The sequence below is a fragment of the Solanum dulcamara genome, chromosome 12, assembly GCF_947179165.1.
Source record: "Solanum dulcamara chromosome 12, daSolDulc1.2, whole genome shotgun sequence".
NCBI classification, from domain to species: Eukaryota; Viridiplantae; Streptophyta; class Magnoliopsida; order Solanales; family Solanaceae; genus Solanum; species Solanum dulcamara.
This window is the reverse complement of record NC_077248.1, coordinates 65,956,436-66,243,103: the sequence shown is the minus strand read 5'-3', so window position 1 is coordinate 66,243,103 and position 286,668 is coordinate 65,956,436. Positions and strand designations below refer to the sequence as shown.

At 34.3% G+C, this 286,668-nt stretch overlaps 26 protein-coding genes, 4 long non-coding RNA genes, 1 other non-coding gene and 4 pseudogenes across 44 annotated transcripts in view; 9 read left to right on the top strand and 26 right to left on the bottom strand.

Annotated features, from left to right (window-relative positions):
* The window catches only part of LOC129876529 (CBS domain-containing protein CBSX5-like), a 2,768-nt gene extending 405 nt beyond the window's left edge, over positions 1–2,363 (top strand). Inside the window, exons 1-2 of one of the 2 annotated variants that reach the window (XM_055951983.1) lie at positions 1–150; positions 1,446–2,363. The exon at positions 1–150 is cut by the window's left edge and continues 405 nt beyond it. In XM_055951983.1, coding sequence (XP_055807958.1) covers positions 1–150; positions 1,446–2,313 — 1,018 coding nt within the window. In that variant the 3' untranslated portion in view covers positions 2,314–2,363. The remainder of the gene's footprint in view (positions 151–1,445) is intronic. The other variant, XM_055951984.1, reaches the window with a different exon arrangement.
* Positions 2,364–17,405: 15,042 nt separating this feature from the next.
* LOC129876058 (plant intracellular Ras-group-related LRR protein 6) lies at positions 17,406–36,611 on the bottom strand. Its single transcript, XM_055951363.1, has 21 exons — positions 36,327–36,611; positions 29,042–29,105; positions 28,804–28,940; positions 28,607–28,693; positions 28,451–28,526; positions 25,202–25,276; positions 25,031–25,100; positions 24,866–24,943; positions 24,685–24,745; positions 24,481–24,559; positions 24,075–24,165; positions 23,713–23,773; positions 23,548–23,615; positions 23,402–23,472; positions 22,567–22,704; positions 21,992–22,096; positions 20,430–20,554; positions 20,257–20,353; positions 20,107–20,181; positions 19,085–19,140; positions 17,406–17,726 (listed from the first exon to the last, which is right to left on the bottom strand). The coding sequence occupies exons 1-21, from the start codon at positions 36,389–36,391 to the stop codon at positions 17,651–17,653; spliced, it is 1,755 nt and encodes a 584-aa protein (XP_055807338.1). The 5' UTR covers positions 36,392–36,611; the 3' UTR covers positions 17,406–17,650.
* Positions 36,612–46,217: 9,606 nt separating this feature from the next.
* Positions 46,218–48,003, top strand: LOC129877662 (putative F-box/kelch-repeat protein At1g15680). Its single transcript, XM_055953187.1, has one exon. It carries the CDS (start codon positions 46,491–46,493, stop codon positions 47,823–47,825), a length of 1,335 nt encoding a protein of 444 aa, XP_055809162.1. The 5' UTR covers positions 46,218–46,490; the 3' UTR covers positions 47,826–48,003.
* Positions 48,004–51,617: 3,614 nt separating this feature from the next.
* On the bottom strand, positions 51,618–52,392 carry LOC129875722 (E3 ubiquitin-protein ligase RMA3-like; annotated as a pseudogene).
* A 2,629-nt stretch (positions 52,393–55,021) lies between these two features.
* Positions 55,022–56,259, bottom strand: LOC129876157 (40S ribosomal protein S28-2-like; annotated as a pseudogene).
* A 963-nt stretch (positions 56,260–57,222) lies between these two features.
* On the bottom strand, positions 57,223–60,137 carry LOC129876156 (40S ribosomal protein S5-like). Its single transcript, XM_055951505.1, has 5 exons — positions 60,032–60,137; positions 59,799–59,950; positions 58,216–58,487; positions 57,784–57,987; positions 57,223–57,644 (listed from the first exon to the last, which is right to left on the bottom strand). The coding sequence occupies exons 2-5, from the start codon at positions 59,913–59,915 to the stop codon at positions 57,590–57,592; spliced, it is 648 nt and encodes a 215-aa protein (XP_055807480.1). The 5' UTR covers positions 59,916–59,950; positions 60,032–60,137; the 3' UTR covers positions 57,223–57,589.
* Positions 60,138–69,301: 9,164 nt separating this feature from the next.
* LOC129877072 (uncharacterized) lies at positions 69,302–73,032 on the bottom strand. Its single transcript, XM_055952549.1, has 2 exons — positions 72,705–73,032; positions 69,302–69,770 (listed from the first exon to the last, which is right to left on the bottom strand). The coding sequence occupies exons 1-2, from the start codon at positions 72,952–72,954 to the stop codon at positions 69,457–69,459; spliced, it is 564 nt and encodes a 187-aa protein (XP_055808524.1). The 5' UTR covers positions 72,955–73,032; the 3' UTR covers positions 69,302–69,456.
* A 3,467-nt stretch (positions 73,033–76,499) lies between these two features.
* Positions 76,500–78,028, top strand: LOC129875510 (uncharacterized). Its single transcript, XM_055950788.1, has 2 exons — positions 76,500–76,850; positions 77,594–78,028. The coding sequence occupies exons 1-2, from the start codon at positions 76,500–76,502 to the stop codon at positions 78,026–78,028; spliced, it is 786 nt and encodes a 261-aa protein (XP_055806763.1).
* A 754-nt stretch (positions 78,029–78,782) lies between these two features.
* On the bottom strand, positions 78,783–80,357 carry LOC129875859 (uncharacterized). The gene is made up of 5 exons (XM_055951081.1): positions 80,026–80,357; positions 79,808–79,943; positions 79,436–79,637; positions 79,095–79,383; positions 78,783–79,008 (listed from the first exon to the last, which is right to left on the bottom strand). Exons 1-5 carry the CDS (start codon positions 80,355–80,357, stop codon positions 78,783–78,785), a joined length of 1,185 nt encoding a protein of 394 aa, XP_055807056.1.
* Positions 80,358–82,943: 2,586 nt separating this feature from the next.
* Positions 82,944–84,142, bottom strand: LOC129875526 (uncharacterized). Its single transcript, XM_055950825.1, has 2 exons — positions 84,004–84,142; positions 82,944–83,280 (listed from the first exon to the last, which is right to left on the bottom strand). Exons 1-2 carry the CDS (start codon positions 84,109–84,111, stop codon positions 82,978–82,980), a joined length of 411 nt encoding a protein of 136 aa, XP_055806800.1. The 5' UTR covers positions 84,112–84,142; the 3' UTR covers positions 82,944–82,977.
* Positions 84,143–84,884: 742 nt separating this feature from the next.
* LOC129877344 (3-deoxy-manno-octulosonate cytidylyltransferase, mitochondrial-like) lies at positions 84,885–89,168 on the bottom strand. The gene is made up of 8 exons (XM_055952837.1): positions 88,830–89,168; positions 86,605–86,650; positions 86,379–86,465; positions 86,161–86,285; positions 85,903–86,042; positions 85,764–85,815; positions 85,558–85,668; positions 84,885–85,358 (listed from the first exon to the last, which is right to left on the bottom strand). Exons 1-8 carry the CDS (start codon positions 89,058–89,060, stop codon positions 85,266–85,268), a joined length of 885 nt encoding a protein of 294 aa, XP_055808812.1. The 5' UTR covers positions 89,061–89,168; the 3' UTR covers positions 84,885–85,265.
* A 1,288-nt stretch (positions 89,169–90,456) lies between these two features.
* LOC129876097 (uncharacterized) lies at positions 90,457–99,114 on the bottom strand. Its single transcript, XM_055951418.1, has 13 exons — positions 98,698–99,114; positions 98,127–98,239; positions 97,956–98,012; positions 97,313–97,408; positions 97,114–97,184; positions 95,130–95,172; positions 94,955–95,035; positions 94,702–94,761; positions 93,887–93,937; positions 92,680–92,777; positions 92,534–92,582; positions 92,114–92,158; positions 90,457–91,443 (listed from the first exon to the last, which is right to left on the bottom strand). Exons 1-13 carry the CDS (start codon positions 99,059–99,061, stop codon positions 91,000–91,002), a joined length of 1,572 nt encoding a protein of 523 aa, XP_055807393.1. The 5' UTR covers positions 99,062–99,114; the 3' UTR covers positions 90,457–90,999.
* A 1,247-nt stretch (positions 99,115–100,361) lies between these two features.
* LOC129877418 (probable ubiquitin-conjugating enzyme E2 25) lies at positions 100,362–107,021 on the bottom strand. 2 transcript variants are annotated; one of them, XM_055952916.1, is made up of 8 exons: positions 106,784–107,021; positions 105,422–105,562; positions 103,340–103,435; positions 102,240–103,229; positions 102,093–102,156; positions 101,504–101,643; positions 101,106–101,417; positions 100,362–100,938 (listed from the first exon to the last, which is right to left on the bottom strand). In XM_055952916.1, exons 2-8 carry the CDS (start codon positions 105,542–105,544, stop codon positions 100,621–100,623), a joined length of 2,043 nt encoding a protein of 680 aa, XP_055808891.1. In that variant the 5' UTR covers positions 105,545–105,562; positions 106,784–107,021; the 3' UTR covers positions 100,362–100,620. The 2 variants fall into 2 exon arrangements, with proteins under 2 accessions (XP_055808891.1, XP_055808890.1); XM_055952915.1 differs by having other exon boundaries at positions 105,422–105,524.
* Positions 107,022–110,533: 3,512 nt separating this feature from the next.
* On the top strand, positions 110,534–112,778 carry LOC129877338 (uncharacterized). The gene is made up of 3 exons (XR_008763527.1): positions 110,534–110,705; positions 111,601–111,642; positions 112,464–112,778. It is a non-coding gene; the product is annotated as an uncharacterized LOC129877338 (long non-coding RNA).
* A 1,325-nt stretch (positions 112,779–114,103) lies between these two features.
* Positions 114,104–124,758, bottom strand: LOC129875910 (uncharacterized). Of its 5 annotated transcripts, XR_008763233.1 has the most exons (5): positions 124,476–124,758; positions 122,221–123,749; positions 120,953–122,127; positions 118,094–118,153; positions 114,104–114,647 (listed from the first exon to the last, which is right to left on the bottom strand). XR_008763233.1 is itself a non-coding variant. In XM_055951148.1 (2 exons), the coding sequence occupies exon 2, from the start codon at positions 123,226–123,228 to the stop codon at positions 122,791–122,793; it is 438 nt and encodes a 145-aa protein (XP_055807123.1). In that variant the 5' UTR covers positions 123,229–123,749; positions 124,476–124,758; the 3' UTR covers positions 122,110–122,790. The 5 variants fall into 5 exon arrangements, 1 of the variants encoding a protein (XP_055807123.1); XR_008763232.1 differs by lacking the exon at positions 120,953–122,127; XR_008763234.1 differs by lacking the exons at positions 120,953–122,127; positions 122,221–123,749.
* On the bottom strand, positions 122,495–122,599 carry LOC129877978 (U6 spliceosomal RNA). The gene has a single exon (XR_008763685.1). It is a non-coding gene; the product is annotated as a U6 spliceosomal RNA (small nuclear RNA).
* Positions 124,759–127,497: 2,739 nt separating the features above from the next.
* Positions 127,498–130,317, bottom strand: LOC129877182 (beta-glucuronosyltransferase GlcAT14A-like). Its single transcript, XM_055952667.1, has 4 exons — positions 129,461–130,317; positions 129,170–129,245; positions 128,950–129,065; positions 127,498–128,122 (listed from the first exon to the last, which is right to left on the bottom strand). Exons 1-4 carry the CDS (start codon positions 130,071–130,073, stop codon positions 127,629–127,631), a joined length of 1,299 nt encoding a protein of 432 aa, XP_055808642.1. The 5' UTR covers positions 130,074–130,317; the 3' UTR covers positions 127,498–127,628.
* Positions 130,318–133,065: 2,748 nt separating this feature from the next.
* On the bottom strand, positions 133,066–144,197 carry LOC129877549 (probable bifunctional methylthioribulose-1-phosphate dehydratase/enolase-phosphatase E1 1). 2 transcript variants are annotated; one of them, XM_055953067.1, is made up of 11 exons: positions 143,915–144,197; positions 142,933–143,051; positions 141,314–141,433; positions 139,602–139,691; positions 138,172–138,354; positions 137,895–138,050; positions 136,933–137,082; positions 136,715–136,816; positions 135,915–136,024; positions 135,699–135,817; positions 133,066–133,339 (listed from the first exon to the last, which is right to left on the bottom strand). In XM_055953067.1, the coding sequence occupies exons 1-11, from the start codon at positions 144,165–144,167 to the stop codon at positions 133,248–133,250; spliced, it is 1,494 nt and encodes a 497-aa protein (XP_055809042.1). In that variant the 5' UTR covers positions 144,168–144,197; the 3' UTR covers positions 133,066–133,247. The 2 variants fall into 2 exon arrangements, with proteins under 2 accessions (XP_055809042.1, XP_055809043.1); XM_055953068.1 differs by having other exon boundaries at positions 143,933–144,197.
* Positions 144,198–147,937: 3,740 nt separating this feature from the next.
* On the bottom strand, positions 147,938–150,922 carry LOC129876974 (uncharacterized). Its single transcript, XR_008763445.1, has 3 exons — positions 150,035–150,922; positions 149,129–149,170; positions 147,938–148,292 (listed from the first exon to the last, which is right to left on the bottom strand). It is a non-coding gene; the product is annotated as an uncharacterized LOC129876974 (long non-coding RNA).
* Positions 150,923–155,259: 4,337 nt separating this feature from the next.
* On the bottom strand, positions 155,260–157,954 carry LOC129876938 (uncharacterized). Its single transcript, XR_008763439.1, has 3 exons — positions 157,402–157,954; positions 156,496–156,537; positions 155,260–155,659 (listed from the first exon to the last, which is right to left on the bottom strand). It is a non-coding gene; the product is annotated as an uncharacterized LOC129876938 (long non-coding RNA).
* A 3,133-nt stretch (positions 157,955–161,087) lies between these two features.
* LOC129877711 (early nodulin-like protein 2) lies at positions 161,088–162,951 on the bottom strand. The gene is made up of 2 exons (XM_055953240.1): positions 162,653–162,951; positions 161,088–162,125 (listed from the first exon to the last, which is right to left on the bottom strand). Exons 1-2 carry the CDS (start codon positions 162,816–162,818, stop codon positions 161,320–161,322), a joined length of 972 nt encoding a protein of 323 aa, XP_055809215.1. The 5' UTR covers positions 162,819–162,951; the 3' UTR covers positions 161,088–161,319.
* A 1,935-nt stretch (positions 162,952–164,886) lies between these two features.
* Positions 164,887–171,869, bottom strand: LOC129876213 (protein DETOXIFICATION 18-like). The gene is made up of 7 exons (XM_055951577.1): positions 171,530–171,869; positions 169,782–170,329; positions 169,016–169,102; positions 168,190–168,246; positions 166,236–166,474; positions 165,685–165,803; positions 164,887–165,292 (listed from the first exon to the last, which is right to left on the bottom strand). The coding sequence occupies exons 1-7, from the start codon at positions 171,806–171,808 to the stop codon at positions 165,161–165,163; spliced, it is 1,461 nt and encodes a 486-aa protein (XP_055807552.1). The 5' UTR covers positions 171,809–171,869; the 3' UTR covers positions 164,887–165,160.
* A 7,492-nt stretch (positions 171,870–179,361) lies between these two features.
* On the top strand, positions 179,362–180,926 carry LOC129875858 (uncharacterized; annotated as a pseudogene).
* A 2,864-nt stretch (positions 180,927–183,790) lies between these two features.
* On the bottom strand, positions 183,791–188,322 carry LOC129876212 (protein DETOXIFICATION 18-like). Its single transcript, XM_055951576.1, has 7 exons — positions 187,909–188,322; positions 186,482–187,029; positions 185,764–185,850; positions 185,622–185,678; positions 185,196–185,434; positions 184,698–184,816; positions 183,791–184,157 (listed from the first exon to the last, which is right to left on the bottom strand). The coding sequence occupies exons 1-7, from the start codon at positions 188,191–188,193 to the stop codon at positions 184,026–184,028; spliced, it is 1,467 nt and encodes a 488-aa protein (XP_055807551.1). The 5' UTR covers positions 188,194–188,322; the 3' UTR covers positions 183,791–184,025.
* A 3,990-nt stretch (positions 188,323–192,312) lies between these two features.
* LOC129877869 (homeobox-leucine zipper protein ATHB-52-like) lies at positions 192,313–193,742 on the bottom strand. The gene is made up of 2 exons (XM_055953402.1): positions 193,546–193,742; positions 192,313–192,772 (listed from the first exon to the last, which is right to left on the bottom strand). The coding sequence occupies exons 1-2, from the start codon at positions 193,734–193,736 to the stop codon at positions 192,313–192,315; spliced, it is 651 nt and encodes a 216-aa protein (XP_055809377.1). The 5' UTR covers positions 193,737–193,742.
* Positions 193,743–197,072: 3,330 nt separating this feature from the next.
* Positions 197,073–206,644, bottom strand: LOC129877579 (uncharacterized protein At4g28440-like). Its single transcript, XM_055953099.1, has 2 exons — positions 206,286–206,644; positions 197,073–197,471 (listed from the first exon to the last, which is right to left on the bottom strand). Exons 1-2 carry the CDS (start codon positions 206,524–206,526, stop codon positions 197,284–197,286), a joined length of 429 nt encoding a protein of 142 aa, XP_055809074.1. The 5' UTR covers positions 206,527–206,644; the 3' UTR covers positions 197,073–197,283.
* Positions 206,645–208,738: 2,094 nt separating this feature from the next.
* LOC129876270 (probable aminotransferase TAT2) lies at positions 208,739–215,206 on the bottom strand. The gene is made up of 8 exons (XM_055951659.1): positions 215,067–215,206; positions 212,049–212,324; positions 210,609–210,948; positions 210,236–210,454; positions 210,061–210,120; positions 209,752–209,907; positions 209,574–209,667; positions 208,739–209,145 (listed from the first exon to the last, which is right to left on the bottom strand). Exons 2-8 carry the CDS (start codon positions 212,312–212,314, stop codon positions 209,015–209,017), a joined length of 1,266 nt encoding a protein of 421 aa, XP_055807634.1. The 5' UTR covers positions 212,315–212,324; positions 215,067–215,206; the 3' UTR covers positions 208,739–209,014.
* A 1,695-nt stretch (positions 215,207–216,901) lies between these two features.
* On the bottom strand, positions 216,902–218,385 carry LOC129876271 (UDP-glycosyltransferase 79B6-like; annotated as a pseudogene).
* An 873-nt stretch (positions 218,386–219,258) lies between these two features.
* On the top strand, positions 219,259–222,477 carry LOC129876272 (uncharacterized). Its single transcript, XM_055951660.1, has 5 exons — positions 219,259–219,725; positions 220,559–220,777; positions 220,971–220,996; positions 221,085–221,330; positions 221,986–222,477. Exons 1-4 carry the CDS (start codon positions 219,342–219,344, stop codon positions 221,296–221,298), a joined length of 843 nt encoding a protein of 280 aa, XP_055807635.1. The 5' UTR covers positions 219,259–219,341; the 3' UTR covers positions 221,299–221,330; positions 221,986–222,477.
* Positions 222,478–223,048: 571 nt separating this feature from the next.
* LOC129876266 (protein SAWADEE HOMEODOMAIN HOMOLOG 2) lies at positions 223,049–233,159 on the bottom strand. Of its 2 annotated transcripts, XM_055951650.1 has the most exons (10): positions 232,958–233,159; positions 229,529–229,614; positions 229,395–229,440; positions 229,077–229,284; positions 228,898–228,948; positions 226,089–226,170; positions 225,920–225,971; positions 225,287–225,430; positions 225,087–225,206; positions 223,049–224,241 (listed from the first exon to the last, which is right to left on the bottom strand). In XM_055951650.1, exons 1-10 carry the CDS (start codon positions 233,009–233,011, stop codon positions 223,336–223,338), a joined length of 1,749 nt encoding a protein of 582 aa, XP_055807625.1. In that variant the 5' UTR covers positions 233,012–233,159; the 3' UTR covers positions 223,049–223,335. The 2 variants fall into 2 exon arrangements, with proteins under 2 accessions (XP_055807625.1, XP_055807626.1); XM_055951651.1 differs by lacking the exon at positions 228,898–228,948.
* Positions 233,160–234,988: 1,829 nt separating this feature from the next.
* Positions 234,989–242,052, top strand: LOC129876269 (probable E3 ubiquitin-protein ligase ZFP1). Of its 5 annotated transcripts, XM_055951657.1 has the most exons (9): positions 234,989–235,118; positions 235,634–235,723; positions 236,470–236,541; positions 236,641–236,685; positions 237,902–238,702; positions 239,753–240,141; positions 240,266–240,364; positions 240,800–240,967; positions 241,610–242,052. In XM_055951657.1, exons 5-9 carry the CDS (start codon positions 237,946–237,948, stop codon positions 241,754–241,756), a joined length of 1,560 nt encoding a protein of 519 aa, XP_055807632.1. In that variant the 5' UTR covers positions 234,989–235,118; positions 235,634–235,723; positions 236,470–236,541; positions 236,641–236,685; positions 237,902–237,945; the 3' UTR covers positions 241,757–242,052. The 5 variants fall into 5 exon arrangements, with proteins under 5 accessions (XP_055807632.1, XP_055807633.1, XP_055807629.1 ...); XM_055951658.1 differs by lacking the exons at positions 236,470–236,541; positions 236,641–236,685 and adding an exon at positions 237,354–237,481; XM_055951654.1 differs by lacking the exon at positions 236,470–236,541.
* A 1,248-nt stretch (positions 242,053–243,300) lies between these two features.
* LOC129876267 (apoptosis inhibitor 5-like protein API5) lies at positions 243,301–260,397 on the top strand. Of its 2 annotated transcripts, XM_055951652.1 has the most exons (16): positions 243,301–243,525; positions 243,652–243,813; positions 245,057–245,156; positions 245,241–245,306; positions 250,219–250,331; positions 250,614–250,688; positions 250,892–251,041; positions 251,748–251,813; positions 251,894–251,959; positions 252,533–252,643; positions 258,377–258,463; positions 258,550–258,656; positions 259,341–259,455; positions 259,552–259,617; positions 259,707–259,810; positions 259,907–260,397. In XM_055951652.1, the coding sequence occupies exons 1-16, from the start codon at positions 243,448–243,450 to the stop codon at positions 260,091–260,093; spliced, it is 1,653 nt and encodes a 550-aa protein (XP_055807627.1). In that variant the 5' UTR covers positions 243,301–243,447; the 3' UTR covers positions 260,094–260,397. The 2 variants fall into 2 exon arrangements, with proteins under 2 accessions (XP_055807627.1, XP_055807628.1); XM_055951653.1 differs by lacking the exon at positions 252,533–252,643.
* Positions 260,398–263,986: 3,589 nt separating this feature from the next.
* On the top strand, positions 263,987–266,840 carry LOC129876275 (sodium/calcium exchanger NCL1-like). Its single transcript, XM_055951661.1, has 4 exons — positions 263,987–264,122; positions 264,349–264,615; positions 265,592–265,847; positions 266,418–266,840. The coding sequence occupies exons 2-4, from the start codon at positions 264,611–264,613 to the stop codon at positions 266,838–266,840; spliced, it is 684 nt and encodes a 227-aa protein (XP_055807636.1). The 5' UTR covers positions 263,987–264,122; positions 264,349–264,610.
* Positions 265,555–266,662, bottom strand: LOC129876276 (uncharacterized). The gene is made up of 2 exons (XR_008763349.1): positions 266,584–266,662; positions 265,555–265,902 (listed from the first exon to the last, which is right to left on the bottom strand). It is a non-coding gene; the product is annotated as an uncharacterized LOC129876276 (long non-coding RNA).
* Positions 266,841–272,706: 5,866 nt separating the features above from the next.
* LOC129875857 (uncharacterized) lies at positions 272,707–275,068 on the bottom strand. Its single transcript, XM_055951080.1, has 5 exons — positions 274,691–275,068; positions 273,914–274,036; positions 273,246–273,415; positions 272,969–273,167; positions 272,707–272,874 (listed from the first exon to the last, which is right to left on the bottom strand). The coding sequence occupies exons 1-5, from the start codon at positions 275,066–275,068 to the stop codon at positions 272,707–272,709; spliced, it is 1,038 nt and encodes a 345-aa protein (XP_055807055.1).
* Positions 275,069–286,668: the final 11,600 nt, after the last annotated feature.

Below are 286,668 nucleotides of genomic sequence, written 5' to 3'. Positions count from 1 at the left end.
CTGTGTTGGGAATATTTGTATGGTTGATATAATATGTTTTCTTTGTAAAAAAGAGAATGTTAATTCTCCATCTTTGGCTCTGAAATCACCTGTTACTGATTTGTTACCTAAAGGTTCTGTTCTTGTTAGGCATGTTCAACCATTTACAAGGTAAAAAGATTGAATCTTTTTTGTGTTGTTGTGAAATGGGGTTCTGCCATTGTGTCAAATTCTTGTACTTTGCTTAGTTTTCTTATGTGGGGTTCTTTCAATTGATCTTGTTTAATTCTTAGCTTCATTTTTTGTGTTGAGTTTCTCCCTCTACAAGGTAAAAAGATTGAGTCTTTTGTGTTGTTGTGAAATGGGGTTCTTCCATTGTGTCAAATTCTTGAATTTTGCTTAGTTTTCTTATGTGAGGTTCTATCAATTGATCTTGTTTGGCTTTTAGCTTCATTTGTTTTCTTGAGTTTCTCCTTCTACAAGGTAAAAAGATTGAGTCTTTCCTTTATCTTCTATTGCTTTGTAGAATGGTGGATTGTTGGGAGTGTCTTCCATTGTGTCAAATTCTTGAATTTTGCTTATTTTTCTTATGTGGGGTTCTTTCAATTGTTCTTGTTTGGCTTTTAGTTTCATTTCTTCTCTTGAATTTCTCCATCTACAAGTTAAAAAAATTGAGTCTTTTTATCTTCCATTGCTTTGTAGAATGGTATGGTGTTGTTAATCTTCATAAAGGTTTTATCTTTTGGAGATGTATCAAATTCTTATGTGGGGTTCTTCCATTTGTTCTTGTTTGATTTTTAGCTTCACTTACTCTCTTGAATTTGAAGATTATGTGTAAGGGATTCAAAGATCCAATAATTTGTACTTTGGCTTTTAGAATTGAGCATCAAAATTTCCCCTTTTTATTTTGTTATCTTCATAAAAGGTTAAATCTTTGGAGATAATTGTCAAAGTCTTTTTCCTTTCCTTATGTGGGGTACTTTCTATTGTTGTTTCTTTGACTCTTAGCTTCATTTACTCTCTTGAATTTCTCCACCTCAGATATCAATTTGAAGAGTCTGGGTGTTGAGGAATCAAAGATCCAAAGAATTTGTAAGTAATGGAAGTATCTCTCATTGTGTCAAATTCTTGAATTTCATTCCTTCTATGTAGGGTTCTTTTTATTGTTCTTGTTTGACCATTTTTGTAGTAGAATTCAAGAATTTGTAATTAATTTCTAGAATCTTATATCAAGATTTCCCTATTTACCTACTTTTCTTGATATTATGTATTGGTTTGTGAACTCTTCCCTTTTCTTTAATATGTCACACATTTCCAAAATTCTTGCTGGATTGTTGGTTTTAGGGAGATTAGCTTTCAAAATTGATAAATACCACATTTCTCAATTTGGTATCCTAATTAGCGAATGATTGCATTTCTTCACATTCCATTAATTGATTTCTGTATTTGTTTTTGTCCTTTTGTAGCTTACTAGAAGCCATTGATCTCATCCTACAAGGAGCTCAAAATCTTGTGGTTCCTATAGAGACCAGATTTAGTGGCAGCTCAAGAAGGAAATTGCTGCAGAAATCTTCATCAACAAAGAGTTGTACTCTCCACAATGGCCGCGAATTCTGTTGGCTAACTCAAGAAGATGTCATTAGATATTTCTTGAGCTCAATTGGGTTCTTTTCACCCCTTCCAACAGCTTCAATCGGCGCCCTTGGCATCATTAGCACGGAGTTTTTATCCATCGGGTATCACTCGAGTGCATCATTGGCCACTGAGGCCATTTCTCAATCCCTCGTGGATCAGACATCCGTGGCGATTGTGGATGAGGATGGCATCCTGATAGGGGAGATCTCTCCTTTCACACTCGCTTGCTGTGGTGAGACGGTGGCTGCAGCCATCACGACCCTCACAGCTGGGGAACTCCTGGCCTACATTGATTGTGGAGGGCCACCGGAGGACATCGTGAGGGTCGTGAAGGAGAGGTTGAAAGAAAGGAATCTCGAAGGAATGTTGGAGGAATTCGAGATTGATCCCTCGGATATCTCCTCCAATTCATCGTTGTCCGATGAAGAATTGCCTTCCCCGACCTCCTCGAGGTCATCAGGGGGAAGGTACAATAAGTCTAGTAGCTATTCCGCGAGGATGGTTAGGAGGGCAGAGGCGATCGTGTGTTATCCGGGAAGCTCCCTCGTGGCCGTGATGGTTCAAGCGATCGCGCATCGTGTCAACTATGTGTGGGTGATTGAAGAGGATTGCAGTGTTGTGGGCATTGTGACATTTGCTAACATGTTGGAAGTTTTTAGAGATCAATTGGAGTCAATGATGTTGGGACATTTTGATTAATAGTTCTTCATAAATCTTTTCATAATGATGAGGCAGTATGATCTTGTGAATATGAGAATGTACTTCTCTTTTATTTTACTACCTTTTTTTTTGGCCACTTCTTTTTGAGCTTTGTGTTCTTTGTAACTTTGTAAATCTTGGTACTTTTTTGTTTGATTTCACTATTTTACTATCAATCTTCTGTTTTAGGAATATAAAAGTATTGTTTTTTGAGCTTTGTATTCATTGTAACTTTGTAAAATCTTGGTACTCTTTTGGTTGATTTCACTATTTTTGTATCACTCTTCTGTTTTTAGGAATATTAAAGTATTTGCTTTTTGTGCTATGTATTCGTTAGGTATAGAAAGAGCAAGAGATGTGGAAATGTTGCAATAAACAAAGGTCTCAATTAAGGAACCGCACATCAGCATATCTTTGGGGGTGGGGGCAATCTTAATGTCTCTGTCTATTATTAGGACAAATAAGTACTTCCTCCACTTGGTTTGCCTGATTTTTTATTTTATTTAAGTAAGTAAAAAAAATTGGATCTATTAATCTTAATTTAAAAGTATGTAGAGTATATTAAAATATGTAAAATATATTTAAATGTTTTTAAATTTTGTGATTTCAAAGTTTTGCCTGAGAATTTTTTTTAAAAAAAAATTAGAAAAAAATAGGAAGACAAATAAATTAAAATAAAGGGAATATCTCTTTTAATCATTTGATATTAGAACTCATTAAGGTTATTAAAGAAGAATAACTTACTGGTTCAATTTATCCCCAATCAGGATTTCTTATTGAAGAATTAACTTAAATAATCGTTCATTTAATTGTTTAAATTAAAAAATAATCAAAGAATGTATAATATATGTATAAATTACGTTTAATATGTGTATAACAATGTGTAATTTATATATACTAATTAAAAAAAATAAACAGTGAATTCGACTAACTATTTATATAAAGATCCTTTTCGGATTTTCAAGTCTAGAACTTGAAATCTTTGACTAAGATTTTAATTAAGAGTGTAGTGATTTTGTCGTCCATCCCACCAAATCCTTTGATAATGGACAAGTAAGAATAAAATAATAAGTTAAACACATTTTTAGGAAGTTAATCAATTATATAGTGCAAGTAGGAATTTCTTAATTGAGCATTTTTCTACATTGAAAGGGAAATGTTTACATTATTCAATTCTTGTGAAGAGATCTAGAAAGTGAAAAGTGCATGATTATTGTGGTATCTTTCAATGTCATTAACATCCCTATCACTTATTAGTTTACATTAAGAAAGAAAGCAACTTTCTTGATTAATCTTGAGATTGTCTCTTCAAAAATACTTTGAACTTCCAATTCTATAGACAATTATGGGGTAGCAAATTGCACCTATTTAATTATTTATGTTTATGTGCCAAAGTTGCAAAATATACAAGTCAAGTTTAATATATAATCAACCATAAAAGTTATTTCTATTTAGACACTCAAATTAAGTTATGTTCCAATTGAACACTTCAACTCTTAATACAATGTTCCAACTAGACACTTTCGATTCAAATTTTGAAAAAAAATTTATGCATATTTTCATTCATCTATTAGATAGTTAAGTTGACCACAAGATATATCATCTCCTTTAATTATATACATAACTCCAAGTAGAAAATGTTTAAGGCTTTACGGTTTGTTGAGACAAATGCATATAATTAAGAATATGACATATTTTATGTGATTGAATGAGAACATATGCAAAACAATAATTTTATAATTGAATAAAAAAGGTCTAATTAAAATACTTTATTGAAAATTAAAGTGTTCAATTGAAATGAAACTTAATTTAAATGTCTGAAAAATGTACTCCCACAAATTTAAGAGGCCTGTTATGTATTAAGCCATTTAAGTCAAATTCCACCAGAGATAGATTTGATATATTGACACTTTTTTTTCTTTTTTCTTTTGAAAGTTTTGGTGCATCTTTATATGGACCCACAGATCCAACACATCATTGTTATGTAATTTAGTACATTACTTTTCTATTTTAAATATTAGTCCTTTTATTTAAAAAACTTATCTCAAATATTTAATCGTTTGGAAGAAAAAATGTACAAGTCTACTGTTAAACTTAAACGTGGACTTACTAAATCACCATGCACCACTATGTCACCAAACAAAAACTAGTACCATAACAATATTTCCACAAAAAATTTAAGTAGGGTATGGAGAGAGTAGAGTGTACGCAGATTTTATCACTATTTCGTGGAGTTAGAGGTTGTTTTCGAAAGACTCTCTGCTTAAGTGCATCAAATTTAAGCAAAAGAAGGAGAGAATAATGAAGAAAGCATCACTGTCAATAAAAAAACTTGTGTAAAATCTATAAGCTAGAAATACTAATAACAACAAAATAGTGCAATAATTGAAACATACTAAACGACATATGGAAGAAACTACAAAAGTACAACTAATACTAGGACAAACACAAACATGGCTAAACCTATGCACATCAAGACAACACTGCACCCCTACTAATCTTCTACCCTGATATGCGACCTTCATTTCTTCCTATTTAGAGTCATGTCGTCGGTAATATGAAGTTGTTCCATGTTATGTCTAATACTTTTTTCTGATACTTTTTCGACCTACCTCTACCCCTCCGCGTACCCCCTACAACCAGCCTCTCGCGCATCCTCACTAGGGCGTCAGCAGCTCCTCTGCACATGCCCAAACAAAAACTAATATCAAATCAAAATCATAACTTCAGGTCAAAGAAGTGTTTAATTAATACATAAAATTATGATTATGTTGATTTAATTAGTCTTGAAATATTTCTCTCCTCAAAAACATTAAAATCTATAATTTTGAAAATATAATAGGTTGAATGCTAAAAGTTTTAAAAATTAAACCTATTATAAAATTTAAGGGCCACACAAGTGGAATTAGGGATTTGCCAGTGTTCGGTACCACGAGCTGTTCATAGTATTTAGGGATTGCACAAGCGAAATTAGGCGATTTTGCCATTTATTCGTGTGTGATAGCCCATGAATATTTTTGGTGAACTGGCTTCAAGTGGATTTTTCTTAGAAACCATTATGGCACCCTTCGTAGATATTCAAGGGATCAGTATGTGCGGCCTCAGCACGATCCAAAGTGCATATATAGTATTTAGGGGTCGCACAAGCGGAATTAAGCGATTTCGCCATTTTTTGTATTTGTTAACCCATGAATATTTTTGGTGAACTGATTTTCGATGGATTTTCTCGAAAATCGTTATGGGCTCCGTAGGTACCTGGGGATCAATATGTGTGACCTCAGCACGATTCACAGCGTGTTCATAACATTTAGGGGCGCACAAGCATAATTAGGTAATTTTGTCATTTTTTTCGTGTGTTAGCCCATGAATATTTTTGGTGAACTGGCTTTCGATTGATTTTTCTCAAAAACTATTATAGAACCCTTCGTAGGTACCCGGGTGATCACTAGATGTGGCCTCGGCACGATCAACGATTCATTCATAGAATTTAGGGGACGCACAAGCGGAATTAGGCGATTTCGCCAGTTTTTTGTGTGTGTTAGCCTATGAATATTTTTATTGAACTGGCTTTCGGTGGATTTTTTTCGGAAACCATTATGGGATCATATGTAGGTACTTCGGGGATCAGTACGTGTGGCCTCAGCATGGTCCATGATGCATTTATAGCATTTAGGGATCGCATAAGCGGAATTAGGCGATTTCGTCATTTTTTCTTGTGTGTTAGCCCATGGATATTTTTGGTGATCTGGATTACGATGGATTTTTCTAAGAAGTCATTATGGAACCCTCCGTAGATAACCAAGGGATTAGTACATGCTGCCTCTGCACGACTCACGGTGCGTTCATAGTATTTAGGGGCCCCACAAGTGGAATTAGGCGATTTTGCCATTTTTTCATGTGTATTAGCCCATAAATATTTTTGGTGAACTGGGTTTCGATGAATTTTTCTCGAAAACCATTATGGAACCCTCCACAAGTAACTGAGGGATCAGTACGTGCGACCTCGGCATGATCCACAGTGCGTTCATAGAATTTAGGGGCCACACAAGCGGAATAAGGCGATTTCGCCATTTTTTGGTATTTGTTAGCCCATGAATATTTTTGATAAACTAGCTTATGGTAGATTTTTCTCAAAAACCGTTATGGTACCCATCGTAAGTACTCGAGGATAATAACAGTTACTGGCATCGACATGATCCACAGCGCATTCATAGAATTTGGGGGCCGTACAAGTGGAATTATGCGATTTTGCCATTTTTTCGTATGTGTTAGCCTATGAATATTTTTAGTGAACTGGATTTTGATATATTTTTCTCGAAAACCACTATAGTACCCTCCATAGGTATCCGAAGGATTAGTATAAGCAACCTTTGCACAACCCACAACACTTTCATAGCATTTAGGGGCCGTACAAGCGTAATTAGGCAATTTCGCCATTATTTTGTGTGTTACCTTATGGATATTATTTCGTGTGTGTTAGCTCATGAATATTTTTGGTGAAATGTCTTCCTGTGGATTTTTCTTAGAAATCATTATGGGACCTCCGTAGGTACTCAGGGGATCAGTACGTGGGCATCGTCATGATCCATGATGCATTTCTAGCATTTAGGGTCATACAAGCGGAATTAGTCGATTTTGCTATTTTTGTGTATGTTAGCCCATGGTATTTTTGTTGAACTGGATTCCAATGAAGTTTTCTCAAAAACAATTATGGAAGCCTCTGTAGGTACCCGAGGGATCAGTACGTGCGAAATCGGCACGATTCACCGCTTGTTCAAATGGAATTAGGTGATTTCGCCATTTGTTTGTGTGTGTTAGGTCATTGATATTTTAATGAACTAGAATCTTGTAGATTTATCTCAAAAACCATTTTTAGACCTTCTTTAGGTACCCGTGGGATCAGTACATGTGACATTGGCACGATCCACCATGTGTTCATAGCATTTAGGGGTCACACAAACGAAATTAGGCGATTTTGCTAATTTTTTGCTGGCTTCTGATGTATTTTTCTAGAAAACCATTATGGGACCCTCCGTAGGTACCTGAGGAACCAATACTTGCGGCCTCGGCATGATCAACCGCCCGTTCATAGCATTTTGGGTCCGCAAAAGAGGAATTAGAAAATTTTGTCATTTTTTTGTGTGTGTTAGCCCATAGATATTTTTCTATAAACTTGCTTCCTATGAATTTTTCTTAGAAATTATTATGAGACCCTCCGTAGTATCTAGGTGATCAGCACATGCGGCCTCAGAACGATCAGTAGCGTGTTCATAGCATTTAAGGGATGCAAAAGTGGAATTAGGCGATTTTGTCATTTTTTGTGTGTGTAAAACTATAGATAATTTTGGTGAACTAGCTTTCGGTGGATTTTTAGCTTGGATATTTTTGTTGAACTGATTTCCGATGGATTTTTATTGAAAATTATTATAGGACCATCTGTAGGTACCCGAGGGATCAGTGCGTGCCAAATTGGCACGATCCACAATACGTTCATAGCATTTAGGGGCCGCACAAGTAGAATTAGTCGATTTCATCATATTTTCGTGTATGTTAGCCCATAGATATTTTTGGTGAAAAGATTTATGATAGATTTTTCTAGGAAACCATTAAGAGACCCTTCGTAGGTACCCGAGAGATCAGTACGTATGGCCTCATAATGATCCACAATGCTTTCATAGTATTTAAGGGCAACACAAGCGTAATTAGTCGATTTTATCATTTTTTTCGTGTGTTAGCTATGGATATTTTTGGTGAACTAGATTCCGATGAATTTTTCTCAGAAACCACTATAGGACCCTTCGTAGGTACCCAGGGGATCAATACAAGCGGCCTTGGCACGATCAATGGCCCGTTCATAGCATTTATGAGCCAAACAAATGAAATTAGGAGATTTTTCCATTTTTTTCGTATGTGTTTGCCCATTTATAATTTTGGTGAACTGACTTTTTGTTGATTTTTCTCAAAAATCATTATGGAAACCTTTGTACGTATGCAAGGGATCAGTATGTGCGGCTTTGGCACGAGCAATGGCGCGTGCCGCACAAGTTGAATTAGGCGATTTTATCATTCTTTCGTGTGTGAGCCCATTAATATTTTTTGGTAAACTGACTTTTTGTGGTTTTATCTTAGAAACTAGTATGGGACCCTCCATAGGTACCTGGGGGATCAGTATGTGTAGCCTCAACATGATTCATAGCGTTTTCATAGCATTTAGGGGCCGCACAAGCGGAATTATGCAATTTTGACATTTTTTACGTGTGTTTGCCTATTGATATTTATGGAGAACTGGCTTCCGGTGGCTTTTTTCTGTGGAATCATTATGGGACCCTTCGTAGGTACATGAGAATCAGTACGTGCAGCCTCAGCAAGATTCATAGAGCTTTCATAGTATTTAGGGGCCGCATAAGCAGAATTAGACGATTTTGCTATTTGTTCGTGTGTGTTAGCCAATTGATAATTTTGGTGAACTATCTTTCTGTGCATTTTTCTTAGAAAACATTATGGAACCCTTTGTACGTACCCAGGAGATCAGTACGTGTGGCCTTGGCATGATCTACGATGCGTTCATAGCATTTTGGAGATGCACAAGCGAAATTAGGCGATTTTGTCATTTTTTCGTGTGTGTTAGCTCTTGTATATTTTTCAGTGAACTGGATTCTTATGGATTTTTCTCAAAAACCATTATGGGACCCTCTATAGTCCCTGAGGGATCATTACGTACGTCATCATCATGATCCATAGTGCATTCATAACATTTAGGGGCCACATAAGTGGAATTAGGTGATTTTGTCATTTTTCGTATGTTATTCCATGGATATTTTTGGTAAAATGGCTTTCGATGACTTTGTCTCTGAAATCGTAATGGGACTCCATCAGTAGTGAGGCCTCGGCATTATAATCGGCCCATTCATAGAATTTAGGAGTCTCATAGGCGGAATTAGATGATTTTGCCATTTATTCGTGTGTTCTATTCCATGAATATTTTTGGTGAACTGACTTTCAATAGATTTTTCTCGAAAACTATTATAGGACCCTCCTACGTACTCGAAGGATTAGTATGCGTGACCTCACTACGATCCGCAGTACGTTCATAACATTTACGAACCGCACCTCATTACGATTCGCAGTGTGTTCATAGCATTTACGAACCGCACAAACGGAATTAGGCGATTTCGCCATATTTTCGTGTGTATTAGCCCATGGATATTTTTTATGATAAGTCTAACGGTGGTTTTTTCTCAAAAACCTTTATGGGACCCTTCATAGGTATCTAAGGGATTAGTACGTGCGACCTCAGCGTGATCCAAAGCGCGTTCATAACATTTAGAGGTAGTACAAGCGTAATTAGATGATTTTGCTATTTTTTTCGTATATTAGTCCATGTATATTTTTGGTGAAATAGCTTCCTATGGATTTTTCTCATAAACCATTTTGGGACCCTACCTAGGTACCCAGGGTATCAGTACGTGCGACCTCGACATGAATAATATCCCATTAATAGCATTTAAGAGTCTCACAAGCAGAATTAAGCGATTTCACCATTTTGCTGGTGAGTTTTATCCCCGAGTTATTTTTGGTGAATTGGATTTCGATGGATATTTTTGAAAACCATTATGGAAAACTCTGTAGGTACCATAGGGATCAGTGCGTGCGGCCTCGACATGATCAATGGCCTGTTCATAGCATTTAGGGGCCTCACAAGCAGAATTAAGTGATTTCACCATTTTTTCGTGTGTGTTAGCCCATGAATATTTTTGGTGAACTAGCTTCCAATAGATTTTTTAAGAAACCATTATAGGACCCTCCGTAGATACCCAGGGTATGACTACATGCAGCCTCAGCATAATAAACGGCTCGTCCATAGTATTTAAGGTCTGCATAAGCGAAATTAGGCGAATTAGCTATTTTTTCATATATATTAATTAGCCAATGGATAAATTTGTTGAACTGGCTTCCTGTGGATTTTTCTCAGAAATAATTATGGAACCCTCTGTACGTACCTAGGAAATCAGTACGTGCATCCTCGTCACGATCCACGGCGCGTTCATAGCATTTAGGAGCAGCACAAGTGAAATTAGGCGATTTCGCCATTTTTAATGTGTGTTAGCCCATTAATTTTTTTTGGTGAACTAGATTTTGGAACCCTCCGTAGGTATATGGGGATCAGTACGTGTGGCCTCAACACGATCCATAGCGTGTTAATAGTATTTTGGAGTCGCATAAGCGAAATTAGGCGATTTCGCTATTTTTCATATGTGTTAGCCCATTGATATTTTTGGTGAACTAGCTCCCGATGGATTTTTCTCAAAAATAATTATGGAACCTCCGTAGGTATTACGTGTGACCTCGGCATGATCCATAGCACGTTCAAAGCATTTAGGGGCTGCACAAGCATAATTCGGCAATTTCGCTATTTTTTTCTTGTGTTAGCCCATTGATATTTTTAGTGAAATGGCTTCATATGGATTTTCTATGAAACCATTACGGGACCCTCTGCAGGTATCGGGAGATCAGTACGTGCGGCATCGGCACGATCAATGGCTCAGTCATAGCATTTAGGCCTCATAAGAAGAATTATGCGATTTAGCTATTTTTTGTGTGTGTTATTCCATAGATTTTTTCTTGAACAACCTTCCTATGGATTTTTCTTAGAAACCCTTAAGGAAATCTCCGTAGGTACCTGGGATTAGTACGTCGGCTTTAGCACGATCCAATGCACGTTCATAGCATTTAGGGACCGCACAAGCAGAAATAGGAAATTTCACCATTTTTTATTTGTTACCATGGATATTTTTGCTGAACTGTCTTCCGATGGCTTTTTCTCAAAAATCATTATGGGATCCTCATAGGTACCCAGGGGATCAACTTGCTTCTCAGCGCTATTAATGGCCCGTTAATAGCATTTAGTATCCGCACAGGAAAAATTAGGAAATTTTGCTATTTGTTCGTGTATGTTAGCCTAAGGATATTTTTCGGTGAACTGGCTTCTGATGAATTTTTCTCTGAAACCTGTATGGAACCCTCCGTAGCTACTCTGGGGATCAGTATGTGCAGCTTGACACTATGCACAATGCGTTCATAGCATTTGAGGGTCGTACACGCGGAATTATGTCATTTTGCCATTTTTTCGTGTGCGTTAGTCCATTGATATTTTTGGTGAACTAGCTTCCGATGAATTGTTATCGAAAATCATTATGGAACCCTCTATATCTACCCGAGGGATCAGTATGTGCGGCCACGACTCAATCAACTATGCATTCATATTATTTAGGGGCTGCACAAGTGATATTAGGCGATTTCACTATTTTTTTCGTTTGTGTTAGACCATTGATAATTTTGATGAACTGGCTTTCAGTGAATTTTTCTCGAAAACTATTATAGAACCCTCCATAGGTACCCAGAGGATCAGCACGTGCGACCTCAACACGATCTACAATGCTTTCTAGCATTTAGGGATCGCATAAGCGGGATTAAGCGATTTTGTAGTTTTTCATGTGTGTTAGCCATTTATATTTTGGATGAACTGGATTCAGGTTGATTTTGCTCAAAATAAATTATGGGACACTCTGAAGGCACGATCCACAGCGCCTTCATAACATTTAGGAGCCGCACAAGCGAAATTAGGCGATATCACCATTTTTTCATGTGTGTTTGCCAATAGATATTTTTGGTGAATTGGCTTCTAGTGGATTTTTCTTAGAAAACATTATGGGACCCTTCGTAGATACTCGAGGAATTAGTACATGCGGCCCTAGCATGATCAAAGACCCATTCACAGAATTTAGGGACCGCACAAGCGGAATTAGACGATTTCACTATATTTTCATATGTGTTAGCCCATTGAAGTTTTTGGTTAATTGGCTTCCGATAGATTTTTCTCAAAAACCATTATGGACCATCCATAGGTATCCGAGGGATCAGCAAGTTCGACGTTAGCACGATCCACAGCGCATTCATAGCATTTAGGGGCTGCACAAGATGAATTAAGCTATTTCGCCATATTTTCGTGTGTGTTAGCCCATAGAAATTATTTTTGAACTTGCTTATGGTAGAATTTTCTCGAAAACTATTATGGGTCCCTCCGTAGGTATTTGAGGGATCATTATGTGTAGTCTCGACATGATCTACAACACGTTCATAATATTTAGGGGCCGTACAAGCGAAATTAGCCGATTTCACTATTTTTTTGTGTTTGTTAGCCATGGATATTTTTGGAAACTGACTTACGATGGATATTTCTAGAAAAACTTTATGGGACCCTCCATAGGCACCCGCAGAATCATTACGTGCAGCGTTGGCATGATCCACAGTGCGTTTATCAAATTTAGGGATTGCACAAACAGAATTAGATAATTTTGCCATTTTTTTTATGTGTGTTAACCCATTGATATTTTTGGTGAACATGCTTCCGTTGTATTTTTCTCAGAAACTGATATTATACGCTCTGTAGTTACTCAAGGGATCAGTACGTGTGGCCTAAGTATGATCCACAATGAGTTCATAGCATTTAAGGGCTGCACAAGCAGAATTAGACTATTTTTGGTAAATTGACTTTCGATGGAATTTTCTCAAAAATCTTTATAAGACCTCCGTAGGTACCCGAGCTATCAATATGTGCTGTCTAGAAATGATCAACGTTGATTTCATATCATTGAAGGGTCACACAAGCGGAATTAGGAAATTTCATTATTTTTACATGAGTGTTAGCCCATGAATATTTTTGGTGAATTCGCTTCTAGTAGATTTTTCACGGAAACCATTATGAGAACCTCCGTAGCTATCCAGGGAATCAGTACGTGCAACCTTGACATTTCATAGAATTTAAGGGCCACACAGGAGGAATTATGGGATTTTGCCATTTTTTCGTGTTTGTTAGCCCATGGATATTTTTGGTGAATTCGCTTCTGGTAGATTTTTCACGGAAACCATTATGGGAACCTCCGTAGCTATCCAGGGAATCAGTACGTGCAACCTTGACATTTCATAGAATTTAAGGGCCACACAGGAGGAATTAGGGGATTTTGCCATTTTTTCGTGTTTGTTAGCCCATGAATATTTTTGGTGAATTGACTTTCATTAGATTTTTCTCGAAAACCATTATGGGACCCCTCCATGGGTACCCAGGGGATTAGTACAAGCAGCCTCAACATGATAAATGGCACGTTCCTATAATTTAGGGGCCACACATGTGGAATTATGTGTTTTCGCAATTGTTTCGTTTGTATTAGCCCATTGATATTTTTGGTGAATTAGATTTTGGTGTATTTTTCTTTGAAACCATTATGGGACCCTCCGTAGGTATCCAAGGATCAGTACGTGCAACATCAGCATGATCCACGACTCATTCATGGCATTTAGGGGTCGCACATGCGAAATTAGGCGATTTCGCTATTTTTTCGTGTGTGTTAGCATATAAATTATTTTTGGTTAACTAGCTCTGATGGATTTTTCTCAAAAATCGTTATGGGACCATCTGTAGGTACTCCAGGGATCAGTACGTTCGGTCTCGGCATGATCCACGACACATTCAATTCATTAAGGAGTCGCACAAGAAGAATTAGACGATTTCGCCATTTTTTCTTATGTGTTAACCACGGATATTTTTGGCGAACTAGCTTACACTGGATTTTTATCATAAACTATTATGGAACCCTTTCATATGTATTTGAGGGATCAATATGTGCGGCTTCTACACGATCCATGGCGCATTCATAGCATTTAGGACCGCACAAGAGAAATTATGCGATTTTGCCATATTTTCATGTGTGTTAATATATGAATATTTTTGATGAATTAGTTTCCGATGAATTTTTCTCTCAAAATGTTATGGGACCCTCCTTAGTTACCCGGGGGATCCGTACGTGCGGCGTCGACATGATCAAATGTGCATTAAAAGCATTAGGGGACGCTTAAGTGGAATTAGACAATTTCACTATTTTTTCGTGTGTGTTAGCTCATGCTTATTTTTGGTAAACTCGCTTCTGGTGGATTTTTCTCGTAAACCATTATGGTACCCTCCTTAGGTAGATAGGGGATCAGTATATACACCTCGGCACAATCGATAATCCGTTCTTAGCTAACCCATGGATATTTTTGGTCAACAGGCTTCCGGTGGTTTTTTCTCGAAAACTATTATGGAACCATTCGTAGGTACCCGAGGGATTAGTATGAGTGACCTCAGCTAGATCAACAGCCCGTTTATAGCATTTAGGGGTCGCACAAACAGAATTAGGCAATTTTGCCATTTTTTTGTGTGTTAGCTCATGAATATTTTTGGTGAACTGGCTTTCGATAGATTTTTCTTGAAAATCATTATGGGAGATTCTGCAGGTACTTCGGGGATCATTACTTGCATCCTCGACACGATCCATGAAGCGTTCATATCATTTAGGACTACACAAGCGGAATTAGACGATTTCGCAATTTTTCTTGTGTTTTAGTGCATGAATATTTTTGGTGAACTGGCTTACGGTAGATTTTTCTCAGAAACCATTATGGGACCCTCCATAGATGCCTGAAGGATCAGTACATGTTGTCTCTGCATGATCCACGATGCATTCATAACATTTAAGGGCTCCACAAGAGAAATTTGGTGATTTCGCTATTTTTTGTGTGTGTTAGCCCATGGATATTTTTGGTGACCTGGATTCCGATTGATTTTTCTCTGAAACTATTTTAGGAACCTCCGTAGGTACTTCACAGATCAGTACGTGCGACCTCGACATGATCCACAACACGTTCATAGCATTTAAGGCCCACATAAGTGTAATGAAGCAATTTCACTATTTTTTTTAGTCTTTGTCAGCATATGAATATTTTTGGTGAATAGGCTTACGGAGGATTTTTCTCGAAACCATTATTCTACCGTCTGTAGGTATGTGAGGATCAGTACGTGTGGCCTCGACATGATCCACGAAGCGTTCATAGAATTTGGAGGTTGCATAAGCGGAATTAGGCGATTTTGCCATTTTTTGTGTGTGTTAGCCATGAATATTTTTGGTGAACTGGTTTCTGATTGATTTTTAATTAAAACCATTATGGTACCCTCCGTAGGTACCCAAGGTATCAATATCTACTGCCTCTGCATGATCCACAATGCGTTCATAGTATTTAGGGGTTCTACACGCAGAATTAGGTGATTTTGTAAGTTTTTCGTGTGTGTTAGCCCATTATGAGACCCACTGTAAGTACCCGGGGGATCAGTATGTGTACCATTGGCACGATCAATAGCGTGTTCCTAGCATTTAAGGGTCGCACAAGCGAAATTAGGCGATTTCGCCATTTTTCGTGTGTGTTAGCCCATGGATGTTTTTGGTGAACTGTCTTTTGATGAATTTTTTTCAAAAACCGTTATGGTACCCTCCATAGGTACTCGGTGGTTTAGTACGTGCAGCTCGACACGATCCATAGCGTGTTCATAGCATTTTGGGACCACACAAGTGAAATTAGGCGATTTTGCCATTTTTTCGTACGTGTTAGCCCATGAATATTTTTGGTGACTAGATATTAATGGATTTTTCATGGAAACCATTATTGGAATCCTCCATAGGTACCCGGAGAATCAATATGTGTGATCTCGACATGATTTGCAACGCGTTCATAGTATTTTGGGGCCGTACAAGCGTAATTATGTGATTTTGTTATTTTTTCGTGTATGCTAGCCCATGAAAATTTTGGTTAACAAAACTTTCTATGGATTTTTCTAAGAAACAGTTATGGGACCGTCCGTAGGTATCTAAGAGATCAGTACGTGCGGTCTCAGTACGATCCATGGTGCGTTCTTAGTATTTTGGGTCCGCACATGTGAAATTACGCGATATTGCCATATTTTCATGTGTGATAGCCCATGGATCGCGCTGAGACTACACGTTTCGAAAAAAATTGATCGAAAGTTAGTTTACCAAATTATTCATGGGCTAACACACATGAAAAATGAGAAAATTGTCTAATTTTGCTAGTGCGACCCCTAAATGTTATGAATGCCCCATGGATCATGTCAAGGCTACACGTATTGATCCCTCGAGTACTTATGGAGGGTCTCATAGGATGGCTCTGGCAACATAGGCAGAACATTATATCATCACGAGGCTCATTGTGATGGGTTCGGTTTGAGAAACCTCCAATAAAGTAAAGTTATTTTAGTTTAAATGTTTTGCTTCTACTACATATTTTATCGTCAAGCTTCGAATGGTTTTCACTTCATGTTTATATCTACTTCAGTTAAGTTATGTTAAGTATGTTCAGTTCAATTAATTTGTTTCATTCAACCACATTACATATCGCACATTTCATGTACTGACGTAGTTCAACTCTGCATATTTTTCTGATTCAGATACAAGTATTCAGGATCATCAACATGTGTTTCGTTGAGATCACACACTCATTAGGTTTGGTCAGACCTCCTTGCTTTGAGGGACTTTTTTCAATTATTATGCTTATTTTAGTATTAGTAGACATTAGGATTTTGAGGTAGCCAGAGGTCATGTTCGGGCATCAACTATCAGTTTAGTAGAGGCTTCATGGACACAATTAGAAAGTCAATTTAACATTGTCTTTTCAGATGTTTTGGAAACACTTTCAATATTTATATGGATTATTTTCGGACAATTATTTTAAGTTTTCTTTAGATGTTTACATGCTCATCTATTTAAGTTTTCGCAAGTCATATTGAGTTATCCGCTCTGTAGTTGGTCAGACCTAGGGTTCACTTGGGACCACCACGTCCAGGGTATAGGTTCGAGCCAGGACAGTTAGCCCAAGAATTGTTTGGTCATATGAATTTCGGACAATTTTTTTTTGCAAAACATTTACAAAATCCTCTGTAATGACTTTGAGGAACAGCATGTAGTCTCAACATAATCTGCACCTTTTATATAGCATTTAGGGGTTATAGGTCCTTTTCTCGCTAAGGACCATGGATCAATAACTCCTTATACAAACAGGCACTATTTAACTCTATCTGTGAAACTCCATCGGTAGCGTAGCATCCCCTCCCCTTTATCCCCTCCCCGGCCCCTAATATAAAGTTTTACACCCACTCCATTAACAAATAGATCACACCTTGAATGCTTTACTACATGAAACAACAGGGATGACATTAGAATATGGCATTCATACAAAACAATATGATCACTTGTTCCGTTTGTCCATTTGGTCATTCTCAGAATTACAACAATAAAATATGGGATACAACAATTGTACATTCCAAGTTTAAACAGGGGATGATATGTCTCAAATAAGTGGTAAAAGTATAAATTTCACATACAAATTTCAAATAAGTGTTCTGCTTAAATACTCACACCCACAGGCCTCATAAAGGAATCAAGATTCAAACAGGCTAATGCTGTACAATTCTCTCCTTCAGGTACTTCAAAACGCCATTTGTTCCTCGATCCAAAATGGCCCTCCGAATGCTGTGGGGTTTAAAAGGAAAAAAGGAAAGCAAAAAGGAAATATGGTCATAACGTGAAGAACAAATAATTCAACCAAATGCCATTTCTTAACAAGAACATAACTGCAGGATACAGTATAAGACATTAGATTTAGATAAGAGCGTGTGGAGGACACAAATTAGGGTAGAAGATTAGTAGGTAGTAGGTAGTAGGTAGCAGTGTGTGTCTTATTGTTCGTTTATATTAATAGTCATAGTATTGCTCCTATAGTTTCTTATCCTTTGATTTCTATTAGTACCTATTGATTCCTTGTACCTCAATTATTGTATTATTTTATTGTAATTTTTATTCTGTTACTATTTGTTGTTTCTTGTACTTCCGTTCTTTTTTTTTGGATTGTTTTAGACTATTTTTCCTTTAGCCGGGGATCTATCGGCAATAGTCTCTCTACCTCTGAGGTAGGGGCTAAGATTTGTGTAAACTCTATCCTCCGCAAACCCCACTTTGTGGAAGCAACCCTGCAGTAGCTATTTAATTAGTCTTTCAAGTAGTAATATGGGATTCTGTCTACTTTTATTTATTCACCGTACTAGAACTAGATGTTTATTTTTACTTGTTCAATTTAAAAATCAAGAGATAATTTATCACTTAGTTCTTAATTTTTCATTATTATTAACTATAATTATTTTTTAACATATCAAATTTATTATACAAAGAATTGAATTATCATTTTATCTATTGCTTCTTAAAGAAGTGTCGAGTCGAATAAATAAAATTTAATAGAGAAAATGGAAATTTCTTTTTTTAATTGAAGCTGTGATGGACGATTACATGTGGACCCCATATAATTTAAGAAAAAGCGTATCGACAAATTCATTATTGAATAAAATGAGGATAAACATCACATGCATAGAGGAAGCTGAATATGTGCAGAAAAGTTTAAAAAGTATGAAGTTAACATTGAAAGAATGATACTTTCATACTGACACAGACTACACTGAAGCAGTTGATGGCAATATGCAGACAGTATTTTAGTCTGATTACTTTCTTATTTCTGTGTAATTTTCATACTAGACCGACCCACTTTACGTGGTTCTGTTTTGTTTTCAGCTCTTTGTAGCTTGTTACTATTCTTTTTCTTCATTGATTTGCGTGACTTTTTTAACTACATTTACTTGTTTTTCCTATTATATGTTTTACTTGAGTCTAGATCTATTGAAAACGGTTTCTTTTATCTTTACAATAGCTAAGGCTTAAGGGTATACTGATATGATGTTTTCTTCATCCCTTTTGGCCAATTCCATCTATTTTAGCAGGATAATATCAAACAGAAAAAAGAATAGCACTAAAGAAAAACTAGAGAAAGAAATTACATTCACCTTCGAAGTGGGTTACCCTCCAGTTTTAACACCTGCAGACTAGATTCAAGCAAACCCTACAAAACCATTTTTTTTTTAAAAAAGTTAGTACATATAAAATCATCATTTAAATACCTGCAGACAAGATATGTTAGAATAGGAACGTGCATATCCAGACCAGAAATAGTCCTGTGTGTTATCAAGAGTTTTTCAGTAACAGTACCACTGGTGTCTTCACTAGTTAGTAGTTACCTACTACAATAGTAGCATTCAAGCCATGCAGAAAATACTAGGATGTCTTTTCGTTTTCACTTTTTTCAGTTGTAACGAAGCAATAAACTTCCTGATGGCAATATAGGTAGAGTTGTATCCTATGTTGCTCGGACTCTTCAAAATGGTGATGGGTGTATGTCCGATCTCCTAAAAAAGTAGTGCATTTTTTGAGGATTCGACGCGTAAGCGACATCAATTTTGGAGAGTCTGAACAACATAGGACTCATATCAAAGTTCAAGAAAAGAACCACCTCAGAAATGCATGTATAGAAAAGCAAAGATGAAGTAGCAAAATACTACGCAGAGAAGATACAAAAGTGGGATACAATAGCAAAAATTCAGGGGACAGAGAAATACAATTATTATTTCAAGATTTTGATGAAACAAAAGCAAAACGAGTTTCGATGCAGGAGGTAATATTCAATATATATCTATCATATGTTGAGAAAGAAAAGCAGAAGTGTCATTGCCTCTGCTAGGATTTGAAAGTCGGTCTCCCATGGTTCATTTCAAGCTTTATTGAGTGTTAGGCCACACCTTTGGTGCTAAATGTTCTATAACTTCATGAATTTGATTGATTTAATACTTGCAAATCAGGTAGTTTATAATGTAGCTTCAGATAAACACCCTTGGTTATGAAGAAATAAGGCTTACAAAATGAAATTGTGCTAAATCTCTATCTCAGTATGCATATAGCAAGATACTTCAATAGGCTTACGTTGTTTAGTGACTCAAATTACAACTTCTTCAGTTGCAAATCTTATACTTACTAATTCTGGTGGAAGTGAAGAAATATTATTGTCTGATAGGTCGAGTTCAGCAAGAGACGTCAAGTTTTCGATACCCTGTAGACAAATGATACCATATTAAACCAAGCTTTCAGTAGGATACAGAACTCTGTTTATAAAAACTAACTATACCTCTGGAATTGATTGAAGGGAATTTTGGCTCAAATCAAGAATTCGTAACTGCTTTACGTTAATAATGTCACTTGGGAAAATAGATATTCGCATCCTTCTGTTCAGCCAAGTACCAAACATATGTCAAGTCTAAAATTTAAGAAGTACCATCATTATGAGTATTGTTAACAGACCTCAGATAAAGCTCCTGCAACTCTGGTAGGCAAGAAAATGCTGGTTGATCTGGTAAGGAACCTATATTGCCACTCAGATCCAGAACCTGAAGCTTGGATACAGCTTGAAAGGCAGAGGATGGTATCTATAATTAGGAAAAAGAAATAAGATTAAAACAATTTGACATAGAAAATATGATAAATGAATATTAAAAAGTTAAAAGTAAAACACTAGAACTTTCTCCATGTACTTGTCTGCTGACAAAATTTGATTATAGTTCTCTACTAACCCCTTTCCATATTTTCAGGTGCTGAAAAAACTTAATCATGTTTTCTCCACTGGTCATCTATGAATTTATTCTTTTGGCGCTTGACATATGACAGCCATTTTTAGCGACTTTTGCCTTTTAGAGTTTTATGCCCAATCGAAAGACTACTTCTTCCCTATTTAATGAGACACTTCCCACTATGAGACATCTTAACATATTTACACATATTCTCCAATACCAATAGCCTATAGATCATTCATAAATGCAAGAATTAAAGTTTATTAACAACAATAGCAGCAACATACCCAACTCAAGTGGAGTATGGGAAGGGTAGGATGTATGCAGATCTTACTCCTACCTTTGTGGAGTAGAAATGTTGTTTCTGATAGACCCTCGGCTCAAAAGAATTTAAGTTCATAAAATGCTTATAAATTAAACAAGGAGCAAAATTATCACTCATAAATCAACTAGAAACCAAATTTCACCCATTCAATGCTTTTCTCTACCAGAAACAATCAAACTAACTTCTTGATCTCCATATGCAGTTAACAGGTTCTTTCCCATAAATAGGATGTTATAGAAATCATCTTACCAGCCTATTTTCCCATAAATAGGATGTGTGAGATCATTTTGAACAATTAGTACATTTAAACATTCATGATGTAGAGAACTAATCCTCTACTTTCTACCTGATAAGTTGTTTCTTGCTTCCCCTTTCTCATAAAGTTAACCATCATAGCACATGGATAAAATATTATAGACTAGTCTGTTAGTCATAGTATTAACCATAAAGTTGCCATGGTATAATGATTCATTCTCTGGAGCAGCAACAAGTAATGCAAATAAGAAGAAGACGAGACAATTTATTCCCCCACCATCCCACAACATACTCAGCGTAATCCCACAAGTGGATAAAAGTTCCAAATCCTTCTCTCATAGGGATGCTCTTTCAGGGAAGGCCATCATACTCAAGTACATTGATGAATCTTTAATGATTGCACAACCACTTTTAGCATTCCCTCGGAACTGCTCTTCCTATCGTGCAAAGTATATTTTCAACCCAAGTTTTTCTTTTTTCTATTTCAGTAATATGTACAATGTTCAGTTTCCCCATAAAAGTATTGAAGAACTTCATAAGACAAAGATGGGAAGCTGTCTTAAAGAGCTGCCAGCTTGATTTCATTTTTTCATCATCCCTCTTCACTCCATCTCATAAGTGACTCATTTATAGTCTTCATCTATAAGGGTATATCTAACTCAGGAACATCAGCATATCTTCTGTTAGTAACGCAAGACCGACCCAAAGTCATTTACCTGTCGGAGGGGATTATTGTCTAGCTTCAAATATGCAAGTGCAGGAAGAGATGTTAAGACTGAACCAGGCCAATCTTTTATCTTGTTTTTGGATAAAATAAGAGCCTGCACATTTAAACAGATAAATGATAAGCAACAGACAAGTCAAACCAACCAACCAACCTAAATTCTTCATTTTTTCACGATATTATGGCAAACTAAATAATCATGTCCTAGCAAGTGAGAAGTCCCAAAAGTTAAATTCGTTCTTTTTATCTTTTAATGGAGCAAAGGACTATAAACTGCCAAAAACAAGAATAAATTATGTAGAAATCCAGAAAATATGTGGGTTAAAGAGGGATGAAAAGAATCAGATACCTAACAAATGTAAATTGACCACATGCAAAGGCAATTGAGTTACAATTCAACTACTGCATAATGTCAACTATCACTCTACTAAATAAAATCAAAAATATATGAAAAGATCCTGCTTTCAGTGATATATTCCGTAACAAGAATGGTTGACCTTCAATTTTTTCTTTGTCAACCAGGTTTTATCACCTTTCTCATGCAAACAGGAAATAACATTGTTTTACCTCCAAGGAAATACAAGAGGAAAGTTCAAGAGGAAGTTCTTCGATTGAGTTCCCTGAAAGATCACATTTTGAGATGTCATGCGACTTCCAGACATCTGAAGGGACAGAAGTCAAACCAAGTCCTCCTAAAGAAAGCTCCTGCAAATACAACTACTCATGATGACATGGTCACCAGACAGGGAGATGAAACAAATGGACTTTCCTATAGAATGTAGCATTACATGCAAAGGCACTTAGCATTCATTGCAGTTACCAACTTAAATTATTTTTAGACTATAGAGAAATACTAAACATCTTCGACTATCAAGTTCTGGCTTCAGGGTACAACACACACTTTTTACACACATTTATTTCTAGCAGCTCTCTGAAAACAAACTTCTTGTCAGTTGTCCTTTGAATTAACAGAGGATTTTGATAGAAACTATAGTGCAAAGCTAGACACTAAGGTCATAATATAAAATTTATCAAAAATCTGTACAAAATGGAAATGTCCCTCTACACAAATATTTTGAAGCTTCAAATGAAAAGAAGTTTGTGAGAATAACTAAACTATTTTTAATCTAATAGTGATGCCTCTATCGCACTTCCGCTGCCACTGGTCCATCGAAAAGTATTAGAAACGAATGGACTGGAATTTTCCCCAGATCTGTATTTCAGACTCATCAACTTGGATATGTAGACTACAAAAGTCACCAATTGACAACATTTTGGAAGCAAATCTTATAGTAAGATTTAACTTTATTTATCTCCACTGGTGGTCTAACATCCAGCAGAATAAATATATTTTACTGGCATGAGGACTGGGGATTTTACAACTATAAAGTTAGTGAATAACCTTTGAAGATAGGGACAGCCTAGCTGCCTTGGCAACAACATCCTCTTTTCCCGGCGTAGAAGTTGCAGACTCTACATTTAGAGTAGTTGCATCAAGAAACAAAAAACAGAAAGAACAACATTATTGAGCAACTAACACCATCTTACCTTCATCCGTTGGAAGTCTACTTCGAAGAAATCTTAATAAAGCAGGTGTGGGCCCGTTTACCAAAGAGCTGGAGAAATTTTTCAAGTTAAAAGAAATTTTGAAGAAATTCAAGTAGCGAGGAAACAACTAAAAGTACAATAAAAGCGTCAAGATCTAATTTCAACCTCCGAAGTGTTCTAATTGGGTTGCCAACGAGCAGAAGCTTCCGTAAGGTTGTCATTAAGCCTAAGTTATGAAGTTGTAACCAAGATTAGCTCATATAAACATAATATAATAACAAAATAACATTATATTCTCCTGCACTCCTAAAAAAAGCACCAAGAAATAAAAGGACAAAGCAAAAAAAAAATCGTTTATGCTGGTACTATAACAAAAGTTACACTTATCTATCAAAAAACAGGATAGAAAAAATGACTGTGAGAACCAGAATACCGATGACACGATGTCAAACAACATAGCTAAACCAAATACACTATTATTAATGAATTTAATAGAAAACAGGAAGTGAGCCTCTAATACTGCCTACCAATATCTGGAGGCAATCCAGACAATGAATTGTTAGATAAGTCCAGCATTGAAAGTTGCAATTTACATGCTTCTGCTGGGTACTCCTTCAACTGCAGATGAGAATAAACAACTTATTCCAACTGGAGAGCCGGTTGAAAAAATGTTTTCACCAAAAGGAAACTGGTTAACACTATAGACCAAATTACAACATCTGATTTTCAGGCACTGCTATATCTTCAGAAAAAAAACAATTCAATGAAACATTTTGGCATATTTATGAGAATCTCCTAGTGATTTTCTTTTGATAACCAGAAACCTTCAAGGCCAATGGCTCACAGTTTGAAACTCGGTGGATAATGGACCCATCCATGCTTATTTACTAAGAAAATCTCCAAATGAATTGAAGATGAAGAATAAGCAATCACCTGGTTTGAGTGGAGATCAAATATCCCCAACCTATTAAGTGCGCCTATCTCCAAAGGTAATGAAGTAAGTGCATTATTCCTGTCAAAGTGGATAAACCAAAGAATGGGGCCGCGGTGGAGAGGGCAAATGTGAATGGAATGAAATAGAATAAGTTTACGCCTCTCAAAACCAAAGGAAACACAAGCATCAATGCCATGAAATACCCGATATAAAACTCCAAAAGAGATGAGCAATCCTTTATTGAGGATGGGATTGATGAAATTCCTACAAAGTTCAAATAAAGCGAGCAAACCAGGTCATGTTAACTAATAAAAGATAGACAATGAAAAATTCAGCACTATTTAGAATGTTGCCACAACCATGGAAGAAGCTTTGATTACTCACTGTTCTGATGAAGTTCAAGGCGAATCAAGCGTGAAAGGCTTCCTATGTTTTCTGGAATACTATTGAGCAAGTTTTTTGCTGTAGAAGTTAGATGTGAGGTATTTCCAAATCCTAATTAAGAGCCAATTTGACAGTACATAGAAACTAGAATATTCAGAGTTTTACATGCATTGAGTTCAGTAAGCATTCTGCATGATGCAATCAAACTCTCAGGTAGTATTGTTAACTTGTTTCCCTGGCAAGAATATAACAAAATGTGAATTGTCAAGCATGACTTTCTGAGTGCAAAACTATAAGAAATCATCAAGCAGTAGTAAGACAATCAGGTTTTAGTACCTCGACATCCAACTTTGTTAATTTTGAACACTTCGCTAGATCTGCTGGCATACTGGAAATGCTATTGTTCGATGCCTGATTGAAGGAACAGATAGAAGGAAAAAAACAAACTGGTATGAACAAATGGAGGAGAGAATTGGAGAAAGTTTGATAGTTGATGTTATGATTAACATAACAAAAGGTTGCTTCTTCTAGTCTCAACAAGTCTTCATGCTAATTAAGACTTTTAAATGTACCGAACTCCCCCAATGAATCCTCCTCAATAATGAGAATAATTAGTACTCTCTCCGTCCCATTTTATGTGGCACCCTTTCCTCTTTAGTCCATCCCAAAAAGAATGTCACCTTACTATAATTAGAAACATTTTATTTTTAAAATTCTCCTTTTACCCTTAATGAAATGATTTACAACCACACAAATATCTAAGGATTGTTTTATACCACAAATTTCAAAAGTCTTTCTTTTTTGCTTAAACATCGTGCCAAGTCAAACGGTGCCACATAAAATGGGACGGAGGGAGTAATTTTTAGGAGTCCACCTAAGTGAGCTTCATAAAGCATAGTCGGTAGAAGTCCAGAAAAAGGAATACAGTTGCAATAGGACAACAGCTAGTGCGAAATTAGTCTAGATACGATTATTCCTCTAAAATGAACCTGAATAAAACAAAATGGATATAGAGGATTCGTCTGGCTGACCCCAACTAATTTCAGATTAGACTTAGTTGATTGATTGATGTTGGGCAAAATGTTATTCAACTTATAGGCCATTTTGGACGAACAGGTGCAGCACAATTGGATATGGGTCAACAAACTAATTACTTTCTACCTTATGATCACCACCTTAAGAAACAAGCTCAAAGATTCGTAACAAGGTTTTTTTAAAAGCATTTGAGCTTATTGTGCATGTGACATGCTGTCATGAAGTAAGTGAATCTTCAATTTCTTGCACTCTTTATTGAACATCATCCGAAAATACTCAAAATATTTGGCTATTACATGAAGAAGTGGTCTGGATTATAAATGTGGAATGTGATGATCTCTTATGATCGCAATAAAATGCATCCTCCTTTGCAAGGATGAAAAAGAAGTGCCCTTCAAAATTGTTCACCGTCTCATAGCTTTCCATAATATCATGTCAAAAACCCAATTACAACTTGAAAAGTGAACTTAAAATCATTTATCTTAGAATGACTAGTTATTTATGAAACATCAAGTCTTTCCACAACGTACAATCTTACAGAGAGCTAGTAACAGAGGAAATGGCAAGTTGGAGCTCGAACAAAGTGGATATGAAGAGAAGAAGCGATGGAAGCTCCTTTTATATTTCAGGGAATGAAGGAAATAGGAGAGATTTGATGGACAGAAAGAAATCGCAGATGCTTTGATGGAATCTCATCTCCAAGCCACTTCCTAAAAGCTTCTGTTTACTTTTAATTGACCCCTGTAAATAACTCTGATCATTTTTTTAGATTTTGCCAGCTCCCTTGTTCTAGCTTAATCTTTTTTTGCATTAGAGTTGACTTAATCTTATCTTTGCACTCTCTTTTGTAATTTCTACATCTTCTTGATGTCTCTGCATGATGCCATCTACGAGATCTACTTACTTCATCAAAAAGAGAAAGAGGAGAGCTTTTGGAGGGAGAGAGGTCCATGGTTGAGAGTCAAAAGTTCTCTTTTATCTCTTTGTATTTACGGTGTAAAGTCGAAATACCAACTTGTCTAGAGACCTAATTCGATTTTTGTAGGGCTTAATCTTTATTACTACACATGAAAATATACGCCATCTTCTTTTTATAGGTAAAAAGACTTTTCATTAAAAAAAAAATTGCACTAAGTTAGTGCCACGGCTGTAATTATATGTAGTGCAAATCAGCAATTGTGTCAAACATTGCCTCTACATCTTGTACAATAACTAGTTTGCACCAAAAATCTAGCAACAAAGTGCATCTCTGTTTAAGACCATGTATGTTTCTGCAAATATACACCATCTTACTTAGGAATAGACGAACTCTTTTGATATAATCCAGAAAAGAAAGTTCAAGCCAAACTTGAACGTCACTTTCAACACCTTTCAAACAGACAATGACCAACTAACACAGTTTTCAGGTAAAAATGCCTCGAGCAGCAATCAGCTCGGACTGAATAAATTTCTGATTTACTTTCCTAGTTTTGCTTCCTGGACAAAGGCATGCCAATCTTTTTTATTTCAGAAGATGAAAATTGAAAAGTAAGCAAATTTTTTCTTCATAAGGTTGAAGCATTTTGGAAAAGTATTACCAGAGAAGAGAAGGTATATATAAAACTGCAACAGTATCATGAAATTTATAATTTTGCATAAGCACCTTATTAATTTAGCGCTGCGTTATTTTTTTTTTAATCACGTAAATGTATTTTAATATATAAACATGGCCAAAAAGCTGGCTGTATACAAGGGGTATACCAAAAGGTAATTTAGCGCTGCATTACTTACCTTACTTATCCAAAAATGGAACCGTGTCTTTTTATAATGGAGATATCAGTTTTGGATTTCATTCTGTTCAAACTAAAGCACTGATATGTGTTATTGCCATTAATTATGCAGGTTTATTATGCGCAACTGCTGAAAACTACACACACTAAAATCACTTATCTTCAACAAATGTGTATATAACAAAAAATTAAACTGCCCCACTTATATGAATGATATGGAAGGAACAAAATAGGAGAGCATTTGAAGGGCTGAGTAAGATTTTTTACATGTAAGGAGTAGCCTTGTCTCTAATTTCTTTTTGGTACATCCATGAGGTTATCGTTTGTATTGATGGTTGCTCGTAGTGTCTCTGCTTTGTGCTATATTACTTGTACATGGGGATTTCCTCAACATGAATAAAATTATTTACCTTATTAGTTATTACCAAATTAAGCTTATAGTAAGATGCATACCACATTGATTAAACATTTTTGATATTCTAAGATCAATACTCACTTATGGGGTAAAAAGGTCAAAATGTTACTTTTTCCGGTGGCAATTCTCATGATAATCATGTCAATATCAGAAAATCATCTCATTATAAGTAGGACATCAGATAGTCATTTTCACAGATGCCTTTCTAGAAGTAGACATTCAAAATTTAAGGTGGTGAATAATTCACTAAGATATGCCAAATAACTGCTGTCTAGCGTCTAAATACCAAGATAAACAGTTCAGCAATTTAATCAGAACCATCTTTTCTTAATGTAGTAACATATCATCAGAAAGATGAGGTGCTACCTTGAGGTCTGATAACTCCACACATCTTCCAAGGGAGTTAGGGAGATCATTTAGTTGGTTGTTTGAACAATCAAACCTGGAGTCAGTACGCAGATATTTAATAAGATGGTATGTGTCAAATGTTATTTAATACAGTGGTGAAATGATCAAACCTACTTGACTAGAGAAGCTGCTGTTCCGATCTCTTCTGGGATGTTCACTATCAAGTTAAATGATACATCTAAGGACTTCAGCATATGAAGCCTAGCAGAATAAAAGAGAAGTCGTTAAATCTCTGCATCAGCTTTCATGTAAGATGCTAAAAAAGAACCAGTCTAAAGTATTTCAAGATTGAAGAGGTAAAAAGGACATACTCTCCAATAGCAGCTGGAAGATGGGTTAGCTTGTTGTGACTAACATTTAGCACTGACAGTAGAGGTAAATTTTGAATGTCTTCCTGCAATGTTTCTATGTCATTATGAGCCAAAATCAGCTTCTGTAGCTCCACGGCCTAAAAATAGTAAAAGGCATAAATTTGCATTAGCAATTCTCAAGGAAATAAACCAGGTGCCTAATGAACTAAAAAGTATTACTAACAAGAAATTCATATACCTCCCACCACTTCTCATCCTTACTGGCTGCATCCAAACTTTTGTATACATCAATGGGCACCTCACTGTACATGAAGAAGCAAATCATTTTTCCTACTTTCTCTTATTGATCCAAATCAACCACTTAATATGTCTGTTACTAACAAACATTAAGATATTACATCTGGAATTTATTATCTACAAAGCAGGTACAGTAGTCATTCAATCACCTTGCTGACACCTAAATATAAATGGAGAAAAGAAATATGAAATGTCTTGGCATAATGTAAGTATCAAATACCAACACTTAACCTGTCATATGTATAAGATACTTCTCCCTTTGTCCCATTATTTATTTTCCCACATTGACTTATTAGACATTCCAAAACATTGTCCAATCCAATAATGAATATATTATAACCTGACTTTCCTAGTGTTACCCTAAACATAAAATCGCCATCGCACCAGTGTTTTGAGATTCTCTTATTCTGCATCATATCTCGTCAGACAGCCACTATGTTTATTTTGTTTTCATAGAAAGGTGTGTAAAACTACTTACTCTTTGAGAAGTAACCAGAAAAAACCAAACAGGGGTTAGATTAAAAATTGATGATCTTTAATTTTAGACATATATCAGTCCGTGTTCCCTTTTCTTGACTTTCAAAGATGAATAAGATTATGGTATGGAGAACATAGAATTAAATTATGGTATGAAGAACATAGAATTTATAATCCCATATCCAACTGTATTGCTTTTGGTCCCCATAGAGAACAGCTGGGCTCTCTAATAGTGCAACAGAATGGGGCGGATAGACTGTAAACCTTAGATCAGCTAAAGATTGAATTTAACTATCTTTGATTAAGTGAATCCTCCCCGATTTATGTTTCTGTCCCTGCGGGAGATATTGTAAGCATTTAAATGTTTGATTCCCCTATCGAACTGAATTAGGAATCGATATAATGGGACTTTCAGAATGTTGTATGAGCATATCCTAACATCTATAGTCATTTCACTGACCATATGGTAAGCTGATAGGGTTGGCCCTTTAAAAGTAAAGACAACCTTGGTATCTGGATCCATGGCGGAGTTGTATTTTAGCTTCATATGTAACAAAGAGATTATAGTTTGAAACGACCGAAAGGCAGTATTTCTGCTTTTGAACCAACAGATGATTTCAGGTTGATCACTAGCTTATGCCAACAAAACTGGAAACCTCTCATCTGAACTTGAACAAACCACATTGACTTAAGGAAATTGAAGAGATCAGTAATCCTTATGACAATTCATCAGAATACAATGCATGATTATAAGACGATTCAAGCCACCCTTTATCCAAAATGGGAAGGGGGGAGAAGAAGGATGATCCATCTCATTGTCCACCAAAATATGCAATCCCCTCTACCCTTAATGATGTATCTACAATAATAATGAGCTTACAGCATAAAAGTGATGTCCTTCAAGTAAATCTCCCACTGCTACCGCTTTTTTATTAATAAAGCAGAGACACAGTAGGATTAGAGTCATTAGACATAAATCTGATTTGGTACAATGGCACATAAGAAAAAAATTACATCTTGAATCCTAAAAAGGTATCATCAGATGTTTGTCTTCATTCATGACTGAAAATGTGTTAAAATCAAGCCGCTATTTTTATTTTCTTCACGCTAACCTCACATTCTCTTCAAAATCAAAGAACTTTGTACCAATAGATAGATTATTTCCAGTTACAACGATATACACCTAGTAGTTTCATTTCCTTCCAGCAGTAGTTTCAACGAGAACAGAGTACAATATCAATTCGTGTGAAACTCTAAATCTATATTGAATTCAAAAAAATTTTGATAAAGTTCTGATAAACTTGTTCATCAGAGCATAACTAAGTCCAGATTTGTTTAGGATCTTCCTATCCTAGATACTATTATCCAACTACACATCCATCCTCGGTACTAACTCAACATTATGACCAAAAAAACAGATTTTGCAGCTTAAAAATGTTCTAATCTCACCGTTTTGTGCACAATGCTAACAGCAATTTGAATATTCGGTAGTGAAGAAAGAAATATATAAATCAACTAAAAAAAAGTGAGAAAAGAATAGCAACTAGCCTGGGAGAGCGATACGATAGGTAGAGTGAATTCGCGTGAAACTTTAACTCTATATTGAATTCATAAAATACATTCACAATTCCATCAGAGTACAACTGAGATCAGAATCGTGAAGGGTCTTCATATCCTAGATACTACTATATACATCCATCCTCGGTCCTCATACAACATTATTACCCTAAAAAAAAAAAGTTTTGTTGCAGCTTTAGAGTGTTTTCAAATTCATCGTTTCAAGCACAATGCTAACAGCAAATTGAATCTTCACTTCAGTAATGAATAATGAAATATACAAAATAAACTCAATAAAAACAAAAAAGTGCAATAAGAATAGGTGAATTAGAGACTAGCTTGAGAGAGCGATTTGGTAAGTAACCTGAAGTTCTCGTGGCTATAATTTCCACAAGAACAAAATTAAAAATATCAATTCATATGTAACTCTAAATCTATATTGAATTCATAAGTTCTGAAGCACAACTAACTCCAAAATCGTCAACGATCTTCATATCTGGATTGAAAGAGATTAATTGTTAGAATATATGAAAATATATTCTGACAGATTGTAACAGATAGCATTAGTATACGAGACAAGAGTGGTTGTGGAAGAGGGATAAAGGTGAAGACCATAATCCAAAGTACCTTGTAGGTAGCGCACGATGCGCTTGAGAGCGTGCATGTGCTCATCTCGTGGGTCATGCATGAATAAGCATACATGTTGCACAGCATAAGTAATATCTGGTCTCGTGAACGTAAGGTATTGCAGTGCCCCTGCAAGACTCCGATAAAGAGATGGGTCCTCAAACAGTATGCTCGTAGTAGCCCCGAGCTTCGATTTTGGAGCAACCGGAGTAGGAGATGGCTTACACTATCACATGTCAGCTCGATCAATGATCTCGGCTGCATACTTCTTTTGAGATAAAAATAAACCGCCTGTATGACGAGGGACAGCAATGCCCAAGAAATAGCTCAACTGGCCCAAATCCTTCATAGCAAATTCGAAGCTAAGAAGCAATATGATAGACCGGCGGAGCGCATTAGAGGAAGCAGTTAAAATAATATCGTCGACATACAATAAAAGATAAGCCATAGAAGTACCTCGACGATAAACAAACAAGGAATGATAGGTTTTACTGTGAGAAAACCCAAGGGTATGGACATAATCATCAAATCGCTTATACCAAGCCCGCGGAGCTTGTTTCAGCCCATAAAGAGATTTTTTCAGCAAACACACATGATTGGGTCTATCAGGATCCCGATAGCCCAAAGGTTGATACATGTAAACAGTCTCCTTGAGTTCGCCATGTAAGAAAGCATTTTTGACGTCAAGTTGATGAATCGGCCACGCCTTGAAGAAAGCCAAATTAAGAACCGTATGAATAGTCGCCGGTTTGACAAGTGGACTAAATGTCTCACCACAATCTACGCCAACTTGTTGGGTTTTATCATCACCTAAAAGACAAGCTTTATGTCGCTCAAACAAACCATCAGATTTTTCTTTATGAGCAAAAATCCACATACACTGAATAACATTAACATTTGGAGAACGGGGCACCAATTCCCACATCTTATTTTGAATAAAAGCATTATATTCATCATCCATAGCCATTTTCCAATTCAGGTCACGAAGAGCAGACATAGGGTTACGGGGTAGAGAGGACTTCAAGACGGATGTAAGAAGGTTAAAGGACCTCTTAGGCTTATAGATCCCATCTACTAGTAACAGGACCGGTGGGTAGACTAGAGGGAGAGACGGGAGTGGGTGGAGGAGGAGAGCTAGGTGGGAGAGCGGAAGAAGATATTGGGGTCGGCCCAGCAAGCAGCAAAGGAGCGATCTGCCCAAGTGAGGGGGCAGATCCGCTGGCTGGGCACGACAGGATGGGCAGCGGTGTGGGAGGAAGGTGGCGATCCAGTGGGTTTGTGGAGGTAGTGAGATGACGAACCACATAAGGAGAGGGTCCATCATCTAAAAATTGGTACATGTGATTTTGAGGAGTATGTAACTTGGCAATAGAAAATTATGTCTCATCAAATATTACGTGACGGCTAATGATAATTTTTCGAGATGACAAATCAAAGCATTTATACCCACGATGATGTGACAGATATCCCAAAAAACACATGGGGTTGAAGTTTGTTTATGAGAATGGAGGGATTGAGAGGATAACATAAACACCCAAATACACGAAGATGGAAATAAGAGGGATCCTTCTGATAAAGAATGTGAAGAGGGAATTGATAGTTTACCAGTTTATGAGGAAGGATGTTGAGAATGTAAGTTGTCATTTGCAAAGCATGATGCCAAAAGTAAGGAGGAAGGGAAGCATGGGCCAATAAGGTACGAATAATGTTATTAATCGTACGAATTTGTCTTTTGGCTTTACCGTTTTGAGGAGATATGTGAGGACATGAAAATCGAAACGACAGACCATTGGCTTTACAGAAGTCCCAAAAGGGACCATTATCAAATTTCGTGCCATTATCATATTGAATATTCTTGATGTCCCGCTCAAAGTGAGTTCGAATAAATGTCTTGAAAGTTAAAAATGTGGAAAAGGTTTATGATTTTTGCGATAAAGGAAACGTCCACAAGAATTTAGAATAATCATCCATAAACAAGACATAATATCAATGACCTGAGGAACTCAAAACGGGTGATGTCCAAAGATCACTATGTATAATATCAAATGGCATAAGAGTGATAGAATTCGAAGCATAAAATGGCAACTTAACATGTTTTCCAAGAGGACAAGAATGAAAAATACGAACATCTCTACTTTGATTACAATCAATCAATTTATTTTTCCTAAGGGAATTCAACACAGGTGCTCTCGAGTGACCCAATCGAACATGCCAAAGAGATGGTGCCAAAGCAGCAAAAGTAGATGGTGAAGTGACTGGATTAGTGATTGGATAAAGCTCTCCCCGACTGTTACACCTCATTACCAGCTTCCCCGTCTGAAAATCCTTCACAGAAAACCCAAAGGGATCAAAATTAACAGAGATAGAGTTATCAGAGTTATCAGTGGTAAATTTGCGGATGGACACCAAATTTTTAACTAGGTGAGGGGCATGAAGAACATTGTTTAAGTGCAAGGGAGAACACGGGGAAGACAAAGTCGTGTGACCATAGCCATGAATTGGAATTGATTGACCATTATCAACAATAATACCACGTTTATTGCTCTTATTAAAATAAGACGTGAGGTAACCTTGTGTGGATGTCATGTGAGAAGTGGCACCGGTGTCCATGTACCAATTTGCATCTGGAGGAGTGATCCCAAGAGTATGCACAGCGGCTTCAATGTCCGTAGGAGTAGGGGATGCCGTGTAGGCCTGCTGAGGTTGGGGGCCAAGAACACTCGCTTATGGTGGCTGTTGTTGTCTATATTTGGGTCTGGACCAAGAAGTTGAAGGATATACACACGGTGGTATAGCCCAAGGACCCATGATGTCATCCACGGCCACTGCTGCCCGCCAGCCCACGGAGAATAGGATGGAGGGTTCTGCCTCACTGACTGCTGCCCAGTGTCGCGGATGTTGCCGCCTCCCAACTGACCACCACGGCCTGCATTACAGCCGATGCTGGCAACTCCTTTGCCGCCTCTACGACAACCATTGTTACCGCGATACTTTCCGCCATTATTGCTTCGGTTGTGGTTCCTCTTCCCACCATTAGTATTGCAGTTGGAAGAGGAATTATCAGGAACATCAGGAGGACCCTCGGACGAGCGAGCAACTAAGGCAGCAGAGGAGCTTTGGGCCACTTTCTTAGCACGGCCAGCCTTCTCAAGAGTGAGCATCGAACGGGCTTGATAAAATTGAGGCAAAGGGTCACGTTGGCGAATAAGAGTGGCCATACCTTGGTAGGGCTCGGTAAGGCCAAAGACCAGTTGAAGAAGTAGTCGATCGTTAGCGACTGGGGAGCCGACATTCTTGAGTTGATCCGCCAGAGATTTGAAATGTTGACAATAGGCAGAGACATTCGAAAAATCTGTCATGTCTACATGAGTGAAGTCATACTCAAGGGTGACAGCACGAGAGTGTTTGTTATCCTGGAATATGTCACGCAAGCTATTCCAAGCCTCGATCGCCGTGGTGTCGGGTTCAAGAATTATATGCAAAAGATCATGAGAGATAGTAGTGTAGAGCCATTGGAGAACGGTGGCATCAAGGGTGGACCACAACTCTTTGTCCTCCTCTTGTTGAGGCCGTTTCTCCGTGCCTGCTGCCGGAGGAATAATATGATCAATTACCCGATGGGATCTTGCATGAATCTTAAAGAGTTCCGCCCATGTGGAATATTGTACGTTCTCCATCTCAAGAGTGATGAGAACATGGTTCTTAATGTTGGATACAGCAAGAGTAGGATGAAAGGAAGATTTAGAGTTAGACATGGTGATTGAGAAGAGAGGAAGAGGGAGAGGAGAGGGGCGGCGGCAGTGGAAATCCGAGAAGAATGAAGTAGGTCGGATCGTGCCCTAGATAGCTGATACCATGAAAGAAATTAATCCCTTGATTTATTTCATTAATCTCATCAGTTTATATACACAAAATACAAAATTATAATTAGGCTATAATTAAGGAAACTAAATATCTATATATTAGGAAATAAATATATACAATCTGTCAGAATATATTTTCATATATTCTAACATGGATACACATCAATCCATTCCTCGGTCCTCACACAACATTATAACCAAAAGAAAAAAAAATGATTTTGTAGCTTTTAAATGTTCTAAATTCACCATTTAAAGCACAATGCTTACAGCAAATTGAATCTCCAGTTATGAAAAACAAAATGAATAGATCAATTCAATAAAAACACAAAATGCGCAAAGTCTAGGAGAATTACGTACTTTCCTGTGAGAGATTGGATAAATTGAGAGAACCGGAAGTTCTCGCAGCTATAATTTCCACGATAACAGTGTTAAATATCAATTTGTATTGAATTTATACTTTTTTTGTCATTAATTCTGCTAAAATTGTTCAATCAAACTACAACTAACTCCAGAATCGTCAATAATCTTCATATTAACTCCAATTTTCTTAAGTTCTGATAAACAAAAAAAAAACGATTTTGCAACTTTAAAATGTTCTAAATTCACCGATTCACGCACAATGCTAACATCAAATTGGATCTCCAGTTATGAAGAATTAAATGAAAAAAAAATGCTTGAAAAATAGGATAAATAGGTACTTGCCTGAGAGATTGATTTGAAAGGTTGAGAGAACCGGAAGTTCTCGCAGCTTTGAGAACTCGATCCATGGAGATTTGTTTTCAGATTTGTGAGGAATTTTTCATGTTTAAACGATCTATCTCTTTCACTTTCCCTCAATTTGGTGAAGTTACAATTTGTTGATCAACACTTGAATAGGGAGGCTTGGCATCACGTAATTTGTCAAAAAGTTACCCACAAATCCACAAATATTCGCCCACTTAATATTTTCGTGATTTTCACTCTCAAATACTTTTAGGAAATTATTTTTGAATGAAGTTTCACAGTGTAAATTGGCATAATCTAACTCATAAGTAGTAAAAGGAGTATTAAAAATATATTTAAGTTTATATATTGCGAAAAGTCGTACTGAATTTGAAAAAAAGGAAGAAAACAAAAAAATATATTATTAATTTATCCATAAAAAATTACTATTATTGCTTGTAATTGAAAGTGAATTTGTAATTCAGTCCAAAACTATAAATAATGATTTTTAAAAAAATAAAAATTTGGAATAATTCTTACAAGTTTTTCGGATAATAAAATTTAGCCTAAAAACTTTTTTTTCTCGTATTTGGAATTTGAATTGTTTGCCGAAAATATTTGCTAAATAATGACAAATTTTATGTCAAAGCAGTATTTGTCAATTTTTTCCAAATATTTTAGCATTATCTATGGCCAAACAGATTCATTATTTCTTTTTTCTAACTGAACTATCATCGATTGTCTATCACTATCGATGTATTCAAACAAACTTAACACACGTAATTGAGTAGATAGTGATAATTTAATTTTTCTACCCCGTTCTGTCTAAATTTATGTATTAAAATATACCTTATTAAGTAAATAATAATAATTCAACTAGATAAAGAGAATAGCTAGTGATGATTCAAATAGGAAAAGAAATACTAAATAATTCAAAATATAAAAAATTAAATATGGTCAACCTTCTCATTCTCAAATAGTGATGTTGCCACCAAAATTATTAGAGTATATACAAGCAAAGGTGAACAAAGTTCCAATTATTACATATCTCATTCATATAGTACTACAAATTAAAGTTCAATGAAATTACACATTAGTTTAGTGAGAGGCCTTGATACACACTTTTTTTTTTCTTTTGTAAATTTTATCACCACTCCTATTCTTGAAGGCACCTTAATTATATTTCATATCCTAGTGACCATTTTGTTTTCCCTTTTCATTGGGCTTGGGCTGATCCATTATGGTATTGGGCTTGGGCTGATCAATTATGGTATTGGGTTGACAATGACGATGATAATGATGGTGATGATGATGATGTGGATGTGGATGTGTTGGGAAGCCCATACCCGGTGGTGGCCGACATCCATATGGACAACGATATGGTGATCGTTGATTAGGGAAATAGCGTTCGGGCGGTTTCCATACCGGAAAGCCCACTATAACAGCCCGTGGGCTCAGATTTTCTTATTTTTGGGCTTTGATAGGGTCCGGGATCGGCCCATTACTAGCATAGCCCAAAGTTTAAGAATAGTAACAAAAGCAATGAGCTCAAGAGGAGAAATTTTTGAGAAGCCATTATATATTATGATATTTGCAAGTAATTAATGAACTAGTTATTAGTGAGTTGATTAAGTGCTTTAATCTTGTATTTATACATTCAAATAAAATAGAATTAGTTTAAGGAATTAAGCAACATATGCATTATTTTGGCCTGGTATTAAGGTGTCATTAACCTTGCATGGATACAAAGTTAGTATTTTTGTTATACAAAGTTGCTTATCAAGGTGAAAGACAAATATTTTAAAAGGCAAATTACATATTTGGTCGAGCGATAAAAACAAATTACATTCGTTAGTCGAATATACAAAACATACTCTATTTTGTATCTTAAAAAATGCATATTTTACATATATATATTTATGTCAATTTCTCTATTTTAAAATGGTCTTATTGCATGGAGATATTTATGTAAATTTCTCTATTTGCAAGTACATGAACCCTCCCACCCCCCACCCCCCAAAAAGAGAGGTTTACATTTACCGATAGTGTAATGAATATTTTTCATTATTGGCATAATTAACATATTATAGCACAACAATCGTCATTTTAAAAAAATTATGATATATGAATTAGCTTATACAACAACAACAACCCAGTGGAATCCCACAATGTGGGGTTTGGGAGGGTAAATTGTACGCAGACCTTATTCCTATCAAGGTAGGACGGTTATTTCCGGGAGATCCTCGGCTCAATAAAGCATAAAAAGACGTTAGATAAGGCTAAGAAGTTAAGAGGTTAATAAGTTCAAAGCAATATGATAAGGCAAATAACGGGGCGCTACAAATAAAATAGGATAATCAAAGTACGGAAACTACGAAAAGTACTGAAAGTAATAGATAATAGCAGACATCAAAGAACAAGAAATTATAGTTTGCTAAAGCGTCTACTAATACGATAGAATACTGTGACTATGTACTATCCTTCTACCCTGATGTGGATCCTCCACACCCTCCTATCTAATGTCATGTCCTCGATCAGCTGCAGCTGCGCCATGTCCTTTCTAATCACCTCTTCTCAATATTTCTTCGGCCTACCCTTACCTCTTCTGAAATCATCCACGACCAACCTCTCACACCTCCGCACTAGGGCATCTGGGTCTCTCCTCTTCATATACCCAAACCATCTCAGTTGTATTTCCCGCATCTTGTCTTCCACTGAGGCCACTCCTACCTTGTCCCGAATAGCCTCGTTCCTAATTCTGTCGCTCTTGGTATGCCCACACATCTATCTCAACTTTCTCATCTCGGCAGCTTTCATCTTTTGAACGTGGGATACCTTAACTGGCCAATACTCCGCCCCATATAACATAGTCGGTCTAACCACCACTTTGTAGAACTTGCTCTTAAGTTGTGGTGGCACCCTCTTGTCACATAGCACACCAGAAGCGAGCCTCTACTTCATCCACCCTGCCCCAATACGGTGTGTGACATCCTCATCAATCTCCCCGCTACCTTGCATGATAGACCCAAGGTACTTGAAACTACTTTTCTTTTGGATGGCCTGGTCTCCAAGCCTAACTTTTGCGCCAACCTCGTGAGTTGTCTCACTAAACTTGCACTCTAAGTACTCTGTCTTGGTCCTACTCAGCTTAAACCCTTTAGACTCCAAGGTGTGTCTCCAATCCTCCAGCTTAGCGTTAACTCCACTACGAGTCTCATCGATCAGGACTATGTCGTCCGTGAAAAGCATACACCGTGGCACTTCATCTTGAATTTGTCGCATCAATCCATCCATCACCAAGGCAAATAAAAATGGACTGGGAGTTGATCCTTGATGGAACCTCATCACAACTGGAAAGTGCTCTAAGTCCCCTCCTACTGTCCTTACCCTGGTTTTGGCACCCTCATGCATGTCCTTGATCATCCTAATGTACGCCACCGATACATCTTTAGCCTCCAGACATCTCCACAGTATTTCTCATGGAACTTTATCATAAGCCTTTTTTAGGTCAATGAATACCATATGCAAGTCCCTCTTCCTCTCCCTATACTGCTCCACCAGTCTCCTCATAAGATGGATGGCTTATGTAGTTGAGCGTCCCGGCATAAATCCGAACTGGTTCTCTAAAATAGACACTCCTCCCCTCACCCTCATCTCCACCACTTTTTCCCACACTTTCATAGTATGGCTTAGAAGCTTGATACCTCTATAGTTGTCGCAGCTCTGGATATGCCCCTTGTTCTTGTATAGGGGGATCATTACACTCGATCTCCATTCTTCGGGCATCGTTGCCTTCTTAAGGATGACATTAAGTAGCCTAGTCAGCCACTCCAAACCTACCGAGCTCGCGCTCTTCCAAAATTCCATAGGAACCTCATCAGGTCCGGTCGCTCTTCCCCAGCGCATCCTACGAACAACACCCTCAACCTCCTCGACCTAAATACTCCTGCAACACCCAAAATTGTGATGCCTCCCTGTATGTTCTAAATCTCTCAACACAATCTCTCTGTCCCCTTCTTCATTCAAGAGTTTATGGAAGTAGGACTGTCATCTCTGTTTAACGAGAGTCTCGTCTATCAATACTTTTCCATGCACGTCCTTAATCAGCTTATACGGACCTTTAATTATTTTACTAAGTACTTGATTTCTTCCTGCAGAATATGTTACTTACCATTATATAATAGGTTACCAATGAATAATTATTAAATAACATTAACTATGATTATCGTTTAAATGATATGATTATATAAATATTTCTTACACTCATGTTATCCAAGTGATATCATAGATAAGCTTTATAAAATTGTAAGTTTTGAAATCTTAAAAATAAGATCTATTATCTATTAGGAAATCTGTTATAATAGGTAAAAATAATCAAATTATATAAAAAATTGTTAACACTAACGATAGTGTATATTATTTAAACTCGATTTAGGTCCTTTTTATTTGCTTTGGGAAATATAAAATAAAACAATGGAACCACGTAAATTTCATTGGGAAACTAAATATATGCATCAATTAAGATGTGCCAAAAAGATATGAAGTATTAGGTAGCTTATACATACATTAAGCATTTTAAATAATTTAAACATATTTTATAAATATAATCAATTACAATAAAAATAAGTAAATAATGTGCCTCATGGCACATCAAAAAAATAATACAATTTATATATGGTATGTCCGTTGCATGCAACTTTAGTGTTATTAAATTAAATACATAGAATTAACATATATAAAACTATAAATATAAATGATATATACACAGATTCAGCAAAATGTAAAATGCACAAATTGATCTATATAGACGATATGCACATATTAACCAAAACGACGTATAAAACACAAACAAAAGTCATGAATCATGATGAAATGTAGAGGCAAATTCAGAAATTGAAAATGTCAAGGACATTCAGTGGCGGATCGAGGATTTTCACGTAAATATTTAAAAATTAAAAATATACTGCCTAGGCATGAAACCTTAAAGTAAATTATAAACCCATCAATCACTGACTTAACCTTTTGTTTTTGGTGGATTCAAATCTTTCTCTTTCTCTCTCTCTATATATAAGAATAAGAAAAAATTGTCATATATATTGTGTAGTTTTTGCCGAGGGTATGGAGATTTTTTAAAAAAGATTTCTACCCCTGATTTTGAAAAATTAAAATCTATGTAATTTTCTAACCTAATTTAATACACGTGGCGTAATTAATATATATAATTTGTGAAAGCAACTTTAGATTATTTTTTAAAAAAAAATTACTTGTGTTTATTAGACACTTAATTAATGTTTATGAGACACGTAATGAATTACATAAATTGATATTTGAGAAGGTGGGCTCCTCTAAAAATTACTCTCATTCGTTTTAATTTACGTTGATTTTTATTTTAAATTGTTTCTACCTGTTGAACACTATCTTGATTTATATTTTTAAAATACTTTTATAATTTTCATGAATTTAAATATATTAAACTATTTACGTCACACTTTTAACTTTTGTGGCTGCGGATTGAGTAATACTAATACGTAAGCATATTTCTATTCTTAATTAATACTTCGAGTTCGAATATTGACAATACAATCATCTTTGATAGAAAAAAGCTAATTATTGAAAATGATACAAATCATCAAAAATTAAATTTGAACTAAATCAGAGTTTATTGTACCGAAGTTTGAATTACCGTATCTGATCAAAATTTTAAATTTTGATATTTAATATCTATTTTTAATCATTGATTATCGAATTAAATCAAATTTTTCAATACCGAATCAAATACCAAATGTTCAGTACTTGTGACACCAAATTCATAATATTAATGTTAGGAGCTTGAAAATGGAGATCTAACCTTTATATGTGATTTGTTTTAAAAAATAATGTCAAATGTAAAATATTGTACTGAAATTTGATTTATGGTACAAAATCAAACTTTAAAAGTTCACTATTTTGATATTTACTTCAATTATCAATTACCAAATTTTTAAAATTGAATCGAATATTAAACACTATCTGTAAATACTTTTAAAATAAGTGTGTAAGATTTTTCGATCCAAATTTGTCGAGATACGTAAGTAATGAATACCAGAGAACCAAAAATAAAATAAAAGTTGTTTACCTGAAACAATTTTTTATGATTAGATTGATTTATTTTTTTATAATTATTTTGGATAAACTAAAGATTCAATTTGATATGAAGAGGACTTTATTTTTAAAAAAATATTCGATGGGACAACTTCAATTATTTTTATTGAAAAGGATTTTATTTTATTTATTTTTACAAAAAAGGCATGAAAAAAACATTTGACCCGAAATATACGATGCCAATTGCCCAATTGTCCGACTCTTTTTTCTTATCAAGAACAAGATAAAATTACTTTCTCCGTTTTAATTTATTTAATTTATTTTCAGAAAATTTTATAAATAATCATTATAATAAATTTAATTAGGTTTTTTAGGTATAATTTAAATATTTACGGGTTGTAGCTATAATTTAAGTTGCTTCGTTTATATAATTCGCGAGCTTGTATAATTCGTGTACTTGTATAATTCGTGGATAATTGAACTATTTTTGTATAAACTCGAAATAACGAATTTATACAAATACAAACATATGAATTTTAAACAATTATATAAAGTATATTATACAAAAAAGTCTATAAATTATACTATACAAATTTTGAATCATACAAACTCGAACCATAAATAACACTAAATGTTAGTGGTGAATTGTAAATAAGCTAAATTATAACTATGCTAACTAATTAACTAGTAAATATTTGCTTATTCGCGTAATTTTTTCATTTTAATTTGATACATAACTTAAAGAAATAAAAGAGGCGTTTGAATTTTTTGATTTTAAATTAACGATATGTTAAATGTATCAAAATGTATTTTAATTTTGTGGTCTCCATTTTAATTTATTTGATTTATTTTAATTTGATACAAAACTTAAGAAAATGAAAGAGACGTTTGAATTTTCTGTTCTTAAATCAAAGATATGTTAAATATATTAATATGTATTTTAAAAAATTATTTTTCTTAAAATAGATTAAAAAAAAAATAGATCAAACAGATTGAAACGGAGAGAATAGTTAATGCTTCCTTTGACCAAAAATAGGCAACTTCAATTATTTTACTGTACAATATATAATAACATAATATAAATGACATCTTGCTCTGATGTGTTTTAATTATAGTAACTTTAATGATATGCTTTAATAAAATGAAATAACGTGTACGAATTAGAGAAGAACGTGAATAAAAATTGTGTATCACCATTTTGTCCCAAAAATCCAACGTGAAGTACGTGAACAACAACTGTGTATCACCATTTTGTCCCAAAAATCCAACATGAAGTATAAAATTATATTTTTATTTTAATTTATGTGAAGTATCTTTTTTAATTTATTTTAAAAAGATGATAAGTTTTTTTATATTTAATAATAATTTAATATATTCCACATCTAGTCAAATTACTCCACACATAAATTAGAATATAGGGAGTAAATCAATATGAGTTGTGGTATAGTGGTAGAGCTATTTCACTCTTAATCAGAAGTCTTGAATTTGAACCTTGGATATGAAAAAAATCTCATTGAGAGCGCCACGCCAGAATAAGCTCTACAATACATAATTCGAATTTAATTAGGACTTTACAGGCTTCAGATACTGAATGTGAAAACCCCCCAAAAAAGAATATAGGGAGTAAAAGATAATATTTTGAGTGTCCCTCCTATTTAAATTATGTACTTAATTAAGGTTTGTTTTATAAAACGAAATTAACAAAAAATAAAATAATTGGAAAAGTAAAAGAGTGGGAAAAAGTGGAAAAAATCATCAGCCGCCGGAGCCAACTTTAATAGACCAATAACCAATCATATTGCACAACTATTTTTTTAATTTTGTTTTTGTTTATAGTATCTGTTTTGAGGCTTCACTAACTCAGATTTCCAGACATGTAGGTTGTAACTGAAGATAATCACTACAGTATAGTTTCCAATATTTCATAAATGAAACTTTAGGATATTGTCGTGGATCTCAAATGTTCGAAGTCTTTGTCCAAAATAAAGAAATATTGAAATATTTCACAACTCCATTACTATCTTTGATAGTTAATTAAGTGTTGCTTTAATTGTTGAACAACCATGATACCACTTACTACTTTCTCATTTCATTTTATACGATGATACTTGATTAAATACTAATTTTCATTGCATAAAGTATAAACTTTTGAGTAATTTAAGGATAAGACTACTACTTCAAAAGCAAAATTTCCTATTTAGGAAGTTCAGGTGTGCTAAACTTAAAGTCCATTTGACTACTTTATGTACTAATTGAATCTAAGATTACTAAATATTGACCAAAGAGTAATTAATAAAAGTATCTCACACTCCGCGTGATATTTTTTTTTTAGAAAGTCCGTATAACTTCAAAAGAATCAATCCTCCACGAAAAGTCAGAAATTTCGCATATTTTGACCAATTCAAGGTGAAAAATAGGGTTGCTCCCTCGGCGGGGGCATACTAAATAAATCATGTTATGTTATTCCAGAACATTCTAGAATAAGGTAATTAAAATTCATATTTTCTCTAATTATTTTAATTGTTTTGTAATTAGTCAACAAGTTATGTCTACTAATTATTCTTTCTTGAGAAATAAAGAAAAGAAAGTCTTTTGTACTCATAGGAGACTTGTAAAATCAAACAAACAATAGATTATTAATTACTTAATTATCAAATTCTTGTTTGAATAAGACAATGAGAAGTAATTACCTATTTTTGTTTTTTAAATTTCTAATACAAACTTTGAATTCAGAACACATATTTGGAAGTTGTCAACAATTTAAAGTTGAACAAATATTCCTGATAACTATATAGACCCTCTATTGCAAAATTTAGAATTTGAATCAAAATTATTGAATTCTGCTTGATTGGCTTTTCATGACTCTAATTTCCTCCTCTATAGATGTTTGATGTTGGGCATACTGATAATGGCTAAGTGCGTAACCAAATAAAGGGTGATCAGTCGAACATAATTCGTCGAAAAGTTATGCTATATATATAAAAATGATAGGAAGTATATAGATCAATAATTATTTTTCATATGTATATATTAAATCTTGGATACTTTTAACGAAATTTCTAACTTCGTCATTACATATTAAGATGTTGATTCATATATGTTGGGTAATGATTTATTTGATCTCCTTATATGATGTTAGACTCTAAATTTGAAGTTAAGTTAGGTTCAAAATTTATTTTGTTATCCCACCAGATTTCTCCATTATAAAAAAAAAAAAAATAGTACATTATCATACACATATGTTCTACATTTTTATATAATCTTTGTTCCTTGAGATAATAATCAAAAACACTTTTGAAGTATCATTTTTTTTGCGAGTTTCAAATCTCAACTAATAATTTTTGGTGTTTTTTACTTGAATCATCACCAACTATTTATCAAAACACATATCGAAATCAACTAGACCAAGTGTTTGATTACAATAGCTAAAAAACACGTGACAACTTAATTTACCCATAAAATTTCGCCAATATATATATAGTTGATGATAACTCAGATAGAAAAGGTAAACACATGATAATTCAAACGAGAAACTAACAAAAAAAAATAATTCGAAGTTTGCTAGACCAAGTATTTGCATACTACAGCCAAAAGGTGCGTGACAACTTAATTTGTCCATAAGATTTCCTCCACATGACATCTGACTGATTTATTTCTAGACATATTTTGATATTTCATATTGCGGAAGAGCAAAAACATCTCATATTTAGACAATATGATAATTCAGATGCGTTTTTGGTCATTATTATTATTTATTTATTTATTTCCAATTTTTTTTTTTAAAAAGCACACTAGCATACTAAAAAGACTTCAAGAAACTTGAGTCAGTCTTAACCATCAAATTGGCACAAAACCAAATCTACGACTTGACGAAATTGGGGATTCCTAATTTGTTAAATTCTGCAAGTCTTCAATTGTCTGCGTGACTCTAATGAACCATATTTGCCCATAAATCTCAAATCTATAAAAAGGTAATATCACTTCCTCAATTTCTTCACTACTTTCTTACAACACCCACCAAAAGATTTGCTAAAAAACCCACCTTTTTCTGGGTTTTTTCACCAAATTTAAGCTAAAAAAAAGATGGAACTTTGTGTTAATAGCATAAAGGAAGAATCTTTTGATAACCCCATTTCTGGGAAACTTGTGAAAACCAAATCAGAGATGTTTTTCAGTAATGGGTATCTTCCAGATTGGTTCTTGATTGAGGTTTTATCAAGATTGCCTGTAAAATGTGTTTTTAGGTACAAATCTGTGTCAAAACGGTGGCGTTTCTTGATTTCTGCAACTTCTTTTGCTTCTCTGTATATATCTCGTGCTTCTTTGTTAACACCTTGGACTATTCTTGCTAATACTCTTTGTGTGAATATGAAGAGTGGTAGCTTTTTAGCTCAGTCATTTATGCCTAACTTGTTCTCTGATAATTGGTTACATTCAAGGTTTAGTATAGTTCATTTCCCTAATATTGTTAGTAGTGAAGTTGGTGAGGGGTGTAATGTTGTTGGAGTTAGTGATGGATTAGTTTTGTATGATCGCGGTGTGGGTGTAGAAATGAGTGATTATCATATTTACAATGGTATTACGGGGCGTTGTGTTGCTCTTCCTCGAATTTCCACAAGTTTTGGATATGTTAGTACTGGTTTTTTAACGAAATCTGAAGGGGGGTCTCTGACGAGTTATAAAGTAGTGAGATTGGATTGTCAGTTTGGTGAGTCGTATGTGCTTAAGTTTGAGGTGTTCTCGTCTGAGACTGGACATTGGAGGAGAGTTGTTGTGTATATGGATGTAGCAATTGAAGTTGTGTGGCTCAGGAGGCCTGTTGCTTTGAATGGGAAGCTGCATTGGATTGATCGTCAACATGGCATTTTGGCATTTAATCCTTATGATGACTTCAATCAATGTTGTGTAATTGGTCTCCCTGCTGATATTGATGAGCAATGTATTGATGCTAGGAATAACGGGAGACCTGTTTTGTTTGATGTTCATCAGGGTCGATTGAGGTATATGGAGGTGTCTGTTAAGTCCGTGTATCCCTTTGGATTTTCAGGTGTTTCTGTTTGGGTTCTTGATGAGTATGACTCTTCAAGTTGGACTTTGCAGCACAAGGTAAAGATCAAAGACATCTCGTTCGATGACATTTTAATTAGCAAAGCATTAAATGGGATCATTCCTACTCCAATCGCCTTCCATCCGCTTGATTCCAACATCTTTTACCTTGGTTTCGGAGACACCATTGTATCATACAACATGAAAACATTAAAATTGGATGCCCTTGTTGATCCAGCTGACATTCAAGGTACGCTTCAAAGAAATGGACGGGATAGCCTTAGAGAAACGCCTTGTTGGTCATCAGCGTTCTTATTCACACTTCCTCCATGGCCAATTTCTCATCCCATTAAGAAAAGAAACAGTAAGTAAATGGTGATCTGTTTCTGTGCACCAGCGAATTAATAAAGAGATGCTTCCTCTAGTCATTTAATTTAGAAACATTTTCTTTGACTGATCATTTCTGTAGTTGCCTAATAACACAAGATTCAACGTGTTACTGAATAGATATGTTTTTGCTTGGTAAGCTGTATGCATAGTGCATTCTTGATTTCTTTGCTTGTTCTTGTTCATAGAATTTTGCCTGTGTTCTCCCTCCGACATGCTTCTAGTTCTACTATACTTTAAACTGGAACATTGAAATAAGTTGCTTGCAGAATATTATTGACAATGCACCAAGTGATCGCGAGTGATAGAACTCTGGTTTCCTATTTCTTGTATAGTCAGTGACTACTTGATGTTCCAACTTTTTGCTCCAGTTTACTATCCATATTGAGAAATACATCTGTTTTCTTGTTAGCACGCGTTCTGTTTAAGACCTGATGAATTGCGTATATCACATGTGATACTCTGTTCTATTAAGTTCCGTTAACAACTTATAGTCGAAACTAGTTTGAAGCTTGTAGACATGCTTGTAAGAGTGGTTGAAACTCCGATGTGAGTTTCAAACTAGAGTAGTTAAAATGAATTTGAATTCTTGAAAGTTATAAAAATTACATATCCTAAAATGAAAAGAGCCATATAAAGTAAGTTGATTCATTTTGTCTTTGAATTTTCTTCATTTTTGGTGATTGAAGGTTAGAATAACATAGCCTAAAGAAAATTTTGAGGAATATAGTCTACGTATCCATGTGAACTTGTTCATATTGGTGGTCTCAAGTTCAGTTAAAGGATGAGGGTTGTTGAGGGTCAATCAGAAACAACTTTTTTATCCCCATAAAGTTAAGATAAGGCTGCATATATCTTATCCTTCCAGACTCCACAAGTGGGAACTACACAAAGTTTGTTGTTGTTATATTTCCTTTATAGATTTGAATCCCACAACTAAGTAGTCATGCATTATGATCGGAATTTGAACACTCAATTCTCTAGCAAATACAACTCATTTGATCATTTTATGCAATAACATTCAAGTAATGCTTATTAATTCTTGTTTTAGTCTATGCTTTTATAAATTGCTTTGATACAAAATGAGAAACGATCTCTTTCAACGCGTAAATGGTTGTGAGTTCACAGTTTCATCATCTTGGGTAAAATCAAGTCTATTGCGAAGACATTCAAATCCTCACAATGACCAAATTTTATCAATTAGATTCTTTTGAATTGCACGAGTAAAAAGAGAGTCAATCTTTCTATTCCGGATAGGGCATCAATTAATAAGTTATAAATGCTGGAATTTATTCTTGGATGTTTATGTAACGAATAGTTTGGGGTGCTTGTGGACTCTTAGCATTAATTATTTATTCCGCAAATCAATTTTCAAGACGTAATACTAAACATCAATTAATAGGAGTGTTGTGGTAAAATGTTGATGTGAATTATTATTTTCTTAATGAATGCGTCAAATTCAAATGTGACAAGTAAAAGTAAACGAAGGAATACTTGAATACCATGTAATTTCATTGAAGTAGAATCATCTTCATGGAACATCAATATTCTTGATGCAATGAATCATCTTCATGGGACATCAAATAGGGCATCAATTAAGTGACTAATGGTAGAATTTATTTCTAAATATTTATGTAACAAATACTTTGAAGTGCTTGTGTGAATGCTCTCTAATGAATCATCTTCATGGAACATTAATAGTCTTGATGGCGATGTACAAAGGGTGATTGATCAAGTCAAGCCATTTCAGATAGGACAACAATTAAGTAATAAGCAACATAATTTATTCCCAAGTATTTATGTAACAAATACTATGGAGTGTTTATGAAGATTCTCTAATAAGTACAATGTATTTTCACTGAAGTAGAATCGTATTCATGGGACATCAATAATCTTGATGGCGATGTCTAAAGAGTGATGGATCGAATCAAATAATTCCAAATAGGACATCAATTAAGTGATAAATGTTAGAATTTATTTTCATGACACGTCAATATTCTTGATGGCAATTGTCCAAAGCGTGACGGATTAACAAATTGAATGGGAAAAAAAATGTCATTCAACTACTCAGCTGGACAACTTCAAGGCCTCACATTATATTCTTCCTCGTGTTTATTGTTTTTCAACGCATTAATCCTTTCTAAGACAACGTAACATAATGGATATCGAAAATAGTTATACCTAACGTTTTACTAAATCAACGAATACACGATATTTGACAATATATTGATGTAATTTGGTGTAGACATCGTGTTGAAGCATGATATTTTAATATTTCATTACAATATTAAAATGTAATATTTTAGTGGATATAAATTGATAAGAAAGTGGTTAATTATATTTGGTGTAACTTATGTAATTACTAAGTCAGGTTCTCCTTGTTATCTCCAACTAATTGCCCCACTAATCTTTAAATGACTATTCATATTCTTGACATTTATTTGTGGAAGAAATTCTACACTTGTATAAACGATGTTTTCGTTCGATTGTGATGAATAGAAAAAAATAATATGAGAACTCAATGAGAAGTTTCATATTGTTTTTGTATTTTGAGGTTAGTGTAGTGAAGAGATAGTTGAGACAAAGAAAAATATTCTAACCATCCAACTCATGCACTATACTAAAGAGAGTAATTATATGTTGAAGGAATGTGCTCTTTCGGTGGAGCTTTGAACTCTTTAATTAATTCAGAGTTATTTAAGTTATATGACGTCGTTGGCCTGTTATATCCTGAAAAGGACAAGTCTAGAGTTATACTGCTAGATTGGTGTAAATTATACCGCAATGAGCTTGAATCTCCTTACGAGAGCGAGATATTCACGCCTTAGCCCGAATATTTATTTATTTGTTTTATTTTTCAACTGTCATTTATTATAATTTGTGATATATACACCAACATACCAAATATACGAAAGATTTTAAATAATAACAATAAAAGAACTAAAGAGCCTAAAAGAAGAAAGTGCAAAATACTAAAATTCTTCTGTTTTTTCCCCGTCTATGGTTAATTTACATTACGATATACATCTTAGTCTTTATAATATTTGGAAAGACACTAGCAGGCAAATATCTCGGAAGGGTGTTGTCTACTCACCTTACCCCTACCTTATAAAGATAGAGCAATTGATTTTGATAGTCCCTCGACTCAAGTAATGATATATATCTTTAAAACATTGTTCTCCATCTATAATATGGACCAAATCTTTTAACACTGTCTACTGTGAATTGAGATACTTCTACATCAATGACAACACCTTATGAAAAATAACCATCTATATGGATCATATCAAATAAAGATTTTAATATTTTATTGAATGAAATTGCTCAAGCTAGATCTCAAATATATATTCCAACTAATTAATTCATGAGAATGCTAATAGAGATACCGGACATCGGATGGGAAACCGAAAACAAAAAGAGGAACACTTCACACAGAGTATATGTATGCATATCACACAGAGTGAAAAGATTCATATAAACTCTGTGGATAAGGGGCCAACCTTTGCAAGGAATAGATGCTTAATCACTATAAGTCATGTTTTTTTTCTCGTTAACTATCAACTACATTGCCAACCTCCACGAGGTAAGGGCACGGTTTGCGTACCTCTACTCTTCCTAGACCTCACCCGTGGGATTACACTAGATATGTTGTTGTTGTTACTTCCTGACTGCTGATGCCACCTATGCGTTTCAATAGACCGTCCATAGGTATCGGGCACAGTCAGATAATTTTGTACATCTGTACAATGATAAAGACGCATATAATAATAATAGTGATCAGAATAGGAGAAGGCACAAGATGAAGGCGCAGAAGAGAAAGATGGATAATCTGTTAAGAGACTTGTCCATTTGCATTTCTTTCCTTCTCATTCTAGAGCTACCGCCTCCCGAGTCAGATAAGGATATGAGAATGAGCTTGCCTCCGAGCCCCCCAACATCCTTGCAAGGAACATTTCACTAAACATCACGACCATTGGGCTGAATAATCGAGTCATTCCAGTGCCTCCGAAGGTAGATGGAGCTATAGCTGCATAGCCACCAAAAGCGTGGGGTTGGTGATGAATTGAGGGTGGTGGTGGATAATACAAAGAAGTGTGATGAAGTTGTTGATGAACGTGAGAAGTCGGAGGTGATGATGTATTAACTTGAGTGGTTGTCGTCCAAATGGCTTGAGGCGTGCGAGGTACGACCACATCAACTTGAGACTCATTGGATCTGAATTCTTCTTCTGATGTCCCGCGGCCATAGAGAGGTACCAGTGAGGAGTTTGAGATGTGAGATTTGCAAACCGGACATTTAGGTGTCTCTTCTGATCCCAAGTCAGAGTTCTCAACTTGAAGCCACTTGTAAATGCAAGGCCAGCACTATAAGTGACTGTAGAGGGTGACAACAGGATTGTGTGCTGAATCAAGACATATATTGCAATCAAAACATCCCATCATATTCCAGAGTTTGCCGTTGGATCTGTAACTGAGCTCCTTTTCTTTAGGGAAATGTCTTTATCAGATCCAAAATTAATAATAGGTTCACCAAAAGACTGTTCTAGAGCCATGGAATCTGTTGAAAAGATTAAAAAAAAGATCACAAATAAATCAATCACCTAACTTAGTTCTTTGAAAAACATATAAGAAATCCCCATCAAAGTAAGGAGCTGATATTCACATATCTGGACCTTGGGAATAAATGACAACAGGAGCTATGGTTATGGTCCTATGCATAAGCTATGCATCTATAACTAGCAAAAGGCATCATATGCAGGAATCATATTTCTTTACTAGCATAGCTATGTGATATGTACAAAATGGGACTTATAACCTCTGGGTAAATGTATCAATCATTTTTCCATCAGAAAAGGAATATCCATCCCGCATCGGTTACATTTCTTTCGAGCCAAGGTTCTATCGAAAACCACCTCTCTACCCCGGAAAGATAGAGGTAAGGTTTGCGTACATCCTAGTATCCTACCCTTTCCAGACCCCACTTGTGGGATTACACCGAGTATGTTGTTGTTTTATTTAAAGGGATACCTTGAACCAAACTTCAAAAATTTCAGAAGCTGAACCATCCAATATGATACAACAGGTGGATGATGTATCAGAACAAAACATTGTATTAGATGTTCTAGAATCATTTGAACAACATGTTTCAATTGATACATTAAAGGTAATGTATCAGAACCAAAGTTATGACCAATCTGATGCTACATATATCTTGTATCTGCTAAATCTGTGATGATATGTAGATCTTGATACATTTCATGCTCATATATCATAAGTAAATATTATTATGTTTGCACGAAGCTGAACCATCCAACATGATACAACAGGTGGATGATGTATCAGAACAAAATATTGTATCAGATGCTGCAGAATATTTTTATTAGCATGTTTCAACTGATACATTAAAGGTAATGCATCAGAACCAAAGTTATGACCAATTTGATGCTACATATCTCTTGTATCTGCTAAACCTGTGATGATATGTAGATCTTGATGCATTTCATGCTTATATATCATAAGTTAATGTTATTATGTTTGCAGGAAGCTGAACCATCCAACACGATACAAGAGGTGGATGATGTATTAGAACACAACATTGTATCAGATGCTGCAGAATCTTTTCAACAACATCTTTCAACTGATACATTAAAGGTAATGTATCAGAACCAAAGTTATTAAAGGTAATGTATCATTTCAGTAGTCATTTTCTTAAATAATTATTATTATTACATTTGTAGGAACTAGAACCATCCATTATTTCATAACAATTAGAGGATGTATCAGCACACCAAATGGAACCAACTAGAGCAGATTCTTTTCAGGTGATTGTTGATTCTGATACATTAAAGATAATGTATCAGATCAATTATTGTGATAAATTCAACATTAATAAGTTTAGTACTGACGTTATACATTAAATTTAGAATAATGCTATGAAAGATGCAAAAGAGGCCGTTGATAATATTGATAAAGTTGAAGAGCATGTTGAGCAGATTGATAAAGAAAAAATCAATCCAGTGCATCGGTAATAGGAATCAATTGTATCTGATTCATTAAATTTAATAAAGTTTATTATACTAAAGTCATTATATTTTATAATTCTTCAAAATTAGGAATCCAATACTTCAACCTCGATATCTTCCGAAACTTTGGATGTGATAGATGCTCTAATATACGGACTTCCATTACCGGCCATGCCATTGACTGCTGCTAGTCATGAACAAGTAGTTCAGGATGAATATCTACTACGATAGTCAACTACCTACCACTCTTCCATCGATGTAATATTTTACTATCTTCGAAAGAAATCCAAGATGCAGTTGGGCAATCAATATCAAAACACAACAACAAATTGTATTTTTAAAATTTTCATCGAATCTACACACACGATACTATCACATTCCACCTGACATTTCTACCCAAGAATATATGGCAAAGGCCTCTGTTATAACTCATCACGAGAGATCTGTGAAGAACATAATAAAAGGTTTCTCAATACCCGCCGGGTTGCCTTGGCATTTGGTAGATGAGGTATACATCCCGGTAAACTGTGATAGGAATTTTCATTGGGTTCTTGCAGTAGTTATGTTGAAACAGAGGTTGATATGCGTATATGATTCATCACCTGGAAGAAGAAGTAGCAACCCTTCCGCAGAGATTCAAAAGATACAAGTAATGCTACCTACATACCTTCACGGTAGTGGCTTTTTGGAGAAGAATGAACGTACTAATTGATCATCGCTTGATTCATACAAGGACAAATCAATCGGTAACATGCTTAAAGCACATCACCCTTTTGCAGTTGAATCTGTTGAAGGAATTGCACAATAAGGAATCGATAGCTTGTGAGTGTTAACAAATATGCATATTTAAATCATTAATATGTCAATTTTATTTTTTAAAAGTTGTGTATTCCTTTCTTTGCAGGGATTGTGGTGTTTTCCTGTCTATTTTTGCTGAATATCTTAGTAATGGAATTTCTAATATGTTTTCACTTGAGCTTTCCGTAGCAAAGCAAGTCTACAAGAACCAATATAATCAAAATCACACATAAGGAACACTGGAAAAAGATTAAACATGATAGATGTATGTCCATCCAGCACACACAAAACAAATAAGAACCATTACTTGTTGCCATTGACGCAAAGCAAGAAAAATATTATCATAACACTATTCCAGAAACTTGAAGTGTACCAAAATGACCAAAATCGACATGTCCAAACTTAAAAAGAGTCTAAGCAAACAAAATCAAAGAAGGGAATAAATCCCAGCCAATATCAAGTATTCAAGGGAATTTCGATATGGCACTCATAATTATGGGTCAGCGCAATCTCCTGGCCTCCCTCTCAGACTCCAACAGTGATATTATCACACTCTCTGACTCGTCCCTTGACATTTTTCATGATAAACCTGTTCTGGTTGTCAAGAAACTTGACTCTCACCTGAGTCACCTGCCCCCTAGATCCAATACGACCCATGATTTTAATCACAACTGCATGCTTGGTTACAGATTCTATTCTGCAAATGCAGAATATATTTGTAAGAAGCCATAGCAGATAACACATTGAAAGGGATCAAATGAAACAGCAGCAGGCAAAAGCCAGACAAACCACACTAAAACTTAATAATACTCTATAGAACAGTCAATATTCAAAAGAAACAACACTAAAAACACTTTCAAATATTAATGCTTGATAAGTAGCAGATCCATGATCTAATTAAGTGCATTCATAACATCTCTGCACCTATCACACCTCCGCGACAAAATGTGTGGCCCTGTGGGACTTCGTTTAAAAATATACTTAACAAAATTCAACTAGCTGTCACATTGTTTAATCATTAATACTACAGCAAAGAAACGTAGAGCATATGTTAGTGACAGAAAATAAGCAGTGGAGGTAACTAGACAACACCACACATTCACTTAGCAGCTTTCATTATTGTAGTTTCACGTATATTTTCCAACCAAAGAGACTTAGAAGTTAGATAACCAGAACAGGGTTGAGAAGAGCATCAAATCCGCAAGTTTATGCTTCTTTCTACTGCAAGCTCCTTTTTCTAATGTACCTCCTCATGATCAGTTTGCTGTAAACAATTTGTGTATGCAACAATGCATTTTTTTTCATAAGGTAATCATTTATAACAATGTAGTGACAAAACCATAAATGTAATGCATGTATGAGCTTCATAGTACTACAATGATCTATTCAATGTTAATAACCCAATATATATTGTTAGTTCAGTTAAGACTCTTATTTGTTAGTTAATTACAAAGTAAGGTTAGCTAGGAGACGACTGTCGACTGAAAAAACTTAATCTTTTTACTCTCTCTCACTTCTACTCTTTTCTCTCCTCTATAAAAAACTAACATTGTTGTGCTGGAAGGAGCTCAACTTTCCTTACACACAAGTGGTAATACGTAAAGAGCCTAAAGGGCAGCCCGGTGCACTTAAGCTCCCGCTATGCGCAGGGTCCGGGGAAGGGCCCGACCACAAGGGTCTATTGTACGCAGCCTTACCTTGCATTTCTGCCAGAGGCTGTTTCCAAGGCTTGAACCCGTGACCTCCTGGTCACATGGCAGCAACTTTACCAGTTACTCCAAGGCTCCCCTTCAAATACGTAAAGAGCCTACACCCAATAATATAATTTTTTCCAGGCTAATTCAATAAAACAGAAAACATGACTTAGATACACACATTCTATTCTTCTCGGAAGAATCCAAATATTAACTTTGATCAAAAACAAAGAACTACTTGTCTTTCAATGCCTATTTTTATCTACAGGCAAAATTCAGGACTTCTCAATACATCACATTATTAGATCAATCAACACAAATCGAAGTTGATCTAAAAGATTGAATCATATTATAGAATTAGGGCAAAAACAACAACAAATTAACAATAAATTTGTTACAGAAAATTGAAAAACGTGAGGTGTTTTCAAGGAAATTACACATAGAGGGATTTGACGGCGAGAGCGGCTTACCTTCCGGGGAGAAAATTCTGCTCCTGTATGCTTGCTGCTGTGTATCAGAGAATGGAGAAAGATAAATTGGTTGAATCTTTCTCAATCATCCTGGCCGGAACTTGTATGCAGCACTTGTACGGAGCATAAAGGTTTGGAACTCTTTTCAAATATACATGTTGAACATCTCTCCCGCCTCTCTCCTATTTCACCCTTCTCTTTTCCTATGTATTTGTATTTCAAAATGTATCCAGTATCAAAGATACATATATCTAGAATCAAAAATACATGTTGACTATCTCGATCACCTCTCTCCTATTTCGCTCCCACTCTCTCTCTCTCTCTCGGTTATGTACCTATATTCCAAAATGAATCTATCTTATATCAAACATGCAAGCACTTGGTACCAAACTACCTAATTAGTGAGACAATATGTAATTATTTCAAATTATAAAATAAATTAGTCTTTACAGCAGAAGAATGAATTCTTCTTTCATCGATCAACACTTTCATCGTCTTTCATCGTCTGAACACTCGGTTCAAGAGTAGAGGACACGATACTTAAACATCTAAAAAAACTCATAGCATACCATGTGTTTAACAAAACTCTACTGAAAACCCAAATAAAGGAACTTCAAAATTTAGAATTTATAACAATACCAAGCATAAATCCTCCAAGAAACTAAATCCATAAGGAGTAGCAGATCTATAATGCCTACATGAAAACAGAAATGAGAACAACATAACCAAAAAGTCTCTTGTAAAAGTTGCTCCAATATCAATCTCTTAACGATTGGCCTTGGCAACCCTTTCAATCTCATCCTTCTTCTTAATGGCATAGCTGCAGAAACAGAAACCATTGACAGTAGTAAGCAATAAAGTTCCACATATGCAAAAAAGGGTATTGCAACAATCATGTATATGTTATCACAAAGAAATCAGACGGGAATTTAAGTGAACATCAATCTCTAGCCCATTACCTATTTGAAGAACCCTTGGCAGCATTGATGAGTTCATCAGCAAGGCACTCTGCTATGGTCTTGATGTTCCTGAAAGCACTCTCACGTGCACCAGTTGTCAGCAAATAAATTGCCTGGTTAACACGGCGAAGTGGAGAAATATCAACGGCTTGACGTCTGACAACACCAGCTGAACCAATACGCGTAGCGTCTTCCCTTGGCCCACTAAATGATTAAATGAAGAAAATAAGCAATCAATGAGACAGATACAGACATATTTGGGTGAAGTTGACAAAAATAAATTGAAAGATTTATGGTGTTTAGATGAAGTCTGAGCTCAGTATTGGCAAAAATAAAACATTCTTTTACAGATACTGAATGAAGAATCCATTCCAAGACAAACAGTCACCTTCCCGGAAGAAAATGAATAAAGAGTTCATCCTCTGATCTCACCTGTTGATAACAGCATCAACAATGACTTGGATTGGGTTTTGGTCTGTCAACAAATGAATGATCTCCATTGCATGCTTAATAATGCGAACAGCCATCAGCTTCTTTCCGTTGTTCCTTCCGTGCATCATAAGAGAATTGGTGAGCCTCTCAACAATTGGGCACTGGGCCTTCCTGAAACGCTTGGCCTGGTATCTACCAGCTGTGTGTGGCATGTAAACTGGATGCTTGTTAGCAGTTGCTGTGATGTAATCCTCAACGGACATGTCATTGATCTTCACCAGAAATTAAGATCATAGTTATTAAAAGATCTTCCAAATTGTATTCAAGATTACAGCCTTACTAATAGAACTTAAAATAATACTCAACTATAAAGGCAGAAGCAGAAGGAATATTCATCTGAGAACGTTGCTGAGGAAAAATACACACTTCCACTGAGAACTACAAACTCTTGGATTCAATGCAGACTAGCAAAACATATGGCAAAGTGGATGAAAAGATTTACATAGTTGATACCAATTTGCTAAGGTGGTATACTTGGATGACATTCATTTATAGTAATACCCCGGGAGGTCAAGTTTCAGTCATTTTAGTAGCTTCACTCAAGGTCCAATGTTCACTTCAAGTCTTTAAGGAAGACTTTAGACATGAAAGTTTTCTGCTTTCAACATGTGGCCATAAAATTAATGTTGATTCTGCTTTTTTTTCCTGTCCAAATTACTCCCAAAAATTCAAAAAAACTCCAATTTGCATCCATAGCCAAACTGTTGAAAACAAGAAGTATTTTTTTTTTCAAATAATCAATTTTAATAGAGAAACACACCCCATCTTGTTCAAGATTTGTATACCATTAAGAAACGTATAGAACTTCTAGTGCTAAATGGATCAACATTGACTCCGAAGATTCATGTAGTCAGCCATTTAATGTGGAATCTACCCTAATGTTGCTACCTTCACATCTACCACATTAATAATTTACTGAATTTCTATCCATTAGAGTCGGGAAAAAAAATCAGTTTTTACCCGTTCAAATCATGAAAGTTAATACAAATTAAAAAGATACATCAATCAGATTAGTTTATACTCATAAAGTTCATAAAAATTACAAAAGCTACATCAACCAGATTACTTTATACTCATAAAAACTAATACAAATTACAAAGCTTAACCAACCGGATTAGTTTATACTCATAAAAGTCCATACAACTTACAAAGTTACATCAACCAGATCAGTTTATACTCGTAAAAAGTAAATACAAATAATGAAGCTACATCAACCAGATCAGTTTATACTCATAAAAGTTAATACAAATTACAAAGCTACATCAACCAGATAAGTTTATACTCATAAAAGTTCATAAAAATTACAAAGCTACATCAACCAGATCAGTTTGTACTCATAAAAGTTCATAAAAATTACAAAGCTACATAAACCAGATTAGTTTGATGTACGAATTTCCATTATATACTCAGTTACTACAAGTTGCAGTTTTCATCATTAAAAACACAGAACGAAGTAAATTAAGTCAAATCTAGCGAAGTAATATGTTAGAAGCTATAGAATATGAAAAAGAATAAAGACGTACCGAGACTTCATCGTAGCTCCAGCGATTGAAAAGCATGACATCGGTGTGAGCCTTATTCTCTTTGTTTGCATCGGCGGGGGCGGCGGGGGAGGGGGCGGCAACTACACCTGCGTCCATTTCTTCTTCTACTTCTCTTGCCTGCTCCGATTCACCTGTAAAATCTAACAGTTAAACAAATACATTTTGCTTGATTTTGAGTTTCAAATACAGAGAAAGATGAGCCGCCGGCGTACCTTCCGGGGAGAGGAGTCGTTCTGCTGTATGATGCTGATGCTGATGCTGATGCTGCTGTATGAGAGAATGCTAAAAACGTAGAGATTTTAGCATAAAAAATCCAAATGGAAAAAAAGATAGCAAGAGAGGGTTGGGCTATTGTATATCCCTCGGCCTAGTAAATATTGGGCTTTTTAGTTAAGCCTAAAACAGCTGATGATAATATTTATTATTTTATTTTGAAAAAATTACTAGAAAAAATATTTTTTAATAAATAATTATTGATTTTAGCGATACTTTTTATTTATTATCATTTATAGCAATATATAGCAATATTATGATATATCTGTCATGTATTAAAAGTGAATTATGCATGCAATATAAATGTATTATAAGTGTTTTAAAATATATTATACTGGTTTGGTAAGAAATTGACACAATGTATTATAAGTGTATTAAAGTATGTGATAAATATATTATCAATGAATAAAACTTGTATTATATGAGTTTTATAAATTATTCTCGCTAATATGTATTAAAATTGTATTATAATTGTATTTTAAGTGTTCAGTGAAAAAAAAATATTATTGTTATAAATGGTAAATATTTTCTTAATGTAGTACATTTATGTAAATTTCTCTTTTATTTTTTTCAGTCAGGCCCCTACTTATGAAGTCCACAAAGTTTGGATAATTCATGAATATAACTAACTCCTCCGATCGACCTTAACTTTCATTATTGAGCTAAAAGAGTTTCCTAGCCCTTCAAGTTTACACACTGATCCCTTTCGGATCATTGTACATTTCCATTAGCGGAACAGGCATATGTGCTCTTCGAGCGAAAAAAGTACGTAGGTAGGACCCTCCATTCTGGTTGGTATATCATATCAGAGTCGATGGTTTTATTAGAATTCCGAATTATTATTACCAAAAAAGGAAAGATAGTTTGTGTTCCAAAGGCTTCAAATTTAATACTTTGGATGTATATATTCCATAAACTCTATATTAGTTAATTTTTATTTTCTAATTCCAATTAGGTATAGAGTAAATAGTGAGAATTTAGCTAAATTTTGTGTTCAAACAATCTTCAATATATCAACCCTTAATCTATCAAATTCAGTTGAAAAAGTAATTTAGCTAAATTACTTTCATGCTAATGAGAGTGGTTCTGCATATTGGTTCATTTTTACTGTTTTAAATTTTCCTTTGATCCTTTAATCATGTATTTTTTTGAGTCAAGAGTTGGAAATAATTCTTTTACCTCATAAAGGTAACTTATTTTCTTTAGTAAATAGTGAGAATTTAACTAAATTTTGTGTTCAAACAATCTTCAATGTTCAACCTTCATGATAGTGGTTTTTTTGAGAAGAATGAACGTACTGATTGGTCATCGTTTGATTCATACACGGACAAATCATCAAGTTGTGTATTCCCTTTTTTGCAGGGATTGTGGTATTTTTCTGACTATTTTTGCTGAATATCTTAGTGATGAAATTTTTATTCCAACTTCTGGACTACATGCCGAAATTATGATTATGTTAGCGAAAATGACGATTCAAAAAAACCTAAGAGAGATTTCATCTCTCCTAGTCAAGGAGAACTGATAGACGTCGAGTAGTTTTTTTTTTGAATTTTGTAGTAGAATGTACAATTTTTTTTTGCACCAACAATAAATATTTTTTGGCTATTCAACAATTTAGCAGACTATTATTAGATTCTCATGTATCAAACTCGAATTTAATATGAAAATTTATGTATCAGATTTGTCTGATACATGAGAATAGCTGATACATAATCATTCGACATATTAAGGGTTGATACATTGAAGATTGTTGTATTAGTTTTCAACTGAATTGTGATTGATATATAACATCTTATATTGATATAGGTTGTAGATGTATCAGAAGTAGTAAAGTTTGATACGTGAGAATCTAATACATAAATTTTTATCTTAAATTCGAGTTTGATACATGAGAATCTGATAATAGTCTGCTAAATTGTTGAATAGCCAAAAACAATGTTTACTATTGATGCAAAAATAAAATTGTACATTCTACTACAAAATTAAAAAAAACTACTCGACGTCCATCGGTTCTCCTTGACTAGAAGAGATGAAATCTCTCTTAGGTTTTTTTGAATCGTCATTTTCGCTAACATAACCATCCTTGGCCTTCTGAAAACCATAATTCCACAATAGTGCGGCATATCTTGAACGGAAGAATTCGGCATGTAGTCCAGAAGTTGGAATAGAAATTTCATCACTAAAATATTCAGCAAAAATAGCCAGAAAAATACCATAATCCCTGCAAAGAAAGGAATATACAACTTTTAAAAATATAAAATTGACATATTAATGATTTAAATATGCATATTTGTTAACACTCACAAGCTATCGCTTCCTTGTTGCGCAATTCATTCAACATATTCAACTGCAAAAGGGTGATGTGCTTCAAGCATGTTACCGGTTGATTTGTCCTTGTATGAATCAAGCGATGACCAATCGGTACGTTAATTCTTCTCAAAAAAGTCACTATCGTGAAGGTATGTAGGTAGCATTACTTCTATCTTTTGAATCTCTGCGGAAGGGTTGCTACTTTTTCTTCTTCCAGGTGATGAATCATATACGCATATCAACCTCTGTTTCAACATAACTACTGCAAGAACCCAATGAAAATTCCTATCACAGTTTACCGGGATGTATACCTCATCTACCAAATGCCAAGGCAACCCGGCGGGTATTGAGAAACATCTTATTATATTCTTCACAGATCTCTCATGATGAGTTATAACAGAGGCCTTTGCCATATCTTCTTGGGGTAGAAATGTCAGGTGGAATGTGATAGTATCGTGTGTGTAGATTCGATGAAAATTTTAAAATACAGTTTGTTGTTGTGTTTTGATATTGATTGCCTAACTGCATCTTGGATTTTTTCCGAAGATAGTAAAATATTACATCGATGTGCTGCACATTTTAAGAAAATATTAGTTATACAATCTGATACATAGTTATTAAACAAGATAGAAACTGTTGTACTGGATGTATCTAATTCATAATATCAACGTATCAGACATTTTGTCTGACATGTAACAGATGCTCTATTTGAAAAAGATTACCTCATCATTCTAACATCTGTTCGATTGTGACATGAGGTAGAACCAGTTTTTATCTTGAGGAAATGCTACTACAAAGTCTATTTTTTCAAACCCGAATGAAAAGCACTTGGATCTGTAATGTTTCTCTTTTGGTTTCTTGAATGGAAACTTATATTAAAATGACAGAACATATATAATAAACAACTTATAATGATATAAGTTGTAAATATCATACTTACTTGTTGGCATGCGATTTTAATAGTCCTTTATCTATCCATTGAGAGTATTCCCAGATAAGCTCGGTTGGGGGATGATAGCATATGTCAAAACCTTCAAAAGGGTATGTTTGATGCCTAATAGATGTCAATTTTTCCTTACCATTTTCACTCGACCCAAATTTTGTTAGATACGGCGATTGTAAGATCTTAGAAGGCAACCTACTTCTTGGAAGAAGTGTCTTCACATCATTTGGCAATACATTGGGTTTTGATGGAAGAGTTGTAGGTAGCTGGCTATCGTAGTAGACATTCATCCTGAACTACTTGTTCATGACTAGCAGCAGTCAATGGCATGGCCGGTAATGGAAGTCCGTATATTAGAGCATCTATCACATTCAAAATTTCGGAAGATATCGAGGTTGAAGTATTGGATTCCTAATTTTGAAGAATTATAAAATATAATGACTTTAGTAGAATAAACTTTATTAAATTTAATTAATCAGATACAATTGATTCGTATTACCGATGCACTGGATTGATTTTTTCTTTATCAATCTGCTCAACATGCTCTTTAACTTTATCAGTATTATCAACGGCCTCTTTTGCATCTTTCATAACATTATTCTAAATTTAATGTATAATATCAGTACTAAACTTATTAATGTTGAATTTATCACAATAATTGATCTGATACATTATCTTTAATGTATGAGAATCAACAATCACCTGAAAAGAATCTGCTCTAGCTGGTTCCATTTGGTGTGCTGATACATCCTCTAATTGTTATGAAATAATGGATGGTTCTAGTTCCTCCAAATGTAATAATAACAATTATTTAAGAAAATGACTACTGAAATGTTACATTACCTTTAATAACTTTGGTTCTGATACATTACCTTTAATGTATCAGTTGAAAGATGTTGTTGAAAAGATTCTGCAGCATCTGATACAATGTTGTGTTCTAATACATCATCCACCTCTTGTATCGTGTTGGATGGTTCAGCTTCCTGCAAACATAATAACATTAACTTATGATATATGAGCATGAAATGTATCAAGATCTACATATCATCATAGGTTTAGCAGATACAAGAGATATATAGCATCAAATTGGTCATAACTTTGGTTCTGATACATTACCTTTAATGTATCAGTTGAAACATGCTAATGAAAATATTCTGCAGCATCTGATACAATATTTTGTTCTGATACATCATCCACCTGTTGTATCATGTTGGATGGTTCAACTTTCTGCAAACATAATAACATTTACTTATGATATATGAGCATGAAATGTATCAAGATCTGCATATCATCATAGGTTTAGCAGATACAAGAGATATGTAGCATCAAATTGGTCATAACTTTGGTTCTGATGCATTACCTTTAATGTATTAGTTGAAACCTAATGTTCAAATGATTCTGGAACATCTGATACAATATTTTGTTCTGATACATCATCCACCTGTTATATCATGTTGGATGGTTCAACTTTCTATAAATATAATAACATTTACTTATGATATATGAGGTTGAAATATATCAAAATCTATATATCATCACAGATTTAGCTGATAGAAGATAAATGTAGCATCAGATTGGTCATAACTTTGGTTCTTATACATTACCTTTAATGTATTAGTTGAAAAATGATGTTCAAATGATTCTGAAACATCTGATACAATATTTTATTCTAATATATCATCAACATGTTGTATCATGTTGGATGGTTCAACTTCCTGCAAACATAATAACATTTACTTATGATATATGACAATTACAATGAAAATTAAATATCTGATAGATGAAAATGAAATGTATCCAATAGTTTAAAAGCATATCAAAATATAAATATCAATAATTACGTGATGTATCTACCTTAATATCTTCCTGGACATGAGATTGGCCATTTGCTGTGGGGGGGATAATATTTATTTGGATCATTGTGCTCCTACAATGAAGTAGGTGCTTGTTGTTCTTCCACCACATGGAATGGTTGAACAAAATCATCTTTTTTAATTTGAGATGATATGCCAGTCATATGGTGTACTATATTGTCAATGACTTTCAAAAGATCAGTATGATTTGAATCAATTTTATTTTCTAATCTCTTGAACTTTCGATCAACCTTAATACAATAATATGAAAAATCAGAATGTATCAACTTATTAAAAGTATATTGTGTGTGTTAAATCTTATAGTAATAACTTACGTATTTTTTTAGAGACTTTTTTAATACTTTGAATTACACATGAACAATTGCTCTGAATGACCGGAATATTCACCGTCTATCACTGACTTTGCCGCTGGTTCTGTAGCAGTAGAAACAGACTTTTCTAATGAATTTGGTGGTATGACATCCTTATGCATGTTAGATTTTTCTACTTGAATTGGTTTTTTATCAGGGGTAGTCTTCCTTCTTTTGGGAGGAGGTGGAGAAGATGTATCAGCAACATGACTGGATCTTCTTAATAATTCTGTGGTGATTTTGCTAAAAAGTCCTCAAATTCGGGGACTTCTTGAGATTCTGTAAATTTGACCTTGGCAGCTGATGTAGCAGCTTCAGAATGATGTTCACTGCCAGAAATGACAATTGATTCCATTTCATCTTGAGATGGCACAATATTGGAGCATGAATACTGCAAAAAAAATTGGTTGATAATTAGAAAATAAATCAACAAATACTATTGTATCAAGGTCAAGACTATAGAATGCATCTTAAATGTTATGTATAATGAGTCAGTACATAAATGAATAATCTTAAAGTACATTTAATAAGCAACATATGGTATATTCATTTGCTATAATTATGAAAATGATTTCATGAAATATACATCACTGAAGATGGTAGACATGAAGGTCTCAAATTTTGGCTTGACCGCAACAACACGCCAATTAAGAATTCTGAGAATTTGATTACCCACTCTTACAACAATTTCAGAAGGCACCTGAGATGCACATTTGTAGATCCATGCATTCAGAGCATATGGTATGCCGCCCAAACGATACATTTGTTTGGCAGTTGAAAACTCCTACCTCATTTCTTTCATCAATTTGGAAAATGCTATTTTTCCCCATGGGTATTGCTCATACCTACCATCCTCACCATCTTAAAATCATCAACAGAAATAAATGAATCACCTAGTTGAGAAAAGACAAAAGTGTGGATGAAGTAGAGAATGGCCATCTGAACAGCGTCTTCATTGGTTTCCCATCCTCCAATCAGAAAACGCTGAACGAAACGTTCTTTTATTTATTCCATTTTTTACACCAGGGAAATATCTAGACAACAATCTACTTGTTGGTGCATCTGGGTACCAAAAATCATAGATATTATCGGTACATCATAAATCAGTAATAATAGCAAATTCCTTGATTGTGAATCAGAGTACATTACCCTATACGTGACGAATGTGCAATTCCTCTTTGTTTTTTTGCTCTACCTCAAGAAGTAAGAGGCATTTGATGATTTGCCCTTGAAAATTGCACTGTGGCATAACTAGGTAGTGACCAAATACGATTTGCCTAAATAACTATATAACTTCTTCACTTATTGATGATTTGAAATCATTAATAAAATTAGCCGCATATGCAGTGTCGAATCTCAAGGAGTGGGAAGGGATCTTCTTGATGGAGTACTTCATTCCCTGCATTGACATGAAAAATAATTAAATACAACTTGAACTTGATACATTATACATCTGATCTAATAGATTAGAATATATGATACAAAAGTGACCTTATGAATCAGATGCATGGTTCATCATTATACATGTATAGCTTATGTATATTGATATGAGACACTATGTTTTGCCTTTAGATTTCAAAATCAATATAAAAATCAGAAATTAATGTATCGTAAATAATGTAACAGTCAGAAACGCCTTATGTATCTGTATTAGTACTTGATGTATCAAAAAATTATAAAAAAAATATTATACCTTATGTAACAGAACAAAAAGAACAAAACCATATCAGAAGCTTAAGTGTCAAAATAGAAACATTAGGAAATATATATCGAAATGTATCAGAAAAATTGACATTTTTTTTTAAAAAAACACATCTTAGATGAACTCATATCTTTGGGAGATTAGGACGTGTTGTAACTCCTTCAATCTTCTTGTTTGCCTCTTTGGGTGCGTGTTGAACTGGAGATTTCGACTTCAATATTGCACGTAGTTTATCCATCACTGCTGGATCGTTACGATGTTTGGATCTAACCTCGTCGTAACCTTTCCAAGATGAATCAGAACACGGTGAAACAAGAATTCCTTAATTTTTATTCAATTGTGTGAGACCAACACTAAAAGATGAAGCAGATTCCATATGTATCAGTGAAGAATATGAGTAAAAAAAATAAAAAATTACAGAAGAAAGCAGAGGAAATCAAAGAAGGTGAGAATGAAGTGAGATTCCAGATAAGGAAAAACTTGAATATACTTTAGTTAGAAGCTTGAAATTGAGTAATAGATGGACTGAAATTCAAAAAAAAAACTAAGGAAGCTGAAACTTGAAATTAGGCGTGAATTTGGGTACTGTGAAGTAAAATGTGATGTATCTATGTGATGGGGAGATAGTTAAAAAAAGAGGACTTTTTTGATATTTTTTCATATGGCAAGGAATATTAGTAAATATGGTATTATAATGTGTAAATGGGTAATTTTTCCAAAATGTTTTCTCAACCGCAAATAAGGAGAGAGAGGGAGGCGCATTTGGATCTATGTTTTTTTTTCATCCTTATGTCCAATATCTTTATTGGGATTTGATTATTTTTTATGCCAAAAATATATCGGGGATAAATGTAGTTTTTTACAACTTTGTCCTTTTAATCAGTGGTTTTTAATTTTAGCGCTTACTTCTACTTTAAAGAAATTTGTGGGCCAAAGTATATTTAGTTGGAGAATATTTTTGAGAACTTTTGTCTTGTTTGGCATAAGTTGTTTAATATTTAATTTGCATGACATAAGTTTAGAAATTTTTTGTCTTGTTCGGCATAAATTGTGTAGTATCTAATTTGCAAGGCATATGTTTAGAGAAGTTTTGTCTTGTCCTACATAAGTTGTGTATTCGCAACATATATGTTTAAAGAACTTTCGCCTTGTCCGATATAAGTTATGTAATATATAATTCGCAAGTCATAAGCTTAGAAACTTTTTGCCTCCAACTTAAGTTGTGTAAGAGTCTACAAGACGTAAGTTTTGAGAACTTTTACCTTTTCCAACAAATTATCTATAGAAATAAGTTATGTCTTACCGGGCATTATTTGAGCCTTGCGAATTTTGTGTTTTCGATGTCAAGGGTATTTTCGGATACTTATTCAGTTATTTGTTACTTGAAGTGTTGATTGACCAAAAATAAAGGCCACAAATTTGAAGAACAAAAATTAAAGACTATTCCAAATAGGTGCACTCGTACAAATAACCTGAGGTAAAACACTCTCTAACAAATGTAACTTTATACATAAAATTCGAATCCAAATCTCTAATTAAGAATAGAGTAGTTACCATTACACACCGATACAATTATTAGTGGATTGATTTGTACATATTGAATGATTTTTTAACACAAATACAAAATTTAAGCCAAAGCTATTGAGTTCTGCCAAATCCGTAAGCAGCAGCATAGCACCGCCATTGCCTATACCCATTTACAAAATTTGCACACTTTACCCTCTTTAAATCGACTTTGTAGAATTACATCGGCTATGTTGTAGTTGGTTAGAAGCAAACCTGATGCCATCTTATACAATGACAAATGTAGAGTTCAATTTCATACGAATAACCGTTGGATATTTGTGTTGTTTGAACTCTTCAAGAAAATTGTCACACCGGTGTTATATTTTTAAAGAATTTGACATGCACCTGTCACATTTTAAAGAGTCCAAGCAACATAATTGGATATTTCTTCAGTTATGATGACTGAAAGTTGTAGAGCAGAATACCAGTGAATGGAACATTCAATTACTGACATAATGCTGAAGTAAGAGGAAACAAAGCACCATAATCTATACAGGAACATTTAAGGTTTATTAAGTATTATATTCTAGTTGCTTTGAAGGCAAAAACAGAATATACATAAAGAAAAAAACAGCAAAAGGATTTCTAACAGAACGTATCTTTATGCGAGCATCGTCTACTACAAGAACTTTTCGATGCTGGTGGCCAATGTTGTTTTGGGAACTGCGCCAATCACCGCGTCTTTCTTCTCTCCATTCTTGAAAATCATGACGGTTGGGATGCTTCGGATCCCATATTCACTTGCAGTGGAGGGGCTTTCATCTGTATTCAGCTGGAAGAAATTGAACTTACCAGCGTATTCCTGTGCTAGCTCGTTAATGATGGGATGGATCATTCGGCATGGACCACACCATGGAGCCCAAAATTCAACCAGGACGGGTAAATTAGACTCGATTACGAGTGTCTTCCATGTTTTATCAGTAACAGCAGCCGCTGCATTTTTCCATAAATCATGTTACACAAAGACAAGCTGATAAATGGTGTAAGTTCTGCAGAAGCAATGCCTTCAGGATAAAATCATGTATCGAATCATCAAATATCTTAATATCCTATTCAGTCAAAAGCCAAAGGTAGGGGTAAAGTTTGCGTACATCCCAGGGATTCTCCCCAGACCCCACTTATAAGATCATATTGAGTATGTGCCAAAAGAGCAAATTTTACAACATCTGATCTAGTTATTCCAACTAAAGATTACTGTAGATGCTAGTGCAATCCCTATAAAGGAATTTCAGAGTTATGCAGGGGTCCAGGAAAGGACTGCATCCCAAAAGAGGTGTGATGTAGGCAGCCTATCTGACAAAAGTGTCAGTGGCTGAATTCATGACTCGGACTCGTGATCTATAGGTTACGCAACAGAGACAACTTTATCGTTGCTCCAAAGTTACTTTCTAGTGCAATCTCTAAACTTGCGTAGAATCACAAAAAATGCTTCCCACTTTACTGAAGAATGAAGCTTCCGCAACACACATTCCCGACATCTGAAGTAGTCACACAATGTCAAAGAGAAGGCACAACTTACATCTATGTTGCTCAAACTCTTTAAAAATATTTCTGCAACTACATCAAATTTTTCAAAAAACGCACTATATTTTTGAGGATTATTCGACATGCACCAAACAGTAGTTTTGAAGAGTCTGAGTAACGTAGACCGACATAACATATAGCATAATTGCTTTTACTCAAGAGGCAGAGTACTCCTAGGCGTCCGAAAGTTGAGACAGTACAAGCTTCTATGTTGTTCCAAAGCATAACTCATCCTTATTAATCAACATGAAACTCTCCTTTTACAAATGTTTCAACTCTACTCAATATCTTTTACTTCAACTGTTAACATTTCATATGCAAAAAATATTATATATTTATGCCATGATATATTTATGACCCCAAGTTTCAAATATTTATAAATGTTAGGAGAATGAAATTAAGAATAAACCAGATATATTTGTGTGGCTATAGCTATCTCATTAACAATAAAATGAGAAGTTTAAGTTAAATTGTTATTCTCTGTCTCAATTTATGTGGCAACATTTTTGACTTGACAAAAAATTGACAAAGAAAGGAAGATTTTTGAAATTGTGGTCTAAAATAATCATTGACAATTTGTGTGGCTATATAACAAGAATTTTAAAGTTAAATTATTTTCAATTATGGAAAGATAACTTTCTTTTCGAAACAAACTAAAACGAAAAAGTATGCCATTTTTCTATAATTAAAAATTTCCATCTATCCCAATTTATATGACATCTTTTTCTTTTTAGTTCATCTAAAAAAGAATGTTATTTTCCTATAACGGTAAATAATTTGATTTTAAAATTCAACTTTTACCATAAAATATTTTACAACCTCACAAATAATCAAGGAGTATTTTAGACCACAAATTTAAAAAATATTCCTTTCTCCATTAAAGTTTGTCTCAAGTCAAACAGTTCCACATAAATTTAAGACGGAAAGGATATTTAATATCATAAATTTCAAAAGTCTTCCTTAATTTATTACTCTATCTATCACAATTTATATGTCTTACTTTTTCTTTTAGTCAATATATTTAGTAACATCGTAACTTTAAAATAATTATTTTACTCTTAATGAAATAATTTATAAACTAAACATTGTTATTGTTTCTCTTTTATGCTTTACCCACTGTTTTTTCTTCTTTTATTTGGGATTGATGCACTTGAGCCGATTCATTTTCGTCTAGCTCCCCATGTTAATGGTAAGATTTGTGTACACTTACTCTCCTCAAATATCGATTTGTAAAGAGCATCTCTACCTCCAAAAGTTATAATATCTGCCTACACTCTAACCTCCTCAAATGACAATTCGAAAAGAGCATCTCTGCCTCCAAAAGTTAATGGTAAAATTTGCGTACACTTACCATTAGGGGTGCTCACGGTTCGATTTAGATCGGTTTTTATTTAAAAAATAACCAAATCAATTTAGTCGGTTATTCAAATTGTCAAACCAAACCAAACCAAACTATATCGGTTTTTACTATTCGGTTTTTGTCGGTTTTTTCAATTTTGTCGGTTTTTAAAACACCTTGTAGACACTAGTCACTATTTGAATTTAAACTTATTTGAAATAGTATTGCCAAGAATAGTCACTCCTAAAACTAAACTCAAGAGCATAATTATTCTTAGCAATGATGATATGAAGTCCACATTTTGTTTACTTTTACTTTGGGTCCAACCGTGCAAGATGGACTCATTTCATTAGAAGTCCATCAAAATATTTTGACCCAATCTAGTATAATTCAAAAGCATGGCCAAGATCAAGAATATAAAAATTCAATATAAATTGTATTTTTTTCATAAAAAAAATAAAATACACACATATATATACAAATTTAATTTTTAAAATATGTATATATAAAGTCGGTTTGGTTCGATTTTTTCGGTTTTTTTAGACTTGAAACCAAAACCAAACCAAATATAGTCGGTTTTTAAATTTAAAAACCAAACCAAATCAAACCAAATAAATGTCGGGTTTTTTTCCGGTTTGGTTTGATTATCGGTTTGATTTGGTTTTTCGATTTACCGTGTTCAGCCCTACTTACCATCCTTAGATTTCGGTTTGGTTTGATTATCGGTTTGATTTGGTTTTTCGATTTTTCGTGTTCAGCCCTACTTACCATCCTTAGATTTCGCTAGGTATGTTAGTTGTTGTTTGTATAAGCACAATACAAATATATATAACTTATTTTAGATAACAAATTTTAAAAATATTTCTTTTTTAAATTTCATGACACATCTAATAAAACGAAAAAAAGAAAATTTTGTTTGTTAAACTTTACGACGAGTCAAATAAGATAAAATAAAATTGGAGGTAGTAGTGAAGAATTTGACGGGAAGGAAAAGAGAAACACACCTGTAACAGCAGTTTCCTGAGCTTCACAAACGATTCGTCCGCCACGGCGAACGGATTCCGAACGTGAGCTGAAGGAAACCGGCGACCGACGACTCAGCTGCACCTTAAGTCCACTGAACTGAGAAAAATTAACCGTGGAGGAACGACGGCCACCGGAGACCGACGAATCGGCAATAGGAATCAAACGCGCCGACGAAGAAGAGAAAACGGAGGCGCGTGGAACTGCAATTGTTTCCAACACACCGGCCATTGAAATAGTAGAGAGAGAGAAAGAAAGAGAGAGAGTGAGGTCTGTGGCTGAGTGGAGTTGTTCGTCTAAATATAAATTTTGTGAGATTTTTGTCATGCGGAATATGCGTTCCAAAATTTATATTTTCGTGGGTACAATGTTTTTTAGAATAATATCTTAATTATCTTTCTCTATTTGTTTGTCATATTATCAAAATATTATTTTAATAAAAAAATATATCCATATTTCATAGTAGCAAGTGAAACCTGCTTAAATAATTGAATAACTTTTATCGTCATGACATAATATATAAATGTCTTTTAACTTGATTTTTGCTAGTATTTATGTCTTTCAATTTTGGGTGTGAACAAGTATACAATTAAATTTGCATGAAATTAAGGCTTAACCCATCGGTGACCTGTCAAAGTTGGCACCAACTTTCACTTAGACACCTCAACTAAGCTTTGTTCATTTTAGACACCTCAAATAAGGTCCCGATGTGTCATTTTAACACTTTTTTTTTACAATCACCCAAATATCTAAAGTGTGTGTAATACACTTGCCGTTGATGTGTCAAAGTGACCAATTAAATGAAGTTAATGACCACTTTTTTTCTAATCAAAAGTCATTATTTTAAAATTATTTTTGATATATCTGTCACGTTTTTTCAAATAAAATTAAAAGTTATAATAGCTAGTTAAAACCAAATTAAAAATTATATTTATGTATTATGTCTATTATCATTGGATTGATCAATCTGATGGGTAAAGTAGGAAGAAGTAGTGAAGTCGAGAACTTATACGGTAGGACTGTCCACGTCCCAATTTATATAGTACTTTTTTGAATTTTAGAAGTCAAATGAGTTTTTCTTTGATCATAATTTTTTTTTCTTTAAAGTTGTTAATTATTACAAGTTATAGTATTTTGTAGGTAGCTTTCAAATATATATAATACAAAATTTAATAATTTAAAAATTTTATGTCCAAATTTACCATGATAATTAAAAGTAAACTTTACCTAAATCTCATAGGAAAAGTCTAATTACTATACATCCCTCATTGTATCAAAATTACTCGATATCCCCTTTTTTCCAATTTTTCTGATACATTAGTTTTGTATCTGATACATCAATTATCTAATGAGTAATTAATGAAGATCATCTATTTATGGATAGTATCTTAATATAAGGGATGATTGGTTCTTTAAATCAATTACTGATCTAATTAATGGGATTAATTTGGTTAAAAAAATAATGGTTGTGTAGTTGAAGATTCAAGCCAAAAAAACAGAGTATAAATTCAAACCAACTTCGATTTTAATTTTTTTTCAATTTTGGTGATACATAAGTTATGTATCTGATACATCAATTGTTATGTCCATGAAGATTCAAGCCAAAAATAGAGCGTCGTCTCGAATGGAAAAAATAGAGCATCAATTCATACCGAAGTTGGTTTCAATTATTTTTTCACTTTTGCTGATACATAAGTTATGTATCTGATACATAACTTTAGCTATAGAATAGTTAATGCACATCAGCTATTTATGGATAAAAGATTGGCTCTTTATATCAATTACTGATCTATTAAAGAAGGCGACAGTTATGTACATGAATTTTGAAGCCAAAAGTCAGAGCATCGACTCCAAGGAAAACAACAGAGCATCAATTCAAAGCAAACTTTGCGTTTCATCAATTAATTGATATGAATATCCCGATACTACTGAGACATTCTGGAGTTTGGCAATCCGATATTACTTATGAACAATACAAAAGTGATGGAATCGTTGTCGGTGATAATGTATCTTACTCAAATCTAAAAGCAGCAATCACTGCTGAATTGAGTGTGGATGAATCAGAGAAAAAAATTGAAATCCGATACATAGTTGAAGGTAACTCGTCGTCAATATATATTCGTAATGATATGGGTGTTAATCTTTACATAGAGTTGAAGAAGAAAGAGCCTGGTTTCGTGAATTATCCCTTGTGCATATCAAGCTTTGATATAAAAAGATGTGAGATAAAATCATTCGACAATACATCTGGAGCAATCGTTTGTGCCGAATCAAATGCGAATGAGTCCCACATTTTTGGTTTAGAAGAATCTGGTAATGTTGCAAATTGTTATATAGCGGAATTGGAGTTGACGAACTACATAGATGATACAAATGGTGCGGAAGTGAAGGAGAATCAATTCTATAAGGATAAAGCAACTCTAGTTGATGTAATGGCCAAATACAAAATCAATAATGAATTTAATTTCAAGATTAAAAGACCCGACAGTAAAAGGTATGCGCATATTCTGCATTTGGAAATTTTGATGTTGGATATTATCCAACAGTATGTATCAGATACATATGAATGTGTGTATCTGATACATTCTTAAAATAAAATAATTTTTCCTGTCATGATACATCAAAACTCTATTTCTGTAACTCAGTTAAAAAATAATAATAATGCTGTCAGTATGTATCAGATTCATATGACTCTATGTATCAGATGTTTTTTTTTAATAATACATACAAAGAAGCATGTATCAAGTACATGGGTTGACACACTTCCTATCAGTATGTCACTTTATTTGTTGATATTATATATGAAAAAATATTGGTATGATACATGTCATTTTTTTATACAAATGCAGTTATGTGTTAGTATGCCTTTCAGACGGCTGTTGTTGGAGAATGAAAGCTTCATGTTGGAAAAAATCCGATATATTCAAAGTTAGATATTTCAATAGTGAACATTCATGTGCACTGAGAGATAGGATTTTCAACAAAGTTCATGCTACAAAGGCTTTTGTTAGTGCATTTACAGCACCTAAATTGGTTAATCATAAGAGAATTGTCACCCCTAATGATATACGAGAGGATATTAAATTAGCGTATGGAATTGATATTACCTATCAACAGGCATGGCGTTCAAAAGAGCATGCTTTGGAGATGTTAAGGGGAAAACCTACTGATGGATATAGACAGCTGCCTGTATACATACATATTCTAAAAACCGTATATCCAAATTCGTACATAAGTATGCACAAGTCATCTACTGATGAGTTCATGTATTTGTTCATAGCGTTAAGGCCCTTGATGAGGGGGTTTCAGTTTTGTCGACCAGTAGTTGTTGTTGACGGTGCACATCTTGATGGACCTTATAAAGGGATGTTTGTATCAGCTAGCACACTTGATGGGGCATGTATTACTTTCTTATACTGTTTCTTATTGAATAACACTGTGTCATCTCATTTTTCACATTTGTTGTGATTCTGATGAATTCTAATAACTATTGTATCGCTATTATTGATTTATTAGGTTGCATATTGCCGTTGGCGTATGGTATTGTTGATACGTAAAATGATGCATTATGGACGTGGATTTTTTAGAATTTCAAGAATGCATTTGGTGAGAGGGACAATATGTGTGTTGTATCAGATAGGAACGAAAGCATAATCAAGAGTGTAAGCATGGTATTTCCCAATGTTCCTCATTTTGCATGCATATGGCATATATGGAAAAATGTGTGTACTAAATACAGAAGGAGCAAAGCTGTACTAAGTGACATCTTCTATTCAATGGTCAAGGCATACCGAAAAGATGAAGTCGATAAATTAATGGCCAAAGTTGAAAGAATCGATCAACGGGTGGCACAATATTTAAAAAATGCAGGATACGAAAAGTGGTCAAGGGTTCATGCCACTGTCAACAGGGGTAGAATGATGACTTCTAACATCGCAGAATGTATCAATGGATGTCTTGTTGAAGCACAAGAGCTGCCTATAATTGACTTTTTGGAGCAAACGAGAATGTTATTTGGTTCTTGGAACTGCAAAAATAGGGAAATAGCATCTTATACAAAACATACTTTGGGTAGAAAATTCGAAGATATCCTAGTTTCAAACACGATCAAGTGTTCGAGAATGAAGGTACACGATACATACTTTCTGATACATATATACTGATACATCAGTTCTGGTACATGATACATACTTTCTGATACATATATATTGATACATCAGTTCTGATACATCATTTCTGTAATTGATACATACTTTCTGATACATATATGTGAAATTTATTTCTTGGTGGCTGATGATTCATCAGTTATGTATAACATGTGCTAATTAAATAATGAAACATCAATTATGATACATAAGTTCTACATTTGATACATAAGTTCTGATACATATATGTAAAGATTATTTTTCTTCAGGCTGATGATTAATCAGTTATGCATAACATGTTCTAAATATATACTAATACATCAGTGTAGATACATTAGTTGTGTAGATGATACATAAGTACTAATAGATATATGTGAAGTTTATTTATATCAGTTTGTTGCTTCGTCATTCAGGTATAGCCTGTGCTCATTATACACTGATATATCAATTCAGATATATCAAATGTGTAGTTGATACATAAGTACTGACACATATAAACATAACATGTTTAAAATACATACTGATACATCAGTTCTGATACATCATTTTTGTAATTGATACATACTTTCTGATACATATATGTGAAATTTATTTCTTACTGGCTGTTGATTCATCTGTTATGTATATCCTGTGATAATTATTACCTTTTTACATCAGTTCTGATACATAGTTGTGTATGTGAGGAAGCAGTACTGATACATATATTTGAAATATAATTTATGCAGGTTGTTGCTTCATCAGACTATCTTTATTCTGTTTACGAATTAGGTATAAGATACATTGTGTGTCTAGAGAGAAAAACATGCACTTGTGGTAGATTTCAACTAGACGAGATACCATGTCCACATGCAATTGCAGTGTTGAAGAGCAAGAACATTACTGACCTGCACCCATACTGTTCTGATTACTACAAACCAGAGGCGTTGGCAAATACTTATGAATTACCAATGGTTCCAATGCCAGATAAGAAAGACTGGACTGCTCCGAAGGAAATTTTGAAAGAATTTGTCTTGCCGCCAATATACAAAAGGATGCCAGGAAGACCAAAGAAAGGGAGAAAAAAGTTCGCTAGTGAGAAGATAACAAGTAGCACAAATTCTTGTGGACGTTGTGGCCACGAAGGCCACAACAAAAAGACTTGTAATTTCATTCCTAAATAGATATGATGTTTGTGGTATCTCGGTATACATTCTATTTGAATCATATAATAACATCTATTTTTATATTTTATATTTGAGTTTGACACGTGACATAAATATAAAAATCTTTTTTCAGTTGATATGTATCAAGATTAGTACATTTTATTGCTACAATTTTTTTAAAAATAAAATACAGGACGTCCATCGGTTCGCCTTGACTTGGATTAATGAAATCTCACATGGTTTATTTTTTGGATCGTTATTTTCCCAAACATAAACATTCTTGTCTTTTCGACAACCATAATTACGCAAGAGTTGTGGGTGATACATAAGATCTTATTTGATATAGTTTGTAGATTATCATATGCAGTAAATCTTGATAAATACGAATCTGATACATAAGCAAGATGTATCATATACGTTAAATCTTGAGACATAGAATTCTTATGCAAAAAATTAATGTATCGGAATCATTAAATGTTGAGAAATGAGAATCTGATAAATGTGCATGATGTATCATAATAAATAAATCTTGATTCATGTATCAGAATTCACAAAATGTGACACTTATGAATATTATACTCGATACAAGTTTGATACAGTAGAATATAAAATATAAACTTTGATTTTATATTCGAGTTTGACAGTAGAGGAAAACATACTAAATCTGATATATGGAAATATTAAAACATATTAAATCTGATACATTACAGTTTATGTATCAGATACATTAAAAGAAGCAGAAACACTTAAAATATTTACTATAAAAAAAAAACTATTGGACATCAATCAGTTCTCCTTGGCTTGGAGAGATGTCTCTCCTAGGTTTTTTTGGATCGTCGTTATCGCTAACATAACCATTCATGGCCTTCTGACAACCATATCTCCATAAGAGTGCGACATATCTTGAATGGAAGAATTTAGCGTTTAGTCCAGTATTTGGAATAGAAACTCCATCACTAAGATATTCAGCACAAATGGCCAGGAAAACTCCACAATCCCTGCAAAGAAAGGAATACACAAATTTAAAAAAAGTAAAATTGACATATGAATGATTTAGGTATACATAACCGATGTTAATACTCACAAGCTGTCACTTCCCTGTTGCGCAATTCCTTCAACATACTCAACTGCAAATGGGTGATGTGGTTCAAGCATGTTACCGATTGATTTGTCCTTGTATGAATCAAGAGACAACCAATCAGTACGTTCGTTGTTGTCAAAGAAACCACTGTCTTGCAGGTATGTTGGTAGCATTGCTGCTATCTTTTGGATCTCTAGGGAATGATTGTTACTTCTTCGTCTAGGCGATGAATCATACAAACGTATCAACCTCTCTTTCAACATAACTACCGCAAGAACCCAATGAAAATCCCCTGTCGCAGTTTACTGGAATGTATACCTCATCTACCAAATGTCAGGGCAAACCGGCTGATATTGAGAAACCTCTTATTATGTTCTTCACGGATCTCTCGTGATGAGCTGTAACAGTGGACCTTGCCATATCTTCTTGTGTAGAAATGTTAGGTGGAAGGTGATAGTAGCGTGTGTGTGCATATTCGATGTAAATTTTGAAAATGTAGTTTGTCGTTGTATATCGATACTGATTGCTCAACTGCATCTTCGATTTCTTCCGAAGGTAGTAAAATATTACATCGATGTGCTGCACATTTTAAGAAAGTATTAGTTATATAACAATTAGCATCATGTATCAGATTATGTATGTATCAGATACATTAATATGTATGTATCAGGTAGTAAGTATGAGTTGTATCATATTATTTATGATGAAATTTTTACCTCATCGTTCCAGCATCTGTTCGGCTGTGACATTAGGTAGAACCAGTTCTTATCTTTAGGAAATGCCACTACAAAGTTCATTTTTTCAAAGCCGAATGAAGAGCACTTAGATCTGTAATGATCCTCCTTCGAATTCCTGAATGGAAGCTTGTAGTTTAATAACATAACAAATATAATACACAACTTGTATGGGTATAAGTTAAATATATCATACTTACTTGTTGCCATATGATTTTAGTAGTCCTTTATCTATCCATTGAGAGTAGTCTGTGACAAGCTCGGATGGGGGATGATAGCATATACCAAAACCTTCAAAAGGGTGTGTCTGATGCATAACAGCTGACAAATTTTCCTTTTCCTTTTCACTCGACCCAAAGTTTGAAAGATACGGCGACTGTAAGATCTTCGAAGGAATCTTGCTTCTTCGAAATGGTGTCTTCGCATCGTCAGACAATACATTGGCTTTTGATGGAAGAGTGGTTGGTAGCTGGCTATCGCGTAATAGACATTCATCCTGAACTTGCTCATGACTAACAGCTGTCAATGACATGGCTGGTAATGGAAGTCCGTATATTAGAGCATCTATCACATCTAGAGTTTCGGTCGAAAATGGTACTGAAGTATTGGATTCTGATGTGCTTGGTTTAATTTTTTCTTTTTCAATCTCCTCAACTTGCTCTTCTACTTTGTCAGTTTTATCATCAGCTACTCTTCCATCTTTCTTTCCAGTGTTCTACACGTAATGTATAACGTCATTAAAAAACTTAATAATGTTGACTTTATCTCAGTAATGTATCTGATACATTACCTGTAATGTATCAGAATCAGCAATAAGCTGATCAGTATCTGCTCTTTGTGGTTCCATTTGGTGTGTTGATACATCCTTCAATTGTGGTGTAAAAATTAATGTTTTCGATTCTTACAAATGTTAAAAAAACAATTACTTAATAAAAAACTGCGGATATCATACATTATCTTAAAAAATCAATTACTTAATAAAAAATCTGCAGATATCATACATCATCTGCTACAATGTTATGTTGTGATACATCATCCACCTTTTGTATCTTGACGGATGGTTCATCTTCCTGGAAATATAATAACATTTACTTATGATATATATATACTAAATGTCTATATATATATATATATTTAAAGAGGTTGAGCTTATACAAAATATATATATAGCATCAAATTGTTCATCAATTTGTTTCTGATACATTACCTTTAATGTATCAGAATAAACCTGCTGATCAAATAATTCTGGAACATCTGCTGAAATATTTTGTTCTGATATATTGTCCACCTGTTTTATCATGGTGGATGATTCAGGTCCCTGAAAACATAATAACATTTATATTTGATATATGACAATGAAAAGTATTCAGAAGTTTAAAAGCATAAATATCAAATATTACATGATGTATGTACCTTAATATCTTCCTGGACATTAGATTTGTCATTTTTTTGGGGTGGGTCAGATTTATTTGCAAAATTATGCACCTCCAATCCAGTAGGTGCTTCTTGTTGTTCAACCACATGGAATGTTTGATCAAAATCATCTGTTTTAACTTGAGATGATGTGTCAGTCATTCGGTTCGCCATACTGTCGATGGCTTTCAAAAGATCAATGTGATTTGAATCAATTTTATTCTCCAAACGCTTGAATTTCCGGTCAACCTTGATACATGTATATGAAAAATCAGAATGTATCACCTAATTAAAAGTATATTGTATGTGATACATCTTAAACTAAAAACTTACATATCTCTTTAGAGACTTCTTTATGGACTTCTTCAATGCTTTGAATTGCATATGAATAATTTGATCCGAATGACCGAAAGATTCACCTCCTATAGCTGACTTCGCCCCTGGTACATTGTCAGGAGAAACAGGCTTTTCTGATTCATTTGGTGGTATGAAATCCTTGTGCATGTTGGCTGTTTCTACTTGAATTGGCTTTTTAGCAGGGGAAGTCTTCATTCTTCTGGAAGGAGGTGGAGAAGATGTATCACCGACATGACTGGATCTCTTTAATAATTCTGTGGGTGGTGTTGTTGAAAAGTCCTCAAATCCGGGGACTTCATGAGGTTTTCTGAAATTGACCTTGGTAGCCGATGTTGAAGCTTCAGGTTTCTGTTGGCTGCCATGAATGACAATAGATTCCATTTCATGTTGAGATTGGACAATGTTGGAGCATGGATACTGCAAAAAATATTGATTGATTGTCATAAAACAATTGAATAATTGATACATGTTAATGCTGATACATAAACATGATGTATCAGAAACATTAATCCTTCATACATGATAAACTGATAGAAAAACAACATTATCTGATACATAAATGCAGATGTATCATGAGATGTAATTCTTGATACATTATAATTTGATACATAAGATAGAGTTTTCATGAGCTGTAAATACTGATAAATGAGTTTCTGATACATACAATTATATGTATCAGAAAGGTTATATAAAGTATATGTATCAGATACATTATATCTTGATACATTTATATCCTGATACATAAATATATGAGCTGATACATCTACTTTATGAATCAAATTATACTGTATCAAGGTCATGAATATATAATGTATCTTAGATTTTATGTATAATGAATCAGTGCATAAACGAATAATATTCAAAGCATGTACCTCACTGAAGATGGTAGACATGAAGGTCTCAAATTTTGGCTTCACGGCGACAACACGCCAATTAAGAATTCTGGAAATTTTATTACCCACTCTTACAGCAATTTCAGAGGGAACTTGAGATGCACATTCATATATCCAAACATTCAGAGCGTATGGCATGCCGCCTAGACAATACATTTGTTTGGCTTTTCAAAACTCCTGACGCATTCCTTTTATCAATTTTGAAAATGTTATTTTCCCCCATGGATATTGCTCATACCTACCATCTTCTACCATCTTAAAATCATCAACTGATATAGGTGCATCACCTAGTTGAAAAAAAACAAAAGTGTGGATGAAATAGAGAATGGCCATCTGAACAGCGTCTTCGTTTGTTTTCCATCCTCCAACTAGAAAACGCTCAACGAAACGAGCTTTGTTGACCCCATTTTTGGCACCAGGAAAATATAAAGACAATAATCTACTTGTTTGGTCATCAGAATACCGAAAGTCATTGATATTACCGGTACATCACAAACCAGTAATGATAGCAAAATCATTTATTGTAAATCGTAGTATATTACCCTGCACATGACGAATGTGCAATTCTTCTTTGTTTTTTTGGTCTACCTCAAGAAGTAAGAGGCATTTGATGATTTGCCCTTGAAAAATGCAGTTTGGCATATCTAAGTAGTGACCAAATATGGATTGCCTAAATAACTTTATACCTTCTTCACCTATTGATGATTCAAAATCATCAAGAAAATTAGCCCTATATGCCGTTCCGAATCTCAATGGGTGGGACGGGATCTTCTTGATGACGTATTTCATTCCCTGCATTGACATAAAAATGGTTAAATACAACTTGAACTTTATACATAAATACGATGTATCATATGCATTAAAATATCTGATGCATGAGATGAGATTCTGATACATACAGAAGATGTATCAGAAACAGTTATATATTATATTCTGATACATAAATGTAGATGTATCAGAATCATTAAAACTTGAAATAACAAATACTGAGACTTAAAGATGATGTATCAGAAATAGTAATTCTCAAAAAATTGCATTTGAAACAGACATTATGTATCTGATACATAAATGTAGATGTATCAGAATCATTAAAACTTGAAATAACAGAAACTCAGACTTAAACATAATGTATCAGAAATAGTAAATCTCAAAAAATTGCATTTGAAAAAGACATTATGTATCTGATACATAAATGATATGTATCAGGTTCATTAAAACTTGAAACAACATAAAATGACACTTAAACATGATGTATCAGAAATAGTAAATCTCCAAAAAATTGCATTTGAAAAAGACATTATGTATCTGATACATAAATGTATATGTATCAGAATCATTAAAAATTAAAACAACAGAAACTGACACTTAAACATGATGTATCAGAAATAGAAAATCTCCAAAAAAAATTCCTTTTAAAAAACATTATGTATCTGATACATAAATGATATGTATCAGAATCATTAAAACCTTCACAAAATTTTCATTCTAAAATAAAAAACTTAATTAAACACATACCTTTGGGAGATTAGGGCGTGTTGTAACCCCTTCAATCTTGTTGTCTATTTCTTTGGGTGCATGTTTAACTGTAGCTTTCGACTTCAATTTCTCACGTAGCTTATTCATCACTGCTGGATCGTTACGATGTTTGGATCTAACTTCGTCATAACCTTCTCAAGACGAATCAGAACCAGGAGAAACAAGAATTCCTTGATTTTTATTGGACTGTTTGAGACCATGAACGAATTCCATATGTATCATTGAAGGTATGAGAAACAAAAATAGAAAGATTTACAGAAGAAAGCAAATGATAAAAATTTAGAAGATTTTTCAAAGATTTTCAGAAGAAATCAAAATATACAAATTTTAGGAGAAATCAGATTGAATGAGGATGAAGTGAAATTACATATAAGGAAAGATTAAAATATACCTTATTTGGAACCTTGAAATTGATTAACGGTTGAAGAGTATCAAATTAACTAGAGCAAATTAGGGCAGGGATGAAGGAAGAGGCGGATGTATCAGTGAGGTATAGAGAGAGAAAGGAAAAAGAGGGAATTTGGAAATTTTTTGGTGTAGATGGGAATAAAAATAAATATAGTAGGGAAATATGTGTAAAAAGGTAATTTACCTAATTAAAATAGGTGACTCCTGAAATTCAAAATAAGCCACAAGCTTACATTCAAGAGTCACACTTGTCTATACCAATCATCCTCTATATATCATTTCACTATGAGGATTAAGTTTTATTTTCTGACCAATTTTTCATATATCCGAACAAACTACAATGTTATAGAGAGATTTAACGGTACTAATTACGAAATATGATGACAATCACCACCTTGCATAATGTTGCACTACTGTACTTGCATAATGTTGCAGGGCACAACACAAAAATAAGCTCAAACACATTCAAAAATTACCTCAAAATAGCTTGGTGCCCCAACCTCAACAATCGACATACACAAATATGTTATCACCAAACCATAGTTAATAAATACACATTAATTAACGCTAAAATATGAAAGAATGTGAATACACAACCTTGCCACAACAAATGAATACCTAAGTGAAACATACACTTCATATAACTCTACAGTATGAACTATTCGCAGGATTTATACAGCAAGTTCAGTTCCAACTTTGTTTTTCTTCACGGAAATTAACACTGAGAGATAATTGACGAGTTAATCCAAAAGTGCAAATTGAAACCGAAGAACTCCACCTTTATAGCTCTAGGAGTCATATATATATGTGTCATCAAAATAACTCATTTTGCTCTAAGCCAAGTTTCTCTCACGCATGAACTGCTCTATCTTCTCGACATCTTCTGGGGTGTCAACACCGTGAGCCTCGTGGTCAACTATTTTCACCTGCAGAGAAAAAAGAAGATCCATGCAGTTATATAACAATCATGAGAAATATACTTCCTCGGTAATTTCTTTTATAGCCGTGGTGTCCGGGTCAAAGAACCACCTCCACGAGAATTTGAACTTGAGACCTCATGGATCTTAACCCAGTCATTCAAACACCAATATTCAGCATAGAAATGTACAAATGAGGGCAGGTTACCTTCATTTTGTATCCATTCTCAAGGATTTTAAGCTGTTCAAGATCTTCTTCTAGTTGCAATGGTGTTGGTGTCAGCTCTGGATATATTTTCAGGAACTTTGTATCATAACTCTAGAATGAAATAAGAGGACACCGTATAATTCAGCCATATAAAGTAATGGGGAAAAAATAGTTGATAGGTGCACAAAAATTGTACTACTTGATACCTGGATCCCGAGGTGCAGCAAGTAAGGAAACTGTGGATTAACCTTGCCTGACCTGAATATTTGGATAAGTTGATCAGGTTCTATAATGGAAGATATAACCAGCTACTGCAACAAGCTATTTAGGAGAAAATAGACTAACTTGTTATAAGGGATGAGCCCTCGTGAAAAATATATTGCATAACCACGATTGTCAACCACACATTTAACACGATTTGGATCAAATGCATCCTCAGGTTTCAAAGACGTCACAGCAGTGCTAAAGATCGCATCTGGTGCAGCCTGCAGGAATCATAAGTAATGTTATTAGTCATTTAAAGCCCAATCAACAAATGAGTACATGCAGTCTCCAAAACGAAACTAACTCCAACGTATAACAACAAACAAGAAAGGAAATTACCTGCAAGGCTTTGACAATGTCATCTATGATTTCAGGTTCAATAAGAGGTTCATCTCCTTGTATATTGACAACAATATCATACTTCTTACCAAGCTTTTGAAGAGCTTCATTACAACGCTCGGTTCCTAAAAATTAACAACTAATATCAGCTATTCACAAACTAAAATTTCCAGAATTTGCAAAAAAAGGATTGAGAAAATAAATGGCATTGTGTTTACCATTTCTACATGATTCAGATGTCATTATCACTTCAGCACCAAAACCACGACAGCACTCAGCTATCTTTTCATCATCTGTTGCCACAACTGTCAAAAAGCCAACCAAATAAGCGCCTTCCACGCCTTTTTTTCTTATATATATATATAAATTGGGGAGGGGATGGTGGACGTGGGAGCAAAATGTACGCCTATAGAGGAGGTTGAATCAAGTCAAATAGATACATACCAACTTGATCCAATGTCTCAGCAAGCTTTGCCCTTTCCCATGTTCTCTGCCATCAAGATTTGAATATGGTGAGGGTGTCAGATTCTTTTAGCAAAAAAATTATTACATTACACTGTTACTTGATCAAAGCTTCACCAATGGTAAATGGAAAACGAGAGAAATAGCAGGAATATGGATACAAATTTCCAAAAGTTAGAACCCTCTGAGCAGCTTGAAGTTGGTCCGGATTTTTGGGATCTTGACATTGTTGGAAGGGAAAGCACCACCCAAGAACAATAAATGGATCTAGAAATTTTATTCCTGACAATAACAGGTCCCATATTTTAAGTTTTCATAGCAAACCTATAATTACTCAGGACCAACAACATTCCTGGGTATTCATGTGAAACGAGATGTTTCTGTTGTAACATTGATTTTACAACCTATGCTTCATTAGGCGTTAGTAGTTTGCTCAGCATTCTTTTCTCACTTGACAAATTACTGCCTCATTTTATCCAAGTTCCGCGATACTTAAGTAATGGTTACCTGTTGACTATGATAGGACATCCCGCTACCCATATAGAAGGGAAAGCCCATTTCTGCTATACCACTGTAGAATCGTTAATATTCACGAAAACTACTAAGATTCTCAGATCTCTACCAAAGACCAGGGTAAGCATGAGAACTGTGAATATTATCAGAAACTCTTATGAAGCAATTTGTCAACTTGACCTCTGTTGAACCTAAGGCCTTAAAATAAGAACAAATTTCTCAATGTTTCTTTTTTTCTTTTTATAGCCCAGAAATCCTCAAGGTTCAGTTGCCTTAATCAAAAAAAAATTCTCAGTGTTCCTTTTCTTTTTATAACCCAGAAATCCTCAAGGGTCAGTTGCGCACTGTTCAAAACTCAGTCTTGATGGAACAAGTTTCTCAATGTTTTTACAAGCCTCAGTTTACTCTTCATTTCACCACTCTAATGAAGTCCACGAACCAGAACTATGCATTGTTCTATCAGCAACCAACTCAAAAGACTATAATCACTTTCTTTCCGAATAATTCTGATTGATGAGCTAGCATTTAGACTTCCAGTCAGTCGATTGGAAACTATCATGCACCATACAATTATAGGAAAAAAAAAAGAGAACTCATTTATTATCCGATATAACTATACTGCCAAAGAGCAGGTTATAATGCCTGATGTGAATCTTTCCGTTGGGAAACAACAGGCTACACCAAGGTTAGGGGCAGAACTACAGTATTAAATACAGGTTTGGAGTAACCCGTTTTTGCCTAGATACTGTATTTATATTTGGAAATCTACTAAATATGTATAAATATTTAATTACGAACCCAGCAACAAACAAGCTATGAGTTCAGTTGCAAGAGTCGCTAAGTTCAATGTACTTCTACTTCTACTTAACAAGAGAGAGAATACTACTACATTTTCAGACTCAATACACATATAAACATTTCAAAAGTCTTCTCAACTATACATAATTCGAATCGAAGGTCATGCAGATATAGAAGTAAGTACCTGGATCATGGGCTTCCCGAGGATATTTAATCATGAACCCATTAATCTCAGTGAAAATTTCATAACCCAATAACAACAACAACATATCCAATGAAATCCAACAAGTATGGAGTCTGTGGAGGGTGGTGTGTATGAAACCTTACCCCTAGCCCTACCTTGAAAAGGTAGAGACACTATTTTGACAGACCCTCGCCTCAAGTTAAACATATCAAAAATCAAGTATATAAAACATACACAATTTCAGAACCCATAAACATTTCAGACTCCTGACTCTGCATCTTCCTAAGGTGGATCTAATCACCTAAAATTCTGAGGTCACTAAGTTCAAAATACTTCTACCTAATTCCACTCACCAAACGAAAAAATTACTACGACTACATTTCAGACTCAACAAAAACAACATACTTAAAGAAATCCCACAAGTGGGAGTACTTACCGCTTCCTCACGGAGGTAAAAACTATTTCCGAAGTACCCTAGGCTCAAGTACAACAAATCAAAAACTATTTCCAAAATACCCCGGTTCAAGTGCAGCAAATGAAAAACTATTTCCGAAGTACCTCAGCTCAAGTGCAGCAAACCAAAAACTATTTCCGAAGTACCCACGGCTCAAGGGCAACAAATCAAAGTAGTTATAAACATTTCAAAATTCTTCATAACTATACATAATTTGAATTGAAACTCATGCAGCTATATAAGTAAGTAAGTAAGTACCTGGATCATGGGTTTGCCGAGGATCTGAACGAGCGGTTTCCCTTGAAACCGGGTAGAAGCAAAACGGGCAGGTATGATACCTATGACCCGACTCCGAAGCTTGCCGGATCGGCTAAGGTAAGCGTGAGCGCCGAGAGCTCCGGCTACTGCAGCTCCGACTGCTAAGCCGTGAAGGATCCATGATTTTGTTGAACCAGAGGAAGAAGAAGATGAAGGGCTACAGATCGGCATTTGTGTTCTTCACAATTGGGAATTTGTCGGTGTTGATTCGGTTGTGAGTATTGCGTAAAATGCAAATTTTCAATTTAATACAATTTTACAAATGTGATCGGTATGCTGCCTAGATAGCTCATATGAACTTTTTCGGTCTCAATTTATATGTGGCATAATTCAAATTTTAAAAGTCAAATAATTTAATTTTAATTATGAATTTAAACGTAAAATCTTTAAAATAAAATTTACATATTTAAAAATTATGTAAAAAATATTATAAGTTACAATAGTTGATAATTCAAGATATTTAAAAATAATATGAAAAAATTACGATAAAAGAAAGATTTGTTTCAAGCTCGAAATTCAGAAGTTAACATATAAATTGGGACGAAGAGAGTACAATGTTACAACTTTGATCGGTAGTAAAAAAAAACGTGTCATTTAACTTAACCTCAACTGACATCTATGACTTTCAACTTTGAGTGTGCACATGTGTCCTACATGATATTCTATATATATTATGCCATGTTAAAAAAATAATACTTATTTTTAATTAGAGAAAAGGGGAAGAATACTTAACAATTGGAACATTGCGAAAAAAGGGAATACTAATCCTTGAGCCCATTTGGATGGGCATAAGCCTTTTTTATCTTATTGTGGTATTTGCCTAATGCTAACTTTAAGTCATAAAGTTCTTAAAGTCAGTCGCAAATGAAAAGTTAAGATTCCTAACTTTTTTTTTTAGTACTTAAAGCCATTTTCTTTGACCATAAAAATTACTTTTATATTCCTTATATTTTAACTAAATTCTCAAACTACCCTTTTTATTCTTTTAACCCTAAAATTCACATTATTTTCCTCATTTCTTCGGCATAAGAACACTTCAAAGTTCTAAAAACATTTCATACATAAAAGTTATTTTTTTTAAGCCCATCCAAACGGGCTCCTTCATGAGCACGTTTGGTGCATTACTTTTGAGATCTGTCAAATTCACTGTTTTGGAGAAAAGGAGACATAAAATACATAAAAGAGACTTTTGATTAGTTCATGAATAGTTGAATACCAATGAGATATAATGTATTAACGTGAAACGGTAACTACTTCCTTCTCCTTTAACCAACCAGATATCTCAAAGTTCAAAATCTTAATGTAGAACTTTCCAATGCAAATACCAAACACAGAATGAAAATCCAAAGAAGAAAAACCAATGAAAAGCCCAAAGATATATCTATATTTCATCAATAAGTATTAAGGTGAAATGACAATTATTCTTTTATCCTTAACCAAATTATTCTTTTATCCTTAACCAAATATCTCAAGTTCGAGCATCGAAAGTGGACTTTCCCGATGCAAACCCGCAGTTGGAGCTCAATGCATATACCAAACACAGAACGAAAACCCAAAACGGAAAAAACCAATGAAAAGCCCAAGATATATCTATACTTCATCAAATTGTGCTTTCGAAATACTTCCTACACAAACTACGTAACACTCTAATTCGTCCACAATCTCTCCCAAACTACATTTGATTTTTAGGAAAGAATGATCAAATGGCATTTTTGGATTATGTCTCTTATCTTCACACTAAAAACTAAAAAGAATAGTCTTACAACGGTTTTTCCTTTCGAATTACAGCAGCAGTTCACACTTTGTCAAAATTGGCATGTCACAACACTGAAGATGATCTTTATCACTTCGTATCAAAAATCCTTAAAGCAATATGAGATTCCAATGCAATTTCACCTGATACGGAAGCTCACACGTCAACATTGTAGTTTACCACTAGCTAAAGAACTTCGCCATGTGAATACTGCCAATTGAGTCCACCAGAGAAACAGGTATCTCGGCAAGGTTCTCGTGTTCTGATCATCTGATGTAGGTTAAGTAATAAATATCATGTAAGAGGCATCCAAGTAGGGTGAATTCTTACCATTATATATATTGATGTAGCTCTTTATCACCATCTATTATGTTTCCAATGCTTCTTCGAACTTTTCTCTTTCCTTGAGGAATTCTCATCATCTCTGGCATTACTGCCATGCCCGTTTTCCTTCAACTTCTTAGCAGGCTGTTTTTCCTTCGACGACTTCCTCTTCTTTCCTGAGGATTGAGCATCACCATCCTCTGCAATACCATTTCCTCGGGGGAGTGCTTCTTCATCATCATCATTTAATTGCCAGTTACAATAGATCTCTTGCTGGTCACCAAACTGCTGCAGTCCTTCCCCAGCGCCTGGAAGCAAGTTTTTAAAAGTCACTTCCCCATTAGATCCCCCTTTCCTTTCCACTAGTATTTCATCTGGTCTAATTATTGTGCCAAGAATACTCCTGTTGGGACCAAGGGCAAATATGGCTTTTGCGTTTGTCAATGTCGTGAAAGCCATTGCAAAAGCTGATCTGACCTGCACCAATACAAACAAGAACCTCAGAATGTAGCTCCAGAGGGAGCAAGAAGCAACAGGACCAGCTGCATGGAAACAAGTAACAACCAAAATAACGGTGAGCTAGAGATTTTTTGATTGGAGTAGGTAATAAAACTACTCCATGATCTCCAGTTTTCACAAACAAAAGCTGAGCAAATATCAAAAAGGATCACATCAAAATTAGGATCTGCATCTAAACTTCTATTTCAAACTTCTTTTTGATAACCGAGAAATTTCCAGGGGCAGGTGGAGCAAAGTTCGAAACTCAGTAGGTAATGGGTCTGCCTCTCTAACCTTCTCCACTTAAATACCAGGCTTTTGTCTGCAGCAAGGTTTGAATTTCGAACCTGTGACGTGCATCTAACCCACACATCACGAGCCACGCTCATCCAACAGGAGGGGAGGGGGGATACAGCAAACTTACATGATAACAAATGCTGCCTGTTAAACCCAATGTGCATGTCAAGGGACACATGCAAAATTCGCAATCACTGAAACAGTGAAACTCATAAATATTGGTAAGCAAAGAAGCTTCTTAAATCGCCCCCAAAATATTAAGCAATCTTATTGATGTGGTGCAATGCCTCTAGTATGATTTTGATGAAAATGGATAAAAAGATGAGCAGGATCTGAAATCATGTAGTATAACCTGAAAATAATTAAAGGAGCTCTTTCCTATGTCATTTTCTGGTGTCTGCAATCACAAGAAAAAACCTAGTTTAGCAATCTGTTAATAGTGTAAACAACCTTCAAAAGAAAAAGGAACTCAGTTACTAAACTCCAACTATAAGGTTCACACAACCAATAACTACACAAAAAATTAGGGTACATAATCCTTCTCTTCATTGGTCTACAAGAAAATACGACCAACCAAAATAACTGACACCATATTCAAGCTTAAAAAGCATAAAACTAAATAATATAATATATATATATATATATATATATATATATATATATATAACTAATACAAATATAGATAGGAAAAGAAAGAATGGAAGAACAGAGTTCTCTGTGATATTCAAAAAGACCCTAGGGAAATATGAACAGCAAAGATATAAAAGGTAACCTGTGGATCCTCAATGGAGATAAGAGATTGCTTTCCTTTAATTGCGAACCTGAAAACAAAAAGAAGCAAAATAAAATTACCCAACAGATATAAAACTTCTTTTAGTGAAACACTTATATAACTTAAAGTATTACATAATTTCATACCCTTTGCTACTCTTCAGGAAGAAGGTACCTCCTCCATTACAAGACACACCAACATCTGATGTATTTAGTTTGCATCCATAAATATCAAAGAAATTAACCTATATCACAACATATGAACAAATGTGAGCAACTTGCCCTAAATAATATGATCCTGTAGGGTAATTTTGCAATAGAAAGTCCCAATAAGCTGAAATAACATAAAAAAAGGGAAAGGAGAAGGAATGAAAGCAAACAGAGATAACAGGCAAAACAAAATGCACAACCTGCTGTGCACCCCACAAAAGCTAAAACTTCCCCTTTCTCTTGCTTACTTCTGAAAGGAGGAAACTTCCTTTAGAAACCTTTTAAGTGCAAGAACTAAATATGTTAGACTGATAACAATTAGAGCTGAACAGTCTTTCTCCTATAAATATAAGTGTTATTATGGCTTTGGTCTATTCGACTTCTTATTGTTCCCAAACTTCTGCCTTTTGGCTTTGATCTTTTTTCAAGGACCTTGGGGAAGCTGCTTAAGCAATCTCTTAAGTATTCATTTCTTAGTTCTCCCAGAGAAACTAAGATTTAAAGATGACTCAAGGTGAAAAATCTGTCCCTCGCACTTACCTGCATTAGTTGGTAGTAGGGTCAAAATAATCTTCTCCCCAATGGAAATAATTGCAGCAACAATTGGAAGAGATCAAACGAAATTAATAGCAAGCAAATAGGCACTTCTAGGTAAAGCATAAAACAGATTAAGGTTTGTGTGTGCGGCTCTGTACGCATGCACACGAGAGAGAGAGGAAAAGCAAGGTCAGTAAGGCAATTGTTGTTGAACACGACAGCCGCGAATAATCACATTGGAACTTTAAAAGAGGAGATTTGTGTATTAGCAAGGAACATATAAAGCTAACATATTTCAATATGGTTTAGAAGTTCAGCATATGCATACTCTCATACAGGTGCTATGGCTTTCTATTAAGTTTCATTAGAGACTTTGCCTTAGGCTTTCATCTTCTCTTAGAAAGACCTTTATTTGCTAAAAAATTATCCCCTATAAGGATTTTTCTCTTTTGCCCCTCGAAGATACTAAAGCTTTGATTCTTTTACCCTGTTCTCCCACCTGCAGCTTGGCCATTCTCTTTAAAGACAAGAACATTGTTGGCTCAATTTAGGTAGAGCATGATTTATTTGAAAACTTTCAAGATATACAAGTTCGAAGGAGACATACCAAAAGAATTCCCAAATTCTGCTCTGCAGAAGCTTGGCCATTTCGATGATTCTGGAAAACGAATGACATAGCATAGACCAAATAATCAAAACAAGGTAAAACACAAAAGTGCATTGGTGACAACTAGTTTTAAATGACAATTAGTACATCACAACAATACACCCACAGGGAGTAAGTTGATTTTGAAGTAACAAAAAGTGTTGCTCAAAAGACTCAATCTTTCCTCCTTTTTTACAGTAGTTAATACAAAAGTGATGAACAGTATAAATTTGGTCAAACCAAAAACACAAGCCTAGACAATCATTTCCATATGGATGAAGTATCAAAGGTAGTACCTCAAATCTCCATTCCTTGCCCATCTCAACTTATCTCTTCTATTAGATATAATATAATTAAGTTTTTCAAACCTTAATGTCAAACTGATGAAAGAGGCCAATGCTAATTGATCAATTAAAGATAACATGCTTGGATTGTCTCATCTCAAAACTTGTTTTAATCCATACTCCTCCAATCCCAGATAGAATTTTGACCTTTCTTTTATGTGAAAACTGAGCAGCAGTAATATCCTGCCACATGTATTTGGCAAGTGAAAGGACTAGCACCAGTGAAACATAAAGTGTAACAGCAACAAGAGGGTCATTTCCTAAGTGAGAATAATTAGGACTGCCGTGAAACTAATATTTCACCTAGTTACACCACTATTTCACTCGACTAACTAATTGTGAGACCATAAAGTCCCTATTATTCAACACAAATACATGGCCAGTCGTAATTTACCATTCACGCTGTTAGAACATATGATTGAGTTAATTCACCTGCAACATTGCTATGAGCATTACAAGCAGTGCATAGGATCCAATCCCACCAGTATAAACCTGCAATATAATAATACCATAAGTCAAAGCAGAAAAGATCAAAACCATATATCAGCATTCAGCAAGCAACCTTAACATGTTTTTATGCATGTCTTTGCCGAGAGTTAGCAACTTGGATTATTCTGTTTTTTACGAATGTCTCTGCAGACAGTAAGCAACTTGGATATATCAGAAGACATAAAGAATGCTTTACCTCATTTAACTCTCTCTGTTGCAAGAACACTTTCAAAATCAAGCATAATGGTCGCAAAGGGGGCCAGCTAGACATAGCATCCTATAGAAGTTTGCAAAAACAATACCATCAGACACAGTTAATTTCTACATCAGTAGATTTTCACTGTTCAGCGAGTGGATACGTCATCACAAACCTTAATAAATTCAGCAGCTTTGGGTCCATTTTCCACATCAAAGCTGTGGCCACAGAACAGAAAATTAGAAGTATAAAGTTAACTAGATAATTTGTAGTTATACCGAAGTGATATGAAGAAAACTTTGTGTCCACCAATAGACACTTATCTTCAAAATACAAACTCAATGCATCCCTCCAGTCACCCTACTCTATAGCATGTCCAACTCATCAACATACTAAAAACATTATAGCAGTTGGGCTAATTCGATAATAGTAACACCACTATTCCATTTAGCTCAATGAACCTTTATTTTATTGAGATGAGCCATAGCAATTACTCCTTTGATAGATCAAGCAACTCGGAAAGAATTTACGCCTCTACTTCCTCCCAATACTCCCCTTTCCACATCAGAATATACCCTCTCCCAGAGGTGTGTATTATTCAGTTTATACCAAGAAATCAACTGAAGCAAACTTTCATCTGTTTGGTTCTTTCTTTCTTTTCTTCTTTTTACTTGTACTTTTCAGTCGTTTTTGGTTTTAAGGGTTAAGGGATCTCAATTTTCCATTCCCGTTCCTGGCTTTAATAAAATGAAAAGGTGTATATATAGCATGCTAGGGTTTGCCTTAAATTTGGGAAACTCCCACTAGGTAACTACAGACAAGAAGAGAAGCTGCAGCAGCAACACTGCATGTTTCTTCCTCAGATCTTATTCACACTGTCACATCGCAGGCAGTCACTACTTGGTCTTCCTCCTTCCTCTATTTCCTCCTAACTAACATTTTCTTCTTGATGTCTTCAGGTTTCCCACTTTTGCTCGATAATTTTTGCTATCAATCTCACCCATTATTAATATTTTTCTCTTTAGGACCCCACCACCCCCAACCCTTGAAAAAAAAAGATTACGTATATCTTTCAAAAAAAAATCGATAATATCTTTCAATTACGTATATCTCCTCTCCATTGATTGTTCTTAGTGTACAGGAATGCTAATTTTCTCCTCATCTTATTTAACATCTGAGGCAAAAAAAATTGTTGGAGCAATAAGGTGAAAGCTAAAAGAGGCCCAAATCGAGAGAGGAAAACCAAACCAAGCCAAAACTCATATATGTTTAATGATCAGTTTGCCTACCTAATCACTTCCAAAATCAAAAAATAAACGGAGTGCATACCCTACTTCTCTCACCACCATCTCAGTTCTCACCCATCTCTAAAGTTTGTGCCGAACTGCTAACTAAAAATTCCTGACACCTAGGCATGCGTTCATATTGTAGGATTCGGCAAAGGTTAGGCAAATTCTCGTCTTTTAACCACACATGCTCTTCAGTCAATATCAGACTTAGTCATTTGAGTTCAAAAGGTTGGCAGTCTCGTTTGCATAGTAAGTACTTGGCTGAATTTCATAGGAAGCTGATATAAAACAATGAGGTATATATCAAAGCGATTTCCAGTAGCCAGCGGTGAGGAATGAGTCGTCATAGGATTTTTCTCTAACTTCCAAGAAGTGAAGAAGGAAAGAAATTGGTCAACTTCTCCATTTAATTTTGTTGGCTTGTAAAGATAAGGACTAAAGTCTAAGCTAATATGGACAAATTAACAATCAAATGCACCAATCGAGAAACTCAAACCAAAAAAAAGGGAACACAAGAAAAGGCTTAGCCCAAAACACAAAAATGAAGTACATCATAGAATCTGTGGAATGATTTGAATTGGATAATGAACTGAAACCAGAACCAAGTGTGGGAAGCTCAAAGCAAAAAATCAACTCTCCTTATGCACACTATTATCAACAAGTAGGGGCAAGACAATTTGCAGCAAGAGACTAAACGGAAAAGTTCTGACTAATGCAAAACATAGCTTTTTAGCTATGATTTCGGGATAAAGACTAGACAAATAAACATCATCAATATGAAACTATCTTCTACAAATACATAATATTGTCAGAATCCCATAAAACTAGTGCATAATAGAACCTTATATTGGTCATAAAGAAGAATCGAACCTTATGTCAAATGAAATGCCACTTCTCTTCTCCACAAATTTTATTATTGGCACACGAGCCTTTGAAATCACCTAATTCGAAGAAGTACATGACAATTCCAGATTGTAAGTTCTCTTTGCAGAAACCTATCACAGGGGTTGGGGGGAGAAAATGAAAGAAAATGTTCCTCGTTGAGATATCACATGGTCAAGTGATGAACCTGTATCTTCTTTGCAACTCCCTTCTGTGAGAGAGCTCTGGAAAGAGCTTGTAAACCAATTTGAGGACTTCTAATTTCTGACTCTAATATCACCAGCTGTATTTCAAAGAGTAACTCATCACTTTTATTGAACTTGAATCATTTTTGCTTCTACACCACAATCAACCAACAAATAATATATGCCTGTCAACAGATCTAGCATCACAGACAAAGAAAGTCTACAATCTTGAACACATTTACAACACAGTAACCACCACAATATAGTATCATGCTCCAGAAGTAGTTGTCTATAAGAAACTATGTTTTCTTTTTTAAAAGAGACATCTTTTGTTGGGTATGAAAACGTTTACAGGTCCAACAACACAGAATAAGTGATCCAGTACAGGATGCCCAAGTTAGTGTGATGCTTTTTGTAGCATGTTACAGAGGATCTGTAAACATAGATACTTCGGTATTGAGGGGTAGTTATTGTTGTTGTTGGTTGATAAATAAGGTATTGAATGGTAATTGTTGTTGTTATTATTATTAGCTCAAAAGTTGAGCAGCAGTTGCAGCACTTTAGTGATAAACTTTAAGAAAAATATATTGTTACCGAGAAAGAAAATCCAAAATTTACTTGAAAAAATAAACAGAGTAAGCTTACATCAACATCACTAGTGGGAAGATAAAGTCCTGTCTTGAATGATCCGAAGACCTCTGGCTGGAAAAAAGAATTAAAAGGAACTTTAACAAACTGAAACAATTAGATTCTGTATATCACAAACACAATGGGCTATATAAGGATGGGATGGGAATGGCAAGTGTGAGCACAGACCTTGCAGTTGGGCCAGATATATCTGATAACATTAAAAACACATTCTATTGCTTCATTACGAGATGCTTGCTCCTCCAACGTAGGTGATAGAAACTCACAAAAATCTATTATCTCTGCAAATATGGCACACAGCAAGTTTAAGCAAATTTAGCTGCAAATCTGTTCGGTCAAAATATGAACTTTGTATGTAAGTAAGTAAATTTAAATATGCACACACACAATCACATGCACATGTGTGTGTTTACTGTACACGCATATATACATAATCCAGAGACAGATTCAAAATTTAAAGTTTGTGAGTTCCTACAACGATTTCAAGTTAATATACATAATAACTGGGTTCACAATCAAATAATTTAATAGATATATAAGATTTGAGCAAAAGCTACTGGTTCTCACGAACCGGCACCAGACAAGCTGGATCCGCCTGAGCAAGTTTACAGCAAATTAAGTTGCTCTGCTTCTCAGAAGAAGAATATCATACATGCATACATATACATGCACATATCTTAATTAATTCTTAGAAATCATCACCAGAAGAACAACGAAAACCAAAACAACGTTGCTTTACCTTGGTGAAGCTGGAGCATGGGACTCTTAAACTTACAATTAGCACGAAACCAATTGCCTTCAAGTCCTCTCTCTGTTTCCTTAACCGGCAAAGGAGTAGCAGATGGTACCGGCGTCGAAACAGAGATTTTATTCAGGTCGGCGGCGTCTCCATCGAGGTCGAGTGAAAAGTAATCGGGCGCGGCAGTTTCCGGGGACGGACACTGTAGAGTTGATAGAGAAATCTCATTCCGGAATACGACGTAGGGTTCATGCTCGTCGGAGGAAGACGGCAGCTGTGGGTAGTCGGCGGTGGTGGTGGCAGTAGCGGCGGCGGCGGCGGAGAGAGGCCGGAGAGTTTCGTACAAAATGCCCTCAACTTCCATTGGTACTGAATCCGCACAAGTCACGGGTCGTGGAATTAGCTTGGACCGGTTTAATATGTATTTTTGATCTAATTTAGGGCTTTACTATTTTATTTTATTTTTAATTAATTTGAATTCACTTTGGATTCGGATACAATTAAAAGGTTAACCAGTGGGTAAAAAAACATAAATTCAATTTAGCAATTTTGCTTTTACTTTTTAGTTTTCAATCATATGTTCGATTTTCACTTTGAAATCCTCTGCTAATTTGGATTTGTGTCACTTAAGACCAGGATTAGATCATAAAAACATGACTCATTTATTAACACTACTTATTTTAACTCCTCAATTATAGCTCATCTAAAATTTGGATTGGAGAATGGGCTACGTATACGTAACTTGAATTGACCTAGAAAATCTAATTAAATTTATTTTATAATTTTTTTTATTAATATGTATATATAGTCATTCACACGGATGATCCGAGATTGATCTCTCCTCAATGCATTCTGAGTTGAGCTTGTCGCATAGAATTTGTCTAGTGCAGTATGTGGTTTGCAGGCTATTACACAGTGGGGGTTTACCCAGTGCTCACCCAAAAGGCAGAGGCTGTGACAGAGATTATGAGCCAATTTGGATGGGCTTTAAGTTGATCATTTTAGCTTTTAGACGTGTTTGTGCCTAATGCTAATTTTAAGTCATAAAGTTTTTAAAGTCAGTCAAAAATGAAAAGTTAGGATTCCTAACTTTTTTTTTCTAAGTGCTTAAAGTCATTTTCTTTGACCATAGAAATTACTTTTATATCCCTTATATTTTAACTAAATTCCCAAACTACCATTTTTATTCTTTTAATCCTAAAATTCACATCATTTTTCTCATTTAAACACTTTTATCCAAACACCCAACTTCTTATTTATAAAAATAACTTTCAGCACTTCAAAGTTTTAAAAGCACTTCATACATAAAAATTATTTTTTTTAAGCCATCCAAACGGCCTCTATAGCAGCTGCGAAAAATTATTAGCTAATTAAATAAATTATTAAAATAAATTAAAACTTGATAAGAGCCTAACAGGTTGAACTACAATCCATTATTCAACTCATCTTAACCCAATTCATCTCAACCTAAATAACATTTGAACGAATTATTGATTTGTCCATTTATTGACTCGATCAATTTTAACCTGCTCAAATTATATTCGGGTGAGACCCATTAAAAAGGAGGCGATATAAAAAGGACTCCTCCCTAAAGGTCTGACATAGTACAAATTTGAACTAATCGAATCAGTTAATTTTGTATACCACATAATTATACAGAGAGAGAACAAGAATAATAAACCTATATAAATTATAGTAGATGGATCTATACATATGATGAATCAGATGAACACATCATTCATCATTCTCTAATGAGCTCTACTTTCGCTGTTTTATGAACTCAAAAAAACAAGAAAGAAAACTCTGAATATGAAGCTAATAATGTACTATATTTTACCCAATTAAAGTTGAACTAGTTGGTCAACATTAGTCTCAATTCCACCTATTGTCAAAATTCAATGTCAGCATCTTCCAACACCATCCTCATACAGGTTTACCGAAGAAATAGCTCGCGGCGTTTGCAGGAACAATTAGTGCTACTCCAGTCCCTATCTGTGCCAAGTGAAGAAATTTGTCGCAATCCTTTGCGCCAATCTCCTTAAATGTATCTATAACTGTCTTGATGAACCCGGCCAATGAAGCCTTGAAAGTTGGTGAGCAGCTTTTATCGCCCTCATCAACGTCCTGAACACCACCCCGGACAAGGCTACCTACTTGAGCACCATCTATGTATGCTTTACATGCCACAAGAATCTCTTGAGCACTTTGAAAGAAATGCCCTAATACAAAATCCTCAAAATGCTGCAGCAAGAAGAGAGATTGGCATTAGTAGTTGATTTAGAACCACAAGCGTGAATGAAGTCAAGAATAGTGGTGAAGCATAACAAAAGAGCTTATTTTGATAATAGATGGCTAAGAACCATTGACGACGATCACAGCAGGCAAACAATTAAAGTAAATATAGATACCTTTGGTGGACGCCTCATGGAGTAGACCATTGTTTTCAGATTTAAAATGTAAGTGTTCTCATTATACCGCAGCGAGCTTTCATCCCCTCTGGCTGTCCCGCCTGAGCTTGCATAACCAGGCTCATTGAAATAGGGCTTTGCATTTAAAATTAGCCCCTGTATGGACACCAAAACTTGTAACATAGTAGACGCACGAGGGATCCATTTCTCCTTCCCTTGGCCAGTCCAAGTGTTAAGAAGACTCAGGCAGACTTTTCCACAGTTATACAAATTAGGATTGATTCGAAGGCCGAAGGAATGGTAGTGCACAAGCTGGAAACAATAGGTAGGGAGGTGTTAGGTTTAAGGTCGAAAAGGATAAAGTAGTACAGTCCTCAGAGACAAAGCGAGACACATACCGGGGGAACATTGGGATAGTTGCTTGGAAAGAAAACATCAAAGAAGTAAAGGCCATCATGATATGGAGTTCCATCAGCACCCATGATAACTGCTCTCAACAGATCCATTCTTGATTCGTACACCCTGACAAATATTGTATCTGTTCAATAAAAGACGACCAGATGAGTACATGGTTAAGAAAGTTGCAAGAAGCATGTGTTGTAACTAAATGGAAGGCTGCACCCAAGGGTGTGGCCTAGTAGTCAATCAAGTGGGATGAGAGCCATGAGGTCTCAAGTTGAAATGCCAACGTAGAGAAAAAAGCACCAGGTGATTTCTTCCCATGTGTCTTAGCGTAAGTGGACAGGGTTACCTGGTGCCTGGTGCCTGGTGCTAGTGGGAGGTTACAAGTATCCCATGGAATTAGTCGAGATGCACGAAAGCTAATTCTGGACACCACGGTTATCCAAAAAAAAAAAAACTAAATGGAAGGCTGAGATATTCAGACTTCCGTGACTAGACAGAATTCTAGGCTTTTGTATGCTAAATTTAATTGTCTCGATAAAAAAAGGAAATCATAACAAATCATGTGAAACTGTGCTTGTATACCAGGCAGATCATTCTCCAGTATCTTCCATTCCTCCTGTATTTTCTTGGCCCAATTCTTAGAAGGCTGCAATAGAATGAGATATCTCATAAGATAATGAAGCCAAAACAAGTTGAAGTTATGTGAAATTTTACTTGGGATAAACTAACCACGTTCCCTGAAGAAGCCTGTCGAGAATAGAAATGGTCCGAATGATCCTCAACAGTATCAAATTTTTTGAAAAGACGGAATTTCGTCAAAGTTTCACCTAAATTTCTATGTTGTTCTCCATTACAAGCCGGTCCTGAAGGAATTGAAGGACATCCTGCAGTTGTTGCACTTTTGTGCGCATTCTGAGGGAAAGAATTCATCATGGGAGCTGATGCTTGAGCAATTCCTGCTGAAATCACAGTGTTTCGCTTAAGAAATACATTCGACAAATCAGACACTGGAGATCCAAAGGGAAATTTCGGGAAATGAGGCCCACTATGAGTAGATTGATTGCCCCAACCAGAAGAGGTTGTAGCACCGGATGAACCTAATTTCTTTCCATAATGAGCTAATGACTCTTTATACAATTTAGATGGGTTGTTCCCAAAAGAGGCTGTAGCACCGGATGAACGGTTCTTTTCACAATGGGAAGACAACTGTTTTTCTACCCCAGATGAGAGGATCTTTGAACTACTTACTCCCTTGGAACTCTTCTCACTTGAACTTCCAATGATGAATTGTCCCTCCTTGCCTAAAGCAGATCCTGGGGATGACCAAGACGACCCAAACTGTGTAGGCTGACCAACGGGAGTCGAGCTGCTAAATGAAGTGGACTGGTCCCTCATTGTCCCAGATACATCTCTTCCTGAAGTAGTTGTAGTGGTTGACACCATTTGTTCTTTAATGGGGCCAGGCATCCAGGGGATTGGAGCCTCAACTCCAGTGGGGATATCCATGTTATCAAAACGTGATTGCAAAACAGCATAGTCGTCATACAGTAAGTCATCAAAAAACATGTTCATGTACTCATCAGCTCCAAAATGTACATCAGAACCAAATTCATCTATAATAATTGGATTATTAGATGATGAAAGGTAACTCTTCTTTTCAGACTGAACCCCATCTACTGGTCCACCATTACCTGAACTACCATTACCAACCAAAATATCCTGCAAGAGAAGCAATTGACAAAATTCAACCTTCAAAAAAGGACAGCATAGAAGACAAACAAGAAAAGAACCAGTATTTTGACAAGAGCGCATTGGCAATCTCTGATTACCTTCCCCTTGCCACTAAATTTTACATTTCCACTAGAGCGCTTGACATCACTAAAATCTTCTTCCACGTCAACATCTATTATTTCTTGGAAAATAACCTACAAATAATACATCAGAACTAGTATCAGGGCCAGCAATAATGTTACAAGTAAAAAAGAATCAAGTCAAAGAAACAATGCTTGTCTTGTCAATAAAACCAAACTTTCAACAGAATCTCCTGCAAATTTGGACTAAAAAGCATACATACACACAATCAATTACCAGAAAAGATGTCAAGAGAGGTTAGCTAATCTGAAGGACTCTAGTCCTTCCTCAATTTTCCATTTTCCCGAAGAGGCACTCCTACATGGCAAAAGATTTCTATCGTAGGAAAAATAAACTTCTATTCAGTTGAAAGGAAAAAAATATATGCAGGTATATCTAGCTTTTGCTCACATAAAGGAAAGCAAAATCCAGCTGAACATAATATGTGTTTTAAGAGGATTATGGTAATGCCAACCTAATTTGTAGACAAGTTCAAATTACTTTTACAAAGAAAATATTCGAAAAATAGTACAAGAGCATGTTAAAGGCAGGGTAAGTAAATGCCCGAACATATTTTTTGGACCAACTCACACTCACCTCAACTAATTTACCAATACCTACTACCCTCCTACTAGCACAAAGTACCAAGTAACTTTTTTTCTTTTTTGATAATTGTGGTGTTCGGGCCAGCTTGCACGCACCTCAACTAATTCCACAAGATACCTGTCATCCCCCACCAGCAACAGATACTGGGTAAGTCTGTACACCAAGGCTAGGAAAGATGAGAAGAAATCACCTAGTACTTTTGTCTTAAATGGGATTTGAAGCTAAGACCTCGTGATTCTCAACCTACTTCACTGACCACTATGCCATACCCTTGGATGACAAAGTACCAAGTAATTGTGTCCACGATTTATAAAAATAGGAAGAAATCACTTTGCGTTTCTTCAGATTTTGAATCATCGATCTCCCCAGGTTCATTTTAGCTTTCATTGACAATTAGGCTACGCCCTTGGGTGCAAATGCCTAAGCACTTTATTCTCATTGTTTTGATAAAATAATAATTTATTGATGTGAGAAAAAACCCCATATACAAGCGGTACATAAAAAGTAAAACACCTAGACAAGAATGTGGTTCGCTATAAAAGACCCCAAATCATCTACGCTAACAGGAATTTTGTGGATGCATCCGAATTTTTGTTAAAAAAAACAAAAGATTTAACTCTCAATTGTACAAGAACATTTTCCACTCCCAGCATAAATGAGGTATACTTTTTCCTAATTCTGTAAGGAGCCCATAAGTCCCAGGATATCTCCCATATTGGTTACGGAATTCTTTTGCATCTCCCACATCAGTTACTTGTTTTCATTCCAATAGTAATATTAAGTTCTGAATAATCTGAATTTCATACGAGGAATACAATCTGTTACACCTTCAAATATCTACTATTCCTTTCTACCTAGAAAACCAATGATATACACAGTGGTATAGTACTCCATATTCAGATGAGTTCACTATGGCGCAAACGAGAGTCTTAAACATTGGTAAAATAAGTGAGAAAATTAAATGGGACACTCTGCATTATGGTGAATGATGGTGTTGGCTATAGTAGCAGTGATCTCAGAAGGGATTAACAGGGGATCATGTGCAACATAAACATCAAGAGGGCCATACAAAAGTTGGACTGGGATAGAAGTTCTTCCAGAAAATGTTTGATTACTTGGAGGGACAGTGGGAGATAAAATGACATGGAGCCGGAGTTAACAAACTTCATTTAACTATTCTTAATAGAAAGAAACATAAACTCTCCACAAAGCCAAAAGCTTTGAGAATGCAAATTCCAGCACTGTCATGTGCAATTACCAAATCAAACCTAAGCCAAGAAAAAACAGTAAACTGTACATTGGAGATCAAATGTGCATCAGCAAGATGACTCAACGAGGCCATTAACATATATTATAGCTGAAAGCGCGCTAGCAAAAGGTTATCAATCAATTCAGAAACAAAAAAAAGAAGCAAAGAGATAGGATCCTGGTACAAAAAGTACATAATTTTATACCTCCTTTTGCTTAAGAGACTTTGATTTTGAACTCCAATTAATAGGTCGCGAAATTTCCACTACCTCAGCATCAATTGAACCCCCACCTGGAAACCTTCTTTTCCTGTGCATCAATAGTATCATCACAAATCACAGAGAGTGCTTAAATAAAGACAAAAAAAAAAGAAGATGATCAGACGGGTCTGTGTTAACTTGTAACATTATACCATCAATATCACAGATACCCAAACACTAAAAGATAACACGGAAATCATCAATTCTGTACTTTGAATTCAATAACATCAAAATCACAGACCCCTGAATACTTGGACACTAACAACATACCCAGGGTAATCCCATAGGTAGGGTCTAGGGAGGTTAAGATGTACGCAGACCTTACCCATACCTCATGGAGGTAAAGAAGCGACCCTCAGCTTCCCCAAATACTTGGGACATTCTTTTAAAAAAATACCAACTTGGTATATGTAATTTACTAGTAAATCAATACCATCAAATCAACAATACCTCCCCAAATATACTTAAGAGAGTTCTTTTTCCTTGCCAAAAAGAAAATACAATCATCAACCTCAGGAATACCATAATAACATGTAAAAATGGCTTAGTCGAAAGTGCATAAACCCAGATACCATATTTAAAATTCTCTATTTTTTCCCCTAAAAGCAGAGAAATCATCAAACTGGGTCATCTCTTTTTCTCTTTCTTTTTTGGTAACCTTGGTATCTAGGCCACTCAACTAATTCCACGGATACCTCACACCTCCCACTATCAACTCAACTAATTCCATGGATACCCGACACTTCCCACCATCAAAATGGGTCATCTTTTACACGTCCACTTGGAAATCAATACAATCAAAAATCACAACAACAACAAAAAAGAAAATATCAACTAGGTCATCTCTATCTTTTTCCTTTTTTTGATAAGCGTGCTATTCGAGCCAACTTACCCCAACCTCAACTAATTCCAACATATACCCAACACCTCCCACTATCAACTCGACTAATTCCATGGATACCCAACACCTCCCACCATCAAAATGGGTCATCTTTTACACGTCCACTTGGAAATCAATACAATCAAAAATCACAACAACAACAAAAAAGAAAATATCAACTGGGTCATCTTTTTTTGATAACCGTGGTGTCCGAGCCAACTTGCCCAACCTCAACTAATTCCAATAGATACACAGCACCTCCCACTATTATCTCGACTAATTCCACGGATACCCAACACCTCCCACAATCAAAAGAGTCATCTTTTTACACCTTCACTTGAAAAATCAATACAATCACAAAAAAAAAAAAACTTGTGAACAAATAAAGACAAAAAAAGAAAATGATCAACTGGGTTTGTGCTATTTACTTGGAATTCTCAGAGACGTGTGTTGCTACTGGTTTATGAGTCTCCATGGATCGATTTTTGCAGAGAATTGACAGAGGCGATTTAGGTCTGGCTGGTTAAATTCCACAGGTTTTCATCGATGAGATTGAAAAATAGATTGCTATATTCCGTTTCTTCAGTGGATTCTATATTTAAAAATTTGCTCTCACGAAGAGACCCAAAAAGAATAAAATTGTGAAACTTTTTGGTTTCAATGAGTTTAGCTTTATGACTCATTCTTCCCGCCTGGTTAAGAAGCCAAGTACGTCCCCCCACCCCACGCCACCCACACACACCCCCTCCTCATGTTTTTTTTCTTTTTCTAAGAAAATATTTATTTTTATTTTTATGAGGTAGCAATAAAATATGCGTAGACTTTATTCTCTTCAAATTTGAGGATTATATTGAATATGTTGATGGTGGTGTTTTGTACGACAAAATTAATTGAAGGCTTATCGAAAACAGCCTTTCTGCTCATAAGAGGGTAAGGTTTGGGTATACTTTTTATTTTTTCGAAATTCTACTTGTGATACTACATTAAGTATGTTATTTTTTATTGTTGTGTTTTGTATGATGGAAAAAAATTTTACAAAAAAATAATCAATTTTCTGACTTAGTCATTTTATTTTTTGGATTTCTCATTTGGTGTTCGATATTCGCAGTAGAGTCAAATTAATTTGGATTTGCGAATAGTATGACCTATTCGGGTGTCACGACTCAACCTAAGGCCTAGTCGTAATACGGAGATTGAAACCTCGAAGGACTCCAACCAAGCCTCTTGTACATATCATAAGCATACATAAGGTAAAGTAAAAGCGGAAACATCATAAGAGAGTGTAAACTATAAATAGAAATTTAAGAACATCACATGACAACATAAACTCAAAATATTTGTCCAACTAGATGCCTCTACTCATGAATATGGGCGGGGTTAAGACATGTCCCTAACTCACTCTCAATATGAAACATAGCAAAAGTCTTTGAAAACAATAACTAACTCAATAACTAGTCCCCGATAAATGAGGACTCACCACAAACATCGCTGGATAGGAAAGCTTAACTATCCACGTAGATGAGTATGATTTTCAACCTCAACCCTTACATTATGAGACAATGTAGGCAAAAAGTATGCATTGGTACGTTAAAATGTACTAAGTATAAGGGTGTGACATGCAACGTAAATCATGGAATGCAATGGTCAAGTAAATCACATGATAAGATGAGGTAAGTAAAGACATGAGAAAATCATGTTGACCAAAGCATAATTTAAAATCATAGCATACATAAGAGATCATACATATGTGAGATAGGAACCATAACCGACAATAAGACCATACGAGCTATAACATGGAATCCCGTTGTCTCCCCATACAATGAAGAAAAGGGGAATCTACTTGCCAAGGTAGACTCTACATGCCTTAGTGGATCCACTAAGCGGTTATGTGAACCGGGTACTCACCCCTAGTTCTTAAATTCGGGTACTCACCTTTAAGCCTTGATATTTCGGATACTCACCTCTTAGAGATTTGGGTATTCGCTTCTAATCCCTTTGTTCCTATGGTGGCACGTAGTTCAAGAGACATGAGGTTGCTACTAGGGCTTTTTGGTAAGGCCTCCACCTTAAGTCCACTCGGTGCTAAGTCAAATCCCACAGAATATATGCATAGCATAAAAATCATAATTACATCTATCATAGTCATGATCATAGGTTTGAAATCATAGAGTAGCTCATTTATATAACATACTTGTAATGTGAAAATTGTCCTTTCATCATTACAGTTATATTTGCATAATTCATAACGTTAGGCGTTAGGTCACCACATCGGGCCCTAAGTCACCTTACTTCATAACTTGCATGAAATTCATACCTTGAACTTAAAGTAAAACTCAATTGCATAACCAATTGACTTGAAAAATCATGTAATTGACTTGAAAAATCATGTAATTGACTTGAAAACGTGCATGATCATGGACTTTCTATCAGCCCATGCATAATTCATATAGATAGTATCATTAGGAAATATAATTGAAAATACTCATATTTTGCATCATGAACCCTAGAGATCAAAATAGGAGAATTCATGGAAAAACTCTTCAATTTAATGCAATAACCATCAATTTATATTAAGATAGACTCATGATCATACTTTGAATCATAATTCATGCAATAGGAATAGAGATCATAAAACCCATAAAATACCATACTTTAATTTGATAAAAACCTTGAGAAATTAATTGAGCTTCATGGATGAAAGAATTTATGAATCAATACCCACATATCTTAAGTGAGAAAATCAAATAATTTGAAAGAACTTAAGAGTTTTGATGGAGAGCTTGAGTGAATTTACTTGAAGTCTTCAATGGAGCCCTTGAGAGTCTTTTGTAGAGAGAGAAATATTTGAGTAGGTGAATTGTAGAAGAATGAATAAAATTAGAGGTTTAGGTCAATTTATAGAGTTGAATTAGGTCCTAAAAATGTCTAAGTTCATTAGCTAACAATTAGGGAAAAGTCTAAAGTGCCCTTGCTAAAAACTAAATTCGGCCAAAAAAAACCTCGCCAGGTCCACAACGCGGAGGCAAGCAAGTCCGTGACGCGGACTTGCTGTGAACCTTACTGATTTGCGCAGTTCCTTTGAGAATTCTATCTTTCGATCTACGGGTCCTAAAAATCCATCGAGATTATTTTCCGCAGGTTTTGACCCCTGATCGATATTCTAAATTCGGATTTTTCAAAAAGATTAAGGATAATGCATTACATGAGCGGCCTATTCCCAAGGCATTCTTAAGGCACTTATGAGCATTTTGAGGGATATTACATCGGGGAAAATGCTTCTTATCAGGAATTTTTGCATACACATGGCTCGATTAACATTAGTTGTTCGTTGGAATCCGATTAATTTGGATTCACATCACTCAGGAACTATTCGGGAAAAGTGCTTCCTATCAAGAGTTTTTTTCCTATGCAGGACTCGATTTTCATTAGGTGTTCGATTTCCACATTGAAGTTCGATTTATTCAAATTTGGGCAAGACATATTCGAGAGAGTGTTTCCTACTAAGAATTTTACCATACAAAGGACTCGATTCCCATCAAATGTCTAATATCCACATTGAAATTCGATCAATTCAAATTCACGTTGTATAAATCCTATTCAGGAAAAGTGTTTCGTACCAAGAATATTTTTATATCCAAAACTCAAAATTGAAATATTTAATTAAGAAAGAAGCAGTCTCAGTGTTACATTTCGTATTTTTGCATTTTGGATTATTCGTAAGCTAACGATTATAAATTCAAGGACTTTTAATTTTGAATTTTAAAAGGACATGATTTGTTGTAGATGCCAAGTTATATGAATAATTTATGTGTAGTAAAATACATCTCAAGAAGGACCCTTAAGCCAAATCAAAATAGAAGCCATCAAATATGTTTTTCTTAAAGTTACGTTTCGGGTAAGCTGACTTCGGGAGGCCATAACCTCTTTATAATTTGAGAATTTGGGAAAACTCTCAACATGAAAGTTGTAGATAATTGAAATATTTTTCCAACCATAGGTCGTGGGACGAAATGTGATATCGGAGTAATAAGATATACACGTTTTAAGTTTGACAGGCCAAACTAAATAGTAAATTCGGCCCAACCCAATTCTAATTCGGGTCAGGCCCAATACCCACGAAATTAATCTAAATTCTATGTCTTCCTTCATAGTTTAGACTAAGAAAATATCCAGAAAAATTTCTAGAGAGAGAGAGGGGAAGTTCTTGAGAGAAAAACCAAATCCGACCAAAATTCGAGTCCCAAAATCCGAAGCTCATGAAGAGAAAATTGTTGTACGTCGCGTTGGCTTCAATTTGAGCTAGAAATCAGCCAATAAGGAGAAGATTTTATGTGGTGCTGCAAATTTAAGGTAATATTAAAGTCTCCTTTTCATTGTTAACAAGTTTAGTTAGAGTTTTAACGGATTAGAACGGAGAAAATAGTATTATAAACTAGTTTGGTGATTTGTTGAGAGTTATGGGTTAAGGGGTTGTTTTAGGTAGATTAAATAGATGGAATTATCTTAGTGATGATGTATAATAATGGTTGATATTGTTTTGATGTTGTTGATGAGTTGTTGTTCTTGAATTTGGAGGAAAAAGGTGTATGAAGATTGTGAATGTTCAAACCCGTTTTTGGAATTGAGTAGCTGGTAGTAATTCTGGAATATCTCATTGTGTAGACCTTCGATTTTAGATATTAAACATGTTTTGGAAAGCTAATACACGTACCTACAACTCTTATGTTTATGACTTAGTCTATATCTGTTGTTATTAGGTCGAAAACTGAGCATGAATCATAAGACAAATTCTGTCCAGATTCTGGATTGAAAAATCCTTCATGTATAGCTGTTCGTATTTTGATGATATCTCTTTGTAGAAAATGATTTTTGAGTTGATTTCTTTTGCATTGGAAACTTACGACAAAGATCTAAATGTTTCATGAAGGTCATAAAGTCCAGTTTTGCCGTTTTCATTTTCAAAATTTAGATACAACGTGAGGTACTTGACTTTCCGAATTTACTGCTTTGGTAACATGAGTCGGGTGGAAATATTCTAGGCTTATTGTCAATAATAAATCTTATTTTGTGTCAATATTTTGGATTGTTGATGTTGATTGATGATTATATGGCTGGTTTGAAAGTGGGAAAAGTGAGCGGTATAGGGGAGGTGCTGTCCAATTTTTTTTAGAAATAACCTACTAACGATAGACTACGTTTTATTCTTGTCCATAGCTTAACCATAGTGCTTAACGTTTTAATATAGGTTGAGACAATATTGGACAACATATACGTATAAACGTTAAAGGTATGTAAAGTTAACATTTTCTTCTTTTGGCATGATCCATATGAAACGAACGAATGACGTATGCTTAAATTCCAAAGAAACTCTTATTCGTAGATATACTCGGATGGCTACCGTTCTTGATTTTCAAAATTTATATTGTTATGTCTTGACTCATGTGTATAATTCCAGCCATCCTAGTTGGTATAACTCATGTTGTGGTATAATTCATATTTTAGTATAATCCATAATTGGTGTGATTCATAATGACTATTGTCTTGATTTTCAAATGATGGACTGTTTTGCTTATTCTATTAAGTCTCCGATAATGATCAAATTTCACAAGGTTGCTAATGATACCTTATTCGTGCATATTATTATGGTATTATTCACCGAGTCCTACGATAGGCCGGGTATGTTATCATGTATGGATTCCACTATATTATTCACCAAGTCCCTTACTAGAGGGCCGGGTACGTGATATGATAATATGATATTATGATGATATGACGATATGATTATGGCACCGAGTCCCATAATGGACCGGATACGGTATCAGTGTACACTACTCTATTCACCGAGTCCCTTGCTAGAGGGCCGGGTATGGTATATATATACATATAATGATATATTGATATAATTGTGACACCGAGTTCCCTAACAGGCCGGGTATGATATATGATGATGATATGCATGTATTCATTTCATAAAACACAGGTACAGTGATTAGCTCCTGAATCTTTATTGCAGATGTGATCTCCTTTACGGTATTTTATGCTTTATATACTCGGTACATAGTTCGTACTGACCCCCTTTCTTCGGGGGGCTGCATTTCATGCCCGCAGGTACAGATACTCATTTTGGAGAGCCGCCGGCTTAGGATTCTACTCAACGAGTTTGAAGTGCTCCATTATCTCGGAGCCCAAACTTTGGGTACTAATCCTTATAATGTATATATTTGTGTATTTAGGGGTACGACGGGGCCCTGTCCCGTCATATGCTATTGTTAATCCTCTTAGAAGTCTGTAGACACATGAGTGGGTTGTATGTAGATGTTGTCTGGTGTACTAGTATGGCTTATGTGTTTGGACATTTATATTCGGAGTGAAAGCCTTGTCGGCTTACGTATTATGTTATCTTATTTTTGACAATTAAGACTCCCCAAGAAATAGCTAATTTTGGTATATATATAAGTAACCGTTTGAGACGACGTGTTACCCATATAAATCTTATATCATGTTTAATTGCCGATTGACTATAGATAATAGGTGTGTATATGAGGGTCCAATTCGGACACTAGTCACGGCCTACGGGGCTGGGTCGTGACACTCAGCCTGTACCATATTCTTGGTCGTCGTAGTCATTTTTTTTATAATAGTGTCAACGCTTAATGTCGTTTCATTATTTAATAAAAAAACTCAGAAAAGTATTTTCGACTCATTAACCAAACACCAAAAGAACATTTTCTGTAACTTCTTTTTTTTTCTCTTTTTCGACAATATATCATTTTGAAAAAATGGCTTTCAGCATATTAAATACACTTTTAATGTAATAGAATCTCGAATAGTTAATTAAAAAAAATCAAAAATATAATAATTCCAACTCATTAACCAAACACGAAATAAGTAATTGATGTATTTAATAACTCTATTGAAGTTGAATTAATTTAATTAGATATTAATACCAAATATTCCTTCAGATACACTCCATTAAAAGGAAACTTTATATTGATCTTACAATTTAAGTAGATATAGTAATATACTATTACTTTATATTTCAAGTTAACTTATTAACTTGTTAGGAAAAATTAGTTGTCATAATTAAATGTTGTAAAATATTTATACATTATTATACAAAATTAAACTAAACAATATGGGAGAAGTGAGCTAACAATCAATTTTTTTAAACGCTAATTAAACTTCAACCAATGTTTCAAAGTCGATTAAACTCTAGCTATTTTAATATGAAAACATCATTTGTACGATCATGTTCTTAGATTAAAATATATAGATCCTGAAAACTTCGAATATTACTTCATGCAACTTGAAATATAGGGACTCTGAGTCTGAGGAATATTCCAAGAATTATATCTATATAAAGATCTACCTTCTATTTTCTATAAAATCACTAATACTATTACAAGAAAAAAAACTCATACTATTTTCCTAATAAAGCATTTGATGCACAAATAATACTTTTTAATGCAAGTCGATGAAAACAATCAACTTCCAACACGTATTATGACAACGTCACTAATATTTGGTACTTACGAGAGCCCTATCACACACATGCACCATCAGAGTCTTCATAAAAACTCTAGAATGCGAAGCTCGGTGAGGTATGCCACCACTCTACTAATAATAATATAGAAAAGGTGGGAGAAGGATTGAGGGACGACACATATACAAAAACAAAAACTACAAGACATGCGTGTGTTAAATGTAGGAGAATGACGAACAATCATTAACACAACCTACAATCTCACTCAGCTAAGGGGCGATCATTTGGATAGGGCTGGATTGATCGATCTACCTCAAGAAATGTAATTCACAATACAAATAATCAAGAAAAAATATCTTAAATTTCCTACCCAAGCAAATCGATTATTCAATTCCCTAGCTTTATTCCTGAACTTTGTTAAACAAAATTCTTTTGTATAAATGATCTGTAAACATTAAGCTGATTGAACTTGTATGGTCCCAAAAACAAACTTGGCATTATACAAAAAATTGTATCTTCCTGTGTCTTTTTTAGAAAATCTGATTCTATCACTGATTTCAGACCTTGAAACCTTCAGCTCGAAGGCATTTACGATGAGCTTCAATCCATTTCTCACACGCGGATTCACCGTGCTCCACAATGCATTCATCCCTCAGCTGCTTAGTTTCAGGGCAAGCACAGCAAATCTTCTTCTTTGGCTTTGAATCGGGCATTGTAGATGCGGCTGACTTCTGATCTTTTGGTAGTTTCGACAAGGATATGCTTGTGGATGTACTCTCTATTGGTAGTCCACCCATCGTCAAAGATTACTGGAGGAGTTAGAAACAAACTATCAACGACGGCTATCTGAAGGACATTTAAGCACTGAAATACAACTAATAGAAATAAACTAACAGATAGTCTGTCCGGCCAAAAAACACTTCTGGAGAGTAGTAGTTTGTGTTTAGCTAGTCAATTCAAAAAACACTTCTGCCAATATTAGAGCAACAATTTGTGTTTGGCCAAGGTTAAGGTTCCAAAAGTGCATCGGGGGAAGCTACATTTTTAAGCTTCTACTACTACTAGAAAACAACTTTTTTTTTCTCTTTCTAAAAGTTTGCCAAACACCACAACTCTCTATAATAAGCATTTTTTAATTAAAAAAATTAAGCACTTTTAGCTTCCCAAAAGCTTGGCCTGACAAACTAGAAAGGACCAAAAGATGAAGCATAAGAAATGCACATTTAGTTTCAACTCATCAAAACTTTTGGAAGAAAGGAAAAAACCAAAAGGGTGTCTATCGAAAACGCTGATACATACAACACACAACATACCCAGTGAAAACCCATAAGTGGGGTCTCGGGGTAGAATGTACGCAGACCGTACCACTACTTCGTGGAAGTAGAGAGGCTGTTTTCGAAAGACCCACGGCTCATGTGAAGAAGGAGACAGTGAAAAAGAGATAGTATGTAACAAGAAAACGGTGCAAAGTCTACCAGAAGGAAGCAAAGACAACAACAGAATAGTGTGATAATCAATTAACAACTTACTAGGACAGATTATTGAAAACAAGAATAAACAATGCTATATATGAAAAACAAGAATTACACTGAAACAACTAGTAAAATGGCAACCACCCTAAGCAAGACAAGCCTACAGTACCTACTAACCAGCTATCCTAATACGTGTCCTCCACGCCTTCCTGTCGAAAACACGGATAGAACATCAAATTCACAATTTCATCAATCTACTAATCTATTATGGTGTCCAAATAATAATGTTACTCCACTTTCACATGAACTAATCAAGTGCTGATTAAACATGAGCAATCGAGCACACCAAGTGCTGACGGAATCCTTTTTTAAATGCTTAACCACAATTCTTAAGAAAATTAGTGGAGAAGGAGATTGCAAATATTAGTATTATACCACCTTCTGGCCCTTTTTTTCCTTCTCCTTCTCTATGAAAAGGTGAAGCACTAGCATCTACTGTTCATAGTTCATACTATAATTTTCCACCCACATCACCTCTAAGTAAAACACACACTCGTTTTAAAAAGTTGTATCCTCAATAATCGTTAAGATTTAAAAGACATATAACCTATATAAAGTTGGATACCAACAGACAACAGTAGTAGCTATCAAAATATCCATGTTACTTTACATAGAAGATGTGAACAGAGTAAAAGGGTATTTCTCTTTTGCTTTCTAAAAGCAGCAATTCCCTCTTACACTTGGAGCCCTTTCCCAGCTAACATTACTTGGGCAAATTACACAGCATCTAAGCAGGTTCTACAGTAGCAAAAATAATTTCAAAATATACAGAGCTTCCAGAAGCAGAACCTTTTCTTTTAATCACCTGTTCCCCCCCCCCCCCTCTTTCCTCCCCACACTTTTACGGTACCCTTTGTAGCGCATATCACTACAAACGGATCACATCTAAGTGTGCATGAGTATTTTAGGAACCTTTTATATATGAGTTTATCTAATTGATAAGTATATTATCCTAGTAAAAAGAGCTTTCTCCTGGGGAGGTTCAAAGATAAAAGAGACTAGCTTTCTCCTGGGGGAATAAATCTGTGAGACTACATCGGAGTAAAGATTACGCTATCTGCACCCCTCTTCCCCTGTTCAGGCAAAAACTTCTTCCCACAACACCCCACTCGCCAAAAAGAGCTTTAGCATTCACTTTCTTTCATATACTATTTAACCAAATGATAATCTTCCCAGTTCCCACAACATAAGTTTTTCGTACTAATATATTTCTCCGACAAAGATGTAATATCAAATACATTCACAAGATGCACAAATGATGTCGTTAATGACATTACGATGTTGTGCTACATTTTATCTCAAAGAGCGTTGTCTATTTGAACTTTTAACAATTAATCAATAGTATGCCAACTTAATAACTATCTGTTCCACATGACGTCGCAGACACTATACAGAAGGAAATAGAAAATGTGAAGTGAAAATTATTTAACAAAAGAAGTGCATGTACGTGAAATTCTCTAGCTTTAGAAACTATGCCGCTTTACGATGCAAATTTCCTAATAGGTCTACTTCAATCAATCAACTACTTCTCAAACACAAACGAGTCGGATTAGCTATATGAATCTACTCTATCAATTATGCTCTATTTGAGCCAATTCCATTCCAATGTTTTTTAATAATTAGTCTCCTAAAACAAATTATAAGTTCTCCAAAACATGTTCCATAAAATTAGAGTCATGTTTAATCCATCACTTTTGTGCAAAAAAACACGTATGGAGAAGCCATAACTACTTGGATAACAAACTATTCACATAGACTTACTACACTACAATTAAGAAGGTTAAAAACCAACTTTCCTAAAGAGGATAATTCGAATTCAAAAATGCTGAAAATGAAGAACGATATGTGTTGATTGTCTGTTTTTCAGGGAATAGTGCTTCCATCCAGTTTCCTTGTCACAAAACTTGGATCAAAATTCAGAACAACAACAACATACCCAGTGAAATCCCACAAGTAGAAAAAAATAAAAAGAGAATACATATCTTTGTTTTTTCTTAATATCGTAATATCTAGACTAGATTGCACACTACTCGACTAACTCTACAAGGTAACTACTACCTCTCACTAGCACAGGTACCAAGGGTTGGACTGATAAGACGAAAACCACCTAGTGCTTATTGACTCTGTTCGGATTTGAACTTGAGACTTCATGATTCTCAACTCACTTCCTTACCTACTAGAATCAACACACTTCCTTACCTACTAACCCGCACCCTTGAGTGCAAAACGATAATATGTTTCTATAAACAAAGAGTGAAAAAAAAATATATTGTTGATGAGATAAAAGTTACCTCCAGCAGTTCAAGCCCTCAGCCAAGTGAACTAAATCCACCATTTAAGTAGAGAATAATAGAGGGGCGAACTCCACATTTTCTGAGTTTCGAAGGCTACGATTGTCTCAAAGGACTGACAAATTTCTCGATCATTAAGATCTATGTACATTCTACCTCCCTAATTCCATCTCTGGGTTTGTTGTTCTATTTCCCTATGGACCAATTGATTTCAAATTCCATCTCTGCTCCTACGCATCTACATTTCTGAGTAATCAAAAAGGCTTAGGGTTCTAAAATCAAAGTGCCGGAGCACACAGAAACACAAATTCAATGGTTTAATTGTGTTATCGGAGTGAAAAAAATCACGAAAAAAAAGCTGATTAATTCAAAAGTAATCAATCGTCGATACTTCAACATCGAATGAAATAGTATGAAGATATGAAGCTTTACCTTTTTTCTCTGCTCCGTCGTTCTTCGCCGGCGTTCGGTTGATTGCAGACGGCGATGTATCTGTTAAAAAAAATAACTTGAGAGGTATATTGGGAAAGGAAAAAGGTTCCCACTACTTTTAATTTAGAAATGTGTCAAACATGTCGTTTTATTACCTTCTTTTTTTTTTTATTCGATGTCTAATATTTTATTTTTTTTGTGATCGAATTAGTTTGAATTCGATATATATCAAAATTCAAACACGTGATAGGTGGACGTGTCGGGCTATGATGGATATGATATGATATGCCTAGCTTCTTACGAAGATCTGGATTTGTGATGATTAATTCGCTCGATCTTGGAGCTATGAGGTCAAGAAAATTACAATGATCGATCAAAATAAGCCAAAAATCGTAATCGTTTTCAAAAAATTCAGAATTCTCGTCAGTAATTATGCAATTTTACATGTAACGAAAACAACGTATAAATATAGATTATCATGGAAATGAAATTCACAAAAGATGTTTTCTAGGGTTTAACTTTAGATAAATCCAAATCCCTTATTTGCAATCTCCTTCTCCACTAACTTTAGATATTATCTATTTAAATATTGTATTCATCAAACAATATAATACAATACTATGAAATAATACGTAATAATCATCCAAATAAAAGGTAAAAGCCAAAATATTTGACAAATTTATATTCAAAATCTCTAATTAAAAATAAAGCAGTATTCACCACTCCTCAATACTTTTAATAATTTTTGCTTTTCATTTTGACATGTTCCTCTCCGATCCGAAATTAACATGCAATTAAATATTATAGTATGGCAAAGTTGAATGATAGGGAAAGATAAATGAAACGTTATTTCAAATTTATTATGTCCAACTTGTGGACATTTTTGTCAAAATTAGAAATTTAGAATTTTGAAGTTTCAGCTTTCTTTAATTCTGCCGACATAAAATTACTCCAACACCATTTCAACATCAACCAATATATATATTTTTTTAAAATAGTTAAAAACTCCCCATTTTTACTAAATTCAAAATAGGAAAAAGTGAATATACGAACAAGTAAAAGAAAATTCAACATCTATTATATATATATATATATATATATAATAATAATTTTAATTATATATAAATAATATTTTTTATCGAGGTTCAAACCCTGCCTGGCTCTGTCCCTATGGGGAGTGGGGGTGGGGCTGGTTATATAATTTATTTTGTGGCCAGAAAGTACTGTAAGCTTATACTAATAGCATTATTGTAGGAAGAATCTATGAACTGAGACAAATACTGTAACTTCATTGGTTCTTTTCAAAAAAGACTAAGCAAATGACATACTTCAATTTTTGGAAGATCTAATAGAAAATAATATTAGAGAGATAGAAGGACTATCACCAATAAACTTGAAGATGAAGTCATAAATAGTGAAAAACACTTGAAAAACACTTATTGAAATTCGATCGATCGAGAATCTAATCATCTGTTAGATGGTCCGATGAATAAATGAAATTCAGCTAAAAAGGGGCTCAACTAAAGATGCCCAATGGTTGAGTTCTAGTGGAAAGATTGAAGAAACTTGTAACTTGGGTCATTGGTCATCTTGTGTTTTTTGAATCAAATTTGCTTGTACAAGAGTAAATAGAGAACTTAAAATTGTAATAAAGTTATCAACTAAAAAAGATGGGAAGTCGATGCGAGCCAAACTAATATCAACCAAAGAGATACCCTCCTTTGCTTTGTAAACTAAGCTTGGTAGAGGAACAAGATCACTATTGATTAAAAGGGACCCTAAAGATGCTCTAGGGTTGAGTTCAAGGGACAAAAATTGAGAGACTTGTGGTTTAGATCACAAGTTTGAGTCCTGCACGATGCGATCTGAACCTAGTATTTAAGTGTAAAAAGATAGTTATATTATTTTCGAGTTTCAAAAGCTATAATTGATCTAAAGGTTAGCAACAGACGGATTTGTTGGTCAGAAGAAAAAAAAAGAAGAGGGACCCAACTAAAGATTCCTGAAGAATTAGTCAAAGGCTCTGTATTAGTCTAAGCTACTATCATTGAATATTCATAAAGCAGGCTAATTAAGAGAAAGTGAGCAATCACACATTTTCAAATCAGAAATAATACAACTCTTTGGAGAAATGAAAAGAGCAATGGACAAAACATTTTGCATTACTAGAGTCTGTGGAAGGACCACACTCCAAAGACAACCCACCCTTATACAAACATTTGTAGCTACTTTTGCGGCTAGAACACGTAACTAGGGGTGGGCATAAAATACCGAAAACCGAATTACCGAACCGAACCGGCTATTTCGGTATTTCGGTCTTCGGTATTCGGTACTTGGGTCCGGTATTCGGTACCGGAATATTAAATTTCGGTATTTCGGTTTCGGTTTCGGTATTTATTAATTATCCCGTTCGGTATTCGGGATTTACCGAATACCGAATTATTTCTGTTGGGCTCCTAAAAATTCCTTTTAATTTTTAAACATAAAGGGCTATAGGCCCATTCCTATAATTTAATCCAGCCCAAGCCCAATTGTCTTCAACATACCCTAACTCCCTAAGTGAAGTCCCTAACAGACTAACACTTAACCTATTCAGTATTCATCTCAATACTTCACTACTATTGAAGTTCTGCTTCTGCCATTCACGCCGCCTTCACTTCAGCCCTTCAACTTCACTACTACAGGTATTTCCCTCTTCTAGATCTACTGTTTCTATGGACGGTTTTATTTTCTTCAAGATCTATTGAAAGCTGAACACATTTATTTCCAGTTTGCCCCATGGAATCAAGTTTGACTGGATGGAAACAGGAATGAGTAAATATGTCTAGAAACTGCATTATTATAAGGAATGATATTTACCTCTCGACAATAGACGCCCACAATGACGAAGCTTCCCGAAATGGAAGTACGAGCACCAAATAACAAGGAAGTAGTCAAAGCAGGCGGTTGAGGAACAAGAAGAGGTAAAAGGAAAAGGAAGTTTAAAGTACACATAAGTGTCATACTGAATTTCCAACCAATTTTCTCCACCATTACAGATGCTAAAAGAGCTCCAGGGATCTCTGAGAGACAAAAATAGGATAACATAGATTTTACAACTTGTAACTTTTTGATTAGTTGAGACGAATTTGACTGAAGTGGTGAAAAGGTTCAAAGGAAGAAACTGGAAAAGAATTGGTAATAAACCATTTATTCTTTCATGTTCTATACTTTTCAGCTAGTTTTTTGCTTGTTGTTGGCTCCAAGTAAATTGCATCCTCCAAGTTGCAAAACCATTTTGAGTGCATTAATTTGGTGGTAGTCTCTGCTGTTGTTGTGTGATGTTTCTGCATAGGAGAAAAATGGCTCCAGGTGTTGGGATTTGCTGCTCCAGTAACCTGCATAAACACACAAACAAGCAAATAAACAAGAGCAAGGGCCTCCAAGAGCTGTAGTTGTAGTTGTTGGAAGTTGCTGTTGCTCCTCCATGTTCAACTTCAGTTTGCAGATTGTAGTTGTTGTTGTGTGATGTTTGATGTGATATTCTTGATGAGCAGCTCCTTCCAGGGTGATGTGAATGCACCTTCCATAGTTGTATTTGTACCCTTGTCACACCTACACAAGAAAGATCAAACAAATGCAAACAACCAACCAAGCATAGTTGTCTTCTCAGATTGTGCCAATGTGTTGTGAAATTGTACCTACAGCACCAACAAACAAACAACCAGAAAAAATCTCCAATGTTAAGATGCAAAAATTTGGGTATTACCGAATACCGTACCGAACCGAATTTTTATTTACCGATTACCGAATTACCGAACCGAAGTTTGAAAGTTCGGTATTTGGTATATACTTTGAATTACCGATTACCGAATTATCGAATCTAAATTTTGAAAATACCGAACCGAATACCGAACGCCCACCCCTACACGTAACCAATAGGTGACGGAGACAACTTTACTGTTGTTCAAGCTTCTCTTTCAGTCTTGAAGTTCAAAAAGTTTAAAATACTCCAAACAAAAGCCAACATCAAGAGATCACAAACACTTCTCATTCTATCAACAAAAACTTACATCAGTAAATGAAGCACTTTACAAGAATTGTCCACAAAAAAGAAGGGAAAAAAGAAAAAGAAGAAAGTACCGTACAAGATTGAAGCAAAGAAGCACAATCTGATTGTGTTTCAAAATCTAACTTCTTGCAAAGTAGCTTCCTATAACTCGAGCAATAACAACCAGATTTCAGTCTGCAAACGTTCACATTCTTTCGCCAAATCAAACTAGTTTGGGATTGTGATGTAGTTTATTGATACTTGAACAAAAGATGGATTTTTCGTCTTCTGGAATAAAAATCTAAAATACGGACTCAAATGTGTCCCTTCAAGGTATGAAAATGGCAACCACAAGATCTATTTATGAAACAAGGCTAATGATACGTTTCTTGATTTGTTCGTGTCATCCTTGAGCAATGACCATGTTGATCTTCTCTGTACCGTTCCACTTTTAATATCGACTAATCATTCTTCTTTCTCCAAGAATGCACAAGAAAGAAAACCCAAGAAAGTCCTAAAGCAATGTCAGCAACAACCACAAGATCCATATATGAAACAAAGGAAGTAAGGCAACATAAACTAATCACACTTTTCACGATTTGTTCTGTGTCATCCTTGAATAGAGGTCATGCTAACTTCTTTGTATCGTTCCCCAAAGGGAAAAAGACTAATCATACTTCTCTCTCCAAGAATACACAAGAAAGAAAACCCAAGAAAGTCCTAAAGCAATGTCAGCAACAACCAATCTAAGCCAATCGTGGCCAAGATCCTCCTCAAGCATCCTCTCAAAGTAAATTCTCCATATAGCCATAGCTATATGAAGGAGAACACATCCCTTAGCAAAGAAATTGTGAAACTCTCTGTCTTTTACAAATGCCACCATGAACAAGAAAAAACCAATCGCAAATAAAAGCAGACCAGAGAATGAATCTGATGTTTGGATTATCAATTGGTCATGGGGTGTCGATCCAAAAAGCTTACTCGCGCTCTCTCTTCCATGGCTAAATATAAATACCTCATTGCTATAAAACATCATTAAAGCTCCAGAAGTTAAGGCTACCGTAGAATGAAGCATACACAAGAGGAAAAAACCAGATGATCCCATTTGATCACTTTGAAACACCCAAAATTATCTCCTTTTTTAGCTTCACCAAAACCTCAACCTTTATACAACAACAACTATGCCTCAGTCCCGAACAAGTTGGGGTCGGCTATATGAATTCCACTTCTTGATTATACTAATTAAGAGGAAAAATCCATATGAACCTATTGATTATTTGAATCAACACCCAAAATTATCTCCTTTTCTAGCTCACCAAAGCTTCAATCTTTATACAACAATAACAACAACTATGCCTCAATCCCAAACAAGTTGAGGTCGACTATATGAATCCCCATTTCTTCGTTCAAGTTCGTATCATATTATCATCATACTAAATAAGAGGAAAAATCAGATGACCCTATTCATACAATACCCAAAGTTACCTCCTTTTTTAGCTCACCAAAGCTTCAATCTTTATGAGTGGAGAGTACATCAGAGGAAAAATCCAGATGACCTCATTTTAACACTTGAAACATCCAAATTTATCTCCATTTTTTAGCTCTCAAAAGCTTCAATTTTTATGCCTGGAGAATACATAAGAGGGCAAAATACAAGATTACTCTATTGATCGCTTGAAACACCCAAAATTATCACCTCTTTAGTTAAAACTCAAAAGCTTCAAGCTTTATGATTGGAGATACATATATAAGAGAAAAAATCTAGATCAACCCAACTGATTATTTCAAAAAAATACCCAAAATTACCTCCTTTTTTAGCTCACTAAAGGTTCAAAATTTATGGATAATACATAATAAGAAAAAATCTAGATGACCCTTTTGATTACTTCACACCCAAAATTCTCTCTTTTTTTCAGCTCATCAAGATTCAATATTTAGGCATAAAAACACCTTCAAGGTTCACTAAAACCCAAGGTATCACATATACCAACTCTTTGTTCTTAGCTTTAGCCACCTATTCTCAAGAACCAAATGTTCAAAGAAAGATTTTTTTTCCCCTCAAATCACAAGAACCCCATAAAACAAAATAGTGAAAAAGACTGACCAAATGTTCAAAAGAAAGACTTTTTCCTCAATTCTCAAGAACCCCATAAAATAAAATAAAGTGGAAAAAACACCCAAATGTTCAAAGAAAGAATTTTTTCTTCAATTCTCAAGAACCCCACAAAACAAAACACTGAAAAAGACTAACCAAATGTTCAAAAGAAAAGACTTTTTCATCAAATCACAAGAAACCTAAAAAAAAAATCCCCAAAAAGGATAAATTTAGCCTCAAATTAGTAACATATATACCTGAAAAGAGATTCACTCTGTGCTATGAACAACAAGAAATTGCCAAATTGGTCCATTTACAACTCTCCAAATGTCAATCTTTAAGATTTTAAGCTATTTTTTTTGTGACTGATCTGGATAAAGCCTGACAGACAGACAGACAGATGGACTTCAAGATTTAGAGAGAGATAGAAGGCTTTGGATCCAAAAACCCAAATTCTCAAACAGCTGGAAAGTGATATTGGAAAGAATATGGTAGAGATATTTTTATTTTTTCTTCTTTTTTTGTTGGCTTTTTGATTAAAGGATTTGGGAAAGAATTTATAGGGAGTGTGAAAGAAAAGAACATAAAATCTTATTTGGATGAATGCGATATTTATTTTGGATTGTTATTGAATTTTTATTATTATATTATTATTAAATTTATTTTTATATAATAATAAAAAATTTATTTTATATAATAATTGATTTAATATGATTACATTGTTTATTTTTTTGATTTTATTATCGTTGTAATTTGCTTGAGTGCAAGATTTTTCGAAAATAATTTTTCTATCTTGAAAAGATGATGGTAAAAATTGTATGCATGCTATAGACTCCACTTTATGAAATTTTATCGATTATATTATTGTTATTATTTTTATTTATTAACTAATAATTATATTATATTTTTATAATAATTTTATTATGTACCTTATTTTTCTCGTAGATTTATCCTTTTAAATAATTAAAATGTGCATTATATAAGATGTATAATCTATTCAAATATTATACTTATTAAATTAATATAATAATATATAATATAATATTATAAATACAATATAATATATTATGAAACAAGAGATTATAAGGAAACAAATAAAGATAAAACCTTTGATGTAAATTAAAGGTTTCTACTATTTTTCTCTTTTTGTTCCTTTTTTTGCCTTGTCTTATTCCTTTTTTGTTTCTTGTTGTTAATTAGTGGTGATTATGTGAGAGTAATTAAAGGGGCTAATTGCATTTCATCATTAATTAATTTTTTAATTTATTTCTTATAAGATCTGACTAAGCACATTAATTAAATTGTACATTTTCTAAATCACATTGCTTGTGAATATTCAAAATTTATCATAATTATTAATCATTTTATTATTTAATTACTCACATGTTATGTTAAAATTATATTATTACTTCATATTTAATAATAAATATAATTCTATAAATAGTCAAATTATAAGATATTTTCAATATCAAATAACGAAACAAACATATTTTAATTAATTAAAATTTGAACATATCGATATGATTGGGCAAAAAAAATCTTGAAGTCATGGGCTTACATGATCTACTACAATAATCATGGTTTTGGATTAGATTGTTTTGCATTTATTTTTTTTAAGTGATGAAATACAATTATTTGTAGATATCTTAAAATTATAGGGCCCATTCTATTCTTACTCCAATGATAGAAGACAAGTTTTTTATTTTTTATTTTTAAATTTTTACCCTTTTTAGGTGAGAATGGAATCTAAATAATGAAAAGTAGGGGAAAGTAAAGGTCAAAAGTATTCGATATTTACAACAAATTATATGAATTTATCATAATTAAATTATAAATTAAAGTAATAATATATATTAATTAACTATGATTTAATAATAAAATTGTATGTTATATATATGTCATGTATTCATTGAATTGGTGTAAAAAATAACTTTGGTTATGTAAAAGAAAAATAAAATTATGACTTACGTCCTACCAAGGGTGGAGCAAGAGTATACTAGGACACGACTTCGACAATACCCTAATTTTGGTTCAAATTCTATTTTGTTATTTAATATGTATAAATTATTAATTTAAAAATAGTAAATCAAAAAGAAAAAAAAATTTGAAGTTCTGATTTTGCCTATGCATCCTATAAATGTATGCCTTCTTTAGTTTGAAAAATAAATCAAACCACCATCTAAAGATGGTAAGAGTTTAAATGTTAAATTATTTTATTTGCGTATTTCTTCCTTTTCATTTTAATGCAAAATTCCGTTTTTGTCAATTTCTTAGAATATAAGGTTTCATTTGCATGGGAAGTTGAAGGCTAAAATGGTTAGTTAGCTCTCAGATTCGAACTTTTGAAAATAAAAAAAATTCCGTTGAGAGCATTATCTTCAAAATTGAGATTTGTAATATGCAAATTCAGATATAATTTGATCCCAATATGAATACGAGATATTGAATGAAAAAAAAGAAGAAAGAAGATAAGTTAGCAATGCTTCTAGCGTGGCAATTAATGAATGTATTATACATGTTAGCAATGGTTGGTTAACAATGATTCTTGGGTGAGAATAAATGAAATGTTTTATATTTTGTGTATAATTGTATATCATATTTTATTTAGAACATTCGATTGGGTTCACTAAATAACTCAATCGTCTAATTTTGGGGCATAAAACAAATGCTTTATTGATCTGGGGGTGGAGTCGTCCTCGTTTGAGAGAATGTTTTAGTGTGTGTATATATATGAAATTTGTTGGGAATTTTTTGATTAAACAGGTAAAAGATGAGCGTAGATACGAGTCATTTTTCAAAATTAAAATTTGTTTATGTCCGGAAGCTTGTCAACAAGCATTTTTAGTTTTACGAGGCTCGTATGCTTTGAGCCCCTACTAGACTGAATTCACGTTGCATAAGGCTCATTTCTCGAGCTGATCTTTGCAGCTCCTTAATATCAGTTTGATTTATTCTTGATATCATAGAGAAGACAAGGGAAGTGGCTAAGTGAGTGTGTCGTCGAGCTAGGATGACTGGTGAATTGTGTGACTATTTCATTTAAAAAATAAAAACTTTAATTTTTACAGAAAATACACACTTTTTTTATTTACTTAATTATGTTCTCAACAAAGACAACACTGTTCTCCTAGGGCGGAATTAGGATGAAAGAGGGAGCAAACGTGAATGGGGCTAGAATAGGTGAAAAGACAGAGAGAGGGTCGAAACAAATTTAAGTTATTTGCACTGATAATACAAGTTTCTTTCCAAACAAGTGTAGTGTTCCAAGAACAACATTACCAAAAGTTAGTACAATGAGCAATATTTATTGATTTGGATCTCTTAATGAACTTTATACTCTTTTGAATGTCCCTTTGAAAGCATTTGATAAAATTGGAATGATACAAAGGAAAAAAATATAACAAAAAAATCTACTTACATTGATTCTGACTAGCTGTATCAAGTAATCTATCGATGAGACGTCTTAGCCTTTGAGCCCCTGGCCCTGGTCTAAGCTTTTCCGGATTCCCAACTTTTGAACAAGGTGGATTTCCCGCGCACCAACCACCAGGGGTGAAGCTACCATTCCCGCGGTGTAGAAATTCTTGATCAATCTTGTCCATAACTGGATCATCATTCTTGAATTTTCGCGCAAATGCAGCACCACTTGCTACCATTTGTCCAATGTCATTGAGTGATAGAATGTGTGGATGTTGTTTTGGAGGTACATCCCAAGAGATATAGTGTAAGTCATGGTTAATAACTGTTGATGAAAACTCAGGGGCATTGCATATAACTGTTTGAAAATAGCCTTCAGGAGATGACACGAAATTCGAGTAGTACATAAGTAGAGTCCTTGGAAGATTATCCCAACCCCATATGCAATACTCTACAAACGCACGTGACAAGACCGTCCAAGCTGAGCCTATAACAAAATATGGTTAGTGAGGATTCATATAGCCAACCCCAGAGTTGAGATTGAAGCGTCAAGCGGCATTGTTGTTTATACAAGAAAGAAATGAATACAAATTTGGTGATTCCAAATCAATTCAATAGTTCACTTGATTGGTGCTACAGGTCTACTTACAAGTTCGACCTGTGTGTAGTAGTATGTTTTTGGAGAATCCGACACAGATGTGACAACATTTTTGGAGCGTCTGAGCAACATAGACTTTGGCTAGACCAGTAAGCCGCCTATTCTAGAATCCAGAATCCATAAACTTAAAATCCTAATTCTGTCTCCGACCATATCATATAATTCAGATTCTGACAAATTAATTTCCATCTCTACATTAGATTGATATAGTAGAATACATGGTATCAAGTATAAATGTATAACCATTATCGATTATCGCGTTCAAGGGAAATAATCGTCTAAAATTCTGGATTCAACTTGACAGAAAACTTCAGTAGTGAAACATATTTTGCAGACTGAGCTGCATTTATGCAAAATTTATCATCAATTCATCAGACAACGATACTAAATATGCATATCGATCAAATCCAAAGATTCAAGACGAGTGCCAAATGTGTCTTAACATGGTACCAATAGTTTAGTTTCTCTACAACAACAACAAGTATGCCTTAGTTACTGCGACGAGGAAAAAAGATTACAACAACAACTCAAAATTTTATGGGCTCAAATATGTTAACGTTATGTTGAACTTCCTATATGCATTTGTGAGGCGTAAACATCAGCAAACAAGTTCAAGAATGCTAAAACTATGCAGATTTTAACTGTTAAAATCTTACCAGTAAAGAGTTTAAAGGCTGTTGGAAGAGTTCTCCTTGGTGCAACCCAAAATATATCAGACTTAGTATTCTGATACAGCCCAGGGTCTATAATAAGCGGCATTGCCCTTTCCGACCTGCAATAGGATAAAATCGAGTAACATATAAATTAAAGAATGAACTACAAATACACAGTCAAATAACAAATCAAGAAGCTCAGTAAAATTAAAGGTGAACATACTCTTTCCATCTCAACCGGCTCGTGTGCTCAATGAAGTTAAAGTCACGTTTTAATTGAGAAAAAGCATAGAGAAGATCTGTAAAGAAATAGTATGACTAATCAGGACTAACTTGTGACCAAATAGATTATGGTGTATTTCTAGCTACGTTGCTCGGATTCTTAAGAAAATGTCGTCAGGTATTTGTCAGATCCTCCAAAAGTAGTACATTCTTGGAGGGGGGGAGATGGATGAGACAACATTTTGAAGAGTACGAGTAGCATAAATTTCTAGTATGAGAGTAGAGAACTAACCGTCTTGAGTTAGCAGGGGATAATCAGAAGCACTGAGGTTAATAAACCAATCCCAATGCTGATACTTCTTCAGGAGAATAGAGGCGGCGTGTAGTGTGTTAGAGACCATGGTCGGACCCCGGTATGTCACCATGTTTGCTTTCTTAATCACGTGCACGTTTCCAGTCTTGGCAAAAACAGGTTCTTTTGCAACTCTGGAAGCAAGCTCTAGTCTCTCCTCAGCTGATGATTTTAATTCCAGATGAACGACGTAATAATTCCACGGATGATACAGAGATTGCAGTGTTCTCCAAAGTTGATCCAGTTCACCTTTTGATCCTGATATCAAATAAGCAAAACGCGGTGCAGGAGGAGGAGGAGGTGGTGGAGAAGGAGGTGGAGGAAGTGAAGGAGGTGGAGGCGGACTTGGAACTAGCTGAACTTTTACTTCACCAAAATATGAGTTAGTTTGATTCTCCATAACACGATAGGGTAAAATCGAGAAGACTGAATTAACCGTATGCATCGATGAAATGAGGCCTAAGTCGAAGGTGGTTGCAAGAAGGAAAACAGCTACAAATGAGCTTATAATAAGAGGAAACATCCATCTTTTCTCCACGTTCAACGACCTCATCGCTGGACCTTATCATGTAAGCTGACGAATGAGTCTCTTTTCGCTTCTCTGAAGTCTACAACAAACAAAACCCAGAGAGGCAGGGTGCTAACCTACCTAGAAAAAAACTTCAACAGATTAACAGTCTGCTACTTTTGACCACTCGGCCCCTTTAGTATATCCTGAAGGAACGATTGACAATAGGTGGATGATCCGCCTCCGTGATCTCAACACTAGAAGTAGAATCCAACGGTTTATCAACGATTCGTTCACCTCTGCCTTACTAGCTTTCTTCACTCAACTCTCATTTACTAGGCAATCGCGAACCATAAGGCCCCTCGAGCCCCTCGAATCAAAAGAAGTGCCTTCTTCAATTTGATCCCTTATCTTATATAGCTTTGCATATTCTGTTGACATCAAAAGTAGCCATATCAAAGGTCAGCATCAACATTATATAAACTAACATGGTGAAGAAAATTTCTCAATGAAACCTTAAACTGTCCATGAGCTAAAAGTTGGTAGAAAGACAAAACAAAACTCTTGAAGTTGTAAACACTATTGGAGCCAGGATATCCACTAACGGAATTCAATATATGAAAAAATAAATGAACGACGAAGCCAAGGGATTCATCATATAGTATTTACATACATACAACAATAACAACGTAACTAGTGTAATCCACGGCTGGTGTCTGGAAATGGTAGGATGTACATTGAGTTTACCCCTACCTTTGTGAGATGTAGACATAAAAATAAACATAGCCTACCTACATAGTGTATTTTGTCGAAGAAGAGATGTCCATTGACTCCCCTTGGCTAATGTGGAAACACGCTTAATGTTCAACTATACTATATTGCAAGAATTTCTCACCCCAGTGTACGGTGTGGCTAGTGGTCAATGAAGTGAGGTTTAAGTACCATAAGCTACAAAGTTACACTGATATCTGTGCTGGTGAGAGATATCATGAGGTACAGGGTGTTGAATTAGTCGAGCTAGTCGCAAGCTTCCCAGAAACCACGATTCTCAAAAAGACAAAATAAGAATCTCTTCAACTATACTATATATATTCCATTGGTGGACATCCAAATGATTTTTTTCTTTTTTTGATATAAAAAAACATATGTGAACATCCAAATGAATCTTTTCAGCAGAATAAGGCCAGAAATGTTAACATCAGGACTGCATTATCAAACAAATAAAAAACATAGACCAATATTATTGTCCTAAGCTCATAAATTTACAAATTTAGATTTACAATTTCTCTAAAATCCCAAAAGGGGCAGAAAAAAAAGAGCAGAATCTAATATAATAATTCCAGAAAAAAAAAGATTAAATACATAAAATCATATATACACATAATTTTCATTTATAAAAAAATTTCTACATGCATGTATATAATTCGAGTTCGAGTTATCCCCATTACTGTTTATATCCTGGATCTGCCTCTGTCGTTACTAAAAACACGTAAAATGTACAATACGGAGAGAGAAAAAAAATCAAATTTTACATAACATTGAACAGAAATGAAATTAAAAAAATACCTTTATATTGAAATTTGAAATGATGAATGAAAATGGACGTGACAGAGAAGAAGATCCCACTTCAGTTTGCTGTTTTTTTTTAGCTATTTTTTCTGTTAACTGATTTCCGGGAAAACATACTATTAATTTATGTACTATTTATAGTTCATGCATAATTAATTTTATTTGTAAATTAAGGGTGTGGTCGGCACACATAAAAATAAGTGAGTTTTTTATTTTTTTTGTGGATTCGAGACGTAAAAAAAATTATTATCCTCAAAATATTTATATATAATCTAGACAAAAAAAACTATGGAAGGTAGGGTGTGGCCGGGGGGGGGGGATGGAGACTATAGTAGTGGGGTGAAGATCGATGACGTGTGTTGGAGGATAGGGAGGACACAATCAAATCTAATGTGGAATGCCAATTATGAAACTTGTTTTTTTCTATTTCACTAAGAACATTCAATTTTAAGTAAACTGTTTTCTTAGAAAACTCGATCATTCTCAAATATAGTAACATTTTAATTAAGTTATTAATTTTCTTTGGTTTTGTTATTAGTGTAGTTTCAAATTTTTGACATTTGCTTAGAGATTTGTCATTTCAAATATTGACATTTTTATAGATATGTCACCTACGTCACAGCCCATATTACTTTGTGATTTGTAATATGCTTATGTACTCTATAAAAAAGTAAATGTTATTTTGTCAAAAAAATAATAATTAAGAAATTGGTACTCAAATTCAATTATGTGCATGATTTGAACCAAAAGTATCCCATAAGAATATTTTATTATGTGTTTAGGTGTTTAATCAAAACATGTCAAGTTCAAGGTGTATATGAAATTTACAAATATAAAAAAGCGTCGATGTATTCAACCGTTTAGTTGAAACAATCATCTTTTTTGAATTCTTCCTCTTTCAATTTCCCAACACCAAAAAGAAACCTTAGTTCATATTAATGTTATGTTCCTAAGATGGAAAACAAGTTCAAGAAATTGTTTTCTTAGTTCTAAGAAAGATCGTCTTGTACTTGCTAGAGTCGTACCCGTATCAGATTCTCCAATAATATATTATTTTTTAAAAATACGACGCACACCCATCGATGAGTTCATACAACATAGCTGACCTGTTATGGTTTGAGAAGGCAACTCATTTGGTTTCACATCTATTGAATATATCTGAGTTTTTTAGCAACATTTCCATCCGTATAGGATTAAAAATAACAAAAGGAATTATTATCATAAATATATAATTGTTTCTATTATTTGATAAAACCACAAAATGAATTATTATTATTATCATCATTATTATTATAATCATTGCTATGCTTAAAAGTGTTCCCAAAACACATTCTTTCTTATATCTTTTTTTAATTGCTCACTTACATTTTCTAAATTTTGATTAATTGAATCTCCCGCCCAAGTTTTATTTCACGTCATTCAGTATATGAGCCTCTTCAAACTAAGTTTATTGATATTGACAATGATCTCTTTAGGACGGGTTTAGACCGGTAAGATAACAATAGCCACAAATGCGATTATGCACATGGCGGGAAGGTCTATGTATACCCCACCTTCCCCATATTCTATCTGCAGATTACACTGAATATATTGTTGTACATGAGGGGTTTGGAGGGGGGGGGGGGATTCTCAGAGCAACATATTACATCTTTAGATCTCTGAAAAGGACTTGATTGTCCTAAATCCATGATTATCTGGAAGAGCTCCATTCCCTGGCCTGACAGATATTATCACTTCCAAACCTGAATGAAGAAAAGGGAGTTAAAAAATTCAATAAAAATATATATACATAGTGAAGAGTTGTTGTATGAAATATCTGATACAATGTTGTAGCAGAAATAAGTTCAAATGAGTACTAGTTGTCACCAAGACTTAATGTTGAAGTGTACAATCAACTCATTTAATAACTTAATTAAGTGGTTCAAGAGAACACATTTTTATTTACTTGATTATATTCTCAACACGTCCCCCACTCATCGTGTGGACCTGATTCTATTTTCATTAGCCAACAAATGTTTTCCTCCAGGTTTAAGAATGATCATTTGGAGTTACAAGCAAGCTACAGTAGCATTTTCGACCTCAGAGGCTATGTATGTGGCAGCAGTTTGTTCACATCTTAACCAGTAAGTATGTTCGTATTTTTATTTTTCAACCACTAAATGGATCTTAATAGATTCGGATGATTAAGATCTATAACAAAATCTTAATTTCATTACCATGTCTATTAAAGGATTTCTAAAAAGTTGTCAATTTACCACTACTCCATCCACTTTCACCGCTAACCGTTGCCAGCCACCACCATCCTCAGCCATAATGGTTGTCAATCACCACAGCCAGTGATTACCATCACTAGCCACAATTTACAATCATCACCACCAACCACCATTACCATAACAACCACCCATCTCTACCGACAATCACCAATAATATCGCCAACCACCGGCATTATTCACCACCGCCATTATCTATCATAACAACATACCCAGTGAAATCCCAAAAAGTAAAGTCTAGGGAGGGTAAAGTGTATGCAGACTTTACCACTACCTCGTGGAGGTAGAGAGGCTATTTTTGAAAGACCCTCGGTTCAAGTGTATCAAACTCAGGTAAACGAAGAGAACAATGACGAAAGCATAAGAGAGAAAATAGCAACAACATCAAAATAATATGATAATTGAAATGCAATAAACAACATATGACAAGAACTATAAGGGCACGACTAGTCCTAATGACAAGCACTAAACCTCCATACGGCAAGACCACTCTACCCCTACTAGCCTTTTACCTTAATGCGTGACATCTACTTCTTCCTATCTAAAGTTATGTCTTCGGTAATATGAAGTTGCACCATATTATGTCTAATCACCTTTGCGCAATACTTTTTTGGCCTACCATTTCCCCTCTATGTACCCCCTACATCCAACCTCTCGCACCTCCTCACTGGGGCGTTGGCGCACCTCCTTTGCACATACCCAAGTCATCTTAGTCTCACTCCCCTCATCTTGTCCACCACCTAAGTCACTCTCACCTTCTCCCAGATAACCTCATTCCTGATCTTGTCACTCCTATTATGCCCACACATCCATCTCAACATCCTCATCTCCGCAAGTCGCAACATACATCTTCTGAATATGTGAGTTCTTGACTGGTCAGCACTCAACCCCATACAACAAGGACGATCTAACCATCACTATGTAGAACTTACCTTTAAGTTTAGGTGATACCTTCTTATCACAAAAGACTCTAGAGGCAAGCCTCCACTTCATCAATGCTGCCCCAATGCGATAAGTGAGATCATCGTCGATGTCCCCACTATCTTGGATGACGGACCTAAGATATTTAAAACTCTCTCTTAAGAAAAGTTTGTGTGGCAAGCCTCACTTCCACGTCCGCTTCATCCAACACAACACTGAATTTGCACTCCAAATATTCACTAAAATTGCAACTGACACCACCAACTACCACCATCAACAATTATTGTTTAACAACTTATTGCTAGAGACCATCACCACTATCCACAACGATGACCACTGCCATCAACTAATACCATCCCTAATCGACATCCACAACCACCAATAATCTCTAAATAATTTTTTTGATATATAGTATTAGCTTGATTTAGTATTTATTTGAATTTTTTTATTTATTATAAAAATAAGTTTTACATATTTAGATGTTAACAGAGTCTTAATTATTTATTATTTGACAGAATGCACCAAACATTGTGGTGGAGTGGTAAATATCCATTTAACTTTAACAAGCGGTCTCGGGTTCAATCCTGGGGAACAAATCTATCTTTTGTAGGCGGCGCTTTATCCCCCAAAGTTGGACTTCCTGGTGCGAACTCATATATTTTTTTTCGATAAAGAGATGCGAACTCATATTAGTCAGGACTCAGGCACCAAATGAGGTACTAAACATAATGTGGGAAACCAAAAAAAATATATGACAGTGAGCACATCTTCAATCATCAGAAATCTTTTGATTTAGCACTTGTATAACATAGAATAAAACTATTGCTACTATTTGTTCTAATGGTAGGAAAGGCAATAGGTTGAAACTCAGGAACAAAGTAGTTTTCACATAAAACAACCAGAATTTTACCTGCTGGCTTTGCAGCTATAGCTTCTTGATAAACGTCAGTCACGAACAAAATCTCGGATGGGTTATCTACCCCCAAGGATGCTGTAATTTCATGGTAACTTTTTGTTTCTTTCTTATTGCTACAACAAGTAGAAGTAATTTGAATTACTTAAAATGACGAGATCCGGATACCACTTCAAAATTGGAGATGTGGCTTGATGAAAGGTAGAAATTTACCCAACTGTTGTATCAAAAAATCCACAGAGATATTTTCTCAGGTCCCCATAGTTTGTGTAACCAAACAAAAGCCTTTGTGCCAATCTGCTGCCACTTGAGTATATGTACACCTTAGGGTCAAAACAGCTAGTCAGTTTGGCCAGCAGCTGGCGATATAAGAGGTTATAGATTTTGGAACACAACTTGACAGGATAATGAAGAAGAAAAATGCACTTAATGCAGAAAGCTGATGCCGTTAATACAACAACTATCACTACACCTCAGTCCCAAACAAGTTGAATAGATTATATGAATCCCAACTTCTTTTTTGAAGCTGGTATATGAATCCCCACCTTCTTCATTTAAACTCAACTAATATCATCATCATATCAAAAAAGTAAAACATAAATTTATATATATATATATATATATATATATATATATATATATATATATATATATATATATATAAATAATATAATAACAATAACAATATTAGATGTTCTCCAACAAGTCCAAAACTTATCCCCAACTAAGTAGATATCACCTATACAGATCTTTTTCTTCCATTGTGCCTTATATTAGCTAAATCTGCATTAACTCCAAGAATTTGTAGGTCGAGACAACTTCCTTCCTTCCACGTGATTTAGGCGGAAGCCATTAATAATAGAAGAAACTCCTTCTTTATAAGGGATAAAAGAGAAATTCCTTTGTTCATAATCCAACATTAATTCTTCATTTGCAACTACAACTTTATGAAACTAGAGCTCATTAAAAAGAGGAATGCACAAGTGCAGAAATGATGGGAAAGTGAGATGAACCTTGATGCCTGAAGCCGCCCATCTCTCAAGAGCTTTGGGCACATCATCAAAAACAACTCCCTCTAACTCGTTATTTTTAAACCCTGTTTGCCATATATGCCCCTGAGTAACAGAATATGAAGACAAGCACAACTTGTAAGAAACATGCGTTGAAACTGGAAACCGTAAAACATTTGAATGGGATGAGGGAAAAATAATTTCACCACCGATCTCCTCACCTGTAACTCCTTTAAGGCAGTAATTTTTCGGTCAGCTTTAATCATTGCCTCAACATTTGTTACCAAAGCTGCAATTACCTCCTCCTTCCCAGCATCATTAGAGGGGATAGGCACAGCACCGGCAACACCATTTTCTAAGTCTTCTTGTACCTGAAAGAAGAATGTAAAGGGGGCACAATTCAGTTTTCTTTACAGCATAGTACCAAATTATGAATTACAGCTTTTTAAGTTCAACAAGTATATTAGACAGTTTCTACTTGTGACAAATGTCGAATCGTGTTTTAGTGAAAAAGGGATAGCACCTTTACGTAATAATGGATACAATATATAAAGACAAGATCTAGAACACCAACTGAGTCATGGATTCTACTTCTTAAAATATTTAGTGGGGTTCTAATTTTATTCAGCTTTAGTTTTCATATCCTGGTCTGATGTGTATTTTCATGTAAAAGGAAAACTTAACCCCAAGTCTAAGCCTTTGATCCAAAGAACCGAATTCCTAATCTTGAAAGTATTGAAGTTCATCGACAGAAGCACCACTCCTTCCTCAATGCCCTTGTTATTCAACATGTAGGCAACCCAAATGGGCTCGAGAAATATCCTTTCATCATTTTTTCTCTTTCTAGTATAATTGAATTCAGTAAAACAAAGCTCATTCAACATAGTATTATTGTCAGAACATGGATACCATGTATTGTTGTGAGTGTAAAAGGCAAGGTGGTGTGCTAGTTAGTATAAGATAAGCATTTATTTTCTTGGAAGTGGGAAACTCAAGTGGATAGTACCGATTTGATGTGTGTGTAATAGTATATGTAATGAATTATGACCATATAGAAGAGGTAAGGGGTGTAAATAAGCCACTCAGCTCAACTTGGGTTATTTAGAGAGTAGCTAGAGCTCAGATCGAGATAAACCTATCATGAATCTCCTCTCAGAACAATTTTCTTAGAAAGTTAGCTTACTTGAGCTCTCAGTAGCATAATATCCTCCTGGGTTTCTGCCGAATCATATGTTGCATCCAAATGTCTCCGGACATTATCACGAGCATAAGGAAAAAGAACATCTGTAACAAATGATATGGGTGTTGTGGTTCCTTCAATATCCAAAACAATGCAGCGCTGCACCAAACTATAAAAATCACTATGCAGTCATGTTACACTTAATTTTATGCATATGAAGCATAAATCAAAATCATAAATTTCAAGAAACTAGAGAATGGTCCAAATTTCAAATGCTTACCCTTAATGGCTCAATGTCACCATTTGAAGCAAGAGCACCTGCTTTTGCAGACATCTTGAAATTTCGAATGCTGCTTAAAGCACCATTGGAGTTATGAATGAGACCATGAGTTGGTGTTGTCCAGTCCAGTCCCAACTGATTAAGTTTAACTGCGGCATCAAATAGGTAGTGGTAACACTCAGCCTGGGAGGATAGAATTTGTTAGTAAACTGTATTGGAAAATATTAAACAGTAACAATAACTTCTGAAAGTAATAAAAAAACAGAATCTGGAATGAATCTGAAAATAATAACAGTATATAAAAAATTATTGTAAGAACAAAATCGAGCCCACTGAATACACAGTGTGTCCTTAAGGAAATTATTCCCCTCAAAGTACCCGAGGTTTTGGAATCTTTCCTCCTAGGATAGAACGATTTACTCACCAAAGTAGAGGTACTGCAAATCTTTGGTGACTGCGAACCACTTGAAGGTTGTATATCACACGAGTTTTAGGAAGTGCAGAAAGAAGAAGAAGTTATTTCAGAAATTTCGTATGGAACATTCTGAGGATTAACAGATATATATAGACTGTTTACACCTTTTAAGAAAAGGCACCCGTTGGGAAAAGATTTGCATGTTGAGAAAAGGTTTGCAACTTTTCGGACAAGGTTGCAACCTTTCAAAAATCCATTGGAAAAACGGAGGGAAATATTTTTAAATTAATCCGGGAAAGAAATGGGTCGCGGGTCACGGGTCAGGATTTTTTCACTTAATTAATTAAATAAATAAATAATATTAATTAATTAAAATTTAAAGGAAATTTGGTCCAAAAAGATTATCAATCAAATCAATTGACCAAAGCTGAAGCTGAAGCTGAAGCCGAAGCCGAGCGAGCGACGACGACGGCGCGAGGAGAGACCCTCTTCTTGACCCTTTAGCAACATAAAGGAGTGCTTCTACTTTTAAGTAGGAGACTTTTCCTTTGCACCACCTATGTGGGACCAAAGCTTATTTAATAAAGCAAGAGAGAACATATCATTTTTTCCTCCACTTCTTTTCCCCTCAATTTCCCATTCAAACTATCAATTAAACCCAACAGAATTTTGATTAGAAGAGTTTAAAATAAGAATAAACACAAAAGGGGCCTTGATCTGAGGACTATTTTCTTAGTTAAGTTACAAAGATTTTTATTAAATCAACACTTGCTAGCTCAACCAAACCCTTCCTGCATCCCCTCCACCCCCCTGAATAAAAGGAGGTATGACCGGCAACTCAAACTGTGAATTTATCACAGTAGGTTGTAGAATAATATGCAAAATGCCATAGCTATCAATCACTATCACTGTAGACGATAAATAGTTAAATACTAATCATGACTAGAAAGAACAACACAAATACACCAATCTGGTGGCTTTGAATTAAGAAAAGGAATTTCTTTGCAACACAAACCTGAGTTTTAGCACTGATCCAAGAATCTCCCCCCACATATATCCCATGGTTTCGGACCAGCACAGCCATTGTCTTTGGGTAAGCTTTGATCTGTTCAACATGGACATAGGATTATTACTTCCCAGGAGATGTGTCACTCAACAAATGAATCATTTAAGCCTAAGATTCAAAATCTTAAGCAAATCATTTTTCCTTCAGAGGAAAAGATTGAGAACAAATGACAGCCGGCCTTAGGCATCTCACATCTGGCGCATGTGTCATAAGAACATAATATTTTTTTAAAAATTGCAATGCTAAAACATCAAAGCAGAAACCCCACAATGAAAAAGAAGGGAAGATGCATTTTCATATGCATGAATATTAAAAAAACACCCTCTTTAGCAAAGGCGAACCCAAGATTTGAAGACGACGAGTGCACCACCAACGGCTAATGCATGTTAGTTAAAGCATATCACCGAATACCGATTTGTATGATAATTTTATTAAACATAAATATATAAAACTAATGTACTAATGTATAAATATGAATTCAATGACTTTGTTAGAAGAAGTTTGCTTTGTGGAGTGGTGGTTTTGAATTGCACTATGAGGTTGCAAGTTCAAAACTAGCCACCCCCTTATTTTATTCAACATTTTCAAGCTTCACTGATAAAAAGGAAAAAAAATGTAGTAACTAGGATTCGAACCCCGTCCCTTCATGTCAAAGGTGTGCAGCGTTCAAACCAGTGCACCAATTTAGTTTGTGTCTCTGGGTGACTAATACATTATATGTCATATCTCAAGATGTATACAGGCGCACATGCCGAAGTTAACGGGTGCACGTGAACCCTCAAGGATACAGGTGGGTCCACCTCTGCTCTTAAGGCAGATAGATCGAGCCTCCAGTAAATTTTCCCAGTTGCAGCATGTGATGCTAAACCTATGGGCATTCTTATTATCATCATCAAATTTAGAGACTACAAATTAGAGAATTGGGTATCAACCCTGATCCACAGGTTCTTTCAAGAAAACATGGTTCACTCTTCTAGAATACTAATCTAAGCATTTAGTGATACCATTTCTTGGTGATTTGTCTTCCTCAAACTGATATTATATCATTGAAAGAGAACTATTAAAAAGTTGAAACTTTGGTTGCTTTATTGTATGATAGCACCTTAAACCAGAGCCGCTAGTTTTGAATTCTCTGTGAATAGTAAACATTGGTTGCTTTTCTGTGTGCACCATCAGCTCCAAAGATGAACGAGAGATATGACCAAATGATTTGTCTTTCAGGGATATTTTTTCCATTTATTCTAGTGGTAAGGTATATGGTACAAATCATTAAAAACAAATGGATGGGAAAAGAGAAGTAGAGAAGCGAAGCCTAGACACTTTCTAGTTTCTTCCATGTAGTGTAGAAGTATTGAACTAATTTCAGCAGTGAAGATGAAGCGCATATTATTCAATTGATAACAAACTACAAAAAAGTACAGTTTGTTAGTTTATCAGTTGAGAGTTATTACCTAGAAGCTTTGTGAACACAGCCAAATTAGAACTGGAATGAAGTTGACACTTTCAACATAATTCATTCAATTATACAACATAAACCATCCAATATGTTGTATGACTTGAAGCCAATCATGATAATAACAATATCAGATGCATGATCCTTTATTTTTGATGCACGAATATTGCTGTTTGGTAGACAAGATTCAGAAGATGGAGGAGCATACTGCTTCTGTAAGAGATTCTGGGAGCTCTCTCTCGTGGGCAGTGTTCTCTTTGATAGGGACCATAAGTTCATCATAGTAACTGTGCCCTTGAATTCCTTTGATCATTTCCGTATGAGTAATCTGTAATTACAGCAAAAAAGAATACCGATTGAGACGAAATTTCACTCTTATATAACTGTGGAATTAGAGGGAGGAGATAGAAACTCTTTATATTATTAATAAATGAAGTCCTCAAAATGTGGATTTTCTGAAGAAAACAAATATATAACCTAAATACTGACAAAAAATTGTCCTAGACTAGACTATGTTGAATGTTAAGAAGTCTCAAAACACAAGGAGATTTATTTTTTTGGTTAACAAGGAGATTTACTAAAGTGAAACTTTTGGATCTTCAAGACAATTTGTGCCAAAAGCACATGTGTGATCTTACCTTTCCCAGAAACAGCCAAACAGGAACCACAATAAACTTATTTTCATACTCCCAATTTCTACTGTCTTCATTCTTGCAGACAGTAGTTTCTACTGTCTTCATTCTTGCAGCTTACGATCCATTAACATCATGCACATAAGGATGTGGCCTAGTGGTCAATGAAGTGAATTGAGAACCATGAGGTCTCAAGTTCAACTCTCAACGGAGGCAAAAAACACTAGGTGATTTCTACCCGGTACCTGTGCTAGAGGTACCAGGCATCCCCGTGGAATTAGTTGAGGTGCACACAAGCTGACTCGGACACCACGGTCATTAAAAAATAATCATTTAGCACCATCCCACCAACTATGGTTCACCGAATTTCTCATTTCCACTTATCTCATTATACTTGTCGCTGTTGGATTTCCTATCCCCTTATGATTCTTCCCTTGTCTATCAAAGAAGTATGAGCTAATGTTACCCAAGGAAAAGCACCTAAGGAAAGATCAGAAGGCACTGATTTGGATGTGTTCCATAATATAATTGTTGTCTCTTACGGCCTCCAATAGGATATTCAACTGGGGAGGTAGAATCCACGGCAAGAATGAAATAGGAGAATGCAAGCACATAGATTGGCTAATATAGCCATAGGAGCAAAATCTCAGTCCTAAAGGAGTTGAACTGTGGGGTTTGGGAGCTGGGGAAGAAGACAGTAACGAACTTCTGATCCTTTAATTTCTTTTTTGTAACTGTGGTGTCTGGGCCAACTTGGGCGAACCTCAAGTAATTCCACGGGGTACCTACTACCTCCACCAGCACAGGTACCGTGTAACTATGTCTATCAAGGCTTAACCAGATTGGAAAAAGGGATTTAAATTTGAGATCTTGTGGTTCTCAACCCACTTTATTGACCATTAGGTCACACCCTTAGGTGTTGCTGATCCTTTAATTTTCCATTTGCTTAATTTCTAAGTTGAGCACTATGTCTGTTCAAATATACATGGAACGCATAATCCACATACACTAATAAATTTAATTGCTGACCCTCAATTCTTGCAAATGGAAATGATACATGCTAAAGTAGAACACCAAAACAGAGAACTTATAAGGACATTCACAAGATTCTATCTTTAGCACAACTTAGCATAGCAAAATGGGGGAAACCCAAAAATTCAAAACAAGAATCATGACAGTGATGATTCAATTGTACCTTATCAGAATACTTGGGAGGCTTATGCGGGTAAGATGTGGCCAATGGTGTAGATAAAACAGACCCATTTGAAGACAACACATACATATCCTCTTCCACCATCCTTTCCTTTAGCACACCTGATCAAACAACCCAAAATACACAAAGAACTCAAAGAAGATAACAGAAAGCAAAGTTCAAAGTTGTTTAGTTCTGGTGGGAGGTAGCAGCTAAGACCATGGGTGGATCTAGCTAACAACCAATAGCTTTGACTCGAATCCTTGCTATATAAATACAGGCAATATATTTAGAACCCAATAAATTAAATGGGTAGTGCTAGAATCCTCAACTCCTTTTCAAACTTTGGATCCGCCTCTCATTCTAAGAGCAGGGGCGCATGCAGCTATTTAGTTGTGGGTTGATCTAAACATAATACTTTTGACGCGTAATTTAATTGTATGTGTAAAAACTACCAATGATAACATTATCAAAAAAAAAAATTAACATTATCATTATCAAAATTACCCATGATAACCACACCTAAAGTATCCCGATTATTCGAGTTTCTTACCTAAACTATCATCAACTATATATCAAAGGCATAATACATAAACATGTCTTTTAACTTGGATTCAGCTGGCATCAATGTCCTCTAATTTTGGATGTGCATATATAACCATTTAATCTTGTATAAAGTTAAACAAATAAACACACGCATACTATATGACATATTTGTGTGAGATATGTTCGAACTAATTTGTATTATACACGTAGGATGCATATTAAGTCATGTAAAATGCATGTATCTAACTGTGCAACTTTATACAATTTTAAGTGTCTTCTTGTACAGAGCATAAATCTCAGTTAAATCCAAATGAAAAAGGCATGTTTTAATATTATGACTTCATCAAAACACACCTCAGCTATCAATTGTTCCATTTTCCTTTCTGAAATATTATCATTGTTAAGATACGAATCGAAAACAACTGATACTTGAATTCACCTCTAAATAAGTGCTTGCCTGAATAGGACATGACGATAAGTTGTTGAGGTTTAGAAATTGAGTTATCGTGAACTTTAATGGTAATGCTGCCGCCGGTGCCGGCAACCCAACCCTTATTGTAGAAATTGCGGCATAGATAGGCGATTAAGGACTTTGTTTGTTTGACCTTAGTTCCTTCCAAGTATGCTTGTGAATTTGTAGCCATTTTTATAGCTCCGTTCATTGCCAATGGCGCTGCTGAAGCTACGGCCATATCTACTCCTCCACTTGAATAGCCAGTGTTTAATTTTGTAGGGGAAAAAAAGGTATTTAAATACTTTTTAGGTATTTTTCTCTCACATCTCAAAAAAATGATGTGGATAAGAAAATGAAAAAAACTAAATTACTCCCTCGGCTATTTTTACTTATACAGTAATGATTTGACACGTTTTTAAAAAAAATTAATAATAAGAATAATAATTTTATTATATTTTGTTGTATGAGATAGAGAATACAATTTGTTGAGCGAGCGCATACAACATATTGTGAATATATGCATTAGTACAATGAAATTAAGTGATTGCATTTAACCTATTAAAATTGATGATAATTGAACAATAACTATGAATAAATATAAATGAAATTAAAGAGAATAAATACAAGTCATACAATCATTATGTGTGAACAAGTATAGTAGATACAGGTTATAGCCAACGTAATTCTAACTATGAATTGTAATTATTAAAACAGTAGCTACGCCTGATAAATAACTCCCAACTATATTGAATTCCGTAAATTCCTCTTTGATTTATACATGATTTATTTATAATTACAGTAGATGGTCATTCGATCATTTTAATTATCAAAAAAAGGTCATTCGGTGCATAATCATATATATTCGATGTATATTCATGTATACTCAATGTATCATAATGTATATTCAGTGTATAGCTCGCGTATAAACAATCTATATTGTATAGTCAGTGTATATTTTTTATGAATTTTACAAACTATATTATATAGTCATTGTATATTTTTTATGATTTTTGACTATATTTTATGTAAATAAAACATGATTATATTTGCTGTAAACTAATTAGCTTATAACATGTAATAATTTGTTAAGTAGTGCCACATCACTCCTAGCAGTTGGACCAGCCCAAAACTGGCCGAAACTGTCCAGCAAAAGAAAGCCCACCATTGGCCCAAAATAAGTTATTGGGTCAGCAGACGGCCCATGTTTCACACATGGGCTAGCTGGTATCGACGTTTTCTTGTCTTAAAGCGGTATTATAATAGAGTACATTATATTCTTACTTATAGATTTCAAGTTTGAACTGTATGAGGTTCGAACTAAAGGCACGCAATCGGATAAAGAGACAAAGGGGCACAATAACCAGCTACCCCAATCTAATAAATATGTTTAAAGGATCCTTTTAATCGGTGTGATAGTTCTTCAAGGTATATACACATATGTATATCAAAGATTTTTCGAGATTAACGGATGCACGTAAACCCTTTATTAATGGCTAGGTCCACCATTGGGCATGCTAACCAAAAAGATAGGAAAGAAAACTCTTTCGGAACATGTTACGAGCAAAACCTCCACGACTTGACAACAGAAGTCGGTTATATATGGTACGAGAAAACTTCACCAATCCAAGCTGAACTTCTTGCCATTAGATATGGCTTTCAGCTGGCAGTGGACGAAAACCTAGTTCCTATTCACATCTGCTCTGATTCATCCCAAGCCAAACTCAATGATAATGAATAATCATGTTCGTTTTAACAACCTAATCTCTGAGTGCAGGAGTAACAACCATCAGGCACACATTTAGAGAGGAAAACAGTCTAGCAAAGGAAAGAGCGCAGACACTATTCGTGGATGAAGCTATTTTCGTGGAAGTTCCATCAATGTATGCCATAGAGTTGCTCGACGTAGACAGTAAGGGAACTACTTTTGTTAGGAAAGTTAATTTTGTAATAGTAATGGTACAGGCCAAAACTCGTCTGGGGCCAAAGACATTCTAGCGGAAACGCTACAACATTTGCACCTTTAAATTTGAGGGACGGTATATAAAGTGTATAGACCTTATTCTTATCGCAGCGAGTTAGAAAGATTGTGTTTTGATAAATTTTCAAAAAAAAAAAAGGAGGTGGCAATTTTCTTTAAACAAATAACAAATATACTGGAAAAATAAAAAAATGACAATACCTACAATAAAATAGAAAACTATTACTCTTATATTATTATTAATATTATCAACAACAGTCAATTGGTAAAGACATGTTTATGTATATAACACACGTTTATGGTTTGTGCGGTTTTTGACTTGATGATAGCGTAGCTAAAGGCTCGATAAATGACATAGTTCAAAGGAAAAATTAAATCTATGAGGTCTGTCTACTGGACCAGTCAACCAGAACGGCTAAATTTAGTGGGTGATGCAACTTTTCGCCTACATGAGTCTACAAATAAAAAAAATTCAATAAATATAATATCTAAATCTATAATTCCAACACTATAACTATTTGAATATTAAGAATCTTGAAAATAAAACTTGATGAATTTAAATTATAAATCTGTCTTTGCTTAATCAAACACTATTATTAGATGTAAGGTATACACTTTTCTCTTTACGGAACGACAAAAATAGACTCAAATTTTAAGTTGAGACAGAATTTAATATATTATTGTAAGAAATTAAATTGTTGTGCCACGATTTTACGTTATTACGTTAACACGCAAATAATAACTATTTTTAATTAATTTTACTAAAATATGGCATGGATTGGACCATCAAATTAGTCCAAAAGTCGTAAATCGTAAAATAAAAGTTTAATTCAAGGGATATTCGTATCACCAAATATAAAACTATTGTTCATGATAATATTTTGTCAAATAGTGTCATATTCATTGACGAAATCAAAATTTTCATTAAGTGGATTCAAACTATAAAGGAATAGACACGCAAACTAATCAAAGAGGTTAAGACATTTAATATATACATAAAAAATAATAATTTAATTATACATAAAAATAATATACTTTTTTATCGAAAAAAAATCAAATAAACTCTAACCATAAGATGACTCATGATCACATCAAATGTGAATATTAGTAGTATACTATAATTCACACAAAAGTATATAATAAGTTGAAAAGGAATATTGATGGCATGTGTCAATTGGACTTTGTGGTGGCATGTGTCAATTGGACTTTGTGGTGGCATGTGTCAAATGCCTCGATAATATATGAAAAGCTAGAAAAACTATCTAAATACACATTTTATTTTATTTTTGGATATATTATTGTTTTTTCTTGATATATTTCTATCCCGCTCACTGATACATCCCCCCTCTTCTGATACATTCCTTTCCTCTCAGATATATTCCGTCCCTATATATCTGGATGTCCTATCTACTTTCTGATACATCTCTTTGTTCTCTCTGATACTTTCCTCCCCTCTTGGATACATCTCTCCCCTATGTATTTGGATGTTTGCTGATGTATCCGGAAGTCTAGTGATGTATCGAAAAGCCACAAATTTTAAGAGATTTTTATAATTTGAAAAAGAATAAGGAAAATAATGTAACTAGCTCTTAACACTTTGTTATTTATATAAATTACACATAATATATAGCCAGAGTCGGCCTTGTTTTAGTCATGTAGTAGTCTGTCAATTCGGATTTAGTCGGACCTAATTGAACACCAGGCAGGAAAAAATAATTAAAAATGTATGTAAAAAGAAATTTAGAATGCATACATATATTTAAAACCACATTTTGAACCAGTTACATTTAGAATATTAGATTATGAATCTGATTTTGTGTGCCAAAAAGCATAATACACACTATAACAGAACATGAAATTAGCTATGGAATTTATCGGCAATCTCTAGTTAATCCGTCGTTATGTCACGACCTAGCCCCGTAGGCCGTGACTAGTGTCCGAATTGGACACTCGTATACACACATATTATCTATTATCAATCGACAATTAAACACGATATAGAATTTATATGGGTAGCACGTTATCTCAAACGGTCACTTATATATATACCAAAATCAGCTATTTCTTGGGGAGTCTTAATTGTCAAAAATAAGATAACATAATATGTAAGCCGACAAGGCTTCCATTCTGAATGTAAACGTCCAAAAACATAAGTCATACTAGTACACCGGACAACATCTATATACAACCCACTCATATGTCTACAGACCTCTAAGAGAATTAACAATAGCATATGACGGGACAGGGCCCCGTCGTACCCCTAAATACACAAATATATACATTATAAGGATTAGTACCCAAAGTTTGGGCTCCGAGACAATGGAGCACTTCAAACTCGTTGAGTAGAATCCTAAGTTGGCGGCTCTCCAAAATGAGTATTTGTACCTGCAGGCATGAAATGCAGCCCCCCGAACAAAAGGGGGTCAGTACGAACTATGTACTGAGTATATAAAGCATAAAATACCGTAAAGGAGATCACATCTGAAATAAAGATTCAGGAGTTAAGTATCATAATCAATAAATCACTGTACCTGTGTCTTATAAAATGAAGACATGCATATCATCATATATCGTACCTAGCCCGTTATGGGACTCGGTGTCACAATTATATCAATATATCGTCATATGTATATATATACCATACCCGGCCCTCTAGCAAGGGACTCGGTGAATAGAGTAGTGTACACTGATATCGTACCCGGCCCATTATGGGACTCGGTGCCATAATCATATCGTCATATCATCATAATATCATATTATCATATCACGTACCCGGCCCTCTAGTAAGGGACTCGGTGAATAATGTAGTGGAATCCATACATGATAACATACCCGGCCTATCGTAGGACTCGGTGAATAATACCATAACAATATGCACGAATAAGGTATCATTAGCAACCTTGCGAAATTTGATCATTATCGGAGACTTAATAGAATAAGCAAAATAGTCCATCATTTGAAAACCAAGACAATAGTCATTATGAATCACATCAATTATGGATTATACTAAAATATGAATTATACCACAACATGAGTTATACCAACTAGGATGGCTGGAATCATACACATGAGTCAAGACATAACAATATAAATTTTGAAAATCAAGAACGGTAGCCATCCGAGTATATCTACGAATACGAGTTTCTTTGGAATTTAAGCATACGTCATTCGTTCGTTTCATATGGATCATGCCAAAAGAAGAAGATGTTAACTTTACATACCTTTAGCGTTTATACGTATATGTTGTCCAATATTGTCTCAACCTATATTAAAACGTTAAGCACTATGATTAAGCTATGGACAAGAATAAAACGTAGTCTATCGTTAGTAGGTTATTTCTAAAAAAAATTGGACAGCACCTCCCCTATACCACTCACTTTTCCCACTTTCAAACCAGCCATATAATCATCAACCAACATCAACAATCCAAAATATTGACACAAAATAAGATTTATTATTCATGTTACCAAAGCAGTAAATTCGGAAAGTCAAGTACCTCACGTTGTATCTAAAATTTGAAAATGAAAACGGCAAAACTGGACTTTATAACCTTCATGAAACATTTAGATCTATGTCTTAAGTTTCCAATGCAAAAGAAATCAACTCAAAATTCATTTTCTACAAAGAGATATCATCAAAATACGAACAGCTATACATGAAGGAATTTTCAATCCAGAATCTGGACAGAATTTGTCTTAAGATTCATGCTCAGTTTTCGACATCATAACAGCAGATATAGACTAAGACATAAACATAAGAGTTGTAGGTACGTGTATTATCTTTCCAAAACATGTTTAATATCTAAAATCGAAGGTCTACACAATGAGATATTCCAAAATTACTACCAGCTACTCAATTCCAAAAACGGGTTTGAACATTCACAATCTTCATACACCTTTTTCCTCCAAATTCAAGAACAACAACTCATCAACAACATCAAAACAATATCAAACATTATTATACATCATCACTAAGATAATTCCATCTATTTAATCTACCTAAATCAACCCTTTAACCCATAACTCTCAACAAATCACCAAACTAGTTTATAACACTATTTTCTCCGTTCTAATCCGTTAAAACTCTAACTAAACTTATTAACAATGAAAAGGAGACTTTAATATTACCTTAAATTTGCAGCACCACATAAAATCTTCTCCTTATTGGCTGATTTCTAGCTCAAATTGAAGCCAACGCGACGTACAACAATTTTCTCTTCAAGAGCTTTGAGATTCGGGGCTTTAATTGTGGTGGATGTTGGTGTTTCTCTCTAGCTTTCCCTTATCTTACTCTCTCTGGAAATTTCCAGATATTTCTTGGTCTAAACTATGAAGGAAGACATAGAATTTTGATTAATTTCGTGGGTATTGGGCCTGACCCGAATTAAAATTGGGTTGGGCCGAATTCACTATTTAGTTTGGCCTGTCAGACTTAAAACGTCTATATCTTATTACTCCGATATCACATTTCGTCCCACGACCTATGGTTGGAAAGATATTTCAATTATCTACAACTTTCATGTTGAGAGTTTTCCCAAATTCTCAAATTATAAAGAGGTTATGGCCTCCCGAAGTCAGCTTACCCGAAACGTAACTTTAAGAAAAACATATTTGATGGCTTCTATTTTGATTTGGCTTAAGGGTCCTTCTTGAGATGTATTTTACTACACATAAATTATTCATATAACTTGGCATCTACAACAAATCATGTCCTTTTAAAATTCAAAATTAAAAGTCCTTGAATTTATAATCGTTAGCGTACGAATAATCCAAAATGCAAAAATACGGAATGTAACATTCTTCCCCCCTTTAGAACATTCGTCCTCGAATGTTAAACCCGCCTCATAAAGTCTTATAAGAAATTTGGGGGAATAGTCTTTTTTTTGCAACAACAAATAGTTTCATATGTCAATCAATATAATTAATCGAGAGGTTTAGATTACCTGTAGGCGTAGAAAACAAGTGAGGATACTTATCCTTCATCTCTTCCTCGGCTTCCCAGGCCATCTCTTCTCTATTGTTATTTCGCCATAATACTTTGACGGAAGCCACATCCTTAGTACGTAACCTTCTGACTTGGCGATCAAGTATAGCTATAGGGTTTTCCTCGTAAGAAAGCTCCTCCGTCACCTGGATATCATCCATGGAGAATACTTTAGAAGGATCACCAATGCATTTGCGAAGCATCGACACATGAAAAAAAAGGTGCACTGCTTCCAAATCAGATGGTAGGTCCAACTCATATGCAACCTTGCCTATTCTACGAGTAACCTGATAAGGGCCAAGGTAGCACGGGCTAAGCTTTCCTTTCTTACCGAATCTCATTACCCCCTCCATGGGTGACACCTTCAAAAACACCCAATCACTAACCTGAAACTCTAAGGGTCGACGTCGATTGTCTGCATATGATTTCTGTCGACTCTGGGCTGCTAATAACCTTTCCCGAATAAGCTTCACTTTATCAACAGCTTGTTGAATCATATCGGGTCCGATTAACTTAGCCTCACCAACATCAAACCAGCCAATAGGTGACCTACACTTCCTGTCATATAAAGCCTCATACGGTGCCATCTGAATGCTAGAATGGTAGTTGTTATTATAGGCAAACTCAATAAGTGGAAAATGGTCATCCCAAGTACCTCTAAAGTCAATAATACAGGCCCGTAACATATTTTCTAGCGTCTGAATAATGCGTTCAGCTTGCCCATTAGTCTGAGGGTGAAATGTTGTACTAAGATTTATTTGTGTTCACAATCCCTTCTGAAATGATCTCCAGAAGCTAGCTATAAATTAAGCCCCTCTGTCTAAGATAATAGATATGGGAATCCCATGAAGTCTTACTATCTCTTTGATAAATAACCTCGCATAGTCCTCTATTGAATATGTAGTTCTAACTGAAAGAAAGTGGGTTGATTTTGTCAGCCTATCTACAATCACCCATATGGAATCATACTTCTGTGGAGTGCTAGGTAAGCCTGTAAAAAAAAATTCATATTAATTGCTTCCCAATATTTTCTCAAGTGTTCTCTTAGTTAATTATGCCGTTCATAGACCTCCTCCGTTTGTCGACTCGCTTTAGTTCATTATAACGCACTCCAAGTTCTACTAGTAAATCGAAATTTCACCAGGGTAATATTTTGGTACTCCAATATTCTTTCTTTACCCTACTATGACAATCCGTATTCTGGAATCCTCGGCATCATGTGTAACTTTCTGACTTTGACTTGAAGGTCTTTAACTATCATTTGTTTTTACCTCTTGATCTTGATCTTTTGGGTTGGTTATCAATTAGTGTTAAGGTTCCTTCATCTTATAACCTTACCGTCATCCAGTAACCAGTAACCCGCCTATTCTGATTGTCTCGGTTAAGTCATTTCATAATTTCCTTTACCCTAACTGGCAATATTTTAGGCATAATATCTTAAGTCATTTCTCTATTTTTGACTCAAACTTTTCTATTGCCCCTTTACTCTAATTTTCTCTTACTTCTCTTACCACACATACTATTGCAATCTTTATACGAATATGTGTAGGTGCTTAAATCAGCCCAGAAAATACCTAAATGTCTCCACGTTAGTCTTTATGCAGTCCCTATATTTTCTCTTACCTCTTTCAGTTGATATCAGGACTCACCTATGGCTTTTGCCCCCAATACTAATTATATCTCTATAGTTTTTTCCTCAAACCATCTTATACTTTTCTTTGATGTATCCGGAATATTGCAATCGCATTGTGGTTACTAAATTCTTATTCTACTTATCAAGTAATCACTTGATATCACCCTTAGCATACCAATATTCATAGGCTGCATAACCAATCTTGTAGAATTTGTACAACGTGTATTCAATTCTAATCATAGTCTTTCCTTCTCTTGGCTTATTCTGCTATAAATTTCTTATTGTACTAACACTCACTTGCTGTCTATTTTGTCATACTTGCATTCCTTCCTTTACTTACTATTAAGTTTTCTCATATTCTACCATATGAGAGATTTCTCTCCTTTGCTACTTGTATATCCCAATCTTATTAGCCGATAATTACGTTGCCAACATCTCAACCTCTAATCCAGTATAACCTTGCTATCATTTATAATATCTTCGAGCTACTTGTTACTATTCTCATGTTGTATTCGTCCTTTTTATAAGCATCCATCTTTTGATGTCACACTATCCAAGATCTTTACCAATAATTCTGAGCACCATCTCAAATATCATCTTGGTTTTATTTTTCCATTTATTGCTGACTTTCAAATTTTTCTAACTTGTTCCAGCATGGGATCTCATATGAAGTTTAGGTGTTCACCTTAACGTGTTGCAGTGTCAGTTAATTTCATCTTACAGTTATATTTTTCTCATCCACTTCCCCCCTTTAGGGTGTACCCATATCATTATCTATTTATATTCTACTCTATGTCCCCATTTCAAATTTTCAAATTCATGCGATTCTTTTCCAATACATTATCTCTGTCTTTCTTTATATCATCAATAACTTAGATTACCCATGTACGAAACCTCAACACAATCAGAAGGTGATGAGAATTCCCGATATATAGTACAAAATCTCGTCTGATAAATGGTACTCAAATGATATAATTAATGTAGCCATTCATTCAAAGCCATATTCCATTCATTCTAATCAGTAATTAGCTAGTGTTTATAATCGTTTCAAATTCTCTATTCGGTAGCACTTATATTCTAGTGATCAGTGTTCCAAGCTTTCTTATAACGCTATCTTTATCTCAATAGATATCACATGTTCCTCTAGTAATCTCACAATACATTCGTTTTTTTTGCAAATCTATATTTCCTATCATCTAAGGATCTCATTATTTTTCGAGGTGAAGTCACATATACACAATACTCCTTTATGCCTTATACGCTTTCACCATTATCGTGTACCCATTACTAACTTTTAATCTTACTCAAAATCATATCCTTTAGTCACTTTTCCGCTAGACTTTACTTATTTTCATAACGATTCTCATTATACTCACATTATATTCTGTTCTTACTCAATCCCATAGTGTAACACTTTTTAACCTTATTCACGATTCTTACTAAGGGTCAATTATACTCGGTGGAGTAAGCGTACTTAACCTTTTTGTAAATTATCCCTTAGTATCACAACCCCTTTCGAATCATCCTAGCATTTCATGAACAACACATGAAATACATGATCCTGAATATTCCATAAGTTTATGTTTTCCATTCACCAGTTCCATCTCCAATTAATTGGTTAAGGACTAATAAAATGTTATCATAAGGCATTCTTCAACCACCACCAAAAGGAAGCTAGAATCCAACGAGCACCACCGGACCTCTTAGTGCTTGATGCACCTGGTTTACCTCTAGACTTATTCTTAAATTTTGAATGAATTATTTAATTCACAAACTAATTGTTGAGTGCCTTGTACTTCTCAATGGAAGTAAAACTTAATTATGAGATGTTTTTTTTTCCTTCAACATAAGCTTCTTTTAAGGCAAACATGCAATTGGAAGTTATATTGGTTCATTCAAATCAATTCTAAATAGGCTTTTTCCGAAATAAAATTTCCCCAAATAAGAATGGTGTCCCTTAATGATGACATGGGGGTATTTCTTAACTCTTTACTACAACACAATAAATTTACCTCATGGGTATCAACCTTCAAAATATATTATGAACTTATGTCCCACTTTCTTTTTTTTTCTATTTTTTTTTTCTGAAAAAAAATAAAAAATTGGGCAGAGTTTCCTCTGTATTTTTTACTATCCCAAAATCTGCACGTAGAAATACCAATAATGTCTCACAGGTTCAACATATATATATTCATATCATATCGCAGCCACACAGGGCACCCAATATCAATAACAGTATGAAAATGATGGACTTACCTCTTATGTCCGACTCGAACTGCACCTGTTACATTTTCATGTCTACTTTTTCTTTCAATTTTCAACTTTACATTTCAATCATACTTCAATATGCTTACCTTATCCACCATACCTCTTTCGCATCATTACTTACCCGTATATTGTGTAGCTTCCAATAACATCAATCGTTTTCTTCTATCGATGTCGTTCTTCAGCTGAAATCAAAAGATAGAAAAAAAGAATTTCATGTCCTATGGCTGGGCTCTATTGCACGATCTTAGATATGAAAGAAAGGCAACGTCCTAAATGTCCTGTAGCCTCCTGTTTATAGATGTGGTGCACAACACACCGATAAACAAGACTCTACTAGACACGATCTGTAGACACTCCGAGGATGAACTGCTCTGATACCACTTTTTGTCACGACCTAGCCCCGTAGGCCGTGACTAGTGTCCGAATTGGACACTCGTATACACACATATTATCTATTATCAATCGACAATTAAACACGATATAGAATTTATATGGGTAGCACGTTATCTCAAACGGTCACTTATATATATACCAAAATCAGCTATTTCTTGGGGAGTCTTAATTGTCAAAAATAAGATAACATAATATGTAAGCCGACAAGGCTTCCATTCTGAATGTAAACGTCCAAAAACATAAGTCATACTAGTACACCGGACAACATCTATATACAACCCACTCATATGTCTACAGACCTCTAAGAGAATTAACAATAGCATATGACGGGACAGGGCCCCGTCGTACCCCTAAATACACAAATATATACATTATAAGGATTAGTACCCAAAGTTTGGGCTCCGAGACAATGGAGCACTTCAAACTCGTTGAGTAGAATCCTAAGTTGGCGGCTCTCCAAAATGAGTATTTGTACCTGCAGGCATGAAATGCAGCCCCCCGAACAAAAGGGGGTCAGTACGAACTATGTACTGAGTATATAAAGCATAAAATACCGTAAAGGAGATCACATCTGAAATAAAGATTCAGGAGTTAAGTATCATAATCAATAAATCACTGTACCTGTGTCTTATAAAATGAAGACATGCATATCATCATATATCGTACCTAGCCCGTTATGGGACTCGGTGTCACAATTATATCAATATATCGTCATATGTATATATATACCATACCCGGCCCTCTAGCAAGGGACTCGGTGAATAGAGTAGTGTACACTGATATCGTACCCGGCCCATTATGGGACTCGGTGCCATAATCATATCGTCATATCATCATAATATCATATTATCATATCACGTACCCGGCCCTCTAGTAAGGGACTCGGTGAATAATGTAGTGGAATCCATACATGATAACATACCCGGCCTATCGTAGGACTCGGTGAATAATACCATAACAATATGCACGAATAAGGTATCATTAGCAACCTTGCGAAATTTGATCATTATCGGAGACTTAATAGAATAAGCAAAATAGTCCATCATTTGAAAACCAAGACAATAGTCATTATGAATCACATCAATTATGGATTATACTAAAATATGAATTATACCACAACATGAGTTATACCAACTAGGATGGCTGGAATCATACACATGAGTCAAGACATAACAATATAAATTTTGAAAATCAAGAACGGTAGCCATCCGAGTATATCTACGAATACGAGTTTCTTTGGAATTTAAGCATACGTCATTCGTTCGTTTCATATGGATCATGCCAAAAGAAGAAGATGTTAACTTTACATACCTTTAGCGTTTATACGTATATGTTGTCCAATATTGTCTCAACCTATATTAAAACGTTAAGCACTATGATTAAGCTATGGACAAGAATAAAACGTAGTCTATCGTTAGTAGGTTATTTCTAAAAAAAATTGGACAGCACCTCCCCTATACCACTCACTTTTCCCACTTTCAAACCAGCCATATAATCATCAACCAACATCAACAATCCAAAATATTGACACAAAATAAGATTTATTATTCATGTTACCAAAGCAGTAAATTCGGAAAGTCAAGTACCTCACGTTGTATCTAAAATTTGAAAATGAAAACGGCAAAACTGGACTTTATAACCTTCATGAAACATTTAGATCTATGTCTTAAGTTTCCAATGCAAAAGAAATCAACTCAAAATTCATTTTCTACAAAGAGATATCATCAAAATACGAACAGCTATACATGAAGGAATTTTCAATCCAGAATCTGGACAGAATTTGTCTTAAGATTCATGCTCAGTTTTCGACATCATAACAGCAGATATAGACTAAGACATAAACATAAGAGTTGTAGGTACGTGTATTATCTTTCCAAAACATGTTTAATATCTAAAATCGAAGGTCTACACAATGAGATATTCCAAAATTACTACCAGCTACTCAATTCCAAAAACGGGTTTGAACATTCACAATCTTCATACACCTTTTTCCTCCAAATTCAAGAACAACAACTCATCAACAACATCAAAACAATATCAAACATTATTATACATCATCACTAAGATAATTCCATCTATTTAATCTACCTAAATCAACCCTTTAACCCATAACTCTCAACAAATCACCAAACTAGTTTATAACACTATTTTCTCCGTTCTAATCCGTTAAAACTCTAACTAAACTTATTAACAATGAAAAGGAGACTTTAATATTACCTTAAATTTGCAGCACCACATAAAATCTTCTCCTTATTGGCTGATTTCTAGCTCAAATTGAAGCCAACGCGACGTACAACAATTTTCTCTTCAAGAGCTTTGAGATTCGGGGCTTTAATTGTGGTGGATGTTGGTGTTTCTCTCTAGCTTTCCCTTATCTTACTCTCTCTGGAAATTTCCAGATATTTCTTGGTCTAAACTATGAAGGAAGACATAGAATTTTGATTAATTTCGTGGGTATTGGGCCTGACCCGAATTAAAATTGGGTTGGGCCGAATTCACTATTTAGTTTGGCCTGTCAGACTTAAAACGTCTATATCTTATTACTCCGATATCACATTTCGTCCCACGACCTATGGTTGGAAAGATATTTCAATTATCTACAACTTTCATGTTGAGAGTTTTCCCAAATTCTCAAATTATAAAGAGGTTATGGCCTCCCGAAGTCAGCTTACCCGAAACGTAACTTTAAGAAAAACATATTTGATGGCTTCTATTTTGATTTGGCTTAAGGGTCCTTCTTGAGATGTATTTTACTACACATAAATTATTCATATAACTTGGCATCTACAACAAATCATGTCCTTTTAAAATTCAAAATTAAAAGTCCTTGAATTTATAATCGTTAGCGTACGAATAATCCAAAATGCAAAAATACGGAATGTAACAGTTATAACGCTCTTAGCTAATTGAATTTCTTATAATCCATCGCTAATTTGTAGCTAAATGAGATTAGTATGAAATTTTTATTGTTTAGCTATGAAATTTTGTCTATCACTAAAATGATATATTCAAATTAGGCCTTAATGATTGTTGTTGTTTAATTGAATACGAATCTTGTGTTATAATTTTGAGATTTGAATTTTTTTTTATTTTACATTATCTTTTATGAGAGTTGAAAATAAAATAAATTCTGATAGAACAAAACAAATATATTTATTAAATTATTGACAATTTAAATTATTTGAGTAAAGTTGAATGATCAATAAGCTATGTACACGTTTAAAAGCTTAAGTGTTTGATGTTCACACTGTGGCCTTTCAGTTTTCAATTGGACAATAACTTCTCAAAGTTTTTTTTTTGGGAGGTTCCCATTCGGTATTTGGTGCTCACATTAGAATTTTATTAAATTTAGATTCGTATTGTATGACATATTTTGAGGCAGGGTTTTCAATGAATTTTTTTTCTCATTCTCAAAAATTTAACCTTAAAATTTCTGATTAAAAATGAAGGAATCTCAACTACAATTCCAACCACCGCAATCCATATTGATAACTTCTCAAAGTTTCAATATCATTGATTGATACATGCTCTATTCTTATCTCCATAGTAATATAACTTAATAATGAATGGATAATTCTAGAAGTTAAATGATTGATTAGAAATTTTTTTAAATAAAATAAAAAATAGTCATTCATTCTTAATCATAAATCTCGAAGTTGAATCTTGCAAATAAAATTACATTTACTAATGAATGGATAGATCTAGAGCTTAAGTGACGTTCTGATTAGAAGTTTTTTTTGTTTTGTTTTGCATTCGATATTTAATATTTATATTAAAATCTGATTAAATTTAAATGCGTATAGAAAGTCCTATATTGAGGATAAAATGATCCTTAGTAAAGACGCCTTTTTTTTAAGGCTCAAATATAAAATTTGTGGTTAAAACAGAAGGAATACTTATCACTCTATCGCTATTTTTAGTAGTCTGATTAGGATTTCTTTTTAAAGACGTTGAAACACTAAAGATTGTGTTTGGGTGATAAGTATCCTTTTATTTTTAATTAAAATTTTTTTATTTGGTTGTAGAAATGAAATTGTCTTTATTAGAGAGCGTTCTATCTCCAAAATGAAGCTTATTGATGTAAACATGAAAATCAAACCTTAAAATAAATATTAAACATTAATGAGTGGGAAAAAAGAAGAAGAAGAAGATAACAATGCTCCTTTACCTTACTTATTTTTTCTCTTAAAGTTTTAAGAAAAATATTTGTACTACGAATGAATCATCTTTAATAAAAAGCAATTCATCTTTAAAGTAAAATTTTATAATGTAAAATTTGAATTAATCGAATTTTAAAACGTGAACCAAACATCTAGCGGGGGAAATTGGTAAAGAATGAAGTAGAGAATTATATTCTTTGGTCAGAAAATGTTTGCCATATGGCAACATTAGAGTACACATCATGACAAAAGTAGGTACTGATTAATTCTTCTTTTTGCAAATAATTTGCTCATTATTTATTTTATGAAAAATTAGTTATAAAATATATTTATTAGATCACTGTTTTGCGTTTAGATGAATATAGTGATACATGACTAAGCCATAAGATAATATTGTGATAATAGTTGGCTCCAATTCATAGTCATCCCTCTAAATTTGTCACAATATTTGCTTTATACACTTAAACTAACTCATGTTGAATATCTCAATTTTTAATACAGTGTTTCAATTAGATATTTTTGATTTAAATTTTAGAAATATTTTTACGCATATTTTCATTTATCTATTAGGTATGTAATTGAATTAAAGGATTGACAAATGAGACTAACACATCCATTTTTGCTCAATTGATTGAGCAGATAATTTTTCAAATGAAATTCAGATTCAATCCTATATGATTTCTCGATCGATTGTCGCACGAAACTTACTTAGTGTTGATTTTATTTCTCATATGTAATTTATGAATTATTACATTTGAAATTGAATTTATCTTACGCACATATAAAAAATAGCGATTGCGGATTCCTTCGCCATCAAAACAAAAAAAGACCACTTATGTGAGCAAGAAATTAACATTAAATTTAGGAAAGTTGGTCAAACAAAAATTACTACAATTAGCATAGTTTAATTGCTGTTTAAGTTTACGTTAAACTTTCAAAGTTCTAAATAATCTGATTATACCAAGCATTAATCACAATGAGCTTAGATAGTAATTTGATTACGTTATCTAAAGTAAATGTTCTTTCCATTAATATTATTTCCTTATTTATCCATTTTAATAAAATTTATATACTTTTATAGTCTCAATAAAATTTACAAAAAATTATACCACTAATGAGAAGCACAATCTGATATTTGAAACTTCCTTTCTTTATACTTCTGGTTTATCATTTCAAATGTACTTCAATTTTATTTTATTTTTAACATAAGTTTTGTTCGTTGATTGTTTTCCCTAGTCTTCTTAGACTTTACTATTATCATTTTCTCAGTCTTCTTAGGCTTACTATTATTTCATTTTATTGTATTGATTAGTTTTTGCTATTCTATGACTTATGTAAGTTCTGTTGACTATGATTTATAATTTTACTTTTATTATCACACATATATTATATTAAGTTTAAAAGTACAAATTTCAAAAATATTATTGCTACATTAATTTTATAATATGTTTAAGTCTTTCAAAACTTCATGGCGATTTAAACTAAATAAATATTTATTTACATCAATTTTATAAATACAAATTCAAGAATAATAAATAAATTATCTATATAAAGAGTATAATAAAATGCAAATTGTCATTTTTAACAATAACAAAAACATATGCAATGTAATCTCATAAAGTAAAGTCTTTAAAGAATAGAATATACACAGATTTTATTTTCAATAGAACATCGACTCAAGAAAATAATCTAAAAAAAAGTAACGAAAGAATAAAAATCTATCATTTTAACGATAAATATATATATTAACAAGAAAAATAACAAACTTTATTATATACTCTCTCATGAAATCAATTTCATGCCAACCATAACAACAAAAGATAAAAATAAAAAAATAAAACACTCTCTTTCTACATCTAATAAACCTCTCAGTAATTCAATGTACCAAGAATTAAAAAAAATAATTAGAAACTATTTTTTGTTTATTTTACCTTTTTTTTTTTGTTAATTTTAATTTTTCCTTTTGTATTTTCCACTAAGCAGAAATAATAATTATAGTAGTAAATATAATTGACACAAAAACAGCTGAAATAGTAGTAAATGCTTTTACTGCTGAGTTCTTTGAGCCAGTAGGTGCCTGAATATCCGCCGGCGGACTGTTTCCTCCGCCAGCCGGCGGAACAACACTTCCCGGCGGTGAATTCACTGGTGATCCCGGCGTACTCGGTGAACTTGGAGATGATGAACCACCCGATGGAGATGGTGAAATTATTGTCCCCGACGGTGATGAAGAAGGCGATGTTGTTGACGGCGCCGGCGAAGTCTCCGGAGATATTACCGGAGATGCCGGAGTTGTTGATGGTGATTCTGACGGAGATGATACCGGAGAATTCGCCGGAGATATTACCGGAGATGCCGGAGTTGTTGATGGTGATTCTGAAGGAGATGATACCGGAGTAGTCGCCGGAGATGTTGCCGGAGCATTTCCGGGTGTTGAAGTAGGTGTTTGACTCACAGGAGAAGTTGCGGGTGACACGGAGGGAGATACCGACGGAGAAGTAGCCGGAGATGTTGCCGGAGAATTTCCCGGAGTTGAAGGAGGTGTAGTAGGAGAAGGAGGAGGAGGAGGTCTAATAGCTAAAACAACAGTAATTAATTTTTGTGATCCATTTTCACAATCATTTTTATTTCCACTAATAAAAAAAAATGGACCTGAATGATCAAATTTGAAAATTGAATTGCCATCATCCATTTTCATAATTGAATTATTTGTGTTGCATTTGTCATAATCATCCTTGTTTACCACTAATACTGAGTTTGATCCCTTCTTGTACTTGAACACTAATCACACACACACAAAAAAACATAATCAATAACAAATAAGCTTAGGTAACATATAACAACCACTACTAGAAATACATGATTTTTTCTACTAATGTTCTCTCGTCAAATTACTACAAGATAAAAAGTTACATTTTTCAAGGAGGTTTTCATTGAAACAAACATTGTAAATCCCAAATTTTTAGTGAAAAATCAAATTTTTGACCATGATTTTCATTGGGGCGAACATAAGAAATTCCAATTTTTCAATAAAAAGTAGAATTTTTGACGGTCATTGACTTAAATTTATTAACAAGAAGGTTTTCATGGAAACAATTTAGAAAAAAGTCAAATTTTTTATAATTGTTTTGATCTAGAAAACTTAAATTTAATTCAATGAAAAGTCAAATTTTTGTTTTGATCTAGAAAACTTAAATTTAATTCAATGAAAAGTCAAATTTTTGATGATAGTAGTAAATACGGTTATGTTTTTTTTTCCAGATGAGATAATCATACAATTTAATTTAAGATAGATGAGTAATACTTACCAAGAGTGTCATTGACTTGAAATCTCATTCTTTCAGCCCAATTATTGTAATTTTCAGATGGATTAGGAACCCAACCAGCTCTTCCACCAACATAGAATTGATAAGCATAACAAGAGTTGATCAAACAAGCCAAGAGAATGACCAGAAGATGTTTATGCAAAGCCATGAATAGTTATAACAATTTTTTTGTATATATGATTTGGTGATATAAGTAGATTTGTATAAATACACAAAAGAGAAGAAGAGTTGATGAGGAAGAAGAAAAGGAAAAGTAGGAAACTTCAAGAAATAATACAAAAAAAAAAGACAATTAAATAGAGGAAGTTTTGTAGACTTGATGTTGAGGTTTGAGGATGAGAATAGAGTTATATATTAGTCTACAATTTGGTGGGGGTTGAAGTGGGGGTGTTTGAAGAGGTTGGAAAATAATTTGGAAAAATTTGTTTCTTCAAAAAAAGAAGTGGAAAAATGTGTTTGATTATTAGAGTGAGTTGTGATATGACGTTTGAGATTCCTTTATTTTTAATTATAAATTTTATGTTCGAGCTTTTAGAAATTAACAAAAAATTTTAATCGAAAGCGTTGTTTTTAAAAATAAGTCCTACAATATGCGAATTTAAATTTAATCGATTTATAATGTAGGTAACAAACACGTGAAAAATAAATTATCGGGAGAGGAAAAAAACAAGTCAGAAGTGTGAATGGACTAGTTTATTATGTATTTTACACGTGGAGAAAGATTAAGTACATAACGGTAAGTGAATTTAATGAATTAAATAGGCTTAATGTTTAAGAAAAGAGACAGCAATTTGGAAAAAAAAAGTTTGGTTAAAAAAAATTAATAGGGAAAGTGTGTTTGATTAGGAAAGAAAAAAAAGGACAAAAACGTATTTGGATTATATAATACATACGTGGAAAAAGGTTAAGGAAGTAACGGTTAGTGTATTTAATTAATAATTAAATGCAACTATTTCTTTTTAAGGCCATTATTTAATTTAATTTCCATTTTTAAAAGTTAGGCAAATGTGTTCTTTGGAAAATTATTTTTCTGAATTTAATATTTGTCATATATTATTCAACCTTGTTGACAAAACGTTAGATTATCAACTAATAATAACTTTTTCATATAAAAATTTTAAGATCAAGGTCTAAAGTTTACTCATAAGACTGTCAATTGCTCAAATATTTACAATAACTTACAAATTTTAGACTTAAATTTTGTTAGAATTGACTTTTGACTTATTTTTATCATTTTAACTTAAAATCAATTATTTATAAGCATTTTTTTTATTTATCGAAACAGTTCAGAAATGATTAAAAGTTATTTTAACTTAAAAACATCTAAAATAAGCCAATCCAAACAGGCACTTAGCTTAACGTTTTCTCATATAATTTTCAGTTTGCTTAAAATGAATTTTTAGATCACTGTCTAAAAGATCCAAACGTTGAAACAAAATTAATTTTTTTTTATTTTCTAAACATCTAGCTCAAAAAAGGTACAATCGATAAATATTTCATAAAAATTATTTCATGGGATACCCTATTGTATTTTTTTTTTCATGGGATATCCTATATAGATCTTGCTATTTAACCTATACCCACTTTATTAAATATCTACCAAGTCCAAAATAATTTTATAAACTCTGTACGAAATTAGGCATAAGAGTATGAATTCATTGGAGAAAAAATGATTAAATTCAATCATATAAATTTGAATTTAATCACGATTGAGGTAAAAATAACTGAACTTCATGGTTATATGCTTGGATTTCAGCCATTTGAAACTTCAAACTAAGCTTAATACAAATACCATATGTCTGAAGTTATTCCATCATGAATATATTTATAAGCTTTTACACACTACAAATATAACTTAAATGATGATCTCAAAATCGAATATCCGTGTACTTCAACCTGAATATGCTTATATGTTTCTTGTGGTTGGCCCAATAGGTTAGGGATTAGTGATGCAAAAGTAACTTTCATCCGCAATGAATTATTTTAGTGATATTAGAAATTTAACAATGATACACTTTATATTCTTTATTTCATTTAGGAGGATAATTTTTTCTTTGTGAGTGTGTTTTGAATCAATAATAGAATTTCTCCTCTTGTGATCAAGATTGAGCATTCTATGATCTCAGACACGATAACTTTACAAGAATCGTTATCATGAAAATATCTGATGTAGATGACATTATTGCAAATTGCAAAGAAAAGAACAAGAAGCCCTATAATAAATTGATTTCACATTCCCCTGCCCTTACTTTATCATGGTATCAAAGAGAACAACGTGATTATAATGCGATAACTCTAGTGGATGGAGTGATGACCAATTTATGAAGTTTTCAATTTAATCCTCTTCGATACGTTCATCAAGTTGACCGAAAAACAATAAACAAAATTTATTCATCTCTTTTTGTTGGGCCACATATAAGAAGCCCACAATTAAAATGGCAACAAGCCCACTAGTGGCCCAATAAGCAAGTAATTCTCATGAACTTATGCTTAAGCTAAAAGTTCATTTTCTCTATTGCTCTTTGTTGAGGCTTCCACTTTTTCCCATTTGGTCAATAATGTTAGTAGCAATAAGCCCAAAGCTTGGCAAGCTAGACCACATGTTGAGCCCATCCATAAACCCTGCAATTATATATTATTTTAAATTATTTATTTTTATAAAAAATTAATACTTCAATCAATTAACTATAACTCAACTCCTAATTAGTTTCAATTTTAATTAATATTATAATTCAAAAGTAATATACTAAAGCACCTAAGGGTTTGTGAAGAAATATCATATGATAACAAGAAGATACTGACGAAGTCTAGGTTCGATGATTTCAGTTGAACCTGATATTTACTTTCAATATGTAATATCCAAGGTGGCTCAATTGTAGTTTATGACTTAAATCCTAATATATATGTATATATATAAAGAGAGATGAGGAGAAAATAGAAATGAAAAAAATTTAAATTTTAAATTCATCTCTGACGAAAATAAAACATGCCAACATGACATGCATTTGGATTACCTGAGCATGTAGATTGAACTTAAAAGCAAGGAGCCAAGATATTGGCATGCCAATAAAATAGAATGTAGCCAAGTTGATGAACATAACCAAATGTTGCCATCCACATCCCCTAGCCACCCCTGACAGTCAATTTCAACGACAATTTCTCTTTTAGAAAGGTTATTCTAAAGACATGATACATAAACATATATTTAAATTTGATCTTAATTAGCAAGTAAATACTTTAATTTTGATTATGCACATCTAGACGATTCATGAACTCGTCTCTGTTGTATCAACTGAACACTCAAATTTACAAAATGATTGTCTAGACACCTCTAAAAGTTATGTGCTATGTGAGCGTTGAGTGTTCTCGATACACGATAGGTACGAGTCGGAATATTTAGTTGTCAGTTGAGATCAAGTTGATGTGTCTAGATATGCTATCTCAAAATTGAAATGCTTACTTGTCAACTGATACCAAATTTAAGTTTCTGTTTATTTGTTATGACTCTTCTGAATGTAAAAATCATTATTTTCTTTGACTGAATATGAAGTTTAAGAAATCTAACCCGATAAAATTCCTTGAAAGAAATCCAATACAAATGAGACTAAGAGAAGTGGCATCATGGTGGCAAATTCATTTATTATTTCTGTATTATCACTAAAGAGGCCAGCCCATGCATTATGACCAAAAAATAGAGCCAAATCAACAACAAGAGCAAGAAGAACACATAGCTTGAGAGTAACAACCATGGCATGCTTAGCTTTCTCAATATTTCCAGCTCCTAACTCATTTGCCACCCTAGTGCTGCACATATATTTTTGAATGCACATATTATATAGTTATTATACTCTGTATATTAGTTAAAAAAATAAAAAAAATATAAGATAACTTTTTATTCTCACTACAAAAACATTGATATTAACTACGAACTTCATTACTAGTTTGCTCGCAGGTAATAGAAATCAGTTCTAAATAGAATTAACGATAAATTTTATTATTTAGCTACATATAAAATTTATTAAGTAGGGATTATACAAATTTCATAGTGTTAAAAGCTAATTACATTCTATCCTACTCTCTTTCAAATTACAAAAATCCCTTAAATTTGGTGGAATCCGGATACATCCCAAAACGTCCCGATACATTGCATCTCAGTTTCGGATACATCCCTTAACGTCCCAATACATCGTGTCTCGATTCCGGATACATCACTCAACGTCCTGATGCATCACGTACGTTCCGATACATCGCGTAAAGTGATGTATCCGAGAATAGAAAAAAGTAGATTTTTTTTAAATTGTAGGAAATTTTAGAAAATATTATAAAATAAATTGTGTATTTAAGTAATTTTTTTATTTAATAATAGTGTGCGGCCTTTTTGTGTTATTGTATAGTCCAAATATCTCTTTTAACTTATATGTCAAGATTACCTGATTTAGATATTAGTTAAATTAGTAATTTGTTATATGACATTGTCACATATAACAAGAAAAGGTTAAAAACACTTCAAACTTATTTCGGATCGAAGATCTTCGCGAGACAGCCCCGGGGCACCATAGCATGTCGGGAATAAGGGGGACATAGTGAACGTAACCACTCCCTTGGTTGGGGGCTGTTTTACTCTAAATTGCTTATAAAATTCAGAAATAACTTCAATTTATATTCATGACCAAACACAACTATAATTTTCAAATACTATTCACTTTGAAAACAGAAACTATTTACTTTTTTTGAAATACTTACGATTTCATGGCCAAATGTCCCCTTGTTGTCTAAGTTGGATGGCAGGGGAGGTGAGTGTGTAAAAAGTTAGGATCAGGGACATGAAATTAATTTTTTTATTTCATTGACAGCCCGACGAAGTCTGTCAAGTTTAGCGTTTTTAAGTAGTATTATTAGCAATGAACAAGGATCTTTTTTTATTTATCTGTATTGAATTAAATTAAAAATAGAAAGCGAGTATTTGTGTTAAATGCAGATATCCTGGATAATATGGAAAAAATAATAATACGTGGTGTTATTTAATTTAATTGAATAATTCAGAAAGAAAATCGAAGGTACTTTCGTCGGTTATTTTTCATGCAAAAAATACAGAGAAAATCTAATTATTTTTTTTATAAAAATAAATCAATTATTCGTTTGTTAATTTTCATTTTTTTTACGAAAACTAACAAACACACGTTGATTTTTAAAATATATAGTTGCAGTTGAAGAACATAAACAAAAATAAAAAAATCACAAAATTTTTTTATTGTGTGTTTAAATAGTACATAAAAATAGAGTTTAAACATTAAAATGAAACAAGGCTATTATAAAGTGCCAATGAAAAATGAGAGCGAGTTAGAGAGGCTCTTTATGAATTTGGCCAAATTCATGAGGGGTGGGGATGAAGGGAATGGGTGTAAAATAATTAAGACTCTCACATCATTATGTATGAAATCACAATAATTTAAGTGTGTTTTGATGCCTAATACCAAAGTTGTTAAAACTCATACATCACAATTATGTTGGTACATTACCTTGCAGCTGCACTCAGACCATAAGATACCATGAAGGCAGCAGCTTCAGTATTAACACTGAAAAGTCAATCCAAAAGTAGTGTCAGAATTTTGGATTCTATTTTAATTTGTTGAGTTTCATCCATAAAATTTAGCAATTAAGAATGTGAAAATGTGGTGGTTTAAAGCAACAATAATATATGCATTGTAATTTTATAAATGGAGTTTAGAAAAATAGTGTGTATATAGACTAAGACAAATTTAGAGAGGCAGGAGGGTGTTCACCCGATTCTCTTTACACGATATATGTAAGGTATTTTTTTTAATTATATATAAAGCTTTCAATCTCCTAAATACAAAACTAGAGGTTGGCTTCACAATTTTGTGGTTTAAAATTTAAATTCTAGGTACTACATTGTTTTTGATACTATCCTGAATTTGATGTTTATGGGGTTGCAAAAATCTCAAATAAAAAAAAAACTTAATTATAAGTGCCAAGAGGAATCGAACATTCGTCAAGGAGCTTAACAAAGCTTAAGTACGTTCCATTTCTACTTGGACCCAAAGTCTACTTTGCTATTAGGTTCCAATACATATTACTTTGCTATTAGGTTCCAATACATATTTCTTATATGTTTAATAGATTTCTTTATTTTAATATTGGTCCGTGTAAAAGTTATTGGACTCCCTGAAGTCGGGCCCAAAGCCATAGATCCGCCCCTTCCCCTACATTTATGACAATAGAGAGACTGCTTTTATTTCGAAAGACACTTGGCTCAAACAAAGTAATTCAAAACAAATTTAAAAAAGAAATATAATATATGAAGAAGCAAAAGGTCATAATTACCTCATTGCAATTAGGGAAGTAGTTGTTTCTGAGTTTGGCATCAAACCAGCTGATAACACAAAAAACTCATGATCCCAGTACTCCAAACTGCATGTATACATCAAATTGTGAAATTATGGATTTAAATCAAGTCAAGCCTTAATCTGCCTAAATAGAATTCATATCTTGTTCGTTTGGTAAAAAAAAAAAGGGGTGGGTGGGTAGGGTAGACTTTTCTTATTCTAGTACAATTATATTAAAAGGGTAGTGTCGGAAGATTATCTTCTCATGAACTATCCATGTAGTTATTATTATCCTCACCCCAAATGTCAAATCTTGGTGTGTGGATTAAAGGGAGGAGATTCTTTACAAGTGTCTCACATCGATTCTTAGATAAGAAATTAACCTCTTTATATGATCTTGGATAATTTTGAGTTCATAATTATATAACTTTGAAGTTGTTAAATTAGCTAGGCCCAAAATCTATTTTATTACATTAGCAAAACTCATTGTCATCCAAGTCAAATATATGTAAAAGAATTACTATATTGGAAACGCTCCTTACCCAATTCCTTCCTTGTAGTATCCGTGTATTGTAAGTGATCTGAAACTCTACTATCAAAGTTACTTAATGGATAAGTCGTCAATCCTTGAAGTTTGTACTATCAAATATATAATGTACTTCATTATATTGGAAACACTCCTAACTCAACTTTTTTTTCTAAACCGCTATGGAACTAAACAACCTAGAACATAAAATACAATTAACATGTATGAGATTACTCACCATATCATGGCAGCGGAGGGTAAAGACAACTTCAAATTTGTAAGAATATGATGAAACGATACGAACGAGAGACCATCCCTCCAGATATCACTGAATCTCTTCGAAAAAAGCACGTATACCCCCAACATGAGGACGGAAATCCAAATCGAAATTGAAGCTGCTAATGGTGCTCCTTTAAAACCAAGACTTGTCCAATGAACAAGGCCATAAGTAATGCCAATGTGTATAACTAAAGATGCCACTGAACACACAACAAGAGGCATGACAATTGATTGTGTTTGAAGAAATGCTAAAATGTTTTGTAAGAAACCATATGCAAATAATCCAGGTATGAGGAATTTCAAGAACACCCCAGCTTCTTTTGCTATGTCGGGATCTTGATGAAGTAAAATAAGAATTTTATCAGAATACCACCAACTAATAGCAATTATTGTAGAAAATATGAATGATATGATGCATGATATTTGAAGATGTATCCCCAACATCTTGTACATTTTTGCCCCATATCCTTGGCCACATAATGTCTCAAGTCCACCACTTATGCCAACCTATGTTACCAAGATAAACAAAACAATCCACATAAGAATTAAGATTACTATGAAAATACTAGGTAAGAGTTAAGATTACTTAAGAAGAAGAAGATTAATGAGAAAAGGAGACCACTAGCTTCCTTTCTCTCCTTAGGGAAAGTACATACTACAACACACAATTACTTGTTACCCTTCTATACTAATCTTCAACCTCGAAACCTTCCAATATAGAGTCATGTCTTTAGTAAGCTGAAAATGTGTTATGTGTTGTATGATCACCTCTGCATAGTTCTTCTTCAGACTACATCTACCTCTCCTAAAATCAGCTATAGTCAAACTCTTACACCTCCGCACTCAAGAAAATTATAAGGTGGGAATGGATTCAGATATGTGAAGAGGAGATGTACGGTCGCCTTAGTGCGGAGGTGTGAGAGATTGATGGAGAGATGGAGGTAGGTTGAAAAAATATTAGAGAGAGGTAATTAGATGTGAAATGATGCAATTTCAGCTTACTGAGAATATGACCTTAAATAGGAGAGGATACAAATTAGGAAAGTAGGTTTTCACGTAATAGAGTGTTGTCTAGCTAATACTTCCATACTAGTAGTCGTAGTATTACTCTACTAGTTTCTTGTCCTTTAATTTTTGTTACACTATATATGTTCTTTCTTGTACTTCAATTATCGTATTATTTTCTTGTAGTTAATGTTCAACATATTGTTTTGTTATGCTTTCACACCGTTATAAGCTGAATTTTGGCCATAATTTTTTTACCTTTAAATATTTATTGTTCATTTCATGGTCAAATTTTGAAAATTTCGGGTGTGTTTCTTTGGTCAAAAATTTTGATAAATATTTTTTTTAGAAAATAAGTTCTACTAGTGACATTCCTTATTGATTGTGTCCTTTCCACACCTCTGACACACCTCATCTTTACCTCACTTTCTTCTGCCGAATCGATCCGAAGATAGTTTCGGTCTTGCAGAGGCGAAATGAGATCTTCTTGGAATAACCTTAGTTTGATGAATTGAAGTTGTCTGTAATAAGATCCCCCCTACTCACCCACCCAAACCTCCTCCATCAATTTTTGAAACTTGCAAGTAAAATACATGTAAATACAATTTCACATTATATAAAAATCACAACTTTAAAAACTCAATTTTTCAATTTTAGATTTTCAAGATTCAAACTTTTAGGAGGACAGAATTAGATGCATACCATCAAAGAGAGACCAGTGACCTCAGCCCATGAATTACCAAGATTTGAGGCAGCAAGTTCAAGTTTGCCAAGATGACCAGCAAACATGACAGACACAAGATGGATGAAGTAGAAACAACTAGTCATAACAATCATTGGCAAAGAGAACAATATTTGATTCTTTGCTTCTTCAACATCTATTACCTTATTTATCCACCATAATTTGTTTGTCTCCAATGATGTTGATGAAGGCAACATAGGACTTTTGAGACTATTTGATGATGAACTATCCATAGCCATATTCTTGGTTTTCTTCTTAAAACCATTGTTACCAATGAACTCCTCTTTATATAAATTCACGATGTAACAAATGTTTTATAGTATCAGTATAATTTAAGTTGTTATATAGTAACATATTACTTAGTATAGTCATGTAAAATACTAGTTAATAACTAGGAGACCTAGAAGTTTCTCCTTGTTGCGGAAGCAGATGTGCAGTAATCATGATTACGTGAGTCATCCATCATCGGTAGAGCTGTCAAAATGGGCTTGACCCGTCAGGTCGACCCAATCCAATCCTTGAATTAAGTTGAGTTGGACTAATTTTTTTCCAGCCTATTTATGAATGAAGCCTTTTAGCCTAGCCTCCTTGGCCCGCCAGCCTCATGTTCAACCCGTTAGCCTCAGAGGCTAGCCCGTGGGTCGTGAATTTTAAAAATATTTATTATATATATTTTAAGTAGTGTTTTATTTTATCAAATCTTCGGCAATTAGGCAATTGAAGTTATTATAATTATGAATCTTTGACCTCTTTTACTTTTGTGTTTATGCCTAGTTTTTCATTTATCCTTTCTTGTCTAGTTTATGAAAAAAATGATAATGTAATGTATGTTGTTCTGATGAATCCTATAAATGTTGATTGTTCTATTTTGCCTATTATGTTGTTTTGTAAGTATTCCACTAAAGTGTATGCAACTCATGTACATGTGAATTTTTGACGTATTGATGTTGTGTTCATCAATGTCCAATAGTCTTTTTAAGATGTCAATATTGTCTATCTTTTGATTAAAAGGCTAACCCGTCCCAATCCGTAGCCCGTTTAAGGTTGGATTGGATTGCTATATTATAGACCTTTTATTTAAAAGAGTCAGTCTGTCTTAACACATTTAACTCGCTAGCCTTTAGGGTTGCGTTAGATTGGATTGGGCCAATCTATTTTGATAGCTCTAATTATCGGTTATTCTCACGGAGCAGATTAATTTCCTTTACTCATCGTCTAGATAATAAGCATTTAATTTTCTCTTTTATAAATCCTAATTGTCATATTATGGTATATATAAAACACATCTTTTTCAAAATAACCCATAATGATGTGTTTTTACGTTATAGTACAAAGCTTAAGAGGAAGACTTGTTGATGGTCTAATAAGCTAAATGACACATTATGGGTGGACCCAACCAAACTTTTATTCAACATATGTGTACAATTTTCTTTATATGATTAGATATTTACGTGATGTACCATGTAATTAGTTTTATTTTTTTTTAGAAAAATACAACTCACTTTTTATGGAAGGTACATTTAGACTTTTTTTTATTGATGATTTCTTAGGGTAAAATAATTTACACTTTTACTTGTTTTAATAAGTAATATGCCTTATTTTTAAATTTACAGGTCACATATTTTGTGAAGCGTTGATGGTAGATATCTTCTGGGTGACCTTAATAATTGTGATAAATCCTTATGACGTTGAATGTGTGATTCATCCAAACCCCTCAATAAAAAAATCTATTGTATAGATAAGGTATTTTTATTTATTTTTAGTGTATTTATATAAAATTTTGAATCTCCTAAATATAAAATTGCAGATTGACTTAGTGATTTAAGGAGTTTAAAATTCACTTTGATGTTCCAAATTCAAATTTCAGACATTACTTATTGATTTTTCGAATCCTCTTAATGAAAATTTTGAATCTCCTAAATATAAAATTGCAGATTGACTTAGTGATTTAAGTAGTTTAAAATTCACTTTGATGTTCCAAATTCAAATTTCAGACATTACTTATTGATTTTTCGAATCCTCTTAATGAAAATTCTAAATTGAATCTGTATTAAATAGGATTAAGTTATATGCATTACTGTAAGGATTGTTTTTTCAATATCAATAATATTTAACCTGTGACAATATGTTAGTTATCATTTTTATGTGGCTACCAATTATCACTTATCATAGAAATTTATGTATAATTACTTTAAAAGTGATAATAATTGTGTATATTATTTGTGTACAACTAGTATATAGACTTAAGAACTCAAAAAATTCCAATCAATTAATTTTTAAGTAACCTAATTATATAAATATTTTTATACCATCATAAAATTACATGTAATTACTTTCTAAATGACATATTACATTTGTGGAAAAATTATGTGACACAACAAATATAGCCTCAATATTTTTTCGGAAAAAGTTACACTTTAAAAGAACTATGATATGCAGCGAAAGTTTGGGTAAATAGTAAATACACTTATATACGTATCTCCTTATTTCAAGTCTGAAATATAAATATATCATCTCATAAAATATAGTGACATATATTTATTGATGGAGATTGAAATGGTATATACGTATATATTATAATATACAAATGTCATACAGTAACATAAGTAACATCAACTGTCATTCCATTTCATAAATACATAAATTATCACTATATCGGATCTTTTCCCGGACTCTGCGCATAACGGAAGCTTAAGTGCATCGAAGTGCCTTTTTATCACTATATTTCATAATTAGAGGCAAAACTACCTCTATATATCATTGTACAAAAGTAATTCATTCTCTTAATGAGGCCCAACCTGTCGAAACTACCTCTATATATCATTGTACAAAAGTAAATCGGAAAATTAGGCGGCTAAACGAATATACACTAGTTAATATATCTACAATTTAATTAAATTATCATTCGCCACTAATTTACAATCACAATTACGTGGTCTATGTTCAGAATTTGTATAATTCGGCTCCTAATTATGTAAATCCAGAATTTGTATAATCTGGTTCCGCATTGTATAAATTCAAAATTTTCCCAATTGTATGAATTCAGAATATGTATATGTTTACTCTAACTTGTATATAATTATCATGTCGATACATATGATTTGTATAAGTTTTAAAAATTTTCTAAAAATATAAAAATACATAATTTGTATATATTTATCCGATTTGTATATTGACAATGAATTATACAAACTAAAATATCCATAGCAAACAAAATTATAGCTATAAAGCATAATTAGATAAACTATAACTAAAAAATAAAATTAAAATACTTAATAATACCTATTTGTGAAATTTTCACGAAATAAATTCATTCTCTTAACGAGGCCTAACCTGGCTCTTCTCTTAATGAGGCCAAATCGAACAGTTGTACTGCTATAGTAGTCATTGAATGCATGATGGTGATATCTGACAAATGCATAATCACCGTCCACAATGGTGTGCCACGTCACTTACTAGTAAGTGATATCCAGCAAAACACGTTAATAAGTGCGGGTTCATGATAATCGTCAGAATATAAATGAGATAATAAAATAAGTAATTATGTAAAAAATGATATTACAATTAATTAAAAAATATTTTATTTTTCAATTATGACAACGGTTGCTACTAAAGTAAAAATACTAATATATGTTCATAATAATCGTCAGAATATATATATATATATATATAAAGAGAATATATCTTTAAAAAAATTTAAGAGTACCCAAAAAATTAAAATTCTAAATAATTATTTTATTGACCTTATAATCAAGACGATGATATAACATGTCGTTTTTCTTCTCGAAGAATCATAATTTTAATTATACATCAACCAATAGGAAAGAGGAAAGACAGAGAGGCAGTTGTTGGAGTAGGAATTGGTGGTGTACACATTTTTGAGTTTCCACATTCCTTTTTTAGGACCATCTTCAACAACGTATAAAAAATATTGTATGTTAAATAATATTAAAAATGATAATTTCAGAAGATGGAATATTTAATATTTTTCATCTAGAGAATTTATTGAAATACTGTTGCGAGCAGAATAAATGAGGCTTGCTTTAGAAAAGCGACCTGTTATCGTATTGTCTTATTGGGAATAACAAGAGGATCTTTCAATACTTGAAGTTTCATATCTAAAATTGTTATAAAAATAACAAGCTTGGCAAAATTAAGTAAAATTATTGAAAAAGAGATATTGAGGGAAACAGAATACAAGAGAGAAAGAGAGAAATTGCGTATATGTATTTTTGTTCTTCACCATCTTTTATTGCCAATTCATGGCAATGTATATATAGAAAAATTAGTGTTAGAAAATGATTAGTGGGCTTCCCACTTTTAGTGGGGCCCACTTTAATATAATATGTAGTGGACATTCCACTTAATATGTGGACATTCCACTTAATACTCCCCCTTGTATGTCCACGTATAATGTGTTTACATAAAAACACTTTACAAGAAATAATATACTAAGTTATTCTGATGTTGTGTCTACATATCTGATAGTATGCCTTGATTGCTGCCTCATTAAAAACCTTACCAGGAAATCCAGTGGGACAAAACCTTGGTTAAGGAAAAAAGAGTGCAACGCGTATTTACTCCCCCTGATGAAAGCTTCATTTGATATTTTGGAGATGGCGCATTCCAACCTTATGCCTTAGCTTCTCAAAAGTTGATGTTGGTAATGCCTTTGTGAATAAATCTGCAAGATTATCACTTGAACGAACTTGTTGTACATCAATTTCACCATTCTTCTGAAGATCATGTGTGAAGAATAATTTTGGTGAAATGTGTTTCGTTCTGTCTCCTTTTATGAAGCCACCTTTCAATTGAGCTATGAACGCGGCATTGTCTTCGAATATAATTGTGGGTATTTTAACATTATTTTCTAGACCACATCTTTCTTTGATGAACTGTATCATCGATCTCAACCACACACATTCTCTACCTGCTTCATGAATTGCTATTATTTCAGCATGATTTGAAGAAGTAGCAACAATGGACTGTTTTGTAGATCGCCATGATATAGTAGTCCCTCCGTGTGTAAACAAATAACCTGTCTGATATAGTTTTTTCACGAAAACTAACAAACACACTTTGATTTTTAAAATATATAGTTACAGTTGAAGAACATAAACAAAAATAAAAAAATCACGCAAAAAAATGTTTTGTGTTTAAATGGTACATAAAAATAGAGTTTGAACATTAAAATGAAACAAGGCTATTATAAAGTGCCAATGAAAAATGAGAGCGAGTTAGAGAGGCTCTTTATGAATTTTGCCAAATTCATGAGGGGTGGGGATGAAGGGAGTGGGTGTAAAATAATTAAGACTCTCACATCATTATGTATTAAATCACAATAATTTAAGTGTGTTTTGATGCCTAATACCAAAGTTGTTAAAACTCATACATCACAATTATGTTGGTACATTACCTTGCAGCTGCACTCAGACCATAAGATACCATGAAGGCAACAGCTTCAGTATTTACACTGAAAAGTCAATCCAAAAGTAGTATCAGAATTTTAGATTCTATTTTAATTTGTTGAGTTTCATCCATAAAATTTAGCAATTAAGAATGTGAAAATGTGGTGGTTTAAAATAACAATAATATATGCAGTGTAATTTTATAAATAAAGTCTAAAAAAAAATAGTGTATATATAAACTAAGACAAATTTAGAGAGGCAGGAGGGTGTTCACCCGATCTTCTTTACACGGTATATGTAAGGTACTTTTTTAATTATATGTAAAGTTTTCAATCTCCTAAATACAAAACTAAAGGTTGACTTCACGATTTTGTGGTTTAAAATTTAAATTCTAGGTACTACATTTTTTTTGATACGTATCCTGAATTAATTATTTAATGTTAAAGGATGTATTTTTTATGCCTTTCTAGGCTTTGTTTTGTTTGTCTTTTGGTGGTCTCGAGCAGTGGCGGAACCAGGAATTTTAGGAAGGGGGTTCAAAAAAAATTAAACATGCTAATTAGAAAAAAAAATGTGCTTATTCGGATTCGAACCCGCGACCTAAGACAAGCTAAGACAAAATATTGAACCCCCTTTGCCACTGAGGTAGTCCTTTGGCTTATGGTCAGGGGGTTCAATGTTAAATATATACACATAAATTAAAATATTTATCTTATATATACAGTGTAATTTTTTAACGAAGGGGGTTCGGATGAACCCCCTGAACTGGCTATGGGTCCGCCCCTGGTCTCGAGATGATGTTTTCAAGTACTTTATTACATTTTTGGAGCTTTTAATGTGTTTGGTTTGATGTGGTCTCTCTGATTTTGTTTTGAATTTACTTTTTCTTTCATGTATTTTTGAAGGATGATGAAGTTGATATTGTGCAGCATGTGTGGGTATTTGATTGTGTCTATCAAGGTCACATGAAATTTATTGTTTAATGTTAAAGGATGTGCTTTTTTATGCCTCTGTAGGCTTTGTTTTGTTTGCTTTTGGTGGTCTCGAGATGATATTTCCCTTTACTTTATTATATTTTTGTAGCTTTTAATGTGTTTGGTTTAATGTGGTTCCTCTGATTTTGTTTTGAATTTACCGTTTCTTTCATGTATTTTTGAAGGATGATTGATGAAGTTGATATTATGTTCAACTATCGGGGTAGTTGGGTCATTTCACCTGAGTTGGCATACACTAAGAAATTTGTGCACTTTTGACATAGTTTTGACCCTGAATTATTGAGTCATAAAGATATATGTGATGAGTTTACTTTCAAGATAGGGCTTTGTCAGATTAAACAATTGATAGCCACTGGTCCATCTAGTAAGTATTATATAGTAGATGGGAATGATGGCATTAGGGTCATCCTGAGCCTATTGTGTGAGAAATTTAAAGTTGTCAACTTTTTTGTTGTGGAGGAGGGTGAGCTCACAGTCTTTACTCAACTTATCACACAACATACTGAAATATTTTCTACTGATGTTGAGGTTGGTACAGACTGTGAACACAGTGTTGATTTTGATTGTGAATGAGATCTTTCTGAGGGTGAGGAATATGATAATGAGTGGATGGAGGCTATAAGCAAGGAAACGAGAAGAGTAGTAGAAGATAGGTTGAAAAACTATAAGAATTTTGCAAGTTGAAATGTCATTTAAGGATATGAAAAAAGATAGGCAGGTTGTGAATTTTTATGCATTAACTAACAAAAGGGCTTTGACTATAATTAAGTGTGACTCAAAGAGAACTAGGTATGGTTGTGAAGAGGGGTGTCCCTTTAGGTGTTTGATTTCAAGAGATGGTAAGACTGAAGGGCTTAAGATAAAGACTCTCATCAGTAAACACACATGTGAAGAGGCCTTTTTTAATCCTAGAGCCGATTCAGCCACATTAGCTCAATACTTCAAGAACAAGCTTCAAAATAATTCCAAGTACAAGGTAAAAGATATGAGAGGAGAACTTGAAAATGATTTTAAGCTGTGTGTCTCAATCCATGCTTAAAAGGACTAAGTGTATGATTCTTAAGAAGTTGAAAGGTAGTTATATAGATGACTACAGCAAGCTTGAGGCCTATGCCCAAGAGATTAACCAGTCTAATCTAGAAAGTGATATTTTAATAAATATCTTCAAGGATGACCTAGATGAAGGAAAAACAAAATTTTTGAGGATGTACATGTGTTTTGATGCTCTAAAAAAAGACTGAAAATTTAATTTGAGGCTATTAATTAGAGTTGATGGTACATTCTTGAAAGGTAGATGTAAGGGCATGTTGTTGGTTGCACTAAGATAAGATTCTATGAACAGTTTTTTTTCACTAGCATGGGCAATAATGGACAAAAAACAAGCAGGACATGGTGCTGGTTCATTGAGTTATTGAAGGGGTCTTTGGAATTTAAAGATGGTACAAGAATCTCATTCATTTCATATATGCAAAAAGTACGATTTTTAGCTTTTACTTTTAGATTCTCATATTTTAATTTCATGTTTCTTATTTTTTTCACTATTACAGGGATTATTAGATGCTGTTGAAAAAGTATTACCTGAAGCTCAGCAAAGGTATTGTTGAGACATATTAAAAGTAGCTGGTGCAAAAAATGGAGGAGTGATCAAATGAGGAAGCTTATGTGATGGTGTGCATGGAATTAATATGATAAAGAGTTCAAGGACTAGTTGAATAAGTTAGAAAATTTTCTAAAGATGCTGCAAGGGATTTGGTGAAATATCTACCAAAGGCATGGTGTAGAGCTTACTTTGATACTCAATGTTAGAACATGATGGTTGATAACAACTTCACAGACTCATTAAATGCATGAATCCTTGAGGTTAGAGGAAAGCCAATAATCAAGATATTAGAAGACATAAGAGTAAAATTGATGGAATTGCTAAGGTAAAATGAAAATAAGTTGAGGACTTGGGTTATTTATTTTAGTCCAACTTGCATGAAGTTGTACATTAAATTTAGGGCCATAGCACATCACGGTAAGGTGGAATTCAATAGAGTTTGAGGCTATGAAGTGTCTGATGGAGAAGATAGACACATTGTCAATCTTGAGCAAAAAAACTGTACCTGCAAAATTTGAGATTTATTAGGTATTCCCTGCCCTCATGCCATTAAAGCATTGACACACAAAAAAGTAGATCCCAAAACTGAAATTTATTGGTGGTATAGCAAGGAAGCTTACATGCTAACCTATAAACACAAGATGCAGCCTGTAAGAGGTCAAATATTCTGAAAAGTTAATCCTTCAAGTGCAATATTGCTTCCTGATGTTGTGAAACAAGTTGGTAGACCTAAAGTGAAGAGGAATAGCAAACCAGATGAAGCAAGCAAAAGAAAAGGGGAATCGTCCCAATCCAGAAAGGACACTCAAATGACATGTAGTAACTATAGTGAACCAAACCACAATAAAAAGAGTTGTTACAAGATAAGCTACAAAATACTTATTGATAATATTTTTTTTCTTACTTTTTCTTATTGTAAGTTCATTAAAAACATACTTATTGATTGCAATTTTTTGATAGAAAAAATCTCCTGAAAATAATGCATATTCAAAGAAAGGATTGACTGGCACCAGTTCACAATAAAGAACAATAGAAAGTAAATATGAGATTGAGACTGGTACACAAGAGTCTACTTTTCAACCACAAGCGGCAACACAAGAGTTTGAACTATATATCCCTGATATTGAAAATAAAGGAGACCCACCCCTAAAATCAATGGTGATTCATGAATCAGATTTACGGGCTGAGAAGTTGAAGACAAGAAGTGTTTCAACTGGTATAAAAAAATCAATTTACTGGAGATCACACTGGTGCCTTAGTGCCAATTAATATACCTTATTCTCTAGTAAAAATAACATGGAAGGGCAAAGAAGTTGTCCCTTCCGGACATGTGCAAATAATGGCAAAAAAGTAAAGAATCTAGATGATGGGGGTTAAGGGAAGAGGAGAACCAGTACTCGATGGTGGTTTCTGGTAATTTATTTTCTATGTTAGTTTTTGTCTTAATCCTCTGATAGTTAACCACAGTTGGTTGACAAACAATATAGCTTGTAGTAATTTTTTTGGGCTAATTCATTTAGCATATGAGGATTAAGTTAGATGAAATTTTCATTGACACCTTCTTTTCAATTATGTTGATATGCATAAGCAAATGATTTTCAGTTCTACATTCTTACTTCAAGTCTTTAACTTGTCACCACAGGAAAAAATGTAAAAGACAACAAAAAAATTAACAATTCATGTAAAAGCATTAATCAAAAGGTATTCATTCACTCCTAGCCTTGTCTTATAATCAATTTCAAGTTCTCCTTTCTTAATCTAACACATCAGGTTTGATAATGTAAAAGCATTTGTAACACCCAAAATATTTTGCTAAATATTCAGACCATTAATCATATACGTATAGAATCGTACTCGATGAGATAATTTGGCGAGCTAGTGCAATTCAGGGACACGCCGAATTGCTCGCCAAATGATGTCTCAAACATCCTTCAAGGCCTGGAAATTTCAGCGAGCAAAAGATCAGTGGCACGACCTACCTTGCCGAAATGAAGTCCAAAATCACGTCCTAAATTGATCAATTAGGTGAGCTCAGGTGCCTTCAGCGACTTGCCAAATTGGCTCCGCGAGGCGATCTGGCTCACCAAGAGTAACGCTGAGCAACTTTTTTTTTATGGTTAGTATTTTTTAATATTTTTGAAAGAGTATTCTTGATATTTTACCCTCAATTAACTTTCCTAGGTCTACTCTGAAAATGAAATCAAAATTTACACGATCGAAGTTAGTTTTCAGAAGGAGAAAATGATAGGGTTTAGTGAGAGGCGATCCCGTGAGGTGGATATAAAGGAGCCAGAGGTTCCGGGTTCGATTCCCACAAAGCCCTAAAGGGTGAAGGAAGGGATGAACTGGCTGATCCTGGCATAGACAATACTGAATATGTGGGCCTAAAGAGGAGGTCTTCACTGCATTAATCAAAATGTGCTCATTACTGTAACCGGCAAAATCAGCAGCAATTCATGCTATCATCTTTTGGAAATGGGATTCAACAATGACCATATGACTAACACTGTAGCAATTCAAATATGTCCTTAATGACATTACAATTGTTGCAATATTGAAATTGACAAATCATAACTAAATCAAAATATGAATTAGAATTCCAAAGTCATCAACCACATCACATATGTTTTATATTTTCTAAGTTAAACATTACAAAATAGAAATGACAAAAGTTAGAAATTCCTAGTTCATCATCCAAAATGTAATGAATCGTGCAAAAAAAAACACCACAACATAACTAACACAATCCACATTTTACAGACTTTTTTCTTACATTTTTGTTTTCCATCACTATTATGCACCAAAGACTTATCGACAACAACCTCTTCATTATCGAAAACAACTTCCTCACTATAGAAAACATAAATTTCATCTAGACGTTCACAATTTTCTTCAATATCAGATGTCAAATACTTTTCAAGATCAGTCATCCTTGTCTCCAAAACTTTCTTTTCACGATGGAGATTATTGTTTTTCATCTTTAAATTATGGATGAGATTTGCAACTCTAGGATGGAGTGGATCATCAACCCATTTTCAGAAATCGCATTTAAAACCCTACACAAAATATGAACTTGAAATTAATGGTGGTAGAAAATTTTAAAATCAACGAAATTGTATGATAAATTTAAATTAGGCTTAGAACACTTATAAAAGCGTCTTCCAACATTCGTTGGAGTAAAATCTGTGAAAATCCTCGTTGCAATACCACAATGACAGTTCATCATCGGCCTACTTGAAACACTCGAACCCTGACTCAGTTTTTAAAAACTTGAAATGAAATCGATGAGAGTAATCTTCTCAAAACCCTAGCAGCGTGAACTTCTCATTTTTGATGGTAATGAAACCGAGTGGCGCAGAAGAAAAATGATGGAGAAGAAAAGACCCCATTTAGGGCTTTTGATGAAAATGGATTTAAAAGGTATTTTTGGGTCGGATAATGGCATGAGTCAGTTTTTTATATATCCAATTGGCTAAATTTATTAGTTAATATAAATGTCATGTGTCAATCAAATGAGGATTTGGCAATTCCACGCGTAATATAAAAAAAAATTCCAACAAAGCAACTAACACTGAAAGGGGTATATATGCGCCCAAATGTAGACGGTGAGGGCATGAGTGAGCTAAATTACAAACAAAGGTTATATCTAGACATTTTTGACAAGTTCAGGGGCATATTAGATCCTATTCCCTACATACTATTCTCCCAAGTCATCACAAAGGGTCCTATAAAGATTTTGAAAAAAATATTTCTTTTTTTTGTTTTTAACCCTTTTTTTAACACCCTTAAGATCCGTTTGTGCACATATATACTTCATTGAGTTTGTTTGAACAAGAAAACAAAGTGAGACTATTTAATTTTTATAAGTTTGAGTTGAATCTAACAGTTGCAATTGGTGTGACTAACATTACAAGAATGTATTTTGATTGAAATTTTGATGATTCGTGATCAAATCCTAGCAATCATCATAACTATTGTTAAGTAAGTTTTTTCCAATATCAAATAAAATATCCTAGTAACCTTTCAGAATTTTCGTCCCCATCTAGTAAAACAGTTACTTTTGCATTATTTTTCTCAACGAGGCCAAATTTTTAAATATTGACGCCAAAGGATCCTATCCTATTTATGTAAGAAATTTTGAGAAAAATTATGAGGACATTCTATTCCAGTGGCTCAATCAATAATCAATGGCGAAAACTCAAAAATCATGGTAAAAAGTGTACAATACCACACATGATAGCAATATCTTTGAATTATTTTACCCCAGCAAATAAACTAATCAGTCCACTTACTCCAAGCACAAATATATTCTCCTGCTTTGACTGATAAATCCAACCAAAATTACTCTAAGCACAAATAAAACTATTTTTGAAATTTTCCCAAGCCCTTTACTAATAATGTCCAACAAGCCCACCAATGGCCCAATAAAAAAATAATTCTCATGGATCAATGGTTAAGCTAGAAGTTCATTTTCTATATTGCTCTTTGTTGAGGCCTCTACTCTTTCCCATTTGGTCATTAATGTTAGTAGCAATAAGCCCAAACCTTGGCAAGCTAGACCACATATCAAGCCCATCCATAAACCCTGTATCATATTTTTTCAAAATAAAAAATAAAAAAACAATATGAGGATTTTAGACATGATAATCTTATAGTGAAGCGTTGTAGAAAAAATATCTGATGTAGAAGACATTATCATAGAGAATAAGGAAGAAACCTTATAGTAAGTTGATTTAACCCTCCTTACCCTAACTTGTGCTTAACTAAGCTTTTAAGCAGAATCGCGAATAAATATGTTGAAATTCAAAGAATGATATATTAAAGATATTTAAATGTTGCTGAATAACAACATGTATTCAACATGATATGAGTAGAAGCAGATGAAGCATCTGCTTAATGAGTTCAACTGAATTCACTATCAACTTCTGACTCATAACACCATTATAGATTTAAAAATCCACAAAAATTTCAATAAATACGAGATTTTTAACTCATAATTGTAGAATAACAATGAGTTTTGGAATAGAGAATCTCAAATGTAAAGTTTATCAAGTTTAAATTTTGAATACGCCTCTAAATAACTGAGTGCAAAAAAAAAAAAGGCCATGGCATGCAGTTGAATTACCTGAGCATGTAGGTTGAACTTGAAAGCAAGGAGGCCAGCTATTGGCATGCCAATGAAATAGAATGTTGCCAAGTTGATGCACATAGCCAAATGCTGCCATCCACATCCCCTAGCCACCCCTAATGATCAATTCATTTACAAAATATCTATTAGAAAGCTCATTTTTTAAATACAAAACTTAATAGACATAATACATAAATAAAAATCTTAACTTGACCTCAACTGACAATTAAACACTCCAACTTTGAGAATTCACATTTACAGACTCCTCAACTCATCCCTACTTTGTCTCGTAGATACTCGACTCTGACGTGATGTCGTGACACATAAATTTTAGAGGTGTCTGGATGACCATTTTGTAAGTTAGAGTGTTCAACTGACACAATGGAGATGAGTTTGAGGTGTGTAGATGATCATTTGATAAGTTGGAGTGTTCAACTAGCAGAGGCGAAGTTTATACGACAATGTTTAACTAGACATGAAGTTTAAGAATCTAACCTGATAAAATTCCTTGAAAGAAATCGAATACAAAGGAGATTAAGAGCAAAGGTGTCATGGTGGCAAAATTGTTTATTATTTCTGTACTATCACTGAAGAGGCCAGCCCAGACATTATGACCAAAAAATAGAGCCAAATCAGTTATAAGAGCAAGAAGAACACATAGCTTGAGAGTAACAACCATGGCATGCTTAGCTTTATCAATATTTCCAGCTCCTAACTCATTTGCCACCCTAGTGCTGCACATATATTTTGCAATGCACATTTCTTATTAGTAACAAATTGAAAGGTAATAATAATAAAAAATAGTTTATAATTTTTCAATTCACTTATTTATAATTGTCCGTCAACATTCTTGTGCTTGTTAGAATCGAAATAATCAGGTGTTATGCAGAAACTAACAAAGCAAACCTCGAAAAACATTACCTTGCAGCTGCACTCAAACCATAAGAGATTGTGTATGCAATGGCTTCAGTATTTACACTAAAAAAGTCACAATCCATAAGCTTAATTAGGCCTCAATAATGTGAAAAATTGATGGTTTAAAGAAAATAATAAGCTTAATTACCTCATTGCAATTAGAGAAGTAGTTGTTTCTGAGTTTGGCATCAAACCAGCTAATAACACAAGAAGCTCAAAAGCCCAATACTCCAAACTGTTATACATAAAATTAAGAAATTATGTGTTCGAACCGATCAAGCCAAGCCATGATCTGCCTTAATATATTAGGAATCACACGAGGATAGATTAGAAATCTCACGCTAACACGCAATCCAAGAAAATGTACATGACACAGTCTAAGGATTCACGACCTACCTATTCAATGACTTTGGCAATAGACAAAGGCTTTTCCCACCGACAAATTTCAGCGAAATTCATGTGAAAACATGATTTTCCCACCTCATTCCTGTTTGGCTTGGATGACAATGAGTTTTGCTAGTGTAAAAATGGACTTTAGGCTAAACTCAACAATCGAAATATAACTCATCAGGTGAGGATTGACTAATACCTTAAATGAAAACTAATTAATTTTCCATCCCACAATAGATATGGAACTTCTAACACTTCTTTTGTGCCTAGGATTGGACATGTGGAGCGTGGACAAGACAACATAACATGGAGATCCAACATCATGTAAATCAAGAATTGAGATTAGTCAGACTCTGATACCGTGGGAAGAAACAAACATTATATTGAGCTAACTCAACCCAAAAACTATCTCACGGAGATAAAATTGTCCAAAATTGTATAACAAAATTAAGAGTTATATGAGGTTACTTACTCACCACACCATGGCAGCAGAGGGCAATGCCAACTTCAAGTTTATAATGACATAATGAAACGGCTCGAACGAGAGACCATCCCTCCAGATATGACTAAACCTCTCGGAAAAAAGCACGTATACACCCAATGAGAGGACGGACATCCAAATCGAAATCGAAGCAGCTAATGGTGCTCCATTAAAACCAAGACTTGTCCAATGAACCAAGCCATAAGTAATGCCAACGTGTATAACTAAACATCCCATTGAACACACAACAAGAGGCATTATAATTGATTGTGCTTGAAGAAATCTCAAAATATTTTGTAAAAAGCCATATGCTAACAATTCAGGAATTAGGAACCTCAAGAACTCCCCTGCTTTTTTTGCTATGTCAGGATCTTGATGAAGTAAAATTAGAATTGTATCAGAATTCCACCAGATGATAGCAATTAATGTAGAAAATAAGAATGATATGGTGCATGATGTTTGAAGATGCATTCCCAACATTCTGTACATTTTTGCTCCATAACCTTGGCCACATAATGTCTCAAGTGCACCACTTAGGCCAATCTATGTTAAAAAAAATTATTAGCAATGTCAACATTTAAACAAAGTGACTAACTGAATACAATATATAACAATAATAACAAAATTGAGTGTAATTTCATAAGTGGATTTTGAAAAGCGTGGTGTCTACGCAGTCTTTCTATAGAAAAATTGTTTTCGATAGTCAAAGTTGTTTTCGATAGTCTCTCGACTCAAGTAAAACATAACAAAATCACGTACAGAAAACTCATACTATGGATTCAATACCTAACTCATACAATTTTATCAAGTTCAAGTGTCTATCTGTACATTGACTAAATTTAAATGTTTATTTTGTAAAACATATCAAATTTAAGAAGCTATCTAGGTATTTGGACATTTAATAATGTAGTAATGAAACTAATACTATGGATTCAATATCATATTAGTGGTATTTTGATAATTTATCTATACCAAATTAAGTGAATCTTTAAATATAAGTACAAAATTTAAGTTAAAACTATTGAATTCTGTCAAATTAATAGACGAATCTCAACTATAACCAAGGGCGGATCTATTAAGGCCCATGGAGGTGCCACGCCACCCACAAGCTTTGACGGAAACTTAATGTATATTAGGCATATATATATATATATATAAATCAAAGACGTACCACCCATAGAACAAAAGTATTATGTGGTGCCAGTTGTAAAAGGCAGAATTTTAAGTCTTAAGTCACAGAATCGAATCCCATTGCACTCTTTTTTAACAAAAAATTATTTGACTAAACACTTCCTCTTCCTCTTCAAACCCCACTAATGGATAAATCTACTTTAACACCAGAGACTCTAAATCCTGAATCAGCCTCTGACTATAACAATCTAAAAATTCATATGGGAGGAAATTAATTAAAAATATACATACCATGAAAGATAAACCAGTGACCATAGCCCATGAATTAGCAAGATTTGAGGCAGCAAGTTCAAATTTTCCAAGATGACCAGCAAACATGACAGAGACAAGATTGATGAAGTAGAAACAACTAGTCACAACAATCATTGGCAAAGAGAACAATATTTGATTCTTGGCTTCTTCAACATCTATTACCTTATTAATAATAACAATCCACCATTTGTTTGTGTCCAATAATGTTGGAGATAACATGGGACTTTTGAGACCATTTGATATTGAGATATCATCCATAGCCATGCTCTTTTCACACACACACACACACTCTAATGTTAGAGGAGTATTATTAAATTGTTTCCTTCTTACTTCCCAAATATTAAAGAATTTCTCTTTATATGCATTAAAGGGTTAAGTTTGGTAGGCAGGCAGAATAAGGCAGGATATACCAAAATTAAGTTTGAGATTATATTTATATTGTGTTTCGTTCATTATATAAATTTATATTAAAATAAATTTATGTATCATCAATCAAATACAGTATAAATTTAATTTCAACCTTAATTATAGATATTTTATTCTATCTCATCATACTTGAGAATATTTTATACCACCTTTCAGATGAAATAAATTAATCCCGACATTATAATCTCTAGACTTTAATTTCGAAATAATTTAGTCGACGAACCAAACAACCCCTAAGGATGTAACACATTTATAATCTTTTAAATGTGAAGTAAATTTCATTTGGACATTTGAACTATGACTTATTTCAATTGAACATCTGAATACGTGATAAAATATTTTTATTAGACACTTTAAATTTTGAAAATCTTTTGTGCGTATTCTCGAGTGTTCATTATGTAGATAAGGTAATCACTTAATATGTCATTTCTTTATATTATATACGCATTAGTCTTAATATGTCGTAAAACCTCAAGTCTATCTCAATTGAAGCTGATGCGTATAATAAAAAGAAATGATATATTTTATGTAATTAATTTAATTATTTATTTAATAGATATTTAAAAACACACATAAAAATACATATTTTTATATATTCAGATGCTAAATTAGTACAAGTCATATTATAAATATTTAAATAAAATTTAGAGACAAATTTAAAAGATGGTAAATATATTTGGTCTATTTTTATAGGGTGGTAGAAAATTGGACTCTTATCTTAATGAGTGCCAACCAAGTTGTTGTGGTAGGTGAAAAGTATTGCTTCCTCTGTCCCATATGCTGTCAAGGTTACCTGAAATATTTATTCTAAATTACTTACTCCTTCCGTAGCATTTAGTTATTATATTTGGCACTTTTTTAAAATTAAATTATATTATTTTAATTCAATATTATAAAATAAAAAAATTAGATAATCAAAAATTATATAAAAAATATTACAAGTTACAATTTTTTTCATATCAATATGATAAAAAATATATCTTAAAATATTAGTTAAAATTCATATAGTTTGACTCGCAAGAAAATCATGATAACTAAAATAGAAAGGAGAGTATTATTTTTTTAAAAAATAAGATAAATTTAATTAATTTTATCCCATTTTGAATTTTACATTAAGTGTTTTTGAAAGTAACCAAAAAGTATTAAATTCTATTTGTTAAATTTGGGGGAACTATGAAAAACTAAGATTAAAAAAAGATAAAAAGTTCCATTAAACCCTAAAACACCATAACACTAAAATTGCCCTAAACATCAAAAATAGATTTTTAAAAATTTACAAAAGTTATTTCACGAAAAGCGGCACCAAATTCTGTAAAATAGACTAAATATAATAGAATTTGCTAAAACTTATTTAAATATTTTAAAATACCTTTTGAGAAAGAGGAGACGTAATTGATGTGTCACTGGTCAATGGAAAAATTCGTAGAAAGGGGACGACCCGCCGAGTTCACATCAAAAACTGTTAGAGCTGTCAAAAATGGATTGACCCACTCCAACTTAATCCAATTATAAAGGGCTAGCGAGTTAAATGAATTAAGATAAATTGATTCTTTTAACTAAAGGGCCTAAAAAATAGCAGTTCAATACAGTCCTAAGCTGACTACAGATTGAGACGAATTGACCCTTCAATCAAAAGATGAATAATATTAGCTTCTATCAAACGTTGAAAAATTAGATAAGAAAGGAGAAATAAAAAATTAGGCATAAACACAAAAATAAATGAGGTCAAAGATTCATAATTATAATAAATTCAATTACCTAATTGCTGAAAATTTGATAAAATAAAAGACTACTTAATATATATATATATATATATAATAAATATTTATAAAATTCACGATCCACGGGTTTACCTCTGAAACTCGCGGATAGAGCCTATGAAGCTAGACTAAAAATCCTCATTTCTAAATGGACTAAATTTTTTAGCTCAACCTCACTTAATTTAAGGATTGAGTTAAGTCGATTTTACGGGCGAAACCTATTTTGATCGGTCTAAAAACTACTAACGTGAACTTCAATAACTAAGAGATTCATTCGAGGAATATGGAGACTAGTTGAAGTATGGGCGGCCCAAAGGTAAAGCAGCCAAAGCAACTGTTTTGGGCTTTATAATTGTAAGAGCCCCAAAATTTTCTAGTAGTATTAAATACATTTTAATTTTTTAAAATAAAATTATTAAATATAGTTTTCATTTTTTTTTTAAAAAAAGAAGGAATGGTGGACCTTTGAGATGGGAAGTGAAATTATAATTTTGGGATCATCAAGAGCACTCAAGTAGTGAAAATAATATCAAAATCACTCAATGATTTAATCAAATTCTAATAATATTATTAGTGCATGTGAATTGGTAATCGATGTATATTTTCCACACATTGCACATCAACCTCAATCAAATTCTAATTTAATTATTTTAGAGCATGAAAAAGTAAATGATTTAATCTCTTTATAACATAGAATTTACAAAGAGTTGTCTTTTCAAATGAATTAGGAGTATATGGGTATCTTTGTGATGCACTTACAAATATGGAAACAACCGCAAGCAAATTGTAATTAATATTTAATTAAATACTTAATATTTGTGAAAGTGGATAATACTATTTGAAAGAGATAATAGTAGAAAAAATACATTTCAATTGTCATTTTTATATGAATTTTACGTCTTTGACTTTTAGTTTTCCCAAATGAACTACCACCAAATAACATTAACTATCTAAATATCATTGTTTATATATTAAAACACATTTCAACTATCAATTTTTTTTTTTTTATCACCATAACTCATGTAGAAAAAGAAAATAATTGATAGTTGAAGTGTTTTAATACAAGAATAGTGATAGTACAAGTTGGAAAAAGGAACAATTTATAATTGATGTGTGTTTATATGTATAAATGGTGAAAGTTCAAGCAGACAAAAAAGAACAACTGATAATTGAGATGCGCTTTAGTATATTGATGGTAATAGTTCAATTAAAAAAATAATTACAACAACGTATAGTTAAAGCATGAAACTTACGGGAAAAAATAGCTAAATGTATTTATGATCTTTTTAACTCTTTTTGAAAACTCGAATATGTAAAGATGAAAATGTGAAAGACAATTTACAATTTTAGAGTTAGAGTTTATAGCACCTCATTCCAAATACTTTTGGACATTATATATGGGTGGTTATTTGGTAATCCAACGACTTCTTGCCCAAATTGACTCATGTTACTTCCTATTGGCTTGTAGTACGGATGCCAACATATTATATTATAATAATTTTAAAAAATATATAAAAACAGTACTTAATTTTATAAAGAGTTCACATATTTATGTATTCCATATTTGAGCTCTCAATGATATCACAGTATGTGTAAGCATCTCAACAAACTCATGTAGACATGAAGTAATATTTTTAAGTCTTTTTATGTCTAATCTTAAGACCAAGGCATGATGATTGTCTTTCTAGAAATACGAAGAATATCTTTTAAATCATCACATGAATTACGACCCAATTATGATAACAACAGAATAGAATAGAAATCATCAAACTAGTTTTTAAGGTGAAACATGATCAAATGATAAGTCATGATTCATGTGCATAAAAAACATATATTTCGCATTCATTTGTTTGATATAAGCATCGAATATGAATAATTTTTTTTTAATAACAATCTATCTATCTTTAATTTTTTCCAACTCAAAATCTACATCAACCACTTGATTATTGCAAGATCATCATCCTATTATAAATAATCATGTAACGTATCAAAAAAAGACTTATGCTTATCTGATTATTACATCAAATCGAGTAATTTAACTTTAACAATTACAAATTAAAATACAAAGAACACATTAGTTAATCATAATTAATTAATAAATGTATTATGAAAAATGTGACATACATTTTATATTCATTGATTTGATATAGACATCAAATACAGATGAAAATAATAATCAACACATAGTACATATCTTTCAATTTTTCCACACCCAAAGATCTTTCCCATTTTGCCAACTTAAACTATATTTTGACCCTTCTTCTCCACCTATTAAACAAGCATAAAGCTCATCAAGTGGTAAATTAGACTCACTATTATTATTATTATTGTTTTTATTATTATTGTTGTTGTTATTATTATTATTGTTATTAACCCATGAACAACTCACATCTTCTTGAAAACTCGAACTTCCTCCATTTTCACAATTACCACTTGAAATTGAACAAGGAATTATCCCTTGTGCTAATTCCTCTTGAACTTGAGCTTGTTTAATGGCAATTAACATATCATTAACCTTCTTCAACTCAATTTTTAGACGTTCATTTTCTTTTTCTATTTGCTTCTTCTCAGCTAATGTTGTGTCTAGATTAAGCTGGAGTGTAGTATACTCGAGCTCGAGACTCTGATTCTTCCATCTAGCTCGCCTGTTCTGATACCTGTTGAAGATATAATTACGTAAATTAAAAAGAAAAACTTTTAGATAAGACGTTTATACCACTAAACAAAAAAATTAGGAATTATAGTGACAAGTATCTCGTTGAAACCACCCTTGCCTTGGGAGTCAACTAACACCCTTTTGTCAGAAAAACTACACTATGCATTTATTTTTATTTTATATATATATATATATATATATATATATATATATATATATATATATATATATGTCAGAAAACTTTCATGTGTTTGGTATATACTTCTCTATATTTTGGCTCTATTTAATGATAATTCTAGCTCCGTTATTATTAGAGACAAACAACTCCTGTCACTAAACAATAAAAATATTAATCCCAAATGCGGAGCCAAGGAGGGAGAAGGTTGTTTGACTGTCTGAAATGAGTGCCAAAAGTCCTTTTAAGAAAAGGATCTTTAAAAAAAAAAAAGGATTAAAAAAAAGAATTTAGAGGTTTAGTCTGATAAGAATTTGAAGTTTATAGATTTTGAAATTACCATCAAGCCAATAGCTTATTTTCATGTGTTTATGTTGTGTTCACAATTAAATAGTGCGATAATACAAATACATTGTCTAAGCAAAAGTTATTGGGTTCATTTGAACCCGTACCTAATATAGTAGCTCGCCTCGCCTCTAGATATTCCCATTTTACGACAAGTTATCGAAAAAATATGTTAGCTATGACTATTTAACGACAGATTTATAATAGATTTTGTAGCTATTTTAAAAAAAATATATATATTCATGAGTACTTACCAAATAGCAATTTGTCTAGGAGGAACACCCAACTCTTTAGCAAGTTGAAGCTTTTGGTCAAGCTCAAGCTTCTTGGTGGAATCAAAACTTGCCTCTAACCTCTTGACTTGTTCTTGAGTTAGCCTCTTTTTGTTGTGATTCAATATAGATTGATGTTTGTGTAAGTATTGAGAATTCAAGAAATTATTCATGTTAGAAAAATGAAGAAGAGAGTTTGGAATTTGTAATATGATGTAATGCTTTATGTTGGTTGAATTTATACAAAAAAAATTCACAATTCCTTAAAGCAATTGGTACCTATATTGGTTTTGTCATTAAAATATTCTTTAGAATTGTTTAATGCTACATAGGGAAGGTTCAAAAATATTTATGTAACTAAGAAGGGTTCACACTTAGAAACAAAAGTTTTTCTCACAGTGAATCATTGAGAAAATGTGTCTTATAGAATATTTTCTCATTAGTTTCACACCTAATCAATTTATTCAAAAAATATCGGAGGAAAATAGATTCTCATCGAAATAGTAAAAAACTTTCTAATTTATCCATCTGAAAATACTACTATTTTTTTCTCAACGATTCAATCAAAATATCTATGAAAATAGTCACTACACATTTTTCATTGAAAAAATAATGATTTTTTAGTAGTGGTTATGGGCAGGAAACAGAATTTTTAATTTGTGAATTCTGAATCATAATTTTTTTTATCTATTGAGTTTCAAAAAAATTGTTTGTACTTATTATATATATTTTTAAACACAAATATAGGGTTTGAACAAAGACTACTAGTTTTTTTCAAACTTGGAGTTGTCATCGTGGCTCTATCCTTGATTGTGATAGAATTGTAAGTACTTTTTCATTTTTAAATAACTCGAATTTAAGTCTTGATTATGTGTCGTCTTTATTAAAAAAATACTTTACATTGATACGAAATTTTCTGATACAAATCTAAATTTAATCAGACTTAAATATAAATACTGAGCACCCGATTAAAACTCAAATAAAATATTTGTGTAGGGAAAGAACTATATGAAGAGGTGGATAGGGCTGACTTCTCATGCAGTGAGTTTGATGTTCACGTGAAGTTGGACCTACAATGTTGGTTTAAATAATATTTTTTTTAGTAAACTAACATTTAGAGTATATAATTTTATTATCCTATAAAGATTAAGGAGTTGATAATCAAATAAAGTAACAATATCTTCCTATTTTTTAATTTGAAAAAATAATAATACCAAACTAGTTTCAATTTTTCAATGTCCGTATCATGTACTTGGTCATCTTTTTGTTGTTCCACTAAAACAATTTTTCATTTTAAAAAAAATAATTCGCGGCACAAAGCATTTTACGTTCATATAGAGTGTGAAAAAGAATTGTACTTTAAGAAGTGTGATATAGACTAGCTATTCTAATGCGAGTATTAATGATTTCTTTCACGATTTGAACTCGATCTATAGGTCACAGTAATAGTTTTAACGTTGCTCCAAAACACCCCTTTAATTTTTTCATTTTTAAGAGAATAGAAAGCAAACATATCTAAAATTAATGTCACCCATTTTTTTTCTTGGTGATTAAAGCTAAATTTTATGAGAGCACAGCTGTATGCAATAATTTATATTCTTTATGGTTCTTTTGAAAAAGAATATTCAGTTTCTTTGATAAATGTATTATTTAGTTAAGTTTTTAGGTCAATCAATTTTATGTTGTGGCAAAGCCTTTTGTTAAAAGGAAAATCTTATCAATACAAGAAAGATTACTTTGAAGCACTACTCAAATACAATGACAATAGTCATGGATCAATTCTAGATAAGTTGGGTCGGTTATATGATTTTCATCCAATCAATTAAATATTTATTTTGATCACTTTTAGTTTTATCTAGTCCTTGCAATTTTTTTCGTAATATATATATATATATATATATATATATATATATATATATTATGCCCATCCCCAATTGGAAATCAACCTTCTTGAAGTGACATTTCTTCTTTTGGTAGAACTGAACTAATTATTGTCAAAAACAGTAGGCTGTTGGAAGGGCATAACATTCCCCACAAATTAAGTATAATATGGTGGTTGGAATTTTTGTTCATGCACCTGAGGGGCTTATGTAATAATATTGACATGACACTATTGATTTCCTTTTGATTATCAAGATTTTAGACCTAGCCCCCCACCCCACCTTCCCAATATTGTATGGATTACAATCATATGCACTATTTGTCTTATCGACGTTAAATTCAATATTTCGCTTCCTTATCTACTAGACCATACTTGTTGCAAATGTGTTCATAAGAAATCTGACTTAGCAATTTTCTTCTTAAATTGACAGTGATAAAGAAGGAGAAGTTTGGATTATGGAATATAGAAGTCAGGTGTGTAAAATATTTTCTTATGTTGTCATTGCATAAAATGTAAATTCAAGTTTCTTATGCTAATTAATTGATATGAAGAGGATGATGATGGAGACACCATCAGATTAAAAGGGTCCAAAGTCTTTTGGATTTTTGGGAGGACCCCATTAATTGAGTTACTTGTTTATGATGTTATAATAATAGTAGAAGGGGAGATGCAAAGAACTAATATTAGATTTATGTTTGCTCAAAGAATCAATGATCTATGACAAAACAATAAACAAACTTATCTGTCACATGACTTGCTTACCATGATTGCTAAATAAGTACTAGTTTGATAGGCCCTTCTTCATATTCTTGTTCGACCATGCCATTTTTGGCTACTTAATATTCAGAAGTAAAACAAGAATAAATCCGGTGTAATCCTGTAAATGGGTCTGAGTAAGATGGACAATAGTGTGTAAGCAAACCTTATGCTACCTTGTGAAGGTAGAATGAGTGTTTTCGAAAAACCCTAGTCTCTTTATATTCAAAAGTAAACAATAAACACTCACAACATCTAAGCCTTCCTAGACATATTTACCTAGTATCTGTATTGGATGGGAAGTAGCAAATACTCATGGAATAGTCAGATGCGCACAAACTGCCCCGAAGCATCATACATTTATGTTATGTAATTTCAAAATCCAAGTTGACAACCTAATCAGTGGGCTGAAACTGAATATATTATGAAATGTATCAACGAAAGTTAAACTAATAAGACCGCACAACAAAAAGATTACATCACGACACGTTGTTCATCAGACCCCACTCGCGGGATCACACTAGGTATGTTGTTGATCCTGCTGTAATACAACAGATCTTTGTTTTGTATTTTGATAGATCACGTCCCCTGCATAAGCCCAGGGATCATTGTATTTTGACAGCAAAAGTAGCGACTTTTGTCACTCATAGGGCTTAGGAACAAACTGATAACCGCTTGAAATACATTAAAGACCGACCATTTTGATCATTTTCTCAAATAAACTATGTTGCTCGGACTCTCTAAAGATGTTGCCGCACCTATGTCGGATCCTCCAAAAATGCTCTACTTTTGGAGGATCCGACACACACCCTTCAACATTTTTTAAGAGTCCGACCAACATAGCAAATAAAAAGCCATCACCCATGAAGTAAGGTTTATATCACTACATTAAGTTTTCTTTTTACACCATTAATTCCAGCTAGTTTCGAAGGTTCCTCTTACCAAAATATTACTATCTTCAAAGTTAGTACTTTTCAATTCCAAGGGAACACAACTATAACAAAATAGAGGATAACAGTACTAAACCTGGTACTAGAACTATGAACTTCAACTAGTCAGCTTTCACCAAAAAGATCCTTTGTTCACTGGTCCGCATTCACCAGCTCATACTCAACAAGGGAGAGATTGTTATCCTGTTTCACTTCAAATGCAGCAGGTTCAGTAACCTCTACGCGTCCCCATTTGTCCACAGCTAGTCTCATGGTGCTCTTGAACATGTCGATCTTAGCATTCCGAAGGATGACAGTTGCACCAACCTTCATCAGATCAACTGACCACAAAATCGAAGTTAAGCATCAAACAAATCTTTGTTAACACAAGAAGAAACAAAACCAAATATATGGAAGCCATTTTGAGCACTAAACAACATCTGAAATGACAAAACTGGCTTTGATTTCTGTTAACCATAGGCAAGCTACCATGGTTAATAATTTGTTAGAGTTAGTTGAAGTTTGTTAGATGTTAGTTGTAGGTTGATAGTGACTTGTAACTAACTACTCAAACTCTATAAATACACCTCACTCACACCACATGTATGATGAGTGTGTGAACATGTACAATGTGACTTAGAGAGCAATGTAATCTTCTCTCCTCTTCTCCTCTGCTACATCTCCTCTGTTCTTCATTTGCTGCACTGCAGCTTCTCATCTTCTTCTTCTTTCTTTCTTCTCGACTAACTCGTCTTGATTCATATAGTCGTCTAACAAGACTCCATCAATGGAGTCATCATGGTATCAGAGCGTTTGGTAAGATCCTAGAACTGTAACAAGCAGTTAAGTGCTGAGAAGACGAGCAGTGCAGGTGCTCATCTCTGAAAAGTGTTTGAGTCGCAATCAAGTTTCAGCATACTCAGTTTCGAAGCAAGTTCAATGGTGAACCTAGGTGAAGCTGCAACTGGAACACTAGGTGTTAAGAACTTCAACTCAAACACAGCAGCATCTGAGCTTGTAATTCCGAATATTGACCACAATCATCCTCTCTTCTTGCATCAAAATGATACTCCAGGTAGCTCATTAATTTCTCTTCAACTAGTTGGTTCAGAGAACTACGCGATCTGGAGTAGATCCATGAGAATTGGATTGATAGGCAAGAGTAAACTTGGATTCATTGATGGTAGATATCCTAAGTCTAAGTTTGGACCTGAGTTTTCTGATGCTTGGGAGAAGTGTAATGCTGTAATCCTCTCTTGGATTATGAATGTTGTTCGACCAGGATTGCTGGGGACTGTGGTGTATGGAAGAGATGCACACAAGGTGTGGTGTGATCTAAAGGAAAGGTTCGACAAGATAAATGGAGCTCATGTGTATCAACTCCATAAAGAAATTCATGGTCTAAGTCAGGGAACCATGTCAGTTACAGATTATTATACAAAACTCAAAGTCTTGTGAATGAATATGATTCAATTATGCCTTGTCCAGGTTGTTCATGCCCTGAGTCTAAGAAGTTTCAAGATCATTATGAGTATCAAAGGTTGCTAGAGTTCCTAATGGGACTAAATGAGACCTACTCTGCAGTTTGAGGATAGATTCTGATGCAGTCTCCAACTCCAAATCTGAACAAAGCCTTTTCCCTTGTCATGGATCATGAAAGTCAAAGGAACATAGCACACACTAACTATGAATCATGCCTTCCTAAACTGATGAAAAGTACTGCATTGTTTAGCCAAAAGGGGAGTGGTCATAGTGTTGGTAATGGGACTTCTGGTCATCAACCTGGTGGAGGTGGTGGTAATCCAATTAGAAGTCACTATGAAACTCAGTTCAATCCTTAGAAACCACAAAAGTCTGTTATCACCTGTGAGGTTTGTGGTTACAGAGGTCACACTAAGGAGCAATGTTTCAAGGTCAAAGGATATCCAGCTGGCTGGAGATCCAACAAGAAAACTGGTAGTTCTACACCTAGCTCTAGTTCCTTTGCTAACCAAGTTACAATTGCTCAAAGTGCAGGCTTATCACACAATGAAGAACCTAATGCAGCATACAAGTCACCTGCAGCTTTCTTCACAAAAGATCAATATCAACAGATAATGCAGTTACTAACCAAAGGCAGTGACACTAGTGGAGAGCATTCAGCCAAAGCAGCCACTACAAGTAGAGTTTTATCTACACTACATCTCAGTTGTCATCACTAGATAAGTGTACCTCAGTGTCTAAGCCTGAAAGAAGGCAAGTACTACTACCAACAGGAAATGTTGCATTAGTGTCTTATGTTGGCAGCCCAAAAGTCTTTGGAGATCAAGTTATTGACAATGTCCTCTTTGTTCCTGATTTCAAATGCAACCTCTTATCTGTGTCTCAACTAATTAAGGAGCTTCAATGTATGGCAGCTTTCTTTCCTGATTTTTGTGTCTTTCAGGATCTCTACAGTGGACAGAAGGGGATTGGTAGAGAAGATGAAGGACTCTACATTCTCAAGGAAGGCTTCAACCATACTGATCCTACTCAGAGCTTATGCAGTACTTCTACTGCTCAAGCTTCTTCTACTAGTGTTGTATATGGTAGTAGTTCTGATTCCAGCACACTGTGGCATAGAAGGTTAGGACATGCTCCTATTGATCTAATAAGAAGGTCCTCTAGTCTTGCAGGAATAGATATCTCTGACAGTTCAACATGTACAGTGTGTCCATTAGCAAAACAAACAAAAGTTCATTTTCCTGTAAGCAATCACACTTCAAAGGCACTCTTTGACTTAGTGCATTGTAATGTCTGGGGTCCATATAGAGTACCTACTCATAATGGAATGAAATACTTTGTTACTGTAGTAGATGACTACTCCAGATTCACTTGGCTATTTCTTCTCACAGCTAAATCTGATACTATAGTTGTGATGAGACATTGTTTTGCTCAAGTTCATAATCTGTTCTCAACTTGTGTCAAAGTTCTTAGAACTGATAATGGGACTGAATTCATGAGCACAACCTTTCAGTCCATGCTGTCAACTCTGGGAATATGTTATCAAACCACATGTGTATACACTCCTCAGCAAAATGGTGTGGTAGAAAGGAAGCACAGAACTATCTTAAACATGGCAAGAGCCTCGAGGTTCCAGGCATCAATACCCTTGCAGTTTTGGGGAGAATGTGTTACCACAGCTGTCTATATCCTTAATAGACTTCCATCTAAACTTTTGTCTTATAAGTCTCCCTTTGAGCTACTGTATCAACATCCTCCATCCCTCTCTCATATCAAAACTTTTGGTTGCCTATGTTATGCTACTTGTCCAGCCATCACAGATAAGTTCTCTCCTAGAGCCATACCTGCTGTGCTTATGGGATACTCTTTGTCTCAAAAGGGGTACCTCCTATATGATCTACATACTAAGTCCTTGTTTGTGAACAGGCATGTTGTGTTTAAAGAAGACATGTTTCCTTTCAGAGACTTTCAAACCTCCTCCAATCCCATATTTCCTATCTTAACTCTAGTACAACCTGATAATGATCATCCCCCTACTGGCTTGTCACCTGCTGTTACTCCTCAAGACTCTCATCTACCACTTACTCCTGAAGACTATTCTCCACTTCCATCTCCTACTGTATCTCCTGCAACAGTTCCTACCAGAAAGTCCTCCAGATCAACCAAACCTCCTATCTGGCTTCAGGATTTTGTTACTCAATCCAAAAGTCACTCTTGTCTGTTTTCAGTATCTGACTTTGTTAGCTACAAACACCTTTCTCCTTCTTACAGCTCCTGCATCAAGACATTCTCAGCTATCTCAAAGCCCTCTTCTTATCATGAAGTTGCTCTTGACCCTCAGTGGATCCATGCAATGCAGCAGGAAATAAATGCCCTGATGGACAACAAAACTTGGAATCTGGTAGATCTTCCTCCTGGTAAGAAGCCTATTGGCTGCAGATGGATTTACAAAGTAAAATACAAGTCTACAGGTGAAGTGGAGAGGTACAAGGCCAGGCTAGTTGCTAAGGGTTATAGCCAACAAGAGGGGCTCGATTATGGAGAAACTTTCAGCCCTGTGACCAAAATGGTTACTGTGAGATCCATCATAGCTCTTGTTGCTTCAAAAGGTTGGCTCATCCATCAGATGGATGTTCACAATCCCTTCCTTAATGGTGATTTGTTAGAGGATGTTTACATGACCATTCCTCCTGGGTTTGATAGACAGGGGGAGACCACTAAAGTCTGCAAACTCCACAAGTCTCTATATGGTCTCAAACAAACACCAAGGCAGTGGAACTTCAAGCTAACACAGTCTTTGCTTCAGTTGGGATTTCATCAAAGTCATTATGACTACTCACTGTTCACTAGACATGATAAACATGATATACTCATTGTGCTAGTATATGTAGATGACCTGTTGATCATTGGTAGTAACAGGATATCATCAGTGACACCAAAAAAGATCTACAGAAGGAGTTCAAGATGAAGGATCTAGGAGAGCTCAAATTCTTCCTATGGATTGAATGTGCCAGATCAAGCAAAGGGATCCACATGTCTCAAAGGAAATATGCTCTTGAACTGATAGCTGAGTGTGGTCTAGGGGGAGCTAAACCTGCAGCAACTCCCCTGGACCAGAATCAGAAGCTTACATCTGCACAATATGATGAGTGTATTAGAGGTACAGGTAATGAGGGACATGAAGATCACAAACTGCAGGATCCCAGCAGGTACCAAAGACTAGTAGGAAGACTTCTATATCTGACCATGACTAGACCTGACTTAGCCTTCTCAGTTCAGGTTCTGAGTCAGTTCATGCACTGCCCCAAAGAGTCTCACATGGAAGTTGCATTGAGAGTGGTTAGGTACATAAAAGAAGCCCCTGGTCTTGGACTACTAATGCCAGCAGAAGACACCAACAAGCTTCTAGCCTACTGTGACTCAGATTGGGGAAGCTGCCTGGAAACAAGAAGGTCTGTAACTGGCTACTTGGTCAAGCTTGGTGGAGCCTTGATATCCTGGAAATCTAAGAAACAGGAGACTGTATCCAGAAGCTCAGCTGAAGCTGAGTTTAGAAGTATGGCTCACTGTACTGCTGAAGTTACATGGCTTGTAGGGCTATTTGAAGAACTTGGAATACACATTGAGCTTCCTATAACCATGGTGTGTGACAGCAAAGCAGCTATTCAGATTGCTACTAATCCTATCTTCCATGAAAGAACCAAACACATAGACATTGATTGTCACTTTGTAAGAGAAAAGATCAACCTAGGAATGCTGAAAACAGAATTCACACACACCAAGGATCAACTAGCTGACTTGCTCACAAAGAGCCTTGGCAAGGCACAACATCAGCTGCTGGTGAATGAGCTTGGAGTCATGAACTTGTTCAAACCATGAGCTTGAGGGGGAGTGTTAACCATAGGCAAGCTACCATGGTTAATAATTTGTTAGAGTTAGTTGAAGTTTGTTAGATGTTAGTTGTAGGTTGATAGTGACTTGTAACTAACTACTCAAACTCTATAAATACACCTCACTCACACCACATGTATGATGAGTGTGTGAACATGTACGATGTGACTTAGAGAGCAATGTAATCTTCTCTCCTCTTCTCCTCTGCTACATCTCCTCTGTTCTTCATTTGCTGCACTGCAGCTTCTCATCTTCTTCTTCCTTCTTTCTTCTCGACTAACTTGTCTTGATTCATGTAGTCGTCTAACAAGATTCCATCAATGGAGTTATCAATTTCCAGTAAAGTTATGGGGGGAAGGAAAAAGACAAAAATACAATTATGTGGACTCTATTTCCGGATGCCTTCCCAGAATACACAAAGTGGTGTGAGACTTAATCAAAGTTATACTCCACTAATCTTAATTAATAATCCAGCTGCTTGAACAAAGACAATATAAATACTCGAATGCATCAGCAACTAAGTAAACAGGAAAAAGAGATGATAAAGGCACACAATGTACAAAATAGAAACTGAAATGAGAAAGAAGCAGTGAGCTGAATCAAGAAATATGTGATGCAAATATGTTGTAGGCTCAGAATGGAGAAGGATGTGAAATTAACATCAACCAAACAGTCAAACAACAAATTAAAATTTCCACAGAAAACACACATGAGTATAAACAATAGAAGGGTTCGTAGATCGTGATCCACTAATTACCTGTTTAAAGTAGTAAACAGAAATTTCTGTTCATGAAATAGGAAAACTTGACATCAAAAAGAAAGCTTAAATCCCTCAATGATAGGATATCCAAAAATACAGCCCAATCTTGAACTAACATTTTCAAGTTATTAATGCACGAATATAACAACAAAAAAATGCACAGTTTTTTGCTCAATTATTCCACTTCACATAAGAAGGCAGTGTAGAGTCAAATAAGAGAGCAATGATGAACCACAACAACAACAACAACATACCCAGTGAAATCCCACAAATGGGTCTGGGGAGGGTAGAATATACGCAGACCTTACCACTACCTCATGGAGATAGAGAGATTGTTTCTGAAAGACCCTCAGCTCAAAAGTCAAATCCCAAGTAAGAGAGAAAAACAATATAATGGCAAAAAACGAAAAGCGAAGCAAATTTTACAAGACAAGAACAATAACGATATCAAAAGCAATGTGATAATTAAAGGCAATACCAACACAACTATAATAGCACGCCTAGACCTACGACCAACCCTAAACGGACACAAGGCAAGACACCATTCTATCCCTACTAGCCTTCTACACTAATCCGCAACTTCCACTCCTTTCTATTTAAGGTCATGTCCTCGGTGATATGGCGTAGCGCCATATTTTGTCTAATCACCTCTTCCCAATACTTTTTCGGTCTACCCCTACCCCTCCGCATAACCCATTACTTTATGCAATTTCATAAACTTGCATAGAGCCAACTTTTGTACTGTCCACAACAACTTTCTGTGACACCTTCTACAAAATAAAAACATGTGATCCTAGAAGATATCACATGCAAATAAACATGTTTCAAGCTTTCATCTCAAACCAATTACTATCACCTAAGAACAATTGCTCTCTTTCCAAACACTAGCATGCATAAATTATGATGTTAAATGTCTGTGTCTCACTGTTAAACCCCTCTAACAGACTTTTGAAGTGTGTGTAGCTTAATGTTGTGCAACAAATATGATACTAGAGCCAAACAAAAATCCTCCTTGCAATGGCAGCATCATCTATCATTCTTTCTGAGGCAGCCAAGCACATCAAAAGGTTACGATAGATGAACATCTAACTTTGTGATTGACCCTGCATCAGAACTCAAACATTTACCTAGAGTGGCTAATCCTACAGTAAGCCATATTATAGTTCTAACTACTCCAAACCAGACCATTTCTACCAAGTACATTAGCTGATTGTCTCCAATTTTATAGAGGATTACAACCATACTAGTCATTAGAGGTTCTCACTAGTCCTTTTAATCATTCACAAAAAGCAAAATAAATGGGAAAAAAGGAGCTACTCATGTGCTAGCGCCTCCTTCATCATAGATGATATGGAAACAAACATACAAATGAATCCCCAATCAAAATGAGGGTGTAACCATTAGCCCATTTTATCAAGCAGGCAACACTATCAAGGATATTGTACCCGCGGTTTGCTTTCATTGATAAATGCAGGTTTCACAAAACCATAAACTCATAAAAGAAGAAAGACTATTCTTATCTAAGAATCCCATTCAGCAAGCACATTTCTTAATTTGGTACCAAGAACAATGTCCCCAATCAAAAACAAGAAAAAGACAAGAAAAAAACATTGTCCTCCAATGGTTATGTGAGCAAGAAAATCTTGGTACTTTGTTCTACTATCATGCAATGTATCATAGATTCGAAATTAGAACACAATATTCAATGCTGGCACCGATTCAAGTGGTAATGGGTGCAGATTTACTGACTTTGACTTCACATGTATGTATATATTTTATACTAACTTACAGGAATGAAGTGCATGATTGCACTCCATATCAAAACACAAAGAAAAACGTCAGCAAGCAGGGTAGATCCAGTATCTAAGCAGTGGGTGCATGACTGTTTATATTTTTAAAGATACATATTTACACACACACACATAAGTGGTGGACTCACTGCATTTTAGTTCTGTATGCATGTGCTAGAGAGACCGCCGCCTCAACTTATACACACATCCTATTAAAAGAAGAGTCCAGAATACATCATGCCATATCAAATGAGATCATCAATTGAAAATTCCTAACATTGTCAATTCACCAACCTCTCAAAACCAGCACCCTAGGGTTTCATAACAGAATTTACACAATAATCAGCTCTCCAAAAAGATTCAGTGAAAAACAGAATAAAAACTAAAAGAATAAAGTAGTGTGCTTGATATGCTACATATATTAGGTCTCTCCTGTATGTAATCTTATAAATACAACATGTAAATCATAGGCTAATTAACTTATCACAGTATTAAACTGCCAAATTTGCTGGTTTCTGAGTCATACGACCACCTATTTAAAAACTTATCACATACTACAATAGAAGTGCATTTCTGAGTTAAAATATGAACAAATCAATTGATCAACCTCTCAAAACCAACACTGTAGGGTTTCAGAACGGAAATCACACAACGATCAATGCACCAAAAAGCTTCAGTGACGAACACGACCGAAAAACTAAACAGTGAATGGCCAAAAACACATCTAATTTATCACTTTCTCACGAGTTTCATACTTCAACTGTCCATTGTTCCCTTCACCTAACTAAATTGTCAATACTTTTGTACTAAAACACACTCAATGAGTTGGCCAAATATTGTTCTCACTTAACAACAGGCTCGTGTAGTCCAACTCAGCATCAAGCTGCATTTTCGAGTGATAGTTTAGGTAGGTAAATAGAATAATGTACGATAACTTAGATGTATTTTTTTTACCATTAACAATACCCGTTATTTTTAATAAATCAAACAGTACATAAGAAATCAATTAATTTCACCATTGGACTAATAACAGCATTATTAATATCAACTCGTGTTATTTTTGATACACCAAACAATGAAACAAAGCTGTACTAGCATTACTAATATTAATATACCTTCTTCAGCACTATTCTTATTCATCCTACAAAACAACCACTTAGTAAATTGATTTATTTTTTAGAAGTATGTTTTCTCTTCCAGATGCATTGATCGCAAAATTCATCGGTTTATACCTTGATCGTTGCGAGCAGTGAAGAGGATCGTTCCAGTTTCATCGCCAACAAGGCATTCAGCAATGCGAGTGTTCCGAAGGTGCGGCGACACAGAACGGCCCTTCTGGAGAACAGTATTCGATTCCAGAACTTTGACGATGAGTGTGTGGCCATTAGTACCGGGAGTCAGATTCTCCACTTTTACAAACACCGGTTTCCTTAATCCCGGCTTCGGATCGTTCTCCGTTGAGTTCATCGCCATTGAAATGAGCTCTGAAAAAAAACTGAAGTTCTCTCTTCAATGGAGAAAATGTGAAGGGAATTTTCTATTTCTCCATTGGACTGTTTGGAATTCTGATACTCTCTGTTTTTGTAGGTTCACGAGGAAAATATGCAGTCAAGATCATCAAGATTTGACACGTGGCTTAAGCTGATCGGATCTTTTCTTTTGTGAATTTTAATACTTTTGATTTTTTAAAATTATCACTATTTCGTGAAGGGTGTTCACGTAGCATAATGAGTTCGAGGGGGTCAAGTTTATTCACTTGGAATTCTTAAGAGGTGCCTTGGAGTGTGATGTTCACGTAGCGTAGTATATTTTGAGTAACATTTTTCTCAGACGGGCAAATTTATGTAGGTACGTGAATATATCATCTTTTCGTAAAATTAGATATTTTATATATTATTGGTCTTTATTTTATTTTGTAGGGCCAATTTTGGTCCAACTGTTGAACCTGGCTCAATGGGCATTTAATTAAGGGAAACTTACATGAATATACAATATTAAGAAAATATTTATCGTCGCAATAAAAAAAAAATTACTCAATACTTATAATACAGTTTTAATACATATTACAGAGAATTATTTATAAAATATATATAATACAAGTTTTATAGATGAATAATATATTTATCACATATTTTAATAGACTTATAATACATTATGTCAGTTTCTTATTACACAAACATAATATATATTTTAAAACACTTATAATACATTTATATTGTATGCATAATTCACTTTTAATACAAGTGTAGATTTATCATAGTATTGTTATATATTGCTATAAATGATAATAAATAAAAATTATGTAATTAATTTTTAAAAAACACTCAATCAAATAATTTTTCCTTTAATTAATAAATGGCCTGATAGCCCCAAAAATTAATTTTAAAAAAGAAGAAGATATTTTATGTATGTATTTTTTAAAATTGTTATAATATAATATGTTGACACTCATTGTAGAGCTTGAGAAGTGCAAAACTTGCAAGAACAGTAGAGCCAAGAGAATATTCTAAAAGATGGAACCTTTGCTTTTGATTTAGGGATCATGGGTGGGTGCTGATGATCCACCGTATCGGTGGAGGAATATGCTACTAAAAGGTTAAACAATGTACTTAGTTAAATGTTGAGTTATTTAACTATAGGACTATAGGACGAGATCAACTCGCGCATGTGATTCCTGCAAGCAGAGGAGGTTGAGGCTGAAGACTTTGTTTCTAAGATCTAGTAGAGAAGTAGCAGTAGAAAGACACTGTCGTTAAGAAATTCTTGAAATCTTAAGACGTGTATAACCTGACCTTTCAACGATAAGGGTATATTTTTCAGGATTCAATAAGATATTCTACGACATAATGTATGCAATTAAGTGATCAAAATGGTCATAGATCTTAGGCTCTTGTGCTTAGAGAAGTAGCAGTAGAAAGGCACAGAAAATAACAATAATAAGAAGGAAAGAATATCATCTACATATTTCATATGGTTAAAATTATTCCCTGTTTCAATTTGTTTGTGTTGCTTTTCTTTTTAATCCATAAAAAAAAGTTTTTCTTTTTTATAACTTTTTAATTTCAACTTTTCATATGACATATTTAAGATTGTAAGATCAAAAGATATTTTGATCCATTCTATATATCCTTAGTATACGACCATAAAATTCAAAAATGTCAATTCAAAATCAGATAAATAAATTCAACCTCTCTCATTTCTTGAATGGTGACTAAATATTGCTTTTGCAAGATATTCTCTTCTGACTTCTGTTGAATGATTTTCTTGTCATATGTTTTTCTTCCAGTCATATATAATTCATGAAGAACCTTGGCCATGAGAAAGAGGGAGTAGAGCAGGGGATTTAAATCTATGTTGCTTGGACTTTTTGAAAATGTCGCGAGTGTCGGATCCTTCAAAAGTGGTGTATTTTTATAGGATATGACATGAGTGCAACAATATTTGTGAAAGTCCAAGCAATGCATGAGAATACCCCCACGACTAGTCAAATAAAAGAGTAGATAGATGTACTAAGCTCCTGCTATGTGCAGGTCCAAGAAAGGATTGAACCACAAAAGTCTATTGTACACAGACTTACCCTCCATTTCTGCAAGAGATTGTTTTCACAACTTGAATCCCGTGATCACAACTTTACCAGTTATACCAAAGCTCCACTTCCCCACGATAGTAAAATACAAACTCAAAATCGACAGTAATCACATATTTCTTTTTATTACATTGTAATTCAAGGTCTCTCTTACACAAATTAGTAGGTACAACAGAACAATATTGGCAGTTCAATGTGTTTGAATCTTGCCATCTGACCAGCCTGTAAAATTTTATTACTCATTCCAAGTTCATAAATCAATAAATTTCTGTAACTATGATTACACAATTTATTCTGTGACGTAGTGATACAACAGTATCTGTAAGCGTTAAGTGGAGAAGAAAATCTATTACAAGGATTGCTTACGAACTAGAATCAACAATGACCATATTTTTGATATGAATGCCTTTGACAGAAAGACTTGAGCCTTCCTAATGCTTCTTCAAGAGAAGACGGATCTGCAGCAAAGGTTATTCTAATCCAGTTTTTGAGACCCACAGCAAGTCCTGCATATGTTTCGTTCAGATGAAATCACCTCGTTAAAAAATGCTTATTCATTCATATTTCCAAACAATTGTTTCTTGAAATATAAGACTTCCTCTTTCTGTACTCCTATGTCGCTCAGACTCTTCAAACATACCATCTGATGTGTGTCGGATCCTCCACAAGATATGTGTTTTTGGAGGATCCGACAAAGGTGTAGCATCATAGTTGGATAGTCTGAGCAACATAACTGATCTCCTTATGTCTAAGTTGTGGTTTTACTTTTTCAAAGATCATTATTTTTACTCAATTGTCTTTCTAAAACAGTCTCTCTACCTCATGGAGGTAGGGGTAAGGTCTGCATACACTCTACCCTTTTCAGACCCCACCTGCCCCACTTGTGGGATTTCATTGGATATGTTGTTGTTTTAACTCAATTGTTGGTTCTAACCTGGAAGGAGTATAACAGATTCCTCTTTCGACAGTTTGAAACAGAAGTCAATATCATCGCTAATGTCTCTCAGAAGTGATAGATTCAACTTCACCTGCATATTAGAGAAATCGCGTTTTAAAATTGAAAAGCATATCCCGGATGAATTTATTGGTTTTCGATTTCTCTAACTGCTTACCATTACAGCCATTGAGCCTTCTGGTTTATACGGGCAGCTAATACAAGGAATATCCTTTATCTTTTCGCAACAAATATCTGCAGTCCACTTCAACAAGTTAACGGTCTTCCTGAAGAAAACATCTTCAGTTTGCTGAATAATGCGAGGAACAGCCGCCTACACAACACGGGATTCAATTACATGACTTGCCTAAAATTCAGAAACGTTGCAGTACTTATTGTATTTACAACTGATCATATCTTAAACTACAACTCTAAGACGCCTTAATCATTTACGTTTGAAAATGAATACGAGGGCTAAGCTACAAACCTGTATAAAGGTAGCTGGACCTCCGCAAATGTCACAATACTTCTTAATACGCTCAACAAACTGAAAACAATTTCATCCATAAGTCGGTACAGAGAGAACAAAAACAGAGAATTTAAGTCATAAAAGGAGTTAATTGATCCCTAAAATACTTGATCATGTCGCGTTTAATACAAACCTTTGGGGTTTTGAAGGTGCCATTAGGATCATTCGTGACAAGCCAACCGAGGCGCCAGCCAGGGACTAACCATCGCTTAGACAAAGAACCAAGAGTAAGCACAGGAGCAATGTCTCCGAAAACTCCCATTGGTACAAAGGGTTTAGCCCCAAAAGCAAGATGACCATATACTTCATCTGCGATCACTATGGTCCTAAGCTTCTTAGCAGTTTCCGCAATCTGATATTAACACACAAAAAGTGATTAGAATTACCTGATACCAGTGCTGAGGGAGGTAGCATGTATCACGTGGAATTAGTTGAGGTAGCTGGACATCACCGTTATAAAATAAAAAAGATAGTAAAAATTTTGTGTGGAAAAAGAGAAGGACAACCTCTTGAAGATGCTGGTAACTATAAACACTTCCACAAGGATTTCCAGGATTTATAACAACTATTGCAATTGTGTTACGATCTGCTAGAGCTTCAACAGCATTGAGATCAACCTCCCAACCCTTGTCTGGAACGAGATCAAAGTATCGAACTTCGATGTGTCTAAATGCAGCACAAAGTGCATAAATTGGGAAACCAGGCCTCGGTAGCAATATGTTAGCACCAGGTCGAGCTAGAATCGACAATGCTATTTCAATGGCTTGGGTGCAACCAGCTGTGACATAAACATCATCTGCACATAACTTGTCCGGAAGATCACGCGACAAATAATCTGCAATCGCCCTGTTTGATCAAAATATATGCAACAGCAAATTAAAACAAAGTAACCAACTAGTAAAACATCGAGCTGCGTGTAAGCTGGCCTGAACATCATGATTACAACAACAACAAAAACAACATACCCAACGTAATCCCACACGTGGTGCTCTGGGGAGGACAGAGTAGAGTAGAGTATGCACTGACCTTACCCTATCTCGTAGAGATAGAGAGATTATTTTCGACAGACCATCAGCTTAAATAAATCATTTCCAAACAATTTGAAAAAGAGAATACAGAAATGAGAGCAGTAACAACAACAAAATAATCCGAAACGGAGAACAGTACACAACATACAAAAATAAAAAATAACAATGAAATAATGCAATAACGGAACACTACTATTATCAAATAAAAATAGGAAAATTGATGTGTGTGTAAGCTTGCCCGGACACCACGATTACAACAACAACACACCCAGTATAGTCGCAGAAGTGGGGGTTGGCAAAGTAAAGTATACATTGACCTTACCCTACTTGGTAGAAATAGAGAGATTGTTTCCAATAGACCCTCAGCTTAAATAAAGCATTTCCAAACAGTTTGTAAAAAAAGGAATACATAAATGAGAACAGTAACAACAACAAAATAATCTGAAACGGAGAGCAGTACACAACATACAGAAAAAAGAACCATAACAACAATAAAGGGGGGGAGGGGGGGAGGGGGGTTGAGTATATGCTGACATTTAGCTAGTAAAGATAAAAAGGTTCCCTCATCTTAAATAAAATATTTCCATACAGTTTGTAAAAAGGGAATACATAAATGAGAACAGTAACAACAACAACAAAATAATCTGAAACAGAGTACACAACATACAGAAAAAAGAACCCTAACAACAATGAAATAATAAAATAACCTATACACTACTATTACTGACCAAAAAAAAAAAGAGGGAAGGGGAGATAAGAAGGTTGTTTCTGACAGACCATAAAATATTTCCAAACAATTTGAAAAAAGGGAATACATAAATTGAGAGTAGTACACACAACATAACATACAGAGAAAAAAAACATTAACTAAAAAAAATAATGCGATAACCGAAAAACAGAGGTGAGTGTATACATTACTTTCTTGTTTGAGGTAGTCCAACAGTTGGTGAATAACCATTGAATTTGTGAGAAGCAAGTGTTTCAAGAACAGCATCATGTGCAACATCAGGTGAATGAAAACAAGAATATACTGTTGGATCACCCATTCCCAATGATATCACTTTCTTCATATCTCTTATCTCTGTATTTTCCATTAACAATCCAAGAATCCCTTTGATTGTGATATTATTTGGAGTTTCCATTTCCAATTGGTTGTTAACTCCGCCACCCAAATTGCCCTCCATTTTTATCACTCTGAAAAATTACAAGTTTTTAGTTTGTTAATTTTTGGGTTTAAATAGAGACCCAACAAAAAATAAATTGACAGAGAAAGAAAGTTTTACTTCTTTTTTTTTTATTGCTTTCTTTAAAGGCCACTCATTTTATTTTATTTTGACTTATATAGAGCTTTACCCTCTCTACTTTTGTGTACTCAAAGCTTAAAGATTCGATTAAATTTTGGTGATTCAATTAATTTAAATTTATATTATATAGATTTATTTATGAGGTGAAGAGCTTTCGATCAATAGAAGAAGATTTAAGATTTAAATTTTATGAGTTCGAGTTTAAAATTAGCTGATTCAATTAATTTGAGTTTAATTAGGTTTATTTTCGATTAAAAATTTTTTGGTCTGACTAATTTGAATTGGCACTATATAGACTCATTACGAGCTAGGGTGGAACTAGTAAGGAGTTAGGGGTTTCATCTGAATTCTCTTTGGTGGAAAATTATATTGTGTATATATAGTTAAAATTATTTTTTTATGTATATATATTAGATGTTGAACTTTCTTTGATTTTTTCGTGTGTTTATTTTTTTATATTATGAAATCCTCTTATTAAAAATTTTGACTCTGCTACTAATTATGAAATAAAGAGCTTTTAGAATCGATATAAAATTTGAATATTATGAGTTTGAATTCGAAATTTAATGATCCATTCAGTATGGGTTCATGTCCTTTTTTTAAGGTATTACTTAGTATGGGTTGATGTCCTTTTCTTAATGATATTAATTAGTGTGGGTTCATGTTCTTCTTTATCAGTGTTAGTATAGATTAATGTTCTTTAATCATAAGTATTCGAAGTTCACTGAACTAATTAAACTAGGTTCGTCTTTTAATCATATGATATTCAGAATTTATTGATTTAATTAATTTAAATCTCTGCTATATAAAGTCATTTTGAAATTAAGTTCATTCATTTGATAACAAAAGTTTAGTGTATCGGATTGTCCTAAAATCGATATCCTAGCCGGGTCCCAGTTGCGAAGTTAAGTTAGAAATGTGGGACCCATTCAGTAGTATAAAATTGTCCACATGCTTTGATGCTGTGTGGATATAAGTTCCCCACGCGCCAATATGAGAGCTATATATTTTCTCCTTTGTGTTGAAAATTATTTCATTTTAAAAAAAAAAAACTTTGGAGAAAAAAAAATAACCAAACATTTTCAAAGAAATAAATGAGTTTTGCAAAAAATAAAAATAAAATATCTAGTGTATTTTTCAAATTGTGAAAAAAAATAATTAAAAATCTCTAATGGACTTTGAGACAAATGCCAAAAAAAGAAAAAGTTGGAAGCAACATTTCAGAGAAAAAATTATTTTCAAAAATTCTGAAACAATACTTTGAAATACAAAAAGTTTTTTCTTGACACATAAGCACCTTGAGGTGATTGAAATCGATGATTTTTTCTACTGGCCCATCGGGACCGCAGAAAAATATTACTCATAGAAAGTTTATTAATTTATCGAGTATTAATTTAAAGAGGTTTCATTGTATAATCAAATCTTCGTGTGAAACAAAAGGGTAAAAGCGCGTTTAATTCTGATTTCAAGTACGAATATAAATCATAAAAATGTAGTCTAACCATCATTTAGATCTTTAGAATTCAAAACTAAAGATGTTAGAAAAGCTATCACAGGGATAACATTTCACTATAACGATCATATTTTTTTTTGAAACTTTTTCTTTTGTATTAGTTAAACAAGTAATCACTACTAAAATAACAGGACTAATTTAGTGACAGACAAATTTTATATTTAAACAACAAAATTTGTTATTGATTTTATTTGGCGATATATAAAGTTTTGTTAGCTATGAGTAAATTAGGCGATAAAATTGGTAGCTATTTTTTTTAGTGAATTAGAAATGAAATAAAAGAAAATGAAAATGACCTCTACAACCTAATTTTTAAATAAGAAATAGAGGGATATACGATAGTGAGCAGAGATTGCACCATGTGGCCCCTATTTTAAGGTTACCATTTAAATAATATGTTATTTCTACAAATAATTTTGAAGTTTAAAATAGGCTTTAGAAGTTGAAATAAAATTTTAATTTATTCTAGCTTTGATGGATAGAGTTATCTGTGAACTTCTTTTTCCCAGAAAAGATAATATCTAGGGAATAGGCATCGGTTTACTTTGTGCCAGCAAGAACGGTAAAGCAAGTGTTATTTGTAATAATTAAGCGTCTGTAGGGTTTTTTTAAGTTCTCCGTCACATGGGCCTTTTTCTGGGCCTGAAAATCATAGTGTTGTATCCAGCCCATTCTCTTGTAAGAATTATGATTTAAATACTTTTTTTCTGATAAATAAGTAGAACTAATCATAGAAACAAAAAGAAAATTAATCATTTCATTAGAGTTTAGTTCTATCTGATTTTTTATTTCATCAAATTTGATAAGGATAACACCTTTTACACCATCTATTTATGTTCAATTACAATAATAGGTAATATCTTCGTAGCAAATATTATACAATATGTTTTTTTTAAAAAGGACAACGTGCTACAATTGATTAATTTAACGTAATGACATTTAATTTTTTCCAATATTAATATACGTAACTTAAATCCTTTAATAATTACTATATTCTAGATTTATTTCAGACACTAAAAAATAACAAACGGTATTATTTCTTTTTCGTAAGCATATATTATTCTTCAAATATTTACTTTATTATTTCACAAAACAACATTTTCTTGATGGAAAACATACCTGTAAATTGTCTCTCTCTAGTAGTATGGAGAAATTTCTCAAAAAATTCTTTTACACTGTCAAAGTATATAGAAGTTAATCAAACTTTTGTGGCAAAGTGATATTTTTTGTGGAAAAAATGGTTGCAATGTGTATAATAATATATAGGAGATGGAATAATTCTAAGTGTTCAAAGTTTTTGGATAAACATATACAAACAAAGAGTGACAAGATGAGGATAAGAAGTTTTAAGATAGCAAAATGAGTTGGAAAATTTGAAGATGACAAGTTAGAAAAAAGATAGCAAAAATGAGTTTGGGAAGGAAGATTAAGTTAAACTCTTTGTTGCTACGTAACCAAGAGATCACGTGTACAAGTTGTGAAAATAATTCTTATAAAATTATAGAATATATAAGACTACATATAACAGATTAATAAAAAAAATAGAAAAAATAGACGAATTACATAGGTATTATGATGATTTTTTAAAAAAAGAATTGACGGATGTTTGTCGATTATTTTTCGTGTAAAAATGCGTGAAAACTATTTTTAAAAAATTATAAGAAAATTGATGGATTTTGTCGATTTTTCTTTTTCTTTTTACAAAAATCAAGGGACCACGTTGGGTTTTTAAGTGCAAAATTGTGGTTGATGAGTATAAATTGAAACAACAATTTTTTTTCAATAAAGAGCATATGTGTAGTGATAGAATTGTTTAATATCATAATAAATATTTTGGTTCAATTCTAAGTTACTACATTTTTGTAAATATATTTATATAAAAGCCTACGGACAAAACCTACGAAGTCTGTCGATTTTTTAAAAAATTATATCAGTTTTTTATTTAAGGAATCCGTGGCAATCCGTTAATTTTCTAAAATTGATCAGTCATTTTCCGACATAATCTAATACGTTGGTTTTAGGCAAAAAATTAAGGTCGTTCATCAGTTTTGACCCTCAATTTTTAATAGTGAAAAATCTTTGTGGTCAGGTTCTTTTTTGGGCACTGTGCATCTGATTACCTTTTTACTTTTTAAAAAATCTAACAATATTTTTCGATCAATGAATGGGCTTCCGACATTCTTAATTGGAAGTCTCAAATTCTAGACTCGTGGATAGATAAATTCTTGACAGAAAACCGTTTTCTTTTAAATGGACCCTAAATCGCTATCATGTGACACGAGTTTAAATTAATCGAGTTAGAAGATTTCTAATACTAAATAATTGAACAAAAAATAGAAATATTAATTATAATGTTACCTTATTTTTCAGTTGCCGTTTCAACATTTTTCTAAAAATGGAAATGTTAATTATGATAAAAATACGTGTCTCTTCAACTAGTTAAACGTTAATATCTAAATTAAAATGAATATAACAAAAGAAAAGGCATAGATTGTCTATAATTTTTATTATAGAATACCAAACAATTTAATTATAAATTGAAGTAATAATTATATGATTAATTGATAAATAAATATATAGCTGACACTTATCTTTATTGGTATGACATAAATATCAGCTACTAATAAAATTTTACCCAAATATCGAGAATAAGTTTGGAAAATAGCCTTAAAGTAATGATAAAATTATCTCGTTATGATCCATAGATCAAGAATTTAAACAGTTAAATCATCATGTCATCAAATCTCTTGGGATGTGGTCCTTTCTGATTTCAAGACTTTGCATTATGATGATGAATATAGAAGTTAGGTAGTGGGGAAAATTTTGTGGTATAATTTAGGTGTGTAACTCAATTTCGAGACCCAACTTAGAGTGTATCCTATATATTTCACTTTTTTCTTTATACATAGAGCTTAAACTTTATTAAGTTAAATCCAAAAAGTTAAACCAAAAAATTATGAATAATTAATAGAAATGCGATCATAATATTAATTACATCGCGACATACACACATTATACAATTCAATACTCGAAGCATGAATAATATACTAGCAAAGGATACATAACAAAGGCAGAGCCTGGTATTCAAGATGATGCAATAACAATATATAATTTGAATCAAAGCTACTGAATTTTATTGAAACTGTAAATAAAACTGAAGCTCCGCCCATAACCCCAAAAATAAAAAGAAGTTGAAGAACTTCTAAAGATTGTGCAAATCATTGACGAACTCTTCAATATAACCACTCATGAATCCTGGCCTTGCTAGTGTTTCTTTCCACTTAACATGATTTTTCTTGACCAATTTACCTAATTCACTCCCTTCATCCATCACACATTTTATTGTTTTACACAAGTTCTCTTTTGTGAACCATCCATTTTCATCTTTTTCAACTTCAAGAGCAACTTTTAACTCATTAGCCAAAAGCCTAGTGATCAAGATTTGGTCACCCAAACTTGGTACAAGCACAACTTGACAATCACTCATTAAAGACTCCCACATTGATCCAAAACCGCAATGGCTCACAAAACATCCAATTGAAGAGTGACTCAAAATCCCAATTTGTGGCACAAAATCCCCACATGCAATTCCCTTGCCTTTAGTCCTCTCTTCAAATCCCTCCGGTAGAGCTTCCTCGACCGTCTTGACACCAGAAGGAGGTTTTAAAGCGATCAGAAAAGGTAAATGGGTCGATTAATACGAGTTCTTGAAATTGATCCTTTCCAAGAATCAATTGGCTCCCAAAAGCACAGAACAGGACGGACTCTGGTTTGTATTGTTGGAGCCAATTAGCCCATTTTTCGTCTAGATAGTCTTTCGGTGATGGCTCGGGCAATACGGGCCCGGTTAGGAGCACCGATTTGTTATATTGGCTTGACAAATAGTCACAAAATGGCCCTTCTAGTTCCCTACATGTCCGAATCGATATAGCATCACATTGGCTGAATCTTATCGTGACACGTTCAAAAAACGTTACACCACTACCGTATTCTTGAAATACGGAAAATAGTCCGCGAGCCTCGTGTTGGCGGAGCACTACTTCTGACTTAGGGTACCCTTTTGGCGGCTTCATCATTTCCTCTAAGGTACACGATTTTCGTGCGGGGACTAACGCGATCGCGATGGATGCCGCACATACGACCGTGTAACACACGGTCTTGAACCCGATTTCCAAGGCAATATCAGGTATTCAATACGCGAAATCATAAAATACAATGTCAGGTTTCAATTTCGCGAGTAGGACTTTGATTTGATCGCGCGTTTTGTCTAAGGCGGTGGCAAGGTGACATGTTAGGGAAATTGGTACATCTGAGGCTGTTTCTGTGCCTAGAGGAAGACCATCAACATGAGGAATTTTAATAGAGTGAAATGTGATGAGATTTGGATAAAAATTAGTGTTTTCTACTTGAATTTGAGCTTTTTTGGGACATAAAAATGATATTTTTTTGGCTAGTTCATTTGAAAGATGAAGAAATGGTGTTATGTGACCTAAGGCAAACCATGGGAACATTACTATGTGTAACTTTTTGTTTTTGTTTTTTGACATGTTTTTTTAGATCTAATGAATCTTGAATTTGCTACTAAGGTGGTAGATTCGATCTTAATTTATTGATGAATTTTTTGATGTTTTGTGGAGGAAAAAATGACAACAGTACAATGGTACTTTTATGTTGGTTTGCTAGGTTGGAAATGCTCTCTTAAATCACATGTCATTGTTCATTTTTCAAAAACCACTATGATGAGATTTTATGAATTATTTTCGTACATATTTATTTGATTGCAATAACAATAATAATAATATATGTGGTGTTGTTTTACAAGTTGAGTTCGAAAAGAATGAATGTATGCATATCGTGTTCTTATTTTTTGTTGGGTAGAGAAGTTATTTTCAATAGATCTTATGTTCATGAAAATTATTTTTAAAATAGATATAATGAAAATACAAAAAAATAATAAAAATATTAAAGATAGGAAAGTACTAACAAGAAATAAGTAAAAATAACCAAAATACATATTTATTTTATTCTTACTATTATTATTTTTTAAAAAAACAAATTATTAATTACAGTTTCACACTTTTTGGGTGTAGTTTACATGTTAATGAAATTACTTATGGGAAAAGGGTAAGCAAGAGAAGAAAGATAATAATTACCAATGATAAAGCTAATTTAAAATTACACAAATTTTCGTAAGAAATAATTATTTGGCGTTCTAATAAATAATACAATCATACAATTGTTACTTTATGAAAGATTTTACTAAAAAACGAAAGTAAACTACTTGAAAAATGAAAGACAATAAATTCATTTTTGATTTTTGTGATGTCACAGTCGCAATTTATCACTCTTTATCTTGTTCATCACCATTAACATAACTCCTTCAAGAACTCAAAAATGTTGCTAACCAAATCCTTCCTCTCATCCAATTACTTCATCCCTCTCACTTTTCCTCCCAACCCCATCACTTATCTCACTCCATTTCACAATTTCCTTCACAAATCCAACGCCACGCGCCGTCTGGTATCAATCACTAAATCACACGCGCCGCCGTCGTGGCTAGCTGAAGCCCCGGATGAAACGGTTGTTTCCGGCGATGAAACAACCAACGCGCCACCGGAGGAAGGACCCATTGAGCTCCCTTCTTCGATTACGGATATTTTTGCTACTTCCGGTGACCCTTCACCTCTTCAAACCGCCACTAGTCTTCTCCTCACCGGAGCTATATCGATTTTCCTCTTCCGCTCCCTCCGCCGCCGTGCTAAACGTGCCAAAGAACTGGTAAAAGCTCGTGTTGTTTCGTAATGTATGGTATTATATTGTATGTAATGTATTTTTTGATTACATGAATATAAAGTTTGGATAGAATGTAGCACGTCAACAATATCTATTAGGAAAGTATGGTATGGTGTTTGGCAATAGCTTTTGCTCGAACAATGTATATGTGTTAAGACATTTATTGAATACGTAGACATATTAAATTTAGAATCCGGTTATTAGCATTTAAATTTGATGTCCTAAGATTTACAAACTATAAAGTTAAAATTTTGGCTCCGCCTCGATTCACTGTGCACAAAATATTATAAAATCTTGTTTGAGAAAACAAAAGATGATTTGAATTCTCAAATAAGTAATACAACAACATACCTAGTACGCATTACAGTATTGTTGGTGGGAGTTATCCTGTGGAATTAATTGAGGTTTGCGCAAAAGCTGATCCGGACACCATGGTCATTAAAAAAAAACATATCCAGTGTAATCTCATAAAGTGACGCTTGGCGAGGATAGATTGTACGTAGACCTTATCTCTACCTTAGAGGTAGAGAGATTGTTTTCGATAGACCCTCGGCTCAAGCAGCGGAAGAAGCTTATTGGGCAAATAATTGGTTGTACATGCTCTCATCATCATGTTTTTGCACTTTTTATTTCATTGAGTATGGTTATACAAGTATGAGTAAAAGCATATCACTTCTTAGCTTCAATTCTTGTTCAGTTGATTAGAAATGCATATCTATTTGACATGATATTTTTGGAGAGTCCAAGCACATAGTTATTAGGGAACATACATGTTTATTTTGTGATAATAATGTGGGATTTCTTTTTGCTGGTATTAGAAACTTAGGTCAACAGGAGCGAAGAAAACGTTGAAGGAGGAGGCAGTGGAGAGTTTGAAAGCTATTACACCAACACCGATTGATGCCAAGGCTCCACCTTCACCTGTTCAGGCACTCTTGGGAGGTTTAACAGCGGGGGTTATTGCACTTCTCCTTTACAAGTTCACTACCACCATCGAAGCTTCTCTTAACCGCCAAGCACTTTCAGATAGTTTTTCGGTTTGCATCTCATTTGCCTTTACATTTGCTGTTTCTTTTCTTCCATACAGAACCTCTAGTGAAAGAAACTTGCCAATGTTCACTTTTCGGTATCAATTATTTGGTTGATGTTAATGAAGAGGATTGGATCCTTCAGTTTCATACTTCTATCGGCTACCATTTGATATTCGTTCTTTCTTTGTGTTTGCAACAGGTTCGCCAGATAACAATAACGATTAGGTAGTTTTTAATAGCTTTCCTTTATTACTAATGCATTGCTTTACTGTTGAAAGATTATGAAACCTTCTTATTTACGAACTGTTTGCAGAACTATTATAAATGGAATATGCTACCTTGCAACGTTTGTCTTTGGCATCAACTCTATCGGTTTGTTCCTTTATTCTGGCCAGCTAGCCTTGAACTCGATCATGGGAGAATCTGCTAGTGGAGAAACTAAAAAGGATTCAACACCAGCACGTCCTGTAGATAGCACTGAAGGGAACAAAGACGATGGCAATAAAACTCCCGAGGATACAAAATAGTGGAAGAATGTGACTTAGAATTCAAACACCAGGTTCAGTACACTACTATTCCGTTAATTTTTTTTGCAATTTGTAGACTACTATCCTTCCTATGAAGAATTAATCATGTATAACGGCCAGTAAAAGAGCCAATATGGCTTCTCTAGAAATGGTAGAAATTAATACTCCCTCCATTGAAATTTGTTTGTTTGGTTTCGACTTAGCATGAAATTTAAGAAAGTAGAGAAGTCTTTTAAATCTTGTGGTCTTAAACTAAAGAAGGGATAAGAAAAATTGACCAGAAGTTTTGAAGTTGAGGCAAATAGGCACATGATATGTGGCTGAAACTGAAAATTACTGGCCTTGTTGAGGGATTTTTGTTCAATATACTATATTCTTTTCGTTATAGTTTGTGTTTGCTTTGGCATCAGAGGGAACATTAATGGATCCTTTAGGCGCATAAGGTTTAAAATGCTGCCACCACGGAAACAACAGTCTTTGCCAAGATATTTTTCTTCCTGCAGTAGAATAGATGTTCTTATGTGTGCAGGACGGGGGTCTGTTATGAATAAACATTTTTTCCTTGAAGTACAACATAAATTAGTTGCATTATATGCCATTTTTCCATCAAAAGCTTTTGATGTACTATCAAGAACACAATTATAAGACAAAATGTCAGTTCTGATGGACCAAATCTCTTTTTGGCAGCAAGACAGCGATATTACCAGATACAAGCCAGTTTATGTGCAAGATTCCTGTAGGTGCACGAGGCAGTTCGAATCAGGCTACATTAAGGTCAGCAGCGCAAACTCAGAGGTGTTATATTGGTAAAGGCCCAGAAGACCATATGTTCGATCTTTGATAGTGAAATGTAAAGCAATGAGTGATGATGTTCCTCTTTTCGGTTAAGTCAAAATGATTGAACTACTACATACATCCTCAACCAGTTCATGAAGTTACAGCACGATGTATAAACACCAAACAGGATTTGTAGGAGTCACTTGAAAGTTTATTGATTCCAGCATAATAGGGATATTGAAGAGTGAATAGTGAAGTTCGTAATAATCTTGTATGTTGTGCATTTGTACATTCTTTTAGTTGCAATGCTTGTGAAGTTCTCTTGTTTGCATTGCTTTTTGACTGTTCCCATGTATGAATGATCTTTTATAATTCTTAGGGGATCTTGGTCCTTTATTTATAGTTCTTGCATTAGCTGGTTCTCGAGTGCAAAGGCAGAAGGGAGCTTGACTGCAAGACCCATTTTTCCAGTTTGTCGGTCTATCCAAGTGCTCTTTATTATAGTTTTCACAATCAACGATTGTGGTCTTTGGACATAGTCAGATTCAGAATTTGAACCTTATGGGTTAGTTCTGACTTTTTCGAGGCAGGGCTTCGATCAGTTTCTGGCCAACTCCTCGAACTGCTAGGTACGGCATATTCATGGACTGGCAAAGCGAACTCTCAATTTGATCAGGAGAGCCTAAAGCCCCCCTACATGCATTAAGTGACGACAACTCAAACGAAGCAAACCATTTCTCGAGAATAGAAAATCATCCTAAGAAGACTAAAGAACAGCAAGAACTGAGGGCATTCCTATTCCGAAAAGGCTAGCTGGTTCGAGTTTTAAGTGAAGAAATATAGAATGCTTGCAGACATTTTATTCTAAAAATCACGGAACTATAATGAGCAATATCATAAGAAACTTCTTTTACATTTTCTTCTGGTAATACTAAACACATAATCAGCAGCTGTAGCCTAGACGCAAGTAAAATTCATGCAGTACAAATAGAATAGTATTTGATGAGACGATAAAATTAGAGTTTTCAGTTGGAGGTGAAGATCTAAATATTCCACAAGACTATCACTGATCTATCGGAGCCATTAGTAAAGTCCCTTGTGCGATTCATGCTTTTAACAGCACACAAGGGAAGGAAGGATGCGCGAGAATAAGTTTCTAACCCGGCTCCCCCACCCCTGGGCTTCCTTTCCCTATAGGAATCTAACTTCGTAATGTTGGCTACACTAGCAATTTTATAACTTTTGGCGATAAGGATTTGCTTATACAGGTGCATTGTCCTCCTGATCAGTGGAAGCTGTGGGTGCCCCAGAATCCACATGCTCCTTTGCCTTGGGCTGCTCCTCTGGTGCATCGACTGGCATTGATGTTGAATCAGCAGGAGGCTCCTCTGATGCTTCAGCTGGATTTGATGTTGAATCATCCAGAGGTTCCTCTGCAGAAGTTGGTTCAGCAGGAGGCTCCTTTGGTGCTTCATCTGGGTTTGATGTTGAAGCAGCTGGAGGTTCAGGAGTTGTTTCAGCGGGAGGCTGCTCTGGTGCTTCATCTGGCTTCGATGTTGATGCAGCTGGAGGTTTAAGAGTTGTTTCAGCAGGTGGCTCCTGTGTTACTTCAGCTGGCTTCGATGTAGAAGTAGCAGGAAGCTTAGGAGTTGTTTCAGCAGGTGGCTCCTCTGTTGCTTCAGCTGGCTTCGATGAAGAAGCAGCCGTAGGCTTAGGAGTTGTTTCAGCAGGAGGCTGCTCTGGTGTTTCTGCTGGTGCTTTGTTTGTTATTTCTGCCGGAGGCATCTCTCTTTTTTCTTCCTGAGGTGCCTCTGCTGTTTCGGCTACAGGCTTCTCTCTCATTTCTTCCATAAGCTTGGGTGTTGTTTCTGCCAAAGTATTTCCTGTTAGAGAATCAGTACTAGGTTTTTGCAGCATAGGAGCCACATCGGGTTCGTGCTTTATGGTGTACTCCGGTGCAGGCTGCTTTTGTGTTTGTTCAGCTAGTTTTATCCTTGATTCGGTTTGGGCTTTCTGTGGTGCATCAGCTGGAGGGTAGACCTTCGTAGTATTGCCTGTTGTAGGGTCATTACCTATTTTCTGCTGCTTCACAGAATCAGCATTTAGTTGCAGCAACCTATAATCAGTTTCAGGCCGACGACAAACCTTCCGCAGAGGAACAATTTCCTAGATAGGAAAAGACAAGTGGATTATACTAACTGAAGACAATGATGTGATGTGTATCCTTGACAATAGAAAATGTTTTCAGTGTTCTAACAAACACCATGGATGAAAACTAGATGTTTCACACATAAATGACCAACAACGAAAGGTAGAGATGGTGTACCCCCCTCCATAGTACAAGTTCGTGAAAGAACCAACTGATATGTGAGCAAGCATCAAGACTGGCAACCTAAAAGTTTTGAAGTCTCTTTTTACTTCAAACTGATGTGGTCCTCTAAGTAGAAAGAAGAGAGGAGCAACCGAATATTGCTGCATCTTAGAAGGCTCGGATATATTCTAAAATAACCAGGAATGGATAACAGTGAAAAGACTTTCAGCTAGCTATTGGGACCATTAAGTATGAAAATGCAACCTGAATATTCAAAAACCCAACACATGGCTGCAGCATAATATAGTTCGGCTCCAAAATCGTTAGGCTAAAAGCAGGAGAAATGCTAAATTTTCGTGAATGTTTTTTAACATTTTAAGAGCACATAAAAAGATAATAACCAGTCAGTAAACAGCAGTTACCAAATCTACGAGGAACAACCATTTTTTAATGAGTAGTCCGACTATTTATGCTTATTTACAGCTAAAATTGTTTGTTCCTTATAAACAATACCTTCTTTGTTTGTTATAAGATCAGGACAATTTTTACGTAAACAACAAACACAGCCAGTGTAACCCTACAAGTGGGGTCTGGGGAAACTCAAAATAGTTAGAAATCTGAAATACATTCATGAAAAATGAGGCCTTGAGTATTGAGATGAAAGCAGAAAATTAGAAGGAAAAAGGATATAATTGAATACCTCAGACTGATCATGGTCGTAACGAACCAGAAACCGACAACGGCAACCTCTCACATCATGTCTGCGTCTTTGAGCATCAAGGACATGTGCATCATAGTACAGAGCCTGCTCTTTCCCTTCCTGAAAATTATTAGAGCCTTAGCTAAATGATGAGAATTTGGTATGTTTAGCTTTAACATTTGACCCATAATAAAATGTACCTGGAAGCAAAGAATCAGATCGCCAGGGAGAACTGCAACACATTCCGATGATTCACATGGCAGAGATCGCTGTCTTACGTGCAGACGTACATTTACCCATTCATCCTCCTCTGCTCCAAACCCCGCAAACCGAACCAAGACTTCCTGAAATCAGAAGTTTATCATCATTAAGAAAGGAAAAAAAGAGATGAGGTAAAACAGACTGGACAAAGAAGATATGCACATGATAAATGAAACAACTTCAGGGAGGTAGACTCAGGTTTTTGGAGCATATTCCAGACTAAAACATAGTTTGTAGTATGAACCCTCAACATCAGACGAAAAGGCCATGTATGCTACAGAGGGCCTGGAAAAGGAAGCTAGAAAAGAGCCAATCCTGAATTTCCTGAATTCTGAAAAAATAAGATAGCTAATCTTGCCTTTAACAATCAATGAAATAAAAAAGAGCCAATTATGTGCTTCCTGATTTCTGAAAAAATAAGAGGGCTAATCTTGCCTTAACAATCAATGGCAAACTTCACAGGTAAAAGAGAGCAAAAAGATGATTCTATGCATCAATAGAAATTAAACTACCAAGCAGGCTAACAAATAATTTCTTTCATGAAACCTTAGATATGTAACTCTGAGAATTACCGGATCACCATTCTCCACAGATCTATGTGACAGGAAGCTTGCTACGTCATACCTAAGGAAGGATAATATCATTAATCTATAATTACTAGCTATTGAGATAAAAAGAAAATGGAGATTAAGCAAATGATCTAGCCAGGCATAAATGTATTGAACGACTTAAAAGACGAACCATGCACCATCTCTTGCAGATTTAGCTTCGAACTCCATTTGAGTGTTATCTGAAGCACTCCTGCCCACACTTTGCACTGCCACTAAAAAATAAGTAGAATACGTGAAGTTAGGTTATGACTTGAAAGAAATATATATTTAAAAGGAAACAGTTCATTTTATGAGAGAGACAGGAAAAACGAGCAAAAGGAACCTACAAATTTTGCAGAATTATATTTGATTACAGAACTTGAAATTTAGCCATATTTCTTGTTCATCATTTTATCAACAAGGGTAGTGATTCAGCCACTATTTTCCATAATACCATTGTTGAAGTACTTTCTAATGAGACCACAACTAAACTCCTAGTGATGAGATATTCCTTACTCATCTTGAAACAGCCAAATCTAATCACCCATCTTCGGAAGATCAAAACCAGTGAACTCTATGTGTTTCCAGGCACCAATCTGCTCGTCTATAAACCACAGAGGAACCTCACATTGGTAGATCTAGATATTTATTGTAATTAATTATCTCCATTTTGGGAAATCTGGAACTTATTACAGAGAAAAAACTCAGCTAGCTAACAGTATTACGGCGATTCACAGGTAACCTCCTCCAATTATTTCATTGCAGGCAGAGGCAGATCCAAGATTTGAAGGTTACGAGTGCCACACCAAGCTCTTATTTACAAGGCCTACATAGAGAAAACACTTGATTGGTTTGATCAATTTTGGAGTTCGATCTAAGTCATTCGCCTTTTCAATTTATACAAAAAAATCAATCAAACAAAAAAAATATGACTACTTAGCACAAAGGAAAAAACTTTCAACAATATATATTAGTAATATCATAAATATAAATTATTCATTTATAATTGTACTCGACAAGTTTTTATATTCCTAAAAAATTCAATGATGACATAATTATTTATATAATATAAATACTTCACACTTTATGTAATAAACAAAATATAATGAGGCTGAAGAATTACCCACACATACATTTAGTTGTTAAAGTTTTTTAACTTAATTTTGTTGACCTTTCTCTTTTATTAATTTTGCTGACCTCCTTTTATAAATGAATTGAGTACTAGAAACAATATTTAAAGCTCTCATGGCCTAATGGATAATGTGCTTGACTTAAATCAAGCGATTGTGGGTTCGAGACCCATTGGACATGAATATTGTTTACAACAGAACCAAAAGGCAAAAACACAGCATAAAAAAATACTTCTAAATGAGCACGTCACTCTGGAATCGAACTCGCATGCTAAGGGATAAAGATTTGACCATCTGCTGCTGCCACATTCTACTCTCTATGATCTACAGGTGGCACGGAGAATATTTAACATATATGCTATACATATATACATATATATACAGAATTTCAACGGAAGCGTCCGGGTGCCATGGCACCCCACGCCTCCACATAGTTCCTCCCATAATTGCAGGTTGACATGAATTTACTGTAATAAAACCCAACTCAGGATCAAAGTCACGACATCTTTCTCAACAGTTATAATAACTCTGCCGACGTACAGAACTCCAAATCCGAAAGCAGTATCTTCTCAGCTAGCGGAGATTAATTCAAGATAATGGTGGATACCAAGAAGCTCAAGATATAGCTTAAGCACTGTAATGCCTACACCATACTTTTAGCACATTACACTATCAAAAGTATCAAAAAAGATATTACTATTGAATACTTCTGCTCCCTCCAGATCAAGTTAAGACTGGTGAAATGAGCACACTTCCACATTTGAAGGCCACAGAATAGGATAACCAGACATAAAGACAACAACAACAACAACAACAACCCAGTGAAATCCCACAACGTGGTGTCTGGGGAGGGTAAAGTGTACGCAGACCTTACTCCTACCAAGGTAGGACGGTTGTTTTCGAGAGACCCTCGGCTCAATAGAAGCATAAAAAGAGGTCAGATAAGGCTAAGAAGTTCAAAGCGATATGGGAAAGCAAATAACGAAAGCGACACAGATAAAATAGAGTAATCGAAGTACAGAAAGTAATAGATATAACCAGACATAAAGACACATTGCTCAAAATTATAGATTAGTGAAATGATGTGATCTTATTTTTTTCGTGATAAGGTAATGTTTTTTATTAATGTTTTAGGCTAAGAAAACCCTGTATGCAAGTAGTATTACCAAAAAGGTAATCTTTTTGGTTTGCAAAGGCCTATGCCTCACACTATCAGGGAAGTCTTTGTCTGGAGGAGCTCTTGGAAAGTTGGAAAGGCCATCAGAAGAACCTGGTCTGTGGTCCCTGCTTGTATTTTGTGGTGCTTATGGTCGGAAAGGAACCAAAGATGTTTTGATGGTATTTCAACTGCCTTCGAGTAAAATCCGAAGAAATTCGCTGTCCGGTTCTGTGAGAAAGAGATGAAAAAGTTGATCCTAAGAACAGATGTCTGATTACTCTCTTTAGTTGGGTTAATCTTACCCCTGTATTTAACCCAGACTCTCTTCTGGATTTTGTCAGCTTTTTAATTCTATGATAGGTTTTTGGATCTTGTCAGCTGTTTAGTCTCATGATAGGTTTTTTGTTATCTTTATATGAGCTGATATTTCCTCAACTTTTGCAACTATGCATCTTCTTGATGCTTTTGTGAAAATAATAAACCACTTACTTCATCAAAAAAAGTATATCAAAAAGTAGAGAGCCTACATAATAGTAGTTTGAGGTAATATGCAACAACAATAAATGCTAAATTGTGAAAGACAGACATAAGTTAGTACCCATTGGAAAGGATCACCAAGAAGACTCTTTGCAAAAACAAGAAACCATAAGAATATTGTTCAAGGATTGTACCTGATGGAGCAGGCAGAGATTGAGGTGCCTGGGGCATTGTTCTCATTGTAGCTAACACAAGTAGGACAAGTTAAGGAAGAATAGTGAAAACTGAATATATAAGACTCTTGCTAATCATAAATAAAGCATAAGAAAATCTGTGACTGTTTTGAAACATGGTGCGAAATTTCAAATTCTACCTTGAGGAGAAGGTATAGGTTGAGGGGCTTGGGGCATAATTCTTCCTGCAGCTGGATCACTGTGAGGCATAGGTGAGGCACTCAATTTTGCAGGAGCTTTTACTGCAGCTGGATCACTTTGAGGAGTTGGATGGGCAATATATCTACCAGGACTCTTAGCTGTTTTTGCTCTAATAGCATATCGTCTATTCTGGAACCAGTTCCAAACCTATGACATCACTTCCATAATTTTAGGTACAAGATAAATAGTCACAGTTATGAAAAGCATTTTCATTTGATCATAAGCTATTACGGTGCAAAAAATAAAAAGCCTCTTACTTGTTTCATTTGAACCACAAATTTTCCAGATCTCTCCGCTGAAGAACTACACGGAAGTATGGACATTACCATCCCAACTTTGAGCATGTAAATCAAAGGAGTAACTCTAAATATTTGGCACATTAACAACATACCTAAACTTTTCAGCAAGATCTACAAGAACTTCACGAGCCGGCATTGTGATATTATGAGCTTGCAATATAGCTTCCATCTCAGCTACCTGCAACATTTGACAAATTTACCAAGGTTTTCAACTAGATTCTATATCTTACTGTGAAAGTTATCAGATACAACTACTGTGGACAGTACAATTGAGCTGTAAGGTCCACATGTTTGAAACGGTTGAATACAATCATTGAAAAAGGGAAGGATGTACGACAAGTACGAAAGCTTCTATGGCATACATTTTTCTCTGTGGTTACTTTAAAACTATCAAACTCATGAATTGACGAAAAACATCTCATGTTGACAAGGACATCAAAGGGTGCCTATCATGGAAGGCAACTGAAATAGCAAAAGGAATGAGCATTATATGAAAGGATACTAATAACTAGTGTAAAAAAGGATTGGTAGGCCGTATAGCGACAAGGGGCATAAGTAATTAAGAGGACTTTCCTGCAGTTTTATTTCTAGACAACTCCATATTCCATATACTTATTAGATGATTACCTCCATTTCTCTAGTATATACACTTGATCAGGGAACATCTGACTAAGACTTCTTTTCAGTAAGTAATGTCGTCTATCTTAGTCATAATGTTATTTCATATCTAAATCTAGTGCTTCTGTTGTAGGGGAGGTGTGATACTAAGAAATCATGTGAACTTTTGGAAACACCAAATAATTGTAGTAGTTGATATAGTCAAGTCTATTTCAGAGATAGTTCTCACTGAGAAGGAAGATAGAATAAAGTACAGGTCAAGTCAAGCTTCAAGCAAGAAGGAAACTGTACTGTAATTTGGAGAACTGGACATTCTGAAGTAGAATTAGGTAGGTTGGCTTTTTTTCATTTGGTTGCTCCCTCCAGCTGTTATCTTTTGTTTATGAGAAGCTTCTTTGGAATTTAATGAACTACTCACAGTGGCTAGTAATAATGGAGCTATTATAAACTACAAATGCACTGGCATTTATATGTTCATTTAAACATCAGAGTTGAAATGAACAAAACTTACTCATAATTGCTAGTAATAATGGAGTTTAGTTTAATTTGATCGCTCTGTAGCACCTTAGTATCTTTGCTTTAGTTAAGAAACAAAAGAGAACATCGAAAGCCAAGGGTGAGTGAGACACCTTTCCTAACACCCAATCAATATGAAATGTCAGGGCCAGTGTTTTGGACGGCGAAAGGCGACAAGGGTCTGCCTCGCCACAAGGCGAGACGAGCGGCGAGGCGCTCGCCTTTATTAAGTGCGGCGTCAATTAATACCAAAAAATAAAATATTTAATTGCATATATAAGTAATCATAATCTCAATACCGATAACATATTAGCAAATATTTCAATTCAAAAACTGAAAATAGATAGTACATACTAAAAGTTTAGAACTTCAATGAGGAAAATACGGAACAAATCAAAACAATGACATAAAAAGAGGTAGAAGTAATTCTGAAGTCTTCTGAAGAAGAAGAAGGAAAAAGAAACAGAGGAAAATCTGAAGAAGAAAGGAAGAAATACATATAAGTTGGACTTTGGAGTCGCCGGAAAAGTCTGGCTGGTCGCCGGAGAAGAGTCTCAGTCGTAGTCTTAGAGTGCAACTTTGCAAATTCGGAAAAGAAGAACCCTAAAATTACCTTTTAACTTTTAAAACCCTAAAGTGGTCACCTTTTTAAAAAAGATACAAAAGGCGACGCCTTTCTTGCTTTTGTCACCATTGTCGCCATGATATCGCCTTTTGAAGATTGTCTCGCCACAAAGCTAATAGGCGATGAAGGGTCGCCTTGCCACTCCTCTCGCCATTGGCGACGAGACGATCGCCTTTCACAACACTGTGTCAAGCTCCAACTTAACCCCCATCCTAGTGCACCCCTATCTTCCTCCAGATTTTCTACATGTTTCTGTGATTTGACTGCAATGATTTCAAATGAAACCCTAGATCCTTAGATTGAATGATGTGCGTGCTAGAATTTAAGTTATCAGGCTTAATTTCTTCCCTCTTCGGTAATATATCTATGTCAGAGGCGACACTCTTTTTCTCATGACTCCCTTCAAAGCCCTAAAGCAGCATCGCATGACCACATTCAGATGAACCCCTACTCTTGTACTCCATTACTCGAATAACTTGCATTCCAAATTCCTTTCAATTTACTAGTTCGTTGAAGACTAAAACTAACGAATGAGGGAAATTGGAGAAAAAGAAAGCAAAAGAGGATAAAGGAACAAGAGTGGAGCCCCTAGACAAATAGACAAGCATCACTATCAAATTCCTTACCCTCTTTACAAGGATGTCTCACATACACTGACCTAGGGAAAGGTAGAAAGAACAATGGTAGTGGCATATCTGGGTGACACTACCAGACTTGCAACATATAGAAGCATCGTTAGAATAGTGTTTCATACTTACGTATTTATTTACTGGGTTAACTTATGCTTCCTAGTTTTCTAATAAAAAGATATCTTATACTCATTAATGTACTCCTTATCCTTTTCCACAAAGATAAATTTTATATTGTTCTACCCAAAAAGATCACAGTGTGCAACCAGTCCATTGCTCATCTTTGTGATTCTCAGCTCGGCCTATAAACTACATATATTTGGAAGACTTTTAAAACCTCCCCACAAGGACTCATACTCCACTTAGAACGACTACTTCCGGAAAAAAAAAATAACTCAACAAAAGCATGTAGTTTGTTTATTCTACTGCACAAAGGCTAAGAATGTAGTACAAGACAGTCTAAGTAGACATACAAGAGAAACCTCAATGTGAGAATCCCAATTCTCTGCAACTACAAATTGCATAATGAAAGATAGTAAAGGTAAACACCAAACGGGCAGAAAGACCAATCACGAGCAAGAATACATAACTCAACTGCATATAAAACAAAAAAGCAGTAATAATTAATGTGAAAAACCTAAGTCTCAGCAACTACAAAATGCATAATGAAGATAATAAAGGTAAACACCAATCGGGTAAAAGAACAATCACGAGCAAGAATATATAAATAAAATGCATATAAAATACAAAATGAGTAATAGCTAATGTGAGAATCCCAAGTCTGTGCCAACTTTGGTGCAGTTCGACTAATTCCACAAGATACCTGCTACCTCCCACTGGCAGGTACCAGATAACTTTGTCGTCGTTGTTGTAACTCAACAAAAGCATGTATTTTTTGTTTATTGTACTGCACAGGGACTAAGAATGTAGTACAATACAGTCTAATTAGACAAAAAACAGAAACCTTAATGTGAGAATCCCAATTTTCTGCAACTACAAATTGCATAATGAAAAACAGTAAAGGTGAACACCAGCAAAAGAACAATCACCAGCAAAAAATACACAAAATAAACTTCATACAAAGCACAAAATCAGTACTAATTATCCAATTGAGGGAAAAAAATTGTATTAACCTCTGCAGGGTTGAAACGGAAAGAAGGACCTCCGTTACTCGGCGGCCTTCCCATCTGCTACCGGATTGATGTAATACAGAACAATACAAAACTCAGCTAGCAACTGACCCTACCACCGGCCGGCCGGCGGAAGACGGCGGAGGGTAGAATTTGCGAAGAGGATCAAACGCCGTGAGAGAGAAAAGGGAGATCGAAAAATCTGGATTACACTCTGTTAAGTATTTTCTCCCTTTTTATATTTTTCTTTTTTCCCTTTTTAGAATTAAAATAGTGTAATTTCTTTTTGATATAATGACCAATTTTTTCTTGAAATTAATTTTTCATTGTATGTTATATTTATTACTTTTTTTTAATATAATAGCATTTTATTTATAGCAGCAAAAAAATCTATTGGAAATTTGAAATTTGTTCACGAGATATTTTATATCTTGGCTTTGTGAGATTTTTTTCTATTTCTATTTGGATCGTAATAATATATAGCCTCTTCGATCGCATTCTTCATATCACCAAAATATGTAATGACATTAGATGTGAAGTTTCGTGTCAGTATGAATTTCTTAGTCATATTAAAAGTGGTCTTATACTTTTTTATATCGATTTATATGGCATATTTTTATTTTTACTCTTATTAAAAAAAGACATATTTTTTTATTTGTCAAATATTTAATGACATCATCAGTAATTTATTTATGTTTAGTCTCACTTATTTGAAAATAATTTTTTTATTGACGTATGAATAAATTGGCAATAAAAGAATATTTGTGCATGAATCAAGCACGTCAACGAAGAGATGCATGCTTTCAGCCTCTTATTAATATGGATGTGCATGATAATGATTCAAATTAATTTAGATCGAATATTGATACATGAAAAAGCACCTCCCCTAAAAAAGGAAAGAAATATATAAAGTAAAGTTAATTTAAAAATTATAACGTACTAAAATTATTTAAGAAGCAACAGAAACAATCTAAAATATGAATTTTTTTATCTTGATGTATTTTATAATCGACTGATCAAGAATGTCGTAAATTTCTACGCTTTATCACTAAATTAAATAATTATTTTTTAGTGTACTTTGTAAAGCTTGAACAAATCATCCATGTGCAATAACTGATGTGTTAATTATATGACTTATTAATGAGTTTTTATTATTTTAATTCTCCTTGCACTGTCCATTGGACAAGTATATTTTTTTTTTAAATAAGCAAATAATATATCTTAAAAAAACATTGCTTTAAGATTCCTTCATATATTCAATTGAGACTGTTTATCGTTTTATTGTTGTGGTTTTGCTTTCAGCTTGCTCACTTGATTTCAGAAAAGAAAAAGGGAAGAATGATAATTATAATTATTTTTTATTTTAAATAGAGAAATCTTTTGTTCAATTTGTTTTGACAATTTTAAATTTGGGTGCTTTATAATCAAGAGCGAGAAGACTATTTATCTCAACCAACCTCTTTTTGAATCAAGATCAAATATAATTTTAAAAAACATCGATCTTGGTTCCTCGCAAATTAAAAATGAATGATATAATTCTGATTTTATCGATATTGAAAATGTATCAATTAATAACTTCAAAAATTGACTTATCAAGTTAAAATTCTATATCAAAAAGAATTTATTTTCAATTGAGCCTAAACGAAGGTGACTCACACACACAACTATCTCTTTTTAACATAAAAAGTTAATCAAATCAATCTAATTAACTGATTCAATCTCAAATATCTTATCAATCCACAAATCAAAAACTGACTATCCAATTTTAATTTTATCAATATAAAAAGTGTAATAACTAATAACTTTATCAAGTTAGAAATTCTAAATACCTCTCTACCTTTATCTTATTGGTTGCTACAATCCTAGTAACTAAATTAATAACCATCACTACTATTAATGTCAATTTTTTAAAAAAATATAATGGTGTTATTATTTAAATAATTAAATCCAAGAATCTATTCTTAGATAAAAATATTATTAATTATTTTTTTAAGAGCACTATTAATAGTAAGTTTTTTTCTCATCACACAAGAGGGCATTTGAAGAATCACCATTGGTGAAATTCCGTTGAAATCTCCGCTCTTTTTATCCACTTCTTTCTTACTTTACTCTCTTCAATTTGCAGAAATTTCTCTCTTCATCGTATTATTCAATCTTCACTCTGGTTAGCCCCTTTTATCTTTTTCTCAAAGTTAAAAAGTTTCAATTTTTATGTTTTTTTGGCCAAAAATGCATGTATTAAGCTTCCAGATGAAGAAATTTTTGTGGGTTTTGCTTGGATTATGCTTTGATTGTGATTTTTATAGCTAAATCAAATTTGGGGTTCTCTATTTTGACCTTTTTAGCCTTTTTTTATGTTTTTTTTTTAATTATTTTTATGTTTTCTTGATATCACAGTAAAAAAAATGCATGCATTTGGCTTCCAGTTGGAGAAATTTTTGTGGGGTTTGCTTTGATTGTGATTTTTATAGCTAAATTAAATTTGGGGTTTTCTATTTTGACCTTTTTAGACTCTTTTTATGTTTTTTTTTTGTTTTCTTGATATCACAGTGGAAAAAAAAAATGCATTTGGGTTCCAGTTGGAGAAATTTTGTGGGGTTTGCTTGGATTTTGCTTTGATTTTGGGGTTTTCCATTTTGACCTTTTTAGACTTTTTTGTTTTTGTTTTGATATATGCAGAGATTAATAACAGCAAAGTTATCTCAAAATCATCTGCTTTGTTGTTAGAGGCAACACTCTGTAAAGGAAACGAATTCGGATACTAAAAAGGTTTGGTTTTGATTTGCCATATGTTACCTTTGTTTTATTAATGGCTATGTTGCTCAGACTCTCCAAAAAATGCAGCCACACCAGTGTATCGGATTTTTCAAAATGCACTACTTTTGGAGGATCCGACAAGCACCTAGTGGCGTTTTTTGAAGAGTCCGAGCAACATTGGTTGATGACATGTTTTTGTGTATCACTTTCATATTACTTCTATTGAATAATGCTGATATGTGTGTATATGTATAATTTGGTTACTTTTCTGGGTTCAGAAGGAAGAAATAAAATTAAAATGAATACATTTTAGGAACGAACATCCCCTACTATACTACCTTTGCCTTTGAACATAGATGTATTGATATTTCTATTTTAGTTTTTCTAAATGTTGTGGATTCTTGTATCAGCGTCATAATTTAAGTCATATTTTCAGACAGGGATTTATAGCTTCAGAATTCTCTGTATTTTGAACAAAGAATTGAAAATTTCGTTTGCTTAGCACCTTTTAACTTTCATTTCATTAACTTAAATAGTTTGATTTGTTCGGTTCTTGTTGTTATAAAATTGCAAGATAGAGAGTCTTTTGGGATGTTTTTAGCTTCTACTCCACTGTGCATGGAAATGCAGCATCTCATTCCTGATAAATGTTTGATGATTGGGTTTTATATAGTTTCCAACTTATCAAAGAAATCAAAAAGAAAAAAAAAGTATTATCTGGATGTATTTATTTCTCTGTCCTTTATTTTTATAAACAGATCAATATATGTTTCGTGGAGAGACCATATCTGAAATATCGTACAGAATGGGTTGTCACTCTTTTCATTTCGGTAATTCTGTCCATAGTCGATGCATTGAATACTGATAAGTCTCATATATATCTAAGGATAGTAATAATTGCTATTATCTACACTGACAATTTATTGCAGATTTGGTACACTAATTTCCTGTTGGATGGAAGCTTGTATATGAAGGTGATTTTAGTTTCTAAATGAGCAGTTATGTTCATTGGTGATGTAATACTTTCAATCAACTGAACCCAGACAAAATTTGATTGTTGAGGGGGGGGGGGGTCAATCTTTATAATTGTGGTTGAATTTTACTATTCCAAATATGTAAGATGTTATTTATAAATTTAGAATCTTCAATTGTTATTTCTATCGTACTCCTACTTTTTTAGATAGCGTAACTGATGACATCTTTTGATTGCATGCTTCAAATGGGTCATCGAGTCAATGAATATAAAAGAGTGCTTGTCGTTGAGAATCGCCCTTCATTATATTGAAGCCAAGCAACTTTTCTTGATACAAATAAATTCTGCCTTGTTAAATGCACCTAAGCGTGTGGCCTAGTAGTCAATGAAGTGGGTTGAGAACTATAAGGTTTCAAGTTCAAATCAAGTTCACCTAGTGTTTTGTCTTTTTTGGGATTCGAACACGAGACTCCATGGTGCTCAACTCACTTCATTAACCACTAGGCCACACCCTTGGGTGTGGTGCTCTAATGATTTACTATTATCATGGATGCTATTTTGATAATAATTTAGAACGCGTCTCAACCAAATTCTAGCTTCTCTCCACTCCGTTGTGCACACTTTTTTGTTTTTTACTTTCCTATACTAAAATGTTCAAGATCTGATCAGGTTCATGATGTACACCACTTACCTCTATCATCCATGCCCTACCTCTACTATCACCCTTGAAACAATTGGGTCTGCCATCATGAAAATATACCCTTTGTGAGTAGTGATCCTAGAAATAGTAGTTTGAGGTAAATTTGAGTAGTGTGCCGTCTTCATTTCATTTAAATTTTATGTCTATTTCCGCATGTACTGGTATGACCAACCAATATTGTTCTGTATTAAGCAGCAAGTCAACCAGAGTTGCGCTATATAGGTGATGATTTGTGAGATAAGATCAGTTTTTTTTTTTAACTCAAAGATCATGAGTACGAAAACTCAACATAAATTTTAGGTTGTATTGAACTGTGCTTATTTAGATGAACATAGATATATTCTAATAACAACAACAACATATCCAGTGAAATCCCACAAAGTGGGGTCTGGGGCATAGATATATTTTAATAAATGTCCAAAATTGTGTCCTCTATGAACTCAAGTTGTGCAATCTCTTAACAATAGATTTACGAGAAAGTAATATGTATAATGACACCTGATTATTCTCCAAGCAGGCAGTCTCCACTAAATTAAACTCGATAACATTGCACAAAGGAGTATGTCGTATAGCAATCAAATAACTGATTCGGAAGTGGAACAAAGAAGCCAAGATATTCAACCGGAGCCTTATGCTTTCTACAGGAGCTTAGCAACCTTTCCACAGCCTAATGTTCATGCGATATTACCAGCTCCTGGAAATGCTGGTAATTTCTATTTGCACCATCCACAGTACCATCAAGAGGGTGCATTAATTTATGGAAAGTTGCAGTACGACGGGTTTCAATATCAGCATCCTGCCACCAATCTTGACCCAGCCGTTGCTTCATCGTCAAATCACTATTACCATTACATGGCTGCTCCATCCGCTCCTGGAGATTTCCTGGTTCCAGTAAACCAGGGGCAGCATGAGCAGCTTCCATTTGCGCCCTCTCAAGGCAACCATGGAATTAATGAAGGCAGTTATGGAAGGAACAATCCTTATGTAGATGGTGTCGGAGGCTCGTTTAAGAGAAAGAATGCTGAAGGAATCCCTGTGAATTTCCAGTATCAACATGCTTTGGTGGGCTCCATCTTTCCTCTTGCATCAATGGGTGCTGCGTCTTTTGTACCACCTGAATACAGAGGGAATGGCTCACTATCATTCACTGAGGATGGAGCACCAAGAGGTATGAACAATCATCTGCTTCAAGGGAACTATGTCAGCCAAGCCTGTGAGTTTCCTGGCAATTATTGGTCAGGCTTGCAGTTCAACAGCAGTGCTAGGGAGACTGAAACATGGGCCTGGAATCATAGTGCTCGTCTACCTTATATACCTGGTACACTCTACTCATTTTTTATTTGACTTTTAGAGATCTATTATAGCCTATGCTTTCGTTTCGTTGCTAAAGGATCCAGAGATGAGTTTCTGGTTCTTTCTTTAATGATAAATTCGTGCTTTTGACTACCCATTTTATCTTCTTTATTTGCCTGATTTGCAGAAAACTTGTTTCGTAGGATAGAAGAGTTTCCTTGCTACTTCAATCGCAAGACATTTTCAGCATTCATCCTCTAGAAGCTCACCCAAATTTATCCGAAAATGAGAGATATTGATGTGCAAGTTCAGTTATAGAGGGGGTGGGCGAACTGTTAATATTTAGGGCTCAAAGTTTGGAGAGATTGTACCTAATTTTGAACAGTAAAAGCCTTGTTTTCTTTCAAGGAGAAGACAAGGAACACCCCCCCCCCCACATCCCCCACCCCCCAGCTCTCTCCTGAATTGATACAACTTCTGGGGAATTTTCATGTCAAACTTCTCCTTTTTCAGTCATGAATGTCTTTCCCTATTTTCGTCCTTTTTGCCCAGAAAAGCAAAAAGTTGCTCAGCTAAATACTCCTGTTCTTCTCTTAAATTAATGTTCACCAAAGTTGGTGCTCTTTCAAGTTTTGTTTTAATATGTGCTACTGCTGTGTCACCCAGTTGAACAGTGCATATTTGAGCTTTCCTTTTGCATTCCTATATTTTAAAAGGATATATTCACGGGAAGCAAATCTTATTCTTTCCTTCTCCATCCCCACATTCTCTTCCAAAACTCATCTCATATTTATTCTACATGCTAAAAGTTAACTTTGTGTAAGGTGGAATGATTATTGAAGGATTCGTGTAGCTATTCAACGAGTTTGGGATTGATGCATGGTTAATTTAATTGATTTAAAAGTTACCATTGAGAAATGATTGCATCTCTCTCCTATACTTTATACACCTTTAGGACAGTTTTTTTAGCCCTTCCCTATATTTTCAAGGGAAATTCAAGGTCTTTGTTTGTAGCGCCACAAGTTAACTTCCTAAACTGATTGCACGTCTCTTCTGCTTTTTTCTATTATTCCAGGTGATAATCAAGGCTGTGAAGATGGTGGAAACATCAGTGTGCGAGGTTATCAAGTAACAAACGGGACTGGAGGTTTGACTAGTTTTGTATATCCATCGATTCCTCAAGGGCACCCAAACCTTCGTCATCTGCCACCACATATTCAAGGAGTGAGACCCGAATTTATCACCCGCCCTCCACAAATGACTGCTTCTTCACACAGACACCTACCAAGTAGCTCGTTTGATAGCACTATCAATCCATTCGCCCTTGTAGAGGCAGGGTCTAGATATATTAGACCGTTCCCGCCGGCTGGCTTTAGATTGTACAGACCTCAACGAGGGGAATTCATGCTTGGAACAAGTACTAGACATCACAACCTACCTAACATGAGAGTTCTTCCGGAGGATGTAAATATGTTTCTGTTTTACCAGCTTTCCGGAACTTTTTTTCACATTTATGGTCTAATTTAATGCAGTAAAAGTTATGGAATGAAGATAACGGTTTATATCCTTATTTGGTGGTTGTATGTAGGGTGTGGCAATGCTGGATATTCCTGGCTACCATGAAGTGCGTGATTCTGTTGATCAGCACAGAGAGATGCGTATGGACGTAGACCACATGTCTTACGAGGTAGGAAGATTGAAGGCTCCTCAATTGTATGTACCGGTTTATATTTTTTATGATGGTTAATGAGTATATGCTATTTCTCCATTTTCCTTTTTTTGTTAGTATATACTCTCTCCGTTTCAATTTGTTTGTCTTACTTTCCTTTTTAGTCTGTTTCAAAAAGAACTTCTCTTTCCTTTTTTGCAACTCTTTAATTTCAACTTTCCACATGGCATGTTTAAGAGCACAAGATTAAAAGACATTTTGGTATATTCTACCTATCTTTAATTTAAGACCACAAGTTTCTGGAGTTCTCTTTATTTTCTTAAATTTCGTGCCAAGCCAAAACACAGACAAACAAAGTGAAACAGAGGTAGTACTACTTTATTAATGTTCAGGTACCAACATAGTTGTAACTTCTGGAAACTAAATTTAGTCCCCTTTAAAATCCTACACCAGGAGCTTCTTGCATTGGGAGAGCAGATTGGCACCGCAAAAACTGGGTTATCGGAGGAGGTTATTGTTAGCCATTTGAAAACAAGATCATTTTCATCCGTGGAAATTCCTTGCAATTTGGAAAGTGCTGCATGTTCAGATCACAAGATTGATTTCTGTGTCATATGCCAGGTATTACCTCTATGCTGACTTACGGTAGACATGGGAAACATTTGAATACATTTTTTCGGAGGGGTCATTAATTACTCAACTTGTGACTTGATTCCAGGAACTTTTGATGATTCCCGTAGCTTATTGAGTTACATTTAGTTTTTCAAATTCATTAAGCACACCACTGGTATTTATGCTTTCATTGCCTTGCTAAATCTAAGGGAGCCTTGGCGCAACCATGTGACCTCCTTCGAGCCGTGGAAACAACCTCTTGCAGAAATGCAGGGTAAGGTTGCGTACAATAGACCCTTAAGGTCCGGCCCTTCCCTGGATTCCGCACGTAGCGGGAGCTTAGTGCACCGGGCCGCCCTTTTTATTGACTTGCTTAATCTTGCAAAGCTTCCATACTATAGAAGTTGGATAAATTTACTATTTCTTGTGTTGTGTACTGTACAATCTTGCCACGGCCTCTAAGATATTTCTGGCCTATGTCTATTTCCTCCAAAGGTGTGCGTCGTACTTGTTACTCTGTTTGTGTCGTGATATGGTGTTAGTTCACAAGCTTCGCTATTCATCCAAGTTACACTCTTTTTGTTGCTCCTTTTTCCCCTCACCGAATAGTAAATATCTCTGATGGCCTGCGTGTATATACTATTGTTTCAGTCTGATTACAAGGACCAAGAGAACGTGGGGACTCTCGATTGTGGGCATGAATATCATGCAGAGTGCGTAACAAATTGGTTGATTGTGAAGAACAATTGTCCCATATGCAAGTCCACAGCATTGTTCACAGAAGGAAAGGATTCCTGAAAACAGGCGATACATGATCGCCTGAATGAATTAAAGAGCCAAACATTCTGGATCTGTTGCTAAATATTTATTCTCCGATGAGTAGGAAATGTTACTGAAACTGTACAAATGTACTGTATTTTTGTATATATATTCGGCATGATATGACTGTCAACATGTCGAAAAACACCTTGTTGGCCTTATCTATGTCATGTGAAGTTGTACAGAAACTTGTAGTTTATTTTTGGTCTGTCTCCTGTAGTTGTACAGACTACAGACCTCACCTCTTAATGAGCATTTTATCCCCTTTCAGACAATTTACTCTTTGGTTATTCTGTTAATATGTTCTTTATGTGTTGGTTCTTCTTTGTTAGTGCTGACGCAAAAAGGTTGCCTTTGAAGTTTATTTTGGTATAGTTTTTTTAGAGAAGTTCTTTAAGAACACTAGGTGATCTTTTCACGTGTCCTGGCCTCGGTGGATTGTGTTATTCAATACTTGTATTGGTGAGAGGTTGTATGTACTTCTTGAAATGAGGTGCATGCAAATTGTCCGGACAATAGTCTACGTTGCTTGGATTTTTCAAAAATACTGTTGCATCCATATGGGATCCTCCCAATATGTGTAGTTTCGTTGCATCTTTATTGGATCCTCCAAATATGTATAGTTTTTCAAAAAACTTCTCAAGAACACTAGGTGATTTTTTTTTCACGTGTCACAACCTGGGTGAATTGAGTTTATTCGGTACTTGTGTTGTGGAGGTTGTAAGTACCTCATGAATGAGGTGCATGCAAATTATTTGAACTATACAATTTATGTTGTTTGGACCTTTCAAAAATATTGTTGCATTCATGAATCCTCCAAATATAGTTTTTGGAGCATTCAACACACATCCAACATTATTTTTGAAAAGTTTTGACAACATAAACTACTATTATAGAAAGAAAATAGTCGATACTTGCCATTTTGGTCTCATTTTTAACATATATATTATTTTCCGTTTTTGGAGCTAAGGTGCGTTCAAGCTGGACATGATAATATAATTATCAAAAAAAAAAAAAGACAATCAATAATTAAATTTTATGCGTTCAAAACTTTTCATCAAATCATAGTTATTTCAACTATTAAGTTCATAATTAAATATTTTTATATAACTTTAATTAAAAAAATTATAAAATCTATATAAAATTACTTTATTCGACTGAACTCACAATTAATTCTCTGCCTCTGCCCCTTTGTGGGGGAAGTCATGGTAATGAAAAAAAAGTTATGTTGCTTGAGCTGTGTTTGGTATCAAATATTCTCATAAAAAATATTTTTTTAATAAATAAATAATTTTTAGTAATATTTTATAAGTATATAAAATATTAGATATGTTTTCATCAAAATTTACTTATAATTTAAAATAAGATTTAATGAATAACTTGAAGACATGATTCAGTTGTTTGTTCATTCAATTTTAATTTTCTTCATTATATGTGAAGACTCACTTGAAAGAAATAATCGAACTAAAATCGTTAATAATATAATCGATAAATATATATTATTTTAATCGATAACCCATCGTTTCACATTACATTCCCCCACCTCTTCAAAAACAAAAACCTTTTTAACACTCCCCCAACCCAACCCCTTCTTCCCTCTCTTCTTCCTTCAACTTCCGTTCACTTCTCCTAAACCCTAGCCCCGCCCTGTTTTCCTATTCTCTCCTCCAATGGCGGATGCTACGGACGACATCGACAAGCTCTACGAGTTCGGTGAACGTCTCAACGACGCAAACGAAAAGTCTCAGGTCAGTACTTTCATCAACTTCATTGTAATTTTTTTGTTTTTTTCATTATTTTTTCTTGCTGTTAGGGTTTATGGAAGGTTACGGTTAAGCATATTGTGATTTTATTTAGTTTGGTTGTTTAAACAGCATAAGCAGGATTATGAAGGAATTATTGCAGCAGCGAATGGAAGTGTGAAGGCTAAACAACTTACTGCGCAGCTTATCCCTAAATACGTCAAGTTTTTCCCTCAGTTAGCGGAGCAGGCACTTGATCAGCACTTAAATTTAATTGAAGATCAAGAGCTTGGGGTTAGTATTCCATCCATACATGCGTGTTTGTCTTAACATTGAGTAGATTCCAGCGTAGTAACTATTCAATGCAGCATAATAACATTTCGTCAGCCAAAAGGCTCTATTTTTTTGTTTGTAATAACAGTGTTGTCAGGGCAATTTGGTTCACCTGGACTAATAGCCTGTTTGGCCAAGCTTTTGTGAGGCCAAAATTGCTTATTTTAAAAAGGTGAGGTATTTGGTGAAGCTTTTGGGAGAAAATAAGTGCTTCTGGAAACTAAAAAAAATAGTTTTTCCCTTAAAATACTATTTTTTAACAAAGCACTTGAGAGAAATAGACTTACAAGTACTTTGAAAAAGTTTGGTCAAACGCATTTTTAAATGGATTGGCCAAACACAATTTGCTTCTCACTAAAAGTACTTTTTTTTAAAAATGCACTTGTCAAAATAAGCTAATTTTAGAAGCTTGGCCAAAAAGGCTATAATTCCCTAGGTACCTGCTGCCACCTACTAGTACATGTGCCAATTTTGAACCTAAGATCTTATGGTACTCACTTCATTGACCAGTAGACCACATCCTTGGAAGCTCAATATTTTGGCTGTGTTATCAACATCTTACTTTGCACTTGGTATGTTGTTGTATCAACATCTTACTTTGCACTTGGTATGTTGTTGTATCAACATCTTACTTTGGGACCTAATTGGTCATGGCTAACGAGTCACTCCACGCAATTTTTATTTTTATTTTTTAGGAGTTAAAATTTTATTAGAACAAAAACCGTATCAAGTTGTTTCTGTGAAAGTACAAAGATGGTACTGGCTAAACAACATTAGAAACCCTAGTACTCAATTGTCCAACATGTTTTGTATATTCAATACAACATTTACATCTTCCCAATAGCATAAATAATTTAAACAGATATATTTCATAAACTGAATTTGCTCCTTTTTGCCTTTAGAACACCTCTTTTTCTTTCTTTCTTATAGTTCAGGCTATGCTTTGTGTATACATCTAGCCAACTTTATTAGGTTGTTGCCGAAGGAAAATAACTGTGGTGGTATGATGGATATAGATGTTGTCTCAGAGGAATGCTACATTGTATATGGTGGTTTAGTCCTCTTATTATCTAATAGAAATTGCAAGAAAATATTTGTAATTACAGTATTGCTTATAAGTGAAGAAGTTGGTATATTTCACAACTAGTTTTGAGTTGTATCATGTGTTATCAACTAAATTTTGTATTTCTTTATTGATTTCCAGGTCCGTGTACAAGCGATCCGTGGACTACCGCTTTTCTGCAAAGATACACCTGAGCAGTTGTCTAAAATTGTTGACATTCTTGCTCAGCTCCTTGTTGCAGGTAAATTTTGTGTTGAACGCCTTGTGAACTTGGTTGGTTCGCATCATTTGGTCATATTGATACAATTTATGCCAATTATGTCAGGAGAAAATGTAGAGCGTGATGCTGTACACAAGGCTCTTATGACCGTGTTACGTCAGGATGTGAAGAGTAAGTTTCTGTTCCTGAAGTTTAGTCATTCAATCTAGTGTTATCAAAGGCAAAAAGCGCAAAAAAACTCTTAAGGTTTGTTAGGAATTTAAGCGCAAAGTGCAAATAAAGCGTGTGCTTTACTTAAAAAAGGCGCAAAGGGAGAAAAAAATACAAATATATATGTTTAGTCCAAGAATAATAATTATAAACATGAATGACAAATATATTACCAAAGAAATTGAAAAAATACACTATGATAAAGTGAAATATCAATTGTTTAGTGTCACTTCTTCAAAAGAGGCTCAATGGCAAGGAAAAGTTTCCCTTAGAACTTGATGACGACATTGAAGCGCACATAAAGCGAGGCGAAGTGCTCAACATGTTTTGAGCCTCGCTTCAGGGCTTAAGCGCGCTTAAAACATGCATTTGACTACACTGATTAAATCACTGACTCCCCAAAACCATAGTAGTCCAAGAGTTTTGCGGTCATTTATTCCACTTATACATCTATTATTAGCAGCATAATTGAGGTTTCTGCCTGATTATTCATCGCAATTATACTTGTTTTGTAACAATTGGCATTTGCAATGTTGATTTCCTTGTTAACGAATTAACTTCAGTAGTCATTTAGAACTACAATCACGTCTAATCTTACTACTTTCTCACAATAACGAATTATCAGATTAGGCCTAACATCGTTGGTTGAATGGAAAACTCCTTGTTCATATGCTTTCTTGGAATTGATACAAGATAACCCTAGAGATCACAGTTGCCTGAACGTTGATAAATCATTGCATGTCTATAGTATTCTCCATCCCAGTGAGTGGTACTCCATGCGGATTTTCAAAAGCTTCAGGGGAAATTAGATAAGGAGATCCTTTATCATCTCTATTTCCCTTTTTTGTGATGGATGCTATCAGTAGGCTTATGGATAGGGCAGCATAAAGTGATCATATGAGGGTAATTTGTCTATATATCATTTATTATTTGCTGACAATTAATAAATTATTTGCGAACCTCAAATTAGACTGGAGGACCCACATTAGGGTAGAAGGCTAGTTCATAGTCTCGTTATTCTTCTCTATTCATAGGTGTAGTAGTGCATTACGATCTCTTGCGCTTTGACTTCTGATTTCTGTTATTTCTGTTATTATTTATTACTTTCTATGCTTTGATTACTCAATTTTACCTGTGACGCTTTCATTATTTATTTAATCGTTATTTGTTATTAGTATTTATTTATTTGTATTTATTTGTTATCTATTCGTTATTTGTTTGTTGTTTTTCTCATAAAGCTTTTAATTTTCTATTCTTATCTAACATTTTTTATGCATTTATGCTTTTACTGAGCCGAGGGTCTCCAGGAAATAGCCGGCCTACCTTGGTAGGAGTAAGGTCTGCGTACATTCTACCCTCCCCAGACCCCATGTTGTGGGATTTCACTGGGTTGTTGTTGTTGTTGTTGTAAATTAGACTGGTTCAATATCTATTCAGGACCTTAATTTGGTTTGAGGTTGTGTCAGGGTTACCATTAGACATACACTAATCTGAAATGATCCTGGTGGGAGTGGTACAAAATATCCGTAATTTGGAAGGTGTTTATGGATGTACAGTGGCCTACAATGTATTTAGGCTTGCCTCTAGGGGAACTGTAAAGATAATAATTAGTGGCAACTAACAATCCACTGCCCTTTCACATCCCAAATTTGGTCAATGTTTCTCAACATCTCAGAAGTGAAATGGACTATGCCAGAACACTGCAGATTTACTAAGCTGTTGGATTAGAAGAGGAGGGAGCAAGACACAAGATTTGGAGGAATAACCCCACATTGCATTTGGTGGACAGTGTGGAAGGAGAGGAATAATAGATATTTTGAAGAAATATCCAGTTCCACCCACAAGAGGTTAAATGGAATTGCGTTGTATCTTTGATCAATTTCTGAAATTCCTAGGAACCTTGTAACTATTATTTTTCTGTTTTTTTGTCCTTTTTTAAAAAGGTCTCCAACATATCCTTAAATGCTGAGGAATATGAAGTTTCCAATTCTCAAAAAATAATAATAGTTTTTTTAGAAGTTTGCAAATAAATTGAATGGTTGGAAAAGGCAACATTTATCTAAGGCGGGAAAATAGCATTATTGAAGTCAATTCTCTCTAACATGCCCACATATTTTGTCTTAATATTCCATATGTGTGTTGCTAATGAATTAGAGAAGCTCATGATGAAATTTTTAGGGAAGGGAAGGAGAGGGAAATTAAATTTTACGTAGTCCCTGTTTGACTTAGCTTATTTAAAACAACTTATATAAGCTGCTCTAGATAAGTTAAGCCAAATAGACCCAATTATTTTTTTGGGCTTATTTTAAGCACAAAATGACTTTAAGTTGGTCAGCCAAACACTCCAAAAAGCTGAAAACAGCTTATAAGCAATTTATAAGTCAATCCAAACAGGCTCTTAGTCGAGTGGAAGAAGATTACAATACCCACATGGGAGGGAGGTTTAGGAATCTGGAGACTATTCACCTTTAATGCAGTGCTCTGGGGATATGTTTATGAAGATTTTCTAGGAGAACACATTATGTGTAGAAGTTATGTCTACTAAAAATGGAATTTACTTCATAAAGTTTCATGGGGCATTACGACGTGAGGGTCACATATCTTCTATTTGCAGTTGACAGTGGTTTTATGTGACACAGCTCTTTCTTTGCTGTCATACTTAAGGTAGATTCTCATTGATTCCAGTTAGTTTTCGGTCTCAACTAATTTCAATAAAAGTTTTACTATTCTTAAAAAAAAAGGTCTCAGTAAATATGAGATCATAGTAGTTGGTGAGGTAGACAACATTGAAGAGCTAGCAGAGACCTTGAATTGTAAGGTAGGTGCGTACGTACAACCGACTTGGGCCTACTGTTGGGTGCTTCAAAAAGGGATCTTGTAGTGTAGAATTTGCTGATTGAAATAGTTGAGAAACGACTAGTAGGATGCAGAAAAGATGGTTGAAATGAGATAATTAAGTGTTAAAGAAGAGCACTCTTTGTGAAAGTGAAGCTGAGACAACTGTGGCAGATTTTTTTCAATCTCAGAGGTATCTTATGGACAATGCCTAGTAAGATTGATGACACTCTCAGTTTGCAGGAAGCTGGGTTTGGTGCAAGAAACAAAGATAGATGGAGGATTATCCCAGCTTGTATTTGGTGGACAATTTGGAGAGAAAGGAATGCCAGATGCTTTGAGAAAAGTAGCAATGTGCAGAGCTTAACTGTATATTGTTATTCTGTTTTCTGTGATTAGACGTTTATTCTGACTTCTGAGAAGACTGAAACGATGCTAGATGTCCTAGAGTCTATCTAGGATTGTAGTTTCAGGATTGAAGCTTTTCTTTTCTCTCTCTTTTGTAAATATGGGGTTTCCAGTACGATCTAAGTACAGATTTTATACAAATGTTACGGTGTTTAGAAAAAAGAGGACTTTGTGTAGTGTCTCTTCACACTTATGTTGTTATCTGAAAAGTTGGAAAGACTTTAGGGGAACTTTTTATAGGATGCTGTTGATGGAACAAGCAAGTTTCATTTAGTGAACTGGGAAGTGTCGCATATTAAAAAAAATGGGGAGAGCTTGGAGAGAAAGATCTTAGGATGTTCAACAAAGCCTTGCTAGGAAAATAGATTAGTATTTGGGATAACGGAGAATGGTTTGGGAGGAAATTGGTAGCAGAAAAATATGGAAGTACGGAAAGGGGGTAGAGGATTAGAAACATCACAATTCTGCTTGGATGCGATCTTTTGGGGAGTTTTATGAAGTGATTTTAGTGGCCTTATTTTTTTTCTCCAGGGTAAGTGATTAAACTGAAAGTAGACTTCATCAAAAAAATTGAAAGTAGGATTAGTTTTGGGAGACAGGTGATGTGGAGAGTGAGTTGAGGCTTGCATTTCTCAACATATTTAGTGTCTCATGCTAAAAGAGCCGACTATCCAACATATTTGTGGGGCACATATAATGAAATTGAGATTCTTGATCTATGAGGAACCTCCGAGGTAAATTTCAAAACATGCTTGATCTATAGGCAAATGCACCGTATGCTACATTTGCTTTGTGGAGATAACGAGGGAATAGGAACAATTTGTTCACTGTTAAGTCATATTACTAACGTTTTATTTGTGAGAGAGGAACTCCTTCACTCCATTCAATTAGGATTCCCTGGGTGTCCAGGAAAGTGTTCTCTTCTCATGGTTGGCCACGAGGGGAGTGATACTGACAACGGAGAACTTAATGAAGAGGAGCGTCACCTATGTTGGCTGGTATTTCATATGCAGATGTCCTGGTGAAGATGTAGACCATCTCTTTTTTACATTGTCAGGTAGCTACGCAGTTGTGCTTGGTGGTCCCAAATTTATTTAGAATATGATGGTTGATGCCGGATACTGTAAAGGAGGCGTTGCACATTTGGTCTGTCCGAAGGAGAGCATGGATGTTGATCCATTAGCCATTGTGTGAGTTATGTGGAAGGAGAGGAACACGAGAGCCTTTGATGGGATTCACAATGATTTTGTGAGGTTGAAATAGTGGTTTTGTTTCTAGTTTCTTTTTGGTGTACTCGTGCTGTCCCTATTTGTTTGGATATTGGGTTTCTTTTGTAAATAACCATATTTCGGTGTAGTTTTTATACTTTTTGGTATATGAATTGTATATGGGGTTACCCCCATCATTAATACAATTATTTACTCTTATAAAAAAAGTGTCCTGCCATGATATACTAAAAGCTACCGTATTATGTAAAATGGTTAAGTTACTGGTTTTATGTTAATTTACATTAAATATTTGAATGCTTCATGGATATGATGTTTGGATTCTCATCTCTATTCACGTGCTTGGATCATGCAATTCGCATTGGTTATCTTGCTTACGATTTGGCTGCACTTGTCTACTGCAGCTTCTCTAACTGCTTTGTTTAAGCATATTGGGAGCATTGAGGATCAGAGTGCTGAGGATCTTAGCACTTGGGACAGCATTCGTAAAAAAGTTCTGCTATTTCTAAGAGATAAGGTTGCTATTTCTCTACTCTTGAAGTATTTTGTTAAGTTAAAGGAAAATGGACTGCAATTGACTTTTGCTGGTCGTCATTTGACAAAGAAGGGAATGAATTCAACATGGTGACCAGAAGATCCTTGTTGTGAACATGATAATGGATATTATTTTGCTGATCATTTGACTTGGACTAGCCTGCTTTTATCTTTTCTAAAGTGTTTACCGTCTACTTAGCAGGACTATTAATGAACATAAGTTTGTGGCTCATCATTGCTGATATAAATTCTCATTACTTTGCAGGTGTTCCCTCTTAAGATGGAGCTCCTAGTCCCACAGGAGCTAATGGAGAGGCACATAACTACTTTGGTGAAGCAGGTATGGATTGGTATCATGTTAATTTTCTCAATGTAGTTCTCTTTAAAATTTCCAGTTTTTTTTCTTTTTTTTTTCCCGAGAATGTTATTTTATTTTTAATTTTAGGGCATAAGATATTTCACATCTGTTGATTCTATTATGGGTATATATGTTTTCAACTATCCTTGCTCTTGTTAACCAACCCTAAAATGGATGTTTTGTAGAATTTGCAAGATGTAACGGCTGCTGAATTTAAAATGTTCATGGACTTTTTGAAAAGCTTGAGCTTATTTGGCCATAATGCTCCTGCAGAGCGTATCCAGGAGCTTGTTGAGATTATTGAAGGTCAGGCAGATCTCGATGCTCAATTCAATGTAAGTGGTAGTTCCTTTTCTTTTGTTGGGAGCGAACTCTAATTTTATGTGGTTGTTATGTTATTGGTTTTAAGCAACATTTCATTGTCGTGACAGTGCTCAGTTGATCATTGCTTTAATTGCTTAAGTTTTATAGCTTTGTTTTTGTTCCCCGTCAAAAGTTCGTGATTTTTCTCTCCTCGTGCTCAATGTTGGGTTCTGCTGCTTTGTGCATTTCTCCCTTTTGAATTTTGAGGTATACCCAGTTATTAGAGGTCAGTGTCCTGGTATCTGATTAGAGAGTTTACTTGAATTTTGAACTGAAAATGTTTCCAGGTCTTTTAGTTGTAAGGCAAAAGAAAAACAGATTTTTTTGTGGTTTAAAAAAATGAGGACGTTGACACTAATACAAAATGTTTTCAGGGGGAATCTCTGGTACAGGGTGTCTTGGTACTCTAATACCATTTCTTTGAAGATCTCCGGTACAGGGTGTCTTGGTACTGTTTTACATAGTACTCAAAGATGATAATATTTCAATGGTTTAATGAAGGCCTACAATTAGATTTTGAATTTCTTAGTCATAGGTATCTCACTCCTTCTCGCTGATGGAGTTCATGTCCACATTCTCCTTTTTGTTCTCTGCAACCTTCCTGTAAACAAAACCTGGAAAATTGATTCCTACTGCCTTTGGGATATGAATCTAAGTACTTGTTTGCCTTTCTGGTAGGTGTCAGATGCTGATCATATCGAGAGGTTCATATCATGCCTTTCAATGACCTTTCCCTTCTTCAAGGTGTGTGCTGTCTTCCCTTTATCTGTTCAATATAGATGACTGTTATACTAGTCATTCACTTGACATTTATTTGTCTTCAGAGGGGTGCATCAGGAAGTAAGTTTCTCAACTATCTGAACAAGCAAATCATGCCTGTTTTTGACAAGGTAATTCTTGTTACTCCTGTATTTATTAGTTTCTTTATGCAGTGAGTGCATTTGACACACTTAACGGTTGGGTAACGTGCATTTAGTCTTTAGTAACTACTGTACTATGTTGAAGACTAATTCAAAGTTTGGAGTAAGAAACCAAAATTGTTTAGGATTTGATTTTTGCTTTTTTTTTTTAGTTCATGTCTAAATAGGATTTATACAACAACATACTCAATGAAATGCAACAAGTTAGGGCTGGGGAGGGTAGAGTATACACAAATCTTACCCCTACCTTGTGGAGGTAGATAAGCTATTTCTGGAGGACCCTTGGCTCAAGGAATAGGTTTTCTAGTTTTTAGTTGAAGTAGGTTTGTACTTATAAATAGGGGTGTTGCTAGCTATTTTCTAAGTGGAGAATTTTGAGAAAATTTGTGAGATTCTGGTTTAATTATTTTTCCTTCAAAATAGAGATTCATGAGATTTTCCTTTAGAACCCCCCCCCCCCCCAAAAAAAAAAATAAAATAAAATAAAATAAAAAATAAATAAATAAATTATTCTTTTTCTAAGTGCAATGTATTTTTTTTCAGCTTCCAGAACAATGGAAGTTAGATTTGCTCAAGAACCTCGCCGAGTGCTCACTTTGTGCAACAACTCAGGATTCTCGACAGCTGCTTTCATCAGTAGTTCAACTGCTAAAGGTTTTCCTTGAAAATTTCATGAATTGAATTTGTAACTTTAGATTGGGTAGATTTGGAGATTCTAAATTTGTTCCCGCATTTCTACTTAACCTTTTGCCCTTCAATGTCAATACTTCTAATTTTGTTTAGTACAAAAAGTACTCAGAGAACACACAGTAAATTCTTACTCTTGCTATGGCTCTTGAATTACTCACAGTATAAAACGTAGAGACATGTGTTTTCTAGTTGCTTATGTGTTGTTATATCCCGTACTTTTGTACATTTGAACGTTTTTAAGCTCCTCTAAAGCTGTCATGTGATCCATGACGTTATCAAAATGATCCTAAGGAGGGGAGGATGTAACGCCTCATATTTTGCATAGACTAGTTCTATGTGGGTAGTAATGGTTTGAAATAGGTTTGGAAGGATTTGAAAAGGGTTCGAGGCCAAATAATTTGTCATAGTAATCGACCTACTTGCTTAAGCTATTGTTTTGGATGTCTTACATAATTAAGCTACTTGATTACACGTCTAGCTTAAGTAGCAAGGATCACACAGGTTCTTAAAGTAAGACTAATTGCTAACCTATGAAAAGAAAAAGTAGGTGATGCACCTACTTGGAATATGTGGGCTGCATTTTAAATGAAAAGGACAAGTAGGTGATGCAACTACTTACAAACTTGTGGCAAAAATTAGGTGGGGATTAGTGATTAATTATCTTAATTAGACCACTAAGTGGGCCCCACAAAATGTGGCTAAATCTGATTGGTGCTTGGTTGAGTGGGACACGTGTCATTATGGTTGGACATGTGTCATTAATATAGGCAGCCTACATAACTTAAATTGATGACTAAGATTAGTCATACACTTCAGAATTTAGCTTCAACAATTATGAATTAGAGAGAGAAGTTCTCATCTTCACCAAGTAGAGAGAGAGTCACGACCATGGCAGCAGCCTTTGAAGCTCATGGCCAGCTCTTTTCAACACCATTAGATTGCTAAAATTCACCTTAAATTGGAGAAGAAAGTATGAACAACCGTACCCGACCTTCTAATAAGGGACTTGGTGAACAAAGTCGTGCGCACGTATACCGTACTCGGTGAAGATAAATAGGCTGCCTATATTAATGACACATGTCCAACCATAATGACACGTGTCCCACTCAACCAAGCACCAATCAGATTTAGCCACATTTTGTGGGGCCCACTTAGTGGTCTAATTAAGATAATTAATCACTAATCCCCACTTAATTTTTGCCACAAGTTTGTAAGTAGTTGCATCACCTACTTGTCCTTTTCATTTAAAATGCAGCCCACATATTCCAAGTAGGTGCATCACCTACTTTTTCTTTTCATAGGTTAGCAATTAGTCTTACTTTAAGAACCTGTGTGATCCTTGCTACTTAAGCTAGACGTGTAATCAAGTAGCTTAATTATGTAAGACATCCAAAACAATAGCTTAAGCAAGTAAGTCGATTACTATGACAAATTATTTGGCCTCGAACCCTTTTCAAATCCTTTCAAACCATTGCTACCCATATAGAACTAGTCTATGCAAAATATGAGGCGTTACATCCTCCCCTCCTTAGGATCATTTTGATAACGTCATGAATCACATGATAGCTTTAGAGGAGCTTAAAAACGTTCAAATGAACAAAAGTACGGGATATAACATCCTTCTCCCCTTTAGAACATTCGTCCTCGAATGTTAACTAGTCTCATAAGGTCTTACAAGGATTCTGGGAAGTCTTTGTAATAGCTATCACATATAGTTTTCTTATTAATCAATATAACCAATGTAGGGGTTTAGAGTACTTGTGGTTATAGGGAACAAGTGAGGATACTTGTTCTTCATTTCCTCTTCGGCTTTTCAGGTCATCTCTTCTCTATTCTTGTTTCGCCACAATACTTTGACAGAAGCCACGTCCTTAGTACGCAACCTTCTGGCTTGGGGATTAAGTATAGCTATAGGGTTTTCCCTCGTAAGACAGCTCCTCCGTCACCTGGACATCATCCACGGGGAATACTTTAGAAGGATCACCAATACACTTATGAAGCATCAACACGTGAAAGACTGGGTGCGCTGCTTCCAAATCAGATGGTAGGTCCAACTCATAGGCAACCTTGCCCATCCTACAAACAATCTTATAAGGTCCAATGTACCTCGGGCTAAGTTTCCCTTTCTTGCCGAATCTTATTACACCCTTCATCAGTGACACCTTTAAGAACACCCAATCCCCAACTTCAAACTCTAAGTGTCGACGTCAATTATCTGCGTATGACTTCTGTCTACTCTGAGCTGCTAACAACCTTTCCCGAATAAGCTTCACCTTATCAATAGCTTGCTGAATCATGTCGGGGCCGATTAACTTAGCCTCACCAACATCAAACCAGCCGATAGGTGACCTGCACTTCCTGCCATACAAAGCCTCATACGGTGCCATTTGGATGCTAGAATGCTAGCTATTATTATAGGCAAACTCGATAAGTGGCAAATGATCGTCCCAGCTACCCCTGAAGTCAATAACACAGGCCCGCAACATATCTTCTAATGTCTGGATAGTACGTTCAGCCTGCCCATCAGTCTGAAGATGAAATGCGGTGCTAAGACTCACCTGTGTCCCTAATCCTTCCTGGAATGATCTCCAGAAGTTAGTTGTAAACTGACCTTCTCTATCCGATATAATAGATGTGGGGACCCCGTGAGGTCTTACTATCTCCTTGATATATAGCTTTGTATAGTCCTCAGCTGAATAAGTAGTCCTGACTGGAAGAAAATAGGCTGATTTTGTCAGCCTATCTACAATAACCCATATAGAATCATACTTCCGTGGAGTGCGAGGTAGGCCTGTAATAAAATCCATATTAATTGCTTCCCATTTCCAAGTCGAGATCTCCATCTCCTGTAATAATCCACCAGGCTTCTGATGCTCAATCTTAACTTGTTGGCAATTCAGGCACTGGGCTACGAACTCTGCTATGTCCTTCTTCATGCCATCCCACTAATATAAACATCTGAGGTCATGATACATCCTTGTTGACCCTGGATGAACGGAATAATGGGCATAGTGTGCCTCTCCCATAACCTGTTGCCATAGCCCTGCAATCTCAGGTTCATATAATCTGCCCCTATATCTTAGCACTCCGTCAGGTGTGATCTCGTATGGGGTCTTTTCCTTTTGAAGGGCTGCATCCCTATACTGTGCCAGAACAAGGTCCTCGTATTGGCGTTGCTTTACTTCTCCCATGATAGAGGAGTCAGCAACTCCTCGAACAGAAACTCCACCATCACCGGAATCAGCCAAACGAACTCCAAGGTTAGCTAACTGGCAAATCTCACGGACTATTTCCTTCTGTTCTGGTTGTACATTTGCCAAGCTACCCATAGATTTATGACTGAGTGCATCTGCTACAACATTTGCTTTCCCTGGGTGGTATAGAATGTCAACATCATAATCTTTCAACAACTCTAGCCACCTTCTTTGCCGCAAATTCAACTCCTTCTGCTTTACTGGAGACTTCTGTGATCCGTGTAGATATCAACATGTACACCATATAGATAATGCCTCCATATTTTCAAAGCATGAATTACTGCTGCTAACTCCAGATCATGAGTTGGATAATTTCTTTTGTGCTTTTTGAGCTGCCGGGAGGCATAGGCTATGACTCTACCATGTTGCATCAATACACAACCTAGCCCAACACCGGAAGCATCACAATAAATGACATAGCCATTTGGTCCTTTAGGAAGAGTTAGAACTGGGGCCGTAGTCAACTTATCTTTCAGCAACTGAAAGCTTCGTTCACAAGCATCGGTCCACTGGAACTTAGCCGCCTTCTGAGTTAGCCTTGTTAAAGGTGCTGAAATCGAAGCAAAGTTCTCTACGAATCTTCTGTAATATCCTGCTAGCCCTAGAAAACTACGTACCTCCGTAGGTGTTGTAGGTCTAGGCCAAATCTTTACGGCCTCAATTTTTTGTGTATCTACTCGAATACCATCCGCTCTAATAATATGCCCCAAGAATGCTACTGAAGTCAACCAGAATTCACATTTTAGAGAACTTAGCATACAACTTCTGGTGCTGGAGCACCCCGAGTACCATCCTCAAATGATCTGTATGCTCCTCTTCCGATCGTGAATAGACTAGGATATCATCAATAAATACAATCACGAACAAGTCTAGGAATGGCTTGAACACTCGGTTCATTAGATCCATAAACACTGCTGGAGTGTTGGTCAACCCAAAAGATATCACCCTAAATTCATAATGCCCGTATTGGGTCCTAAACGCAGTCTTTGAAAGATCTACTTCCTTTACCCGTGCCTGATGATAGCTTGACTGCAGGTCTATCTTTGAGAAACACTTAGCACCCTGCAACTGGTCAAATAGATCATCAATCTTGGGGAGGGGATATCTATTCCTTATTGTCATTTTGTTTAGCTGCCTATAATCAATACACGTTCGCAGCGACCCATCTTTCTTTCTCACGAATAGTACCGATGCTCCCCAAGGTGACGTGTTGGGCCTAATGAAGCCCTTTTCTAACAAGTCTCTCAGCTGCTCCTGTAATTCATTCAATTCTGCAGGTGCCATTCTAAGAATAGATATGGGCTGAGTATTTGACAACACATCTATAGTGAACTCTATCTCCCGCTCAGGAAGAAGACCTGGAAGTTCATTTGGGAATACATCTGGAAATTCGTTAACTACCCGCCCTTTCTAAATCATCTCTTAGTGTCACAAACCCTTCCAAATTATCCTAGTATTTCTTTTTACCATATTGATATCCTCATAATTACTATTACCATCAATTCGTCGGTTAATCTTTATCTCTTAAAGTCAGACGTACTTGCGACTTAGTCAAATCTTATCGTTACTGTTGGCGCGACTTTCCAAAAATATTACGAACTTATATGTCATTTTCTTGTTAATCCTTAGAGAATTTTGGCAGAGTTTCCTTTGTATTTCTTACTATCTCAAAACTTGCATGCAGAAAATACCAACAATGCCTCACAGGGCCAACACACACATATATTATATCGTATCGTAGCCGCATTGGGCTTCCTATATCAATCACAAGATGAAAATGACGAAATTGTCCCGTATATCCAACACAAACTGTACCTGTCACTCTTTCCTGTTTATTTTCCTTTTCCATCTTTAACTGCAGGTTTCAAACATACCTGCAACATTCGTACTATGTCTAACATATATTCCGTTTACAGTTACTGGTTCCTTTAGCTTCTTCTGTGCACACTTTCTAACTGGACTTATTGCGATATATACATTCAACCCGTTTCCTTACTATACTTACCATAACTCGCCATAATGATGGCCAATTTGCCATTCCGTATATACAAATTCCCATTATGTTCCCTTGCTATCCAATTTTCACCTGTATGTGCAACTATTCTCCATCCTAGATTTCAAAATTCCCACAGGTGGGAACGCCTTGGTCACTGTTACACATAAATACTTGGTTATTGACTCCTTTGATTTCCGCTTGCCGCTATTAGGTAACAATCTATAACAGGTGTCATATGCTGTACTACTGTCATCCATACTTGTTAATTGCATTTGCCATTCAGCATTTCTTTAAGCATATTAGTCATATTTGCTCTTCTAATCAAGTCCTGCTCATACAAGCTGAGGTGGTTACACTCTTACAAGAATTTCTGAGTTTCCAGTCATTAGGATCTCTTGATTGAAATGCTTTGGAACTCTTGATGAAAATGACTTTGTTTTTTCCCAGAAATATATGGTTCGAAGAAAGATTGAAGAAATCAACTACACGTGTATCGAGTGTTTGTTGTATACCTTCCACCATTTAGCTCACAAGGTAAGAGTGTTAAATTTTTTGACCATGGATAATATACCTGATGCATAGAATTAACCTGCTTATACTTCTCCATTTGAATCCTTCAGACTCCAAACGCCACAAACAGTCTCTGCGGGTATAAGATTGTCACTGGACAGCCATCAGATAGACTGGGGGAGGATTTCTCGGAGCAATATAAGGACTTCACTGAGAGGTGCTTCTACTTGTTCTTCTATTCCTTGATGTTATAACTCGAGCCCTATATGCTATGCTTGTTTGATGCCGATTTAAGTTTTGATTACATTTTCAGCTTCTGGATCATTGAAAAGAAAATTCATGTTTAACCAAAAAGGGGATACTGGCCTTCAATTTTAATATTCTGATTTGTGGAATGCCACCTAATTTTGAGTTTATACACCTCTATACACATCAAGTCAAGTTGCATTATTCCTGAGGGAGCATTTCATATGATGTTTTGCGCAACACAAAGAAATCATCCTACATCTGGTTTTTCCACTCCTGAATGTTGACAATGATGAATTGTGTGGACAAGGCATTTTTCCAGCTTCTTTAGTCTACTGACTCTAATCTGCTGATATAACCCCGAAGACAGCTGAATATCCCATGAATGCCATAAAATAGTCATGTACGAAGATGGTTTGGCACACTTGAATTTAGACAACTGAAGGCTTCTCTCTTTCCTTTTCTCCCCTCTGGCTAGTAGGTAAAAGACAGTTTTTTTTTTTTGGGGGGGGGGGGGGGGGGGGCATTCTCCTGCTAGCCAAAAAGTGTGGGGGTGGGGGGGGGGGAGCTTAGCTGTTCTGAGAAAGTCTGCCATATTGTAGTGGTTGCTGGTTTTCGCTTTAGGCTGACTATGTCTTTCATGTTGATGAATCAGATTGAGCACGGTTGAGGATTTGGCTAGGTCTATGATCAAGAAATTAACTCAAGGGATGGCAGATCAAAACAAAGCACTTGCTGCAGCTAAAACAGAAGAAGAAAAGGATGCTATTGTGAGTTTTACCTTTTCTCTTTCACCTCTCCCTCTCTTGCGACCAATTTGTTCCTTCTGTTGGTGTCAACTGAGCTGTTATATCTTTAATCTGCAGAAGACTCAAAAGCAGAATGCTACTTTTGCACTTCGAGCTTGCAACAATATATTAGCAATGACCCAGGTAAAATCTGCTGATTTTGCATTTTGTGCTCTACAATCAGCACGTTACATGTTGTTTTCTTGAGCTGATATCACATATATATATTACAGCCATTGCATACAAAAACACCAAAATTTATAGGCGATCAAAGAATGAATTTGTCATGGAAAGAAGCTGCAAAGCCTTCGGGTCCTTCAACTGCTACTGTTGCAGGGTATGTGGATAGATATTCTGTGTAAACTTTAGTCGTCAGTAGTAGTTCAAATAGATGAAGATAGTAATGTCTAATTATATGATATTGTGGTCACAGTCAGAAGCGACCGGCTGCTACTACAAATGGGTCAAACAGTAACCCTTTAAAAAAGGGCCGAGGAGCTGGTGGTATGCAACACCAGCTGGTTAACAAGGCATTTTCAGGTATCTATGATGGCGGAAGAAGCAGTGGAAGAGGTGGTAGGAGTTGGCGTGGTCGTGGAAGAGGACGGTCATACCACTAACATGCTCACTCCACTGTAACACTAATTAGTCGCAGAACAATCAGGTGATTTTTTTCCGCTGGTACGATTTGGATATATCTTGTGGTGAGCAGAACAATCAGGTGATCGTTTCCATTGGTACAATTCGGATATATCTTATGGCGATCCAGACGACTTATTTAGGCAGGGTTTAGGTTCTGATTATGTAGATTGCTTAGTGATGGTATTTTATTTTAAATATGTAACTTAAGTCCGTGTACTATGAACCTATAATAATACATTAGTATTTATATTAGTTGTTGCAAATAAATTTTGGTATTTCCTATGCTCGTTTTAACTGCATTTGTTTGATGAAATCAACACATTTCATCGTTGGTATGATTTGGCAGCTAAGAGACTGAAGGAGATTGAGAGATTTAGACAGATGAATGAATTTTTACTTTTACCCGGTGTTCGATGCATTGAGTCGCTGATTAGTTTGGATTCACGGCTTGTAAGGCTCATTTTAAGTGGAAGTGTTTCTTATCAAGTTATCATGTTATGGAGATGATGGGTAAAAATTTAACCGCACCTGGTGTTTTTACATCAATTCATTTAAAGCATGACATGTTAACACAGAGTTATATCACTTAGTCTTGGTTACTTGATGTATGATTTTACTTCATTAAATCACTTAATTACAGTAAGTTTAAGTAGGCATGTTTACTTTTATTTCATTAAATCACTTAGTTACAGAAAGTTTAATTGGTTTGGTGAAAATATTGGATGAGAATTAAGTATTTTCCCAAGTAAGGCTCAGGCTAAGGTTCCCATATTATTTTAGTTTGTAAGTTTTGTTTGAAGAGTTTCCCATGTAAGGAAGTGGGGTTACAAAAATGAGTCAATGTTTTGGTCTTTAAGTATTTTATTGCCATATTAGCCATGGAATATTTCCGGCAATTCTTATGAACAAGATTTCAACTTGTTTATCACAAAATATATGATCATTGGTTGGCAAAATTTGTTGTAATAAAGAAACAAATGGTGATTTGTTTATGCAGCTATTGTGGCTAGTCGGTGCCAATATTTGTTTAAATTTTCAGATAAACATATGAAGTGATAACTTGCAAGAAAGCTTGTACTCTGTCAAATTATAATCTCTGCACAATTGCCCAAAATGACGTTATGTGATACGCTTCATTAATTTTATTTATTTTTACTAAATATATATGTTTTGAAAATGACCTCTCTATCTTCACAGGATAGGGGTAAGATTATGTATACACCATCTTCTGCAGACCTTACTTGTGAGATTACATTAAATATATTGCACAAAATATGTACGTATAGACACTATGTAAAATGAAACTATAGGATATAAATATTGACATCACTTACGAAAAATCTTGCTTATGTCACTAATCATGACCACACACACATCTACGCAATCACAACATTACAAACAAATCCACTTGAAAGAGTCGCAAAAACTTCAACATAACTCATCAAATTTTGTAGTGATCTATTAGTGATCATCTATTAAGGCTTACTTTTTTCTCTTACTATCTACATTACAAAAAAAATATGGGGAAATTCCTAAAAACTTCTTTTGCTCTTATTCTTGTTCTTCTATTGCCATTAACTCTCCTCAAAGTTACCGGTGTTCGAACATTACCATATTATTACAAGAAGATTTCAGACGATGTTGATGAGATTCAAAGGAAATCGTCATTCATACGTCTGTATACAACAGAGAAATGTGAACAAATGTATGGATTTTTGCCATGTTCAAAGAATATTTCAGGACATTTTTTCTTCATTGTGGTGTATGAGTACTTGTTATTTCATGGAGAATACTATGTGGCAATGGGAGGTGAAAGAATTTTCAAGATTCTTGGTCCAAATAGTGTATTTGGTGCAAGTGCATTTCACATTCTTGGTTTCCTTCCTGAGGCTTTGATACTACTTGGTAACTAAACCCCTCTAGCCTTCATTTCTTTTATAATCGTCATGTCCAGACCAGCTTGCACGCACCTCGACTAGTTTTATGGGGTACTTGCTACCTGCTTCTAGCCTTCATCTTGCATGAAGAAGTTGAATTCCTATAAAAGAGAAAAACAGGAATTGAATATGATAAAGCCTATATAAAACGTAGAGCTACTATCATTCTTTTGTGAATACTAATAAGAGTTTCCATTTTCTTACAGAATTTGTTTTGGATTCTTCTTGATTATGATAAAGCCTATAAAACACAAAGCTACTAACTATTGTTTCTTCGTTATGAATTGAGATCTTCTTTGAACTTGTTGCACTTGCATATTCTTGGAACTCAATCAACTTGATCTCTATCTTTCAAAACTATGCAACAGACAACTTCTGTCGTTAAACAACAAAATTCATCGCTAATCCTTTTTAATGACGGATTATCAAAAAATCCTGTTAGCTACTACTATTTTAGTGACAGATTCATGGCAAATGTTATAGCTAATTCTTGATTATTGTTATGTTTTAACTGGAGTGGGGTTGCTAGCTGAATCAACAATCTTGCTTCTCACTTTAATTTGGGGAACTCATGTTTTTATTGGCAGTGAAGAATCAACTAGTGTGACATCAAATGGTCCCATGCAAAACCATTTAGAAAGATTTCTGTCTCAATGAACTGGCTTGTTCTTACTACTCATACCTTGAGTTAATATTTCCTTTTTGATGACCGAGGTGTCAAGGTTAGCTTGCGCGCACCTTGACTAATTCCACGAAGTACCTGTCATTTTTCCAAGGCTAGGACAAATGGAAAGAAATCACCTAGTGTGTTTGCCTCTACTAATTTTAAGTAACTTGAGTAAGTTTATGATGCTATACATCTTTGATTCTAAAAGCAAGTGGCCTAGGGGTGTAGTCAATATATTTTTTTTATAATCGAGAAATCCCAGAGGACCTGAGGGGTAAGGTTTCAAACTCGGTGAATGATGGGCTCTCCCCTTTACTGTTCTCCACTTAAGTACTAGACTTTTGTCTGCATTGGGGATTGAACTCGGGACATGCGCCTAAATTACATATACCACAAGCTATGCTCTTATTACTAGACCAATACCTAAGGCCGTCAGTGGCAAATCCAAGTGTTTCACTAAAGGTGTTCAATTGATCACTCTTCAGTATGTGCGGTTACGCCACTGCGGCTTGGGGGATTGAATAATTCTTCATCTTAATATTTGATTTTTATGTTTTTATTTTAATACATTTTTCCATTTGTTACAGGTGCAGGATTGGTGACAGATTTGGAAACATGTTACACTGCAAGAACATTGATTTTATCTGTGATTCCATTCATAATCATCCTAATTCCAACAGTCCTGCACTTATCTAGAATCCCAGAACAAATTTTCATCATACTATGCCTTGTGGTTTCCATTGTATTCTTACTGTCTTACTTCTTTTACCAGGTGATTCAAAATCCTTATATTGATGAGTTTCACTACCGGAATTCAAAGGATAAAGAAAGGCATAATATCTAAAAAGACACTCAATCTTGGTCTCAGCTGTCAAGAAAGCAGTCCAGCTTTGAGTATGCACATCTAGACACCCTAACTTGTCTCCAATGTATCAGTTGAACACTCCAACTTACGAAATGATCAACTAGATAGTCTAGACTCCAAAAATTATGTGTCATATCACCATTGAGTGTCCACAAGACACAATGAGGACTAGTTGGAGTGCACTCTCAAAGTTGGAGTACTTACTTACCTTCTGAGGCCAAGTTTGAGCGTACACATGAAGAAGCCAAGGGAAATCAACATCTATCATATATACAATGTAATTTTCTAGCGAATCCCTTGTGTGCCCCTAGTTCGGCCCCTATCAATGATTTTGTTGTGATCTTAATATGTTGAAACTGCAAGCCTTCTGAAAACCACAAGTAATTCTACAGATATTCCAGCCATGGATTCAGAAGAGGAGGCTAGAATATATAAAGCATGAGCATTTTGTAGTAGATATACTAAAACATGTGCAGGAGCATACCATAGAGAAACTCCTCTGAGAAGACGGTTCGCCTAATATTCCTGCTATAAGAAAGTAATATATTTATCTCTATCTTAGCTCATGAATCTCGTAGAGGGAATCTATGTTGCTTGGATTCTTCAAAAATGCTGTCGGATGTGTGTTAGATCCTTCAAAAATAGTGCATTTTGAAAAGACTGTCACGGGGGTGTGGCAACATTTTGAGTGTTTGAGCAACATAGGTGGAAATTTCAGTACATAATGTGCAAAAAGTAACCATGTTCTAGTCGATGTGATGCAGGCTATTTGAAGAGGCTGATCAGGATGTAGATAAGTTTGTGTCAGTTCCTGAGCTAAAACAACTTTTCATGAAAATCAGATCAAGAAAATTATATCAGAACGAGGATTACAAAAGGGACGAGGTAATTGAAAGAATTTGATCTCGACGATGATGGAATGATTGATATGGATGAATTTATCAAAGGTTTCACAAGATGGATAGATGAAACAAAGGATGCAATGGGTAAAAGATATCATTCAAATAAGATCCTTGAAAGATATATATGAGGTAATTTCATTTTAGCTCTCATAAATCCAGTAAAATATACTTTCCTAACTAAAAGGCGGGCCTTGAAGCAATGGTAAAGTTGTCTCCGTCAATGAACTGTAGGCTATGTTGCTTGGGGTCTTTAAGTATGTCAATGGCTTCGTGTTAGATCCTCCAATAGTAGGTATTTTTGGAGGATCCGAGCAATATAGTCTATAGGTCATGGGTTTGAGCCGTGGAAACAACCACTGGTGCTTGTGTCAGGGTAGGTAGGCTGCCTACATCGCATCCCCTTGGGATGCAGCCCTTACCTTGACCCTGTGTGAAACACGGTATGCTTCTTGCACTAGGCTACCCTTTCTTAAAATCGGTAAGATATTCAAAGAACAATTTTATTTTATTAGCATGGAATAATCACAGAAAAACACATAGTTTGTTAAGTGGCTTTCACTTCTCATAGAGAGTTAGAAAGCGTCAGTTCTCATAGTAAAGTTCGGTCTTTCCATTCTTCCTTGCCCCCCATTCCCCCTCTTTCAATTAATAATCCCAGCGTGTCCTTCTCTGATAAGGAAGGAAACGACATAATCTCAATTTTACGACTCAGAGTATACGTTATTGGGTAATTTTTTGGGGGGCTTCTCATCACAGATTCTGCAGCCTTGATTGAAAAAGAAAAGGGAAGAACACGAAATGATGAAACATATTCTATCAGATATGTTTCAACATGTCGAAAACACTGCAGTAGGAACTCTGTACACAGAAGATGGGAAACCAAATATTTCAGCTATTAGAAAGTGAGTAATTGCTATTGATGATCAACTATGTTGCTTGGACTCTTTAAAAATGTCGTCTGGTGCATGTTGGATCCTCCACAAGTAGTGCATTTTGAAAGATACGATACGGTTGCAGCAACATTTTTGGAGAGTCCGAGCAACATTGATGATCAGTAGGCTGAAAAAATGGCATATTAAGAATAATATTAATTGCTGCATTACAGGTTATTCAAAAGCATTGATCACAATAAAGATGATGTCATTTCGAATGCTGAATTAAAAGAACATCAATGCAATATCAAATTTGGTCCTGCACCTTCGGATGCTGATGAAAAGGTAGACAGAATCATCAAGCAATTTGATGCGAGTGGAGGCGAGATGATCAGTGTGGAGGAATTTGTTACCGGATTCTCCCAGTGTCTGCACGATGAAGGACATCATTCTCATCTATCACTGGAATCCAAAGATGAAATCTACCAAGTAAGTGAAAAGATGAATGTGTGTTGCTTCAGAGTCTATAATCCATATATATGTCCTACAATATATGAATGACCAATATAAGAACATATACAGTCAAACCTCTTTATAACATCATCGTTTGTCCGGATTTTTTTTTTTGGCTGCTATTGTGAAATACTGTTATGGAGAACCTATAATAATTTAAGGAATAATACATAAACAAACATTCAAACTTGGCCTCAGTTGACAAGTAAACACTCCAACTTTGAATATGCATATTTAGACACCTCAACTCGTCTCCAACAGTGTCAGTTGAACACTCCAACTTACATAATGATCATCTAGACACCTCTAAAATTTATAAGTCACGACTCAGGTGTCCACGAGACAAACGGGGGCGAGTTGGAGTATTTAGTTTCTAGTTGAGTCCAAGTTGAGGTGTCTAGATGTGCACTCTCAAAGTTGGAGTGCTTACCTGCCAGCTGAGGGCAAGTTTGAGTGTTTGTTTATGTATTATGCCATAAAACTTGGCCGTTGTAGTGAAATGTTGTTACAAAACGGTACGTAATGGAATGATTTTGTCATATGCAGAAGAATTGGGAAATGACAGAAAAGCTGCTGCAGAAGGAGACTGATAGATCTGCAATTGCATGGATAAAGGCCATACTTCTTCTGGTTATTGGAATAGTAATATTAGGACTTCTAGCTGAACCTCTCAGCAAGAGTGTAGGGAGTTTCTCCAGAACAATAAACGTACCTTCGTTTTTCATCTCGTTTATCTTGGTCCCTTTGGCTACAAATGCAATAATAGCAATATCAGCCATCAACGAAGCAAGTCGAAATAAACAAAGAACTAACTCCTTGACATTATCAGAGGTATGTACAACTGTTCTCTCCTCTTCTTCGTTTAGTTTGAGCACATCATTCCCGGTTTGGATATCTGCCATGGCTTTCCTGCTCTATCCATTCTCTTCAGTTTTGGTTTACGTTCTCGATTATGACTTCTTCGTTTAACAAAAAAAGCTTGAACATGCTGGCTCTATTGTGATTTTCTGGAATAAATGTAATGACTGGTTCTCCTTCTAGGCTATTTGAGAAAGTATTGCTAACTATCACATTGCATTAATGAGTGACATAACAACAACGGAGTCAGGATTTTTATTAAGGGAATTCAAGATATAACAAAGTAAACATAGGAAGAAGCCAAGGGATTCAACATATAGTATGTATACATAAACAGTAATGTTGACATTATCTATATAATGTAATTTTTCGACGTATAGCTCTGCCCATGACACAACCTTTACTGTTACAAGAAGGGAAAGAAGGATTAGAAAACAGAAAATTGAAGCAATGAATAAAATGTAGCTGTAAATTGCTACACACTGCAGGGAAGAAGAAGAGAAAGTTGGAATATTTTTAAGTATTCTTCTTAATTCAAGATGTTCATTTCATAGGCTACACACACATATATATAGTGTGTGTATGAGGACTACAAACCACAAAACAAGCAGAAAAAAAAATTCACACAATACATATGTGGCCAACTAACCACCACTTATTGTGGCCAACTAACCACCACTTATTGTGGCCAACTGACCAGCACTTAGTTTTAAATAAAAAACTTGGTTACTACATAAAAATATCTACTAAGTAGGAGTTTCTTAGATAAATCTTAATTTCCTAACACTCCTCCTTAAGATTTTTCATTGTAACTCCCTGCAACGACCTTTGAAACTCAAACTTATTGATGGGAAGAGCCTTGGTTAGAATATCGGCTTGTTGTTCTTCACTTCTGCAATGCACCAGCTTAACTTCCCCATTTTTCTCGGCATCTCGCAAAGCATGGAATCTGATGTTGATATGCTTCGTCCTTTCATGTTGCACTGGATTTTTAGCCATAGCAATGGCTGATTTATTGTCTACATAGATCACTGTTGGTTCTTTTGGCAAAAGATTCAATTCAAACAAGATTTTTCTCAACCAAATTCCTTGATTTGTAGCAGATGCAGCGGCCACATACTCGGCTTCTGCTGAAGATTGAGCTACGATATCTTGCTTCTTTGTGCTCCAAGAAAAAATGCCTAAACCAAATGAAAAGGAATAACCAGATGTGCTTTTGTAATCATCCACACATCCACCCCAATCGCTATCTGAATAGCCAATAAGAGATCCATTCTCCACACTTCTATACCAAATGCCATAATCAGTTGTCTCTCTAATATACCTCAACAGCCTTTTAGCAGCTCCAAGATGCTTGGGTGCTAGGACATTGCATATATCGGGACAATAGACTAGCTGCAAACAGCACATCTGGCCTGGTAGCAGTCAGATATAACACGCTTCCAATAAGGCTCCTATAAAGTTTTGAATCAGCCCGTTCTTCTCCATCATCCTTCATTAACTTTTCATTCACAACAAGTGGAGTTGCAACAGGTTTGCACTTATCAAGCTTGAAATTTTTTAAGAGATTCAGGGCATACCTCTTTTGGAACAAAAAAATTCCTTCAGAAGATTGAGAAATTTCCATTCCCAAGAAGAACTTCATCTCCCCTAGATCAGACATTTCAAAAACTTTTATCATCGCATTTTTAACTTCTTGAACCGCAAGAGAATCTTCACCTGTGATCATCAAATCATCAACATAAACGGATGTCACAATTAGCTTTCCATCAGCTTGCCTTTTGAAGTATAAAGTAGGCTCATTTAGGCTTCGGTTGAAGCCTTTGAGACAGCAAATGAGTATCCAACCTACTGTACCAAGCTCTTGGAGCTTGTTTAAGACTGTAGAGAGCCTTTTTAAGCTTATACACCTTGTCTTCTTCACCTGCAACTATAAAACCTTCAGGTTGCTCAACATAAATATCTTCTTCAAGAAATCCATTTAGAAATGCAGATTTGACATCTAAATGATAGATTTTCCACTTGTACTGTGCTGCAAGAGCAATTAAAAATCTTCATGTCTCATGCCTCGCAACAGGTGCAAACGTATCTCCAAAGTCTACTCCAGGCTGCTGGGAATAGCCTTTAACTACGAGCCTGGCTTTATGTTTGAAGATGGATCCATCTGGATTGAACTTTGTTCTATAGACCCATTTAGCACCAATAATATTCTTTTGTTCGGGCCTATCAACCAGCTCCCACGTATCATTTTTATTAATCATGGCAAGCTCCTCCTCCATTGCGGAAATCCAAGTTTCATGACTTGCTGCTTCTTCAAAGGAAGATGGTTCGACAAGAGCAAAATTGCATTGCTCATAAACTTCAGCTAGTGACCTGGTCTTCAAAACTGGAGAATCAGTTGTCAATTCAACATTTGAAAGGTGTCCTGCTCCAGTAATAAGACTGGAAGAAATATTATTCGTCTGCAGATTTTGATCTGCAACTGAAGTGCTCCCTTCTTGGTTCTTCACAACAATATCTCAATCCCAATCATAGTAGCTAGACTCGTCCACCCCAAGATCTCTACTGATAAGCACCTTCTTCGTACGAACATTATACACTTTGTACCCTTTTGCAGCTGTGCTATAGCCCAAGAGAATACAGAGTTCTGCCTTGTTATCCAATTTCCTCTTTTAGCATCTGGAACATGTGCATAACAGACTGAACCAGACTTTTAAGTGTCTAGCAGACTGCTTTATACTCCTCCATGCTTCAAATGGTGTCATGTCTTGGAGTGCTCTAGTTGGTAACTTGTTCAGAAAATAGACTGCAGTATTGACTGCCTCAGCCCAAAAATATTTAGGCATCTTCTTTTCTGCCAGCATGCATCTTGCCATCTCCATCACTGTTCTGTTCTTCCTCTCAAAAACCCCGTTTTGTTCTGGAGTGTAGCTTACAGTGAATTGTTGTTGAATACCTAAGTCTTTACAATACTTGCTGAACTGATGTGAAGTATATTCAGTTCCATTATCTGACCTGATATACTTCAACCGGCAGCCACTCTCCCTTTCTACCATAGCCTTGAATTCTTTGAAAACAGAGAACACCTGAACTTTGCTACTTAGAAAAAAGACCCATGTCATTCGAGTAAGGTCATCTATAAAGAGAATAAAATATTTATTCCTACTCAAAGAAGACGTCCTCATTGGTCCACATATATCTGTATGAACCAACTCTAGCTTTTCCTTCGCCCTCCAAAGACTTCCTTTAGGAAAGGATAGTCTATGCAATTTACCAAATTGACATGACTCACAAACATTTCGGCACATGTCAATTTTGGGTACATCAAGTACCATACCCTTGGATTGCATATACACCAATGAACTAAGGCTGTAATGACCGAATCTTTTTTGCCAAAGCCAAGTATCACTCATTTCAACATTGAAAGAGCAACTTTCAGCAGAATAGCATGAAATTGGAAAGGAATTGCCAATCATGCTAATTTTAGCTACTTCACAACCTTTAGGATCATAAATGACACATTTTTTATCCTTAAAAGTAAGTGAGTAATTATTATGAAGTAACTGAGCAACACTCAACAAGTTTTGAGTTAAGCTTGGCACATAAAGAACATCATTTATGATTTTCATACCTTCATCCGCAGGAAATTTTACGGACCCTCTACCTTGAGCTTGCACGAGTGCACCATTTCCAAGCTTCACTTTGGTACTATCAGACCTGTCCAAGCTAACAAACAGATTTTCATCAATCGCCATGTGCCTTGTGCACGCACTATCGATATACCAATTGCATCGATCAACATGTGATGTGTGCGAAGCCATAAATACCTCCTCCTCTGTTTTTCTAACTTGTTGATCTTCCGCAAAATTTACTCGTTGGAAAGACTGACCACTTTGAGTTTGCTTTTGCCTGCAATACTTCTCAATGTGCCCATATTTCTTGCAATATCTGCATTGAATAGGGGACCTCTTGGACTTCTGTCAACAATTCTTCTCCGAGTGGTTTGTCTTCTTACAAATACCACAAGGTGGAAATTTACCTCTCCTCGACGATTCACCTTGGTATCCACCAGATTTCACTTCTCCAGAAAGGTCTAGAGAGACTTTTTTTTCTTCCTTTTGTTGCCTGAATTTATGCCTTACTTGGAAGGCATCTTCAACTGTCCCTTCGCTTCTCATGGTTACCCGTTGCTCTTGGATTTGCAATTTAGAGATCAGGTCAGCTATTGAAAGAGTAGTCAAGTCACAAGACTCTTCAATAGCTGAGATTTTTGATTCAAACTTGTCCGGAAGGCTGACCATGATCTTCTCTACAACCTTCTGGTCTGGAAAGTTTTCACCAAGTATCCTTATTTGGTTCACAATATCCATCAGTTTGGAAGAGTATTCTTTCACACTATCCGAATCTTTCATCTTCAAGAGCTCAAACTCCCTCTTCAAAGCTAAGACCTTAACAGACTTAACTCTGTTGCTGCCTTCAAACTCCTCCTTTAGCTTATCCCAGGCTTCTTTGGCTGTTTCACAAGCCATAATCCTTGTAAACATCACTTCCGTAAGGATGGAATGTATGCAAGTGAGAGCTCTAGGAGATTTTGTCACCAACTCATCATACTTTTTTATATCATTGAGAGTTGGGTTGTCTCTCAATGGCTGGCTCCTCTCTCAATGACATCCCACAAGTTGAGAGCCTTCAAATAGGCTTTCATTTTAATGGCCCAAATATGATAATTATCGCCAGAAAAAATCGGAGGACCCGTCGTTGGTTGATTTTCTGGTGCCATGTTTTCTAGCAAACAAATTCAAGAAAAAAGCTTTAAAAAAAGATGAGTCAATCAACAAAAAAAAACAAATTCAGATCCCGTAAGAAATGGGCTCTGATACCATGTTACAAGAAGGGAAAGAAGGATTAGAAAACAGAAAATTGAAGCAATGAATAAAATGTAGCTGTAAATTGCTACACACTGCAGGGAAGAAGAAGAGAAAGTTGGAATATTTTTAAGTATTCTTCTTATTTCAAGATGTTCATTTCATAGGCTACACACACATATATATAGTGTGTGTATGAGGACTACAAACCACAAAACAAGCAGAAAAAAAAACTCACACAATACATATGTGGCCAACTAACCACCACTTATTGTGGCCAACTAACCACCACTTATTGTGGCCAACTGACCAGCACTTAGTTTTAAATAAAAAACTTGGTTACTACATAAAAATATCTACTAAGTAGGAGTTTCTTAGATAAATCTTAATTTCCTAACATTTACTCACCATAACGTCCCCAAAGGCGATGTGAAGAGAAGGCAATTGTTCATCAATTTGTTAATACCTCAATGCCAAAGATTTCTTGCTTCACCTATTATTGAGAAACAAAACACCCTAACTTCCATGTTAAAGACTAATTAAGAGATTAGAAGTGTGCTCCATTTAACAACTTAAACTTTTAGACGAGTTGAATATTGCACCACAACAGATAGAGGTCTTGAAATCTAGTCTCACTACCACCCATTCTCAAGTTTTTCTTTTCTTCATGTGCTTCACCCCGTAAAAAGGAATCAGGTTTGCACGTGAGAGGGCTTGTTGAAGACATAATTAAGTAATTAGAAGCGTGTTTTCTCTAACGACTTGTACTTTTAGACGAGGTGGCATTCAATTCAACACTGTGAGCATTTAGGTCCAGAATTTGCAAGACAACTTTACTACATGAATCTAGCAAGTTCAAGCAGAACCAAAATCTCCATATTTTGTCAAAATAGTTGATTATTACAGCTGAAACATTTAAAACTCAACTAAAAAAGCGGAGCCTTGAGGCTAATGAAAACATATCTTCTGTGATTCACATTTCAGAATGTCTACAAATTATCCTTTTAAATGGTAGGAAAATCACTCGAAGCAACATTCTCTATCATGTAAGAGAATTAAAGCCCCGCGGACACACCTCTAGCGCGAGCCTACTCACCAGGACTAATTAACTCCTATAGCTTCAGTTCCAAATCAACATTTCCTCCTACTTCAGTTTGAAAGTCACTTCCACGAGTTCCTTCTCGATTCATCTGCACCTTTGCAGATGGGGAGAACCTGAGGATCGGTTGTTGAACTGATATGCTTAGGCCTGAAGGAGGCTTATGCTCTGCGGCATCTACCTGTAGATTAAACACGTTCAGAAGGTAGTGAAACTGAGATCAAAAAGCACAGTACATGAACATGAATATAAATGCTAAAGTCCTTTAGTCTCACCCGAGAGGGTACATAGTCTAATAGCTGAAGGCATTGTGGGGCTGAATCAGTTAAAGAACGCCGATTTACTGCTTCTAAATGTGGCAAAGCTGCTGCTGGAGGAGCTAATCTAAGAAAATCTCCATTGAGACCTTTAGTTTCTCTTACAGAAACCGATGGTTCAGACTCAGACAAAGCTCTCGACTTTGAGACAACTTCTCTGTAAAAATGCCAAAATGAATAATTATCAGGCTCTCCAAGTATTAAAATGAAGCGATTTCCAGGTGAAATATAGAACCTTTTAAGAACATTTCCCTCTTCTACATTGACTGAGCACTCATCGCTGCTGGAAGCAGCTTCGTGTGATCTCGATACAGGGCCAACACAACACTCAGGTAACTTGCATCGAAATGAAGGGACAGGCAGGCATTCTTGAGAGAACGGATAGGGCCTCTTCACACCAGCCGTCTATATTACATCATCAGCAAACCAAAATATAGTTATTAAGAAAAATAAACATCAAATTTATGAGCCTACACAAGCAACAAAGGCATTATATCTTTGGCGAGTGAGTTCAAATTCATCCCCAGAGAGGCGAATCTAGGACTTGAACAATATGCATTCGAGTTCCAGATTCTAGCACATCCCACTGGGTTCGGGATTTTTAACACATACAGAATCTTAGCAAAAGCTATCGAGTTCAAAAGCCATCATGAAATGGATGGAAGTTCGGGTACATTATCTCAATAATCTAGTTTTAACTATGTTGCTCAGACTCTCTAAATATGTTGTGCACCCGTGTCAGATCTCCAAAAATGCATTACGTTTGGAGGATCCTACACACGTCCGGTGACATTTTTGAAGAATTCGAGCAACACAGGGTTTAATAGACACTTAACCTATGTTTCAACCTCTCATCATCTCCTATTATATAGGGGAATTATCAAAGCAAACTAATAGAATTACCTTCACTTCTTCAGGACAAAGAGGTAAACATTTACAACCAGAATGACTTTGGTTTGAAGGGGGCTCCATCTGTAAATTCTGTACAGATGATGATGATGACGAAATCTCTGATGAGATATTCACCTACAATTTCCACAAAAAGTGATTCTCCTCAGCAATTCAAACACAAGAAATACAAAACTATACACATGTTACATATATAACAACAACAACAGCAACATATCCAGTATAATCCCACACGTAGGGGCTGAGGAGGGTTACGAGTGCGTAGACCTTGTGAAGGTAGATAGACTGTTCTCAATATACCCTCAGCTCGAGTAAGCATATCAAAAATCAAGTATGTAAAACAAATACAGTAGCAGCAACAAATAACACCCAAATACATATATATAGAGCTGCAAATGTTTAATGAACCGGACTTTTTCCCCTTTTTTTTGTTTCCCACTAGGTATCTAGTACCAACATTGGGGCTCGACTAAATTTAAATTTGCGTCGGAAAATCCTACATTGGTAGGCTAAGCATTCTTGAACAAGGGAGACTTCATATATCCAGGGCTCATACTTGAGACCCCTATTAAGTATATATGAAAGGCAGTCCAGTACACGAAGCGGCCGGACCACAAGGGTCTATTGTACACAACCTTACCGTGCATTTCTGCAGGAGGTTGTTTCGGTATCTCGAACCTGTGACCTATAGGTCACATGACAACAACTTTATGTTACACCAAGGCTCCCCTTCTGGTTAAGTATACTTAAAACTCAATGAAGCTGACTTACAATTGATGTAGAACTAGAAGTTTTCTGATACTGTTGACCTCTTTGTTGCAACACACTAGGAAGATTCAAATTATGCCCAAAAACTACACCATGATGATGAACTTTTTGATTCACATCTTGACTATACTCACCACTCCACAATTTAGAGCAATTTTCAAGAAAAGGGGCAGATTGATTTGGTCTAAAGACACAATCTTTTGAAGAAAAATCAATTCTTGATGATGTTGGTATAAATTTTGGGCATTGAAATTTTTGAAAAATTGAATCTTTCTTATGTTGTTCCTCTAATCTAATCCTCTCAAGTTGAGCAACACCAAGTCCTCTTTGTGGGACTTTTTTTTTCTCATTCATCTTTTTTGATGCTCTAATATTAGCCATTTTAGGTTCTTGAGACAATCAAATGTTGAGCAAAATTTATACTAAAGCTAAAAGGGTATCTATATATGGAAAGAAAATCCATACAGCACAAAAGACTATAATTTTTTCAAAGATACAAAAAATCTGAGTTTTTTTTGGTAAATCCCCAAATGGAAAATTTAAGGTTTTAGGGGAAAAAAATTGAATTTCAATCAATTGATTAGAAAAAATCTTGCAGGTCATGAAGTCAAGATTGGATATATTTAAAAGATTCATCTTTTTATTGAAAGCTCTAATATTAGCCATTTTAAGTTCTTGACCTTCAAATAATGAGAAATTTATAATACTTCCGTTTTAATTTATTTGTTTTAATAGCTTTGTGACAAAAATGTTAAGTGTTTGATATCAGTTTTTCACGTGATATATTTAAGACAATAAAATTAAATGACATTTTAGTATATTCTACGTATGTATCTTTAACTCAAGACCGTAAAATTCAAAAGTCTTTTTATTATCATAAATTTTGTATCAAGTTAAAATCAGACAAATAAATTGAAACGAATATAATATGATTCTTTAAAGCAAAAGCCAAAAAGGATATCTATATATGGAAAGAAAATCCATACAGCACATAGACTATCATTCTCCAAAGATACAGAAAAATTAGAGAAATTAGAGAAAATCTATGGTTTTAGGGGGGAAATAATAATTATTGAATTTCAATCAATTGATTACATGAAATCTTGCAAGTCATGAAGTCAAGATTGGATATGTAATTATAAGGAAACAATGAACATTGAATAATTTTTTTAATTGCTATAACAAAATGTTATTATAAAAAATATATAATGTAACATAAAATCAAAAGCTGATGGCAAGAAAAATTTGACCATTATAGCGACCTTTCTATAACAAGCAGTTTATTTGTCGAGATACTTTTTAATTGTTATAGCTAAATATTGTCACAGAGAATATATATTAAAAATCGATTCAAAAAAAGAATTTAATTTTTATATATAATAAAATATTATTATAGAGAATGATTATAATGAAAAGGTGTTAAAGACCATATATGGAAATAAAATCCATCTACCACTGAGACTATTCTATTAAGATACAGAAAAATCTGAGTTTTTTTTTGAAAAAACCCAAATGGAAAATTTAAGAGGAATTATAGAAAATCTAAGGTTTAGGAATTTTTTTTTGAATTTGAATCAATTGATTACATGAATCTTGCAAGTCAGGAAGTCAAGATTGTCTATTTATAAGGGAACAATGAACATTCCTCATAAAATTTCTCACCAAGAATTTCTTTTGTTCGGATATTTTTTATTTGATATAATGAAATGTTATTATAGAAAACATAATAATATAATAACATAATATTAAAAGTTGATTCTTAAAGAAATTTGATTGTTATAGTGATTGGTGTACAACAATATCCTTTGTCTAAATAATTTTTTGATTGTTATATAGCAAATTATTGTTACAAAGAATATATAATAAAACATAAAATTAAAAATCGATTCCAATGAAATATTATTATAAATGATATATGGCTATTATAAAAAGGTATATGAACAGAAAATCAAGGGGAATTGAATTTTAATGAATTGTTTTCATGAAATCTTGCTTGTGATAGAGTCAAAGATTGGCTATTTATATGGGAACAGTGAATACTCCCCATTAATCAGAAAAAAAGATTGTAACTTTAATGTGAATGATTTGTAGAAATGGGAAAGAAAAATATAATCAAGAAAGGAGAATATTTTGTAAAAAAAAACAAACATTTTGGACAAAAATGTGGGTCCCTTTTTATTGCATGCATGCAAAGCACCACAACAAACATAAAAGGGAAAAAATGAGCAAAAAAAGTAAACTAAAATTGAAGACCATTTTCAGCTGACACACTCTTTTTATAGTCTTGTCCGAGAAAGAATATTATTTTTTTATAATTAAAAATAATTAAGTTTTAATTATTTTTTATCCTTAGTAAAACAGTTTAGACCACAAACTTCAAAAAAATTGCTTTTTCTTAAAAATTTTGTGTCAAGTTAAATGATGTCATATATATTATGACAAAGAGAGTAACAAAAAATAAATAATCAAATATGCTCCTTTGTTATTCGAAGTAGTGGCGGAACCACATGTACTTGAGGGTGTCAATTAACAACTCTTCATCGAAAAATTACACTATATAGCTAGACAATTTCTTTATATATATAAAGTATATATAAAGTATTAAACCAAATCTATTAGCTTATTCACTATACCTTGTGTATTGTCCATCAACATACTTCAAACAATTTATTTTAACATAATGGAATCTATATTATTTATATACATCATATAGCACATTGGCATATTGAAAGGACATTTGCGTCAACATTTATAAAAATATGAATAGACTTCTCTTTTTGTACTTTAAAGAATTATAATCCATAAAGCAAAAAGTTACAACTCAATCACATTAAAAAACAACTATCACGATTACTATAAGAATTAAAAGGGAAGGGATCGTACAACAACTTGGTCATTTAAAATTTCAAATTACAAAGCTTTACGAGGGCTGGAGGTCGCATCGCATCGGATCAGAGATGGATTCAAAATTTACGCTTTAGTAAATTCAGCATTTAAATTCTTATTACGGATCCGTTGCACTTCTAACATTATCATACGTTAAGTCGAACCCGTTAGTTCTACTCTCTATCTGCCTATACTCTAAACCCTCGCTTTCCTCATCAATCTTGCTTGATAGTTCCGCTTTTAATGAATTGCCTGTTCTGTTTCATTTTATGTGATAGTATTTATTGGACGGAGAGTTTAAGAAAGGAAAAGAGAATTTTAACACATATACTTTAATATACGTAAATTTTATGATCTTAAACATGTCAGAATATTTCAATGGTTGTAAAAGTGTGACATTGAAGAGAAAATGAAAAGTTTAACATTAATCAAGTACCAAATACATAAAATCGTCATTCTTCTCAAGAACACACTGGAAAAAAAAATGTCACGTAAAATGAAACAGAGAGTTCTCTATACGCTCATGATGGTCTCTTTAGTCTCATATTCTCCTTTGTCCTCCTTTCTTTGAAAATTACAAAATTACGTACCCTAATGATGTTTGGGATCAGGTCCTCCGGGACTTAACCGTTTCACGTTGTACTTGATTGCATGTCTTAATCTATCGTTAATAATTTCTCGAGCGGTTTCCATCATCGTTATCATCTCCCTTCTCCTCTCCGAAGGTGGCCCGAGCAGACGACTTTCGGAGGGAGGACATGAAAGGAAGATAATAAGAATCAAGCATAACAAAAACCTAAAATTAGCCATTTTTGAAGATGGGGCTATTTTAATTTGTAAGAAAACCTTGTAGGTAATTTGCGTGAAGTGTATTATAGGTCTCTATTGGAATGTATGGGGTTTATATAGGCCATTATGATATATCCTAATTAATTTCATGTATTATATTTAAGTAAGGAGGGGCATCAATTAACATAAGTATGCGGCGAAGATGAAACTTAATTAGGTCATCAACACTTCAAGATACAAAATTATAATTCACCTACCCCTTCCGTTCCGTTTTACTTGTCACGTTTTGTATGATCAGAATTAATTTGATTAATTTTCAAAACTAGATTAGATTAGATTAGATTGATTAGATATTTTAAAATTAAAATTTAGATATTCAATATAATAATATATATCTTAAAATGCTGATCAAAATTCATATAGCTTGGCTTACAAAAAAAAGAAATCGTGACAGGTATTTTGAAACTGAGAGAGTAGATAGTATGATTTAGATATAGCATAGTTTCTAGTTTTCTAATGAACATGTATTAATATTTAATTTGTTGCCACACTTGTTTTGTACATTGCTATTTTGTTATCTCTTTTTTTCCTCACTTTTCTGCATCGAACGTCGGTTATATTTCTTTTGAGTCGAGAGTTATCAGAAGCAACTTTTCAATCTACTCCGCAAATATAGAGGTAGCTGGTAAGGTCTACGTATATTCTACCCTTCTCAAATTTTACTTATGAGATTACACTGATATGTTATTATTGGTTTTCTTTTTAATTAATTCTTTTTGGCCATTTGACTCCAAAAAAATAAAAAGAATCAACTGAATATTCAATCTTCCTAAGTGGATATATATTTGATGCACCTTTTTTTATTTTTTTGGTTTTTAGTCGATGGTCATTATCACACATGAACCAATGCATATCTAGATTTGTGATGATATAATCATACTTCATTGCCAAAGGACAATATACCTAAGCAATAGCACAAACAAAAATTCTTACAAGACAATTAAAAAAAATACATTATTTTATTTTATTTGCCTAGTGGCTCTCTATTCTCCTAACTCCTTCAACTTCTTTAAGGAATCATAAAAAAACTATGACTTGATCTTCAGAAAAGAAGTCTGTAGAACCCCTCCTTCGAAAAAAATTAGATAATGAAAGGTTATTATTTCGACTTTTCATAATGCTAAAAGCTAAACAAAATTACGAATTTGAGCGATCGATTATATTCGAGTAGAGCTCAAATTAAGAGATGAGAGCGGAATTTATAATTCAAAAAGTGTAATATTGCGATGAAAGATATTCAATTAAATTTTCTTTATGGGATGTGGCTTAGCCACTATACATAATATATATATTGGCAGTATTATATGTGTGTGTACCTTTCTCCATTGAGGTTCTGAAAGGTCACTGTTCCTATCTTAGCTCTTTTTCTTCACCAATTATATATGTAGTTTGTTGAATTAAGCTTAGCTAAGTCTAGATTCCTTTAGGATTGACACATTTTTTTTTAATAATATACAATAAAAAACTTGATGTAATTTCATAAGTAGGATTCTTGCGTAATAATTATTTTTATTTTTATGGATAGAAAATCTATTTTCGATTAATCTTCGACTACCCTCCTTTATATATCTAGGCTTGGAATTTGAAAATGAAAAAAAGAAGGGTACGATCACATCAAATCAATCGTCGCATAAAATAATAAAAATTTTCATTATGCTATATATGATGAATTTACTAATAGGAATAAAATAAAAATTAAATAATAATCCAAACAAACATTTGGCTTATGTTGTTGTGAATCAAATTATTAAAACGTGAAAACAATAAATGAATCATGAGTCAACTAATCCAAAAATTGATTGGATTCAAATGCGTTGTGCCAACATTGGTCTACCAAAGGGTCATGACTCCCCTCCTCCCCCTCCCCACCCCCATCCCACTCATCCATTTATTTTGATCATAGAATTTTTGAAGAATAAATTATTAATTTTAAAATAATTATTCACCCAAATTTCATGTAAAAATGTATAAAAATAATTTTTTTAGTTTCACGTGAAAATGTACCTTGCAAATATCACAGTTATGGATGTTCACGGGTCGATTTGGGTCCGTTATTGATTAAAATTAAATCAATTTAATCGATTTTAAAATTATTAAAATCAAACCAAATCAATTAAAATATACCATCGGTTTGGTTGTTATCGATTTCGGCTTAGTTTGGTTCGGTTATTCTGTTATTAACTATACACAAAAATAAAAGAAACAATTCATTCGAAAGAGAAGAAAAGACAATAATTCATTCAAAAAAATTATTTTTGTGTCATTTTGGATCTTATAACTCTTATACTAGAATTTTAATTATGTTTAACTTCTTGCTTATATTGTTAGCTAATCCATTGTACTAAACAACATAAATTTACTGGATAATGCATAAGCTAATGATATGATTATACAAATAAAAGATGTATCATACCTTACTATTTTGAAATTATTGTGCTGTATTTTTTGCATAAAAAAAGTGTTCATAAAAAACAATATATTATGTATATATAATTATAAAAAAATATATATATAATTTATCGGTTCGATTTGATTATTTCTTCGATTTTTTTGAATAAAGACAAAATCTAACCAAATATTATTGGTTTTTAAAAATATAAAATCAAACCAAATAAAAAATCAATTTATTTTATCTATTTAATTTAATTTTTCGATTTGGATTGATTTTTACCCAAACTGTGAACACCCGACCTAATCATAGTGTCAGTAAAATAATCTGAAGCTAAATCTGGTCAAGATCATACTATAAAAGGGAAAATGATTCAACCAACCAATTTTTTTTTTAATTTGGTATACAATATAGTTTTGGTCAATCTTAGTGCGCACACCAATTTTCAGGCCACACATCCCCATATTAATCAGTGATGAACAAATAAATATTCTCACATTTCTGGTCGCGTTTCATATTTACATTGAAGTCAGATTAATTTAAATTTGTGTTTATAGAATTTCATTCGGAGGAAAGCGTTCTTTATCAAAAAAAAATTCATAGTTAAAACTCGAGCCCGAGACTTTTGATTAAGGGAGGAGAAACCCTATCCGTTGCACCACATTTTTTGATGACATCATGTTTTGTTTTTCAAAACTCAAATTATATTAATTTTGACTTTTTAAAAATATGTATATTTTTAATTATATTGTCATAAAAAAATTATAACTTGTAATAGTACTTTTTTAATATATAATTTAAAATCTGAAAGATTGTGTTGATTGAATCCAATTTAATTTTGAAGAACTAATCAGATTGACTATCAAGAAGAAGAGAAACAAGAAAACTAATTTAGAACGAATGGATTAGTTTATATACATCTATCAACATGAAATAATTGTTGGGTGCGTAGAAACAAAGTCTTACGTAAAAAATAGGGAGAGACAAAAGTTTGTTGTAAGGGGTTGAATGGTCTTAGTGATGTGAGTTATTTTGGAAAAACTATGCGAATTGATACAAACTAATTAACATACATCATTTTAAGAATATTAATTTTTGAATTATTTTAGCCAATCAATTGATACTAAAGTCAATAATTTGACGAAATAAGTATGTAGATGGTGAAGTAATGGCGTGAGACTAGAATTATTGATTATGTGTGGACAAAATCTTACCTGAAAAAGATTCCTACTTTATTACTTTTAAAAATTATATATTCAAAATTCTAAAATTATAATATATGTATATATAAAATAAATTAAAGACGAAATTATAATAAAATTGCATTTATATAAATTGATGAACTCTATAATCTTACATTCATCTTTGCCTCGATCCCTTGTGATTAAAGATCTTATAAAAGACCCTAGTGATGTTTAGGGTTAGGCCCTTTAGGACTTAATCGGTTCACGTCATACTTAATTGCATGTCTCAATCTTACATTCGTCTCTACCTCCTTTGCTAGTAAAGTTTATAAATCCACCCTAGTGATGTTTAGGGTTAGGTCCTCGAGGACTTAGTCGTTCCACATCATACTTGATTGCATGTCTCAATCTCTCCCTTATAATTTCTCGGGCACTTTTCATCATCGTCGTCTCCTTTCCCTCCGGTGAAAATGGCTTGAGCGGACGACTTTCGAAGTGAGGACATGAAATCAAGATAAGAATGAAGCATAACCAAAACCTAATTAAACTAGCCATTGATTCTTGGAGATGGGATTATAGGAGAAAATTAATGTTTTGTTAAGAGCTCTAATAAGGTAATTAATTGAATGAGATTGTAAACAATGTTTGAGTTTATAAAGACCATTATCATACTAAAATTTTAATATAATTAATTAAGGAGGGTCATCAAGTAGCACAAGTATATATGCGGCGTGAAGAATACCACTTAATTAGGTAATCAAGTTTAAGTTGAAAAAACAACTCTACTTAGTTTATTAATTACTTCCATTTAAGGTGTGTTATTCGGTATGAAATATTTTTCAATTTCTTCATGTTTAGTTAGTCAAAAATTTTAGAAAACATTTTCTTTGAAAAATAAGTTCCTTCAAAATAAAGAAAATGACTTTCCTAGTGAAAATAGAGAAAATAAGTTCCGACGGTACAATGAGGGAGGAACCAAGCGTTTTTCGATCATTGAACCATCAGTCTTAACTTCTTGAATCAGGCAACAAATTAGTAAGTCCATCAATTTGTTCTGCTTGACATATGGGTCTTGCACTCAAGGGCTAATCTCCATTCGGTCTGAGGAACAATGACATTCCACATTGATTATGTACACTTTATTTTTACCCCACCATCACTATCCTCTACCGCGTCACCTCCCATAGTGTGTATCTAGATTATATATTAATACTTTTAGTATAATATTTTTCACTTAAACGAAAAAATAAGTATAAAAATCACTTTTTTTCCGAAAATATTTTCCTTCGTACTACACACACCTAAATAACAACTCAATCCATTTTTTTTTATTATTTCCATAAGCAATTTGATTCCCACGCACCCCCCCCCCCCCAACCCCCCCAAAAAGAGCTAAATAACAAAAGAAACAAGTGAATATTCATGCAAATTTGTTTGTTCGTTTGTTTGTTTTACATACTTTTGTGCCGCCTATTGAGTTTTTTGAAGTGGTCCAAGTCATTTTATTCATATAAATATATGATGAACCAATGCATCTCTGCAAGATTTGTGATTATATTACATTTACATTAAAAATAGTTTCAGATTTATGCATTAATATACTCTTAAGTATTATTCACATCATTATTCTCCTTTTTTAAATATAATTATAGTATCTGAATTTGTTTGTGCGTATTTCAATTCATTTCATAGGTTATTTGCTATAATATTACTCTTTCAAAAATGGGAAGAAATTTGTGTTAGAGTCATTTGACCCCACGCGGGTCACCTAGTTAATATTATTTTTTCTGAAATTTGAAATTGAGTTGCAATTTATGTTATCATGTTATTTAAAAGATAATTACAGATAAATCTATTTAAGTAATATCGATTGATAATCTGTATTAAATAGTAAATAATATAATAACATGTCAAATAATGTTGGCTATCTTGACAATGGAACTACATAAGTCTGAAAGGTCAAATGAGTCTTCTTATATAGCTTAACTCCTCTAATTTTTTTTCAACCAATTACTTATTTATTTGGTATATATCGAATTATTATTTAGAAAAAATTAATTTCTTTAAAATTGACATTTCTTTTGTTTTAAGATAAAATATCCCCTCCCCCTCGCCATCCCCACCTATCCATCAGATAATAATACTATTAAATAACAATTATAAATATTTTTAATCAAGCAGTCAAAAAATATACCATTTTTCTTTTAACATTTGTAAGCAAATGAGTGTGGAGAAATGTACGTTGGACCTTTAGTTCAATTTGATCAAAGTTTCCTTAGTGGAAACTCACATATACTTTTTTATATTTTCATACAGAAACCTCCCTTTTTCTTCTCAATAATTATTATTAATGGTCCTGATGCCCCATCATCTTATTTGACTCTTTCTTTCTCACTTTATTTGACTTGTTTTGTTATATATTTTTCACTTCTGAAATTGTATTTAAAAATATTTAAATATGAATAATAATTTATATATTTTTTATAAAAATATAATTAAATATAACTTTATGTTAAGTCTAACTCCATGAATATTAAATTGAAATATTTAAAATCTATGATCAAATGTCTATATAATCTGTTTAACTCTATGAGTCAGCAGTGTCCTACTATATAATATTTTCAAATCGAAAGAATCTTTGTTCCATAAGCATATTATATAATATTTTCAACCACTAAATATCTTTAACTTGTGATACTATATTTTGAATTGTATAGACAAATATATACTAGTTAATTAGCTAATATAGCTATAGTTTGAATTAGTTATAGCTTGCGACAAATATCTAGCTGTAATTACAGTTTGAGTTTGCTATAATTCGCGCGATTATACAAATATTGTGCACAAATACAATTTGAGTTTTGTATATTACGCGCGATTTATACAAATGTTGTGCGTGATTATACAAATGTTGTGCGCGAATCGAATTGTATAATGAAATATATAAACACTATAAAATTGTATGGCAAATTATACAAACGTTGTGCATGAATTGTATAGTGAAATATATAAACGCTACAGAAAAGCTGTGAATTGTATAGCGAATTATACAAATGTATACAAATGCTCCGAGAATTATACAAACATTGCTATAACTATAGCTATGAATTATAATTAGCAAACTATAGCTATGAAGCATAATTAAGATATTTTTGAGAAGCTATATGTGAAAATCCCACAACAAAAAATATGTAAAAATATATTTTTATTAACTTAATTATGTTTTCAACACTTCGTCTTCTAATTGGCTGGCTTGATTCTTTCTTGTAAGCCCAACACATTTATTTTTAATCATCATATCATTTTGAATTAAATTGTTATTTCATCTAAAATATTTGAATTAATAAAAAAAACTATTTACTTAATTACATCTTCACGATACACGTATAATTTAATTGTGGCCTTTGGGATTACTGGATATTGTCTTTTCTCTGGACTCCACAAGGTGAAATCCACTTTGTTTTAATAAACAATTATTATTTTCTAAAGGGAAAATGATCCAACAAACCAAAAAAGTGTTAATTTGCTATTAATATATTTTGGTCAACCTTAATGCCTACCCCACATAGGTCCACATAATCCCCCACGAAGATGAATGGTATATATATGAAATAAATTATTTAAAAAATTGAAATAAAAAATGATTTTTTTTCTTTTGTGGCTGGCAAGTCAGTAGGCTATTAGGTTTTTTTTATTTTTTATATCCCTATTAGGAGAATTGGAATGCGATCATCTATCCACTAAATTAGCTAAAAGCTATCGCTTCAAATCAAAACACAAAAAGAAAAAAATCGAAAAGCAAACAATGGTGAATAGAATTTGAAATAAATAGATCAAACATAATTATAACTTTTTATACATTATTCGAATACTGATGTCAATAATAGAGTCAATTATGTCTGTCCTAAAAGTTCGTTAGCAACGTATCATTTTGAATGTGATCTAATTTTATTATATTAAAAAAAGCCCATCTTCTTCAGGAAAAAAATAAAATAAAAATCCATTACACTTTTTGTTACTTTCCCTATAATTATTGGGATAGGGTTTGACTTTATAATGTGGTGGATAATATTTTTGGGGCACTATCTATGATGGAAAAAACTAAGTTCATTTCCCAATTTCTTCATAATGTGCGACTAATTGTTGCTTTTATTTTTGTTTATTTATGATTGTCTAATTATAAAGTTATCTCTTACTTATGGATGAAATGATTACTCTAATAGTGTACATAAAATTGTATAAACAGTTATGAATATGTGTTATTAGCTAATATCATAATTGAATTGATCCATGTATCTTTGGATTGACTCGGTCAAAACCTGAGCCAAAACAGCTAGCCCAAAGGGGCTAGGTTGTAGGGTCACCCAAAGTCCTGGGCATGACAGATCAGCCCAGGTACTAGTTTAGATGTCGGCTCATCAGGAGGTTGGCCTGATTCGATTAAGTAAAAAGATAGACCACAAACAAAATCAATATATAGTTTATGACAATCCAAAAATACAAAATATCCTTTGGGGTCATTTGATTGATTATTAGAGTTACATATGCATGTATTAGTGATACAAGAATTAGTTATTTACGTGGATTAGTGAATCATGTATAAATTATTTCACCTACCCTACATAAAATAAGATATAAATTGACTCTTAATTTATACATAATTTAGTTATATA

Excerpts from the sequence above, each read along its gene's own strand:
- LOC129876058 (XM_055951363.1), bottom strand. The coding sequence starts at position 36,391 with ATGGATCGAGTTCTCAAAGCTGCGAGAACTTCCGGTTCTCTCAACCTT. Across the intron at positions 28,527-28,606 it reads ACAGCAGCTTCTCTAGTCAA|GTTTGATTGTTCAAACAACC; the intron begins GTAGGTTTGATC and ends TACTGACTCCAG. Across the intron at positions 20,354-20,429 it reads TTGCAGGAGCTTTATCTGAG|AAGGATGCGAATATCTATTT; the intron begins GTCTGTTAACAA and ends TTGGCTGAACAG.
- LOC129877662 (XM_055953187.1), top strand. The coding sequence starts at position 46,491 with ATGGAACTTTGTGTTAATAGCATAAAGGAAGAATCTTTTGATAACCCC.
- LOC129876156 (XM_055951505.1), bottom strand. The coding sequence starts at position 59,915 with ATGGACGCAGGTGTAGTTGCCGCCCCCTCCCCCGCCGCCCCCGCCGAT. Across the intron at positions 57,988-58,215 it reads GTTGATGCTGTTATCAACAG|TGGGCCAAGGGAAGACGCTA; the intron begins GTGAGATCAGAG and ends TTAATCATTTAG. Across the intron at positions 57,645-57,783 it reads GCCAAGGGTTCTTCAAATAG|CTATGCCATTAAGAAGAAGG; the intron begins GTAATGGGCTAG and ends CTGTTTCTGCAG.
- LOC129877072 (XM_055952549.1), bottom strand. The coding sequence starts at position 72,954 with ATGGCCGGTGTGTTGGAAACAATTGCAGTTCCACGCGCCTCCGTTTTC. Across the intron at positions 69,771-72,704 it reads TCAGGAAACTGCTGTTACAG|CGGCTGCTGTTACTGATAAA; the intron begins GTGTGTTTCTCT and ends GGAAAAATGCAG.
- LOC129875510 (XM_055950788.1), top strand. The coding sequence starts at position 76,500 with ATGGTCAAGGCATACCGAAAAGATGAAGTCGATAAATTAATGGCCAAA. Across the intron at positions 76,851-77,593 it reads TCAAGTGTTCGAGAATGAAG|GTTGTTGCTTCATCAGACTA; the intron begins GTACACGATACA and ends TAATTTATGCAG.
- LOC129875859 (XM_055951081.1), bottom strand. The coding sequence starts at position 80,357 with ATGTCATTGACAGCTGTTAGTCATGAGCAAGTTCAGGATGAATGTCTA. Across the intron at positions 79,638-79,807 it reads ACAGATGCTGGAACGATGAG|AAATCGAAGATGCAGTTGAG; the intron begins GTAAAAATTTCA and ends TACCTTCGGAAG. Across the intron at positions 79,009-79,094 it reads CAACAGGGAAGTGACAGCTT|GGATTGTGGAGTTTTCCTGG; the intron begins GTGAGTATTAAC and ends CTTTCTTTGCAG.
- LOC129875526 (XM_055950825.1), bottom strand. The coding sequence starts at position 84,111 with ATGAATAAGCTACGTGAGAAATTGAAGTCGAAAGCTACAGTTAAACAT. Across the intron at positions 83,281-84,003 it reads CACGCCCTAATCTCCCAAAG|GGAATGAAATACGTCATCAA; the intron begins GTATGTGTTTAA and ends ATGTCAATGCAG.
- LOC129877344 (XM_055952837.1), bottom strand. The coding sequence starts at position 89,060 with ATGCCGATCTGTAGCCCTTCATCTTCTTCTTCCTCTGGTTCAACAAAA. Across the intron at positions 86,286-86,378 it reads ATCTGAATCATGTAGAAATG|GAACCGAGCGTTGTAATGAA; the intron begins GTAAACACAATG and ends GTTAATTTTTAG. Across the intron at positions 85,816-85,902 it reads GGGCTCATCCCTTATAACAA|GTCAGGCAAGGTTAATCCAC; the intron begins GTTAGTCTATTT and ends CCAAATATTCAG.
- LOC129876097 (XM_055951418.1), bottom strand. The coding sequence starts at position 99,061 with ATGGAAGTTGAGGGCATTTTGTACGAAACTCTCCGGCCTCTCTCCGCC. Across the intron at positions 97,409-97,955 it reads TTCCCACTAGTGATGTTGAT|CTGGTGATATTAGAGTCAGA; the intron begins GTAAGCTTACTC and ends TTTGAAATACAG. Across the intron at positions 92,778-93,886 it reads AGAATTTGGGAATTCTTTTG|GTTAATTTCTTTGATATTTA; the intron begins GTATGTCTCCTT and ends GTTGTGATATAG.
- LOC129877418 (XM_055952915.1), bottom strand. The coding sequence starts at position 106,830 with ATGGAGACTCATAAACCAGTAGCAACACACGTCTCTGAGAATTCCAA. Across the intron at positions 103,436-105,421 it reads AGTCTCTTAAGCAAAAGGAG|GTTATTTTCCAAGAAATAAT; the intron begins GTATAAAATTAT and ends TATTATTTGTAG. Across the intron at positions 102,157-102,239 it reads AGGCTTCTTCAGGGAACGTG|CCTTCTAAGAATTGGGCCAA; the intron begins GTTAGTTTATCC and ends ATTCTATTGCAG.
- LOC129875910 (XM_055951148.1), bottom strand. The coding sequence starts at position 123,228 with ATGGGATCATCTGGTTTTTTCCTCTTGTGTATGCTTCATTCTACGGTA.
- LOC129877182 (XM_055952667.1), bottom strand. The coding sequence starts at position 130,073 with ATGAGGTCGTTGAACGTGGAGAAAAGATGGATGTTTCCTCTTATTATA. Across the intron at positions 129,246-129,460 it reads TCCCCTGCTAACTCAAGACG|ATCTTCTCTATGCTTTTTCT; the intron begins GTTAGTTCTCTA and ends ATTTCTTTACAG. Across the intron at positions 129,066-129,169 it reads AGCCGGTTGAGATGGAAAGA|GTCGGAAAGGGCAATGCCGC; the intron begins GTATGTTCACCT and ends ATCCTATTGCAG.
- LOC129877549 (XM_055953067.1), bottom strand. The coding sequence starts at position 144,167 with ATGGCCGTAGCTTCAGCAGCGCCATTGGCAATGAACGGAGCTATAAAA. Across the intron at positions 137,083-137,894 it reads TTATGCTACTGAGAGCTCAA|GTACAAGAAGACTTAGAAAA; the intron begins GTAAGCTAACTT and ends TTCTTCTTTCAG. Across the intron at positions 133,340-135,698 it reads TATAGCTGCAAAGCCAGCAG|GTTTGGAAGTGATAATATCT; the intron begins GTAAAATTCTGG and ends TTCTTCATTCAG.
- LOC129877711 (XM_055953240.1), bottom strand. The coding sequence starts at position 162,818 with ATGGCTTTGCATAAACATCTTCTGGTCATTCTCTTGGCTTGTTTGATC. Across the intron at positions 162,126-162,652 it reads TCAAGTCAATGACACTCTTG|TGTTCAAGTACAAGAAGGGA; the intron begins GTAAGTATTACT and ends GTGTGTGATTAG.
- LOC129876213 (XM_055951577.1), bottom strand. The coding sequence starts at position 171,808 with ATGGCTATGGATAGTTCATCATCAAATAGTCTCAAAAGTCCTATGTTG. Across the intron at positions 166,475-168,189 it reads GGTCTGAGTGCAGCTGCAAG|CACTAGGGTGGCAAATGAGT; the intron begins GTAATGTACCAA and ends ATATATGTGCAG. Across the intron at positions 165,293-165,684 it reads AGTTCAATCTACATGCTCAG|GGTTTATGGATGGGCTCAAC; the intron begins GTAATCCAAATG and ends ATATAATTGCAG.
- LOC129876212 (XM_055951576.1), bottom strand. The coding sequence starts at position 188,193 with ATGGCTATGGATGATATCTCAATATCAAATGGTCTCAAAAGTCCCATG. Across the intron at positions 185,679-185,763 it reads ACTTCTCTAATTGCAATGAG|TGTAAATACTGAAGCCATTG; the intron begins GTAATTAAGCTT and ends TGACTTTTTTAG. Across the intron at positions 184,158-184,697 it reads AGTTCAACCTACATGCTCAG|GGTTTATGGATGGGCTTGAT; the intron begins GTAATTCAACTG and ends AATATGATACAG.
- LOC129877869 (XM_055953402.1), bottom strand. The coding sequence starts at position 193,736 with ATGAATAATTTCTTGAATTCTCAATACTTACACAAACATCAATCTATA. Across the intron at positions 192,773-193,545 it reads CCTAGACAAATTGCTATTTG|GTATCAGAACAGGCGAGCTA; the intron begins GTAAGTACTCAT and ends TATCTTCAACAG.
- LOC129877579 (XM_055953099.1), bottom strand. The coding sequence starts at position 206,526 with ATGGCGATGAACTCAACGGAGAACGATCCGAAGCCGGGATTAAGGAAA. Across the intron at positions 197,472-206,285 it reads CACTGCTCGCAACGATCAAG|TTGATCTGATGAAGGTTGGT; the intron begins GTATAAACCGAT and ends TTTTGTGGTCAG.
- LOC129876270 (XM_055951659.1), bottom strand. The coding sequence starts at position 212,314 with ATGGAGGGCAATTTGGGTGGCGGAGTTAACAACCAATTGGAAATGGAA. Across the intron at positions 209,668-209,751 it reads AAGGCTCAATGGCTGTAATG|GTGAAGTTGAATCTATCACT; the intron begins GTAAGCAGTTAG and ends TCTAATATGCAG. Across the intron at positions 209,146-209,573 it reads ATCTGTTATACTCCTTCCAG|GACTTGCTGTGGGTCTCAAA; the intron begins GTTAGAACCAAC and ends AAACATATGCAG.
- LOC129876272 (XM_055951660.1), top strand. The coding sequence starts at position 219,342 with ATGTTGCTAACCAAATCCTTCCTCTCATCCAATTACTTCATCCCTCTC. Across the intron at positions 219,726-220,558 it reads CTAAACGTGCCAAAGAACTG|AAACTTAGGTCAACAGGAGC; the intron begins GTAAAAGCTCGT and ends TGCTGGTATTAG. Across the intron at positions 220,997-221,084 it reads CAGATAACAATAACGATTAG|AACTATTATAAATGGAATAT; the intron begins GTAGTTTTTAAT and ends AACTGTTTGCAG.
- LOC129876266 (XM_055951650.1), bottom strand. The coding sequence starts at position 233,011 with ATGGGAAGGCCGCCGAGTAACGGAGGTCCTTCTTTCCGTTTCAACCCT. Across the intron at positions 225,972-226,088 it reads TCTGCAAGAGATGGTGCATG|GTATGACGTAGCAAGCTTCC; the intron begins GTTCGTCTTTTA and ends ATCCTTCCTTAG. Across the intron at positions 225,207-225,286 it reads ATCTGATTCTTTGCTTCCAG|GAAGGGAAAGAGCAGGCTCT; the intron begins GTACATTTTATT and ends AATAATTTTCAG.
- LOC129876269 (XM_055951655.1), top strand. The coding sequence starts at position 237,946 with ATGTCGTATAGCAATCAAATAACTGATTCGGAAGTGGAACAAAGAAGC. Across the intron at positions 240,142-240,265 it reads TGAGAGTTCTTCCGGAGGAT|GGTGTGGCAATGCTGGATAT; the intron begins GTAAATATGTTT and ends GGTTGTATGTAG. Across the intron at positions 240,968-241,609 it reads ATTTCTGTGTCATATGCCAG|TCTGATTACAAGGACCAAGA; the intron begins GTATTACCTCTA and ends CTATTGTTTCAG.
- LOC129876267 (XM_055951652.1), top strand. The coding sequence starts at position 243,448 with ATGGCGGATGCTACGGACGACATCGACAAGCTCTACGAGTTCGGTGAA. Across the intron at positions 243,814-245,056 it reads TTGAAGATCAAGAGCTTGGG|GTCCGTGTACAAGCGATCCG; the intron begins GTTAGTATTCCA and ends ATTGATTTCCAG. Across the intron at positions 251,814-251,893 it reads TGACCTTTCCCTTCTTCAAG|AGGGGTGCATCAGGAAGTAA; the intron begins GTGTGTGCTGTC and ends ATTTGTCTTCAG.
- LOC129876275 (XM_055951661.1), top strand. Across the intron at positions 265,848-266,417 it reads CCAAAGATGAAATCTACCAA|AAGAATTGGGAAATGACAGA; the intron begins GTAAGTGAAAAG and ends TGTCATATGCAG.
- LOC129875857 (XM_055951080.1), bottom strand. The coding sequence starts at position 275,068 with ATGGCTAATATTAGAGCATCAAAAAAGATGAATGAGAAAAAAAAAGTC. Across the intron at positions 274,037-274,690 it reads CTTCTAGTTCTACATCAATT|GTGAATATCTCATCAGAGAT; the intron begins GTAAGTCAGCTT and ends TGGAAATTGTAG. Across the intron at positions 272,875-272,968 it reads TAGACTATGTACCCTCTCGG|GTAGATGCCGCAGAGCATAA; the intron begins GTGAGACTAAAG and ends TTTAATCTACAG.